Source organism: Leucoraja erinacea, chromosome 10 (assembly GCF_028641065.1).
Source record: "Leucoraja erinacea ecotype New England chromosome 10, Leri_hhj_1, whole genome shotgun sequence".
NCBI lineage: Eukaryota > Metazoa > Chordata > Chondrichthyes > Rajiformes > Rajidae > Leucoraja > Leucoraja erinaceus.
This window is the reverse complement of record NC_073386.1, coordinates 35,099,846-35,388,203: the sequence shown is the minus strand read 5'-3', so window position 1 is coordinate 35,388,203 and position 288,358 is coordinate 35,099,846. Positions and strand designations below refer to the sequence as shown.

Here is a 288,358-nt window from a genome sequence, read left to right as displayed (position 1 = left end):
TCCTGACGATGGGTGCTCAGTGGCCCACCTACTGACTTGCGGTGGAGAGGCATGCACTGCGGACGATCTCCGGAGACGCACAGAAGTGGCACTGGCTGCGGCAAAGCGATGGCAGAACGTCATCAGACACACAAGCGAACAAGTATGGGTGCTGTAAGTTACAGAGTTTGTACGTTCTCCCTGTGATGCCCTGGGTTTTCCACGGGTCCTCCGGTTTCCTCCACTCTCACTGCACCCCTCTCATAGCAGGTTCGTCAGCAGTCAACAATACGAACCACCAAATGTTGTCCAGGATGTTTTATTGAACTGGAGACTGACAAAGATACAATAAAATTATTTATTAATAAAGATGGTGGTTGGCGGTAAGTTCCAAGCCCAGGAGTAGGAAGCAGCGAGATTGAGCCTGGAGCATGTTGTACAATTGATCTGTCTCCAAAGTGTTTGCTCAACTCAGTCACAGTTACATGATTATTAACATGTCTCAGCTGGCTCTGCCATTGAATGTGGTCATACCATTCTGTATCCAGTGCAATTTTGTTGGCCAAATGGTGCCAGTCTGCATATTGATTAAAAAAATAAGCTGCATTTATCAACATTTATCTGCATACCCCGCTCATCCATTTTGATTTTATGACCAATCAACTAATTTAATAAATGAATAAACTAATAATTGAAATGTAAAGTAAAATTCTAAGCATTTGAAAATTTAGTTTTTAATGTTTTGGAGATGCTGGGACATTGTACTTTAACTAATAAACACACTGGCTGTAACTCATTTCCGCATTACTTTTACTTTCCTCAGATAAAACTGATAGGAAAATGCAAACAACTTCTTTACCATCCCTTCTTGGATCATTTGAAAAGTACCTTGCTGATCGGGTCCCTCTGTTATCAGAAGTTGAACGGGACCTTGCGTGGCAGAAGGTGACAGCAGGCCATGGCCTGTAGGTGGGAAACCCCTCCTTGACCTCCGCGGCCGGATGCACAAACCCCTCGTGGGCCGTGGTTGGTGGAGGGGAAGCTGCCGAACAAGCCCCTGCTCATCCCCGAAGACCGGGAGGATGGAGCCAGCAACGACATCGGACCTGAGAGGAGCAAGGCCTGTAGGAGAGGGGACTGCGGTCTGGCCTATTGCACCTCAAGATCGGCTGTGGGAGGCTCCCCTGGGGCACAAAGGTGGACGGGCGAGAATAGGGACATCAGTTCGCTGGTCAATCTACAGGTTCATGGAAGGTGATAGCTGGAAGCCCTGCAGCATTCTGTGGCTCGTCTGGAGAGGGCACCGATAATAATACTGCCCTGTGAAAATAGTGCCAAAACTTACCGCCTCGAGCATGCAGTCTCAATGGGCTATTTCTGTATACTTTGCTAATCGCAGATTGTGCTTACTTATGGCAATACTCTATGGTCTCTATGTAAGAAAAGAATGCCACTGTGCGTTTGCATTTGGAAATAAAGAACCACTGAACCATTGAATAACATATTTTTATTGTGTGCTCTTCAGGAACCTTCACGAGTTCTACATTTTTGTCCATTTTCTTGTGAAAGTCAAAAGCCAGTGCCCTTGCTTAAACAAAGAATACCCATGGTACTTGTATTTTGTTACTAATTTACAGGAGATATATCAGGCGTGTTTTGAGGTGCATCTTTCTTCCTGACTGGGTCATTAGTCTACGACTTCCAGCCTACCTTGCTAGCAACCAAAGGATCTTTTAATTTCTGCGACACAGATAAATTGCAGTTTGCAGCTCCAGAGCCCGGCTATTCCCAGTGAGATTGGCTTTTAAACAACAATACACTGCAATGAGCTCATGCATTTCCCCCGTTTCTGCGTGGGCATGTGATCACCATCCCTTTTGCAAATGATACTGAATTTTAATGAAATGTTGAAGATCACATTGATCTTATTACCGGATCCCAGCACACAGAGCTGTGGGAAAACACAATCTGTAAGTGCGTGTCATGGGGACTGAGCTAACCGGAGCTAATTCACAACTATTCGCAAAGGGACATTTCGGAATAGGGCTTGATTTTTTTTTCTGACAAGTCAATTGTTTTGAAGGGATTTGGTGCGACACAGTACAAGGTTTATACGAAGCGCAGGAGAATTCACATCGCAGAGTACATAATAGATCCGGGGGAAGCTTTCATAAAGAAGGGATGTTTAAAAAAAGGAGGTTTAAAAGGGAAATGCCAAACCAAGGAACTACACAGCTGAGATCATGCCAGCCTATTTCAGGTATAAAAGATATGCAGAATATTTTTGAGACCAGAGTCATAGCAATAAAGAAATGTGCATAATTCAAGGAGAGGAGCAACACTCACAGATTCCGCAGGCATGAGGCCGTGGCACTATTCCTACAGAAGAACGGCAATTTAAAATTTGTGGCTTTGGTGAAGCATGATCCGAAATGCGTATGAATAAAAATAGTTGTGTTAGCGAACACGACCGGACCAGAGATAGGTTTGAAGCAGCGGAGTTTTTAAAAAGCTGAGATTTAGAGAAGGGATCAGTCAGAAGAATACTGTATTCGGCTGGCGTCAAAGATACTGAAGAAGATCTCATTACTTCCTAGCATGCATTTTTATGGCAACTTCCGTGTACCTTTTAGTACATCTTTCAACGTTTAATAGCCATCAAGGGACTAAACTCTGCGAGACAAGACACAAACCACACCCCCACCCCCTCCCCCACACCTATCATTTGCCAAGCTTTGCCCCACCTCTTTAGATTTTACTTTAGACTTTAGGGATGCAGGCTAACAACAGGGTGAAAACAGGCCCTCGGCTGACCGAGTTCGCTCCGACCAGCGATCCCCATGCACTAACACAATCCTACACACGAGGGACATTTTACAATTTTACCAAAGCCAATTAACTCACAAACCTGGACGTCGTTAGCGTGTGGGAAGATACCCAAAGAAAACCTACATGGTCATAGGGAGAACGTACAAATTCAAGAGGCTAATGAGATACCCACAGCTGAAACTAACTAAGCCAATGGTGAGAGGGAAAGATTGTTTTGTTCATGGTTGAAAATATGTGATCAGAATCTCAGATGATGCCAAGTGCAACTATTATAAATTTGCCTGATGAAGTGTTCTGACCCGAAACGTCACCTTAGTTTTTAGTTTAGCGTGGAAACAGTTCTTTCAGTCTACCACGTCCATGCCGACCACCGATCGCTCTCACACTTGTTCTATCCTACACACAATAGGAAGAATTTACAATTAATCTACAAACCTAGGTGCCTTTGAAATGGGGAAGGTAACTGGAGCACCTGGAAAATCCCACTCGATCACAGGGAGAATACACATACTCCGTACAGTCAGCATCCATAAGTCAAGATCGAACCCGGGTCTCCAGTGCTGTAAGGCAACAACTCTGCTGCTCCATCACAGGGGACAGACTATGTAATGATGTCTACTTAACTACACCTCCTCCCACCCTGCCTCTTATAAGGAAGTACACCATACCTTACAGTGGAGGACGGAACTGCAGGTACTGGTTTACACCAAAAATAGATACAAAATTATGGAGTAACTCAGCGGTCAGGCAGCATCTCTGGATAAAAGTAGTTAGTTGAGGTTTTGGGTCGAGACCTTTCTTCAGACCTGCTAAGTTACTCCAGCATTTTGTGTCTATCTTCATCATACCTTACTCAATTTCTCCGACTGTCCCATCTTCTCCGAAAATTAGGCTTCCCATTCCATGACATCTGAGATACCTTCCTTCTTAAGTAAGCATGGTGTCCCCCCTGCAGTTGTTGATGAAGCCCTCACTTATGTTTCCTCTGCGCCCTGCAATTCTGCACTCCCCAGATGGAACAAGGATATTCTCCTGGTCCTCACCTTTCATGCCAGGATTTTACACATCCACCTCAACATTTTCTGATAATTCCCCCACCTTCATCATGATCCCACCACCCGTCACAACTCCCCACCCCCACCCCTTTCTGCTTTTCCTAAAGTGTGGTTTAGTTTCTAATGCGCGACTGCAAATCTACCTCTGTGACCAGCACAAACAGTTGCCTGACTTGGGCACCATCTTGCAATACGCACAGACCAAGACAAAGACTACTCCCTCCACAACTCCTTGGCTCCCTCATCCCTTCCCACCGCAACCGACCCCCTTCTCAGGTAATTGTCCCTTCTATCCAGGGACCCCAGGAGTCTGCAGTTCTCTCTTTAAATACCACATGTTCTTTCTGCTTCTTCCTCCCTTCAATGAAGTTGAAATATTTTCTGAGGTGAAACATACACGTTCTATCAACTCTCTTCATAAAGAAGTGTTTCCTAAACTTTTTGGAACTCTTTTTGATTCATGATCTCTAAATATCTCCACAGGAAATTTTATTTCCCTGTTGATTTCTTCCATAGTCTTAACAAACATGGAATGCTTCAATTAAATCTTCCAAAACTTCTCAGCACCAATGTAAATAATATTGGCATTTCAAACCTCTTGGCTAAATTTCCATTGCTGATCTTATTTCCACTCAGTTCTCCTTACCTGCTGCATTGCGTTCTGTGGATCTGTATGGCCACAAGTTTATTTTTTTTTTTAATTTTATTTTTATTAGAAGTACGGTAAATTACAATTCTACACAACACATATATCTTGATACATTTTTTGTACCGCTTCATTTTTTTTGAGCTTTAAGAAAAAGGTAGAAGTAAGGAAAGTAAAGAAAGTGCAAGAGAGTCGTGCAGTGCAAGAGTGTAAGGAAAAGAAAGCCCCTTAGGAAAGAAGTTAGAGAAGGAAGTAAAGTGAGAAAATAGACCCTAGAAAAGAGAGAAAGAGAAAGTAGAAACAATCGCTCTATTATAACATTAAACTCCGCAGAAAGGGGACTACCAACCAAGTCTGTTTTTGTTATTTTACCTCCCGTTACCAGGTCCTGATTCCGCTTATTTATATATTTGTTTTTTTTTTTTTTTAGATTACTATTGCACCTCATACTTGTAATAGGTCCAGAAACATAGACCACGTCTTTTGGAATTGGTCTGCTTTACCTGCTAGGAGGAATCTCATCTCTTCCAGATGTAATGTTTCAAACATATTTGATATCCACATTTTTATTGTTGGTGTCGGCGCATTTTTCCAGAATTTAAGTATAAGCTTTTTTCCCATTATTAGCCCGTAATTAAATAAATTCTTCTGAAACACGTTTAATTCAGGGTTATCTTCCGATATTCCGAAGATAATCCATTCTGGTTTTGGTACCAGTTTTATTTTGATCAATTTTGAAAAAATATCAAATATTTCATACCAGAATTTTTGGATTTTTGTACAAAAAACAAAAGAGTGCGCTATGGTAGCTTCTTGACATAGGCATTTATCACAGATTGGTGAAACATTAGGGAAGATTTTATTTAATTTAGTTTTTGAATAATATAATCTATGTAATGTTTTAAATTGGATGAGCGTATGCCGTACGTTGATCGAACATTTATGCACCTGTAGTAAATGATTATCCCAGGTCTCTTTTGAGATTTTTATAGCTAATTCTTGTTCCCAATCTTTTCTAATTCCATCTGTTGTGGGTATTTCTATGTTTAAAATGATATTATATAAGTACGATATTAAATTAGCTGATTCCGCCTTGGTCTTCATTGCTTCATCCAATAAGTCGGAAGACATATTATGATAGTCTTTTGTGTGTTTTTTCAGATAATCACAAATTTGAAGATATTTAAAATATTGGTTATTTTTCAAATTATATTTCAGTTGTAGTTGTTGAAATGATAGTAAATTCCCTAATTCATACAGATCTTCGAGCGTTTTAATTCCCATTCTTTCCCATTGTATAAATGATTTGTCTATGATTGATGGTTTAAACGATGGATTATTGACTATTGGTATTAAAAGAGATAGGTTTCTTAATTTTAAAGTCTGTTTTTATTTGTTTCCATGTTCTTATTGTGTTATGTATAATTGGATTTTGATTATAATTTTTATTATTCAAATTTGTTGGTGAGAGGATGGTCGCTCCTATATTACTCGGGGAGCAGTCCCCTTTTTCCATTACCATCCAGTCCGCCTGCTGTGCAGAATTGTCCAGCAGGTGAATCATATTTTTAATATTTACTGCCCAGTTATAATACATAAAATTAGGGAGCGCTAGACCCCCCAGCTCTTTTCGTTTATTAAGGTGTGCTATTTGTATTCTATGGGATTTATAATCCCATATAAAATTTGTAATGTCTGAGTCCAATTTTTTGAAAAACTTTTTTGGGAGGTATATAGGTATTGATTGAAATAGGTATAGAATTTGTGGTAAGAAAACCATTTTAATAGCATTTATTCTGCCTATTAAGGACATCGGAAGTGTTTTCCAGAATTTAATCAGATTATTCAATTTCTTGAGTAAAGGATTATAATTGGCTTTAAACATATCCTGGTAATTTCTAGTAATTTCAATTCCCAAATATTTGAATTTTTCTGTGGCTATTTTAAAGGGAAATTTCCGAAGCTGTGTTGAGTCTTTTGGTTTTATCGACATAATTTCACTTTTGTTCCAATTTATTCTATATCCTGAAAAGGATCCAAAGTCCTCAATTAAGTTTAATATGTTTGGTATACTAATTTGTGGTTTTGTGATGTACAGTAGTACATCATCGGCATATAGGGATATTTTATTCTTTGAGTATTTTGTATTATAACCATAAATATCCGGATGTGTTCTTATTTTTTTCAGCAAGGGGTTCAATTATCAAAGCAAATAACAGCAGTGATAATGAGCATCCTTGTCTATTGCCCCTTGATAGTTCAAATTTCGAGGATAAGATATTATTAGTTAATATTCTAGCCGTAGGTTTGTTATATAATAGTTTTTTATCCATGCGATAAAGTTTTCTCCCAATTGGAATTTTTGCAATACTTTAATCATATAATCCCATTCTACTTGATCAAACGCTTTTTCTGCGTCCAGTGAGATAATAGATAACTCTTGGTCGTGAGGTTTATGTGAGTGCATTATGTTAAGCAAACGTCTCAAATTATTGAATGAGTGTCTCTTAGGTATAAATCCTGTTTGATCTCCATTTATTAATCTACTAACGTACCTGCTTAATCTACTGGCTAGTGTTTTCGCTATTATTTTTTGATCCGTATTTAACAAAGCAATAGCTCTATATGAGCCTGGTTCTTCTATGTTTTTATCTTTTTTAAGTATTAATGTGATCGTTGATTCTGCTAATGTTTCGGGTAAGCTTTGCTCTTTAAAAGCGTGTGTATACATTTTCTGTAATCGTGGGGTAACTATATCATAAAAGGCTTTATAGAATTCACTACTGAATCCGTCTGGTCCTGGTGTTTTACCATTCTTTAGTGTTTTTATTGTGTCTTCTATCTCCTTAGAAGTAATTATTGCTCCCAGTTCCTCTTGTTCCCTCAATTCTAATTTTGGAAGGTTACAATCTTCCAGAAATTCTGAAATTTTATTATTATCTATTGATGTTTTAGATGTCTATAGATTTTCGTAGAATTGAGCAAATCTTTTAATGATATCCTTGGGTTGTGTTAATAATTACCCACTATCTGATTTAATATTTAGTATTGCATTCTCTTCTTCACGTTTTTTCAACTGGCGTGCTAAGAGTTTGTGGGGTTTGTCCCCGAATTCAAAGTGTTCTTGTTTTGTAACTTGGAATAATGTTATAACTTTCTCTGACAATAATTTATTCAGCTTGAATTTCAATAATAGGATTTTATTATGTTTATCCATAGTTGGATCTTTAGCATTATCTGTATCTAATTGTTTTATTTGTTCTTCTAAATGTCTTTGTTCTTTCTTATTCTTTTTATTTTGGTAAGCTTGAAATGAAATAATGACTCCTCTAATAAATGCTTTAAAGGATTCCCATAATAGCGTGGGGGATATATCTGGTGTATCATTTATCTCAAAGAATAAGTCCATCTGTTTTTTTAGATATATACTCCCTTGTGGGTCTTTTAAAAGTTGCGAATTAAACCTCCAGAACGATTTATTCATAGACATTCCTTCTAATTTTAAAACAAAGGTTAAAGGAGAGTGATCTGAAATCGCATTAATGTGGTATTTAGGATTCATAGTGTGTGTAATTAATTTTGTATCCACAAGAAAATAATCTATCCGTGAATATGTTTTATGCACCGTTGAATAGAATGAGTAGTCCCTTCCCGTCGGATTTGCAATCCTCCATACATCTGCTATATTTGTGTTTTCCATATATGTATGTAAGAGTTCACTGGTTTTAGATTTCATATTACCTTTTTGTTTTTGCATCGATTTATCTAAATAAGGGTCTAAAACACAGTTGAAGTCTCCTCCGATTATAACATTTTGATAATTAAATTCGGCAATTTTATTCAGAATTTTATTAAAAAATTGAGGGTTATCAAAATTGGGCGCATATATATTTACCAGCGTAATTGGCATATTATTGATCTCTCCTGCTACTATAAGATATCTCCCTTCCTTATCTGAAATAGTATTCTTTGATTTAAATGGGATTCCTTTACGGATAATAATTGCAGTGCCTCTAGATTTAGAAGTGAATGAAGAGTGAAATGTTTGGCCTATCCAGTTAGCCCTCAATCTCGTCTGATCTTGATGTTTAAGATGAGTTTCCTGTAGGAACGAAATGTCCGTGTTGTATGCTTTCAACTGAGCTAGTATCTTGCCCCTTTTAATAGGTTCATTAATACCCCTTATATTCCAACTACATAGTGTGACTCCTCCCATTTTCCTTTGATTGTCGTCATACATTTTTACCAATTTTAATGACCGTACTTATTATGGTGCATCCATACCTCAGGACTCTGGTTATTTTGGAAGCATTTATATTATAGACTTTCTTGGTAGTTCCCCTCTGCGATTGTCCTTGAAAAAAAAACACATAAATGTGACATATTGTGGTAATAAAAAAAAAAAGTATATAAAATAAATGTACGGTGTCTGGATTTCCTACACCGTAGTGAGTGGCCCACTCGTCTGTGGGATATGACATCAATATTGCTTCCGGCGTAGCTGTTATGAGGTTAGCCCCGCTGAATTTATTGCTCATAACCTAGGGGGTAGGTACCGTTTCCAAATCAGTTCTATTTCACCCCATTACAGTATATATATATATATGTTTCATTCCGACTTATCAAATCTAATCAATTATTCAGTTACACATATTCCTCTCTCTTTATCTCTTAACTATTTGTAATTGGTTTTAGTATTGTTAAAAGTGAGCTGTTCGTTGAAAGGGTTAACCAGAGTCAGGCTCCTGGAATTAAGCCAGGTGTCTGAGTTTCTTCCCCTCCCCACTCGAGCTGCGAAACCTGTGAGATTACAATGTTATCTACGTTATAACACATATTTATCAATAACAGTTTATGTATTATGTATTAGTATTGTTAGTAATTAATTAGTAATAATTCTCTATATTTACACAGTCTATGAAAATATGTAGGTAGGCCATGTGATGTTTTTCACTCTCTCTCAGCTTCGGCAGATCTGCTTATTTCTGTTATCCTGGTTTAAACATCGCATGTCCTTGAATTAAATTCGAGAGAAGATTATAATGTCTAGACAAGTCTCATGGAAAATCTGTTGCAAATAGCCATTTTTAAATCTTGATGTTATTCACTTTTTACATTTTCTACTAATATTCTTGTTGGGGGAATAAGCACATTAATTAGTTCATGACGTCTGGTGATCAATCTTCTTCTGCTGCTGCCTTAACAACGATTTCTTGTGCGTATTTAAGAGATTCTACCGGATTGGTGAATGTTTTTGAGATTCCCTTAAAAGTGATACGCATCCTAGCCGGATAAAACACACCAGATATGACGCCCTTGACACCGTAGAGAGCTTCTCTGGTCTGTGAGAACTTTCTTCTCTTTAGCACAATCTCATAAGGGTAGTCCCGTAGAAGTTTAATAGAATCATTTCCATATATCATCTTCTCTCCGTATTTAATTTTTTTCAACAGCGCTTCCACTGTTGGGATATCCCGAAGTTTGACTATAATCTGTCGTGGGTAGGCTTGTTCTCCTTGGAATCTTGGTTTAAATCTAGGTAGTCGATGTGCTTCTTCAATTACTGGTGCTTCAGGTAAATTGAGTACATGTTTATTTAAATTGGCAGTGTACTCACGAGCGTTTTCCCCCTCAGCTCCCTCTTTCACTCCACGTATTCGTATATTTTGACGTCTTGAGCGAGCTTCTAGGTCAACACATTTATCAGATATTTTTGTAAATTGGCTCTTAAGGCTGTGTAATTCTGATTTCATTGCCTCCATTTCTCCAGCCATCTCTTCCACAACAGCTTCCAAATCTTTCACTGCATTTGCATTTGCGGAAATAGTTTCATGCACAGCCTCAAACATCTTTGTGGACTCTTCTGCCACCTTAGTAATTTTCCCCGTTAGCTCTTCTTGCACATCATCAACTTTTTTTTGCAGAGCGCCAATGCCCGCGAGTATTTTTTCATTACCAGCAATCAAGTTTAAATTTCCAGCTTTCACATCTTCTTTCAAATCTCTTACCGAGTTCCTTAATTCCTCCATTTCAGTTTTCTCTTTTGTGATCAACTCAGTCTTAGATCGTGTAGCCATTCCAGAATCCACTCCAGAGGTTAGTGTTGCAGTTTCTTGGTGTTCCTTAGTCTTCAGAAGTTGTTTTGTCACTTTCCTCTGAGGACTCTGACCTGTAGCTGTATTTTTCATTTAAAATCGGTTTCCCTCCGTTAAATCCACGGCGCTTACTGATGACGTCATCAGCACCGCGACATGAAACTCCGGTAAGTCTTTAAAATCGGTCCCGACCTCCAAACCCGATTTTAACGCGAAAAATCGCGATTTTTTCAGCGGAGCTAAAAGATTTGCGACTGCTAGCAAAGCATGTCGCCACCGGAACGTATGGCCACAAGTTTAGCCCAAGGTCCCATTGCATTTTTTTCCTTAATATATAAATTACCATAAATATACATTGTCTGTGTAAAGAGAGAAAGGAGTTAAGGAGGAATTTATTTAGTCATAGGGTGATGAATCTGAGGAATTAATTTCCACAGATGGCTGTGGAGTCTGTCAATTAATGTTTTTAAGGTGGCCATTGATAGATTCTGGATAAGTAAGAGTGTCAGGGGTAATGGGGAGAAGGTTGGAGAATGGGGTTGAGGTGGGAGGATAGATCAGCCATGATTGAATGGCAGAGTAGACTTGATGGGTTAAATGGTCTAATTCAGCTCATATAACTTATGAACTTATGACAGTGATCAGTTTCCAGACTACTTGTGTCAAGGGGTCCTACTCTTGTGTTCTGTTCGAATAGAGAGTGCTCTTTGCTACACAGCTACATCTAGTGGCTTCAAAAGCAATCCCCATCAACGAGTTTCAATGTAAATCGCTCTTAGCTGATGTGATTGATGGTCAACATGGACTCGGTGAGCCGAGAAAGATATGCAAACAAGTTAACAATGATAAAGGAAACAGGACATTGTTAGCTGTAGCGAGGTGAGCTATCAATGACCTGTTTCCTTAGTCATTGTTACTTGTTTGCATATCTTTCATTCATTTGTTCTATATCTTTCTACATTATTGTCTATATCTCTTGTTCTCCTTTCCCGTGACTGTCAGTCTGAAGAAGGGTCTCAACTTGAAACATCACCCATTCCTTCTCTCCAGAGATGCTGCCTGTCCCACTTAGTTATTTTTGTGTCTATTTACAGTTTAAACCAGCATCTGCAGATCCTTGATTTGAATTGAGTTTAATTTAATTGAATACTGACCATAACATGGGAAGGTTTAATCTACAATTGGAGAGGGAGAAGGGTAGATTGGGGGTGTCTGTGTTGCAGTTGAATAAATGGGACTATGAGGTCATGAGGGAAGTGCTGGCCAAAGTTGACTGGAAAGATACACTAGCAGGGATGACGGTGGAACAAAAATGGCAGGTGTTTCTAGGAATAATACAGAAGGTGCAGGATCAGTTCATTCCTAGGAGGAAAAAAGATTCCAAGGGGAGAAAGGGACGACCATGGCTGACAAGGGACGTCAGGGACAGTATGAAAATTAAAGCGAAGAAGTACAACGTAGCAAAGATGAGCTGGAAGCAAAAGGATTGGGTAATGTTTAAAGAACAATAGAATATAATCAAAAAGGCAGTAAGGGGAGAAAAGATGAGGTACAAAGATAAGCTAACCAAGAATATAAAGCAGGATAGTAAAAGCTTCTTTAGGTATGTGAAGAGGAAAAAATTAGTTAAGACAAAAATTGGACCATTGAAGACCGAAAAAGGTGAATTTATTAAGGGGAACAAGGAAATGGCAGATGAGTTGAACAGGTACTTTGGATCTGTATTCACTACGGAGGACACAAACAATCTTCCTGATATAGTAGTGGCCAGAGGATCTGGGGTGATGGAGGAACTGAAGGAAATCCACATTAGGCAGGAAATGGTGTTGGATAGACTGATGGGACTGAAGGCTGATAAATCCCCAGGGCCTGATGGTCTGCATCCCAGGGAACTTAAGGAAGTGGCTCTAAAAATCGTGGATGCATTGGTGATAATTTTCCAAAGTTCTATAGACTCAGGATCAGTTCCTGTGGATTGGAGGATATCCCACTTTTTAAGAAAGGCGGGAGAGAGAAAGCAGGGAATTATAGACTAGTTACCCTGACATCGGTGGTGGGGAAAATGCTGGAGTCAATTATAAAAGATGAGATAGACGAACATTTGGATGGCGGTAACAGGATCGGCCCGAGTCACCATGGATTTACGAAGGGGAAATCATGCTTGACTAATCTTCTGGAATTTTTTGAAGATGTAACTAGGAAAATGGACATGGGAGAGCCAGTGGATGTCGTGTACATGGACTTTCAGATAGCAATTGATAAGGTCCTGCAAAGGAGATAAGTGGGCAAAATTAGGGCACATGGTATTGGGGGTAGAGTGCTGACATGGATAGAGAAGTGGTTGGCATACAGGAAACAAAGAGTAGGGATTAAAGGGTCCCTTTCAGAATGGCAGGCAGTGACTAGTGGGGTACCGCAATGCTCAGTGCTGGGACCGCAGCAAATTACAATATATATCAATGATTTCGATGAACGGATCAAAGTAACATTAGCAAATTTGTAGATGACACAAAGCTGGGTGTCAGTGTGAACTGTGAGGTAGATGCTATGAGAATGCAGGGTGACTTGGATAGGTTGGGGGAGTGGGCAGATGCATGGCAGATGAAGTTTAAAGCGGAAAAATGTGACGTTATCCACTTTGGTAGCAAAAACAGGAAGGCAGATTACTATCTAAATGGCATCAAGTTGGGAAAAGAGGAAGTACAATGGGATCTGGGGGTCTTTGTACATCAATCTATGAAAGTAAGCATGCAGGTACAGCAGGCAGTGAAGAAAGCAAATGGCATGTAGGCCTTTATATCAAGAGGAATTGAATATAGGAGCAAAGATGTCCTTCTGCAGTTGTACAGAGCCCTAGTGAGACTACATCTGGAGTATTGTGTGCAGTTTTGTTCCCCTAATTTGAGGAAGGGCATTCTTGCTATTGAGGGAGTGCAGCATAGGTTTACAAGGTTAATTCCCGGAATGGCAGGGCTGTCATATGCTGAGAGAATGGTGCAGCTGGGCTTGTACACTCTGGTGTTTAGAAGGATGAGAGGAATCTCATTGAAACATATAGATTGTTAAGGGTCTGGACACGCTAGAGGCAGGAAACATGTTCCCGATGTTGGGTGAGTCCAGACCTAGGGGCCACAGTTTAAGAATAAGAAGTAAGCCATTTAGAACGGAGCCGAGGAAATACTTTTTCTCACAGAGAGTGGTGAACCTGTGGAATTCTCTGCCTCAGAGGGAGGTGGAGGCGGGTTCTCTGGATGCTTTCAAGAGAGAGCTAGATAGGGCTCTTAAAAATAGCAGAGTCAGGGGATATGGGGAGAAGGCAGGAACGGGGCACTGATTGGGGATGATCAGCCATGGTCACATTGAATGGATGTGCTGGCTCGAAGGATCGAGTGGCCTACTACTGCACCTATTGTCTATTGTCTACTTGATTGTCACGTGCGACAAGTCACGTTTAAATTATTTGCTTTCTTCCTACACAAGTATCTCAACATACTTGGTACATTCAATAAAGAACCTTTGAAAGACTGGACTAGACAACACCCGAGATCAATTACAATTACACCTGAGCTGTGTGGTGACGCAGCTGTAGAGTTGCTGCTTAGAGAGTCAGAGACCCGGGTTCAATCCTGACCACTGGTTCTGTCTGTACAGAGTTTGTACATTCTCCCCATGACCTGCGTGGGTTTTATCCGGCTGCTCCGGTTTCCTCCCACATTCCGAAGATTTGCAAATTTGAGGTAAATTGGCTTCGGTAAAATTGTAAATTGTCCCTTGCATGTGTAGGATAGCATTAGTATGCAGGAATCTCTGGTCAGTGCAGATTCAGTGGGACAAAGAGCCTTTTTCCACGCAGAATCTCTAAACTAAACTAAACCTGGGTTCTCGGAGTTGTGAGGCAGTTGTACTACCTGCCACATCTAAAATAAGCACCAGGATCACCACTGACTTTGGCACTGCTGTTGAACTCTGAGAAGGCTGCTGTATTCAGTTCCACCATCTCATTCCGGATGTACTGCACTTCAGGTGCAATACTTCAGGTGGGAGCATCGGATATTGACTAGCTGGCCATTTCCATTCCTCAACCCCCTGTTGATTTCCTCCTTGAAAAGTAACAGCGGAGAGATCCCAACTAAAAATAAAGACTTGTGCTAAAGAGGGCATCTGCTCCCAAACTGTTTCCGTCATGGTCAGCTTCATGCATCTTGTTGTTTGTTATAATTACCGCACAAAGGGAATGGTCCTCTTTATGTTTTATTCAAATTTATTTTATCAGATAGATCAAAAATGTCTAAACTTCTGTCGTGAATAATAAAAGATTAATTCATGAATTAGTTTGTTTCTCCGTGCTTGTAACAAAGTGAAAAATTGCAACATATGTTTTGTAAATTTTGTATGGAATAAGAAAGCATCCAATTCTCCCCTACAAAAATGCTGCACCTTGGGACACAGCTAATGTATGTGAGGTTGCTGAAAGTGTGTAGAAAGGTCCTGCAGATGCTGGTTTATACCGAAAATGGACACAGTGCTGGAGTAACTCAGCAGGTCAGGCAGCAGCTCTGGGGAAAAAGGTTGAGTGATGTTTTGGATCGCGATACTTCTTCAGATCCATATTCTTCTGAAGATGGGTCCTGACCCAAAAGGTCACACACCCTTTTTCTCCAGAGATGTTGCCTGACCGCTGAGTTACTCCAGCACTTTGTGTCTATCTTAGGTTACTGACACAATGAACCGCAAATGCCTGTTTACAAAAAAATAAGACACAAACTGCTAGAGGAACTAAACGGGTCCGGCAGCATCTCTGGAGAACATAGATAGATGACATTTCAGGTTGGGACCCTTCTTCAGATTCAAGCATATTTACCATTAGTATTTTTTTGCTGAATTACTCCCTATACTATCATCAGGACTTAAATCTTTAATTTCTTCAGATTATTTCCTCAGAATATTTTTTTCTTCATCACTTAAAGTTATTGATTAAATCTCGTGTGTGTTTCCAGTGCTCGGATGTAGACCTCAGCACCCAGGGGTCGTATACCAGAATTAGTTTGAATGGGTCGACAAGGACTCGGTGCGCCGATGGACCTGTTTCCATGCTGTCAATTAACTCAATCTTTGCCACCATGCTCATGAATCCACACCGCATTGTCTCTCTAGTTTTGATTGAGCTTTCTGCGTTGGGAGATCTAGTATAGTTTAGTACAGCACAGTATATTGTCACACATAACGAGGTACATTGAAAAGCTTCTATTTTGTGTGCTAACCAGTCGGCAGAAAGACTATATAATGTACAGATTCAAAATAAAGGGAACAACATTTGGTGCACGATAAAGTCCAGTAAATCCGATTAAAGATAATCTAAGGATCTCCAATGAGAAAGATAGTGGGTCAGGGCCACTCTATAGTTCATGGTTGGATGGTTCCGTTGCCTGTTAAACCAGCTGCAGCCCGTCAAAGACATCTTAACCTAACACTATTTGTTGTGATTGAGTGAGGTTTCATTAAAAAAATAGCCAAACTGAAGGATGGGTCTATCACTGAAGCATGCTGAGTTACTCCAGAACTTTGTGTCTTTTGTTTGTAAACCAGCATCTGTAGTTCCTGTATCTCCACACTCTTTAGCTAGCTTTGTAGCTTCCACAAAAATTATATATTGGATATTATTAGGCCTTTTTTCAGAAGGATTGTGCATTCGATACTCCATGCGTCGCTGATGGAAGTAACCTTGTCAAACGCTACCATGATGACTTGAGAAAAGTACTCACTTCCTAGTAATTATATTGCTCTAGTTTTGCTTTCCTTTTGGCTAGACATGGGACATTACGATGGTAACGTTTTTAATGAGAAACCTTGCAGTCAATTTGACCGCGATCCTTAAAAGTGAATGATGTGCAGATGCAGCTAAAAAAAAGGCAAGACACATGCATTATGCAGCATAATATTCCTAGCGGATAAACCTCTCACCAAGCCACTGAGACCATCCTTCCCACTACTGTTTCTGTCTAGGAACTGAGCTGCTAATGCATGTCATTTATTGATTACTGATTATAATTCTGTGGTCTTGCGAACCTCATAAGTAAAAGCCTGAACATGGTGCCTAACTTTAATATTCAGTTTTTAAATTGCTAATGATATTAATGAAGTTAGAATACCAGTACATAGGTCAGATCTTAATTCACAGGATAACCTTTCCCGGATTGCTGATCCATCCCTGCATCTTAAAATATGCTTAGTAACTCTCCATGGACTCTTAAATTAAGCAGGCAACGCTTTTCCCAACACTGCTTCTCTCTCCTGCTCTGATCTTCACCCCTTTCATATTCTCTGGCAGGTCAGGTACATCTGTCGGCTTTGAAAATTTATTCATCTAAATCAAAGGGGAGCATTTAGTTGAGATTGGGTAAATGAGGGAGGAAATGAGTGATACTTTTGCATGCAGGTGAATGGAAGGCAGTTCAATCTTGAGGGAACTGGGGAAATATTTATGTAAATTGCACCCCCGGAAGGAGTGAACCAAATTAAGTTCAGCGATTTTCATTGCGATTAGGCGTCTTGTGTGACTTCTAAGACAAATATTAGTGGTTCACTTCTCCTTTGATCTGATCGACACTAATAGACAACTCATATCAAGTGTTACTTTTTTTGTTTGACCCAAAGACAGCAATCATCAACAGAAAAACCACAGAAGGCATCTGGAGTATTACTCCGTGAAATCAGACAGAAATATCGGTTTGATTTGGTATATTTTTAAAGTTTAAACAATTAACGTCAAATTATTCATCCTGCAACCAATAGACCATGCAGACCACACTTAAAATTCTCAAATAGTCACAAATAACAAGCTGTTACACCTGTTATATGTAGTCAATTACTGTTGCCGTCTTCATAACTTCATTATTAGTGAATCGTTGCAGGAAATCCTTTGTTACTTGGTTTATTATTGAAATTATCTTCATCATGCCTCATTTACCTGCCCCATTTGTCAATGTTTTCATCTACCACATTTTATATGCTGGAGTATAATAATTAGTGTCACTGTTCCTGGAGCTCTGTTAGGGGGGAATTTGTAGGGAAATACAGACAGTTCCACGTTGACATTTACCACAGAGGTATTAGGAAATACAGGACTTTAGACTTTAACATGGAAACAAGCCCTTCAGCCAACCGAATTCACACCAACTAGCAATCACCCCCTGTACACTAGCAGTATCCTACACGTTAGGCGGCATGGTGGCCCCGTGGTAGAGTCGCTGCCTTACAGCGGAAGGGACGTGGGTTCAATCCTGACTACAGTTGCTGTCTGTACAGAGTTTGTACTTTCTGCCCATGACCTGCGTGGGTTTTCTTGGGGAGCTCCGGTCATAATTCAAAAGATTACAGGTTTGTGGGCTAATTATAAATTGCCCTACTGTGTGTAGGACAGTGTTAGTGTGTGGGGATTGCTGGTCAGCATGGGCTCAGGGGGCCGAAGGGCCTGTTTCTGCGCCATACCTCTAAACCAATAAACTGAAGCAGAGACAATTTACAATTTGTACCAAAGCCAATTAGCAAATGGAGCACTTGGGGAAAACCCACGTGATCACAGGGAGGACGTAGAAACTCTGTACAGAGAGCGCCCATGAGCAGGATCGAACCCGGATCTCTAGAGCTGTAAAGTAGCAAATCTACCACTGCGCCACTGTGCCGCCCTGACCTGCTATGTCAGTCATTTTACTGATCTATAGCATGGCAGATTTCAGGCTTAATATCTCTAATACAGTTCTAATTTATTTAAGTTTTGCCATGTAGTTCTGGAAGATTGAGAGACAGGCCCACCCATTACACTAATCATATGTCCAGTTGTGAAACGTGTTGAGAGTCTGTATGGATTTATTACAGCATCTGTTAAAACTGATGTCTCCTTTTGATTTAAAAAAAAGACACAAAATGCTGGAGTAACTCAGCAAGTCAGGCAGCATCACTGATGAACATGGATAGGTGATGTTTTGGGCTGGGACCCTTTTTCATGCTAAACCCAACCCAAAACATCACCTATTCATATTCTCCAGAGATGCTGCTTGATCGGCAGAGTTACTCCAGCACTTTATTTTCCTTTTTTTGTAAGCCAGCATCTGCAGTTCTTTGTGCCTTTCAGAAATAGAACCAATCACCTCTTTAAATACCTCGAGTAATCCAGCAGCCACAATTCTCTGGGGTAGAAAATTCCAGAGATTTGCCATCTTTTGCAAGAAAAAATTCCTGCTGATGTAAGTTTTAAATGACTTCAACCGTATCTTGCAATTATATCCCTACATTCAAAACTCTCCCATTAGTGGAAGTATCATGTGCAGTTTTGTCGTAACCTTGCATAAGGCATGCTGGCAAATGGAGACACCACTGTGCATTGGTAAAATTAAAAAAGTTGTTTTAAATCTAACTACCATCATATTCAATTAAAATTGAATCTGAATCTGAATCTGATTCATGCCACCTGTAAGAGTCACACAGGTTCAAGAGTTGAAGTGGACCAATCAATAAATATTTACTTGTAGTCTCATACCCATATTTCACAGTTCATTTCTGTCTGTATCCTTTTAGTTTCCATCTGTTTATTCTCAGCAAAGCCTGCAAGTGTGACTCTCATGCCAATCAATGCCTCAAGACTTTGTGAATTGTGTAATACTTTTTCTACGATTGTTCTTGCTTCTTTAGTTTAAATGCCTCATGAGCAGCATAATACTTGCTGACCAGCAAGTCAGCAAGTATAACTTACCGAATAGTGAAAGGCCTGCAGAGTGGATGTGGAGAGGATGTTTCCACTAGTGAGATAGTCTAGGACCTGAGGGCACAGCCTCAGAACAAAAGGGTGTACTTTTAGAAAGGAGATGAGGAGGAATTTCTTCAGCCAGAGGGTACTGAATCTGTGGAATTCATTGCTGCGGATGGCTTTGGAGGCCAAGCCATTGGGTATTTTTAAAGCAGCGATTGACAGGTTCTTGATTAGTACAGCTGTCAAATTTTACGGGGAGAAGAATGGGGTTGAGAGGGAAAGATAGATCAGCCATGATTGAATGGTGTAGTAGACCTGATGGACCAAATGGCCTGATTATGCTCCTGTGATTTATGAATGTATGAATTCAAATGGAGATTACAGTCATATGAGCAAGGTGAGGTTCAAATAGAATGAAAATCTTGCTTGATTTTCAACACAGGCACATACACAAAAACATAAATCATACATAAAGTTCTGCAAGACAGTAAAAAGAAAAAAGACTGCATAAAGAACAAGATATTACTGCAAAAAAACAAACAGAAGAAAAAAACATGTCCATGGTAGTGGAGTTTTACAGACTAGTAGTGTTTTACAGACAGCAACTAATTTACCCACCTTCACATCTTGGCGATGTTAGAGGAAACCAGAGTACCTAGGAAATTCCTCACACAGGAAGAACATGCAAACTCTGCACTGCCTACTGATCATTATGAATATGATGGGCCGAATGGCCTGTTTCCATGCAATTTGATTCTATGACAGCACCGGAGGTGGTTCATAGTGTAGAATTAGATTTGTGCAGGATAGTTCCAGAACCTGGCAGTTGCAAGAAAGTAAGAGTCCCTGAACCTGGTGGAGTGGAACTTCAGGCTTCTGTACCTCCAGCCCGATGGTAGCAGCATGAAGAGGGCAAGGCCCAGATGGTGGAGATCGTTAATGATAGATGCCACCTTGAGGCAGCTTCTCATGTAGATGCTTTCAGTGGTGGGGAGGACTGTGTCCATGATGGACTGAGCAGTTGCATCATTATCTGCAGCCTTGTGTGGTCTTGTGCATCATAATTGATGTACCAGACAATTATGCAAACTGTCAGGATGCTTTATATAGTAGAAGAAAGGAATTGCAGATACTGGTTTACAAAAGAAGACGCAAAGCACTGGAGTAGCTCAGCGGGTCAGATACCATCTCTGGAGAACCTGGATAGGTGACGTTTAGTGTCAGGACCGTCTTCAGGCTGGAGAAGCATATTCCAACTGATTTACTCCAGGACTTTGTGTCTTCTAGATTATCCAGTACATCGGTAGATGTACAGATCTCCCATCCTACCTCACTGCGGCCCTTGCACTTTAAAAAAAAACTGCACTTTCTCTGTAACTGTAATGCTATAACCCTGTAATACTGTACTCAGGTACTTTTCTCTTTGCACTACCCATTGTACTTATGTATGGCTCGATTATATTCATGTAATCTTGCCACCTTACAGCGCCAGAGTTCGAGCCTGACCTCCGGTGCTGTCATAGAATCAAATTGCATGGAAACAGGCCATTCAGCCCACCATATTCATAATGATCAGTAGGCAGTGTAGAGTTTGCATGTTCTTCCTGTGTGAGGAATTTCCTAGATAATCTGGTTTCCTCTAACATCGCCAAGATGTGAAGGTGGGTAAATTAGTTGCTGTCTGTAAAACACCACTAGTGCAGGTTTGGTGGCAAGAGAAACAGAGTGGGGTTGATAAGTATATGAGATGAAATAAGTTATTAGGAATGAAGTAGGGGCAAAAGACTTTCCTCCATAACATACATAAACATGAGACTGAAATAATATGAGAAATGACAAACATGTGTTATGTGTTGCTAATATCTCATTTGGTCACAAAGTACAAAATGTTGAAAAGCTCTTACGCATTCGTTGCACATTGCATTCCAAGTTGCAGTTGGACAGTGTTTCCATAAGTCTACTTGGGTTTATTTGTGGTAACTGAAGACAATCACTCAAATCCAATTTGCCTTCACAGTTTCCAATGCAATTTGGTGGAAAAAATCTGGTCAACGTTGATGAAGTTTAAAGAAAGATGGACGGTGTGGCTGAGAAACCAATGTAATATTCCTGAAATTGGATATATGATAGAAAGATAAACTTGGTAAACTGGGCAAATGCAGTGAATGAAAAATGGCTCTATCTGTAAATGACAGTATTACTCTAAAAACAATTGAGTTAAGTCAATAGCGAGCGTTGCCGCAATTCTGCCAAGTAGCTCATCCATTCAAAGGAGAAAGTATCTTCCATGACTTCAGGACTTACCAAGTGCTTTACAGCCAATGTTGGTCATTACTGCAAAAGTGGGGAATCAGGCAGCCACTATGTAAATAATGAAACAAATCACAACACCAAGGGACTTAATTGCACTCAGGTCAAAACAGAAATGCCAACTAAATAGTATCACCTCCTACAGCAAAGCATTCAAACAGCGTGGAGCATCCAACTGAAGTTTTGTACTCAGTTTTGTTGTAGTGGGGCATGAACCCATAACATTTTGGAATAAATAGTTAGAGTATTGCTAGCTGACCAATGTAAAATTCTGAACGGTCCTTCTATAGGCTTGGGTACTGTTCGATTCACCTTTAGTTTGGTTTAGAGATACAGTGTGGAAGCAGTCCCTTTGGCCCACTGAGTCTGTGCCAACCAGCGATCGCCCATGCACTAGTTCTATTCAACACACGATAGGCAATTTACAGAAGCTAATTAACCTACAAACCTGCATGTTTTTGGAATGTGGGAGGAAACTGGAGATGATCTACACATGGAGATAATCTACACGGTCACAGGGAGAATGTACAAACTCAGTACAGACAACACCTCTATCCCATTACAGACATTGGGCTTTGTCTATTGAACTGGTGTTGTATGGTATGTGTGGAAGAAATTAATTTAGATTTAAATTAATGGAAAATGAAAAGTGGAGACTTTGCAGGTTTGCTTCAAGAAACTTTATTGCATGATATCATGGAGAGATGACAGTAATTAACTGCTCACCAGTTCTCTGCCTTCACAGCAGAATTAGCCTGCAGTTATACTGCGCAGTAAACAACTTTTGTTTTTTGTTAGATACAACTATACGAAAATATACTATCTACTACATGGGTTCCAATTATCCCCTCTCCGAGCCCCCATTTACTGCAATGTATCTATGCTACTTGCGGTAGGGGGCGCGGATGGTCTACTGTAACACACTGCTGAGAGAAATCTTTGTCAACTATTTCATGTTTCTTCAAGATATTCCTCGACAAGAGGTAATCCGTCTAATCTTACTTTGCCGATTGCCACAAACCTATTCTACACCTGGTCAATGAGAGATGCCAATTGTCACATCCAAACACACTTTTGTTGCCTTGTTCAATTCCAATCAAAATTAAGTAAGAAAGGATATTAATATTTTCTTTCACAGCATGTTTGCCATCAATGCTAAGGACAGTGAGTATAAGAGTCAGTGAGTAATGATGCTGCTCTATAAGACTTTTAACAGGTTGCATTTGGAGTAATATGGGTAGTTCTGGTCACCCCATGACGGGAAGAATGTGGAGGCTCTGGAGAGGGTGCTGAGGAGGTTTAATAGAATGCTGCCTGAGGGTTAGAGGGTTTTAGCTACAAGGAGATGTTGGATAAACTTGGATTGTTTTCTGTGGAAAGCGGATGTTGAGGGAAGACGACAGAAGTGTATAAGATTATGAGGCATTGATAGGGTAGACAGTCAGAATCTTTTTCTGAGAGTAGGAAACATCCAGCACTAAAGCTATAAGGTGAGTGGGGGAAAGTTTAATGGAGATGTGTGGGACAAGTTTTTTACACAGAGAGTAGTGGGGCGTTGAACACTTTGCCAAGGATAATGGTGGAGGCAGATACAATAGTGGCATGTAAGAGGCATTTAGATGGGCACCTGGAAACACAAGGAATAGCGATACCAAAGGCATTGGGTATTTTTATAGTTGAGATTAACAGATTCTTGATTAGTAAAGGCTTCAAATGTAATAGGGAGAAGGCAGGAGAATGGGATTGTGTGGTAAAGATAGATCAGCCATGATTGAATGGCAGAGTAGAATCGATGAGCCAAATGGCCTAATACTGTTACTATGACATGAACATATGAATAGAGAGATATGGATCATATACAGGCAGATGAGATCAGTTTAACTTGGCATTGTGTTTGGCACAAACACAGTGGGCCATAGAGCCCTTTCCTGTGCTATAGTATTACGTTCTATATTCTGCACACTGATCTTTCCCTTTGCTCTACCTATTGCATTTATGTATAGTATTACCTGATATGATTTAATAGCATGCAATTCAAAACGTTGCCCATACATCAGTGCCCGTGACAATAATAAACTTAAAACTAACTAAAGTGGAATAGAATTAAAATGTCTTGCCTTTGCATTATTATGGGCAATATAAACTAATTTATCTAGCTAGTGAGAGCTTTTGAGGCTTATAGTAACAAAAGATTTCATGCTGACGTTAGTGAAGTTTTCCCACTAATATGCAGTGCTGGTGATTTGAATATAATTGCAAAAGACATTTAACATGTAGTTTATTTTTGTGCACATTCATAGATGTTTATGTTGGATCTCAGTAGTTGGTATATAACCATATAACAATTACAGCATGGAAACAGGCCATCTCGGCCTTCTAGTCCGTGCCGAACACTTATTCTCCCCTAGTCCCATCTCCCTGCACTCAGACCATAGCCCTCCATTCCTTTCCCGTCCATATACCTATCCAATTTATTTTTAAATGATAAAATCAAACCTGCCTCCACCACTTCCACTGGAAGCTCATTCCACACAGCTACCACTCTCTGAGTAAAGAAGTTCCCCCTCATGTTACCCCTAAACGTCTGTCCCTTAATTCTCAAATCATGTCCTCTTGTTTGAATCTTCCCTACTCTCAATGGAAAAAGCTTATCCACGTCAACTCTGTCTATCCCTCTCATCATTTTAAAGACCTCTATCAAGTCCCCCCTTAACCTTCTGCGCTCCAAAGAATAAAGACCTAACTTGTTCAACCTTTCTCTGTAACTTAGTTGCTGAAACCCAGGCAACATTCTAGTAAATCTCTCCTGTACTCTCTCTATTTTGTTGACATCCTTCCTATAATTTGGCAACCAAAATTGTACACCATACTCCAGAGTTGGCCTTGTACAATTTTGACATTACATCCCAAGTTCTATACTCAATGCTCTGATTTATAGGTTTTGGTTTTTAATTCACGGTAGGTATGCCGTGGATTAAACCTCTAATGGGTGCAGACCTTCCAGGATCAAAGTGGAGATTCAATGTACAGAACTCCAGTTTTAATCTCTCAGCAAAATATGTCCTGATGTGATCTGAAATCAAACGTGCAAAATTGACTTTCAGTCATTTACAGGTCTTGGTTGAAATGGACAATGAAATACATAGTCTCATATTTCCCCTATTGGCAATATAATTTATAACTCAAAAGTCTGAAGCAAGGTACAAATAAATATTTGTAATCAACAGCTGGAAGAGTTGCTAACTCACTGCGCCAGAGACCCGAGTTCAATCCTGACCTCCGGTGGTATCTGGGTGGATATTGCATGTTCTCCCTGTGAGGGTGTGGGTTTTCCTCCAGGTGCTTCGGTTTCCTCCCACATCCCAAAGACGTGCTGGTTTGTAGGTTAATTGGCCTCTATTAAAAAATGTCCCTAGTGTGTAGGGAGTGGAATGGCAAGTGGTCTAACATAGAACTAGTGCGAACGGGTGATCAATGGTCAGCATAGACTCTGTGGGCTGAAGGGCCTGTTTCCACGCTGCATCTCTAAAACTAAAACTAAACTACAATATTGATAAGAGGGTTGATTCAGCACAGAGTTAATCATCTCTGCCTGGTGGACTGATTTTCTCCTTGCCTTCACAAACTCTTTTTTTTCATAAACTATCTCTTCCCAGGTCTTTAATTCAAAACATGTTCACGTTTCTTTAGCATGCGGCTTTGACTAAACTACGCCTGGATTCTGTGCAAATGAATTTGAGGATGACCTATGAATTTCTGGATCAGAGGCCACACGTCTGAGACTTAAACATCTACAGACTTCCACAAAAAAGTTTAACAATGCCCAATAAATGTTTGTGGGACTAAATTTAAATAGTCGATTTAGCATGTTGGTGAGAAAATGGCTTTAGCACCATCTGTTACTTTAAGCTACAAAAACACTCGATGGCAAGATCAACCAGTTTACAAGGCCCCTGACAGTGTCAAGGCAATACATTTTACTTCAATTTATTTTTACATTGACAGATATTGAAATACACTGTAAAGCACTGATGGAATCTGAATGATTCACTGTGATTCTTCTTGGTAGCATGATTCCTATCAAAGCTGCAATAAACATGTTCTCACAACTGCATATTACTACATTGCATTGAATGGGCTTTTGGGGGAAAAATTGCAGCTGTGCCTGTTTTCCATTCTATAATGCAAATGCCTCTGGGTTAGCCAAACTCTGCAAGTAGGATTGTGTATGTAAAACACTGTAAGAGGCATTGACTGGTTGAGTTTATCCTTCTTGGAAAATGTGGGATGCAGGAATTGAGTATTAGTGTCAAGAGGTAATGGTGCAGCAATTTCTTTGGACGTGGTTCAGGCTACATTTGGAATATTGTATGCAGTTCTGGTCGCCCAATTACAGGAAGGATGGAGAGACTTTGGCGAGGGTGCAGAGGACGTTTACCAGAATAATGCTTGAATTTGAGGGAATTAGCTATAAGGAGAGGTTGGACAGACTTGGATTATTTTCTCTGGAACGCTGAAGGTTGAGGGGAGACTTAATGGGAGTATGTAAAGTTATGAGAGGCATTGATAGGGTAGACAGACGGAACTTTTTACTGAGAGTGGAAACGACCAACACTAGAGCTATAAGGTGAGTGGGGGAATGTTTAATGGAGATGTGTGGGACAAGATTTTTATACATAGAGTAGTGGGGCATCAAATGCATTGCCAAGGATGGAAATATCAAATACTAGAGGGCTTAGCTGTAAAGAGAGGCAAAGTTTGAAAAAGATGTGCAGGGCAAGTTTTTTACACAGGAGGAGGCGGGTGCCTGGATTACGTTGATGGGAGTAGTGGGATTTAAAAGACGTCCGGATAGCCATGTGGATATGCAGTGAATGGAGGGATATGGATTATGTGCAGACAGATAAGTGTTGGTCTTGGCATTATCTCCAGCATAGACATAAATGCTGTATGTGTGAAATGTGATCCCTATCACACTTCCCCTTCATCAGTTGCACCATCTCATCTCTCACCAGCAGAATTACAGAAGGTATTTAGGGCAGCACAGTGGCGCTGGGTTAGGGTTGCTGCCTTATGCCCCTGTCCCACGTAGGAAACCTGAACGTAAACCTCTGGTGACCTTGCACCCCACCCAATGTTTCCATGAGGTTCCGGAGGTTTTGGTCACTCTCCCTAATGGTCGAAAGTGGTTTCTGCATGGTTGAGGCTTCTATTTTCCTGCGATCATTTAAAAAAAAACAAAAAACAGCCTTGACTAAAAATAGGTTGCCGTTTGGTCGAAGCCAGTGGAGTGGGGTCGCTATTTACTTACAGGCAGTCGAAGGCCATCTCCTTCACTGACCGGCCATTTTGATTGGCTCATTGGAGTTTTCAGGACCTAGAAGATCCGCTGGTAGGTAAAATGCCTGCTAACGTTATTAAACTTCTTAAACTGTCTCCACTCCATTCCCCCCCCCCCCCTTCTCTCCCCCTTTCTCTCCCCCTTCTCTCCCCCTTCTCTCCCCTTCTCTCCACCTTCTCTCCACCTTCTCTCCACCTTCTCTCCCCTTCTCCTCCCTTCTCTCCACCTTCTCTCCCCTTCTCCTCCCTTCTCTCCACCTTCTCTCCACCTTCTCCTCCCTTCTCTCTCCCTTCTCTCTCCCTTCTCTCTCCCTTCTCTCTCCCCTTCTCTCCCCCTCTCCCCTCTCTCCCCTTCTCTCCCCCCCTCCCGCGCTCTGTAAAGGACTTACCGTGCTCTTTGGCAGCCGTTTACCTTCCTCTTCATCGCGCAGACAGCACTCCTCTGCTGTCCCTGGCCCCCACCTTCACGTGTGTGGGAGTGGGTGGGTGTGTGTGTGTGGGTGTGGTGGGTGTGTGTGTGTGTGTGTCAACGCCCCCTGGAGGCTGGGAGTGACCGGGTGGGAGTGACCAGGTGGGAGGACCGCTGTCTGTGTGTGTGTGTGTGTGTGTGTGTCCTTAGTGTGTGTTAGTAATCAGTGGGAGCCATCACATGTTGCAATAGATGATGGTGGAAGCAGAATTAGCTCGAGATACTTCCAATTTCCATTCAATTACGTTAATTCATTTTTTTATTCTCCTTCCATTCCCACCATTTCCTTCTGGATTTCATCACTCACCTGCATAATGGGAACAAATTCAGTGACCAAATTACCCATCGACTCACATATCTTTCGGATCTAGGAAGAAACCAGAGAATCCGGAGGGAAACCATTCGATCATGTAGACTCCACACAGACAGTTCCTGAGTCTCTGGCGCTGCGAGGCAGCAGCTCTGCCACTGTGTTGGTCTTATTCCGCGCTGTATCTCGAAACTAAACTCAATTAAACTAAGACAGAGTATTGGACTAACTCAGCAGGTCAGGCTACATTTGAGGAGAACATGGATAGGCGACGTTTTGGGTCAGTCTGAAAAAGGGTCCCAACCCAAAACATCGCCTATCCATGTTCCCCTGAGATGCTGCCTGCCCCTCTGCGCTACTCTTGCATTCTGTATCTTCTTACACCCGCCCAGATGTTCAACCACAGTCAGTAACACCTTGGATGCCATCTATGTACATTGGTCTTTTCACTCTGCTTGGAAACTTTGTTAACTTCAAAGGATTGAGTTCTGGAGCAGAACACAACATGCTAATTCAGTAGTTTAGTGCTATTCATTGGGGACAAATTCAAAGGTACATGTCTGCCTTAGAGTAGATTGTGCCTAAGAGTCAATGAGATTTACAACACAGAAAAAGCCCATAAGAGCCATCATACCTTCACTGAATCTTTGATAAAGTCTTCCACAATCTTGCTTTCTCCCCATTGTCCTATACATCCTTTTGAATCATAGAATCACAGACAATCTACAACACAGAAGGGAGTAATACGCTTCATTGTGTCTGTATCAGTCAAGAAAGATTAACCTACCTAATCCCATTTTACAGCACAAGACCTGTGTCCCAGTGCACATGTCTCTTCAGACATACATCCGTGTGCTGCTTAAGTCTGGGGAAGGTTTCTCTCTCTACATTCTTTTCAGGCGAATAAGGTCCAGACATCTAACGTCCTATGGGTGAAAATATATTTCCTCATTCTCATTCCCTCTAGTTCCTCCACCAATTTATTTTAATCTATCTCTGCTGTTTTTAGACCATTCTTATTTAGTTTAGTGCTACTAAACCACAATGGAGCATAGACGTGCAGTGGTAGAGTTGCTGCCTCATAACGCCAGAGACGAGGGTTCGATGATGACTACGGGTGCTATCTGTATTGTACGTTCTTTCTGTGATTGCGTAGGATTTCTCCGGGTGCTCCTCCCCACACTTCAAAGATACACAGGTTTGTCGGTTAATTGGCTTCTGTAAAATGTAATCTGTCCCTAGTGCTGGTGATCGCTGGTCGGTGCAGACTCATTGGGCCAAAGGGCCTGTTTCCAGCAAGTAACTCCAAATGCCTGAACTCTAAAGATACAGCATGGGAACAGACACTTTGATCACACTAGTTCTATCCTACGCACTAGGAACAATTTACAGAAGCCAACTAACCTACAAACCTGCACGTCTTCAGAATGTGGGCATAAACTGGAGCAGCCAGATAAACCCATGCGGTCACAGGGAGAAGGTAAAAACTCCGTACAGACAGCACCCGAGGTCAGGATCGAATGCCGAGTCCGGGTCTCTGACACTGTATGGCAGCTACTCTACCGTTGCACCACTGTGCCACCCTTTGCTAAGGAAATTGCCCTATCTATTCACTATCACAGTCCCTCATAATTTTACATATCTTAGTTCAATCTCCTATCAGCCTCCTCGCTTTAAACAGCCCTAGCGTCTCCAATCTTCCCTAAAGAAACAATTTTCTGACCAGACAAGATACATGTGAGTCATGTGTAGGAAAGACCTGCAGATGCTGGTTTGACGAGAAGAGTCAGTTGAGTAAAATAGAATTCTTTATTTTAAACGATAATAAAGCGATTAACTTAACCGCGTTTTAGATCAGCCAAATAACACAAAGCTCCCTCTACACGGGTGGAGCTTGAATGAAGACAGTACAAAAGCGCGCAAAATAACCTCCATGATCACGTGACTGCGCCAGCCAATAGCGAGGGTTCGTGTTGCCCCAAGCCACCACTAGGTGCCGCTACATGACCCCCCCAGAATCGGAGGTACGGAACCGAGCGGGAAGCAGAACACAAGGAACACGAGCGGCGGGACGGGAGATCCAAGAGGGACTGGCATAACAGAGCCAGGAACTGGTAACAGTGCAGAGAAAACAGGAACAAAATGTGCAGGGGAGAAACAGGTGCCACGGCAACAACCAGCGGACGGCCTCTACCCCGGGGTTGTGCCACCACCACCGAGCTATTGACATCCATGTGGGCGGGCTTGAGGCGAGCGACCGAGACGATCTCCTCCTTGCCCCCGACATCCAACAGGAAAGATGTGACTCCGGGGCGCAACACCCGGAAAGGACCTTCATTGATCCGCTGCAACAGCGACCTGTGCGAGTCTCTGCGAAGGAAAACAAATAGACAGTTCTTAAGCTCCAGCGGCACATACACCGGAGCTGTCCCATGCTGCGAGGTAGGAACAGGGGCCAGGCCGCTCACTTTCTCCCAAGACTCGCCAGAACAGCCGAGGCGGGCTCTGGCTGCCCTTGAGCCGCAGGAAGAAAATCCCCAGGAACCTGCAGCGGGGAGCCGTACACCAGTTCAGCGGACGATGTGTCCTGGTCCACATTTGGGGACGTATGGATGCCTAAAAACACCCAAGGCAACTGGTCAACCCAGTCCGGGCCAGTGAGCCGCACCATCAGCGCCAATTTCAGATGCCGCTGGAAATGTTCCACTAACCCGTTGGCCTGAGGGTGATAGGCGGTGGTGTGGTGCAACTGCGCCCCGTACAGCTGTGCCAGAGCTGCCCACAAAGCTGAAGTGAACTGAACCCCCGGTCAGTAGCAATGTCCTCAGGCACACCAAAACGAGCAATCCAATGAGCCGCGAGGGCTCGAGAACAAGACGTGGCGATGTGTCGGTCAGCGGAATTGCCTCAGGCCACCTCGTAAAGCGATCCACGATGGTGAGTAGATGCATGGCATCATATGACGGTGGCAGTGGACCCACCAAATCCATGTGGACATGCTGAAAATTGCCAGAGGGCACCACAAAATCTTGCACCGGTGCCCGCACATGTCGCTGGACCTTTGACGTCTATCAGGGAATGCAGGCTCTGGCCCAGGCCGCGACCTGCTTCCGAAGGCCCTGCCAGATGAACTTGTCCGCCACCAGTGCAGAAGTCACCTGGTGAAAGGGTGGGCCAGGCCATGGATGGCATCGAAAGCCCGGTGCCGCCAACCCACGGGGATGATAGGGTGTGGTCTCCCAGTGGACACAGCACAGAGGACCGACACCCCTGCTGGGCCGAAAGAGACATCGGCCAACCTCAGCCCGGAGGTGGCCGTCCGGTAATTGTTCATCTCACCACCCACGTGCTGCGCTTCTGCAAGCCCCGCATAATCAACGCCAGGGTCCACGGCTGCCACAGCTGCGAGAGCAGGGCGAGTCAGAGCGTCCGCAACTAGGTTGTGCTTGTTGGCCACATGCTGAACGTCCATGGTGGATTCAGACACGAACGCCAGGTGCCACTGTTGGCGGGCAGACCGTGGATCGGACACCTTGGCCAAAGCGAATGTCAGGGGCTTGTGGTCACTGAAGGCGGTGAAAGTCCTGCCCTCCAGGAAATATCGAAAATGCCGTACGACCAGGTAAAGGGCTAGGAGCTCCCGGTCAAAGGTACGGTAGCTGCTCTCCGGGGGTCGCAGGTGATGGCTAAAAAGGTCCCCGGCTGCCAGCGGCCGTCGATGAGTTGCTCGTGCATCCCTCCCACAGACATATCAGAGGTGTCCACCGTGTGGGCAGTCGGGGCAGTGGCCCACAGGTGGCTTTGGCCAATGCCTCCTTCACACCATCGAACGCGCAGCCATGGCCTCGTCAGTCCACACGAGGTCTCGTGGTTTACCGACAAGGCACGGAAACAGGGGGCGCATGATCCTGGCAGTTGCCACATGAGCAACGGTAAAGGTTCACCATGCCGACAAACTCCTGCAGCCCCTTGACGGTGAGCGGCACAGCTTTAAAGTGAGAGGGGCAAAGTTTAAAGGAGATGTGCAATGCCCTTTATTTAAACAGAGAGTAGTTGGTGCCTGGAACACGCTGTGAGGGCTGTGGTGAAGGCAGATGATACTGGGATTTGAGACATGGTTATGATGGAAATGGAAGTATATGAATGATGTGCAGGGAGATGAGCTTTGCTTATGTTGGCATCATGTTTGGCACAAACATTGTTGGCCAATGGCCCTGAACCTGAATTATATGTTGTATGGTTATAACCTGTGCTGTACTGCTCCATGTTATAAACACTGATAATCAAACACATTCCAAACAATAGCTGGACTAGTGGACATAAGTGAAGAATCAAGAATGTTTAATTGTCATATGTCAATGCCAAGCCGTACAGTGGTTCAAGGGTAGAGCTGCTGCCTCACAGCACCAGAGACCCAGGTTCGATCCCGATAACGGGTGCTGTCTGTACGGAGTTTATACATTTGCCCTGTGACTGCGTGGGTTTCCTCCGGGTGCTCTGGTTTCCCCCCGGCGCTCCAAAGACCTACAGATTTTGTAGGTTTATTGGCTTTAGTAAGTTGTAAAATGTGTCTAGGCTAGTGTACGGGGTAATCGCTGGTAATTTCGGACTTCATGGGCCGAAAGGCCTGTTTCTGCGCTGTATTTCTAAAGCCTAAAGTCTAAATAGCACTGAAACGAAACAATGACATTTGTACTTTCAATTAATACCATGTACATTTTTACTTCTCTTTTCTTCTTGGTTTGATGCAGCATAAATTCTCCAGCGAGCGGAAATGAAGTACGGCAAACATTATCTCCTGAGCTCAATACCGATCCATTTGGATTTCTGAATTGTCGGCAGATTATCAGAGTTTTACTGTATTCAGATCTCGCAGAAGCACAGTGCAACTCAAGCGATGACTGACAAGTTGAAAAGACTTGGGAGCACTCCTGCAGTGGCAATTTTTCTGCTGTAATTTTCTATTTGAGTTCTCTGCTAAGTAATGATTAAAATCATCATGCTTCTTCATGGGCAACATAATATATCTCATATGTCAACATAAAGCCAATCAATGAGTGGAGATTTTCAATTTACTTTCCTTTGTAGGATTTGCAAGGCAGCACACTGCCTTAATACATTTGGACAACTGGATGTGTTCAGATAATAACGACGTGTTGATCTTTTTAAAAATTACTGCATAGGCACTTTCTGGAAGCTAATTTTAATCTGGCTACACTTTACATCCCGCCAGGCAGCTGTGTGTGAAGAAATGATCAAACTACAGTAGAGAGTTTCTTGGTTAATCTTCATACTGTGCTTTCGTTGTCTTCGCTCTGTCTTACTCACAGATGATCTTCACCCCAGTTGCATCTACTCTGTACAAGTTTGCATGAAGCCAGAGAGCCCTGGTAGTGAAGACTGAAGATTCCTAGTTACTTCAGCGATGAGTCAGCATGCCTTGATGTACGTTACCACATGTAAATCTAGTAATATATATTCCTGGGCCACCCATATCGAAGCAATGGCCAAGAAAGCACCCCAACGCCTTTACTTCCTTAGAAGGCTTAAGGTGTTCGGCAAGTTCCCAACAACTCGCACCAACTTCTACAGATGCGCCATAAAAGGCATTTTATCAAGATGCATCACAGTTTGTGATCCCATGGTTTGGGAACAGCTCCATCCAAGCAACAGCTCCATCCAAGACTACAAGATAATGCAGAGAATTGTGGATGCTGCTCGGACCATCACACAAAACCTACCTGCTTTCCATTGACTCCACCTACACTTCACGCTGCTTTGGCAAGGCCACCGGCATACTCAAGGACCAGTCTTACCTTGGACACTCCCTTTTCTCTCCTCTCCCATCAGGCAAGAGTTAATGCAGCGGGTGCAGAGATTATTTTAGAGAATGAATGTTTTCTACAGTATAGTTTTGTTTAGTTTAGTTTAGTATTGTCACGTGTACTGAGGTACAAGGAAAAAAATAATTTAGTGTGCTATCCAGTCAAAGAAAAGACTATACATGAATACAATGACACTTTCTGCAGTGCACAGATGAAGGATGAAAGATACCACATTGGTGGAAAGGCCATGCATGTGGGCCACATTGTCCTGGATGGAGTGAATGTTATTGAAGTTGACTTAACTACTTGTAGAAAGGAACTGCAGATGCTGGTTTATACCAAAGATACAGTGCATTCAGAAAGTATTCAGACCCCTTCACCTTTTCCACATTTTGTTACGTTACAGCCTTATTTTAAAATGGATTAAATTCATTTTTTTAATCATCAATCTGCACACAATACCCCAGAATGAAGAAGTGAAAATGGGTGTATCGAAATTTTTACAAAGTAATTAAAAAGAAATAACTGAAATATCACATTTACATAAGTATTCAGACCCTTTGCTATGACACTCAAAACTGAGCTTAGGTTCATCCTGTTTCCATTGATTATCCTTGAGATGTTTCTACAACTTGATTGGAGTCCACCAGTGGTAAATTAAATTGATTGGACATGATTTGGAAAGGCATACATCGATGTTAAGTCCCACAGTTGACAGAGCATGTCAGAGCAAAAAGATGAACGGAGCAAAGTGTAGAGAGATCCTTAATGAAAACCTGCTCCAGAGCGTTCTGGACCTCAGACTGGGGCAGAGGTTCACCTTCCAACAGGACAATGACCTTAAGCACACAGCCAAGACAATGCAGGATGGGCTTTGTGACAAGTCTGTGAATGTCCTTGAGTGGCCCAGCCAGAGACTGGACTTGAACCCAATTGAACATCTCTGGAGGGACCTGAAAATGGCTGTGCATCGACGCTCCCCATCCAACCTGACAGAGCTTCAGAGGATCTGCAGAGAAGAATGGGAGAAATTACACAAATACACATGTGCCAAGCTTGTAGTGTCATACCCAAGAAGACTTGAGGCTGTAATCGCTGCCAAAGGTGCCTCAACAAAGTACTGAGTAAAGGGTCTGAACACTTATGCAAATGTAATATTTCATTTATGTAGAACTTTTGTGATATCGTCAATTTTTTTAATACATATTTTGCAAAAATTTTCTAAACACCTGAACTTTTTTTTAACTGATTTTGGAGAGTTGCAACGAAATTTCGTTCAAGGGGGTCTAGGTGTGCTGAAACAATAAAGATTGTTCATTCATTATATTTTCATTCACAACATGTTCACAATAACATGACAATCATAAACCAGTAACAAATAATGTTGAAGGTAGACACAAAATGCTGGAGTAACTCAGAGAGACAGACAGCATCTCTGGAGAGAAGGAATTGATGATGTCTTGGGTCGAGTCTCTTCTTCACTTCAATCTGAAGAAGGGTCTCCACCCGAAGCGTCGTCCATTCCTTCTCTCCAGAGATGCTGCCGATCCTGCTGAGTTAAGGGCCTGTCCCACTGCAGCGACCCAATTGGCGAGTTTACAAGAGTTTAGAAGAGTTTGAAAAACTATGCTGTGAATATGAGTTATGGGCAAACTCTTCTAAACTTGCCAATTAAGTTGCCGCAGTGGGGCAGGCCCTTTCCTCCAGCATTTTGTGTCAACCTTCGATTTAAACCAGCATCTGCAGTTCTTTCATAAACAAATAATGTTGCCCATGTGCTGTTGCAGGAGGAGATGTGAATAGAATGCCAAATAATTATAGCAGTGGAGCCAACCTAACCCTCATTGTTTTTAGTGAGGATAATGCACCCCCGGTCACTACACTGTACTGGCTTCTTCTTACACAACTGAGCAAAGAATGGGGACAAATTTGCCTTCCATTTGTCTCGAGTCTTGTTGGCTACTTCACGCTACAGGAACAAGATCTCCCCACTCCCCACTAGTTTCAAATTCATTTTCCTTTAGTTTTGCAGCTAATTGAGTGAGCTGAGCTGGAAACACAGGGCAGGAATGAATAGCTCTGGGGAAGGGTGGGAGAGAGCAAGCAGAAGACTGTGCTAATGAGTCGTGTTCCACTTCTTACCCCTTGATGTGTACATTACCAAGAAGGCACTTGCCTTTGCATGTAAACTTCCAATGCCCACTTGAATGACTGAACCATAAGCAAATTAGGTTTTGTATGAATAATTATAATATTCGCTTGAATAATGATGAAGCATCATGTGAATAATAATGAGGTACTGAATGAATAATAATTAGCCATTGTGTGAATAATAATGAGGTACTGTATGAATAATAATGGTCTCTGAGTTCCCTCAGTAATGTCATAAAGGTTATTGCTATAAATGTAAATAATGTTGCATATGCCATGCAAACACCATGATAAAAACAGAATGACAATTTTTTAATATCAATAACTCTTCTCATTATGCAAGCGGGGACAGGGGAGCGCTGTCTGAGTGAAATTCACACGGTGCAAAGCCATGGTGATACACACACACACCACAATGAACAGGAAGGTTAGCGCTGTAATTAAGACGGCTAAAGCACAGTGTATGGTAAGTCCTTTAAAAGAGGAGGGGAGAGGAAGGAAGGAGAAGGAGTGGAGACAACTTCTAAGAAGCCAGAGATACATGGCTGTGAAGCTCGGCGACATTAACATTACCGGGCGGTTATCCTTGGTTCTGAAAATTACTGATTACGTTTTTTTCCCCCAATGAGCAAATGAAATTCACCGGTCAGCACTGGCTACAACCTACGAGAACCTACGAGAGCCTTCTACTTCCTGGCAACGCACTGGTACCTCCTGGCGACCCACCTACGACACGAGAATTCTCGCTACTCTCCATGGCGGCTTCATTCTGGTCGCCGCTAATTTTTCAACATGTTGAAAAATTTGCGGTGACCATAATTAGGCCCTGACTAGTTCCCAGAATGCGGGAATTCCTCAAGACCATGAAGGCGACTCCCCGACAACCACCCGCGAACATGTGGCGACCATGTGGAGACTGCATAGTCTCCTGCAATCGCTTAAAAAATCACCTGTGGGTGAGGCCCATAAGGCAGCAACTCTACCACAGCGCTGGGCATTTAGTATCTGGTGGTGCTTCTACTGTTTTCCCATCCCATCTTAAAAGCTTAAAAAGGCTTTCACTCAATTGCAGCTTTTAGGTTTTAAACTGTATCATTACTGGGGGAGAATCAAACAGCTCGAGCCAACTGTGTAAAGCACACCAGAAAACACTAAGTATGGAGTATCTCAGCGGTTCAGGCAGATCTCTGGAGAACATGGATAGGTCACATTTTGGGTCAAGGCCCTTATTGAAACTGTGCAAACCACATCCTTTACTTACAGTTCATCACTTACAAAAGATCAACCACTCCTCTTTCCTCATTGCCTTTGGCTTGTTGGTAACCTTGCCGCCTCCCAGGAGACAGAGGGTTCCCTTCGTGGAACTGGATTTTGAAACCTTGAAAGCTGTTGCTCACAGAGTTCATGTCAGATGCCATGAGTCCAGGAACTTCCCACAATATTGTTAAGGTGAACAGAACTTCACGTTTGCTCTTCAGGCCAACAAATTTGCTCCGCAGCAAAACTTCATCTCTTAAAACAAAGGTCCTTTCTCGGAGAGTGCACATGCTACCTGATAAAAAAATATCTATCCAAGGGTCAGACAGATCATTCATCATTTTAAAAGTGAATTGCCGGGTTGAAAATCTAATTTAGAGTTCTGTCTTGTCTATTTATTAAGGTCTAGATAAAAAATAAAATCTCCTTTCATAAAACCTGCAATACTATTTCTGCAGGATGCTCATGGAAAAATAAATGTATGGCTCATTCTTTTCGACCATGTTGATCGAAATCAATGAACTGCTGATAAATTATCATTAAAGAACATCAAATTATCATTGCAATAAGATTCATGAAAATACACAGCAGTTTAAAATGGATTAAATAGTCTTCCTTAAAAATGGATTAAGATTTTGATTGTAAAGAGTTTCAACTTTTCAATGGCACTTAAATTAAGATTTAAACTTAGCTGACAAGCTCCAGGGCAGTTTATAACTTCCCAGTAATTAATATGATAAAGTGGCAAAAACTCTTGCTCGTGTGAATTATTGGACTGTGAATGGCACATTTTAGTATAAATCAATTTATGGAAATGATGGGCAGGAAACAGTGTAGCTTAGACTGATCATGACATCTATACTTCCATCACAAAGAAGATATAGGACTGTGTAAACTAACGTCCAGGTTCAGGAACAGCTTCCTCCCTGCTGCCACCAGGCTATTAAACACTACAATCTACAAATAAACTGAATTACATAGATTTGGGGGCATTGATTTAGTCTTCAGGCACGATTAGTGTTTGTTTGTTTGCCTTTTTTTGTCAACCAGCATCTGCAGTTCCTTGTGTCGACAAGTACAAAAAGCTGATTTCTGTAGCAAAGCAATGAATTGAGAAGAATATTCTTTCTAATGTCACAATAACATGCATATCTCAAGCAAGACTTATCTTCATTTTCTAAAATGGAACCATTAAAAAAACCCTGCAATTGCAGGAATTCTGAATCAAAATGCAAAATGCTTGATACATCAGCAGATTGGGTCGCATCAGGAACTTAGGAAGGGTACAGTAAGGGAAGATAATGTGCCAGATTGAGCCATAGAGACATACAGCATGGAAACAGGCCTTTCGGCCCCACTTGTCCATGCACACCACTACAATGTCTGTGTCAAACATAATGTCTAAACCAACTCTTATCTACATGCACATAATCCATATTCCTCCTTTCCCAGCATATCCATGTACCTATACAAAAGTCTTTTAAATGCCACAGTCATATCTGACTCCACTATCAACTCCGGCAGCACGTTCCAGGCACACACGCTCTGTGTAAAAAATGTTTCCCTTCCTGTGAAAAAGGAAACAAGATGAATGTTTTGGGTCTGACAAAGAGACTTGAACCTGAAACATTTACTCTGTTTCTCTTTCTACTCTCCAACCTGCTGAGGGTTTCCAGCATTTTCCAAATCATTAATCTGGTTTCCCTCTTCACAGATGCTGGGTAAGTTTTTATTTTAATTTGTCCTTCATTCTTTCATTCTACAGGGCAGCACGGTGGAGGTGCAGGTAGAGCTGCTTTCTCATAGCGCCAGAGACACGGGTTTAATCCAAACCTCAGGTTCTGACTGTTTGGAGTTTGCACATTCTCCCTGTGACCAAGAGGGTTTCCTTTCACAACCCAAAGACGTGTGGGTTTGTATATTAAATGGCCTCTGTATATTGCCTCTAGTGTGTAGGGAGTATATGTGAAAATAGGATAGCAAAGAACGAGTGTGAATGGGTGATTGGGTGTGAATGGAGTGGGCCAAAGGGCCAGTATAATAGTGCTATGATGTTTTTTGAACCATTTTCACATCAGAGGAGACCATTCAGCCCATCCTGGCTATGCAGAATAAGACAATAAACACATCCACCTCCCCGCATCAGGTCCAATGAAACCTATTTGCAGAATCAGAGTGTCACACATTTGCTTGTGATTAGGGTCATTGTTTTACCAAACACTGGAAATATGTTGGAATAAGTTCAACAGCCTTGCTTTTACGTCAGGCTCCACTGAGATAGTCAGCATATGAAAGTGGCACCCACTTGACTAAAACAAAATTCGAAGTACTTGGAGTGAATGGAAATGTCACTGAAAATGTCATTTTTGCCATTTTTATATCACACATCAACAAATAAACCCATTTCAAATTTTGGAAAAATGCTTCAATACCAACAATAAAAATGTGGATTTCAAACATGTTCGAAACACTACACTTGGAAGAGATGAGACTCCTCCTAGCAGGCAAAGCAGACCACTTCCAAAAGACGTGGTCTGCATTTATGGAACTATTACAAGTATAAGGTGCAATAGTAATTTAAAATATAAATGGTACCATGGTACCAGGATCTGGTAACGGGGGGTATAAAATAAAGTTTAAAAAAAATACGGTTGGTATATCCTTGTTTGCGGAGTTTTGTGTTACAATAGAGCGATTGTTTTTCCTTTTTTTTCTTTTCTTTCTAGGGTCTAATTTCCTTTCTTTACTTCCTTCTCTAACTTCTTCCCTAAGGGGCTTTTTTTTCCCAACACTTTCCTGCATCTTCACGATTCTTGCTCACTTTCCTTACTTCTTTTATTTCTATCTTTTTTAAAGCTCGAAAAACGAAGTGGTACAATAAATGTATTAAGATATATGTGATGTGTATTATTGTAATCTACTGTACTTCTAATAAAAACTAAAATTTAAAAAAGAATTTAAAAAAAACAAATAAACCCAATTGCTGATTCAAAATCGACCGTGTTTCACTGGTTCTGACTCAACCAAAAATGTCTGTTTCATAAGTTCATAAAATCATACGTCATAGAAGCAGATTTCAGCCACTCAGCCCATCGTGTCCTCTCTGCCATTCAATCATAGCTGATCTATCTATACCCTCTCAATCCCATTCTCCTGCCTTCTCCCCATAACATTTGACACTCTTACTAATCAAGAATCTGTCAATCTCCGCTTTAAAACTACGCACTAACTTGGCCTCCACTGCCATCTGTGGCAATGAATCCTACAGATTCACCTCCCTCTGGCTAAAGAAATTCCTCCTCATCTCCTCTAGAGGTATATCCATGTATTCTGAGGCTCTGCCCTCTGGTCCTCCCTTTGATCTCGGCTGTCCCACTCTAGGTCCCCCTTCATTCTCGGCTGTCTCCCATTGGGTCCACCCTTCATTCTTGCGCCCCCCTGCCCCCCACGAGCCCTGGACCCTTTCCACTGTTAGAATGAGGCCACACACAAATTGGACGAACAGCACCTGATATTTTGCCCGGGCAGTTTACAGCCCAGCGGTGTGAATGTTGATTTCTCTAATTTCAATTAATCCATGAGTTCTCTCCATCCTCTCCTCTTCCACCCCAGTCGTCCTACCAGTTTGACATCTTTGTATCCCCTCGTCATCACCTCTTCCTCAGCCAACATTGGGAAGACCACCCTTCTTTGGTCATCTGTTGCCAGCCGTGATTTGTTCTGGACTGTTCCTAACTCCAGTTCCTGAACCCACCCCACCCCCAACCCCAACCCCTACCCTGCCCCACCTCTACTTTCAGTCTGAAGAAGGGTTCCAACCCGAAAGGTCATCCATCCTTTTTCTGCAGAGATGCCGCCTGACCGGCTGAGTTATTCCAGCACTGTGTTTATCTTTGGCATAAACCAGCACCTGCAGTTCCTTCCAACACAACAATTCAGGAATGTGTTCTATTTCTCAGTCACACATTTCAGTTCATAAATGATGAACTTTGATACTTGATAGCTAATTGCATACAGCCCCCCTGTGGTATCTACTAAGCATGAAGATTCTTCATTGTACCATGTATATCCCTGCACCAAAGTCATCAAACAGCTTCAGAGCCTCAGAACAAAGCATTTGTGTGATGTTAATGAATGGCTATCGCTGACATTCATCAAAGGTTTAGTGATGACATAAAAAAGATTAACAGTTTTGCATCCGTATTGATGTCAGAGATAGTCTGCATTAACTACAATGAATTAGAATCAAAGAATGTTATCACACCGTTGGTGGTCTTTCAAACTTTTCCACTTGTGTCAACTCTTTGAAAGATCTAGGTTACTCAGTTCCTTTCCCCGAGAGAGGTTTACTATTTTCATTTCGGAAAAAAAACACATACTCTCCCTTTTTAAAAGTTCTAATGTATTTGACTTCTGACTCCAGTTGGTTTATCCATTTCCTAACAATAAATGTAAAAAAAAAGATCTTCAAACCATGTAATTAACCATTGCATGTGTTGCCAAACTTCAGCCCAACTTGCCCTTGTCAACCAAGATGCCCCTGGTACACCTGCCTGCATTTGTCTCATATCCCTCTAAAGGGCCTGTCCCACTTAGGCGACTCTTTAGGTGATTGCCAGGGACTAGTTTAATGGAATTCACCTTCAACAAATTGGCAACAACCTACATCAGCACCTACGACAACCTACGACAGCAAAAATTGTCGCCACTGTCGCCGAAGCATTTTCAACATGTTGAATATTTTGCGGCAGTCGCCTGTAGTCGCCTAAGTGGGACAGACCCAGAAGCATTTCCTATCCATTCAGCATTTTCATTTAAAAATGATTCCTAGCATTATTTCCGATGCTTACTAAAACTGATTGACAAGCATCTGCATCTGTCAAAGGAAGATTTAAACTGCAGCTTGGGTGTTAAAAAGGAAAGTCTCTGAGCGGTTTCATTAATCTACCCCAAAAGGAAAGTCTCCTCTGAAGCTCCTTTTTGACATTCCAGGCTGGTGTGGAAAGTCACCACACAGATTCTCAATATTTCATCAAAACGTTGACCCCCCATAGTAGTTTCATCAGTTTCCTCCACATACAAATGTGTCTTTTAGTTTACGTAGTCTAGTTTAGAGCAAGGATTCCCAGCCTGGGGTAAAAGGGTTACCCCAGGGGGTAAATTTAGCCTACCCGGAGGGTGAATTTGTTGATTCTGGATTTGTACTTTTTTTTTTCAATTATAATTCAAAAAGAAATCTGACGTTGAGAAGAAAATTTGAAGTAGGCCTATTTTTGTGAGAAAAACAAAATTCTTTTGTTAAGCTTTGGACTTAACAATCTGTATTTTATACTTCTTAATTATTGTGTTGCCAATTTAGTAGTCTAATTCAGAGGAGAATAACAAGCAAAAATGAAATATAGAACAAGTTATCCATTAACAAAAATAATATCTATCTCTCGTATATTTAGTTAACTGATGAATATGTTCTGTAATAACCTACCTATCCCAAGTTCGAGTATACTCGAGTATTTCGGTATATTTCAGTATATTTCGATGTATTTCAGTGTTAAGAAATACCGATCAGCCATTTTCTCTATTCTTCAGCGGCAGGCGTGTGTGCTGTTTTGTGTCTTGATTGGAAGTATTTATTTAGTTTAGAGGTTGTTTCCACATCGAGCTGACCTTCATTGTTACATTTCTCCATGACAATGTATTTCACCTCCGCGCCCAGCACCTGAGCAGTTACCATGGTTACCATAGTTCCTGTCTGACTCTCGAAAGTTGAATGTTGTCATTCTTGTGAAAAACTTTGTAAAGGGCCTGTCCCACTTTGGCAATGTTTTAGGCGACTGTCAGTGACTGTCATAGTCGTAGCAGGCTGCCGAAAAACCAACGACAGCTACAACACCCAGATGACATCAAGCCAAGACAAGCTACCGACAATCGGCAATCCATTAGGATGACCTCCTATGACCACAACTACGACAACCTACGACCCCACAGGCGACAACCAACCATATCTAAAGTCAACCAACATCCACCCGCGACAAGCTACGACAAGTTACGACCCTCTCAGCGACAACTGAAAACAACAGAAGACAATTCAGCCGACGGTACCGGTCGCCGGTTTGAAGTAGGTTGATGTAGGTAGTTGCCAATGAAATTCACCAAAGTCAGCACCGGCGACAACCTACATCACCTGGCGACAACCTACGGCAGCACATAGATCAGGAGAAGTCAAGCTACGCTCATTGGCGTCAAACCCACTGTTGCCAACTGTCGACGAAAAATGGTGAACATGTTGAAAATCCAGTGGCGACCAGAAAGATGCTGCGACTCTTTGGCCGACTGAAGAAACGACTCACGACCATACAGGCGACACCCCGGTGACCATGTGGTGGCAGCCTAGTCGCCTGTAGTCCCCTAAAAAAGAGCACAGGGGGGGGGGGGAAGAAGGGGGGAGAAGGGGAGAGAAGGAGTGGAGACACTTTTAAGAAGTATAATAAAGTTTAGCGGGCATTTTACCAAGCTTTCCTTGATACTGAAAACTCCAATGAGACAATCAAAATACCCGATCAGCGAACGAGATTGCCTTTGGCTGTCCTTGACTGCCTGTGACTAAATAGCTACCCCACTCCACTGCACTATGTGTTCAAAAGAACCATGCCAACTAAATTTACTTGTGGAAAATATTTCGACATGTTGAAAATCTTTTCGCGACCTAGCTGAGTCCACAAGTATGTGGGAACTTCCCTCAAGCATGAAGGAGAGTTCCAGCAACCCCATAGGACCTCCTAGGATCACGTGTCGACCATGCTGCGAGTTTGAAGGTTGAAGACACTCTTCTAAACTCGCAGATTAGGTCGCCCAAGTGGGACAGCCCCTTAAGGTAGAGAAAGAAAGGTTTAGGCTTTTTTTTGTTATTGTCATGTGTGCTGAGGTACAGTGAAAAGTTTTGTCTTGCATGCTATCCAATCAAATCGGAAAATGCTATGCATCAATACAATCTTGCCAACTTCAAGTACAATAGGTAGAACAAAGGGAAAGATACAGAATGCAGAATATATAGTTCTCAGCATTGTAGCGTAACAGTTCCAGAGACAAAACTCCAATGAATTGAATTGAATTATTTTATTGTCATTCAGACCAGACCTACATGTCTGGCAGCGATCGAGGAAGGAATGGACAGGCGATGTTTCAGAGCGGGACCCTTCGTCAGGTTAATGGTATGAGGTGGATATTGTTTCATGTGAAGGGAGAATTGGCACGAACATAAACAAATTGCTAAATAATTGCATTTCTTGCTCTGGATTTACCTAGTCTTTCTGAGTTGAAATTTCATTAGAACAAGAGGTACAGAATAAAACTGTGTTTACTCTCCACCTGGATTTGTTAGCTAACATTAAAAATTCCCATTAAGCTTTAATGAATCATTTATATGCAACAAGCAAATGGAGAATGTCAGGTTTATCCCATTGTCAATTTGATAAGTGGTGGTGAAATATTGAACGGAGGATGTGTATCCCACTGGTGCTCAAATATTGCAATGATTAAATATTTCTTTTCATCACAGTCCTGAGAATCAGCTGAAGGGTTCACGACTGTTTGAGGCCTTTCGAAAAGGAGTTGTAAAGATAAATTTACTGAGAAAAACCGCACATGTCATATATCATGTATCATATAACACATATAGGATTGGTTATTCGGTTAATTGCCTAACTATTTTTTTTCCCAGGGTGGTAATATCAAATGCACAGCTTTGAAGTGAGGGGGGAGAAATGTGAAGGAGATGTGCAGGGCAAGTTTATTTTACACAGAGGGAGGTGGGTAGCTTGAACACATTGCCAGAAGTGGTGATAGTGCCAGATATTATGGAGGCATTCAAGAGGCCATTAGGGAGGCACAAGGCTATGCAGGAACTGGAGGGATATGGATCATACATGCAGGCTGTTCACAAAATGTGAAGGAAGGAACTGGTTTACTCAGAAAACAGACACAAAGTGCTGTAGTAACTCAGCGGGTCAGGCAGCACCTCTAGAGAAAAGGAATAGGTGACATTTTGGGTCATAACCCTTCTTCAGACTGTGTAGGAAGGAACAGCGAATGTTGGTTTCCACCAAGGATAGGCACAAAATGCTGGGATAACGCAGCAGGTCAGGCAGCATCTCCAGAGAACAATAATAGGTGACGCTTCGGGTCGGAATCCTTCTTCTGGAATCCTTTGGGTCTGAATCCTTTTAGTTTCTACATCTACATCAATATTGATGCTGATAATTGCTCGCTTCTAAGCTTCCCCCAGTCTAGTTTCAGTAAAAACTGAATCAAGGACTTGAAACAGCTACATTTTATGTTAACAAAAGCGTGTCACAGTTCAAATACTGTACCTATCCCACCGCGGGTTCGATCCTCATGTCTGCCTGTTCAAGTCCTCTAGGCCTCGCTCAGACAGAGACACTGCAGAAGTTCACGCAGTCCAAAGCGCTCTTCCAGAAGATCGACGCTGAGCCTCGTGATAGCAGACTTTTATATGTCCCAGGACTTTCGGATTCAGATTCAGATTCAATTTTAATTGTCATTGTCAGTGTACAGTACAGAGACAACGAAATGCATTTAGCATCTCCTTTGAAGAGCGACATAGCAAACGATTTGAATAAAAAAATAATAAGTGTCCGGAGGGGGGGGTGGTGATTGGCAGTCACCGAGGTACGTTGTTGAGTAGAGTGACAGCCGCCGGAAAGAAGCTGTTCCCCGACCTGCTGGTTCGGCAACGGGGAGACCTGTAGCGCCTCCCGGATGGTAGGAGGGTAAACAGTCCATGGTTGGGGTGAGAGCAGTCCTTGGCGATGCTGAGCGCCCTCTGCAGACAGCGCTTGCTTTGGACAGACTCAATGGAGGGGAGCGTGGAACCGGTGATGCGTTTGGGCAATTTTCACCACCCTCTGCAATGCCTTCCGGTCGGAGACAGAGCAGTTGACATACCATACTGTGATGCAGTTGGTAAGGATGCTCTCGATGGTGCAGCGGTAGAAGTTCACCAGGATCTGAGGAGACAGATGGACCTTCTTCAGTCTCCTCAGGAAGAAGAGACGCTGATGAGCCTTCTTGATCAGAGTAGAGGTATTGTGGGTCCAAGAGAGGTCATCGGAGATGTTGACTCCCAGGAACCTGAAGCTAGAAACACGTTCCACCTCCGTCCCGTTAATGTGGATGGGGGTGTGCGTGCCGCCTCTGGACTTCCTGAAGTCTACAATGAGCTCCTTGGTCAATTGGAGTTAAGGGCCAGGTTGTTGTCAGCGCACCATGCTGCTAAGTGCTGGACCTCCTCCCTGTAGGCCAGCTCAACGTTGTTGCTGATGAGGCCAATCACCGTTGTATCATCTCCATACTTGATGACGGTGTTAGTACCATGTACAGGTGTGCAGTCATAGGTGAAGGGGAGTAGAGGAGGGGGCTCAGCACACAGCCCTGAGGAACGCCGGTGTTCAGGGTGAGGGTTGAAGAGGTGTGCTTGTCTAACCTCACGGACTGGGGTCTGTCGGTTAGAAAGTCCAGTATCCAGTTGCAGAGGGAGGGGTCGATGCCCAGGTTACACGAGTTTGGTGATCAGTTTTGATGGAATAATGGTGTTGAATGCTGAGCTGTAATCGATGAACAGCATTCTTACATAAGTGGTCTCTGTTGTCGAGGTGGGAGAGGGCGGAGTGAGTGCCGTTGAGATGGCACAAGGCTATGCTGTTCTTGCTGGTAGGCAAACTGATAGGGATCCAGTGTGGGGGGTAGGCAGCTTTTGAGGTGTGCCAGGACCAGCCTCTCGAAGCACTTGGTGATGATGGGGGTAAGTGCAACTGGGCGGAAGTCGTTGCGGCTTGCCGCAGTGGAGTGTTTTGAGAACTGGCACGATGGAGGTGGCTTTGGGGCAAGTGGGGGACAACTGCTTGGGCAGTGACAGGTTGAAGATGTCAGTCCAGACGTCTGTCAGCTGCGCAGCACAGGCCCTGAGCACGCGCTGGGAATGCCCGTCAGGGCCAGCAGCATTACGTGCATTAGTCCTACTCAGTGCCACGTACACGTCGTAGGGGGTGAGTGTGAGGGGTTGGTGATCGGCAGGTAGCACAGCCTTGATGGCTGTCTCTAGATTGTCCCTGTCGAAGCGGCCATAGAAGTGATTAAGCTCCTCAAGGAAGGAGGCGTCGCTGGATGTGGGGGTGATGTTGGAGGGTCTGTAGTCCGTGATGGCCTGGATGCCTTGCCACATGCGTCGGGGGTCGGAGTTGTTGTTGAAGTGCTCCTCAATCCTGAGCTTATGGCAGTGCTTGGCCTTCCTGATGCCCCTCTTCAGGTTAGCCCTGGATGAACTGTAGGCTCGAGCATCACCTGACCTGAAAGCGGTGTCCCGTGCTTTCCGGAAGTAGCCTGCCCTCGCTGTTAACCCTTGGTTCCTGATTCGGGTATATGGTTACCCTGTTTGAGGGAGGTGACCCTATTGGAGGGTGGAGTTTTAAAAGTCACCGAGGAGCCGAACCACATGGGGGTGGTCTCTTAATAACCCAATTACAGACATCGATTAACCCCATACATAACAGGCATTCACCTAACCCAATGATACAACAGCTCAATACATTGTATTCAAAACAGACTTTGTAAGGAAGCCAACTTAGAAACATTTAACCTGATTTACAGAAAACCCAGACATAGCTCAACACCTCACCCAATCAACACTCGGCAAAGTCAAACTCGGCAACACTATTTACAATTATTTATAAGGTATATGTCTGGTTTGCAGTCATCCAATCCATTCTATGCATATTGCACCTAATTGGCAGGGTTTGCAGATATTCACAGTCTTTGCTTGCAAATTGAATCTAAGCTCCAGACTCTCTGGCACCTCTTTGCAGCTTGTCCCAGCTCTGCAAAGAGTAATTCCAAATAGACCAATGCTCCCAGCAACCCTGAAGCTTTACCCCATTTTGAAGTCCTACCTGCTCCAATTTAGCCAGGATTAACAATGCCTGAAATGTTGATGGAGGGGAACTTGGTAATGGGAATTCCACTGAATATCAAAGATAAACACAAAGTGCTGGATTAACTCAGCGGATCAGGTAGCATCTCTGAGGACAGAGAATAGGTGACTTTTCGGGTTGGGACACTTATTTGGATTGAAAGTAGGGGGTCAACTCAAAGTTCTGGAGTAGCTCAGCAGGTCAGGCAACATCTCTGAAGGTGACATTTTGGGTCGGGACTTTCAGACTGAAACGTCACCTATCCTTTTCCTCCAGGCATGCTGCCTGACCCACTGAGTTACTCCAGCATTTTGTGTCTATCTTTGATATTCAGCAGCATTGCCATCACCAAGTTCCCCTAGATCACCATCTCAAGCATCAACATTGATGTCCACATCCAACACATGAGTAAAATGAAAGTTAAATCTAAAGGTGTCCAACAACACATTTGAGGTGGATTAATGCCTGGCAAAAGAGAGTGAAGGATATTTGCTATCCCACTGTGATTTATTGATTAATCCTGTGTTGAGAACAAGTATCTTTATGGTTGGGACATTTCAAAGAGAACACCGCAGTCTGTAATTACTGTGAATGGATTATTTGCAGAATTTCTCCTTTTTATCTCAGTGTGAACAATTACAGCAACATTAAATTCAAATCGAATGCACTGAATCGGGGCATTGAAGTGAATTCTCTCCAGTCCAGTGACACTTTAATCACAGCCACACCACACTAGGTTCTTGAGTAGTTTCACGCTGCATCTTCCAAAGAGAAGTGGCATCGCAACCTTGCAACCCACTGGTATGAATTTTGATTTCTCTAACTTCAAGTAACCCCTGCATTCCCTCCCTCACCCAAGTCGCACCAGCTTCTCGTTCTCACCTGGCAAACAGCCAACAATGCCCTGTTTCCTTTATCATCGTTACTTTTTTGCACATCTTTCATTATTAATTTGTTCCATATCTCTACATCACCATCTATATCTCTCGTTTCCCTTTCCTCTGACTCTAGTCTGAAGAAGGGTCTCGACCCGAAACGTCACCCATTCCTTCTCTCCAGAGATGCTGCCTGGCCCGCTGGGTTACTCCAGCATAGCGTGTCTGGTATCGCAAGAAGACAGATAATTGCTAGAGAAATCAGTGAAGGGTTTGACGCAGTCTACCTTCGTTATTACGGACCTCTTTATAACAGATTTTGGTTATAGCTCCTGCACCTATTGTCTATTGTTTATTGAAAGCATCCAGAGAATTGGCCTCCACTGCCTTCTGAGGCAGAGAATTCCACAGATTCACAACTTTCTGGGTGAAAACTTTTTTGGAGGTCAAGTTGTTGGGTATTTTTAATGTGGAGATTGACAGGCCCTTAATTGGTAAGGGTGTGAAAATTTACAGAGAGAAGGCAGAAGAATGGGTTGAGAGAGAAAGATAGATTGGCCTTGATTGAATGGTGGGCTAGGCTCAATGGGCCAAATGACCTAATTCTGCTCCTGTGACATGAATTTACTGTATGACCCCACTGTCTCTTTGAGACTACAGGCTGCAAATAACGCTGCAGGAAGGCATTGAATTTGACAAGCCATTGCTTTGATTTACACTTGTACAATGATACTTTATTAAACAATGTAACAAAGAACCTTTAATATTTGTAACTTGCAGTACCAAAAATATATTTTAGTAGTTAAAAAGTACTTTGCATTTGAAAATAACTCACTGTTTCACAGAGTGACCACAAGGTGGTTGGAGCGATTTCCTTACTTGATTATAACGGACAAACAGAAATAACAAACATATCCCCCCCCCCCCCCCCCCCCCCCCCATCCTATTGTTCCTTATAACAAAGGTTATCTGTAGTTTGCACATTTTTATTTCAAGTATTGGAGGACTGGTCATGAAAATATGGAATTCAAATCCCCAAAATAAAATAAATCCAAAATTATAGCACATTCTCCAAGGTGTTGTTTGAAATGTGCAACACATAAATGAAATGGAATTTACCTTAACGGATAGAAATATTGACGTCATGAGGAGACCACGTTTTGGTCTGAACATCACCTGTCCATGTTCTCCAGAGATGCTGCCAGACCCACTGAGTTATTCCAACACAGCAGCAGAGACCTGGGTTCAATCCTGAATGTGAACGCTGTCAGTACGGAGTTTGTAATTTTGCTGTGACCTCGTCGGTTTTCTCCACGTGTTCCAGTTTCCTCCCACATTCCAAAGACATGCAGGTTTGTAAGTTAATTGGAATCTATAAAATTATATATTATCCCTATTATACAGGATTGTGCTAGTATATGGGGTGATCGCTGGTTGGTGCAGACTCGGTGGGCCGAAGGGCATGTTTCCATGCTAAAACTAAAGAAAAACTAAAACTAATATGGAACGTGTGCCCAGATAAGGTAGTTGAGGCAGTTACTATCACAACGTATGAAAAGCTATTTGACACGGGTAGAATAGGTTTAGAATGATTTGGGCAAAAAGCAGGCAGGTGGGACGAGTGTAGATGGGACATGTTGGTTGGCGTGAGCAAGTTAGGCTGAAGGGCCTTTTTTCACACTTATGACTCCATCTCTCTGACTCTGAGAGAATTGTCATGTTTTTGACTGAAACCTTTTCTATAATAGGTTCCATGAATACCAACCTGCAGCTATGAAACCCAAGGGATATCACCAGACAGAGGGGGTAATTGGCAGGGAGTTACGTGTCTGCCTAATTGCTGTCACAAGGGTCTAGTTTAATAATCAGCTGAAAACTCATGTTCGCTTCTTAAACCCAAGGAAAGGCAACAGGACCTTAAATGGGTGTAAATTATACAGAGAAACTCCCAATTGCATCACGCACTTATTAATAATAAATATGGATGGCTGTAGACAGTTAAAATCTACGCTGATAGCAGATGCAATTGTGATGTAGTTTCTAAGGACAGAAAACATGGGAGAGATTTATTTCCCTGCTAAGTTCCAGCATCGGAATAAATGGTCAATGAACCTTGCTTTGCCAATGATGATTGAGGATGAATATTGATTGTAAATTGGACGCAATGGCCTTCTCTCTCTAATGCCACCTGTAACATTTATGTCAGCTATCGAAAGCGGCCAATGTGGCTTCAGTCCAAACCAGCCTGGAAGGCTTGGAAAGATTGGATGTAGAGAGGATACTTCCACTCGTGTGAAAATCTAGGACCAGGGGGCACAGCCTCAGAATGAAAGGACGTACCTTTAGACAGGAGGAGGAAGAATTTCTTTAGCCAGAGGGCGGTGAATCTGTGAAATTAATTGCCACAGATGACTGTGGAGGCCAGGTCATTGGGTATTTTTACAGTGTCGATTGACATGTTCTTCATTAGTATGGGTGTTAAAGGTTACGGGGAGAAGGCAGAAGAATGTGATTGAGGAGGAAAGATCAGCTATGATTGAATGGCAGAGTAGACTCAATGGGCCTAATAGCCTAATTCTGTTCCTATAACTCATGAACGTATGAGCTCATGTTTCATCACTTCTGCTGTAACTCTGAACTCAGGTGGTTATGTTGCATTCTTTCATCTGGCATAGCTGGTTCATGGTTCAGTTCTGACCACAGAGAGATGAGAACACAATCTAGTCCGATATTTCAGTACATTATAATGAGGTTTGCTGCAACATCAGAGATAGCCAGTTTTATTTATGCATCTTAAATTGAAACTCTATCTGACCCATCAGAAAAAAATCCATGGCAGCACTTTGAAGAACATAGAACATAGTGCAACACAGGAACGCCCTTCAACCCACAATGTTTGTGCTGAACATGATGCTAAGTTGAACTGATCTCATCTGCCTGTACATGATCCATATCCCTCTATTCCATGCACTTCCATGTGCCTATCCAAAAGCTTCTTAAACACCACTATCATCCAGCTTGTGCATTTCTGGTTTCTACTGAAACCTCCGTTACCTCCATTACCACCCCTGGCAATGTGTTCTAGGCCCCGACAATCTCTGTGTAAAAAACATACCCCGCACATCTCCATTAAACTTTTCCCCCCTCTCACCTTAAACTGTAGCTATGCCCCTAGTGTTAGACATTTCCACATTGGGAAAATAGTTCTCAGTTTAGCCTATGTATGCCTCACATAATTTCATATACTTCTATTAGATCTCACAACCTCCAATGTTCCAGAGAAAACAATACAATTTATCCAACCTCTCCTTGTTGCTGAAACCCTCTAAACCAGGCAACATTTCGTATACCTCCTCTGTACCCTTTTCACATCATTCCTGAAATGGGACGACCAGAACTACATGCAATACTCCAAATGCAGCCTAGCCAAAGTCTTACAGAGTTGCATCATGAAAGGTCAGCATAGTCCTCCCAAGTGTTCTTGCCTATATTTGTTCGTCAAACATAATTAAACCACCGATTAAGAAGAAAAGATACAGAAACTCCTCAACTCAATAAGATCGTAACTAGATCATGTGTTGGCACAGTATTAGACCAGAAAATATTCTGTGAAACTCAAGTCTGCCATCAATCTCATGCAAAATTAATTCTCTTGAGAAGCACTTTGAGCAATGTTTGCTGTGGGAGATTTAAGTGGTTCTACTTACCAGTTCAATGCCAATATCTACACAAACTGTGGCAGATCAGATTAAGCTTCGACTCCATCCACTGATAAAACAGATGTATTGCAAGATTTAAGAAGGGAGGGAGAGAGAAAGGGAAGTTGGTCCAAGCTAATACATTCAAATGGCAACATGCCTTTCAGGAGAAACTAAGAACACACAAATTGGATGAAATGTAGCAGAATATATCAAATGGTGGGAGAACCTAAGAGAGCAAGAAGATTAAATATGAGAAATGACCTGCTAAATGAGAAACAGATAGTAGGAACAATCTTGCTGATACATGGGTTCTTGTGATCAAAGCTTAATGAATAAATCCAACCACTAATTTCATTATTTATTAATTGGAGAAAGGCATTTATTGATTTAATGCATTCAACGAGTTCAATACATTCAAACATTAATTTATTTAATTAATTGTCAGAGGTTTCATTATTCATGGTATTCTGTCACTAAGTTATTTAATTAAGTCAATGTATCAATGATTCATTAAAAAGATGCCGTCAAAAGCATTGGAGAGTTGGCTGGTGGTTTGGGGCAAGGTGTGAGATGGGATTCACCACGTGATTCACTAGCATGTTGTGCATGAAAGTATCAACCTAACGAATAGCCATAGAGTCTCAGAGTCACGGAGTCATAGAGTGATACAGTGTGGAAACAGGCCCTTAGACCCAACTTGCCCAGTCCCACCTGCCTGCGTCTGGCCCATATCCCTCCAAACCAGTCCTATCCATGTACCTGTCTAACTGTTTTTTAAAAGTTGGGACAGTCCTAGCCTGAACCATCTCCTCTGGCAGCTTGTTCCATACACCCACCACCCTTTGTGCTAAAAAGTTACCCCTCAGATTCCTGTTAAATCTTTTCCCCTTCACCTTAAACCTATGTCCTCTGATCCTCGATTCACCTACTCTGGGTAAGAGACTCTGTGCATCTACCCAAACTATTCCTCTCATGATGTTATACATGATTTCATAGGCCTTTACAAAGGTGAGGTTAGACCCATATCATGAACCCTTGCTGATGTTGCACTTACCTCTCCCCACCCAACCCTCTCCACAGACATTCCGAAAAATTTACACCCCATCCATGCCCTAGCTACAGAATTTGCAACTTGTGTTCATCTACGACCTGCCAGGCTTTATCCTGCCCCTGCACTCTTTCTTTCAACCCACTCAACTTTCTTTCCCCCCATCCCTCCAATCAGTTTGAAGAAGGGTCCCGACCCGAATCAGTCTCCATGGATGCTGCCTGACAGGCAGTGTTACTCCAGAATTTTGTGTCTTTCCTTGCTAAACTACCATCTACAGTTCTTTGTTTCTCTCAATTCTTACCTTCGGAAATTGGTAGAATTCATACTGAAATTGCCATCAAGGTTATAGAGCAATTTGCTATTGTGCAAGCAGCAACAAGCAATGTCTTGACCAACACTTACACTGAGAAAGTATTACATGAAATGGGTTAACGACACCTTTGCTCTGAAACTCCCTTTGTTGACCAAAGAAACCTTTGCTTTCCTTGTTCTATTTTCGACTATTTGATGTTTGTCTTTCTTCTGCACTGTTGTTTTGACATCTCGCCTTGTGATTGCTGACTCCATAAATCGTGTTTGATTTTTGTTACAAAGCCCAAAGTTATGACCTTTCCACCTCCATGCTTGTTTTCCAGCAAGAGTCACAAAGTATGTGATTTGTAGCTGTTGCAATGTCCAAAGCAGTGACCTTTACCCTCCGTTCTGTTTTATCTCAACAGCAGGCAACTGTCAGATGCTTGTCAAAGATAGACACTAAATATTGGAGTGATTCAATGGGTCGGGCACCATCTCTGGAGAAAAAAGTAGAGGTGGGGGGTGGGGGAATAAACTAAAGGCGAGGAAAGGCAAGAAAAAAATCAGGGCCCGCAACAGATGACCTCAGAAAGGGTGGGGTTAGGTTTGCCAACTGTCCCGTATTAGCTGGGACATCCCGTATATTGGGCTAAATTTGTTTGTCCCATGTGAGACCGCCTTTGACTGCTACTACTCGGGTTGAGGAGACTGTTGGGTCGGGGCATCGCGTCCGGCCCCGCCTCACCCATCTCTACGTAGTGCAGCCCAGAGTGTGCAGCAGCGCCTCGCCCGTGGCCCCGTGGGGTCGGCAGCCCGGCCAGCTGTCCAACCTACCGCCGACATCACCACCCCTCCTTCTCATGGCCGATCATCAGTTCATGAGCTGGATCGGGTGCCGGACTTGGCGTGCAGCAGAACACAAAGCCAGGCCAGACTTTGCATGCAACGTCACGTGGCCCGCGCCAAAACTCCTCAGCTGGCCCGCCGGCTCTGGCTTTGTGTGTAGTCCAACAAATTGTCCCGGACTTGGTAACTTGGTTGACATCCTGTCACTTTCTGTGCATCAGTTGCACGCCTAGTTCGTTGAAAAGATAAAAATTTAAAATTCGAAGTACGGTTTGTACTGAATGTGTATCGCTTTCGCACCATCGTAAAGTTGGTACATCGAAGCATCGTAAGTCGAGGGGCATCTGTACTTTGTAATCACCAGAGGGCACACTTACAGATAGATCCTAGATCTGATACAACAGCGTGCGTGCGTGTTGCATGTGCTGTTGAGGCCAAGCACGAGTGATTCACCTGTCATCCGATCACAGGCCCCCTTATCAGTTGTACACTATATTTGCCAATTCCTGTCAAAACAAGAAGTTTCAGTAACATCTGGTGTTGTTCGGTCGGTTTGGCATGTGCAAATATAGATAAACCTGCACAAAATAAAAGAATGTGCAGCTACAACAGGCAATGGGAAGCAAAAAAGATGTGGGTTCAGCCCGTCAGCGGTGACTCGACGAAGGCCTTCTGTACTTTATGCTGTCGGGAATTTGTCCCTTATTTTGACCTTTTGTCCCTTATTTGGGAGTGAGAAAGTTGGCAACACTAGGTGAGGTCCATAATGGCCCATTGTTTAGGAATGTTACAAACATTTGTGATTTAAAAAATTAAACCTGTGATTTACCCATCAGATAAAGCATAAAAATAACTTTCATTTGATACCTAATTCACTTTCATATCTTCAGTATTAAAATTTTATAGTAATTTTCATACTGAAATTAGAATCTTGTTCCCTATTGCTTTTCCATCCTTAACACAAAAGCTGTGATCAAGGACAGTCAAAAGACATAAAAGCCCATAACTTTCTTAAAAATTAAGAGAACTGAATGAAATTTTCAGTCATTATAGATTGCAGCATTCTAAAACAAATATGAAATGTCTTACATGGATGACCTGAAATTAAAGCATATAATTAGTTAGTTACCTAATTGTAGCTAATTACAAAATTAAATTACTAGATCTAAACATCTATCCATTTCTTAAGAAAAGGTTAACATTTTTAAATAGCCTGAGAGTCCAAATAACATTCACACAAGAATTCACAATATAACATGATTTTTAAATCTCATTGTCATGAATTTATAGGCCAAATAGAAGGAATTTAGTGTTACCTAATTGCAGCTAATTACAAAATTGACCGTTGTGACGGAAATAGATAATAAACATCCAGACTGCCTTGAAAATTCAAAAATGTGATATTCTCAAGATCAGAACTTTAATATTATTGTATTATATGCTGTAAGTCTGTAACGGACAGGTAAAGAAATTACGATTTCTAGCAAAAGACTAAGTCTTTATGGAGAAGATCAGCTGCTAGCTGGTACATTGGCATAACATAATCAGCAGCATCATCATACTCCTCAAATTGTAATCAACAAGCAACTCTGTACACCTTGCTTTCTTCAACTTTTCACATTTGGCATTGTAAACTACAAGTTTTTGCTCTTCAAACCATGCATGGCATGCCTTTCTGCCCACTACTTTCCCATTAAGAATGTCCTGTAGATCATCACATTTGGAGTAGCCCAAATTCCGATAATCTCTGTGAATTGCTATTTAAATCAGTCTCTTTCAATTTTTTTTGCAAGCTTTTTCCTCTCTTTCTTGTCCCCAGCATGCTCCTTGTCTTTCTGCCGCTTGATGATTTCTGCTCTCAATCCGTTCTGTTTTTTCTTCCGTCTGTTCCTCTGCACTCTCCCAATTTCATTGCCTTAGAGAGCACCTCCTCCCTATGTTGGTCCTCGAGATTATCAAGGTAGTTGACTCTTTTATTCTTGCAGGCCCGCATCCTACATGACAAATAACACATGATGACATTGGGAGATTTCTGATTCGATGAGCTAAACATCCCAATTATCTCATCCGCGTCAATGTTGTGTGATCTTGCTGATGCAGTCTCCTCCTTCAGTTTCTCAGTTACATCAAGCTCAAAGTATTTTTTATACTGCCTTTCCAACACAGTGATGACAACTTGAAGACAGCTCCTCATCTTTGAACTGAACTGTGGATGTACTGGTAGCTCCCGAAATTTTGTCAACGTGGCATCAAGATGCATCTCCTCACCAAAGAAATCTTTCCTTGCCAATGTCAGGTTCTCTGGATTTTCTGCGGCTTCCTTTAGAGCAGCAATCACCCCTTTTACCACTTTGATGCCATCAACATGATCTGATTCTGGCTTGAAGTGTAGAAGTGCTTCAACCAAGGCCCAGTCAGATATTTGCCAAGTAAGCCTAATATCTGAAGTTATACATTTGCTTCAGCCTGGGTGAAGTCATGGTGGAGTCAAGTACAAGATGTGTCCATTTTTAAGATCCCTCTTAGACTCAGGCATTACAAAGAAATTTGCTTCAAGGTGAACTCTAGCTGTACCAGGCTGGGCTTTTGGAGTGACAATTTTGCATTTCTTCTTCACAGACATCTGTTTAAAATGTAAAGGATAAAAAACACTGAACAGCATTAATAGAAACAAGTTATTATTTGCAGTTTGTGAAAAAAAAGAAATGATAAAGTAAAACAAATAGTAAATACCCAACAAAAAAATTCATATTCATCAGTTTCATCAAATCAATCTAATCAATTAATTAGATCAATTCATCTAATCAATTAATCTAATCAATTCATCTAAATGCAGTGGCACATCGGCAGCGCCGCTGATGGTAGGTTTTGTACAACTCTACATTGTTGGCGAGGGAAGGTGTGAAACACGAGGGGTACAAAGATGCGACCAGTGGAACTGGTAGGACAACTAGGATGGGGAGAGAGGGCAAGGGAGGGAATGCAGGAGTTACTTGAAATTAGAGAAATCAACATTCATGCTGGGTTGTAAACTGCCCAAGCAAAATATGACGTGCTGTTCCTCCAATTTGCGCACTAACAGTGGAAGAGGTCCAGGAAGGTCAGTATGGAATGGGAAGGTAATGTTTAGCTACCGGGAGATCGCATGGGCCAAGGCAGACTGAGCGAGGTGTTCAGTGAAACAATCGCCAAGACTACACTTGGTCTCACCAATATATATGAACCCACACCGGGAACACCGGATATAGTGGAAGAGGTTGGAGGAGGCGCAACTAAACTTCTGCCTCACTCGGGGACCATGGGTGGAGTCGAGCTGGAAGCTTGAGATTGAGCTAAAATTGGGATTTCCTCAGCCAAAGAATCAAAGATACAAGATATTTCAAAGCCCCACTAGAATTCCATATGCAATAATATATAAAGAAATCTAGATCAGAGGCCAAGGCTCATAATGTAGGTTATAAAATTAGGAGAATGTTCAAAGGAATCAAATGGAATTTTTGGGTCCATTTTTCCCAGGGTGGAAGGAAGACTAAAATGCTGGAGAAATTCAGCAGGTGAGGCAGCATCTATGGAGCGAAGGAATAGGTGACGTTTCGGGTCGAGACCCTTCTTCAGGGTGGAAATGCCCAAAACTAGAGGACGTGGCTATAAGATGACAATAGACAATAGACAATAGACAATAGGTGCAGGAGTAGGCCATTTGGCCCTTCGAGCCAGCATCGCCATTCTATGTGATCATGGCTGATCATCCCCAATCAGTTCCCCGTTCCTGCTTTCTCTCCATATCCCCTGACTCCGCTATTTTTAAGAGCCCTATCCAGCTCTCTCTTGAAAGCATCCAGAGAACCTGCCTCCACCGCCCTCTGAGGCAGAGAATTCCACAAACTCACCACTCTCTGTGTGAAAAAGTGTTTCCTCATCTCCGTTCTAAATATTCTTAAACTGTGACCCCTTTCCTCATGAGAGGAGGAAAGTTTAATGGAGACGTGCGGGGCAAATCTTTTCACACAGAGAGCCTGGGGGCCTGGAAGATATTGCCAGGGGTAGTGGTGGAAACAGATATAGCGACATTTAAGAGGCTTTTTAGATACACATTTGGAAGTGCCGGGAATATAGAGATGTGGATCATCTGCTGGCAGATAGGATCAGTTTAACTTGTCATCATGTTTGGTGCAAACATTGTGGGCCACAGCCCCCATTTCAGTGCCCTACTGTTCTCTGCTGAAATGTATTGCCTTACTGACCCAAAGACCTGGGTTTGGTCCTGACAACCTGTGCTGTTTGTATGGAGTTTGTACTTTTTCCCATGCGTTTCACCAAGTGCTGCGGTTTCCTCCCACATTCCAAAGATGTACAGGTTTGTGGATTAATTGGCTTCTGGAAAAGTGTCCTTGGCGTGTCGGATAGAACTAGTGTAAGAGGTAATCACTGGTTAGTGCAGATTCGGTGGGCCGAAGGGCCTGTTTCCAAATTAAACTAAACAATAGCTAATGCAATCCCAACAAGTATCTCTCTTTAAACTTTCGACTTTAGAGATACAATGTGGAAACAGTGATCTCCACATGCACTATGGATAATTTACAAAATTACAACCTGTACGTCTTTGGAGTGTGGGGGTAGGAAACCAGAGCAACTGAAGAAAACGCTTGCGGTCCCAGGGAGAACGTACAAACTCCATACAGACAGAACCCGCAATAGGGATTAAACCCGGGTCTCTGGCGCTGTAAGGCAACAACTCTACCACAGCACCACTGTGCTGCCCCATATTTGTGATGACAAGCAAGGGCTCAGTGTAATGCATTTGGTTACAGGTCCAGGGAAACCAGTTTTGTTGGGTTCAATTTTTCACTCTGCACTCATTGTGACAATGAATCAAGTCACAATATATTATTAATAAAGCAACTCTGTCCAACAAGTTTTTTTTTGCAGTAATTCCAAACTAAGTGAACCACAAAAAAACTCATGGGTTTTTTAATTTAAAATTTCAAGAGTTATGAAACATTTATCTTCCGCTTATATTTTCTTCCTTCTTCCATTTCTGGTTTTCAGATATTTATCTAGCAGCCCACACCAAAAGTGATGTTTCCAAAGTGCTTTTCTAAGCCAGTCCTAAAGAGCCTGCCCCACTGTACGAGGTAATTCAAGAAATCTCTCGAGTTTTCCCCTGATTCGAACTCGGAGAATGTCCGTAGCGGGTCTGTAGGAGTTCGTGGATGTCTCGTAGCGGCTCGTACGAGTAACGGTAGGTACTCAGGAAATCCGGTAAACTCGTGACATTTTTTCAAGTAAAAAAATACTCGTGATGAAAATAATTGGTATTTTTTATTCGTACGAGCCGCTACGAGACATCCACAAACACCTACCGGCCCGCTACGGACATTCTCCAAGTTCGAATCAGGGGAAAACTCGGGAGATCTCTTGAATTACCTCGTACGTTGGGACAGGCCCTTAAATGGGGGTAAATCAAGTATCAATCGAGTAAAAAATGGGGTAGATCGAGTATGAATGCCAACCATTTAATCTCCCCTTCCCATTCCCACACTGACCTTTCTGTCCTCGGCCTCCTCCACTGTCAGAGTGAGGTCACACACATATTGGAGAAACAGCACTTCATATTTTGCTTGGGTAGCTTACAACCCAGCCGTATGAACATTGAATTCTTTAATTTTAAGAAACTTCACCTCATACTCTTCTTCTTCCCTACCCCCTCCTCCCCCCCCCCCCTCCTCCCCCCCCCCCCCCCCACCCTTTGCCCCCTCCTCATCCCAAATTGCTTTACCAGTTCACCACATTGTTTCTCTTGAGATCACACCTTCTCTAGCCAACAATGGACCTACCACGCAACCCTGCCTGGGGTCATTTGTGACTGACCCTGCATGGTCCTGGCCTTTTCTGGCCTACCCTCTCCCCCACCTGCTACTTTCAGTCCTGACCCTGCAGGGTCCTGACCTGAGACGTCACACATCAATTTTTCTCTAGAGGTGCTGATTAGTTACACCCCCCCCACTTAGTGACAATCTTTGGTAATCAGCAACTTAGAGTTTATTGTTTAGAGATACAGTGTGGAAACAGGCTCTCCGGCCCTCCACATCCATGCTGACTACTCACCCATAAATTAGTTCTATGTCCTACACACTAGGGACAATTTACAGAATCCAATTAGCATGAAGGCTGGCGACTCATCCTTGATTATGCTGGTGGTCTTTCCAAGGCACGTGAGGTGTCACACCTCACGGAAACATGCCCTTCAGCCCAACTTGCCCAGAAAGACATGGTGCTTAAAAGTGTCTGGATGTTTTGCTGATAATGGCATAACTTTTTCACAAACATTACCAGGTGGGTACGACATGTCAGTAAGTGTGGTTCATGACTTCTTAACTAGTGCAACCAACCAGGGGTCCCCATCGTCAGTTGACCATGAACCTTTCTTTGTTTAATTTAGTTTAGTTTAGTTAGTTTAATTTTAATTTAGTTTAGTTTAGATTACTTTAGCTTAGCTTAATTTGGTTTAGTTTAGTGATACAGCATGGAAACAGGCCCTTCGGCCCACTGAGTCCCCACCAAATATCAACCACATGTTCACATTAGTTATCCACTTTCTCATCCAATCACAACATATTTAGGGGCAAATTACAGAGGCCAGTTAAACTATAAACCCGCTGGTCTTTGGGATGAAGGAGGACGCTGTATTGCCGGGAGGAAGCCCACGCAGTCACTGGGAGAAGATGCAAACTCCAAACGTCAGGATCGAACTCGGGTCTGTGGCATTGTGAGGCAGCAGCTCAACCAGCTACACCACTGTGCCGCCCAACTGTGCCTTATAAATGGCAAAAATACATTATTAATGGGTAAATGTCAATTCCACAGCACACTCAAAGATGAACAAAATATAAATTCTATTGTTATTAATAAATTGGGCAGCAACTAAAATGAAACAGGACAGCTTGTAGATATTGCATTTGCTGCTTTCTACAATTTTTCCTTGCGAGTACAACATAACTGCCAAATTGACATAATGATATAAAGCAGGTAAGAGTTATGTTATTGATTTCTGCATGTTTCATTGGGTTTTTTTTGAATGGTGATGATGCAAAGCCATTAATGGTATGCTGTCATTGATAAATTCTCTGCAGCCACACTCTATGTGCAATCTGTAAAAGATAAGTTAAAGTCAAAATGAATACCTAAATTTAATCACCAATTTCATCTGTTGAAATTATGAAAGAAAAAAAATTGAATTCTACGATGGCCATATATAAAGCACAAAATGCAGTGCTTAATGCATTTTCAAGTAACTATCCAGAATAACTGTTGGTTATAGCCACCTTGACAATATTAATCACCAGCAAAATCACAAATCTGTACTTGGAGGATGTCTACAACAATCCACTGTGCAGCCTGTGCTGTTGTGCCTGCCTAAAAAGCTGAGACCAATCCCCCACACACAAAAAAATATTACCGTTAAGATCCGTTCACGTTGGTCCCTGTCCTCCATTTGACCTCAGTTCTGCAACCCACATGGCAACCTGTCTTCATCGCTGCATTGGCAGTGGAGAATCAATTTCCTGGGTGTGTATATCTCTGAAGATCTGTCCTGGGGCCAACACATTGACGCAATCATAAAGGAAGCCCATCAATGCCTCTACCTCGGCCCCGAACACCGTAGAGCCGCTGGCGATGACGGACATGAGGAGTGGCCGGTAGGAGAGGGACCGAGGTGTTGCCTCCTGCGTCTTCAAGGTCGGCTGCAGGAGATGCCCCCGGGACATAAAGGGGGATGAGCGAGGAGAGGGACGTCGGTTCATGGGTTGAGCCGGCCATCGGCGATGGAGGAGGCCCTGCAGCAGCCTGCAGCTTACCTGGATCGGGAGCCACTCCAGTACATCAAACGTGTGGAACGGACTGGACTTTTTTAAATGGCGCCAAAATATGGCGACTCGTGCATGTGTGATTTATGCAAAATTAATTTCACTGGGCAATGCAAACCTGACAATAAAGCACCACTGAAGCATTTAACCTCAGGAGTAGTTGAAGGCAATTGATATGTCATCGAATACTCACTTGAACCTCTACAGTTGTACAAAGAGAGCATATTGCCTGGTTGCATCATAGCCTGATGCGGCAACTGGAACGCCAAGGAACGAAGGAGATTACAAAAATGGGTGGACAACCAGTCAGCCACTGTGCTGTACTGTTACCCACTCTACTTCACCAAGTTCAAAAGTTCATGCAGGGGGCAACAATGCATTTACAGCGGCATAAGAAACTACAAATGCTGGAATGAGTAAGAGGTGCTGGAGTAACTCAGCTGGTCAAGCAGCATGGGTCTTGGGTCAAAACATTTCTTTGGACTTCGCCAGTGCTTTGTGTGTTAATACTTAACAGCCTTGTCAAATAAAGCTTGTGCGAGTGTAGTATTTAAGAGAGGTAAGTCAGTAAACATTAACTTGAAAACGGGTGTAACCTTGTTGGGCTTGGCTCTTTAAGGTTTCTTTCATTACAAGTCAAGATCTCTCCACTCTCCATTTGGAAGCAGGATGATGCAGAGAAATTATTAGATGATTGGTGTCATTATCAAATAAAAAAAAATAAAAAAGTGGTCAACTGTGGCCCATCAACATCTATTATTTTTTACTGGTAACCCATCTATAGCTACCCCTCCCCCTTCACCCCCTTCCTCCTGCCTCTCACTAAATTATAGATACATACAAAGTATCTGAATGTAGAAACAAAGAACTGCTGACGCTGGTTTATACCAAAGATAAACACAAAACGCTGGAGTAACTCAACGGGTCAGGCAGCATCTCTGTAGAAAAATAATGGGTGATGTTTTGGTTCAGGACCCTTCTTCAGCCTACTATCTCTTATGAATGAGCATTTATGATCACAAGTTAATGATCAAGTTAATGATCATGGTAATGATAAAGTTATTGATCAGAATGGTTCAAGAACCTGAGCAGGTGACTGTAGGAAAGAGGCTGTTCCTGAAGTGTAGGTTACAGTGCTGCAAGAGAGGGAAAACTTTAAAAGTTCTTCATCACCAGCTAGGCTCCATTCATCTGGCCTCCTGAGACACAAATCATCTGGAGGGAGTGGAACATAACATTGAGCTTAATGTCACTGAAGGCTCGCTTGCTGTTTATTACCTCTTTACAACTTCAGTAGCTATGGGCCCAGGTCATTTGTCTCGATTTCCCAATGAGAACTGTCAACGCCCAGTGATTTGAGAGGATGAATAGTTACCCACTCTGGGCTTACCAGCAACGAAGGAACAGCAGTAACTCATTCGACTCTCCAAGCCTGCTACTATTTCTAAAGGATGATGGCGACTGACCTTGCAAGTGTAGTTTAATATCCGAAGGCCAGTTTTATTAAGCAAGTAGCATTCCTCACTCGTCATCGCTGAATTATCTATTTTCTCAGCAACGTGAAGATTATTCATCGTAGTTATGTGGAGACATGGCTTTCATTGCATTCTCTGTATTTCTTTGAAGGACACCACCCAAGACTGCAAGAACATGCAGAGTTGTGGATGCAGTTCAGACCATCACGAAAACCAACCTCCCTTCCATCTCCACTTCACACTGCCTCAGCAAAGCAAGCAGCATAATCAAGGACCAGTCTCACACTGGACTCTCCCATCAGGAAAGAGGAACAGAAAACGTATGTCTCCAATTTCATGGACAGTTTCTTCCCAACTGTTATTAGGCAACTGAACCATCCTCTCAACAACTAGAGAGTCCTGAGTTATCATCTACCTCATTGGAGACTCTCATGCTACCTTAAATCGGATTTTACTAGATTTTATCTTGCATTGAACATTATTCCTTTCATCCTGTATCTGTACACTGTGGACAGCTTGATTGTAATCATGATTAGTCTTTTTGCTGACGGGATAACATGCAACAAAAAAGCTTTTCACTATACCTCGATACACATGACAATGTACTAAACTAAAGTAAACTAAACTAAACTTAACAAAATGGAAAGAAAGGAAACTGAACTAAACTAAATTATTTATATCCCTTCGTTATCACATCTTCCACAGCCAACAAAGGACCATTGTGGGCTCCTTGGCCATCAGTGCCGGCTCTGATTGTTCTGTATCTTTTCATATTTCTAGTTTCCCTCTCCTCTGACTCCCAATCTGAAGTACGGTCTTGACCCGAAATGTCACCTATTCCTTTTCTCCAGATTTACTGCCTAACCCACCGAGTTACTCCAGCACTTTGTGTCTATCGAAACAAAATGAACCTAAACAAGTGCTGGAATAACTCAGCGGGTCAGGCAGCATCTTTGTCAAACATGGTTAGATAGAATTCCAGGACGGAATCCTCTTCAGACCAATTGTATTCTTTGATTACCTGTTCTCCTGCTTTTCTTTGCTGTGTTGCTGCACAGAGTTGCAGGGTGAAGGTTATTAGTTGCATTCTTGTCATGTCTGCTGCCCCGGAGCGTGGATTTCTGCACCATGCCATGGATCTGTTGCACGGCACTTTCGCAAGGGGGAACTATGAGGATGCTAAGGTAACTGTGGTCATTTCAACCCCATGAGGGAGCAGGAAGCCAAATCCAGTTCATATCCTACATTCATGATCTGTTCTTACTGCTGGCAATTCCAAAGGGGGCCCTTACATCAACTGCTTGTGCCAGTACATGCTCTGTGCATGCATGATGGGGAATTACACTGAATTAAAATAGTCCAGATGTAGAAACAAGGAACTGTTCATGCTGGTTTACAAAAGAAGTCAGAAAGGACAGGAGTCACCCAGCCAGTTAGACTTTAGACTTTAGAGATACAGCACGGAAGCAGGCCCTTCAGCCCATCGAGTCCATGCCGACGCCATACACTCACGTTATCCCACACACTAGAGATAATTTTTACAATTTTACCAAAACCAACTAACCTACAAACCTGCATGTTTTTGGAGTGTCTTTGGAGGGGGGAAACCGGAGCACCCGGAGAAAACCCATGTGGTCACAGGAAGAATGCAAAGAATCTGTACAGACAGCACCCGTAGTCAGGATCTAACCCAGGGCTCTGGCACTGTAAGGCAGCAACAGTACTTCCAATGAAATCGGTGCTGCAAACTCCCACAGCATATCGAAGCCCATTGAAACATAAGGTTTGATGTTTGAGAATTGTATACCAAACCTTATTAAGTTAATATAAACTTAAATTCATTCTGCTCTAAGAGGTGCCTAATATTGAGTGTATTCACTTGGTGAAATTGCAGCATCCTGCTCGGAGATGCAGCTTTTTATTAATAATGCACCACAATATTACAGCAGAGACCACAGCTTGAATATCGATGTGTATCAAAGTAGAGGCAGTGTTATTTAATTCAGAGGGAAGAGAAGAAGTCATCCAGTTAAATCCGCCATGGAAATGGATTTCTGGCAAGCTAATCCCAATAGCGGGGTCAGGGATTAATAATGTGTCAAAAATCATGGGAGGAGCACACACTCATTTAGACTCAATGCTTCACATTAGTAACTTTCTCCATGTCATATGCTGCCAGAACATGGTTGATTTCAACCTAAACTATTCAAGTGGTCAGTCAGGTCAGAATGACATGATAAAGGACAAAAAGATAATTTGTTATGGAAATAAATAGTCGTGGAGAGTTATTTCTTTCCAAGATCCGAGGCAATTGCCCAACACGGTATTTTACCAAAAGAGAGACACAAAGTGCTGGAGTAAGTCAGCGAGTCAGGCAGCATCTCTGGAGAAATAGGATGGGTGACATTTCGGGTTGGAACCCTTCTTCCTTTTTTCCCAGAGATGCTGCCTGACCCGCTGAGTTAGTCCAGCACTTTGTGTCTATAAACCAGCCAAATGTTCCTTTCTGCACATGGTGCTTTATTCATTTGAGCTGTGTCACACTCCAATTACCGCTCACAACTACAGGAAGTCTAGGTTCACTCTAGACCTTGGATGCTTTCCATGTGGAGTTTGCACAATCTCCCGGTGACTGAGGGACAGTGGGGTTTTGGGAAAGGTGCAGTGGCTGCTCTTTGCCATCCTGCCTGCTGAACGTGTACGGAGCTCAACTAAGGGGTGTGTTTGGTGTGGAGATGGGGATAAGTCACCCAACAGATCAATTGTTCAATGGTTCTTTATTGTCACGTGTTTTTGAATCGCTCACACATGCATGAGTCGCCATATTTTAGTGCCATTTACAAAACTCCAATCCAGGTAAGCCCAGGTTGCAGCAGGGTCGTCTCTGCCACCCTCGACCGGCTTGGCCCATGAACTGGCATCCCCCTACTGCCTCTGTGTCCCGGGGGCACCACCTGTAGCTGACCTTGAAGGTGCTGAAACACTACCCTGGTCCCTCTCCTACCAGCCCATTCCTAGTGTCCATCGTCGCCAACAGCTTCCTCTTCCTGGACTGTCCGGACTTCGGGGCTGAGCTCGGTAGCTTCCGAGCTTCCCCCGCCCACAAGCCGTGGCCCGCCCGGCCCTTCATCATGGCTGCAAGCCAGGCATGTGGCCGCAGCAGCCCACTGGTTCTTCCATCACGGCACCCCACTGGCTCCTTCAACATTCGGCTCCACAGCACATCAGGGGAGCGTCCTGGGATGTCTTGATATCCACAGGAGCAGCAGCAGTTATTCGGGAAGCGGGAATGCAGCTCTATCTGCATGGAAGTCATGACTCGCTGTAAATCACGTTTCAATGTTGGATTCCACGTGGACTCCAACGATAGATCGACAACGTATACTGGGAAATGTACCTTCAAAATGGGTTCGAAATTATTTAAATCAAGGGGAGCAAGCTTGTTCATTTAAATGGGGGCAAACAAATGGAAGCAAGAACAGTAATTTAAACTGATTTATAGTCCTAAATTGTTAATTTTACTTCGGAGTCACGTGTGTGACTACGTGAAGAACCCACCCAGTGCGCAGGCGTGGCATTACGTCAGCAGCGCAACAGCGGCAGCAGCTGGAGCCAGGCTCTCCAGCGGCAGGACAAAGACAAGACCTCAGGTAAGTGAGTCTTTTGTATTACAGAGAGTCGCTAACGGAGGAAGAAGCTATGGCTACCCGAAAGCGACCAACAAAGAGGACTGCCTGCCCAACTCCACCCGAGGAGGGGTCAATATCTGGGCGGCAGCCACCAGCGGCGGAGGAGCTGTTTGAACGCTCCCGCACACCCGACGCCGAGCCGCTCCCTGGGCCGCCGATTTCGACGCCCCGCACAGGGAGAAAATCAACCCGAAAAACAGACCGGCCGGTGGCCTCCGACTCGTCGGAGGAACGGGAACACTCTCCACCGGCGAAACGGGGAGACAGCCGCTTAAGCTGCATAAGGCAGCTGCTCGAGCAGATGCTCGAGGAGGAGATGCAGGCAAGGCATCTCCAAGGAGGACGGGCTTTGGCCTCCTCCAAACCATCACCACACCCTTCTGTTCCCTCCTTGTTTGAGGTCAGTAAGGGAGGCCAGGACTGGGCTGGCCTATCACAAGGGCAGGCGGACGACAGCGCAAGCATGCCAGGCGAGCTGGAGGAAGAAGAGCTACTGGGTGTAGTCAGCAGGTATGCGGCGCCCCCGAGGACCGGAATGATGCTAGCGCCAAGAATGGCGGCCAGTATCAACAGGCTCTCTAATAAGCCATTGCAGGAGAAAATTATCCAAGAGGCCCTCGACACTTACACAGCGCCGGAAAACTGCGAAGCGCTTCGAGTAAAGACCGTAAACGGCCAGATATGGAGCCAGCTGGGGCAGCATATCAGGACACAAGAGCTGAAGATGCAGCGTATCCTGAAGCTCCACACCGCAGCCATTACCGCCTTTGCTCGGTCCACGGAGAACGTGGAGCTCTCTACACCTCAGCAGGACGTGCTGGCCCTGATGTGCAACACGCAGTATGAGCTCAACAACTTAAGGCGTGAAAACATCAGGCCTGCCCTCAACCCCAAATACGCGGGCCTTTGCAAAGCTCCGGCGCCAGAAAAGGAGGCGCTACTATTCGGGGCCGACTTGGCGAAAAGGCTCAAGGAGCTGGAAGAGGCGGCCAAGCCTGTAGGCCTCATGAGGGCAGGGCCAGGACCGAGCAGGGTGAAGACACCCAGTTGGCAGCACGCCTCGGCATCCACCAGCAGGTACCGAGCTGGTGAAAGCCTGGTGACCGCTTCCCACTACCCCCAGAGCTCTTTTTTAGAGCGGGGCCCAGAGCGGAGCCGTGGGAAGATATGCTGCCCCACCACAGCACCAACAAGGACACCCTCGGGCCAAACCCATCGCAAACGCTCCCAGAAATGAACATGGAGGTAGGTGGGTCTGGTTCCTGTCAACATACGCAGACAAAGAGTGTTGTATTAACAGGAGGGCGTTTAAGGTTCTTCAAACATGTTTGGTGCTCCTTTACTAACAACAAGTTTATACTCAACAGTATCAGTGGATACAAAATTGAATTTAAACCAGGCATAGAACCACCGGTTCAGCACATACCCCAAAGGGTATTCCTTCCCACAGAATTAGAGAAGGTAGAAGGACAAGCTGAACTAGATAGGCTCATGTCCAAGGGCATCATTGAGAGGGCCAGACACGAGCCATTGGAATTTGTATCGAATATATTTATCAGAACCAAAAAAGATGGTGGATGTCGCATTATCATTGATTTGACATCACTAAATCAGTCTGTTGAGTATCAACATTTCAAAATGGAGACATTTGTTACTGCCAGACAACTGATCTCCAAGGGATACTTCATGGCATGCATAGATATTAAGGATGCTTACTATTTAGTACCCATTCATAAGGATCATTTCAGATATCTGAAATTTATCTGGATGGGGCAACCATGGCAGTATAGAGCATTACCCAATGGTTTAACGACAGCTCCCAGATTATTTACTAAAATTCTCAAAGTGGCCATGAAAAAATTAAGAGAACAAAAACATTTAGTCATGGCCTATCTGGATGATGTTCTCATATTGGGGAGAACAAGGGAACTAGCTGTCGCAGGAGTCTTAGCTACTAAACAACTCCTTGAAACATTGGGATTTGTTCTACACCCAGATAAATCAATATTGGAGCCAACAACTAACATGGACTATCTAGCCTCATGCTCATGGCGCTCGTCTCTGCACAAAGGGTTCAGTCACTGCATCAACTAAGACTGGACAACATGGTAACCACCCCAGACTCCATTACATTTACCATGCCGGGGTTGGTAAAACAAAGCAGGCTAGGTATGCCCAACTCTCCGTTAATCTTCCGGGCCTATCCTCCAGAACCTAGTCTGTGTGTAGTGACCCATCTATACAACTACGTAGACACAACCCAAACGCTTAGAGGGAGTGAAAAAGCCTTATGGGTCAGCCACAAAAAGCCTTTTGGACGGGTTACCAGCCAGACAATATCTAGGTGGTTGAAACAGGTCCTAAAAGCCGCGGGGATTAACACGGATGTTTTTAAATCCCATTCTATCAGGGCAGCGTCCACGTCAGCGGCGGAACGGATGCAGGTTCCCATAGACCACATCCTTAGTACACGGGATGGTCAAGGGAATCAACGTTCCGGAAATTCTACCACAAACCGCTGATGGAGAAGGACTTGTTTGCGGACAAAATTTTAGAATCTGCAAACTTATAATTTAAAGCCCAGGGGAGCTATTTTTTGTTATTGTTAAATAAACATTTTTGTTTCAAAAAACTAACAAATTCGTTGGTCTTTAGATACCACTTCCTCCCTCGATGAACTTCGGCAGTGAGTGATATAGCTGTTACACGGTTTGAAATCACAGACCTTTGAAGTCTTCACGTAGTCACTCACGTGACTCCGAAGTAAAATAGTGAGATTAAACGAGTACTTACCAGTACGAAGTTTGATCTGTATTTTATGAGGAGTTACGATGAGGGATTACGTGCCCTCCGCTCCCACCCTCATTGTATAGATCAAACTCGAGCTGATGTCTCTTTAATCTTTACTATCTTTACTTCAATATTGTGTCTACCTGTGATTCCACACCGCTGCTTGGAAGTATGCCGCGCCTGCGCACTGGGTGGGTTCTTCACGTAATCCCTCATCGTAACTCCTCATAAAATACAGATCAAACTTCGTACTGGTAAGTACTCGTTTAAACTCACTATTTAAATGCATTGTTACTTATGCTATTTCTATTACCTTGTTTTATTTTTAATATATTGTCTAAGATGCACGTCCATATATCGTGTTTATTTTTTGTGTTTTTGGAATAGTCCATGTGCCAGAGATTTTCACAAGCACAGCTTCAATTCCCTTCCAATTCTAAGAAGATGCAATATACATCCAGATCACACTATCCAGTGTCTTTTGTCTGTATAATGACTAGAGCCAAGATGTTTAGGCACTAAAAAACTGAAATAGGCAGGCAAAAGGCATTATAAAATTACAAAAAAGGCACGTAAAAAGGCATTTATTGACAAACAAAGCATAAAAAGGCATGTTTTCCACCATCAAAATATGGTTAAAAATGATAATATAAAGGTATTCTACATTAAATAACCAAAGTTCCCTGATTGCATATAATTACTAGCAATTACTAGATGTTAAACTATGCCATCTGTCAGGCAGAATATGCTTCAGTTGTGAATAACTTCTTTCTACCTCAGCTGAGGTCACTGGTGCATACCCATAACCAGCTACAGACTCTATATTCATGTTGATATCTTGTGCATTACAACTACCTTTGAGAACTTTAGCTATGTTTTTTATTTCTTCAAGATCTTTGTTAGCTAAAATCACTCTCTCACATTTTCCTTGTATGTCTTTACCTACATCGCCAGGGATTTTACGGGTATCGTCAGTTACTTTGTTGAAAAACTGTGTGATTCATTAATGTTTTGCCACATTTCTCAAGGGAAGTGATAGCTTGTGGTGAAGTTTGCAAAATTGGAAGCAAATACTCCTTTGTTGGTTGACCTGCCTCCAGTGTACCGATGACCAAATTGGCAACGTATCGGCATCAGTTGTCTCGTCTATTGAGATCCATATTTTGTTGCATGCAACTTCATCTCTAATTTTCTGCACAACAATGTTGAAGTTGCTATCAACATAATTTTTTCGTAATGATGACTCGCTTGGTATATGTTCCTCAGTGTATTTCTCTAAAAAAACCTCTGAGAGATTTGTTTTCCAATTTCCACAGTGGAATTCCAGCAACAATGAATGCCTTGCACAGATCACTTGAAAACTCAGATTTGCGACTGGAGCCAGCAGTAAACGTGGTGAGGAGACAAGCTTGGGTATTTTGCTTGTGTAGCCCCAGCGTTATCAACATTGACTTCTCTAATTTTGGATAGCCCTTATGTTCTCCCTCCTCCCCCTCAATCTTCCCAGCTCTCCTTCTAGTCCTATTGCCTACGCCTCTTCCTTTCTCCCCCGCTATATGGGGGAGAAAGGAATTGATATATGCTGTCTCACCCGCTGAGTTTCTCCGGTATTTTTTGACTATCATCGATTTTTCGATTTTTCTGCAGTTCTTTCTTAAATAGATCTTGGAGAAAGCTGAGCCAGCGGGCAGCGGCATTAACGAATGAATGACCGACAGTGGCGCCCGGGTTTTGCCCTGGTGCTGGAAATTTTCTTGTAAGTTATACTATATTAGCATGTTAATAATAACATTAATATTACCTTGTTAACATAGAAAATGTCATTATAATCACAGTACAATTAGAGAAAATGGCACGGCCTTTTAGCAAAACGGCAAAAAAAGGCTGATTTAGGTATCGATCATGAAAAAGGCATTATCTTGGTGAAATCATCAAAAAAGGCATGAAAAGGCACATGGCATTCATGGCAAAATCCTGGCTCTAATAATGACATTTTTACCAAATATAACACTAATGAATATATGCATAGCCACTGGGAATGTCTGAAGATTTTTTGCACAGTTCTTATTTTGTATATATTTTTTATTCTGAATAAAGTTTATTTTATTGAAAAAAAGTGTCCTCTGTTAGTTATGTTCAGTCTTTAGTCTTTCAATTGCAACTCCATAGTTTTTTTGTTTTGTAAGTTATGATACATTCAGTCCCCAGATATTTCAATACTTTGCATTGATGCTGTATAACCGTTGTGCCTGAATAAAAAGTTTTGAACGCAACTACTGGACACAGCAAATCATTGAGTATTCAGTGATCCTACACTGCAGTCAGGAAAAATACCAATAACAATCATAATAATCCCAACAGCAACAGCAGCAGCAGCAGAGAGATTGGGATACACAAGTTTCAAAAGAAAATTTCAGACATCCAAAGGGTTTTCAATGCTACAAATTACATAACTGAAGATAGCTCCTTCTGGGATTTAGTGGCAGCTGAAATCCTCTTTTGCTGCAAGTTTGTCACTTACTTTTCAATCTCTGTCTAGTATTAAATTTGTGTTGATTCTCCTGATTGCCTTGGAAATGTCCTTTCCCCAGCATCGATAGTAAACCAGGATAAAACAGTTTTTTTTTCAAACCCTTCTCTGTTAAATTGGAATTCACAATTTTCTCTTTCAAGATTCCTGAATTCCTGGGTGAATACTAAATGCAACTGCAGATGCTAGAAATCGATATATATAAAGACAGAAAAAACTGGAAAAACTAGACAGGTCAGCTTCTGTGTAGAGAGAAAGAGACGATGTTTCAGGCCAGTGATCCCTCAACACAATTGAGGAAGAGTATTTCCCAGTATTTTCTGTTTTTATTCCTCCGCTCGACGTCTCCTCATTTCAAGCATAGTTTCCTCCCACAGGTTCCACAGATCTTGGTTCGGAACTAAATGTAATAAAAATAAACTGCAGATGCTGGTTTATACCAAAGATTAACATAAAGTGCCCACCAGCAGGTTAGGCAGAGGCGTGTCTTAGTTTAGTTTAGTTTAGAGATACAGTGCACCCTTCGGCCCACCCAGTCCGTGCCGACCACACTATCTTACACACTAAGGAAAATTGACTATTTTTACCAAAGCCAATTACCCTGCAAACCTGTACATCTTTGGAGTGTGGGAGCACTCAGAGAAAACCCGTGTGGTCATGAGGAGAACGTACAAACTCCATTATGCTGACCATTTTCTTGCAAATTGTCTAGTTCCCTTGATCCCTAAGAATCATTACCTCCAGGTTCAAGAAAAGCTTCTTCTCATCAACAATCAGGGTCTTAAACCACACTGCACAACCTTAACCAAAAACCTCCCTCAGCACACGACTACTTGTACTAAACAATTTGACAGATTGATTTTTGATTGATACTTTATTATCACACATGGTATGTCAAAGAAAATATTTTTGTTTTGCATACCATACGCAATGTTTGTAAAGAATCGCTACCAATGGGGCAGCGACAGTTACGAAGTGTTCAATGTAGTCCCAATGGTCCCTCTTTATTCTTTCGCTGCCCCCTCCCCCCACGCCGGGTCCCTTTTTGGCCGAGTCTTTGTACGTTGGCTTGCATTGTCATGATCTGGTTACCCAGCATAACTGATACTTTATCATATTATTGTTTATTTATTAGTTGTGTTGTTGTGTTAATGTGCCTGTAAAGGTGCAACGAGTAAGAATTTCATTGTTCCATTCACAGTCCATATGACAATGAAACAATCTTGACTCTACAAACAAATACTCTTGCCTCAAAATGCATCACAACACCTTGACCATTGATCTTCCTGGTAGCTTTAAATTCACTACGGACCTCCTTGTCCCTGGCAGTGATGTAAGTACCATTTAACATGCATTCTATTATGTCTTCATCAACTTTGGCATTCAAGACAACACTGTGGACATTTGTTACCTAGCCAGTGAGACATGTGTGGGCCTTGCCTCTCAATATTTGTCCTGTTCTGCCTGATTTTACAAACTTGTGCATTATCTTTTAGTCTGGTGCAATTGTAACAGAGTCCTGACTTGATTTTCCTGGCATCAATATCATAGCCTCCTACCCTTTGCAACCATGTGGCTGACAGGTTCACAACTAAACAGGTCCTAATGGCTTATAATTTCCCTCTAAAACTCATTTGGACTCTCATGCCACAGAGTACCTGAGTCATACAGCACGGAAACTGACCTTTCGGCTAATGCCACCAAGGTGCCACATTTACACTAGCTCCACCTTCCCACGTTTGCCCCATATCCATCTAAACATTTTCTTTCCATGCACCTTGTATAAATGCTGACCTATACAACCTATACAAAGTTCACAGACTTTATGTGTGAGGTAGGTTTTCAGTTAGGATTATAGACAGATGACATTTCAGGTCAGGACATTCTTCAAATTGTAACTGGTAAGCTAATTGTGACCTTTCCAATGTTCAGGTAGCATTCCTATGTGACAACTACTATGAATGGTACATAAACCAATGTAGCTATACCACAATAGAGCCTCCACTCTCCCACTAGTGGAAACATCCTCTCCACATTCACTCTGTCAAGGCCTTTCACTATTCGGTAAGTTTTAATGAGGCTTCCCCTCGTCCTAAAATTAACATCACCACAGATTCAGTTGATCGGAGAGCCTGATATATATCTATGGATAGGGTGTAGGAAGGGACTGCAGATGCTGTTTTAAACAGAAGATAGCCACAAAAAGCTGGAGTAATTCAGCAGGGCAGGCAGCATCTCAGGAGAGAAGGGTGGGTGATATTTCCTATTGAGACCCTTCTTCAGACTAGTTAGGGATAAGGAAAATGAGAGATACAGATGATGACATAGAAAGATAAAAATTAATAAATGTAAGATATTCAAAAAAGTAATGATGATAAAGGAAACAGGCAATTGTTAGCTGTTTAGAGTCAAAATCATAGAGTGATACAGTGTGTAAACAGGCCCTTCTTGTCCACACCAACCAACAATGTCCCAGCTACACTAGTCCCACTGTGCTTGGTCCATATCCCTCCAAACCTGTTCTATGCATGTCCCTGTCTAACCGTTTCCAAACCTGTCCTATCCATATACCCGCCACCCTTTGTGTGAAAAAAGTTACCCTTCGGATTCCTATCTTTTCCCCTTCACCTTGACTCTACAACATAGGTTCATGTCCTCTGGTCCACAATTCCCCTACTCTGGGCACGAGACTCTGTGCATTTACCCAATCTATTCCTCTCATGATTTTGTACACCTCTACAAGATATCCCCTCATCCTCCTGCGCTCCATGAAATAGAGACTCAGCCTATCATCTCTCCCTATAGCTCAGAACCTCTTCTCCTGGCAACATCCTCGTAAATCTTTTCTGAACCTTTTCAAGCTTGACCATAACTTTCCTATAACATGGTGCCCAGAACTGCAACATGACCTCCCAACGTCTATACTACTCTGACTGATGAAGGCCAAAGTGCCAAAAGCCTTTTTGATCACCTTATATACCTGTGACTCGACCTTCAACACTACCCAGAGGCCTACCATTTACTGTGTAGGTCCGGCCCTTGTTCAACATCACAATGCAAGACCTCACACTTCTCTGCATTAAATTCCATCAACCATTCCGCCCACCTGGCCAACCGATCCAGATACTGCTGCAATCTTTCACACCCATCTTCACTACCTGCAAAACCGCTCACTTTTGTATCATCAGCAAACTTGCTAATCTTGCCCTATATGTTTTCATCCAGATCATTGTAGATGACATACAGTAACGGGCCCAGCACCGAACCCTGAAGCACACCATTAGTCACAGACCTCCAGTCAGAGAAGCAACCTTCCACCATCACCCTCTGCTTCCTTCCATGGAGCCAATTTGCTATCCATTCAGCTATCTCTTCTTGGATCCCAGGCGATCTAACCTTCCAGAGCAGCCTACCATGCGGAACCTTGTCAAACACCTTACTGAAGTCCATTAACACAACTTCTACAGCTCTACTATTGGGTTTGTTGGGTGAAAACAAGAAGCTGGTGAGACTTGGGTTGGGGAGGGATAGAGAGAGATGGAATGCCTGGGTTACTTGAAGTTAGAGAAATCAATGTTCATACCACTGGGCTGTAGCTGCCCAGGCGAAATATGAGATGCTGTTCCTACAATTTGCATTTAGCCTCACTCTGACAATGGAGGAGACATAGAAACATAGATAATAGGTGCAGGAGGAGGCCATTCGGCCCTTCGAGCCAGCACCACCATTCATTGTGATCATTTCTGATCGTCCCCTATCAATAACCCGTGCCTGCATTCTCCCCATATCCTTTGACTCCACTAGCCCCTAGAGCTCTATCTAACTCTCTCGTAAATCCATCCAGTGACATGGCCTCCACTGCCCTCTGTGGCTGTGAATTCCATAAATTCACAACTCTCTGGGTGAAAAAGTTTTTTCTCACCTCAGTCTTAAATGACCTCCCCTTTATCCTAAGACCTAGGACAGAAAAGTCTGTGTGGGAATGGGAAGGAAAATTAATGTTTAGCAACCAGGAAGTCAGGTAGGTTCAGGTAGACTGCGCGGACTAAAGAAAGGTCCTGACCCAAAATGTCACCTGTTCATGTTCTCCAGAGATGCCCCTGGCGTTGTGTGGCATTAGCTCCAGCAGCTGTGCCACAGTGCAGTGAAGCGCATTGGAGAACTACTACTGTAGTCTGACATCTATGTTTAAATGTTGCCGTGGGCCTGACCTACAATCACCGCACCATTATGGTTCAATTATTCACTCAACATCCAATTCTCAATCTCCCCTTCTGTTGCCTGGAATTTGCGAATGCAGAAATTAGTGTGTTGCTTGCTTGCCACCTTGCTCTGCCTGCATCAAGAAAAATCAATAAAAGCTCGAGGCTTACATGGCTGCAGATCACCGATCGAATAAATTGGTAAAGCCTGCGTTCAGCTTCTGTGCTGCAGAGTTTCAGGATTTCCTATAACATTGACCGAGTTTGAAGCCAGGATATAATTAATGATAGTGTGAATATAGAGATAAATGAGTGAGAAGGCAGAAAATGGTTGTGAAATAGTCTGTGAAGCCTTGGAGAGAACCTTTGTTTACTGATGGGTAATCACAGCAAAGCACAGGAATCAAAAGTAACTGCACAGTTTTAATGAGCAGAGTTGGTACATAGAGAGGATTATGAAACAGGATCTAAATCCTGCAGAAATCCAAAACAGAAATTTATAATGTGACATTAAATCAAAGCCAGGTATAGTATATAGATACACAGTTAGTGATGCTACAGGGTTTTCTATTCCCAGTAGGTTTCCACCAAGGAAAGAACAGGGCTCATTACTTCTGCTCTCACTGAGCACCAGACAGGAGGAGTTGTCAGATCTTTGATATTAAATCTGCCAGTGAGAGGGAGCGCTCAAAACATCATCCAGTCTTTTTCTTAATCTATGGAAATCATTGTGTATATTTTTTAAAAGACTGTTCAAACTGGACAGGAGATGTGGTTGCATTGTGGTGGTCCGTCCGAGCCACTTTGGTCTCGAACCGTCGTTCATCAAGCTCTAGCACTCGCGTGGACCTGACGTGATCTGGGCCGACCAATCAACACTGACCAGGGAGGACAGGGGGTGGGGTGCAGCGGATGACGGAGCGAGACTTCACTTCACAGTCAACACATTAACACGCCTTGCCCTTTAGTACTAATTGTTGAGCTGTATCGTTTAGATAATAAACTATTTAAATATTATACAACACGTGAATGTTTAAACAACACGTGAATCTCTTCAACATGCTGTTTATTAAGCAAGGAAAAAAAAGTCAGAGGAGCGATTAGGAGTAGCACAGTAGCACAATGGTAGAGTTGGTGTCTTTCAGTGCCAAAGACCTGGGTTCGATCCTGACTATGGGTGCTGTCTGTGTGCAGTTTTTACATTCACCTTGTGACCTCGTGTTTCTCCAGGTGCTCCGGTTTCCACAAAGACTCGAACTCCAAAGATGTACAGGTTTGAAGGTTAATTGGCATTGGTAAGTTGTAAAATAATTGTCCGTAGTGTATGTAGTTTATCGCTGCTCAGTGAGGACTCGGTGGGCCAAAATGCCCATTTACATTCTGTATCTCTTAAGCCTAAAGTCTAATATTTAAAGATATAGAGGGTGTGCCCACGAATAACTACCTACAATGTAGTAAATGCAAGGAACTGCTGGTCAACAAGAAAAGGTACAACATGCTGGAGTAACCCAGCAGGTCAGGCAGCATCTCTGGATAACATGGATAAGTGATATTTTCAGTTGGGACCCTTCTTCAGATTTGAAATGTTGCCAATTCAAGTCAGTCTGAAGAAAGGTTCCGACATGAATCAGCACCTATCCACAGCCAACCTTAGTTGCATGCCCATTGTGCCGAGGTATGACACAGCTGTGATATTGTTTGTGGTCGATGAGCTTATTAAATGAACATCGATCGTGCGTCAGGGAAAATAGCATTAAGGGCCTGTCCCACTTAGGCGATTTTACAGCGGACTGCTGGCGAGTGTCAAGTTTGCGGCACTCGCCTGAAAAAACGGAAACTGGAACGCAACTGTCAGAGTGGAGAACACACAAACACATCGCAAAGACGAGGGCCAGGGAAAGCAGAGGGAGCGCTGTCTGAAATTCACACAATGCAAAGCCAAGGTGATACAGACACACACCGCGATGAACAAGCACAGTGTACGGTAAGTCCTTTAAAAGATGGAAGAAGAGGGGAGAAGGGGGAAGAAGGGGGAGAAGGGGGGAGAAGAAGTGGAGACACTTTTAAGAAGCCAGCCAACTTTTATTAAGCCAGATACACAGCAGTGAAGTTTGGCGAGCATTTAACGTTACCGATCGGTTTTCCTTGGTTATGAAAACTTGTGCTTACGTTTTTTTCCCCAATGAGCCAATGAAAATGCCCGGTCAGCAAAGGCGATTAACTAAAACTGCCTACGACTAGCTCGACTACCTATAACTACATGGCGACCCCACTACAACTGCACCTACAACTACAAAGGTATCGACTTTCTCCATGCCGACTAATTTTTGGTTGTAGAAAAAATGTCAATATGTTGACAATTTTGTGGCGACCATACTGAGGCCGCGACTAGTTCCCAGAATGCGGGGACTCCTCGTGACCATGAAGGAGAATCACCAGAGACCACCAGCGAACATGTGGCGAGCGCAGAGTCTCCTGCACTCACCTAAAAAGTTGCCTAAAAGGGACAGGCCCTTCAGGCAACCAGTAAAATTACAGCTGAGACTCAAAGAGAGTGGGCAGGACCAAATAAATTGGAAGGTAGGTCTGAAGAAGGGTCTTGACCCAAAATGTTACTTTTAGTCTTAGTCTTAGTTTTAGTGATCCAATGTGGAAATAGGCCCTATGGCCAACCCAATCTGTGTCGACCAGCGATCACCCATTCATACTAGTTCTATCCTAAGCATTCGCAACAATTTTACAGAAGCTAATCAATCTACAAACTGAAGATAGATACAAAATGCTGGAATAACTCAATGGGTCAGGCAGCATCTCTGACGAAAAAGAATAAGTGATGTTTTGGGTCTGAACGCTTCTTCAGACCCGAAACATCATCTATTATTTTTCTCTAGAGATGCTGCCTGACTGTGTGGAGTTACTCCAGCATTTTGTGTTTATCTTCAGTATAAACCTGTAGGTGCAGTCCTTCCTACATATTTAACCTATAAACCTGCACGTCTTTGGAATGTTGGAGGAAACCGGAGCACCTGGAGAAAACTCATGCAATCACAGAGAGAGCGTACAAACTCCATACAGACAGCACCTGAGGTCAGGATCGAACCTGCGTCTCTGGCGCTGTGAAGCAGCAACTCTACTGCTGCGCCACCATGTCTCCTTTCAGTCTGAAAAAGGGTCTCAACCCGAAATGTCACCTGTCCATGTTCTCCAGAAGTGGCCCTGATCCCTGGCGTTGTGTGCCAGTAGTTCCAGCAGCTGAGCCACAGTGCAGCAGAGCGCACTGGAGAACTACTACTGTAGTCTGACACCTCTGTTTAAATGTTGCCATGGGCCTGACCTACAATCACCGCACCATTATGGTTCAATTACTCACTCAACATCCAATTCTCAATCTCCCCTTCTGTTGCATAAAATTTGCGAATGCAGAAATTAGTGTATTGCTGCCTCAAGTAACAGCCACCTTGCTCTGCCTGCACCAAAAAAAATCAATAAAAGCTCGAGGCTTACAAGGCTGTAGATCACCGATAGAATAAATTGGTAAAGCCTGCGTTCAGCTACTGTGCTGCACAGTTTCAGGATTTCCAATTGCATTGCCCGCGTTTGAAGCTAGGATATAATTAATGATACCGTGAATATACAGATAAATGAGTGAGAAGGCAGGAAATGTTTGTGAAATAGTCTGTGATGCCTTGGAGAGAACCTCTGTTTACTGATGGGTAATCACAGCAAAGCTCAGGAATTAAAAGTAACTGGAAAGTTTTAATGAGCAGAGTTGGTACATGGAGAGGATTATGAATCCTGCGGAAATCCAAAATTGAAATCTATAATGTGACATTAAATCAAAGCCAGGTATAGTAAGTAGATACACAGTTAATAACGCTACAGGGTTTTTTATTCCCAGTAGGTTTGCACCAAGGAAGGAACAGGGCTCATTACTTCTGCTATCACTGAGCAACAGTCAGGAGGAGTTGTCAGATCTTTGACATTAAATCTGCCAGTGAGAGGGAGCACTCAAAACATCATCCAGTCTTTTTGGTAATCTATGGAAACCATTGTGTATATTAAAAAAAAAACTGTGCCAAACAGGACAGGAGATTAGGGTGCATGCTGTTTATTAAGCAAGGGAAAAAAACTCAGATGAGCAATTAGGAGTAGCACAGTAGCGTAACGGTAGAGTTGCTGTGTTTCAGTGCCAGAGACCTACGTTCAATCCTGACTATGGGTACTGTCTGTGTGCAGTTTTTACATTCTCCCTGCGACCTCGTGCTTTCTCTGGGAGCTCCAGTTTCCACAAACACTCTAACTCCAAAGACGTACAAGTTTGTCGGTTAATTGTCTTCAGTAAGTTGTAAAATAATTGTCCCTAGTGTGTGTAGTTTATCGCTGGTCGGTGCGGACTCGGTTGGCCAAAATGCCTATTACCATGATGTATCTCTTCAGCTTAAAGTCTAATATCTAAAGATATAGAAATACCTACAATGAAGTAAATGCAAGGAACTGCAGATGCTGGTCAACAAGAAAAGATGCAACATGCTGGAGCGGGTCTGGCAGCATCTCTGGACAACATGGATAAGTGTTATTTTGAGTTGGGACCATTCTTCACTTTCGAAACATCGCCAATTCAAGTTAGTCTGAAGAAGGGTTCCGACATGAAACATCACCTATCCACTGCCAACCTTGGTTGCATGCTCATTGTGCCCAGGTATGACACAGCTGTGATACTGTTTGTAGTTAATAAGTTTATTAAATGAACATTGATCGTGCAACAGAGAAAATAGCACCAGGCAACCAGTACTGGTATAGCTGAGATTCAGAGAGAGTGGACAGGACCAAAGGTACTGGAAGGCCAAGTACATTAGGGCTGAAGAAGGGTCCTGACCCTTTAGTCTTAGTTTTAGTGATACAATGTGGGAACAGGCCCTATGGCCCACTGAGTCTGCACCGACCAGCGATTCACCCTACTTGTATCCTATGCACACGGGACAATATTACAGAAGCTAATAAACCTATAAATTGAATATAGATACGAAATACTGGAGTAACTCAACGGGTCAGGCAGCATCTCTGACAAAAAAGAATGTGACGTTTTGGGTCTGAACCCATCTTCAGACCCGAAACGTCATCTATTATTTTTCTCTAAGGATGCTGCCTGACCCCATTGAGTTACTCCAGCATTTTGTGTTTATCTTCAGTATAAACCAGTATGTGCAGTCCTTCCTACATATTTAACCTATAAACCTGCACGTCTTTGGAACGTGGGAGGAAACCGGAGCACCTGGAGAAAACCCGTGAAGTCACAGAGAGAACGTACAAACTCCGTACAGATAGCACCCGAGGTCAGGATCGAACCCGTGTCTCTGGCGCTGTGAGGCAGCAACTCTACTGCTGCGCCACCATGCCGCACAATCTCCTGTCAGTCTGAAAAAGGGTCTCAACCCGAAATGCTACCTGTCCACCTTCCACAGACATGCTGCCTGACTTGTCTGACGGGCATCAGCAGTTCTTTGTTTCTGCAGGCTAAGTGAGAATTTGTTTAGTGTCGACATTTAATGCTAACGGATTGCCTTAATCTTGACCACCAGCTTTTGGTTGGCCATCTTCTCCCTTCCTGACCGGTCTTCCATTGGACTATTATTCTTTCCCCCAATCTCTCCCCCGGCTTCCTGGTAACTATCTGATTAGCCCTTTTCCAGCATTAACGATGGCTCTTGATTACGGAGCATTGTCAAGCCCCGTCCTTCCGTCAACTAGCCAGAGGTAGAATATGACAAGCAGATCACTTCTTCCCACCAAGGCTGTGAGAAACTATAATGATTCCCTCATTCTTCCTAGCTGACTAATTAAAGCTTCGAGTTACATTGCATTATTTGTGAGATTCCATATTGTTGCGCAGTGCTCTCTTCACAAGGCACAGAGATTGTAACAGCTGGCATTAGGAAGTGGAGTATTGACTCCCCACGGCCCACTTACCTCTCTTTACTCCTGTACTAATTTGTAAAGGAAGAAATATAGCAGACATTCTCTGTGCCCCTGTTCCACCCCAGACATCTTCATCTTGCCAGGTTTGACCTGCACCTAAATCAAGCTGGTTCGGAGTGCACCATAGAACCAGGCAGTGCCTCGTTACAGCAAATTAGATGCACGGACGATTTAAGATTTGGAATGAAAATGCTGCCTTTTGTAATCGGTAGTTCTTGGCAGTCATTGGTAATTGGATGTCCCTGTCAATAGTGGTGCAGCGGTAGAGTTGCTGCCTTACAGCGCCAGAGACCCAGATTCCATCCTGACAACGGGTGCTGTCTGTACAGAGTTTGTACCTTCTCCCTGTGACCTAGGTCAGCTTTCTCCGGGTGCTCCAGTTTCCACAGACACTACAAAGACATACAGGTCTTGTAGGCTAATTGGCTTGGTAATTGTCTTACTTTCACACTTTAAGGCCTGGTGGCCTGCCAACTCTGGATCGGTGAAGATGAGGTCAGCCTGGCCTAGCACGATGCCATCGGTTCCTTGCACCACTGCTCACGCACGCACCACTTATCCAAATCCAGACCTTTTGGATGTAGCAGTATAGAGACACAAGAGACTGTACACATTGGAATCAGGAGCAACATACAATCTGTTGAAGAAACCTAAGGGGTCGAGCTGCATCTGTTGGAGGGAAAATGACTGTTGACATTTAGGTCAAGACCCTGCATCAAAACTGAGAATCAGGAGGGCAGATGACGGGTATAAAGAGGAGAGGAGGTGTGGTGGGACGGGAGCCAGTAGATGATAGGGGGCGTTCAGAGGGGCGAAGGTTGATGGGCTAAAGGAGCCTGGTAAGGGTGAGGGTGGGATAGAGCTGGGAGACACCGGGAGGTGGAGGATGGGTGGAGATCAAGCCATGTGGCAGAGGGGAGGATGTTGGAGACAGCTAGAACGACAATAAGAAGAAACAAAGGCAACAGGTGCTGGATTTGGATAAGTAAGGAAGGTGATAATGGGAAATATTCGGATAGAGAAGTACAGATTGAACTACAAACAGATGGGAGAGGAGGCATCTGGTGGGTAAAATATGTGGGGTTTAAGTGGATCTAATTAGGAAGGGGATCAGAAATCGCAGCAGATGTTTTATTGATAATCCATAGATGGAGGTGTAAAAAGAGGCCTAGAGAGAGAGCGGATGTGTAGAGTTTGTTTCCAGTAGTGGGTGAGTCTAGGGCCAGAGGATAACAGGGTGTACCTTTAGCAAGGAGATAAGAAGCAATTTCTTTAGTCAGAGGCTTATGAATCTGTGGAATTCATTACCACAGATGGCTGTGGAGGGTCAAGGCATTAGATGTTCTTAAGACGGAGCTTGACAGATTCTTGATTAGTGGGTGCGTCATGGGTTATGGGGAGAAGGCAGGAGAATGGGGTTAAGAGGGAAAGATAGATGATTGAATGGGTGGGGTAGACTCGATGGGCTGAGTGGTCTAATTCTGGTCCTATGTCTTATGAACTTATGAAATACAAGAGGATTCAAAGACTGGCAAAAGCCAGGGATGCTTATGAGGGAGAATGTGGTATTTTGACAGGGGAATTTGTGAGGAATAAGATCAATATTATTGAGAGACAAGGGAGATCGTGAGAGAGTGAGGCTGGTACTGCTGTTAAATGGGAAGCCTGTGAGCATTTGGGGTCAATGACAATGGAAACCTCAGGAAAAATTGATGAAGAACTTTTGATCAGAGCCTAGGGAGATTACATCGGAGTGGGATTGGAACTTCAGTGAAATGGTGGAAAATGTGAGACAGTGCGACCAAAACCTAGAAAGTGTAGGGAGGGGGAGCATGGTGTCCGTGGAGAATGGAGACAGTGAGAGAGAATGAGAGGAATGAGGATTGGCAGACGATGTGGGGTGAGCTGGCGTACGCAAAGGCTGTTGTAATGAATTACACTGATCTAATAAAAAATGATGCATGAACCCTGTCTCATTTGATGGCCAAAATGCTAATTATATTTGTCGGCATTAATAAATTAGTTGCTACCTCATCTATGGAATAATCCATTTATTGATTGAGCTGATGCTGCAGCCAGTGGAAGAAATCGAACAGCCTTCAGAACCTGGTCAATAAACCATTAGTGATCAGCACCCATGGATGAAGTGAAAGGGAAGGAGTCTAGGAGCCCCAGGTGTGTTATTAAAGTGCATGCCGATCATTTGTCGGCTGATAAAACCCCCAAGGCAGGAGTAAATGACAACCATGCAAGATCTGTACCTTGTATGAGTTGCAGACTCATACAGTGTGTGAACAGGCTCGTCGACCCAACTTATCCACGCCGGCCAACATGTTTGAGTTTGGGTTTAGTTCATTGTCATGTGTACCGAGTTACTGTGAAAAGCATTTGTTGCATGCTAACCAGTCAGCGGAAAGACAATACATGATTACAATCGGGCCACCCGCAGTGTATAGATACATGATAAAGGGCACATTGTGGGTGCAAGATAAAGCCTGTAAAGTCCGATAAAAGGGTCCCATCTTGACTGGTCCCACCTGCCTGCATTTGCCCCACATCCTTCTAAACATATCCTATCCATGCACCAGCCTAAAGGTATTTTAAACATTGTGATAGTACCTGCCTCAACTACCTCCCATGGCAGCTCATTCCATATACCCCCACTCCCCCACCCCCCACACCCTTTGTGTAAAAACACAGCCTCTCAGGTTCCTATTAAATCCTCCACCCCCCCCCCCCCCCCCCCCCCCCCCCCAACGCCCCCTCATCTTAAACCTATGTCATAAGATCATGTGATGGAAACAGAATTAAGCCATCCAGCCCATCAAGTCTATTCTGCCATTCAATCATGACTGATCTATCTCTCCCTCCAAAACCCATTCTCCTGCCTTCTCCCCAGAACCCTCTGTCCTCTGGTTCCTGAGATGCCCAGGGCACAAAGGGGGACGGGCAAGGAGGGGAGGGCATCGGTTCACAGGTCGACCCTCACGTCGAAGGGAAGGCGATGGCTGGAGGCCGACAGCAGCCTGGGGCTCGCCTTGAACGGACACCACTCATAATACCTAAAGCATGGACAGGACACAGAGAATGGCACCACACATGGAGCCTCTTGCACGCAGGTCAGTAGACTATTTATGTACAATTTGTAATCAGGGATGTGCTTCGGTAAGGCAATACTCTACTGGACGATTTGTAAGAAAAGAATATCACTGTGCATTTGCAACACTTTACAATAAACGCACCATTGTATTTCTTGAAAAGTTTCTTCCATTCTGTTGTCAGATTACAGAATGGACCTCGTAAAATAAGGATGTGGCCTGATGCTCCAGCCAACCTCATTACAACCCTTGCACTTTGTTTTATATGCACTTTCTCTGTAGCTGTAACAATATAACACTGTAACACTGATATTTTATCTGTTCATGCCAAGAGCTTAATTATACTCCCGTACGGCGTGATTTGACTGAATTTGACGCAAAGCTTTTCACCGTATCTCGGTACACATGACAATAATAACCCAATGCCCATGCTGACACAAGAAAGCAATGACGAGTTTTTGTCAACCTAGCTTGGTCTCTTTCTTTCCAGAGGTTGTGCCATTGAGCAAAAATGCCCTCCTGCTAACAGCCTCATTGAAAGAAAAACAATAAGAAATCGTGTTAAGCCTATTCCCTGACAGTTTGCAGCGTATACACAAGAAATTGCAGATGTTGGAATTGTGAATAAAAATCAAAGTGCTGGAGGAACTCAATGGGTCTGGCAGCATCTGTGGAGGGAACTGACACATGACACTTTGAGTCAGGATCATTCTCCAGGCAGGTGAGCTTTCTTGTGTCTGAAGAAGGATCCCAACCGCGAATCATTATCTATTAATTCCATCCACAGATGCTGCCTGACCCGATGAGTTCCCCTCTTCCTCCCTCTCCCACCAGGCAACTGAACCATCCTATCACAACTAGAGAGCTGTCCTGTACTACGATCTACCTCGCTGGAGACCTTCGGACTATCATTGATTGGACTTCACTGGCTTTATCTTGCACTAAACGTTATTCACATTATTCCCTTTATCATGTATCTGCACACTGTGGATGGCTCAATTGTAATTATTTATTGCCTTTCTGCTGACTGGTTCGTGCATAACAAAAGCTTTTCACTGTACTTCGGTACACATGACAATAAACTAAACACTTGCTATTCCATTGGGGTTGGATTGGAGCCAAGTGTTATGTGTTAATTTGCAGCTTCCCACTGAATCAACTGTAAATTTTATTGATGTGAAGTAAAAAAATGGAAGTTTGAGCCACAAGTCTCTGAATCAGTGCAGGCAAACAAAAAGTGTCAGCTGGAGAGAGAGAGAGAGAAATAAAACCCTGTTCTCCAACAACAGCTGACATCAGTGGTGATTTGATTTCCTCATTATCCTCCTGCTGATGATATTTTCTCTGTGCCAAGAACACAATATCAAACTACAATGACATTTCATAGTCATCTCTACCTGCTGTTAAATGCCTCATCTTGCACAGGATTTGACTACGGGTTGAAGGGGGTGGAGCGACCGGCACCATTCCAGACTTGCCAAGAAAGAAGAAGATAATTTGTTTAATTGCAGCTATGAATATTGAATGCTAATACATCAGTGGCATGAAAAATCACTCTTCTCTGCCTATTGGCACCAGCTTGAACAAAAAAATACCCCCAGCTGTCGCCTAAGACTTTCTTTTGCTATCATTCTATCATATAATATCTATAATTGACAAATTAATTACAATCGGGCAATTGAGAATTTGGGAGGTCATGTACCAGTTATATAAGACTTTGGTATGGCCGCATTTAGAGTATTTTGTTCAGTATTGGGCACCATGGTATAGGAAAAATATTGTCAAGCATTGGGTCTGAGCTATAGGGGGAGGTTGAGAAGGCTGTGACTCTTAAGGGCCTGTCCCACCTAGGCGTCATTTGCACGTCAAACAGATGCCACACGAAGATTTTGTACATCCTGAAATCCTGGAGCGCGGCATGCGACCGCGCATCACTGCCTACGTCGCCATGCACGCGTAATACGCACCATGCGCACGTAATGTGCAGCATACGAGCATCACGATGTGTGCTCATGCGTTGTGACGCGCAAATGATGTCGCGTAAATGACGCGCAAATGACGCCCAAGTGGGACAGGCCCTTTATTCCTTAGAGCGCAGGAGGATGTTGGTCTTACAGAGATGGACAAAATCATAAGAGGAATAGATCAGGTAAATGCACAGTCTCTTGCTCAGAGTAGGAAAAATGAGAACCAGGAAACATGGGTTTAAGGTGAGGTGGTGACGATTTAAACAGATCCTGAGGTGTAATTTTTCACACAAAGGGTGGTGGGTGTATGGAATGAGCTGCCAGAGGAGGTAGTTAAGGCAAGTACCATTGCAATGTTTAAGAAAGAGTTAGAGAGGTACTCAGAAAGATGCCTTCAGCATATATTCATGCATCAGTACAATTATATTCTATTATCTTTTGCAAATTGCCACCCACTTCCCTGGTCATCGTGACATGGTGATGATTCATCTAGGGAAGCAGCCCAGGGACCCAGACAAATGATCCATTCAGTTTAGTTTAGTTAGTCTATTGTCACGTGTACTAATGTACACTGAAAAGCTTTTTTGTTACGTGCTATCCAGTCAATGGAAAGATTATCTATGATTACTATCAAGCTGTCCACAGTGAACAGACGCAGGATAAAGGGAATGGCGTTTAGTGCAAGATAAAGTTCAGTAAAGTCCAATTAAAGATAGTGTAAGTTTCTGCAATGGGTCAGAGAGTCATAGAATTGTACAGCATGGCCATGCCGTTCAAGATGCCCCATCTACACTAATCCCACCTGCCTGTGTTTGCCCCATATCCCTCTAAACCTTTTCTATCCATGTACCTGTCCAAATGTATTTTAAATGTTGTTATGGCACTTGCCTCAACTGCCTTAACTACCTCCTCTGGCAACTTGTTCCAAATACCCACCATCCACTGTGTGAAAAACTTGCCCCTCACACCTTTAACCTATGTGTCCTCTGGTTCTTAATTCCCCTACTCTGGTGAAATGATTCTGCTGGCCACTATAATGTGTATAAGATCATGTACTGCGTTATATACTGTATATAGACTCGGCCCCCACCTCTCCTCCACTCGCAGGTTGAGTACCGGTTCCCCACAGGGCTGTGTGCTAAGCCCCCTCTTATACTGTCTCTACACCTACGACTGTAGTCCGGCCCACAACAACAACCGCATCGTCAAATTTGCTGACGACACTACGGTAGTCGGACTTATTTCAAAGGGAGACGAGGCAGCCTACAGAGAGGAAGTTCTGAAGTTGACAACCTGGTGCTCAGAAAACAATCTGGCTCTGAACACCAGGAAAACAGGAAGCACAACCTGGACTCTAACCTGCTGCTGACCTTCTACCGCTCGTCCATCGAGAGCCTGCTGACATACTGCATTACAGCATGGTATGGCAGCTGCATCATGGCAGACAGGGAGAGGCTTCAGAGGGTAACTAGGACAACACAGAAGATCATTGGTTGCCCTCTCCCCTCCCTGATGGATATCTACACCTCCCGCTGCCTTAACAGGGCAAAGAATATCATCAAAGACAGCTCCCATCCTGCGTTTGGACTGTTCAACCTGCTGCCCTCTGGAAGGCGCTATAGGTGCATCAAATCCAGGACAAATAGACTCAGGAATAGTTGCTTTCCAAAAATTATAACTACTCTTAATTCAAATTCACACATGCACTGACTTCACAGCCCAACATCCGGACTTCCATCTGTATATATGTATATAGCGCCGCAGAATTGTGCACCTATCCCCCCCCCCCCCCTTCTCCCTTCTGTTTTTGTTTTTCTGTTTCTTGTTTTTTGTACTAAATTATATGTATGTACTGAGTACGAGCAGCTTTTAATTTCATTGTACATGTATAGTGACAATAAATGGCATATTATATATATCATAAGATCATGTACTGCGTTATATACTGTGTATAAGATCATGTCTACCCTATCGATTCCCCTAACGATCTTATACACCTCTGTATGATCACCCCTCATTCTCCTGCGCTCCAAGAAATAAAGTCCTAGCCTGCCCAACATCTCCCTGTAGCTCCTCAAGCATTAAGGACTAAAGCATTAATATTCAGTTATTTTCACAGAAAGATTAGGGACAATAAATTTGATCACCAAGCTCTGCTAGATAACAGCACTGGGTGGTAATGACAATCTCTTTTTGAGTAATAATTTATTACATGCCACAAGGCAGAATTGTTGTCTTTCTTGCATAACATTCTGGATCTTAGATTAATTCTAAACATCTGCTGCATAGTTGAAACACTTGCTGATTTATTCTTAACCTGGATTTCAGTGGTCTTTGCACCAGATGCTATTCAGGTTTCTCAGTGGCAAGTCCAGATATGGGATCAAGGCCTGCGGAATATGCGTGCAAGAATTATCGAGAGTAAAACAGGAAATCAGGCAAATGAGAATGACTTGAACATAAAAAATTAAGGGAATACAAATAAAGAAAGACATGTAGAGAGAGGCAAAGAGTCCAGCAGTGCCAGATTTCAGAAAACAAGATTAACCGCAGATAGACACAAAAAGCTGGAGTAATTCAATGGGTTGAGCAGCATCACTGGAGAAAAGGAATAGGTGACATTTCGGGTCGAAAACCTTTTCTGACTAAGAATTAGGGGAACGGGAAACAAGAGATATAGACGGCACATAGAACAAATGAATGAAAGATGTAAAAAACGATGATCAAGGATAGGTGGTGCTCACAATGGTCCATTGTTGGCTGTGGTCTAGGTGATAACGAGTTATACAGACAATGAAAATCAATAGAACGACAGTGAAATTAGTACGATGATTAGGTGAGGCACGTTCAAAGAAAGGGGGGATGTGAAGAAAGAGGAAATATCAAACATTCCTCCACTAACAGTCAGTTAACAATTCCACATTGATATATACATCCTGGGATCATACATGTAGAAAGGAACTGCAGATGCTGGTTTAAATCGAAGATAGACACAAAATGCTGGAGTAACTCAGCGGGACAGGCAGCATCTCTGGAGAGAAGGAATGGGTGACATTGCGGGTTGAGACCCTTCTTCATCAGTCTGAAGATCAGTCTGAAGAAGGATCTTGACCAGAAACATCACCCATTCCTTCTCTCCAGAGATGCTGCCTGTCCCGTTGAGTTACTCCAGCATTTTCTGTCTATCCTGGGATCATGCTGTCCCTAGCCAACAATCGACCTCTCAGGGAACTTCCCTTTATGTGGTCATCTGTTGCTGGCCCTGATTTGTCCTGGTCTTTTGATCTTTTCTTGCTTCCACTCTCCCCCCCCCCCTCCACATCAATCTGTCTGAAGAAGGGTCCCTTACCAAAACATCACCTAACTGTTTTCTCCAGAGATGCTGCCCGACCCGTTGAGTTACTCCAGCTTTTTTTGTGACTATCAAACACTTCCTAATATATAATTAAGTTGTATTAATAAAGGTTGCGATACATTATTGAGTGAAGAAATGTTATTCTTATTTTGTGATTGTGATTTACTACTTCAATACTAGAAGGTGGCCCATAATTTCACCTGTCCTTGTTCTCCAGTGATGAAGACTCTAAATTACTCTGGCATTTTGTGTCTTTCCTTGATGGACCAGTATCTGCAGTTCCTTGCTTTTACATTCTTCAATACATCCTTACCCAGAGAACAGCAGCCATGTGTACACTATTTCGAGCCCTGTAAGAATTTATACATTTTAATGAGATCACCAGTCACTCTTCTAAACTTTCTGTTTATAGGATGAACCTAAATTTGAGGAATCAATCTGCTGAACGTCCCATAGATGTGGAGGCTCATTTTGTGAGAATGTACAACTCGGGAGTTGATAATTTTTTAGATATTAAGGAAATTTGAGATATTGCCTGATGTCGGTCTTTCAGTACAACATTTCAGCACCTTCTAAGTGAAAAGAGCTCTGCCTTCACAGTGGTGTGGTGACCTCTGGCTTTTATTTTATTGTTATTGTGATTCCTTTCATTACAAAACATATGAGAGAAGGATTTCCACAGTGAAGACCATATTTGAACAATCTTATTAACTTCAAACAGTACAGCCCAGGAAAGGATCTTCAGCTCACAATGTCTGTGCTGAAGGTAGAAAGATGGTAAAAATCTTGCTGAATGGTTGTGTAATGAGCCAATGAATTGCAGTATAGAAAAACGTTAGATAATGTACTTTGGTCTGAAGAAAAAAGACACCACCTGTCTTTTTTCTTTAGTCCATACACAGGAATGGAGTGAAGAACAAAAGGCACCATGGCACAAATCGCCAAACTTAAGTACATAAGTTCATCAGTTTTAGGATCTGCGGTAGAGCTGCTGCCTGACAGCACCTGCAGCGCCAGAGACCTGGGTCTTCTCTGAGATCTTTGGTTTCCTCCAACACTCCAAAGACATACAAGTATGTAGGTTAATTGGCTTGGTGTATGTGTCAATTGTCCCTAGTGTGTGTAGGATAGTGTTAATGTGCGGGGATCGCTGGTCGGAGCGGACTCAGTGGGCCGAAGGGCCAGTTTCCTTGCTGTATCTCTAAACTAAACTAAGCTAAACTAAACTATTAGGCCGTTTGGGCCATCAAGTCTACTCCGCCATTCAATTATGTCTGATCTATCTTTCCCTTTCAACCCCATTGTCCCCATAACCCCCGACACTCGTATTAATCAAACATCTATCAAACTCCTCAAAGTTAGATTTCACTGGAAAATCAGAATACAGGTTTAACTAGCATAATATAAAAATGATAGGGGATCATGAGGGAAAGTCAAAAAGAAATGCAAGGGAATGAGCCCAGAGCTAATTCGCAGTGGAACTGCATGGGGTCTGTTTACTCCAGAAATTAGGTTAATCGGTAGTGATTCCTTTAAAACATTGAAACATTTTTAATCCATGACTGAAAGCAGGAGAACATAAAAATAAACTCACTATTAAATTGGGGGAATTGAGAACATCGAATATAGAACAGTACAGCACATGAATAGGCCCTTCAACCCACAATGCTGAACTTGGTGTCAAATTAAACTAATCTCCTCTGCCTGCACATGATCTATATCCCTCCAGTCCAAGCATGCCCATGTACATATCTAAAAGCCTCTTAAACACTGCTATTGTATCTGCTTTCAAGAAAAAACTGCATTACCCAAAAGTCAGTAAGAATGTAAAAGATGCATCTGCAGGAATAACTTGAGACAAATAATAGTTCTGGGGTAACTGGATGAGTATATGTGGGTGAAATGAGTTGAAAGTTATAAAATCATAGATTCATGCAGCATGGAAACAGGCATCTTTGCCCATTTAACCTACACCAATCAAGATTTCCCATCTACACTAGTCCCACCTGCCTGCATTTGGCCCATACCCTTATAAACCTTTCCTATCCATGTACCTGTAATGCAGAAAGATGGAGAAACAAGGAACTGCAGAAGGTACACAAAAATGCTGGAGAAACTCAGCGGGTGCAGCAGCATCTATGGAGCGAAGGAAATAGGCGACGTTTCGGGCCAAAACTCTTCTTCAGACTGATGGGGGGTGGGGGGGAAAAGGAAAGAAAAAGGCAGGAGGAGGAGCCCGAGGGCAGAGGGATGGGAGGAGACAGCTCGAGGGTTAAGGAAGGGGAGGAGACGGCAAGGGCTAGCAAAACTGGGAGAATTCAACGTTCATGCCATCTGGACGCAAGCAACCCAGGCGGAATATGACGTGCTGTTCCTCCAATTTCCGGTGTTGCTCACTCTGGCAATGGAGGAGACCCAGGACAGAGAGGTCGGATTGGGAATGGGAGGGGGAGTTGAAGTGCTGAGCCACCGGGAGTTCAGGTAGGTTATTGCGGACTGAGCGGAGGTGTTCTGCGAAACGATCGCCCAACCTCCGCTTAGTCTCCCCGATGTAAATCAGCTGACATCTAGAGCAGCGGATGCAGTAGATGAGGTTGGAGGAGATGCAGGTGAACCTTTGTCGCACCTGGAATGACTGCTTGGGTCCTTGAATGGAGTCGAGGGGGGAGGTGAAGGGACAGGTGTTGCATTTCTTGCGGATGAAATGGAAAGTGCCCGGGGAGGGGGTGGCACAGGAGGGAAGGGAAGAATTGACAAGGGAGTTGCGGAGGGAGCGGTCTTTGCGGAAGGCAGACATAGGGGGAGATGGGAAGATGTGGCGAGTGGTGGGGTCACGTTGGAGGTGGCGGAAATGGCGGAGGATTATTTGTTGTATTTGCTGGCTGGTGGGGTGAAAGGTGAGGACTAGAGGGACTCTGCCCTTGTTGCGAGTGCGGGGATGAGGAGAGAGAGCAGTGTTGCAGGGTTTGGATGAGACCCTGGTGCGAGCCTCATCTATGGTGGCGGAGGGGAATCCCCGTTCCCTGAAGAACGAGGACATTTCCGATGCCCTGGTGTGAAACGTCTCATCCTGGGAGCAGATGCGGCGTAGGCGGAGGAATTGGGAGTAGGGGATGGAGTCTTTACAGGGGGCAGGGTGGGAAGACGTGTAGTCCAGATAGCCATGTGAGTCAGTTGGTTTGTAGTGTATGTCGGTCAGAAGTCTGTCCCCTGCGATGGAGATGGTGAGGTCAAGGAATGGTAGGGAAGTGTTGGAAATGGTCCAGGTGTATTGGAGTGCCGGATGGAAGTTGGTGGTGAAGTGGATAAAATCAGTCAGTTGTGTGTGGGTGGGGCCCAGGATTGTTCAACGTACCCGACAAAGAGGCAGGCGTAGCTGGGGCACATGCGTGTGCCCATAGCTACGCCTTGTGTTTGGAGGAAATGGGAGGAGTCAAACGTAAAGTTGTTGAGGGTGAGGACCAACTCCGCTAGGCGGAGGAGGGTGTCAGTGGCTGGGTATAGGTTGCTCCTCTGGTCGAGGAAGAACCGGAGGGCTTTGAGGCCATCCTGAGGCCAAGGAACTGCAGATGCTGGTTTACAAAAGAAGGGCAGAGTGCTGGAGTAACTGGGTGTTTTGCAGTGCGGTCTTCAGTAAAACGATTTGTCCGATAGACTCCCCATTGACCTGCGTGTTATTTGATTTTGATTTTGTGCCTGTGCCCATCAGAGTAAAGCCAGATACAGGGTATGTGTAGAGCACAATATTTTCCCCCACAGTAACTCAGAGGAACAGGCAGCATCTCTGGAGAACATGGATAGGTGACGTTTCAGGTCGGGAACCTTTTTCGGACCTTCTTCAGAAAGTGATGCTCATTGGTTTAGAAAGATCAAGGTGCGAAAACGGTTACTTGGATGCTGGCATAGACGGGTCAGATCAATGACCCACCTGGTGCATGACAAAGTCAATTTGAAGTGGTGTAAATTGACCAACATTTCTGGAGTTTCACAACTCATGCGATATCTCTACTTTGCCTGAGGCAGTCTCGTGCATTAATAACAGTGTGTACGGCACTACTTACGATATTGTCCCAGCAAGATTTGGGCCAACCTGTTTCATCTTCAAACTCTGTTGGTTAACAGCACAGCGTAGTAATTAATGTCTCTTTTTGAGTAATAATTTATTACAAGCCACAAGGCAGAATGAATTACATTGTTTTCTTTGTTTGTTTGTGGCTTGCCATTCTACATCCAGGATTAATTGCGAACCCTGCCGTTTGCTTATGTTTCTTCTGATTTATTCTTTAACTCAATCTCCCTCTACATTCTTTGCACCAGTATTAGTGTTTGCTTTTCTAAATAAGAAATCCAAGGGCAAGATTGAGGCCCACAATGCGGTGGGAGAATTGAAAATAATGAACAGCGGGTCATGGATCATAGACAAATATGGACACAAAATGCTGGAGTAACTCAGCGGGACAGGCAGCATCTCTGAAGAGAAGGAATGAGTGATGTTTTAGGTCGAGACCCTTCATTACTTCACTGAAGAAGGGTCTCGACCCGAAATGTCAACCATTCCTTCTCTCCAGAGATGCTGTCTGTCCCTCTGAGTTACTCCAGCATTTTGTGACTATCTTCGATTTAAACCAGCATCTGCAGCTCTTTTCTACACCTAGACAAATATGGCATGCGTACAGGCCCTTGATCCCATCGAAACCAAGCCAACCATTAACCACACATCCTATTCTGAATGCTGTGGTGAGCTAAATGTACACAGTAAACCCTCATTAAAACGAACCATCTGGGGGGATTGAGTCCATTATTGCCGATTGTCCACTGTAGCCGAGTAAAGTGTTCACCATAATCATAATCATAATCACACTTTATTAGTCAAGTATGTTTAGCAACATACGAGGAATTATCATTATATACGTAGTAGAAAGAAACAATAGTAGTTTCTGGTTAATACACAAACGGACACAAAAAAGCTGGAGTAACTCAGTAGGTCAGGCAGCATCCATTACATAGTCTTCTTCATTTAGTTTAGAGATACAGTGTGAAAATAGGCCCTTTGACCCCTTGTGCACCCACCAACGATTGCCTCATGCACTAGCACTATCCTATAATCTAGGGACAAATTGCAATTTACAAAAATCAAATAACCTACAAACCTGTACATCTTAGAAGTGTGGGAGGAAACTAGAGCACCCGGATAATACCCATACGATCACAGGGAGACCATACAAACTCCATACAGACAGCACCCATAGTCTGTATGTAAGACAGTAATTCTATCACTGCGCCACCATGCAAGTTCTGCTCTCACCTCCGGTTGATCGAGAAGTAATGATTGTTCCAGCACCCATTACATTGTCTTCTTCACATCTCCCCATCACTTGGTTGAAGCCCCTGAACAGCTGTCATTTCATGCAATGTAATCTGTTGATAATTAGCAGTTGCCACTTCCTTGACCTGACCCCAAATGAATGTCTTTGCTGGTGCTTGGATAAATTATCTGAAAAATGTTCTACTCTTAAGCAAGGAACTGCAGATGTTAGTATACAAAATAAAGACGCAAAGTGCTGGAGTAACTCAGCGGGACAGGCTTCATCTCAAGAGAACCCTTTTGGGTTCTCGAGCCTTCATTCAGTTGGAATACTGGTTGTAGCTTTGTCTTGTGCCCGCCTCTCTTCCAGCTCCCCCCCCCCCCCCCCCCCCCCGCTACAATCTGTTAGGGGTGCCAGCTGGTACAGTTGTTGCCCATGGCTCCAGAGACCTGAATTTGATCCTGACCTTGAGTGTTGTCTGAGTGGAGTTTGCACGTTCTCCCTGTGACCACGTTTTTTTCTGGGTGCTCCGGTTTCCTCCCATGCCCCAAAGACAAGTGGATTTGTAGGTTAATTGCCCTCTGTAAATTGCCCTTGGTGTGTAAGGAGTGGATCCAAAAGTGGGATAACATAGAGCTGGCGTGAACGGGTCAACGTAGACCCGATGGGCTGAAGGGCCAGTTTCCATGCTGTATCTCTAAACTAAACTAATCAGTCTGGAGAAGTGTCCCAATCTGAAATGCCACATATCCTTGTTCTCCAGGCATGTTGCCTGATCCGTTGAGTTACTTCAGCATTTTGTCTTCCTTTCCTCCTATCAAAATTTGGGCTTGTTGACCATGATGCCCCCATCATTACCTATAGATAAAGCTGCAAGGACTGATATGATCCATCTCCCGTAGTACTGCCCCCACACCCCAAACGCCAACTTACTGTTACCGTAAAATCCATACATTGGAGGCAGATACCAAGGGGACAGGCCTGCAATTGTTACCAACAGGGCTACACAGTGGAGCAACAGGGGAGTTGCTGCCTCACAGCGCCAGAGACCCGGGTTCAATCCTGACTACAGGTGCTGTCTGTACGGAGTTTGTACGTTCTCCTTGTGACCGTGTGAGTTTCCTCTGGGTGCTCCAGTCTCCTCCCATATGCCAAAGACATGCAGGTTTATTGGTTACTTGGCTTCTGTAAATTATCCCATATGTGTAGGATTGCAACAGTGTAAAATTGATCATTGGTTGGCGTGGACTCGATGAGTCGAAGGGGCTTGTTTCCACGCTCTAACTCTAACTAAGCGAAAGAAAGCAAAGTCATTCATATCTACCAGGAGATGGCAATCTGTCCTCTTCAAACACGGCAGCAGCATCAAGACTGTCATTGACAGATCATCCTTGCCAGTACAATGGTTTTAGTTCGAATTCTCACTGTGACATTATCTTCTATGTTTCTGCAAATAATTTCTGACATCTGTTGTCCTAATGATGGTGGCCCTTTAATGGAGGTTAGTAATTAATGACAAAAGCTCTGGTATTCAAACTCATTTATAAAATACACAGAGCTCTAATAGCCTTATGCTTGTGTTTTATAATTGCTGAAAGTCCTTTATTGAAGCTTGCTTTTCCATCACACGACAAAAGTTCTTCGGAACTGATGGCCACACAATAGACTTAAATCAAAGTAATTTTAATGACACTCATAACTTCTCACCCAAACTGCGTTAATTGTACAGAAAGCAATTATTTTTATCTGTATCTTGTACTTTCTGATTACCAAGTGTTAATGATCGCCTCAAAAATAATTCACAGAGGTCTTAGGTTGTAGGCATTCCTTGCTTGAGTGAAGCCATCTTGGTTTCAACAGCAGAGTCACAGGCAAAGTATACTCAGCAAGTCAGGTGGGATCTCAGGAAGCAAAGGAATGATCGGCGTTTTGAGGCAGGACCCCTCATCAGGATGTGTTTAACTTAGTCATGGAGCTATAATCATACATCACAGAAACAGGCCCTTTGGCCCAATTTGCCCATGCATCAGTACATAAAATCATTAATATTTACTCAGTAATTTCTGAGGTCTTTAGGATCATCAGGTTGGCTGGCCTCATGTTCATAAGTCATAGGAGCAGAATTAGGTCATTCGGCCCATCAAGTCATTTAATCATGGCTGACCCATCTTTCCCTCTCAACACCATTGTCCTGCCTTCTCCCCATAACCCCTAACACCCTTACTAATCAAGAACCTGCCAATCTCTGCCTTAAGATTTCCAGAGTCTCGGCCTCCACAGCAATCTATGGGAATGAATTCCACAGTTTCGCCACCCTCTGACTAAAGAAATTCCTCCCCATCTCATCGCCTGAGTAGATATCCATATAAAGCCACATCCTCCACATCCACCCCTATGGCCTTATCCACAATGCAAGTAGCTGACAAATATCAATTTCCAAACCATTGCACTTCACTTTATTTCCAGGTGCTTATAAATACAAGGACTGATTAAAGACATATAGAATGTGTTTATGACCAGGATATCAAGTCAACAGCTTTCATAGATTGACAGATCAATTGACCTTGGACAAAGGGGATACAAACAGTGTCGGACTAAGCTAGAAAACTTTGAACTCTAGTGACAATAAACTAAAGTAAACTAAACTGAACAATTGGGTTCATTTCGATAGTGCTATTATGAACATTACCTAGCCACTGATTCACTGTGAATCAAGTCATTTGCTGTTCATTTGCAACAGTTTGTCAAGCCTATTTATTCACACTGGAAATTTCTGTCACGCTAAATACATGGAAATTAAAGCAACCATTTGGAATGCACAAAGACTCCCAACTGTTAAAAGCATCTTAATTGACCCTGGAACCAGCATCTCTGTAATCTCCGACTGACCTTCCTAATCGCAGATAAAAGAAGCAAAAGCAGACATGATTTGGACCGGTAACCTGAAAGGCAGTTGTATTCTGGCTTCTGCCTGTGTTCTTTCACCAGCAATTAAACCTTGCAGGCTAACATGCAAAAAAAAAGGACCCAAAGTGCTGGAGTAACTCAGCAGGTCAGGCAGCATATCTGGAGAACATGGATAGGAAATGTCACCTATCCATGTTGTTATTTTATTTTATTTTTTTATTTAACCTTTATTTAACCAGGAGAAGTCTCATTGAGATTAAAAATCTCTTTTACAAGAGAGTCCTGGCCAAGACAGGCAGCAGCACAGTTCCACAGTTACAGACAATAATTAAAAAACAACAGAGAACATATAAATAGAGTCACAGTCAGAACATCATCAAACAAAGCATGTACAGACAGAAGAGCCCACTTCAGCATCATTAAGAAGGGATTTAAATCTGTTTATAGAACCCAGCTCCTTAAGTTTCAGTTCATTCTGCAGCTGGTTCCATGCGAAGGAAGCAGCATAACTAAATGCCCTTTTCCCCAGTTCAGTACGGACTTTAGGTACAGTTAGTAAGAACAAGTCCTCAGAGCGGAGCTGATAAGTTCCTGTGCTTTTTCGAATTACATACTTCTGCAGGTATGAAGGAAGAGCACCGAGGATAGTCTTATAAATAAGGATATGCCAATGATGGAGGCTGCGGGTGGACAGGGCAAACCATCCAACTTGAGCGTACAAAGAGCAGTGGTGCGTGAGGGTTTTAAAATTAGTAACAAATCTCAGTGCTCCGTGGTAGACCGTGTCCAAAGACTGTAGGCATTTTGAAGATGCATTCATATATAAAACATCACCATAGTCCAACACAGACATAAACGTTGTAGCAACAAGTCTTTTTTTGGCTTCAAAAGAAAAACAAGATTTGTTTCTAAAGTAAAAATCTAATTTTATTTTTAGTTTTTTCACAAGTTGCTGGATATGAGGTTTAAAAGAAAGAGAATCGTCAATTTTACTTCAGAGTCACGTGAGTGATTCCGTGAAGAACCCGTTCAGCACGCATGCGCGGCATTACGTCCAGCAGAGCAACAGCGGCAGGCGGGAGTCGGGCTCTCCCGCTATGGAGGTGAAAGAACGGACCGTCAGGTAAGCTGACGTCGGTTTCCTTCACAGGGAGCCTTCTGCAGTCGGGCAGAGAAGAAAGGCTCTGCAAAAAACCTGTACCCCGCTCGACTCCACGGAGGAGCATCCATCTGGGGGGGGGCAGCAACAGAACAGACCTGTCCCCGCTCAACTCCACGGAGGAGCATTTCAATCACGGGGGCAGCAACGGAACAGACCTGTCCCCTGCTCGACTCAACGGAGGAGCCTTCCTTCAGGGGGGGCAGCAACAAGGAGCTAGGACCGCTTACCCAGCGCTCCGCTGTCCCGACACCGCGCTGAGCCCAGCCCCACTAGCGCCTAAGCAGCGGGCTGGAAGTAACGCCTCGGAGACGTCCGGCCGGTGGCTCCGACTTATCGGACGGGACGTCTTTCCACCCACCCGGGAGGAAAGACAGACGCCTGCACAGACCTGCCCCCGTTCGACTCCACGAAGGAGCATTTCATCTTGCGGGGGCAGCAACAAGGCGTTAGGACCGCTGACCGGGCGGTCCACTACCCCGACACCGTGACCGAGTACAGCCCCGCTAGCGCCTGAGCAGCGGGCTGGATGTAAAAGCCAAGGAAGAGGCTCTCCGGCCAGTGGCTCCGACTTATCGGACGGGGACGTCTCTCCACCCAGGCAGGGGAGAGACAGCCGCCTGAGTCGCATGGAGCGGCTCTTGGAGCAGGAGCTCCAGCGAGGTGCACCCCAGGAGGGGCGCTCTCGCAGAGGGGGTCAGGCTCTCCCTCCACAGTGCCTTGTGCACTGTCCATTGCTTCCTCCTTTCCAGAGGATAGCTTTGGTGACCAGGACTGGGCTGGTCAAGAACAGGGGCAATGGCTGAAGATCTCGGGAGTATGCAAGGGGTGCAGGAACAGGAAGAGCTGCTTGGTGTGGTGTGTGGTGGACAGCTACGTGGAAACCCCATGTGCAGGAGGCTGTTAAAAGCCTGACGACAGCCATCACATCGTTTTTTCTTTTTTTTTCCTCGTTCCATGGACAAATACGGAGATGACCACAACCTTCGTAAACAAGTCATAAACCTCAGCCACTGAGCCAGACCCACTGCTCTGTGGCAAAAACCTCACAAAGCATATGAAGGACATGCAAGAGGTTTTACAAAACTTTCGGCTCATGAGGGCAGGGCCGGGACGAGTAACCAAAAACAGTAATTCCTACGCAGCAGCACCCCATCGGATCCATCAGTCAACGTCTACCATATCGGACTGATGAAAGCTCGGGGTCCGCATCTATCACTGAAAGTCTTATTTAGACCAGGGCCCAGAGCGGACCCCATGGAAAATGTGCCACCCCCCAACGTCACCGCCACGTCAGACGACGTGCAACACTCGTTGGACCGGCAGGAAACAGAAGAATACCCATAACCATGGAGGTAGGTGGGTCTGGTTCCTACCAGTATATAGAGCATACCAACACATGGGAGTCTATCACGAGTGATCAGTATATACTCAATGGCATTAGTGAAATACAATTCATACTAGAAAAATTGCCACCAGGTCAACATTCACCCCAGAGGGTATTTTTCCTCTCTCCGTTAAAGAAACAAGAGGGACAAGCTGAACTGGTGAGAATAATTACAAAGGGTGTCATGGGGAAACCTGAACCCTTGCAATTCGTATCAAATATATTCACTAAACCCTAAAAAGATGGCGGATGTCCCATCATCATTGGCTTAACTTCACTAAATATGTTTGTTAAGTATATACATTTCAAAATGGAACCAGTTGTTACTGCCAAACAACTAAATTCCAAAGGATACTTCATGGCAAGCATTCATCTTAAAGATGTTTACCATTTAGTACCATTCACAAGGATCATCGCAGATACCTGAAATTTAACTGGATGGGGCAGTTATAGCAGTTTAAAGCGTTACCTAATGGGCTCACATCAGCCCAAGAGTGTCACCCAGACACTAAAACCAGCTCTGGCAATATTCAGAAGACAAAAACATGTCATGGCATATCTTGATGATATCTTAAATGGTAGGCAAGACCATGGAATTGACTATGTTAGCTGTTTAGCTACCAAACAGTTATTTGAAACCCTGGGGTTGTCTCACATCCAGATAAATCTAATTTGAAGCCATCCTCTATCATGGACTGCTTGGGCTTCACAATTAATTCAGTCTACGTGACTGTAACATTGCCAAGAGACACATAGTTGAATTGGAACAATCGTCAACAAACTACCAACTACTCGACAAGTAACAGAGTAATTGGGATAATGGTAGCAGCATTTCCAGCTACATAATTTGGACCTTTGAACCAAAAACGACATACAGGTCATTATGATCGTTTCATGAAGTTACCCACTGAAGTAATATCAGAACTACAGTGGTGGGCAAAAAACGTTTGACATAGGTTCAGCCTATTATCATCACTAACCCTACATCAGTTATCCAAACAGATGCCAGTGCTCAAGACTGGGGAGCACCTAACTCTATATCCAGCACAAGTAGTAGATGAACTAACCCAGAATAGTAAGATTAAACGAGAACTTACCAGTTTAAAGTTTGATCTTTATTTTATGAGGAGGAACGTTGAGGGAATACGTGAAGAACCCCGCTTACGACGCATGCGTGTCATCCTTCAAAGCAGCGGTGTGAGGTCACAGATACACTATAATGACCTAAGATAGTAAGATTATTAAAGAGATACCAGTTTCAGATATGACCATATGAGGGCGGGAGCGGAGGGCACGTATTCCCTCAACGTTCCTCCTCATAAAATAAAGATCAAACTTCAAACTGGTAAGTTCTCGTTTAATCTTACTATTTTACTTCGGAGTCACGTGAGTGACTTCGTGAAGATTTCAAAGCTCTGTGACCTCATGCCGTGGAGCGAGTCCATGCTTCACAACTGCCTTGGTAGTTTGGGAGAAATTGTTACTGATATTCAAGAAATACATTCATACCAATTTTTAAACGTAAATGATAAATAATATTATTAAATCAAATCATAAACCTTGTAAGCTTCAGGTATAAATTATATAGAACTTAAAATTTTTCCTCGCGAAAACGTTTCTTCATTCCTAACTGGTTTGTTGTAAAATCTCTGAAACGTTTTCTCTCTGATGACCATCCTGCAATCCTGAGGATTTGGTCCATCGATACCTCGAGGCGATTAGCTGCCGATGTAGCTGCAGCCCTGGTGGAGTGAGATTTGAATACATAGTGTCCACTCCCGCCTTTATTAAGCCATATCTCAGCCACCGCGAAATGGTCTGAGTCGAGACTCTATGGTACGGCTTCTTATGGCTAATCAAAAGAGCCTTTTCATTGCCTCTGATAGCCTTTGTTCTGTCACTATATAACACAATGTGTTTCACTACACAGAGGCGTTCGTCCTGCGGATAGGCTATGACTTCTATAACCTGACCCGCTGATCCTGGTCTATTTTGCTTAATAAGGTCCTGGATCCCAAATATCAAACTTCCTGTCGCCACAGTCAAGCTATCCAATCTTAATTTCTGCAATGACTGGACCCTTTGCGCTGTGACCAGCACCATTAGCATTACCATTTTCATAGTGAGTTGGTTCAGAGTTAAAGCTGTAGCCGGCGACCAATCCCTAGCATGGTTAGGACCACACTCACATCCCAGATTTGGCTGTATCTAGACCTTGGTGGGTGGTGTTAAAGATGCCTCATAACAGTTTTACTACTAGAGGATGTGCGCCCACAGCCTGTCTTTCTGTGCCTTGCCATAAATAACTCAACAATGCACTTCTAGCACTATTCCATCGTTGACAGTCGATCCAGCTCAAGGTTTTTCAAGTGAGTGCCCTCAAGTTTGAAGGTCGAAGACAGTTGCTGAAAGTAACATCAGTAGGACAGGTCCTTAACTCAGTTCGCTGATGATGTATTAATATATAACTCTCGTGCCAACTGAAAGTATAGCCATAAAGGCGTTGCTTTCAGAGATAAATGATACTTTTCAGTTAGATTTTTGCTGTCTAAGCAATGCCAAGGCTGGTTTAAGAATTTTTGTAAATAATGTAGGAGCTGACGTTAGCCTGTTTGGTAGCGCCTTGTATTGCCAAGGCTATCCCATCCGTTAAATTTCAAAACCCGCCTGTGTTCACCTCTGATGGGTACCGTATAGTAAGCATCCTGAAGATCAATACTTGCCATACAGTAGCCCGCTAAACTAACTCTGTAGCAGTGCTAAAAATATCCATTTTAAAATGAACATATTACACAAAATTGTTAAACGTTGATAAATCAATAATAATACGGCAACCCCCATGTCTCTTATGTCTAATAAATATGTTTGAGACAAATTCCTGTTGTTCATGTTTGGTCATTTCAATTACTCTTATAGTGAACAACCTTTGTGGTTCTATGTGAGCTTTAGCTCGTTCTAATTTGGTAAGTATGTATATTCTGTCCGGTGTATGTTGTACTGGAGGGTTTCGTATGAGTATAAACTCTATCAGATATCCCTTAATACTGCTAAGGATATATCTCTCCATAGTTATATTACACCATGCTTCCAAATGAAATTACAACCTCCCTCCAACTTCCGTGCTCCTTATTAATTCTGGAGGCACAGACCCACCTACCTCCATGGTTATCGGTGGAAATTTAGTTAGTTTCTTGGTTTCAACCGTGGTTGCGGAGGGCCGTGAGGTTGAGGGTAGGGTAGATGTTGAAGTGGATGCTTGCGCATCTTCCACAGTGGGCGTCCCGGGCCAACCCCTAAAAAAGGACGCTGCTGCTGGTTACCTCTGGCCTCTCTCCAATTTCTCGTACTATAAGAATAAGTACTATCTTTATTAGGAGGCCCACAAGGTTGATATCGTTTGCCAAGATATCCTATGGCCGCTCTGATTAGGCCCCCAAAGTCTTGGCCTCCTCTTCAAATCTTTGACCTGTGTCGACAGGTCACCCACAAACAACAGGGTTTGGGGTTTTATAGCTTTTGCTTGCACAGGATTGCAAACTGGATCCAGAGCTGGCTGAATAGCCCCCTTCCTAATATTATTAAGTTCAAATTGAACGTTGGAAAAAAAAACGCTAAAGCATCTTTATGGTCATTCGTCATGTCTATGTTCTCTAGCGTACGGGCCAAGGCTGTTATGCCCGCCGAGAGACCTTTCCGAGCGTTTTTTTATTTTTTATCCTGACTCCTGATACCTGACCAACGTGTCTCCAAATACTTCGGTTAACACTGGCCACATTCAGAGCCCCACAATTTCCTGGAGGTAAATGTTTTGCCAACACCTCAGCAAAGGTATTTGCTTGCAGGTGATGTGCAGACATGTACTCAATGCTGGCAGCCATCCTGGCCTCTAGATCTTTGCCAGCCTGTTCTTGCTTAAAGTATTACCCAACATGTCCAGCAACTTGGTTTTCTCGTCCTCCATATGCGAATGTGGCTCCATCTCTAGTTCAGAATCTAACACAAGCAGCCCTTCAACACCCTCTTCTGAGGAGGATGAAATGTCAAGCAGCCCTTTATGGTAATCTGCTGAGGGACTTACACCTTTGCCACTGTGGCTATCGTGCATATCCTGGAGCCTGTCACTCTGGAGAAGTTCCTCCAACAACCGCTCCAGCCGACTTACGTGCTCTCGGGCACTAGTCGATCGCGGGTGTTTAAATTTATCCAACCGTTCCTGCCGACCTTCGTGCCACAGTTTTGCCGCAGCCGGTCCCCATGCCTACAGGCACTGGTCGTGCCGTTTCTTGCAGTCCCGGTACTCCCCGGCACCTGTCACTGACGGCCGAACCTGCTGCAGCCACTGGTACCGGTTTCCCAGCTCCACGAATGTGGCCGCTGCTGACTGCGCTATATCTTGCAGCTGCTCATCCTCACTCCGGTATCGGTAAGTATTATCTGGAGGCTGTTTCTCCACATCACTTTCGCAGTGATGTCTTTATTAACACTGGCAGCCATCCTGGCCTCGAGATCCTTCCCAGTTTGTACTTGTTGGAAAGTACTAGCCCACCATGTCCAGCAACTTGTTTTTCTCCCCTTCAATAGGGGAAGGTGGCTCCATCACCTCTCAGATTCTGACCCAGTCAGACCTTCAATACCCTCCTCAGAGGCGTCTGATATTTCATGCAGCCCTTATGGGAAACTGCTGTGGGACATATTTTTTGCCCACTGTGGCTATCCTCCATATCCCGGAGCCTGCCACTGTGGAGAATTTCCTCCAGCAACCGCTCCAGCCGACTTCCGTGCTCTCGGGCACTAGTCGATCGCGGGTGCTTTAATATATCGGACCGCTTCTGCCGACCTTGGTGCTCTCGGGCACTAGTCGCACGCGGTATTTCCCGCAGCCGGTCCCCATGCCTACGGGCACTGGTCGCTTTTGGCCGCCCAATATAACTATGCCGCTCCTTGCAGTCCCAGTACTCACGGGCACCTGCTGGCGGCTGATCATCCTGCAGCCACTCGTACCGGCTTTCGAGCTCCCTGCTCCGTTACTGGTAGGTTTTATCCAGTGACTGCTCCAAATCCCCATCACTTTCACAGTAATGTAGTTTTCTCTTTGCCTTCCCGCCCGGCCAAGAAGTTGATTTTGGCAGCGTGGGAATAAGTCAGGCACAGCTCTCCATCCGAGACTCCTGACTTACTTCCTGCACCTTCTCCGCAGCCTCCTTCGCGTTACTCTGTCCATTCCTAGAAATTCAGAATGCAGTGCAACAAACCTGTTAATTCCAACCACTGGAACCGCCCCTGGTGCTCACGCACTGGTCCCTCGTGGTTGTTCTGCAGCCGGTCAAACCGGCACCAATGCCCTCAGCACACTGGCCGCTCCTGGCTGCTAGCTCTCGCCGCTGGGACCGACACTGGTGCTTACAGCACTGGTCCCTCGCGGTCTTCTGCAGCTGTTAAACCCAGCACCAATGCCCCCAGCACTGGCCGCTCCCGGCTGCTCGTTCTAGCCGCTGGGACCGACACTGGTGCTTACAGCACTGGTCCCTCGCGGTCTTCTGCAGCTGTTAAAACGAGCACCAATGCCCCCAGCACTGGCCGCTCCCAGCTGCTCGTTCTAGCCGCTGGGACCGACACTGGTGCTTACAGCACTGGTCCCTCGTGGTCGTCTGCAGCGGTAAAAACCTGCAGAAAAATGCCCCAAGCATAGGCCACCCGCGGCTGCTCATAGGGCTTCAACCCCTCTGACCAACCCCGTACTCACGGTACTGGTCGCTCGCCCCGGTCCTCCAGCCGCTTCAATTGGCTCCGATGCCGCTAGCGACTGCATCCAACCCAGATTCGCCTGAGTCTGGAAACCCGGGACGTGTTGCTTCGCTTCCCGCCCGGCAGCAGTGAATCTTGCCGGTGCGGGGAGCGACGTCGGGCACAGCTGTTTCCTCTCCGGAGGATTCGCGTGCCGTCGGCTGCTGGTGATGTTGCTGGCTGCCCGCTGTCTCCGCGGTTCTCCCCTCCAGCTTTCCCGCAGCTTCTTCATCCTGCAGTTTCCTACCTGCAAGGTAAGTGGGAAAAATTTTGCAGTCTCTTACCTGCTTCTTTCCATTTACCTCTAGGGAGACGTCCTCTCCCATGTCTGACTCGCACAATGCGTGTAGCGATATGACACGCATGCGTCGTGAGCGGGGTTCTTCACGAAGTCACTCACGTGACTCCGAAGTAAAATCATGGCTACAACTTACACTGGGCATTAATTATCTAGAGATGTTTGGGTGACTTTTTATGGTTTAAAAGCATATGCATAAATATGCATCACTTGCATGTACGGTTATAAATAGATAATACTACGGTGGTGGCCTACATTAACCATATGGGCGGCATAAAATCGGTATCAAGCGACAAGTTGGTCAATACAATTTGGCAATGGTGTGTCCAAAGACATATTTGGCTATCAGTAACTTACCTACCAGGTAAGCTAAATACAGTGGCAGACACCAGATCACGTAAATTTAATGACAACATCGAATGGATGTTAAAACCCCCAAAAATATTTTTTTTTCACAAGTTATCAAGCAATATGGCACGCTAGATATCGATTTATTTGCATCTAGACTAAATCACCAGCCACTTGTGTATGTCGCTTGGGAACCAGACCCTGAGGCAGCAGCAGTAATGCGTTCGCGCTGGATTGGGGACATTTTTCTTCTATTCATTTCCTCCCTTCAGCCTCATCAGTCGGGGGCTACGCACAGTACAAATGGACTCTGCTTCAGGTATTTTGATAGTACCCGACTGGCCTACACAGCCATGGTTCCCAATATTCCATGACATGGTTGTTGAAACTCGGATGGTATTCCCCAGTGACCCAGAGTTATTAACACCCAGTGTTGGGCACAAGCAACCTGTGCCATGAGAAAATCAAACTCCTGGGTTGCAGATTCTGCACAAACCACTTCTGGGACTGGGATTATCATAACAAACCGTCGACACCATGTCAGCATCCCTCTGAACATCCACTAAAAAACAGCACTTGTCCAGCATCAAAAAATGGGAGAAGTACTGCTTGGATACAGGGACCACCTACTCAACTGCTACAGTGACCAACGTACTGGAATTCCTGGCGAACCTTTTCCACGATGAAGGACTTCAGCTACAGAGCCATCAACACAGCTAGAATTGCCCTGCCTGTCTATTTAAAACCAGCTCCAGGACAACAGGCCATGGGGTCCCACCAGCTGGTGGTCAAACTAATGAAGGGTATTTACAACTCTAACCCTAGACCAAGGTACACCCATGTATGGGATGTCAGTGTGGTCCTGACATACCTCAGGGGATGCCCACCAGCCAGATCCCTCAACCTGAAACCATCTATGCTCAAAACACTCATGTTGATGGCACTTGTAGCTGCACAGAGGGTCCAGTCACTACACCTATTGTGACTGGACACCATGCTCACAGCTCCAGACAAGATCTCTGTCATTATCCAGGGAATGATCAAACAGAGCAGACCAGGAACACCTAATCCAGTCGTGGAATTCCGGGCTTACCTGCCAGGAACACGGTTATGTGCCATGACCCTATTATCCTACATAGACACAACCAAAATATTCGAGGGAGATGAAAAGCCTTGTGGGTCAGTCATAAAAAACCTTATGGTCGCGTGACGAGCAATTTTGAGATGGCTCAAGCAGGTGCTAAAAGCTGCTGGGATAAAAACTAACATGTACAAAGCTCATTCCACCAGGGCAGCATCCACGTCGACGGCTAAAAGAATGGACGTGCCTATAAACCACATCCTGGCTACAGCAGGATGGTGGGGGGTAAGACCGTTCAGAAATTTTATAATAAGCCGTTGGCAAAACCTGTTTTATTTGCAGGAAAGATTTTACAGACTGCAAATATTTAATTTAAGCCCAGTGGAACAATTTAATTTCTTTGTTGTTATTGTTAAAAAATACCATTGTGTTTTTCTACAAACAGATTCATTGGTTGATTACAATAACACACTTCCTCCCTCAAAGACTTCGGCAGTGATGTAGTAATAACTGTTACACGGTTTGAAATCACAGAGCTTTGAAATCTTCACGGAATCACTCACGTGACTCCGAAGTAAAATAGTAAGATTAAACGAGAATTTACCAGTTTGAAGTTTGATCTGTATTTTATGAGAAATTACGATGAGGGATTACGTGCCCTCCGCTCCCACCCTCAATAATATGGGTCAAATTCATAAACTGATGTCTCCTTATCTTTACTATGTTTACTTCAATAACTGTGTCTATCTGTGATTCCACACCGCTGCTTTGAAGTATGCCGCGCATGCGTGCTGAACGGGTTCTTCACGTAATCCCTCATCGTAACTCCTCATAAAATACAGATCAAACTCAAACTGGTAAATTCTCATTTAATCTTACTATTATAATTCCCAGATATTTATATTGAGACACAGATTCAATCACAGAGCCCTGCAAAGTGGTGATAGGAGGGAGGTCCGAGGGCTTTGATTTAGCTTTAGTGAACAGCATGAGCTTTGTCTTGTCAGCATGTTTTCCATAGATGCAGCAAGACCTGATGAGTCAATCAAGCAATATGTGTCTTTTTGTGCATTAACCAGCTTCTACAGTTCCTTCTTTCTACATTTAGTCTAAAGTAGAACATAGTTTGGCCATAAATATTGTTGCCTAAAAAATCTAATGTGCTATCGATAGAGCAACCTAGCAATTTTCACCAATGGTGGTGAAATTAGACCAAACACCTTTAAAGAAAGTTGCTACTTGGTTTTGCACCTGGCATAATGGTTAAAACAGTTTCTGTCCAGAATGCGCCTCATCCATGACTGAGGCTCAGAGACAGAATAACAGTCGATGAACATAACCCAATCTATTCAATTTCTGAGTAAGGGTCTCGACCAGAAATGTCACCTATTCCTTTGCTCCATAGATGCTGCCTCATCCGCTGAGTTTCTCCAGCATTTTTTCTACCTTCCTATTCAATTTGACCGATCTACGGACAGTACCCTAGCTTATTGAATGACCATTCACAGACCTGATAATAGAGGGGAAGAATCTCTTCCTGTATCTGGTGGTGTCAAGAGTTCAGAGTCTTTCCTTTGAACATCACAGAGGACACTATCAAGGTGTCCTATTTTAGGCCAACATAAACATTACAATTCGTCAGTATAAAAATTCTCATCCTATCACTGATGCTCACAATTTACCTTCTGCCTGGAGAGAGCAAGGAGAAGAAAAAATGATCAGGATGGGCAAGTCTTTGTTTATATTTATGCAAGGAACTGCAGATGCTGGTTTACAAACGAAAATACCCATAAAGAGCTGGAGAAATTCAGCAGGTCATACAGCATATGTGGAGCACATGGATAGGGTCAGGGCCTGACCTGGAACATAACCTGTCCATGTTTTCCAGGGATGTCTTCTGACTCGCTGAGTTGCTCCAGGCCTTTGTGTCTTCGTTTGTAAACCACAATCTGTAGTTCCTTGTGTCCACATCCAGACTATTTTACTTCAGTGTATCTCTCGATCGCGTACGCTCGGAGCATGTACTGGCACAGAGCCATTCATGTTCTCCTGAGATGCTGCCTGAGCCACAGTTATTCCATCACTTTGTGTCTTTGATGATGTTGGCTGCTTTTCCAAGGCAGTGTGAAGTGAGACTGTCCCCTGGGCCTGGAGCTTCTCTTTGCTCTCCCACTGTGCAGACTGTAGGTGATCAGGAGCCGTTTCCCAGTAAACCAGTTTGCTGCTTCACAGATGGCCCAGACATGGTGCTTAGAACTGGAAACAGCGTAAACAAACAGTGCAACACTAGGGACGCCATGGCAGCGAGGCAATGTTTGGTTTAATTTATTATTGCCATAAAGCCTTGTGAATACCCCCTGCGGTGTTGAAATCTGTCCGCAGATTCTGGTGACTACACCCAAGCTTTGATCGGAGCTAACTATAAATTTCTGCTGCGACAGGCCAAGGGTTATCGTCCCACATCCAACAGCTTGAGAAGGTAACCCCTGCCATATGAAGCTGCTCCAAGCTCTTCTAGACAGCCAGAACCTTTTTCCCCAGGGTGGAACAACCCAACACTAGGGAGCAGTACAAGAAGGTGAGAGGGGGAATGTATAATGAAGATGTGCGGGGCAAGTTTTTTTACAGAGTGTGGTGGGTGCTTGGAACACACTGCCAGGGGTGGCGGTGGAGGAAAATATGTTGGAGGTGTTTTAGAGGCTATTAGAAAGGGAAAGATTTTCACACAGAGAGTGGTGAATCTCTGGAACTCTCTGCCAGAGGGTAGTTGAGGCCAGTTCATTGGCTATATTTAAGAGGGAGTTAGATGTGGCCCTTGTGGCTAAGGGGATCAGGGGGTATGGAGAGAAGGCAGGTACGGGATACTGAGTTGGATGATCAGCCATGATCATATAGAATGGCGGTACAGGCTCGAAGGGCCGAATGGCCTACTCCTGCACCTAATTTCTATGTCTATGTTTCTATGAAATACCACCAAGGGGTGCCATACGATTGGCAGCCTTGCCAACAGTGTCTGTTTTTTTTGCCTTTTTTTGTTCTTTTTAGTGCGTTTTGAAAGTTTGTTTTAATGTTCCCTGGTTTGTTTTATGTGTGGTTGGGGAAAGGGGTTGGAGGAAATATTTTTTTTCAATCTCTTACCCTGCCGGAGATGCAATTGTGTTCCAGGTCACAATTCCGGTCGCTCTGTGGCCTAATATCTTGGAGCTGGAGGCCTCGCTCGGGACTGACTTTGAGCTCCACCATGGGGTGTGGACTTGATAATTGCTCGTTTCTAAGCTTCCCCCCAGTTTAGTTTTAGTAAAAACACTGAATCAAGCACTTGAATCAACTAAGTTGTATTTTACCAAAAGCGCGTTACAGTTCAACTACTGTACCTATCCTACCGCGGGTTCGATTCCCGTGTCTGCCTGTTCAACCCCTATGGGCCTCACTCAGACAGAGACACTCCAGAAGTTCATGCAGACCCAAGCGCTCTTCCAGAAGATCGATGCTGAGTCTCGTGATTGCGGACTTTTATATGTCCCAGGACCTCGAGGGGCTGAACCACATGGGGGTGGTCTCTTAATAACCCAATTACAGACCGATTAACCCCATACATAACAGACATTCCCCTAATCCAATGATACAACAGTTCAATAAATTGTATTCAAAACAGACTTCGAGAGGAAGCCAACTTAGAAACATTTACCCTGATTTACACAAAACCCAGCCAAAGCTCAACACCTCATCCAATAAACACTCGGCAAAGTCAAACTCTGCAACATTATTTACAATTATTTATAAGGTATATGTCTGGTTTGCAGCCATCCAATCCATTCTATGCATTTCACACCAAATTGACAGGGTTTGTAGATCTTCCCATTCTTTGCTTGCAAATTGTATCTCAGTTCCAGATACTCTGGCACCTCTCCGCAGCTTGTCCCAGCTCTGCAGAGTGCAATTCCAATTTGACCAAATCTCCCAGCAACACTGAAACTTATCCCCATTTTGAAGTCCTTGCTGCTCCAATTTAGCCAGGATTCACAGACTTACCATCGGAACCGATCCTTTGCCTGAGATCACTCCAACTGCGGCCTGCAGACTTTACCATCGAGAGCTCGCAGTCTCGGGAGAGACCGTGGATGTCGGGAGCTCCAATGATGCAGTAGGTTCAACAACCCCCCACCCGGAGTCCAATCGCTCAGCATGGAGGGGATGAGATTCTCCCCCAATGCAGGAGCTTGATCACCCTGATGCGAGGGCCCATACGCCGCCGGCTTCGGGAGTCAAGATCGTCCCATCAACGGAAGGCTCGAGGCCCCCGACCACAGGAGAACAAAGAAGGGAAGAGATTGAACTTTTTTTTCTCCTTCCATCACAGTGAGGAATCTGGAGGAGTCACTGTGGTGGATGTTTATGTTAAAATGTAACACGTGTGTTCTATTGCTTTTTATTTGTATGACTGACTTGCCAAATGAAATTCCTCGCATGTTGCAAAACATACTTGGCTAATAAAGTATTATTGTATTGTAAGTGCAGGGAATAGAGGGATGTGGATCATGCACAGGCAGATGCGATCAGTTTAACTTGGCATCATGGGTTGCAAGGTTCTACAGATGCTGGTTTACACTGAAGATAGACGTAAAATGCTGGAGTAACTCAGTGGATCAGGCAGCATCTCGGAGGAAAAGGAATAGGTGACATTTCGGGTTGAGACCCTTCTTCAGACAGTCAAGGGAGATTGAAACTAGTGCTATGAAAAGGAACTGAACAAATCAGATCCATCACCGATGTCCAAGGAAATGTGGAACCCACAATGGTCCATTGTTGCCTGACTAAGAGGTGATAACGAATCATGTTTGGCACAAACATTGTGGGCCGAAGGATTCATTTCTGTGCTGTACGCAGGAGGGGCAACACAGTGGCACAGTGGTAGAGTTACTGCCTTACAGTGCCAGAGTCCTGGGTTCAATCCTGACTGCAGATGCGGTCTGTATGGAGTTTGCATGTTCTCCCTGTGACCATGTTGGTTTTCTCCAGGTGCTCCAGTTTCCTACCACACTCCAAAGAGGTACAGCAGTGTAAGTTAATTGGCTTCTGTAAATTGTAAATTTTCCCTTCATGTGTCGGATAGAAATAATGTGTTGGTGATCGTTGCTCAGCACAGACATGGCGGCTGAAGGGCCTGTTTCTACACTATATCCCTAAAGACTAAAATCTAGCAAAGACAAAGAGAAACAAATATTTATAATTTTTTATTAATTTAAAAATCTGTTCTATGTTGTATGTTTTACATTGAATGTCGCCATCACCCTGACTAGTGTTGTCTGACCACAGCCCTCATTAGTGTGCAGTTTGTTGACCCTGTATGTTGGGCAGCAAGTTTTTCCAGCAATGCTTTGTGTCTGAACGCTGTGGCAAATTGGTTTCTTTCCTCACAGTATATCTTCCTCCCCGCTGTTCTGCACTCATACTAGTTGTCAGCCGAACTCTGCTTCTTAGCTCTGGTTCACACAAAATAAAGCAGATAATGAGACTATTTTCTGAAGTAATTTTCCTGACAAAATATCAACATTAAAGACATTTTGCACAGATTGTAAATTAATTTTTTTTTTTTTTTAATATATAGAATGATGAGAGGCAGAGATAGGGCAGACTGTCAGAACTTTTTCCCAGGGTGGAAATGTCCAATTCTAGGTTAATTGGCTTTGGTATGTTGCAAAATTGTCCCTAGTGTATAGCATAGTGCTAATGTACGGTGTGATCGCTGTTCGTCACGGACTTATTGGGCCATCCGCAATGTATCTCTAAAGTCTAAAGGCTAAAGATTAGAGGGATATAGATCAAGTCCAGGCAGATGAGATCTTTTTAACTTGGCATCATTTTCGGCGCAAACATTGTGGGCAGAAGGAACCGTTACTGTGCTGTGCTGTTCTATGTTCTATGGCCAATGTTGCCGCCACCCTGACTATTTCTATCTTATGAGTACAACCCTCATTAGTGTGCAGTTTGTTAACCCTGTATGGTGGGCAGCATGTTATTCTGGTAATGCCTAGTGTCTGCAACCTGTGGCAAATTAGTTTTCTTCTGCGCCGTATACTGTATCTCCCTCCCTTCTGTTCTACACTCGTACTAGTTAGCAGCCGAATGGGCCTGTCCCACTTAGGCGACTTTTTAGTCAACTGCACTAGACTATGCAGTCGCCACATGTTCGTGGGTGGTTGCCGGGGAGTCGCCTTCATAAGGAGTTCCCGCATTCTGGGAACTAGTCACGGCCTCATTATGGTCACCGCGAATTTAGCGAGAATTCTCGTGCCGTAGGTGCAGTGGTAGTGGGTTGCCAGGTTCTCGTAGGTTGTAGCCGGTGCTGACCGGTGAATTTCATTGACTCATTGGGGGAAAATCGTAAGCAGTGGTTTTCAGAACCAAAGATAACCGACCGGTATTGTTAAATGTCTGCCGAGCTTCACAGCCGTGTATCTCTGGCTTCTTAAAATATGTCTCCACTCCTTCTGCCCCCCCTTCTTCCTCCCTTCTCCCGCCTCTTACCCCCTCTCTCCCCTATTATAAAGTCACCTGCAGTCGCCTGAAAAATCGCCTAAGTGGGACAGGTCCATAACTCTTCTTAGGTCTGATTCATATTTTTTTTTAAAGCAGATAATTAAGCAATTTTCTGAAGCTATTTTGCTATGAAAAATCTGCATTAAAGATATTTTGCACAGCTTGCAAATGAATTATTAAATCTTTTATGTAACATTATGAAAGGTACAAATAGGGTAGGCAGTCAGAATATTTTCCCCAGGGTGGAAATCTCGAACACTAGAGGACATAGCTATAAGGTGAGGGGGAAAGTTTAATGACGATGTGCAGGGCAGGTTTTTTTTAAAGTGAGTATGGGGGCCTGGGATGCATTGATGGTGGAGGCAGATATGATAGTGGTGTTTAAGAGACGTTTTGATAGGCATATAGAAGTTCAAGGAATATTTTAATTGTGAGGGTGGCATGGTGGCGCAGCAGTCAAGTTGCCGCCTTACAGGTGCTGTCTGTACAGAGTTTGTACGTTCTCCCTGTGGGTTTTCTCCAGGTGCCCTGGTTTCCTCCCTCACTCCAAAGACATATAGTTTGTAGGCTAATTGGCCGGTAAGTTGTAAAATTGTCCCTAGTGTTTAGGATAGTGCTGGTGTACAGGGTGATCGCTTGTCGGCTTGACTGGGTGGGGCAATGGGATTCATTCTGCACTGTATCTCTAAAGTCTAAAGAATAGTGGGATATGGAGCCAGGCATGGAAATCGCCATCAAAACATGTGGGGATATAATCTCTTGGCGCGCACACACACACGCACTCACACGCATGCGCACACACACAAGGTTTCGGCCGTGGGCCCTGTGGATGGTAACATCAGCAACTGACCTGGTTGGTGACCGACTCCGAACACCAGCAACACCAGCTTCGTCCGACCCGAATCGTGAGGCTTCAATCGGCCCGTTTGCGGGGCCTTTCATCACCCGGCCGGGGCTACAACATCGGGAGCCTCGATCACCTCAATTGACTCGGCACAGCAATTTGACCGCGGGACGGTGGAAGATCTCGCGGCTGGTTTTAAACTGCGCAGGGCCGGGCAATGAAAAGCCCCGCGAACGGGCTGATTCATGCCCCGCTCTGATCTTTGCTCCACCAGTTCTCCCTCCTCCAATCACCGCACTCTATCCTCATTCCCACCCCCTCCTACTTCCACCTCTGAACAACACCTCCCTCCTCCAATCATCATGCTGAATTATCATGGTGCCCCCCCCCCCTCCACTGCCTGCTGACTGACATCTCTCGTGTCCAATCGGTGCCCTTGATCATCAGTCCCACCCCCACTGTTTTGCGGAAAACGGAGACTTTTAACAGAATATTTTTTCACCGAGTTTTAAAATCCGGGTTACAAAAAATGGGGGGGGGGGGGGGGATCGTCCACCACCTCTCAAAACATGGGGGAACGTCCCCCCCCGTCCCCCCTGGGATTTCCGCCCTTGTATGGATCATGTGTAGGCAGATGAGATCAGTTTAACTTGGCATCATGTTCGGTACAAACATTGTGGGCCAAAGGGCCGTTTCTGTGCTACTCTGTTCTATGTTCCACGTTGAATGTTTCCACCACCCTGACTATTTCTGTCTCATGTGGGCTGAAGTCCCGTTACTATGCTGTACTGTTCTATCTTCTAGGAACCCTTATTAGTGTGCAGTTTGTTGACCCTGTATGTAGGGCAGCATGTTGTTCTGGCAATGCTTAGTGTCTGTGCCCTCTAGCAAATATGTTTCCTTCCTTGCAGTATTTTCCCCTCCCTGCTGTTCTGCACTCGTTCTAGTGATCAGCCTATCTCTGCTCCAGGATTAATTTGCACCAACATAAATGCAGATAATGAAGCCATTTTCCGAAGTCATTTTCCTGACAAAATGTCCGCATAAAAGACATTTTGCACAGATTATAAATGTTTTTTTAAGTTTTGTGAAGTATTCTGAATGCCATGGGATTTGTTTTTCTCTCCGTGTTTACCCATTAAGGGCAGTGCTTGATAACAAATCTGCAAGGAACCCCTATCATTATTCCAACATGCTGCCTGATTTTCAGCAAAATTCAGAATTGTAAATATCTTACTGAACAGCTCTGCTTCATGTCTCTGATGCTGAGGTGCAAGAGATGCAAATAGAGAGGGGAAAAATAGCAAAGCTAAATGTGTCTACATTTCTTGACCTATTTTGCAACTATTCTCTCACCACGTGCTTCTCTGTAATGTTAAGAGTGCATAAGAATGGAGCACAAAATTGATTTTTATTTCCTTACAGAGTACAAGAAAACTAATTATTTTCCTGGTAAACAGTCAAAAGCACAACTAGAAAACAGTGTCCCAGGAGACGAGTCTTAAAAACTGCTTCTGTTTAGTAGTGTAGTTTCCCGTTAGTACTTTGCTTTGCTGTCACCGCTCTGCACCCCCTCCTCCCAAATAACGTGTGCAACAAGAAGACTGGCTGGAGCTTATATTGAGCAAATCGTGACAAGTTCTTTAGCCTTTGCTTTACTTTAGAGATACAGCATGACACAGGCCCTTTGACCCACCGAGTCTGCACCGACCAACAATCATCCCCGTACACTAACACTATCCTACACACTAGGGACAATTTACAATTTTTACTGAAGCCAATTAAACTACAAACCTCTGCGTATTTTGGGATGTAGGAGGAAACTGGAGCAGCCGGAGAAAACCCACGCAGTGACAGAGAGAACGTACAAACTCCGTACAGAAAGCACCCACAGTTAGGATTGAACCCAGGTCTCTGGCGCTGTAAGGCAGTAACTCTACCGCTGTGCCACTGTAACCATTGTTAACACCTATAGAAACCATGGTGAACAAAAAAACTCTCAATCCATCAAGCCTCTTCATAAGTTCATGTCATAGGAGCAGAATTAGGCCATTCCCGGGATGGCGGGACTGTCATATTCTGAGAGAATGGAACAGCTGGGCTTGTACACTCTGGAGTTTAGAAGGATGAGAGGAGTTCTCATTGAAACATATAAGATTGTTAAGAGGCAGGAAACATGTTCCCGATGTTGGGGGAGTCCAGAACCAGGGGCCACAGTTCAAGAATAAGGAGTAAGCCATTTAGAACAGAGACGAGGAAACACTTTTTCTCACAGACAGTGGTGAGTCTGTGGAATTCTCTGCCTCAGGTGGAGGCATGTTCTCTAGATGCTTTCAAAAGAGAGCTTGATAGGGTTCTTAAAAATAGTGGAGTCAGGGGATATGGGGAGAAGGCAGGAACAGGGTACAGATTGGGGATGATCGGCCATGATCACATTGAATGGCGGTGTTGGCTCGAAGGGCCGAATGGCCTACTCCTGCACCTATTGTCTATTGTCCATTATCTATTGTCTATTCGGCCCATTGAGTCTACCCCACTATTCAATAATGGCTGATCTATCTTTCCCTTTCAACCCCATTCTCCCGCCATCTCCCCATAACCTTTGAAGCTCTTTAACAATTAAAGTCTGTCAATCTCTGCTTTAAAAATACCCAATGACAGTCTCCACAGTCATCTGTCGCAATGAATTCCACAGATTCACCACCATCTGGCTGAGGAAATTCCTACACATCTTCTTTCAAAAGGTATAACCTTTATTTGTCCTTTTCTGTCCAGGAAAAGGCCGTTCAGTCCACTTGTGATAGAACTTAAATATCTTGTTAAAAAATAACATATGGCAATAGGAATGAATTCGTTTTTCCATTATCTATTCCGTATCCTTTCGTTAGAGTTGTGTCTCTTTCCTCCTTCAACATCTCCTGCTTGCAACATGGCACTGCCTGAAATACTTTGAACAATTCCACAGAGACTAGTTGGTAAATATTATTCATTACTTTGCTTCCAACGTGCTTTATCCGCTTCCAAGTGCAATGGTCCGTCTGAGGCAGGGAAGGAAATAAGCCAATCATTCACATGGTGCTCTCAAATTTATTGGGGTTTTCTCCACGGGCAAGTTTTAAATTAATCCGTTAGTCATAACTTTACACATTGAGAGAAGAATCACACAGAGAATATTGGCTTGTTGCGCAGTCAATTGTAATGTTACTGATCAGGATGTTGGCCTGGAGCTGCTTTCATTGAAATAAATGGTGGTGATGTGGGCGGTGGAGAATATAAGTAGGAATAGAAGTAGACCATTCAGCCCATCGTATTCTTTCCATCCTGCAATTGAATCGTGGCTGCTGTGTTGCCTCAGGGCCACGTTCCTGCACTAACCCAACATCGTGGAAACAATCGGTAAAACTGTCCCTAATATGCAGGATAGTAGTAGGATCGCTGGTTGGCGTGGACTCGGTGGGCCAAAGGGACTGTTTCCGTGCTGTATCTCTAAACAAAAACTAAATTAAATCAGGGAAGGTAGAAAAATATACAGAGGCTGATTCCAAATATCCTTACAGCTTTCAAACTGGAAAGTCAGTCATTTAATGTTTTGTTTAGTTTAGAGATAAGCATCGTAACAGGCTCTATGGCCACTGAGTCCACGCTGACCAGCAATCCCAGCACATTAACACTATCCCACACACACACAGGACAATTTACAATTATACCAAGCCAATTAACATACAAATCTGTATGACTTTGGAGCATGGGCGGAAACCGGAGCACCCGAAGAAAACACACGCTGGTCACGGGGAGAATGCACAAACTCCTTCCAGAAACACCTAGTCAGGATCAAACCCGGGCCTCTGGCACTGTAAGGCAGCAACTCTACCGCTACGCCACCATGCCAACCTTTGGTGTTGCTCTGATTTATGAGGTTTACATCTCTCCAGGTAATCATTGCCCTCCTCCCCTCCACCCTCAGCTTCCTCCATGATGCTCTTTATTCTGGTTGTTGAATTTTTATTTTTCGAACAAACAGTTGTCAATGAAGCATGTGACTGGTTCACCAGTGATCAGACAATGCAACTTGCGTGCGGCTTTGACATCTGTTTGGGAGTTATCATAAAGGACATATCATGGGAGAGTGAGAGATAAGGGTGGAGTAATGTTTAACAATGCCTGTGATCGAGTCTGGTGGGGAGATAGTCGAGCTGTCACTTTACAAGGTGGTGGAATCCATGATAACCTCATGCCTCCAATGCACAGAGTAACAAACTAACCACTGTGTGTAGGAAGGAACTGCAGGTGCTGGTTTACACCAAAGATGGACACAAAATGCTGGAGTAACTCAGCAGCATCTCTGGAGAAAATGAATAGGTGATGTCTCAGGTCGAGACCCTTCTCCAGACTGAGAGTCAGGGGAGAGGGAAACTAGAGGTATGAAAAGGTACGGAACAAATCAGAGCTGACACTGATGGCCAAGGAGCCCACAATGGTCTGTTGTTGGCTTTGGGGGAGGTTATAAAGAGGGGATTCAAATAGTAAAACCACTATGTATTTTTTGGATGCTGTAATCATTGGAGAAGCCTGAAGCACAATGAATACCATCGCTGATATTAGACATGTCTTGGTGCTTTAGCCACATCCCAGCAGGTGCGAGCTCATGTTAAGAATAAGGCAGCCGTTTGTCACACACCAGATGGTTTGTAAGGGTCAATTTCCCTGTAGGCTGTCATCTCTTCCTCCACCCAATTGTATCCACAATATGCACAATTGCCAGCCAGCGATCTCTGAGAGTTAATGATCTGGAGTGTAAACCCACTCTCCCTGAACAGACTATGAGCTGGTGAATTATGCACCAGTGGCTGGTCCAGGTGTGCTGGGAACAGGCAGGATTCGAGTGTGTTAAATGAATAATAGTGCACCTTAAGGCTTTATGAAGCAAAACCACCCATTTTAATCGGAACAATTTCTTCCCAGTCAACCGAACCACTCTATCAACAACTAGAGAACAAGCTACTGTGGATGGCTCGATTGTAATCATGTATAGTCTTTCCGCTGACTGGTTAGCACGGAACAAAAGCTTTTCATTGTACCTTGGTGCACATGATAATAAACTAAGCTCTCTACAATCTAGCCACCTCATTGGAGACCCTCAGGCTATCTTTAGTCTGACTATACTGGACTTTATCTTGTACTGAACATTATTTCCTTTATCATGTATCTGCACACTGTGGATGGCTTGATTGTAATCATGTATTGTCTTTCTGCTGACTAGATAGCGCATCACAAAAGCTTTTCACTGTACCTCGGCACACGTGACAATGTACTAAACTAAACTAAATTGATTATGGAGACAAAAATGTAATTTTCTGTTTGTAGAACAAGGTGACACGGTGGTGAGCTCAGTAGAGTTGCTGCCTAACAGCACCAAAGACCCAAGTTAGATCCTGACTAGGGGTACTGTCTGCACAGAAATTGAACTTTCTCCCCGTGACCGCGTGGGTTTTCCTCTGCTTCTCTGGTTTCCTCCCACATACCAAAGACGTACAGGTTTGTAGATTAATTGGTGTCTGTAAATTGTCCCCGGTGTGTAGGGTAGTACTAGTGTATGGGTGATCACTGGTCGGCGTGGACTCTGTGGGCTGACGGGCCTGTTTCCATGATGTATCTCTAAAATTTAAACTAAAGTAGACTGAACTAACCTAAAATGAACTAAACTAAACTAAACTATGCCTCTAATTCATCAGCACTCTCATATATCCATCTCTCTCTGCATCATTGACATTCAACCTCATCCTTATACAAACCATGTCTCTCCCTCATAGCCGCCCACAAGTGATTCAACAGCCACTTGAATCCTCACAGCAATAGATTTAAGACTTCATTCGCCGTGATGATTCAATAATTTTTTTGCCTTGACAATACTAATTCATGTTCTTCATCTCCCACAAGACCTTCCAGCACTCGGTAGTAGGTTCAGCCATACAATGACTACATCTCTCCCACAGCCTCTTCACGAATATAATCACCACCGTCTCCTCCATAAAGCGCAAAGTGTGCAATTATATTATCGCATTTATCCTGGTGAAGAAAGCCAGACCTTGACACACTTGTGTAACATCATGAATGATTGGTGGCTGGTGACTGAATTAAAGATGATATTTACTGCTTCAGAATCATAAATTTACCTTAATTTGCCATCTGAAGCAACCCAACAGTCTGACCTTACATCACAAACAATCTACCTTTAGTATCATTGTGTATGACTGTATATTATAATCTAGTAAATTATAGCAACCAGTTTAATAGTAATAATCAACAACACCCCATTCATCGCAATTAACTTCTTGTATGTTGCAATTTATTGTTGCCTATTATTATGATTACTTTCCCGGACTAATTATGTGGCATTAAATTTTAACAACCCATCCGTTATTGCTTTTATTATTGTGGTTTAGTCTAACCTTGGAAAGAATATTTCAGAATGGAGTTGGAGTTAGCACAGCGATGTCTTTACAATGACTGCCTGACTGCTGTGGTAGTGTGCTGTCAGAGGCAATATCCATCCACTAGACATATATATGAAGGCACTGGCTGTCTTCTCAGCTGGGCCTAATGAGGTTTAGGTTTAAGTTTATTATTGTTACATGCACCACCGTGCAGTGAAAAGCTTTGTTTCTCATGGTATCCAATCAAATCAGATAGTACTCTACATAAATACACTCAAGTACAATTATTCCCCCACCCTCACCTCTTTCTGGAGCTAGTATGGGTGTTTTGCGCTGAAGGGACTGGTTTCCAGAGGGCTAGTATGGACATTGTGGGCCAAATGGATTTTTGGGCTGGCGGCACAGTCACTCAAGCCTGTTGTGCTGGCAGCTCATTCACTCATGGCTGGTGGGCTGGCAGTTGACTCACGACTATTCCTTGAAATTCCATCTCAAGCAAGGTACAAGGCCACCAAATTTGTGCAGTTTCATACCACTTCAAGCAGGGTGCAAGGCCACTAAATTCAAGTGCAGTTTCATACCATTTCAAGCAGGGTGCAAGGCCATTAAAGACAGTGAGTCATGACCTCTCCCTCCCCCATCTTGCAGAGACTGAGCCACGCCCACAATTCTGGGTTTTATAGTCCCTTGTCTCTCCCACCAGAAGGGGAATGGCCTTCATGGCGTGATTGGCGAGAGGGAGAATCTGAACATCTTTTAAACACTAATTATTTTTCAACCATAGGAAAAATCCTCGGCACCTGCTGAGTGGAGGGGGACTCTGAGTAAGATGGGCCAAAAATCACAGCCGTACATGGTAGCGTTTTTTTTTCTAAAATCAATATAAAGCGCAAACAGGAAGTGGTCAAGATTAAACTTTTAATTATATATAGAAGGCAAGGCAGCTTTAATTAGGCAAGGCAGCTTTAATGAGGCAAGGCAGGCAAGGCAGCTTTAATTAGGCAAGGCAGCTTTAATTAGGCAAGGCAGGTAGGCAGCTTTAGCACTTTCAAACAATAGCAACGCAGCTTTAGCACTTTCAAACAGAAGGCAATGCAGCTTTAACACTTTCAAACCAAAGGCAACGCAGCTTTAGCACTTTCATACCAAAGGCCACACAGCCTTAGCACTTTCAAACTACATTTTCAAACCACATTAAGGGCACTGTCAGGTCAGTAAAACCACTCACAGTTTAGTAGACATGTGTTCAGTGTTATTCACAGCTCAGACTGAGAATTGCGACCTCTCGTTACCCCATCCTGCAGAGAACTGAGGCACCTCCACACTTCCGAATTTTATAGTCCCTCTGGAGGGGGCGTGGCATTCAGGAGAGAGAATCTCAACCTTTTTTAAACACTAATAACTCTTTTATTTTTCATCAATGGGAAAAAACCTCTTGTCCTGCACAGCGGAGGGGGACTCTGAGTAAGATGGCCGAAAATCACAGCTCTAAGTGGCAGCGTATTTTCTAAAATCAATATACAGAAGAACAGGAAGTAGTCAAGATGAGACTTTTAGTAATATAGATAAAACACCTGTGTTAGAAAAATAAACATTGACAAACAATGTGTACATATTTTGGGACTTCCTATGCATTATCAGCAGAATTCCAGCTCTGTATATCTTCAAAGAATCCTCATGAATGTGTTAACCTTGATGCATCATTCATAAAGCCATCTTGATTTTTTTCCAGAAGAACGTGCAAAACAGCACCCATAGTCAGGATCGAGCCCAGGTCTCTGGTGCCATAAGGCAGTAACTCTACCGCTACGCAGCAGTGCTGCCGTCTAGCTGCCAACCTTTGCCCCCCCCCCATCTCTCTTCTCCACAATTGCCTTGAAGACCAAATCTTCAGAAGGAATTGATGTCTATGAAGTAGGACTTGAACAAACAGAGTGTGTGGGAGAGCAAATTCAACTCGAGCATTAAATGAATTAAAAAGGACACTGGAGTAACTCAGCTGGTCATGCAGCATCCCTGGAGATCATGGATACGTGCCGTTTTTGGTCAGGAGACTTCTTCACATTCAGTCTGAAGAGGGGTTTCGACCCGAAAGGTCACCTATCCATGTTTTCAAAGGATGATGCCTGAATCGCTGAAGTACTCCTGTACTTTGCGCATCTCTTTTTGTCTGTAAACTTTTTTTTGCCTTTCCTTGTTTCAACAAATGTTGGAACAATTTGCTCGACATGATTATAAGGAAATGTCCAACAGCGAAAACTTTGCACCCTCCAGTGTGCTTGATATTGCAGTCTGCATTATTCTGTGCATTATTATTTGGAAATCATTCAGGATTGCCCTAGAGATCCGAAGAATTAAATCAGACTCTGCTGAGAGCAACCCAAGGAAACAATAAAAAAATATATACTTTTAATATTCTTTGAGCAATCTCATGTACTGATTGAAAGAAGTCGGAATGCATCACAGCATGATTTGGGAACAGCTCCATCGAAGACCGCAAAAAATTGCAAAGAATTGTGGATGTAGCCCAGACCATCACGCAAAACAACCTCCCTTCCATCGACTCCATCTACAATTCACATTGCCTTGGCAAGGCCACCAGCATAATCATGGATGAGTCTCACCCTGGACATTTCCTCTTCTCCCCTCTCCCATCATGCACAAGGTACTGAAAAGTGAAAATGCACACCTCCAGATTCAGGGTAGTTTCTTCCCCGCAGTTATCTGTCAACTGAACCATCCAGTTGCTTGCTGACCTGCTGTGTTGCTCCAGCACATTGTGTCTATCTTCTAATACTAAACTAAGTCTTGGAGTTATAGAAAGAAAACAATTTGACTATGCAATCCCTTCAGAAATACATGCATACACTGTGGGATACTAGCACTGCAATGCTTTGATTGCCACTAAATACAACAGAATTATATCCCACTGGGTCAGCAGTTAGAGTGATATTTTCTTCCATTTCCTTTTCAATTGCAAATTATACGTTTCAAATGCCATCAATCTGAATCGGAATGATTTCTTAAATTCCATTACTAATGTACTTAAAGGTGCGCCACTTCTTGCTGGAGTCATTTATTCTCAGATTTATTTTAACACATTTACTCTGTCTCTTTTTACAGCAAGTACCTGTTGTAAAAAGGGGGAGTTTAGTTTAGTTTATTGTCACGTGTACTGGGGTCCATGTAGCCATGATTGAACGGCGGAGTAGATTACACGGGCTGAATGGTCTTGTACGGGACTGTATTTTGTTTACATGCATTAACGATCACAATGGCGGCGCACACAGTTGCAGCGGCTCGATGTCCTCCCGGTCAGTGCTTCGTGTTTTTTGTGTATGTGTACGTGTTGTTTTGTGCTCTGTGTACTTACTGTCGGGCGAACAACGCCTACGGCCGGCAGGATCTTCTTAGGATTGGAGCCGGTCGCGAACGGGAGGTTACCGCCGAGTTTGTCCGCTCATATGAGATCCCGGCGGACATAGCAAGGAGCCCCGACTCTCCGTGGATCACCATCCCCGCGGGGAGGAGGCGAAGACGGCGCAGAGATAGAAGGCAAAAGCGAGGCTGCAGGGCCGGCGCGCTAGCGAGGCTACGGAGGCAGCCACTGAAACCACCGCTCCCCAGCCTGTTTCTAACGAACGCCAGATCCCTCGCTAACAAGATGGATGAACTGAGGCTACAGACTGCAGCTAACAACGTCGTGAAGGACAGCAGTATCCTGTTGATCACGGAGACCTGGCTTCATTCTTTCATTCCGGACTCTGCTATCGAGCTAGCAGGCTACACAGCACAGCGTCATGACAGGACAAGAGACTCTGGTAAGAGCAGAGGTGGAGGGCTCTGTGTGTACGTGAACAACACCTGGTGTACAAACACAGTGATTGTGGACAGTCACTGCTCCCCGAACCTGGAGTATGTGACTGTTAAATGCAGGCCCATTTATCTCCCTAGAGAGTTTACTGTTGTCATGATAACTGCTGTGTACATACCACCGGATGCTAATGCTAACTCGGCTATCGGTCATTTGTATGGTAGCATTAGCAGTCAACAGAGCATATATCCTGACGGTGTTCACATCATAGCAGGGGACTTTAATCACGCGGACTTGAAGAAAATGCTGCCCAAATTCTACCAGCATGTTAAATGTGCTACAAGAGGAGCTAACACCCTGGACAAGGTCTACTCCAACATCAAGCTGGGCTACAGGGCTAGACCACTACCACACCTGGGCCAGTCTGACCATATGTCCCTGCTCTTAATTCCTGCATATGCCCCCCTCAGGAAAACCGCTCCTACTATTACAAAGACCATCACAACCTGGCCTGATGGTGCTTCTCAGCAGCTGCAGGACTGCTTCGACAGGACCAACTGGGATGTGTTTGAACACCGGGACCTGGAGGTGTTCACAGACAGTGTACTGTGTTACATTAAAAACTGCATGGACACGGTCACAGTGGACAAACGCATCCGGGTCTACCCCAACCAGAAGCCCTGGATGACCCGGGAGGTCCAGCGGCTGTTGAAAGAGAGGAACACCGTTTTTAGGTCTGGTGATAGGGCTTTATACAGCACTGCCCGAGCTAACCTGAAGAGAGGCATCTGAGAGGCCAAATCAAACTACAGGAGGAAGATAGAGGACCACCTGGACAGTAACAACAGCAGGCAGGTGTGGCAGGGGATCCAGTATCTCACCAACTATAAGACCAACCTTGGAGCTGTTGAAGGTGACGCCTCATTGGCAGAGGAGCTGAACCACTTCTTTGCTCGCTTTGAAGTGGAGCCACCCGAGACAGCCACATCACAGCACATGGTCCACAGCAGCCTAACCCTCAAGATAGAGGAGCATGAGGTGAGGCGCAGGCTGCGGGCCATCAATCCAAGGAAGGCTACTGGACCTGACGGCGTCTCTGGACGCGTGTTGAAGGACTGCGCAGACCAGCTGGCTGGAGTCTGTACGAGGATTTTTAACCAGTCTCTGGCCCAGTCCACTGTTCCACCCTGTCTGAAGTCCTCCACCATAGTCCCCTTGCCCAAAAAAAACAACATCTCCAGCCTCAACGACTACCGGCCAGTCGCACTCACACCAGTGGTGATGAAGTGTTTTGAAAAACTGGTCCGGGGTCATATCACATCACTCCTGCCCCGAAGCTTTGACCCCCACCAGTTTGCGTACAGAACAAATAGATCTACAGAGGACGCTGTAGCCACAGCTCTCCATGCTGCACTGTCTCACCTGGAGCAGCGGGGGAGCTACGTGCGGATGCTCTTTGTGGACTACAGCTCTGCTTTTAATACCATCCTTCCCCACAAACTGGTGGACAAACTGGGGGACTTGGGACTTCCACACTCCACCTGCACGTGGATAAATAGCTTCCTGTCGGGTCGCAGCCAGAGAGTCAGAGTGGGCCATCATACATCCACGGCCCTCAGCCTCAGTACCGGCTCTCCACAGGGCTGCGTACTGAGCCCCCTGCTCTACATCATCTACACACATGACTGCACCCCCGCCCACCACAGCAACACCATTGTCAAATTTGCGGATGACACTACGGTGGTGGGACTCATCTCCGGGGGGGATGAGTACGCCTACCGGGATGAGGCGGAGCAGCTGACAGTGTGGTGTGAAGAAAATAACCTGCTCCTCAACACCTTAAAGACAAATAAATTAATAACAGACTTTAGGAAGAATAAAACGGACATGGTACCATTGATTATCAGAGGGGACTGTGTGGAGAGGGTGGCGGATTTCCGCTTCCTGGGAATCCATATTGAGGAGGACCTGACGTGGAGCATGAACACCACTGCGCTGCTGAAAAAGGTCCAGCAGAGACTGCACTTCCTGAGGGTGCTCAGGAAGAATAACATCACTCAGAGACTGCTGCTGTCCTTTTATCGGTGCTCCATTGAGAGCATACTAACATACTGTGTATGCGTGTGGTACACCAGCTGCACAGCGGCTCAGAGGAAAGCGCTCCAGAGGGCCATTGACAACGCCCAGAGGATTGTCGGCTGCCCTCTCCTTACCTTGGAGGACTTACACAGTTCCCGCTGCATCAAAAAATCCCAGAGTATTATAAAGGACATTTCCCACCCCGGACACTCCCTGTTTGAACTGTTGCCGTCAGGCAGACGGTACAGATCTACAAGGACAAGGACGAACAGACTAAAAAACAGTTTTTACCCCACTGCTATAAAAGCACTAAATGTAGCCGCCAAGGAACGCAGGGGCGATACATACTAAGGGACTGTGGTACACTGTGAAATCGACAGAAGGATGGAGGGTTGGGTGTTTATGCGTGCTATTTTCATGATATTTATTTTAGTTGTTTATCTTTTAATATTTTATCTTGTATGTATCGTTAGCTTTTAGAAATGTTTGAATGGTGCACTGACTGGCCGACATTTTTAAATTTCGTTGTACATGGTTCATGTTACAATGACAATAAAGAAACTATTCTATTCTATTCTAATGCCACCTGCTGGAAGTTCTGGGTACACAGGAGGTTGTCATAAACAAGGAAGTCCAGGTCAGAAAGGGTACCTCCAAGGATCCCATAGCGAGCAAGATAGATCACTCAACGAAAAAGACGTAGTACGGTCATGGGCAGATTCATGGGTAATTTTCGGCCCCATTTCCGTAACCGGCTTCCGTCTCCGTACCAAAGATCCCATAGGATACTAGTGTGGAGACAGAAGTCGGTTACGGAAACATCCTCATAAAAATAAGTTATTTGGTAAAAATCTTCTTCTCATTTTCAGAATTTTAATTTATTAACACAAACTGTTCCCCCGTAACGTTGATTACACTGCGAGTTGGGCCAGATCGGGTTACGGAGATGGATGAAAAAATGGCCCACGTTACGCTCCGTTGCGTACTATATGCCAGCCCATTGCATTTAGGAGTAGTCTATCTTGCTCCGCTATAGGATCTTTGGGTACCTCATGGTGTTTAGACAGTGCAATTCACAGTGTGTTTAATCCATTGCCATCCTTCCCCACAGAGTTTGTTAGACGCAATGTCTGTAAGTAATTAGGTTTATCGACATCATCTTTATATGTTATTGGGCAGAATTGTTTGTATTAATTGTTATTATTTCATGTACCCTGGCTGGTTCCTCGCATAACAGCACTGTATTTGGTGGTGGCATCTTAGTTTATGTTCCTATACTAAATGTATAACGTAACTAAACCCTATGCTGTTTCTTTTTTTGCTTGTATGTTACAGTTTCACAGTTGAATACAGTAAAGCATCAAACGACAGCTCGTCTCTGGTCTTTATTGGATTATTTGTTTAACTTGCTAGATAGCTGGATAGGGACATTCAGCGAGTCATGTATAGATCTAATTCTGCTCCTATGACATACGAACTTATCTGAGTCCCTTGAGTCTACAAAAGATACACGAGATAGATGCTGCAAATTGCCCCTAGAATATATGTGAGTGGTAGAATTTGGAAAAGTATTTAAAGAGAAAGCATAATGGCTGATAGATTTGCATCTTGCAACACTACAATTTAGGCCTTCATTCCAAATTACACCAAGCCCTGGAAGATCTGACCTTAAATGAATAAACCATTTAAGGATTAATCAAGCGAAAAAATCAATCACAGGGAGGTTCCCTCTGACACACATTATCTCTCAGATAATAAAATGGAACTGTGAAGGTAAAGAGTATTGCATTGTGTTTCTTGTGTATGTCTTTATGAATAAAGTATCTTTTTGTAAAATTTAAAAAGTAGTGCGGATAATTGTGATATTTCATGGGATACCATGATATGAATTAGTAAACTAAAATGCAGAGCAATATAAAATTTCAAAAAAAATTCCAGATTTGGACTGGCATATTGCTTGAAAAGCTCAGCATTGTTTTATTTATTTTATTTTATTAGTTTTTATCTTTCTTTACAGCACAAAAACAGGCCCTTTTGCTCACTGGTCCCTGCCAAACATAGATCAGTCTGAAGAAGGGTCTTGACCCAAAACGTCACCTATTCCTTTTCTCCAGAGATGCTGCCTGACCCGCTGAGTTACTCCAGCATTTTGTGTCTTATGCACTGTTCACCCACTTTTATATCCACTCTCTATGCTCTGGGGCGAATTTACAGAGGGCCAATTGAAATACAAACTCCGCCCATCTTTTTGAGGTGGGAGGAGCATCTGAAGGAAATACACAGCATCACATGGAGAACGTGCAAACTCCACATAGCCAGCGCTCGAAGTCAGAATCAAACCTGAGTCTCTGGCGCTGTGAGGCATTAGCCCTGCCGGCGTTGTGTGAATTTTCTTTGCACCGTGCCTGCAGATCAATTCATGTGGATGTGAGAGGGCCTTTTGAATTAATCAGGTGTTAACAAATCTTTCCACCCACCTCTATTGCCACCTTAGATTTAATGCTGGACCTAACAAATGTCAAGTCACAATGATATTATGGGAAGAATAATTGAAAATATTTCCTTCCTGATGTAACTGAGATTACAAAGAAAATCAGCAACGCAGTTTAATTACTATGCCCCTCTGTAGAATTACCGATTCATAAGAGCGAAGATAATTTCATCTGACTTATCTATTCATGAGAATAAGTCAGGAGGCAGCTGCTGTATAAAACTCACTCACAATGCAGCGGTTTTTATAAAACTCTTCTCAGCTCCTTGCGGAAAAAAAAGCAAGACGTACAAATGTAATTTATTTGATTTCTACTTAGCCGTCCAAGTTTTCATAGGCATTTTTCGTCAGAGAAGAACAAATTACTTATTACAGAAGGAGGAAGAGGATTGTGATTACATTGATCGCAATCTGTAAGAAAATTCAAAAGAATACTTGAGTTTTGCAAATTCTGTCATGGCAATGTGAAAATGAGCTCTGAAAGATAAAGATAAAGTGTGTCAGAGGAAGCCTCCATGCGATGCAGGAATTGAGAGTCACTGTGATTGATTTTTTCTTGATTAATCCTCAAATGGTTTATTCATTAAAGGTCAGATCTTCCAGGGCTTGGTGTAATTTGGAATGAAGGCCTAAATTGTAGTGGTGCAAGGCGCAAGTCTATCAGCCATTATTCCTTTGTGCCTGTAATGTTTCAACTACGCAGCACATGCATGGAGGGTTGCTAGAAATGTATTTACAGTCTATGCTGTAAAATTCTGATAACCAGAGCTTTAAGGTGAGAGGGGCAATGTTTAAAGGAGATGAGTAGGGGCAAGTTTTTTACCAGATTGCAGGGGTATGTGGTGAGGGACTCACTGAAGCTTGGTGCAGCTAACGCGGCCAAGGTGGCGCAGCGGTAGAGTTGCTGCCTTACAGCACTTGCAGTGCCAGAGACCAGGGTTCGATCCTGACTATGGGTGCTGTCTGTACGGAGTTTGTATGTTCTCCTCGTGACCGCGTGGGTTTTCGCCGAGATCTTCGGTTTCCTCCCACATTCCAAAGACGTACAGGTATGTAGGTTAATTGGCTTTGTGTATGTATAAAATTGTTCCTAGTGTGTGTAGGATAGTGTTAATGTGCGGGGATCGCTGGTCGGTGCAGTGGGCTGAAGGGCCTGTTTCCGCGCTGTATCTCTAAACTAAACGCCAAGGTTTTGGGGGGGGGGGGGGGGGGGTGGGGGGAGGACCACTATTTAGGGTCCTTCCGCACAGGACAATGGGGGCTGGGACAGGTGTATTGTCTTTTCAATGACTGGATAGCACTCAACAAAAAAGCTCTTCTCTGTACCTCGGTACACGTGACAATAATGTACTGAAACTAAAACTAAAACAATTTGGATAAAAATTGGCACTAAACATTGCTTCATTAGCAAAAGTGCTTTATCATTAAATCACACCCGTTTGAAAATATAGTTTACACATTAAGTTTAGTTTAGCCTATTATTGTTACGTGTACGAAGTTACAGTGAAAAGCTTTTTTGTAGCGTGCTACCCATTCAGTGAAAACACTATATATGATTAAAATCAAGCTGTCCACAATGTACAGATACAGGATAAATGGAATGATGTTTAATACAGGATACAGTCCAGTAAAGTCCAATTAAAGATATTCTGAGGGGCTCTGATGAGGTAGATGGGAGGTCAGGGCTGCTCTCTAGTTGATGATAGGATGGATAAGTTGCATGATAACAGCTGGGAATAAACTGTCCCTGAATATGGAGGTATTATTAATTACCATTATTTAATCATGCCTTCAGAGACCTCTGGTCACAAACCATTCTCTGAAGTGCTGGTGGATACATGAGATGTCTGGCTGGCATCAGCAGTAAGTCCCATCAGGGCTCAGCGGTCAAGCACAAGGCTGAACAAGTTTCTGGAGAAGGTGCTGGAGTCCCTTTTGGAAGATATCTAGGGAGAAAAATTGTGTCATAGAGTCAGCGTGAAAATAGGCCCATCAGCCCAACTTGCCCACACCGACCACTAGTCCAAGTGTCTTAAGCCCAGAGAGAACTTCCTCATGATTGGGATGTATAAAAAGTCAACAAATAATATGTAAGAATCATGAGCATAAAATAAAGTGCAGGGAACAAGAAATACTGAGTTATGGCATATTTATATGACTATGGTAGAAAATCTCTTAAAAAAGGCTGTCAATCAGTAACAAAAAGAGGAATATTATGCAGTTTTTAATAGACTACTTCAGCTGAGTTAAATGTGTGGATTTGAAGATAACATTTGGTCAAGTTCCAAATGTAAAGGTTTTTAAAGAAGATTAAGGCCCAGGAAATTAACAACAAATTACCTGCTTGGATCTAAAATTTTGTTGGCATGAGAAAGGAAATGACAAATTAAGTGGCTGGCAAGGTAAATGACCTGGGAGCATCCCACAGCAAATCACTGGACGGTAACCAGGAGATGAATCCCTTCCATTGAAAGTCCACAGATATTTACAAGTCTCCAGGACTATTCTCTGTCCCACATTACTTTAGATTTAGGACCTTAGTTTAGACTTTAGACACACTGTGCGAAAAAAGGCTCTTCAGCCCACCGGGTCCACACCGACCATGTACACTAGCACTATTCCACACACGAGGTACAATTTACACTAAGCTGATTAACCTACAAACCTGCATGTCTTTGGAGTTGGGGAGGAAACCAGAGCACCCGGAGAAAACCCACAAGTTCACAGGGAGAACGTACAAACTGCATACAGACAGCGTCCATAGTCGGGATTGAACCCGTGTCTCTGGTGCTGTGAGGCAGCAATTCTACCGCTGAGCAACTGTTACTTCCTATAAGGAATTAATTCCATTCCTCCATCTATTCTGTGTCCAATGATGACAAGAGTCAAGTGTGAATAATTGTTATAAGGTAACAATCACATTCTTACCTTCAGAACAGGCCCGTAAACGCAATACACACAGGTAAATGTAATCATCAAAAAATGTAATAAATCAATAATCATGATATTCGTGGAAAAATCCAAAGTCTGTAGTGCAAGTAAAGACACAGTCCATAGAAGATCATAGTTACTGAGGTTAGTGTTGTGTAGTGTTCAAGAGCCTGATGTTTGCTGGGAAGAACTTGCTCTTCATCCTGGAGGTTACGGTTTTCAGGCTCCTGGTCCCGCTTCCCAGAGGTAAAAGGGTGAAAGAGAGCTTTACCAGGGTATTGTGACTTTGAATATGCCTTTTGCCTTAAAGAAGGGTCGCTTCCACAATAGATAGCAGTGATCTTTCCTGGATCGAAACATTTCCTTCTCTTGAACTATCACCCATCTCTCTTCTCTGCTAGAGGAAGTAGACCATTCCCTGAGTCCTCATCTTCTACACTGCTGGCCTCCATATTCACTGGATTACTCTCACACCTCCAACATGATGGAACATTGTCTCCTTGTGTCCACCATCATATGCTGAACATGTGCAATAGGACCAGGAGGAGGCCATAGTGTAGTTTGTGGTTTAGTTTAGTATAGTTTAGTATAGTTTAGTTTAGTTTAGTTTAGTTTAGTTTAGTTTAGTTTAGTTTAGTTTAGTTTAGTTTAGTTTAGTTTAGTTTAGTTTAGTTTGGTTTAGTTTGGTTTAGTTTAGTGAATCATGCAGTGTGGAAACAGGCCCTTCAGCCCAATTTGTCGTCGCTGACCAACATGTCCCATCTACACGTCCCATCTGCCTGTGTTTGGCCCATATCCCTCTAAACCTAGTCTATCCATGTACCTGTCTAAATATTTCTCAAATGTTGCAATAGCACCTGCCTCAACTCATTCCATGCACCCACCACCTTTTGTGTAAAAGGTTACCCCTCAGGTTTCTATTAAATCTTTCCGCCCTCACTTTAAACCTATGTCCTCTGCTTCTCAATTTCCCTACTCTGGACAAGAGACTCTGTGTGTTTACCTAATTTATTCCTCTCATGATTTTATTCACCTCTATATGATCGCCCCTCATCCTCCTGTGTTCCAAGGAATAGAGTTATTTCATGCTCAACCTCTCCCAATAGGTCAGGCCCACGAGTCCTGCCAACGTCATTATAAATCTTCTCTGCAACCTTTCCAGCTTAGTTTAGTTCAGTTTACTTTACTTTAGTTTAGAGATGCAGCGTAGAAACAGGTCCATTCGGCCCACTGATTCGATGCCGATCATCGGTCGCCTGTTCACTCACATTAGTTCTATGTTACCCCACTTTCTCACCCTCTCCCTACACAAAGACAATAGACAATAGGTGCAGTAGTGGGCCATTCGGCCCTTTGAGCCAGCACCGCCATTTAATGTGACATGGCTGATCATCCTCAATGAGTACCCCGTTCCTGCCTTCTCCCCATATTCCCTGACTCCACTATCTTTAAGAGCCCTATCTAGCTCTCTCTTGAAAGTATCCAGAGAACCGCCCTCTGAGGCAGAGAATTCCACAGACTCACAATTCTCTGTGAGAAACACTAAGGATTAATTAAAGAATCAATTAACCTTCAAACCCGTACATTTTTGGAATGTGGGAGGAAACATAAGCACCCGACAGCAATCCTCGTAGTCACAGGGAAAACGTGCAAACTCCACATAGACAGTTCCCAAGGTCAGGATCGAACTTGGGCCTCTGGCGCTTTGAGACAGCAGCTTTACCAGTTGTGCCACTGTGTCATCTTTTGATACAGGGTAAGATTTGGGTCGTGAGGAAGCATTTAATAGGATCAAGATTCTTGTTGGACCACATGGGTTGGAAAGAACCAAAAAGATGACAAAAATAGATCAAAGAGAATAATTAAGTTTGAAAAAGGAAATTAAAATTCAGTTTTTCAAAAGCAATAATTCCCATAAAATCTTTGCTAGCAGTTCATCCACTGAAACGATCAGCATTAAATCTTGAGATTGTGAAAGGAGCAGATCTTAATTTATATGGAATCTAATAATCTTTTATTGCTGCCAAGCTGCGAAGTTCATTCAGAATAAAAGTTTGAATTGTAATGAACTCTCAAAACTGTAACCACAGCAGAGATTAGAACATAGCTCCAGAGGCCTTGTAATGTAAAAGTAGAATTTCTCATCGGCTGAAGAAAAACTAGGAGCATGCTGTGTCTGTGGAGAGTTGGATAAACATAGAACACAAAACAGTACAGCACAGGAACAGGCCCTTCGGCCCACAATGTCTGTGCCGAATATGATGCCAAATTAATTTAATCTCCTCTAGCTGCAGGTGATCCATATCCCTCCATTCCCATGCATTCCCTGCATTCCCGACAGAGGTAGCTGCCTAGCCAGCCCCTGCTCATAGGGCCCAGTGGCCACAGCTTAGAAGGGGGAGCCCACTCACATCCTCATGATCAGTGACCGGGAGAACGAAGACGGTGATGATGACGGAAGCAACGGGTGAGGATCAGGGCTGGTAGGAGAGGAGAGGGAACCGGGGCCTGGCTTACCGTGCCCTCGAGGTCGGCTGCGGGAGGCTCACCCGGGGAACTAAACGGCCTGTCCCACTTGGGCAACCTAATCCGCAAGTTCTGGCAAGTTTGCCCTCGATGCACACTCGCAGCATGGTCGACATGAGGTCGCAGGAGATCTTCGTAACTCTCCTTCATGCTCGAGAGTGGTCTCCGCGTACTCAAGGTCTAAACTAGGTTGCGGCATTTTTTTCAATAAGTTAAACATTTTTTAACTTGAGCAAAAAAAGGTCGCCATGGAAAAAATCGATACTTTTTTTACTCGTAGGTTTAGTCCCAGTAGGTTGTAGTAGGTCGGCATGTTAGTCATAGATAGTCGAGGTTAGTCGAAGATAGTCGAAGGTAGTCACAGATAGTCTTCATCATAGTCGAAGGGAGGTCAAAGGGAGGTCGAAGGAGGTCGTCTTCACTCTCCACTATTCAGTGTCCAATTTTCCGGAGGTTAGTCGTAGTCGTAGCTGGTCGAAGATTGTCTTCAACATAGTTGAAGGAGGTCGAAGGAGGTCTTCTACATAGTCGAAGAAGATCTTCAACATGTCATTTTGAAGGTCGCCCAAGTGGGACAGCCCCTTTAGATGGACAGGCAAGGAGAGGGATGTTGATGTGCTGGTCAGTCCAGACATCTAGGGAAGGCAACGGCTTGAGGCCCACAGCCGGCTGGGGCTCGCCTGGGGCAGGCACTGCTCATAATACCCAGAGCGTGAACTGGACTGAAAATGGTGCCCAAAACATGACATGTCTTGCACGAGGGATCAGTGGACTATTTATGTACACTTGCTAATCACAATGTGCTAGGCTATGGTAATACTCTACTGTACAGTTAGTAAGAAAATAATTTCACTGTGTGGTTAAAGCACCATTGAACCATCCAAAATACCAATCTAAAAACCTCCAAGCCATTAAAGTATCTGCCTCGACCACTATCCCTGGCAGTGTGTTCCAGGCCCCCACCACCCTCTGCGTACAATACTTGCCCCACTCATCTTCTTCAAACCTTGCCCCTACCCCCTTAAACATATGCCCTCTAATCCTTGACATTTGCTCCCTGGGAAAGAAGATGTGTCTGTGTAGCCTGCCTACACCTCTCATAATTGAATATGCTTCCATCTGGTCTCCGCGCAACATCAGATGTTCCAGGGAAAACATGCGTAACAATATCTAAGAGCATCTTAAACGCCACTTTCGGATCTGCTTTCACCACCATCCCTGCCTATACTTTCCAGACATCTACCACTGCTTTAAATAAAAAGCTCCACAAATCTTCTTTAAGTTGGAGTAGTAATTACTTTAAAGGACACAAAGTGCTGGAGTAACTCAACAGTCCAGACAACATCTCTGGAGGACATGAATAGACAACGTTTCAGGTCTACACCCTTCTTCATTATTAACCAGCACCTGCAGTTCTTTGTTTCTACATAATTACTTTAAGCTTTCCTTTTCCTATCCCTGGGCACGCAGGTGACCTGGGCACTACAGACAGCCCTGGGGCAGGCGAGCCGACCTGGGAACTGCAGCCACTCCCAGGGACACAATCTGATCTGGAAACTGCAGCTAGTCCCAGGGCATGCAGGCAACCTGGGTGATACAGCCAGTCCAGGGGCAGGCGAGCCGACCTGGGAACTGCAGCCAGTCCTGGGGCAGGCGAGGGACCTGGGAACTGCAGAAAACTAATTGAAAAACACGTGAAAACTAATGTGAAAAACAACACCAAGTGTCACACAATGGCGATAGATGTGGCCTGCCATCTGCTCACAGACATGGGTCCTGGCCCATGTGCAGAACAAGGTTGCCAACCTCTGATCTAATGCCATGGCAGTAGCACAGATAATGCTTCCAGCTCAGATTTCCCTGTACCTGCAGAGCCCAGGATCCCCGAAGCTGCTTTGAAATGCAAGGCACCAAACCCACAAAGGAACGAGTAAATACATGCTGGTTATTTTGGACTGTGGTTCTGGAAATAAGATGGTGTTGATGTAGTGCAGAGATGATGGAGGAGAATAAGAGACACAACTCCAGAGAATAGTTGGCTTGTAAATGCTTTGTAACTTTTTAGTTGGTAAAACAGGGAGCATAAACATGAGCTGCATTCTAAGCTTTATCAATTCAAACTGTCTCGTTGGGCTGGCCTTCTGTTCCTTTAACCGAGAATGACAAGCAGAACAATTGGTTTGCATGAACATTACCATCTTATTTGCATCATTTTTTCTGGCATTACCTTCTCTCTCTTCCTATCATGATAATCCCACTTTGTTGCCTGACATCAATTATTTTCGCTGCCTCCATGATTCCTCCAAACTTCTCGAGTCCCCTGGGACCAAGCTTAACCTCCCATTGTTACCACTGCCAGAGTAAACCCTGCCAAACCCCTGGCAAATGGCCTCTCTCGTTCAAGGAGCCCCGCACCAGTTGTCAGCTGAGTGTCAGAAATCATCACGTTCATAAACGTGAGGGTGGCACAGTGGCGCAGTGGTAGAGTTGCTGCCTTACAGCCCCAGAGACCTAGGTTCAAGCAAGATTCGAACTTGCGACAGTTAGTGTTCTGGTTCTTTATTCTGGTCAGGGCGCAGGAGTATTAATTCACACGTCAATGCACTGGTTGTTAATCAACACCTGTATTCTTAATTCTGTCTGTTTTTTTGCCTTTAGTGGGAAAGGTGTTGTACAATCCCAGTTTCTCATTGCCTGAACAAACTTCCACATGCACTTTCTGCCAGTTTAAATTGTCATTGACATTGTTTTTGTTGCTTGCCTTAGCTTAGAATCTAAAGGCTGACAAAACGCCAGCTTTCATTTAGCAACTGAAGCTTTTAGCCATTCTTATGTAGCAAGATTTGGGGTGACATGATGGCAGAGCAGTAGAGCTGCTGCCTTACAGCGCTAGAGAACAAGGTTCGATTCTGACTACAGGTGCTGTCAGTATGGAGTTTGTACTTTTTCCTTATGACCATCTGGTTTTCTCTGGTTGTTCCGGTTTCCTCCCACACTCTAAAGATATACAGGTTTGTAGGTTAATTGGCTTTGGTAAAAATTGTAAATTGTCGCTAGTGTGTAGGATAGTGTTAGTGTATGGGGATCGCTGGTCGGCGCAGCCTCGGTGGGATGAAGGGCCTGTTTGCATGCTGTATCTCTAAATTAAACTAAACTAAACTAAAGATTATGGTGGCCTTTGTCCATTGTCCAGTTCAAAACTAAATGAGAAGAACACAAAGTGCTGGAGTAACTCAGCGAGTCAGGCAGCATCTCTGGAGGACATGTATCGGCATTGTTTCGAGTCAGGACTCTTCTTCAAGCTCAGAGTGCAGGAGAAACTCAACGGGTCACAAAGTGCTGGAGTAATTCAGAGAGTCCTCCATAGATGCTGACTGCTCCGCTGAGAACATTGAACATAGCCCTTCTGACCACAATATCAGTGCCAAAAGTGATGCCAAGTTAAACTGATCTCATCTGCCTGTACCTGATCCATTAACCTCTATTATTTGCACTTCCTTGTGTCTATCTGCCTCCACCACCACCTCTGGCAATGTATTCCATTCCCCCTACTACACTCTGTGTAAAAAACTTCCCCACACAGCTATATAATTAAAAGCGTCATCTTGACAACTTCCTGTTTGTGTTGTTGTTTGATTTTAGAAAAAAACGCTACTACATATGGCTGTGATTTTTGGCCATCTTACTCACAGTCCCCTCCGGTGATCAGGCCGTGAGGATTTTTCCCATCGATGAAAAATAAAAGAGTTATTAGTGTTAAAAAGTCTTGAGTTCCTGTCGCCTGTCAATCACCACCAGGAAGGTAACACCTCTTCCGGGGGGTAGGGGGCGGGGCTATAAAAGCCCAGATGCAGTTCATGGCTCAGCCTCTCTGCAAGATCGCAAGGGAGAGGCCACGACTCTCATTCTGATGTGGATCAACCCAACTCAACTCAACTGTGAGTGTGCAATGTATTTGAATAAATGATTTGTTAGCCCTTGGTGAGCCCTTAGCTCCAAGGAAGAGAGTCCTAGCCTGCTCAGCCTCTCCCTATTGCTCAGGTCCTGGCAACATACTCGGAAATTTTCTCTGCACCCTTTCCAGCTTGACAACATCTTTAATTAGCCCTCTGTAAATTTGCCACAAGTGTGAAGGAGCAGATGAGAAATTGAGATAACATAAACTAGTGTGAAGGCGTGATCGATGGTCAGCATAGTCGGTGGGCTGAATGGTCTGTTTCCATGTTGTATCTCTAAACTCTAAACACAAATCATTTGTATGTACCTTATGTGATTCTGTCATTTGAATTTCTGTTATTTAGCTCCCTCTGTGTGGTCTTTATCAAACATGACAACGCTAAAGTAATCTGCAACGAAAACATTCACTGGCTTTTAGACACTTTAAATTGCACTTAACAATATCAAATTAGTAAGAGCTCTTGAAAAGATTCTATTTGTATAATTACATTGTCTACAACATGTTCTTTTGCAATGACTCTCTGCAGAGCTTCAGAACACTCTAATTGAAAACTGCAATGCCCGAGATTGGCTTAAACACATGGATGGAATGAAATTGCTTTTGAAAGTCATAAACAATTGAATTGCTAAGACGGTGTGATGTGTATTTGCTACGTTAAGGAGGTACAGTGAAAGGTACAGTAAATTAGAAGAGATACAATGAGGGCACAATGTGTGGAGTGCCTTTTAATGAAGGACAGAGATTATATGTGGATTGTAGTGTGAAGGACCCGACATTTCACATATATTTAGATGTGCAATATATTAAGAGAGTTCCATTGAGGAGCCAAGTGTGCCAAGAGTTTTATAGTGTGAGGCACTGTGTATCAGGAATGTTATATCAGTGCTTAGCATTAGATTATAGTGCCCAATACTATTGGGGATAGATCACTTCCCATCCTCCTGCTCCCCAAGGAATAAAGTCCTAGCCTGCTCATCATCTCCCTATACCTCAATATCTCAAGTCCTGGAGTCTGAAGAATGGTCCTGACCCAAAATGTCACCTGTCCATTCCCTCCACAGATGGTGCCTGACTAGCTGAGTTCCTCCAGCATTTATGATTTGATCTAGTACCATTTAGTTCTGTCGTTAACTCTGTACTTCCATCACGCTCTATTTCCTTTTACACTAAATTCTGTGTTTTAACTGTATAATCCAATATTTTGTCTGATTTGCTGTTACAGTTCTTGTGTCTATTTTTTTCCTTCAGTTCTTTCCTGCCATTCCCTGGATGCTACTGCAGTGTTTTATTTAATTCTCCAATGCTTTGTGACAGAGGCAGAAATCGCTATCAAAACATGGGGGGGACACAATTTCTTAGCGCCGTGCACACACACACAAAGACGTGCGTGCAGCTTTGCAGGCTTCAGCCGTGGGCCCTGTGGCTGGTAACATCGGGAGCTGACCTGGTTGGTGACCGACTCTGAACTCCAGCAACAGCAGCTTCGTCCGCCCCGAATCATGGGGCTTCAATCGGCCCGTTCACGGGGCCTTTCATCGCCCGGTGGGGGCTTCAACATCGGGAGCCTCGATCGCCTCGATGCAGCAATTTGACCTCGGCGCATGGAAGATCCCACGGCCGATTTTAAGCTGCGCCAGGTGATGAAAAACCCCGCAAACGGGCCAATTACAGCTCAGCTCTATGATCTTTGCTCCACCAGGACGTCTCTCTCCTCCAATCATCACACTTTATCCTCAGGTTCCCACTCCCCTACTTCCGCGTCTGACCGACGTTTTAAAATCCGGATTACAAAATATGGGGGGGATTGTCCCCCACCTCTCAAAACATGGGGGGGGGGGCATGTCCCCCCTGTCCAACCCCCCCCCCGGATTTCCGCCCATGCTTTGTGAAAGCACCCAACAATCTCAGGGATCACTCACATCCCAGTTAATTCTAGTCAATCCTTCTTCTCTCCTCTATCATCAGTAAGGAGATTCAAAAGCAGCTTCTTACCTGCAGTCATCAGACTATTGAATGGGAAAGATAAGGGTGTATTCCCAATCTTCCAATCTACTTTGTTCTGGCCCTTGCACTTTTTTTAATCTGCACTTTTTAAATAGTTATAACACTATTTGACATTGTTCCTTTACCTGTTGTAAACAAAGAAATGCAGATGCTGGCTAATACACAAAAGAACACAAAATGCTGGAGTAACCAGGTCAGGCAGAGTCAATGGAGAACATGGAAAGGTGACGTTTCAGGTTGAGCAGGTTCTGAAGAAGGGTCTCGACCCAAAACGTCACCTATCCAAGTACTCATGAATGGTTTGATTTATCCAGAAAGTACATGAACAAACGATTTTCATTGTATCACACATGGCAATAATAATCCAATTCAAATATTAATAATACGCTGCTTTATGCTATTCCAGTACTGTCTGTATTGGTTAATGCAGTGTTGCATGCATTTATAAAAGCTTATATTTGCTTTGCAGTACCTGCCATATTGATATTTTGCTGATAATAATGTTTTTGTTTTGTAATTTTCAATGCATTTTTGAATATATCATCTTCGATTTGCTGTTAAATCACTTGCTGTGATTTCTCGTTCATGTTACACTTCTTGTATTTCTTGTTATGCTGTTAAACTTCATGAGTAATAAATTTACCCATCCATTCCCTTCTGCTTCTACCTAAAAGCCTCATAAAAGGCACTATTATATCCTCCTCAACTATCACCCCTGGTTTCAGGTATCTACCACTCTGTGTGAAAAACTTGCCCCAGACACCTCCTTAGTCCAAGTTAAAAATTTCCATCAAAACATCTCACGAGAGCTGGATAGAACTGCTTCTGATGAAAGGTGCAGGACATGAAATATTAACTCCCTCCACTGTTAGACATTACGCTTTATTTAGAAACAAACTATATTATATAGTTTATCTTGTTTTGGTACTGACTATGTTGTATTATTTGCTATTTTTTCATTTGCTCTGTTAAATTATTCACAATGTTTTTGCACAGACTATTGCAATATTTCCACTCCATTAATGTGAACTATGTTTTATTAACTGCGATGTTTCTTCACTTGAAATATTGTCGTATTAATTGCCATGCACCGGTATATATTTCACTGCCTTTATTTTTCTGCTTTTATTCTCGAGCTGAATGCTTTTCTTTATTTCAGTACCGGTTTGGCATCAGTTTTTGATTCATCTTAATATTGATGTCTCACATTATTTGCTCCATTTTAGTGCTTGCTACTTTTCATTGTCAGCCTAGGTGCTTGTCTGACACAGAGAGACTGATGCACTGTAAGAACCGCTCAACTTTATGCAAGATGCTAAATGTATCGCCCATCTGTTGTCTCTTGTGAGAGTTAAAGACGACACAGCACCATATGAAGATGGAAGTGAGAGTTTATTCCAGGTATTCAAATTAATGTGTGGCTCCCTATCAACATTTCTAAAACAGAAGACCTAACATTATCACATTTTTCTCAGTAGGAGCTTAACCTAAATGAATTAGCACAAAATGCTGGAGTAACTCAGTGGGACAGGCAGCATCTCTGGTGAGAAGGGATCTTTCTTCAGCATGAAACGTCACTCATTCCTTCTCTCCAGAGATGCTGTCTGTCCCGTTGAGTTACTCCAGCATTTTGTGTCTATCTTAGGTTTAAACCAACATCTCCAGTTCCTTCTTACACACTAAATGAATTGGCTTTCTATATTATAACATTAGCCGTGCTTCAAAAGAACTTCAAGGCTCAATAGACTTTAGACTTTGGAGATACAGCGCAGTAACAGGGCCTTCGGTCCAGGGAGTTCCGCGCGGACCACAATCACCCCGTGCACTAACACTATCCTACACACACTGGGGACAATATTACAATTTTACCAAAGCCAATTAGCCTACAAACCTGTACGTCTTTGAAGTGTGGGAAGAAACCGGAGCACCAGGGGAAAACCCACGCAGTTACAGGGAGAACGTACAAACTCCGTATAGACAGCACCCATAGTCAGGGTCGAAACCCGGGTCTCTGGCGCTGTAAGGCAGTAACTGTACCTCTATGCCAGCGTGCCGTCTTAAAGTGTGTTTTCTTGGAAATGGAACAATGAAACTCTTTCTTGCAGCAGCAGCACTCGTGCACTCAGTGGGCAAAAGGACCTGTTTCCATGTTGTATTTTTCAATCAATCAATCCAAGATTCCTTTCACCGAGAGAAGTTTTCCAGCTACAAATGTACAACAGAGGAAATAATAAATTGATAAAACCTGGCTCAGATAACAACAAAAAAATCAAAGTGCTGCAAGCTACGTTTGTCATCACAAAGTATTGAATAGCTTTCTGTGCATGCTGCTTCAGTTTGGTGTCTGACAGTGTAAACTTCTGTAGGAAACCCTGTAGAGATCAACAAGCACAATGAGAGAATGACCGCGGTGAAGGGGTAACACAGCGCAGGGTGGACGCTGACCGATACCCGCAGCGTGGAAACTACTTGCATGGCATGTCCAGACACTACTGACAAACACTCAGACAGAGAGAGATGATAGGGTCAGAAGTGTATTATCCGCCATGAGCTGCTTCAAATGCAATCTCAGTGTCGTTTCCCTCAGAGCAACACACACAACAGAAGAGCAATGGACCGTTAAAACAATTGGCTGTGCAGAGGTGCAGAAAGATTATAGGCGGGGCGGCACAGTGGTGCAGCGGAAGAGCTTATAGTGCCAGGTACCTTATAGTGCCAGGGACTCAGGTTCGATCCTGATTACGGGTGCTGCCTGTACGGAGTTTGTACGCTCTCCCCGTGACCCACGTTGGTTTTCCCTGGGAGTTCCGGTTTCCTGCCACACTCCAAAGACATACAAGTTTGGAGGTTCATTGGTTTGGTAAAATTGTAAATTGTCCTTAGTGTGTGTGTTGGATGGAGTTAGTGTACGGGGATCATTGGTCAGCACGGATTCGGTGGGCTGAAGATCCTGTTTCCGCGCTGTATCTATAAAACTAATAAGCTAAAATGAAATCATGAGAGGAATAGATCAGGGAGATATACATAGTCTCTTTCCCAAGGGAATTAAGAACCAGAGGACATAAGGTGAGGGAGGAAAGATTTCATAGGAATCTGAGGGGTAACTTTTTAAGACAAAGGGCGGCAGGTGCATGGAACAAACTGTCCTTGGAGGTAGTTGAGGCAGGTACTATCACAATGTTGATGAAACAATTAGACAGGTACATGGATAGGACAGGTTTGGGATATGGGCCAAACGCAGGCTGGTGGGACTAATGTCAACGGGACATGTTTGTCGCTGTGGGCAAGTTGGGCCGAAGGGCTTGTTTCCACACTATATGACTATGACTCTAAGACAGTTCAATTTGATCAGCAAACTTTTAATTCAATGCCTCCCACATTCATGAGCTATGGTTTAGGTGTTGTGATCCAGTTTGTTAATCATAGTGGTACCCAAGTCCACGTATATTCACACAACAATGGCAGCTTGCCAGATATAGATAAAAGCCGATTCAGCAAAGAGAAAGGTAACCAATGAACACACTTCATTGGTTCAATAGTTTATTTATTGTCATGTGTACAGAGGTACAGTGAAAAGCTTGTTATTTAGTTTAGAGATGCAGCATGGAAACAGGCCCTTCAGCTCAACATCCTCGCCGACCATCTATCACCCGTTCACACTAGTTCTATGTTATCCCACTTTCACATCCGCTCCCTACACGTTAGGGGTAATTTTACAGAGGCCAATTAACCCACAAACCCCCATGTCTTTGGGATGTGGGAGGAAACTGGCAGGCCACATTCCAGCACCATCTTGAATGTCCAAGTACCTGAAACGTCTTGATCTTGACCCAAGGAGATAAGTAATTTCTTGTACATTTACTTTTAAACAAATCTTTGCGCCTTCAATGAGGTGCATTTTCTTTAGCAGCACCTGTTGAAGTCCTTCTTCTGTACTGTACAATCAAACATAATCCACTGTGAAATCTTGTGGATATAGTAGATTTTGCAAATCAACTCAAGGCATTGAGTGATAATTGTTTTTCTACATTCTGTTGGCTGCTTTCTTGATGATGTTATTTCAATCTGGTTGGCATGAAATCAGTTGAAGTGATACAGTTCCATTGATGAATATTCACCAACTAGGGAGCAACCCGAGCTACCGTCTACCTTATTAGAGAACCTTGGACTATCTTTAATCGGACTTTACTGGACTGTATCATGCACTAAATGTTATTCCCTTTATCCTGTATCTGTACAATGTGGGCTACTTGATTGTAATCATGTATAGTCTTCCGACTGACTGGATAGGAGGCAACATGATAGTTTTTCACTGTACCTCGGTATGCGTGACAATAAACTAAACAAAACTAAATTGAATTATTTATTAGAACATAGAACATAGAACATAAAACAGTACAGCACAAGAACAGGCTCTTCAGCTCACAATGTATGTGCCAAACTCTTAACTGTCTGCATATAATCCATATCTTTCCATTCCCTACATATTCAGGTGCACATCTAAGAGTCTCTTAAGTGCCACTTTAGTGTTTTAATTTATTTAATTATTTTTTTGTTTGTTTATTATGTTATCTATGAGCATTGTGTTTACGGGCCTGTTATGCTGCTGCAAGTAGGAATTTTGTTGTTCAGTTTTAGGTACATATGACAATTAAAGACTCTTGACTTTCTTGACTGTTGACCTGACTCCAAGTGTCAATAGTTTCTTTCTCACACGCTCTCCCTTTTTTCCTAATCTTAGTTTGTTCTTGTTCTGACCAATTTTTCGTTCACTTCACCTTAGAACCCATAGAACTGGAATGGGTGCAAGTCCTCCTTGACTCCAGGACTCTGCATCTGCAAAGAGGGAAGAACGACATGACCCTTGGACCACAAACTCTCCATCCAAAGAACTTTATGGAACAAACTGTCAGAGGTGTTGGTTGGGCAGGTACTATGGCAATGATTAGGAAACATTGTACATGGATAGGACATGTTTAGAGGGATATGGGCCAAATGCAAGCAGGTGGGACTAGTGTAGATTGGACATATTGGCTGGTGTAGGCAAATTGGGTTGGTAGGTTTGTTTCCATGCTGTATGACTCTCTGACACTATGTCCTTCACACCTCTGATCTCCTGTAGCAATGAGGCTTTTGTAAATAGCTTTTTCTAAGCTTCCCCCAGTCTAGTTTCAGTCAAAAACCACTGAGCCAAGCACTTGTGCAACTAATCAACTACTGAATCAAGCACTTGTGCAAATTATTTTGACAAATCACAATTACAGTTCAATTACTATACCTAACCACCGTGGCGGGTTCGATCCTCATATCTGCCTGATCAAGCCCTCTAGGCCTTGCTCAAACAGAGGCACTCCAGAAGGTCACGCAGTCTCAAGCATTCTCCCAGAAGATCGATGCAGGACCTCGTGACAGCGGACTTTTATAGATACCCGGACCTTGAGGGGCCGAACCACTTGGGGGTGGTCTCTTTACAATCCAATTACAGATATCGATTAACCCTTTACATAACAGACATTTCCCTAACCCAATAATACAGAGGCTAATACATTGTATTCAAACAGGGCTTCTCGGAGGAGGCAAACATTGCAACATTTACCCTGATCTGCAAGAAAACCAGACAAGGCTCAATACCTCATCCAATCAACATTCAGTAAAGTAAAGCTTTGCAACATTATTTACAATTATTTACAAGGTGTATGTCTGGTTTGCAGTCATCCAATCCATTATATGCATTTTGCACCTAATTGACAGGGTCTACAGAAGTTCCCATTCCCTTCCTGCAGCTTGGATCTAGGCTCTAGACAAACTGGCACCACTCTGCAGCTTGTCCCAGTTCCACAGAGAGCGCTTTCAAATTGACCAAATATCCCAGCAGCCCTGAAGCCTTTACCTAATTATAAAGTCCTAGCCTCTCCAATCTGGCCAGGATTAACACTTTCTCAAGGTTAGCTCTTCTCTTTGTAAGACTGTTAGCTGAAAGAATGATGGCAGTGAAATGAGTAATAACTTGCAAAAAGGAATTGGATAAATATTTGAAGGAGAAAGGTTTCCAATTTCAAAGGATTCAAAGGTCTTTTAGTGTCACATGTACCAATTAAGGTACAGTGACATGCGAATTGCCATACAGCCATACGAAAAAAACAACAACAAGACACAAAACTACATAAAAGAACATAAACATCCACCACAGCAGATTCCCCACATTCCTCACTGTGATGGAAGGCAAAAAAGTCCACTCGTCCTCTTTATTCTCCCGCGGTCGGGGCCGTTGAGCCATCCATCGGGGCAATCAAAGCCCCCACAGCCAGCGATCAAAACTCCTGTGTCGGGGCGATCAAAGTTCCCACAGCCAGCGATCAAAACTCCCGTGTCGGGGCGATCGAAATTCCCACGTCAGGGCGATCAAAGCTCCCGCGGCTTGCAGTTCAAAAGTCGGTCTCAGACCATAGACTGAGAGCTCCGTGATATTAAGTTTGCAAGCACCCAAGATTGATGTTAAAGTCCCGTCGGCTCCCTACAGTGGAGCTCTCGAAAGTAGGTCTGCAGCAAATGCTGCCAACCCCTCAATGTTAAGCCGCAGTGCGGACGGTGATATGATACAAAAAAAAATCTCATCCACCTGTATCCACCAACAATTCACCATGCTTTGTCCTGCCCCTCCTCTCTTCCAGCTCTCTCCCCGCCCCACCCCGCCCCATTTGGTTTGAAGAAGGGTCCCAACCCGAAACATCACCTCTTCAAGTTCTGCCTGACAGCAGGTCAGTTACTCCAGCACTGTGTCTATTATTGTAAACCAGCATCTGCAGTTCCTTGTGTCTCTATGCAGTCCATATGACCTGTTCTTGATTGGCCCCAGTACTGATCATATCATTGGTAGACGTGCTTTTAATAAAGTTTAGTTTAGAGATACAGTGCAAAAAAGGTTGTTCGGCCCACTGTGTCCACACTGACCAACGATCCCCCATGCACCAGCACTACCCTCCACACTAGGGACAATTTACTATTTTTTCCAAAGCCAACTCAACATACAAACCTGTACGTCTTTGGAGTGTGGGAGGAAACCAAAGCCCCCAGAGAAAACCCACACAATCACAGGGAGAACATACAAACTCCATACAGACAGCACCCATAGTCAGGATCGAACCTGGGTCTCTGGCGCTGTATGGCAGCAACTCTACTGCTGCACCACAGTGCCCTTTTTGATCTAAAGGTATTGATCCTAGGACCACAAGTGGTGACATTGTGTATTGTGGCCACGACCCTTCCACATCATTCTGATTGTTTTTGATGGATCATTAAAGGCCAATATCATTTTTTTCCCCATCTCATTGATAATTAGACTGTCAAAATAGAATAATAATCAAGAACATTGATAATGTTCCACACCACCCAACGATCACCTGTATACTCGTTCTGTTTTACACAATAGGGAGATTTCTTATAGAAGCTAATGAGTTTACAAACCTGCATGTCGTTGACATGTGGGAAGAAACTGGTGCAGTTGGAGAAAACCCACATGGTCACAGGGAGAATGTACGAACTCCGTACAGACAGCACCCATAGTCACAATGCAATCCAGGTTTCAGGCGCTGTAAGGCAGCAGCTCTACCACTGCACCACCGTGCTGTTTAAGTCAATGATTTTTTGAAAGCATTTCACAACCTGTCAATCTTTTCTCAATTTCCCTCAGGTTTTATAATGACTCTGTGATGATCTCTGGGATGATTTTATGCAATTCCTTCCGTCAGCTCAGTGATCCCAGTCTCCTTATTCCCCACAGGATTTGCACAAGCTCTTGCTTCTCTTTATTGGAATTTCATTCTGTCCGCGGATTGTTTATTTACTCTTGGCTTGTTGGTCTTGGGGATATTGGCAATCTCTGCTCCCAGTCTTATAAAGGAAACAATGGACAACACAGCTGCTGCCACAATAGCAGTTAGATTAAAAAAGTAACTAAACAAAACAGATTGCTTTACAAAATCGTGTAGGAAGGAACTGCAGATGCTGGTTTATGCCGAAGATAAACACAAAATGCTGGAGTAACTCAGCAGTTCAGGGTGCACCGCTGGAGAAAACAAATAGGTGATGTTTCGAGTCGAGATGTTTCTTCTGCAGACTGAGATTCAGGAGAGAGGGAAACTAGAGATATGAAAAGGTTCTGAACAAATCAGAGCTGTCACTGATGGCCAAAAAGTTGCTGATGACCAAGGAAAGGTGGAGACAACAATGGTCCATTGTTGGCTGTGGAAGATGTGATAATGAAGGCAAATATGGATGCCAACCATGGAACTAGCAAGATGACTAGGGTGAGAGAGGGGCAGAGGTGAAAATCGCCTCCGTCAAGGTAAGAGATTAGAAAATGTTTCCCCCAACTCCCCCCCACCACCGCTCCTCTCCAACCCCTACATAAATCAATGGTAAAGTACATTAAAAACATACATTTAACACATACCATTAAAACACAAAGGAGGAAGGGACAGACAAACTGTTGGCGAGGCAGCCATTGCTGGCGCCACCTGGTGGTTTATGGGGCCAGGGACAAATTGGGTAGCTTTCTCAAAGAGCGTGGTCAGGTTGGATGAGGCAACCAGTCACCGTCTCTGCTGTGGATGTTGCGCATCTTATCAGCTAATGCCAAAACGTAAAGAAAGTTCAACAGTTAAATTCATAAATCAATGTAAACAAATAGAGTCAAAGAGAACAATGGAAAATACATCACCCTCTACAGTAACCTCTCTTTCTCTCACTCTCTCTACAAACCCAATAAATAGTGATGAATGCACGGCGCATTCAGCAATCTCCAATCACTGAAGCCTCTATTTATTCATGTACAATGAAAGAATAATAAAGGAAATAGAAAATGCATTTCAGGTCCCTTCCGGGAAAATAAAACACCTTAATGTCGGTGCAAAATTGTCAGCATTGCCCTTGGTACCTGCAAATGCTTGTATCTTTCTCAGGAACAGGAGTTGACTGCTGGAAATAAAATAACCCAGAGGGGAACACAATATTCAAGACTTGGATGGGCTCTGAATTTAAATTAGGCAACCTTGAGTTCCATCTGTTCTATGATCCATCGCACAGGAATGTTATCGTACATTAACCGCCCACGTAACACCCTACCGCTGGAGACAATGTGCCACTTCTGGCAACTGCTCGGGATCTGCATCATCCTCATGATGTCAAGCTGCTGTAATAGTGAACAACACAAGCGACGTACGAGAGGATTGGCCCTGTATGGCAGTTGCTTTTCATCACCTGATAGAGAACTCTACATTCAAGCTACATTTCCTTTTTGCAATTCAGTTTACAAATTTAGCCTTGCATGTTTTAATTCCAAACATTCAGTGACATCAGCTATTCCCCACTGCGTGTTTCTTTCTATTAATGGGAGTTGAGGCATAGTTCAGTTTAGTTCAGTTTAGCTCAGTTCAGTTCAGTTTTGTTTAATTATTTCAGTTTAATTCAGTTCAGTTTAATTTAGTTCAGTTCAGTTAAGTTTAGTTCGGTTTAGTTTAGAGATACAGTATAGAAACAGGCTCTTCAGCCCACCGAGTCCACGCGGACCATCGATCACTTGTTCACACAAGTTCTATGTTATCCCATTTACGCATCTACTCCACACACTAGGGGCAATTTCACAGAGGTTAATTAATCTATAAACCTGCACATCTTTGGGGTGTGGGAGGAAACCTGAGCACCCTAGGGAAACTCACGTGGTCACAGGGAGAACATGCAAGCTCCACACAGAGAGTACCTGAGGTCAGGATCAAATCCAGGTGTCTGGCACTGTGAGGGTGCAGCTGTACCTGCTGCACCACTGCACCACCCGTACATAGAGTAGACAGTAAGAACTTTTATCCCAGGGTGGAAATGTCAAAAACTAAAGGGCAGAGCTTTAATTTGAGAGGGGCAAAATATAACAGAGATATGCGGGGCAAGTTTTTTACGTAAACGGTGGGTGCCTGGAACAGGCTGCCAGGCATGGTTGTGGAGGCAGATACATTAGTCCCCAAGGTCAGGATTGAACCCGGGTCTCTGGCTCTGAGAAGCAGCGGCTCTATCAGCTTCATTTTTCTTTGCATCTTAAAACCTATTTATCTCTAGCTGCTGGACTATACATGATTGGAATCAAGCTGTTCACAGTGTACAGTTATTGTTTAAAGGGAATAACGTCTAGTGTAAGATAAAGTCCAGTAAAGTCCAATTAAAGATAATCTGAAGGACTCCAAAGGGGTAGATGGGAGGTAATGACTGCTCTCCAGTTGCTGAGAGGGCGTTTCAGTTACCTGATAACAGCCAGGAAGAAACCGACTCTGAATCTGGAGATATGCATTTTTAAACCTGCCTCAACTACCTCCCCTGGCAACTCTTTCCATTTGCCATCTTCTGAGTGAAAATGTTGCCCCTCAGGCTCCTATACTGTTTACCTTTTTGATAAGCCATAGAATGTTCTGTGTTTATTGAAGAATGACTGGTCGTCATCCCATGTCAGTAATAATCTAACTATCCTCCTTCTTTCTAACCTTAAAAAAAAACTTACAAGATGTTTAGAACATAAAACAATTGTGTTTGTAAGTGTCTTGCTCTGAAGTCTCTGTTCCAATCTCCCTGTCCAAGTGAAATTGAAAGAATTTCCAACACAGTGTGTGAGATGTTATTTTTAATTATAAAGCCAGGCCGTCTCACTTGGTTTATCAGTGGGACAAGTAACTCCAGGTCAATCTATTCTCCATCTACTCTCAAAGTGCATCCCCCCAAAAATAAATTGTGATAACAGATAAAGGATAAAGTAATTATTCTTTGAGTAATTTTAGTAATTGAGCCTGTGGATATCTGTGCTGTACACTCCTGCTGGTGTCCGGTTTGCCTGCAGTTTTGCTTTCTTCTGTGTGCCCACAGTTTCGAGCATTAATTCTTGATTTGTCCACTCATAGAGTAATAGCCATAGAGCATGAAAACAGGCCCTTCAGCCAAACTCGCCCAATCCAACCAATATGCCCCACCTACACGGGGCCCACCTGTCCACGTTTTGCCCATATCCCTCTAAGCCTTTCCAATCTATGTACCTGTCCAAATGCCTTTAAATGTTGTTATAATATGCAGGCCTTGGTGGTGACCTGTTTTTCCGGAGCTCCCGCAACAACAGCTTCGTCCGCTTGACTGGAGGGTGGCAGCTTCGGCAGCTTCGACCACCCGGGCCGTGGAGCTTGAACCGACCCATTTGCGGAGCACGGTTGAGCCGCAGCATTTACTTACCATCACCCGGTGGGGTCACAACATCGGAGGCCTGGATCGCCTCAGCGCAGAGGGAGAGCAAGGAGGGAAGAGACAAATACTTTAAGACTTTTGCCTTCCATCACAGTGAGGAGGTATCTGGTGAACTCACTGCGGTGGATGTTAAATTTGTGTTTATTGTGTGTTTTGTTATTTTATTATTTGTATGACTGCAAGGCAACAAAATTTGTTCAGACTGAAAGATCTGAATGACAATAAAGGGTACTTTGACTTTGACTTTGACTTTTGACTTTGATAATAACTGCCTCAACTATCTCCACTGGCTGCTCGTTCCATATACCCACTACCCTCTGATATAAAAAGTCGCCCATCGGTTTCCTATTAAATCTTTCCTCTCTCACCTTAAACCTATCTTGACTCCCTTACTCTTGGAAAAAGACTCTGTGCATTCACCCAAACAATTTCCCTCGTGATCTTATACACCTCTTTAAGATCACCCTTCACCCTCCTGCGCTCCAAGGAATAAAGTCCTAGCCTGCCCAACCTATCTCTATAGCTCAGTCCTTCAAAGCCTTGGCACTCCTCATAAATCTTCTCTGCACTCTTTCCAGTCTAACAGCTTTCCTGCAGCAGGTTCTCCAAATGTGAACATTCCTGCAGCAGGCTCTCCAACTGCGGCCTCATCTGCGCTTTATACAACTGTAACGTAACGTCCCGAATCTTCTGATAATTGTGGCTTCGCAGGACGTATCAGTTATTCCTGTTTTTTTTGTTTAGATTCAGTCAAATTCAGATTGGTATATTGTCATGTACACCAGGTGGCAATTAAAATCCCTGGTTCATATGGCTCCCAGTATGCATATATTAGTGATGAATACAACAGTAAGTACAACAAGGAGCTTCATGTAAAATGGTGCCATTCTCCAGCACCAGGGTTATGGGGAGAAGGCAGGAGAATGGGGTTAGGAGGGAGAGATAGATCAGCCATGATTGAATGGTGGAGTAGACTTGATGGGCCGAATGGCCTAATTCTGCTCCTATCACATGACCTTATGTCCATATTGACACTTTCCGTTGATTGGTCTTATGCCTAGGTAGTATTGCTGAAGCCTTCCTGTCTAGTTGGAACCACCATTCGCCTGTACTCACCCTATCCGAACCCCTGCTGGTCAGGAGCATCTTACAGTCAAGTATTGGGATCCTGAGTGGCAATAGAGTCTTGATCAATATAACAGAGATAAAAGGTAGTCCAGAGCACGCCCTGCCATAAAACTCCTCTGCATGTCGAACAAGGGACTGCAGATGCTGGTTTACAAAAAAGAGCACAACATGTAACTTCAGAATTGCTAAAATAGTATTTAAACATTATTCAGAAATAGTTAAAGTAAAAAACAAATTATTAAATTTTTGAACAAAATTAAATCCTAATAAAAATACAACTCTTTATAAATATTACACATATCAAAAATAATAAGAACTGACCTTATTATTCCCACTTTTTTCCTGTGACACACCAATCCCCCCCTGAAATTATTGTGTCCCCAGGTTCCGCAAAAGGTCTAAGTCAGGGCTATTTTCAAGAGCAAATTCCTCATTGGAAGTGCAACAGATCATCAGTCTGAACCAGCTTGGCCACTACATTCCACATGGAAGAGCACAACCTCTAGATCTAGGATTTACACAAAACAAATAAGTAGCACTTCAACAGACAAATACTGGCAACTTGATGTAGGAATGCCAGCAACTATCAGGCCAATGTGTCCACTGCACAAGGAGAATTCCACAAGGAACTGCAGAAGCTGGTATGCAAAATAAAGAGTAAATCAGCATGGATAGATGACGCTTCGGGACGTGACCCTTCTTCAGACTCAGTCTGAAACATCACCTATCCCTGTTCTCCAGAGATGCTGCCTGGCCTGTAGAGTTACTCCAGCACTTTGGGCCTTTTTCTTATTCACAAGTGCACAAGTATGAATCCAACTACTTTTGGCATGGCTGTAATGTGCCTGCTGCTCCATTACTTTCATTATGTCAGATGCTCCATCATCAGACTGCATTCCAATCGCTTCATTTGTTTCTTTTTGCTGATGATTCCAATCATGCCCACCGCCCTGTGATACCATCAGGCTTACTGCTCCATCAATTCACACTCGCATGCCTCTCCATTAATTAAGCTCGCTCTTTAATTTCTGCTGAACGACTCTGTATTTCTGATGCCCGTAAATTAATTAATAACTAAAGTAGCATATGTTTGCAATACTTCAATTGGACATTCACCCTGATTGAGCTGTGCCCTCATTTATACCTCCCACACCATTAGGTCATTCACACTAACTGTTTCTTTAATTAATTTGTGCCAAATGTACCATTAACTCGTCGTTATATTCTTATCTCACACCTTTCGGCTTTTCAACTCTAGCCTTTGTCCAATCATCTAACTATCATAACACCCCCCTCACCTGCATCCACCTACCATTCACCATGCTTTGCCCTGCCCCTCCTCTCTTCCAGCTCTTTCCCCCTCATCACCCCGCCCCTTTTGACTTGAAGAAGAGTCCCAACCCGAAACATCACCTCTCCAGGTTCTGCCTGACCTGCTGAGTTACTCCAGCAGTGTGTCTATTATTGTAAACCAGCATCTGCAGTTCCTTGTGTCTCTATGCAGTCCATATGACCTGTTCTTGATTGTCCCAAGTACAGATCATATCATCAGTAGACGTGCTTTTAATAAAGGTTAGTTTAGAGATACAGTTCAAAAACAGGTTGTTCGGCCCACTGAGTCCACACCGACCAGCGACCCCCCATGCACCAGCACTACCCTCCACACTAGGGACTATTTACTATTTTTACCAAAGTCAAATTAACAATGAAACCAGTATGGCTTTGGAGTGTGGGAGGAACCCGGAGCACCCAGAGAAAACCCACACAGTCACAGGGAGAACATACACACTCCATACAGACAGAACCCGTAGTCAGGATTGAACCTTGGTCTCTGGCGCTGTACGGCAGCAACTCTAACGCTGCACCACCATGCCCCTTTTGATCTAAAAGTATTGATCCTAGGACCACAAGTGGTGACATCGTGTATTGAGGTCACGCCCCTTCCACATCATTCTGATTGTTTTTGATCGATCAATAAAGGCCAATATCACTTTTTCCATCTCGTTGATAATTAGGCATTGTTGACATAGAATAATAATCAAAAACATTGAAAATGGTCCACCCAGCTATCACCTGTATACTCGTTCTGTCTTACACAATACGGAGATTTTTTACAGAAGCTAATTAGTTTACAAACCTGCATGTCGCTGGCATGTGGGAAGAAACTGGTGCAGCTGGAGAAAATCCACGTGGTCACAGGGAGAATGTACGAACTCCGTGCAGACAGCACACATAGTCACAATGCAATCCAGGTTTCAGGCGCTGTAAGGCATCAGCTCTACCACTGCACCACCGTGTTTAATTGAATGATTTTTTGAAAGCATTTCACGACCTGTCATCTTTTCTCAATTTCCCTCAGGTTTTATAATGACCCTGTGATGATCTCTGGGATGATTTTCTGCAATTCTTTCCTTCAGCTCAGTGATCCCAGTCTCCTTATTCCCCACAGGATTTGCACAAGCTTTTGCTTCTCTTTATCGGAATTTCATTCTGTCCACTGATTGTTTATTTACTCTTGGCTTGTTGGTCTTGGGGATATTGGCAATCTCTGCTCCCAGTCTTATAAAGGAAACAATGGACAACACAGCTGCTGCCACAATAGCAGTTAGATTAAAAAAGTAACTAAACAAAACAGAGTGCTTTATAAGGGTTCAGGCTGCATCACTGGAGAAAAAAAATAGGTGATGTTTTCGATTCGAGACCCTTCTTCAGACTGAGAGTTAGGGGAGAGGGAAACTGGAGGTATGAAAATGTTCCGAACAAACCGGAGCCACTGATAGCCAAGAAAAGGTGGAGCCCACAATGGTCCATTGTTGGCTGTGATAACGACGGGATATACAGTATAGATGCGAACAGTGGAACTAACAGGACAACTAGGGTGGGAGAGGGGCAGATGGAATAGAGTGGTTACTTTTAATACCTCTAGATTCTCTCTCCTCTGATTTTCAGTCTGAAGAAGGGTTTCGACTCGAAACGTCTCCTATCTGCAGTTCCTTCCTACAGTGCTGTCTGTACAGAGTTTGTACATTCTCCTTGTGACCACGTGGGTTTTCTCCGGGTGATCCGGTTTCTTCCCGCATTTCAAAGACATGCAGGTTTGTAAAACTAATTCGCTTCTGTAATAAATCTCCCTATTGTGCTGGATAAAACTAGTATATGGGTAATCGCTGGGCAGCGCGGACCTGGTGAGGTGTAAGGGCAGTTTCCACGCTGCATCTCCAAATTTAACTAAACTAACACCTCATATTTCGCTTGGGTAGTTTGCACCCCAGCAGTATGAACATTGACTTCTCTAATTTTAGGTAGTCCTTACTTTCTCCTCCCCTTCTCAGCTCTCCCTCAGCACACTGGCTCCTCATCTTCCTTTCTTCTTCCCGCTGCCCCCCCCTCCCCCACCCTCGCATCAGTCTGAATAGGGTTTTGCCCTGAAACGTTGCCTATTTCCTTCGCTCCATGGATGCTGCCTCACCCGCTGAGTTTCTCCAGCATTTTTGTCTACCTTAAACTAAACAGTAACTTGGCAGCCAGGAAGAATCATAGTAAAAGATGCAGAAAATGTTTGCAGACGATTTTGAGGATGTACAGTATGAATAATCCCAGTGAGAATTGGGTGTTCCTTTTGTCTTTTCTGTTCTTTATGTATCAATATCCATTAACTTGAGAAACCAAATTTTGATTTCTAGGAGGAAAATCGAACATCGTTCCTTTGGCTTCCAAGCGTGCAGAGTCAATAAATCAAGGATTATTGAGATTGTGTAGAAAGGCACTGCAGATGAGGGGTTTATACCGAAGAAAGACACAAAGTGCTGCAGTAACACAGCGGGTCAGGTAGTATCTCTGGAGAACATGGCTAGGTGACGTTTCGGGTCGAGATCCTTCTTCAGAGTGACTGTCTATTATTGAGAGTATTGAAATTGTTAATTGCAATATGACACAGGAAGTAAAAAATATTTTGGCTTTCTACATTTTGTGAGAAAAATAATTTTGTGAAAATTGTTTTTACTCACTGCCAAAGAGGCAAGGAATTTGCGAGACTCAGTATTAGTCTTTGTGTGAATCCACCTCGTTGCATCTGCTCAATTGAAGAGATAATAAGGTTTTTATATTGCCATCTGCTTACCTATTCTTTTTTTTACACTGTTTTGTCCTTGGATTGAATAGAGCTGTTAATAAAATTGCATCTCTAATCAAAAATATGTAGATCTCTTCAACTTCTCACTTGCTGTGAATGGGCAGAAAATGTGTTTCAATCCATTCTTTGATGCTATGATCGCACTAGAGGCTGCTTTAGAGTTGCTGCCTTACAGCACCAGGTTCTATCTTGACTACGGGTGCTCTCTGAACGAAGTTTGGACATTTTCCCTGTGACCCGCACGGATTTTCTGCAAGTGCTCCCATTTCCTCCCACATTCCAAGGACATGTAGGATGGTAGTTTAATTGGCGTCTGTAAATTGTCTCTGGTGTGTAAGATTGAACAAGTGTGTGGGTGATCATTGGTCTGTGCATTCACCCTATCTATTCCCCTCATTATCTTGTACACCATGATATGATAACTCCTCATCCACTTGTGCTCTAAGTAATAAAGTTCGAGCCTACCCAACCTTTACGGGCGACACAGTGGAGCAGCTGTGGAGTTGCTGCCTTACAGCGCCTGAGACCTAGGTTTGATCCTGATTATGGGTGCTGTCTGGATGGAATTTGTACACTCTCCCTGTGACCGTGTAGGTTTTCTCCGAGTGCCTCACTGATCTGCATGGACATTGTGGTCCGATGGGCCTGGTTCCGCGCTGTATCTTTAAATTCTGAACTCTCCCTATAGATAGCCTCATAGGCACAGAAATTGTGGGCCAAAGGGCCTGTTCCTAACCTGTGCTGTTTGATGTTCTATGCGCTATAAGTGCTTCTACACGGAGAAATAAAGGAGGAAGCAGCTTACTGCTGACTGAGTGGAAAGGCAGGTGGGTTGTCTAAATTATTAGCTGGCACTAAACTGGTCAGCAGGAAGACGTGTTACGTTGCTGCAAACGTTAATTGCTCTCCATCTTTGCACGCAGGTGAATACACACAGGAGAAAATAAAGTGCATCATTTACTATTCTGTCGCTGTGATAAATGCCATGGGGCACTCATTACTGCAGATTTTCTCGACTTGATTTGTTCCCTTGGCTCGAATGGTTGTGACTGCTGAGGCTCGGAAATGTGTGCTGCCAGCAACTGTGAGATAAGGCCCTGGAAACAACACTGTGAGGCATTGGATGTGTCTAACCCACAGAACTGGGACCCAGCCATTGACTGTGTGAAAAGCAAAACCACATTGGAAGGAGGCTCATCAGAGGGCATTCTCCGCTCATCATCTCTGAGAGAAAACAGATGTTTCTAATACATTTGAATTGCTACTCATGATTTTAAATTATCACGAGAATAATTATCATTTTGGCGGCACAGTGGTAGAACTGCTGCATCATAGCACCTTGGTTCAATCCTGACCTCGGGTGCTGTCTGTGTGGAGTTTGCACATTCTCCCTGTGGCGGGAATGAGGGGATGGTATTGCTCAAAGAAATGCTGGTAGAGCTGCTGCCTCACGGCGCCAGAGAACCTGGTTGAATCCCGGCCTCGGGTGCTGTCGATGTGGAGTTTGCACATTCTCCCTCTGACCACGTGACTTTCCTCCGGGTGCTCCATTTTCCTCCCACATCCCAAAGGCGTGCAGGTTAATTGACCTTTAGGTTAAATGTAAAATTGCCCATAGTGTGTTGGGAGTTGAAGTGAAAGTATGACAAGATAGAACTAGTGTGAATGGGTGATTGATGGCTGGCGTGGACTTGGTGGACAGAAGGGCTTGTTTCCTTGCATGACCTTACTTAGTCATAGGGAATTACAAAACGGAAACTCTTTGACCCAATTTGAGCAGACCGGGATCATTATTCTTACAATTACACTATGCACCAATCCCATTTACTCCACTTTTTACCATACTGCCTCCCTTGGAACTCGCCTACATAAAACATAGTGGCTAAACTACCAACCTTTGCCTTTGGGATCTGAGCAGCAAACCCGTTGAAATCCACTTATTCAGATCTAGCATTCTTGTATTGTATCCAAACACAATTACACTAACCTTCCCGTACAGCCGTTAAAAAAAAATCCCATTTAATAAAACTCTAAAATTTTTACCATAACAACTGCCAAACCCTTGTAGCACTAACTGGCACCCAGGTAGGACGGCATAATAGTCCAGCAATTCATAGTCCATCCTAATCGGGGCCTTCCAAGCACCCGCACCTTCCCGGGTGGCCCGATGTTCAGGCCCTGGGATGGTGGGACGGACGCCGAGCCCCGAGAACAGCCTCCACTCGCGGAGGACCCCATGGCCGCCTCCCATAAAGTTAATGTGCAGCAACTCCGCAGGTGAGCCGGGAGTTCCACAGGACCCCGCGTTGTAAATCAGCGCCGCCCGCTCTGCAAAAGCTCCTATGGGCAGCAGGTCAGCACTCTGGGCTCCAAACGGCGACCCCCGTAAGGCCATTGCATGTTTCAGCGCTGTCCCGCCGCTGCTGGAGCCAATCCCGGCAGAAAGGCCGCTAGCAATGTAGGTAGGCCGCTTAGAGCGACTCGAATAATGGTCGCGTCCTCACCATACAACACGGAAATACCGTGCCCTTCAGACACCAAAAAAAAAACAAAAAAATACACTTTTAACATAACAAAATAAACAAAAAAAAAAAAAAAAAAAATACCGGGCTGTAGGCAATGTAGACTACTTAGAGTGAGATGGTCATAGTCATACAACATGGAAATAGGCCCTTCAGCCCAACATGCCCAAGCCGACCAATATGCCCTATCTAAGCTAGTCCCACGCTTGGCCCATATCCCTCTAAACTTGTACTTAGATACTTGTCCAAATGTCTTTTAAATGCTGTTATAGTACTCCCTCAACTAACTCTACTGGCAGCTCGGTCCACATACCCACGACCATCTGAGTAAAAATATTGGCCAACTTTACGGCACATGTCTTAGGTGAAAATTTCCTAATGAACTGCACAGGAGTAAAAAATGATCAATCCGGTTAGGTAATGTTAGGCCAGATGATCAAAATCTTGGTAAGAGAGGTGTGTTTCAAGGAGCAATTTCAAGGAAGTGAAAAATTAGGAATTTAGCAAAGCAATTCCTGAAAGCAGACACGGAAATCGCTGTCAAAACATGCGGGGGACACAATTTCTTGGCGGCCGCGCGCGCGCGCATGCGCATACATACGCACGCAAGGCTTCGGCCGTGGGCCCTGTGGACGGCAACATCTGGAGCGGGCCTGATTGGTGACCAACTCCGAACTCCAGCAACAACAGCTTCGTCCGCCCTGATTTGTGGTGCTTGAATCGGCCCGTTTACGGGGTCTTTCATCGGCCCGACAGGCGCTTCAACATCGGGAGCCTCGATCGCCTCGATCACCTCAATGCAGCAGTTTGATTTTGAGAAAGTGCCTGATAAAGTCTGGATTACAAAACATGGGGGGGATTGTCCCCCACCTCTCAAAGCAGGGGAACGTGTCCCTCCCAGGATCTCCGCCCCTGCCTGAAAGTCTAGGTTCCACCCACTGATTCTGCAGGTATTAGAATGAAGGACTCAGATAGGGGTGCAAGGATTTTGATGGGTAGCTGGGCTGGAGGAGGCTTTTGAGAAAATGTAGTACATGGTAATGGAGGAATCTGAGAGTAAGGTGTAGAATCTTAAAATCACAATGCTGTAGGAGTGAGGCATCTGAGGTGCTGAGGTTCAGAAGTGATAGATGAACATCCTTCCATAAGCTAAGGGACTATTCGATTCACCTCTATTCATTGCTTACATTGGACTTTGTCTCTGGAACTGGTGCGCTACAATGCCGAGAACTACATTCTACATTCTGATCTTCCCGGGAATGAAAGAAATCGCAAAGAGGGATGAACACTGCCCGGTCCATTACACGACCTGACCTCCCCATCATAAAAAGGCAGCCAACATCATCAAGGACCCCGCTCATGCTCTCATTTCACTCCTGCCATCAACAAGAAGGTATAGGGGCCTGAAAACTGTATAGGTTCTGGAACAGCTTCTTCCCAAACACCACTACAACCTCCAACTAAACTCCGAAATAAGAACTGCCTTGATTGCATTAGGGACTTCAGATTTGGTTTAAGTTTTTGCACTATATCATTTGTTTTTCTTATTTTATTGAATTCCTTGATATTTATGATGGTATCTACTGAGCACCATGTTTGCATATCTGTTATGCCACTGCAAGTAATCATTTCATTATTCCATTTTGGGACATATCACAATAAAGCACTCTTGACTCTTGACTCCTTTGCTCTACATCGTAGAGTCGCAGAGTTATACAACATAGAAACATGCCCTTCAGCCCAACTTGCCCATGCCAACCAAGATGGCCCATCTACACGTCCCATCTGCCCACATTTGCCCAATGTCCCCATAAATCTTTCTTAAGAAAGAGCTGCAGATGTTGGAAAAATCGAAGGTAGACAAAAAATGCTTGAGAAACTCAGCGGGTGAGGCAGCATCTATGGAGAGAAGGAATTGGTGATGTTTCGGGTCGAGACCCTTCTTCAGTCTGCTATCCATGTATCTGTTCAGATGTCCTTTAAATGCTGTTATAGTAACTGCTTCAACTACCTCTTAGAAACATAGAAACATAGAAATTAGGGTGCAGGAGTAGCCATTCGGCCCTTCGAGCCTGCACCGCCATTCAATATGATCATGGCTGATCATCCAACTCAGTATCCCGTACCTGCCTTCTCTCCATACCCCCTGATCCCCTTAGCCACAAGGGCCACATCTAACTCCCTCTTAAATATAGCCAATGAACTGGCCTCAACTACCCTCTGTGGCAGAGAGTTCCAGAGATTCACCACTCTCTGTGTGAAAAAAGTTCTTCTCATCTCGGTTTTAAAGGATTTCCCCCTTATCCTTAAGCTGTGACCCCTTGTTCTGGACTTACCTAACATCGTGAACAATCTTCCTGCATCTAGCCTGTCCAACCCCTTAAGAATTTTGTAAGTTTCTATAAGATCCCCTCTCAATCTCCTAAATTCTAGAGAGTATAAACCAAGTCTATCCAGTCTTTCTTCATAAGACAGTCCTGACATCCCAGGAATCAGTCTGGTGAACCGTCTCTGCACTCCCTCTATGGCAATAATGTCCTTCCTCAGATTTGGAGACCAAAACTGTACGCAATACTCCAGGTGTGGTCTCACCAAGACCCTGTACAACTGCAGTAGAACCTCCCTGCTCCTATACTCAAATCCTTTTGCAATGAAAGCTAACATACCATTCGCTTTCTTTACTGCCTGCTGCACCTGCATGCCTACCTTCAATGACTGGTGTACCATGACACCCAGGTCTCGCTGCATCTCCCCCTTTCCCAATCGGCCACCATTTAGATAATAGTCTGTTTTCCCGTTTTTGCCACCAAAATGGATAACCTCACATTTATCCACATTATACTGCATCTGCCAAACATTTGCCCACCGACCCAGCCTATCCAAGTCACCTTGCAGTCTCCTAGCATCCTCCTCACAGCTAACACTGCCCCCCAGCTTAGTGTCATCTGCAAACTTGGAGATATTGCCTTCAATTCCCTCATCCAGATCATTAATATATATTGTAAATAGCTGGGGTCCCAGCACTGAGCCTTGCGGTACCCCACTAGTCACTGCCTGCCATTGTGAAAAGGACCCGTTTACTCCTACTCTTTGCTTTCTGTTTGCCAACCAGTTCTCTATCCACATCAATACTGAACCCCCAATGCCGTGTGGTTTAAGTTTGTATACTAATCTCTTATGTGGGACCTTGTCGAAAGCCTTCTGGAAGTCCAGATACACCACACCCACTGGTTCTCCCCTATCCACGCTATTAGTTACATCCTCGAAAAATTCTATAAGATTCGTCAGACATGATTTACCTTTCATAAATCCATGCTGACTTTGTCCAATGATTTCACCACTTTCCAAATGTGCTGCTATCCCATCTTTAATAACTGACTCTAGCAGTTTCCCCACCACCGATGTTAGACTAACTGGTCTGTAATTCCCCATTTTCTCTCTCCCTCCCTTCTTAAAAAGTGGGGTTACGTTTGCTACCCGCCAATCTTCAGGAACTACTCCAGAATCTAAAGAGTTTTGAAAGATTATTACTAATGCATCCACTATTTCTGGAGCTACTTCCTTAAGTACTCTGGGATGCAGCCTATCTGGCCCTGGGGATTTATCGGCCTTTAATCCATTCAATTTACCCAACACCACTTCCCGGCTAACCTGGATTTCACTCAATTCCTCCAACTCCTTTGACCCGCGGTCCCCTGCTATTTCCGGCAAATTATTTATGTCTTCCTTAGTGAAGACGGAACCAAAGTAGTTATTCAATTGGTCCGCCATATCCTTCTTCCCCATGATCAACTCACCTGTTTCTGACTGCAAGGGACCTACATTTGTTTTAACTAATCTCTTTCTTTTCACATATCTATAAAAACTTTTGCAGTCAGTTTTTATGTTCCCTGCCAGTTTTCTTTCATAATCTATTTTTCCTTTCCTAATTAAGCCCTTTGTCCTCCTCTGCTTGTCTTTGAATTTCTCCCAGTCCTCTGGTATGCTGCTTTTTCTGGCCAATTTGTTCGCATCATCCTTCGCTTTGATACTGTCCCTGATTTCCTTTGTTATCCACGGATGTACTACCTTCCCTGATTTATTCTTTTGCCAAACTGGGATGAACAATTTTTGTAGTTCTTCCATGCAGTCTTTAAATGTCTTCCATTGCATATCCACCGTCAACCCTTTTAGAATTAATTGCAAGTCAATCTTGGCCAATTCACGTCTCATACCCTCAAAGTTACCTTTCTTTAAGTTCAGAACCATTGTTTCTGAATTAACAATGTCACTCTCCATCCTAATGAAGAACTCAACCATATTATGGTCACTCTTGCCCAAGGGGGCACGTACAACAAGATTGCTAACTAACCCTTCCTCATTACTCAATACCCAGTCTAAAATAGCCTGCTCTCTCGTTGGTTCCTCTACATGTTGATTTAGATAACTATCCCGCATACATTCCAAGAAATCCTCTTCCTCAGCACCCCTGCCAATTTGATTCACCCAATCTATATGTAGATTGAAGTCACCCATTATAACTGTTTTGCCTTTGTCGCACGCATTTCTAATTTCCTGTTTGATACCATCTCCAACTTCACTACTACTGTTAGGTGGCCTGTACGCAACACCCACCAGCATTTTCTGCCCCTTAGTGTTTCGCAGCTCTACCCATACCGATTCCACATCCTCCAAACTAATGTCCTTCCTTTCCATTGCATTAATCCCCTCTCTAATCAGTAACGCTACCCCACCTCCTTTTCCTTTCTCTCTATCCCTCCAGAATATTGAATATCCCTGGATGTTCAGCTCCCAGCCTTGGTCTCCCTGGAGCCATGTCTCCGTGATCCCAACTATATCATAGTCATTAATAGCTATCTGCACATTCAACTCATCCACCTTATTACGAATGCTCCTTGCATTGAGACACAAAGCCTTCAGGCTTGTTTTTACAACACTCTTACCCCTTATACAATTATGTTGAAAAGTGGCCCTTTTTGATTTTTGCCCGGGTTTTGGCTGCCTGCCACTTTTACTTTTCACCTTGCTACCTATTGCTTCTACCCTCATTTTACACCCCTCGGTCTCTACGCTCACACATTTAAGAAACCCTTTCCCTTTAACTCCATCCTCCACTATCCCATTCGACACCCCACCCCCCTTATTCAGTTTAAAGCCACCCGTGTAGCAGTGGCAAACCTTTTGGCAGCTCGTTCCATATACCCACCATCCTGTGAAAAGGTTGCCCCTCAGGGTCCTATTAGGTCGTTCCCCTCTCACCTTAAACCTATAACCTCTGGTTCTTGATTCTGCTACTCTGAGTGAAAGACTCAGTGCATCTACCCTATCTATTCCCCTTTTGATCGTATACACCTCTACAGGTGCACAACCTTTTATCCGGTGTTCCGGAAACCGAAAAACTCCGAAAACCGGCCATTTTTTCCAGATGTCGTCTGCGCACCAAAGCTCGCGTTTGGCGCCAAACTTGACCCGAAACGACCCACGTTCAACCCAGGTCTGTACTACTGTAGCGGCTGCCTCCTCCCCGGAGACCGGGAGACGCTTAAACATCTGTAAATCATTGCTTAAATGTTAGTCAGTTAGTTTGGAGGGCTTTTATGTGAAGGGGGGGGTGAAGGGGTAAACTTTAATTCTTAGTCCCCTACCTGGTCGGAGAGGCGGAGAGGCGGGGAGCGGTCAATGCCTTACCGGGTCGCCATGCAGTAAGCTCCGCAGCGCTGTGGCCGGTGGGGCAGTGGGCGGCGCCGGTTGTAGCTCCGACCCCGGCAACTCTACCCCTGGTTGCGAGGTGCTCCAAATCCAGCGCGGCCCGCGGCCGGACGCCCCAGCTCCGCGAATGTCGGGAGTCGGCGGCGTCGCAGCGCTGGGATACCAGCGGGGAGCGGGCAATGCCTTACCGGGTCGCCGTGCGGCAAGCTCCGGAGCGCATTGGCCGCCGACTCCCAACGTTCGCGGGGCGTCGCTGGATTTGGAGCCGCGCAGCCAGGGGTAGAGTTGCCAGGGTCGGAGCTCCAACCGGCGCCGCCCGCGGCCGGACGAAGCCCCCAGCTCCGCGAGGTTGGGAGTCGCCGACCAGGTAGGGGACTAAGAATGAAAGTTTCCCCCTTCACCCCTACTCCACCACCACCACATAAAATCCCTCCAAACTAACTGACTAACATTTATGCAATGATTCTCCCAGTCTCCGGGGAGGAGGCAGCTGCTCCAAACTTTTCAAGCCGCCCGCGCTACCTACCTAATCTACGCTAAAAATCTTACATTCGGAAATCCGAAAATGTCCGAAATCCGACAAGTGTCTGGTCCCAAGGCTTTCGGATAAAAGGTTGTGCACCTGTATAGGATCACACCTCATCCTGCTGTGCTCCAAGGAATACAATCCTAACTTGCCCATTATCCCCCTGTAGCGCAGACCCTCAGGTTCCGGCAACATCATCGTAAATCTTCCTGATAAAGTTTCCATCTTAACCTATTGTACTTGAGTTTGGCCTGATTCTATTTATGTACAGTGTCATCTGACTTGGTGGAAAACATTTTTTTTCACTGTGCTTCAGTAGATGTGACAATAACAAACTCAAACGTAAACTTAAAATAAACATCTGAACGGATTTGAAGTTTTGGATGAGTTTAAGTTTATGGAGTGTAGAGATTTAGGGTTAGTAGATGTGGTGGAAGTCTTATGTATACAGATAGATAGGAATGGAATTACTCAAACAACAATTAGTTCCCAGAACAGCCAATGAACTGCTTTATTTAACTCCACTGGTGATTTACTGTATCACTATAATTAGCTTCACTGTTATAAAACATGCAACAAACCACACTCTCCAGGATTAAGGTGACACAGCTCCTTGCTGTGAACAGTTTATCACAGCGTGGAAGAATTGAACTCCTGCTGTTTAAAAGTGACAAATAACAAGAATCCAACTCGCAATGAAGACTCTGCAAGCTTTAGGATATAACAGCAGAATACATTATTGATAATCCAACGTGTGTTGGTGATTTGGTCTTCAGAGCCAGAGATGGCAGCAATTCTGTCACCGAGTTTGATAGAGTCATACAGCATGCAAACAGGCCCTTCAGCTCAACTTGATATTAACTCAAATGTCTTTTCTATCTCTTGGTTTCAATCTGTGATTCAAAAACCTTCATCCTTCTAAATGTAGTAACAGAGAACTGCAGATGCTGGAGTAACTCAAAAATCAAGAGTGTTTCATATGTCCCAAAATGGAACAATGAAATTCTTACTTGCAGCAGCATAGCAGGATGTAAACATAGTATTTTATAAAATGCATAATAAACAACATAAAAAGTTATATATATATATGTGTGTGTGTGTGTGTGTGTGTGTATATATATATATATATACACACACACAAGCAAACAACAATAGTGCAAAGACTACGGGCTTTGACTGGGTTTGATCCTGACTATGGGTACTGTCTCTGTGGTGCTTTCACATTCCCTCTGTGACTGCATAGGTTTTTTCCGGGTGCTCCGGTTTCCTCCCACACCCCAAAGACGTGCGGGTTGTTAGGTCAATTGGCCTCTGTAAAAATTTGCCCTTCCAGCAGTGGATGACAAGGTAGGATAACATGGAACTGGTACAAACAGGTGATCGATGGTCGACATGAACTCGTTGGGCTGCAGGGCCTGTATCCAAGCTGTATCTCGAAACTAACCTAAATATGCATACAATATAAAACAGATAAAAGCCGAGTGCTGTTTTACAGTGAGACATTTATTGTTATTTATAACCAACCACAATATGAGAAACTGAGCTATACAGTTGGTTGTATCACAAGGGTTACTGTACAGGTTGGGGGAGGTGAAGTTAAGTTCCCATTGTATCGCACTGCGTGTGGGTGACATATATCAGAACAGCTGACAACTTTGTATAATCAGTTTGCTTTTGAGTTTACTGCTGTTTATTCTGACACATCCTGTGAAAGATACAGACAACTCAGTCACACTATCCAACTTGGTCCAGTAATTGGCCAATTAACTACATCAGCAACTGTACGCATGGAGGAATGGGAGTTGGTCAATTATACACAGGCAGGCAATGACATGCTTCAGATTGTCATAATTAGTCAGTGTTCTCTGAGTGAATTTATGTGTATTGAACCATAGGTTGAATTTAATCAGAGGGTGGTGAATCTCTGGAATTCATTGCCACAGAAGGCTGTGGAGGACATGTCCATGGATATTTTAAGGCAGAGATTGTTAGATTCATGATTAGTAGTCAGCATCTCTGGCGAACATGGATAGGTGCTCGTTTTGGGTCGGAATCTTTCTTCAGACTGAGTCCGAAGGACCTGACCCGAAACATCACTGATCCTTTTTCTCCATTCTGGGAAACTTCTTCGGCACCCCCTCTCCAAAGCCTCCACAACCTCACTCGACTTTTCATGAAGAAATTTCTCTTCAGCGACGTTCCAAATGGCCTTCCCCTTATTCTGAAACAGAGCCTCCCAATTCTAGGCTCCTTTTGCAGCAGAGGTGAGCACATTGTCGAATTCCCAAAGGGTGAGGGTTTCCAATTAAAAGACATCAGTGCTCAATGTTCTGACTGATTCACATCTGTTCGTCACCCTCATGGGAATCAATAGTGTGTGCAAAAACATTTTTACTTTGTCATATAAATCGGGCCTGTTGCCTACATTTGTGCATAACGTGCCGGGACTCGACAGCCGATCACAGTGGAATATGTATTCTATCTTCAAGAGCTTCTGGAGTGAGCATTATTCAAACCTCAATTGAAAGCGACGTCGCTGGGGACACCCTCTAATTTGGGTATCAACAATCAAAGCGAAAGATTAAACACTGCAAATTGGAAGTAGCATCTGTCTGAGAAAACAGGCAATGTAAATGTCGGTGCACCGAGGCAGCCCGAAAGCCAACTCTTTGAACAAAACTTTAAAGACATGGATATATCTGGAATTATTCCATTTTAACCACTGTGAAAGAAAGAACGACTGATCATTGAGGCAAGACCCTTCACTGCCTCAGTGTGACCAACATTTTTATATCATTTTCAGGAGCAGTCACAATTATAAAATACAAAAGACCAGCTGCACAGAGGCACAGTGGTAGAGTTGCTGCCTTTTTAGCTGCTCTTAATGCCTGCCCCATGTACTGGCCTTCCCTTTCTTGATCTCACAATCTCCATCAAAGGCCTGACCTACTGACTCCCACAGCTATGTACACTACACTTCATCCCACCCTGCCTCCAATAAAGACACTATTCTCTACTCCCAATTCCCCCACCTATGCCTCATCTGTGCCCAAGATGAGGTGTTCCATACCAAGCCTCATTCTTAAAGGAACGGGGGTTCCCCACATCCTCCATAGATGAGGCCCTCACGTGTCTCCTCGGTTCCCCACAGCTCCGCTCTTGCTCCCTCTCCCCGCAGTCGCAACAGGGAAAGAGTCCCCCTAGTCCTTACCTTCCACCCCATCAGCCGTCGCATACAGCACATAATCCTCCGACATTTTCACCACCGGGATCCCACCACTAGTCACATCCAACGGTATCCCTTCTCCACCCCTTTTTGCTCCTCCGCAGAGACCGTTCCCTCCGCAGCTCCCTGGTTAACTCATCACTTCCTACCCAAACCACCCCCTCCCCAGGTCCTTTCCCCGGCCACCACAAGAGATGTAACACTTGTCGTTATACTTCCTCCCTTGAACCCGTCCAAGGACCCCAACATTCTTTTTGGGTGAGGCAGAGGTTCACTTGCACCTCCTCCAACCTCATCTGCTGTATCCGATGTTCTAGGTAAGTCCTATATATCGGCAAGATAAACGCAGACAGGGCGACCGTTGGAAATGGTGCAGAAAAGATTTACAGTATGAGAATGTTGCCAGGACTTGAAGACCTGAGTTATAGGGTGAGGTTTGGCAGGCAAGAGCTTAATTCCTTGGAGTGCAGGAGGATGAGGTATTATCTTATGGAGGTTTACAAAATTATGGGAGGAATAGACAGGGTAAATGCACAGAGTCCTTTGCCCAGAGTAGGAAGACTTAATAGGAAACTAGGGGGGTCAATGATTTTACACAAAGGGTGGTGGGTATATGGAATGGGCTGCCAGAGGAGATAGTTGAGGCAGGTAATATCACAATGTTTAAGAAAGACAGGTACATGGATAGGAGAGGTTTAGGAGGATATGGGCCAAACGCAGGCAAGTGGGACTAGTGTAGATGGGGCATTGTAGGTTGCATGGGCAAGGTGTGCCGAAGGGCCTATTTCCATGCCGTATGACTCCATAACTCTAGGCTAAACTGGCAAGGAGCTGTCGAATCTACAAGCTGCTTTCCCCAAAAGACTTAAGATCCAAGGTCAGACTACAGTAAATGGTCCCATAGGTTATCTTAGCCAGGCTCCCACACCAGCAGCAGCTTGGGCCATTCTCACTGGGGGCATGCAGGTAGATGGGTTAGGTTACACCCCAACATTGAAAGGAATTACATTGGGGAAAAAAAATCAATTTAATTTCAAGTTCACAAAAAAAAGATAGGGTGCTCCAGAAAGACTTCCACAGCACCAAAATCCCAATGTTGGACAATAAGCTGCCAAGATACTTTAATAGATGTTTCATCATCTTCGTGTTGTAATACATTACTAAGCTATAAGTGTGAGCATATTAGCCGTATTAATTTTGGTAATAATCCAAGTCAAATTAATCTTCTTTGCATGGATAATTGCTTATACTGATGCCTCATTAGACAACTTCCATAACCTGTCTTTCTCTGATGATTCCTAACATGTGCAATTTATTGGTCGAGCCTATGTGCCAACTGACTATTATCTGACAAAGTAGGGGCGTAGACAGAAGCTGCTGAGGTGCCGAATCCAAGTATACCATGGATTCATTTTCCTTTCTTATGAGTCCACAACCTGCCTAGGATTTTAGTTGATCTGTTATTCTCAACAGGTTTGTCATAGACACCAACACAAGCACTCAGCATTATTAGCCAGAGTGCAGTCCTGACCTTCCCATCAGCAAGAGTACGGTCCTGACCTCCCATCTGCCTCACTGGAGACTTTTCAACTATCTTTAATTGGACTTTATTGAGCTTCAATATTGTATTTTGTATTAAACTGGGTGGCAGAATGCCGCTCTAGTAGAGTTGCTGCCATACAGCATCAGAGACCCGGGTTCGATCCTGATGATAGGTGCTGTCTGTATGGAGTTTGCGTGTTCTCCCTGTGACCACGTGGGCTTTCTACGGTGCTCCGGTTTCCTCCCACATTCCAAAGACATGCAGGTTTGCAGGTTAATTTAGACTTTGGACTTTAGAGATACAGCATGGAAACAGGCCCTTTGGCCCACTGAGTCCACGCCGACCAGCGATCACCCTGTACATTAACGCCATCCTCAATACTGAGGACAATTTACTGCGTGCAAACAACAGTAAGACAGCACCAAAGGTCAGGTCGAACCTGGATCTCTGGTGCTGTAAGGCAATAACTCTACTACTGTGCCACTGTGCTGCGCTTATGGAATTGGCTTCTGTAAATTGCCCTTAGTGTGTAGGATGAGAAACTGGGATAACATTGAGCTCATGAATGGGGATTGATGGTCAGCGTGAACTCGGTGGGCCTAAGGGCATGTTTCCATGCTGTATCTCGAAACTAAACTAAACTAACTTAAATGTTAGAACCTTTATCCTTTATCCGTGTACTGTGGGTGGCTAGATTGGATCTGTGGATAGTATTTTTTTTGACTGGAAAGCACGCAAAATTTTTACACTGTTCCCTCCTACACATGACAATAATAAACTAAACTAAAAGAAGAAAGAGTTATTGCTTCATAAATGGGATAATTGGTCATCCACAGTTTAGAGGAAGTCTCAGCAGTGCCTCTTCCCAGTCATTCAAAATGGAGATGCATTAAAACATCATTTCTTTGTCACAGTGGTCATTGTATCTTTGGAATTTTATTCTCCAGGGGTTGGTGGAGCTAAATCATAATGGATTTTTGAAAGATTGGGGAATTTAGGGTAATGGGAAATAACACAGAAGAGGAGTTGAAGCCAGTGTCGATCAGCTATGATTATTTTGAATGGTGGAGATGGTTGAAGGGTCTGGTGACCTGCACCTGTCGCTGTTTTCTTGTGAGGAAAGCAGTGGGTGGGTTAAGGTGGGTGGGTGGGCGGTGTAACAGAAATAAAAATAGTTGCGCTAAAAATAATAATGTATTGATATTTATAAATTATAGATATAAATCTTGGATGTAAACTTAAATGGGTTGGTTAGTAAATTTACCGATGACACCAGGATCTCTGGAGTTCTGGACGGTGAAGAAGGCTGTCAAAATATCCAGCAGGATCCAGCACTAGGGGCGCTGCACTGGCAGCAGCCTCTACCTACAGCCTGTCTGTCATTTCTATCTTTTTTTTAATTTTCAGTTAGTCCAAAGTCTGTTTTAGGGGGAAACTTTTACCTTTCTATGTGGGGGAGGGGGGCAGGATAAGAGGGAAACGCGACTATTTCTCCGAGTCGCGTCCTCGCCCCCCCACCTTGCGGCCTACCAGCTGGATCGGAGCGGCCTTTCCTGCCGGGGACCGGGAACCGGACCAGGGCTGCTACAGCGGCGGCATAGCGCTGGAGTCACCGCGGAGCGGGCGATGCCTACCTGGGTCGCCGTTTGGAGCTCCGGAGCGTTGGGCCGTTGCTCCAACATCGTGGAGCTCTGGTGCGGAGAGCTTTCAACGCGGGTGGCGCTGACTGCCATCGCGGAGTCCTGGGTTACCTTGCAGAGGGCCTACAGCAGCAGTCTCCACCCGGCGCAGCCTACGGACATTGGAAGCCGCCGACTCCGGTAGGAGGGGGCCGACTCTGGTGTCCACGCCGCTGAGGACGTCCCGCAGCCCTGACGTCGGACTTGTATCACCCCAGCGAGCGGTCCTGGACATCAGGCCGCCCGTAGCTGCAACTGCGGAGGGCTTGGGGAGGCCCTGACCACGGGGAACAGTGGAGGAAGAAGAATGACTTTGATGCCTTCCCACACAGTGGGAAACTTTGATTCTGATGTGTGGGGATGTTTTGTGCTAAATTCTATAGTGTGTTGAGTCCTGTTTATTTTATTGTATGGCTGTATGGGAATTCATTTCACTGTGCCATCTGGCGCATGTGACAATTAAATCTATCTTGAATCTTGAATCTTGAAGATGTGGATTAGTTACAGAAAAGGGTGGAGAAATGACAGATGGAGTTTAATCCGAGCAAGTGTGAGGTGTTGCACTATGGGTGGTCAAATGTAAGGGAAAAATACATGGTTTACGGCATGACCCCAAGGAACATTGACGTACACCAAGATGATGCCTAGATGAATGGGTATTAGCTGCAGGGGGAGGTTGAACAGACTTGGAATTGTTTTCTCTGGAACATCATAGATAGAAGTATATAAACTTTTTTGCCCAGGATGGAAATATCAAATACTAGAGGGCATAGCTGTAGGATGAGAGGAGTAAAGATTAAAGGCGATGTGGGGGGCAAGTTTTTAACACAGAGGGTGGTGAGTGCCTGGAACGCGCTCCCGAGAGTGGTGGTGGAGGCGTCAATAGTGACATTTAAGAGGTTTTTGAACAGGCACATGCATATGCAGAGAATGGGGGGGGGGGGATATGGATTATGTGCAGGTAGATAAGAGTTAGCCTTGGCATCGATCGGTCAGAGATTGTGGGTGGAAGGGCTGTCACTGGGCTGTACTATTATATGTTCTAGGTTCTATGATATTGGCAGACAAGCAGCAGGCGGTCAACCACTGACTTGTTCTTTTCCAAGCAGCTTGTAAACTTTTTCCAATGATATTTTGCTGATGTTTCTGGCAGACTCTAATCAGCCTGCCAGCAGGAATGCCTCTCTTTGAAGAAGTGCTCAGAATAAGAACCATTTCATCCTGTTTGACAGTGAAAGGATGTGTGCTTCAGTACACGATATGGCAAATAGGAAACTAAATAAAAACCACAGGATGTCTCAGTTATCCAAAGACTCACAAGCAAAGGGAGACTGTCACCAAACCAGTGTTGACCTGCTGGGTATATCTTCCCACTGCATTTCGCAGGTCTTGCATCCTATTATCTATCTTCTCACTCGCTTACTGCTCCCATTCACCCATTGAGTAAAACACAAAGCGCTGGAGTAACTCAGTGGGTCAGGCAGCATCTATGGAGGGAATGGACAGGCGATGTTTCGGGTCGAGACCCTTTTCCAGACATTCTTGATTTACTATCTAATCCAACATTTGGCATCTCAGTCCACCACAGACTTTAGACATTGGACTTTGTAGATATGCAGCTGAGAAACAGGCCCTTCGGCTCACCAAGTCTGTGTCGACCAGTGATTACCCTGTACACTAACACTATCCTACACATTAGGGACATTACATTTTTTTTACCTAGGCCAATTAACCTGAAAATAGACACAAAATGCTAGAGTAACTCAGCAGGACAGGCAGCATCTCTAAAGAGAAGGAATGGTAACGCTTTGGGTCGAGACCCGAGTCTGAAGAAGGGTCTCGACCCAAAACGTCACCTACTGTATTCCTTCTCTCCAGAGATGCTGCCTGTGCCGCTGTGTTACTCCAGCATTTTGCATCTATCTTCGATTTAAACCAGCATCTGCAGTTCCTTCCTACACTACCTACATACCTGTACTTTTTTGGAGTGTGAGAGGAAACCGGAGTGCCCGGAGAAAACCCACATGGTCATAGGGAGAACGTACAAACGCTGTACAGGCAGAAAACATAGGAAACATAGAAACATAGAAATTAGGTGCAGGAGTCGGCCATTCGGCCCTTCGAGCCTGCACCGCCATTCAATATGATCATGGCTGATCATCCAACTCAGTATCCCGTACCTGCCTTCTCTCCATACCCCCTGATCCCTTTAGCCACAAGGGCCACATCTAACTCCCTCTTCAATATAGCCAATGAACTGGCCTCAACTACCCTCTGTGGCAGAGAGTTCCAGAGATTCACCACTCTCTGTGTGAAAAAAGTTCTTCTCATCTCGGTTTTAAAGGATTTCCCTCTTATCCTTAAGCTGTGACCACTTGTCCTGGACTTCCCTAACATCGGGAACAATCTTCCTGCATCTAGCCTGTCCAACCCCTTAAGAATTTTGTAGGTTTCAATAAGATCCCCTCTCAATCTCCTAAATTCTAGAGAGTATAAACCAAGTCTATCCAGTCTTTCATCATAAGACAGTCCTGACATCCCAGGAATCAGTCTGGTGAACCGTCTCTGCACTCCCTCTATGGCAATAATGTCCTTCCTCAGATTTGGAGACCAAAACTGTACGCAATACTCCAGGTATGGTCTCACCAAGACCCTGTACAACTGCAGTAGAACCTCCCTGCTCCTATACTCAAATCATTTTGCAATGAAAGCTAACATACCATTCGCTTTCTTTACTGCCTGCTGCACTTGCATGCCTACCTTCAATGACTGGTGTACCATGACACCCAGGTCTCGCTGCATCTCCCCCTTTCCCAATCGGCCACCATTTAGATAATAGTCTGCTTTCCCGTTTTTGCCACCAAAATGGATAACCTCACATTTATCCACATTATACTGCATCTGCCAAACATTTTCCCACTCACCCAGCCTATCCAAGTCACCTTGCAGTCTCCTAGCATCCTCCTCACAGCTAACACTGCCCCCCAGCTTAGTGTCATCCACAAACTTGGAGATATTGCCTTCAATTCCCTCATCCAGATCATTAATATATATTGTAAATAGCTGGGGTCCCAGCACTGAGCCTTGCGGTACCCCACTAGTCACTGCCTGCCATTGTGAAAAGGACCCGTTTACTCCTACTCTTTGCTTCCTGTTTGCCAGCTAGTTCTCTATCCACATCAATAGTCAGGAACAAACCCGGGTCTCTGGCACTGTAAGGCAGCAACTCTACCGTTGCATCATTTTACTGCCCTACAGGTTTTTACTGTAGTGCCATTTACTCTGCTGCAGATGTGCCCTATATTTGTGAATCTATTTATCATCATAGCAAATGTCATGCCTCCCTCTGTCCACAACATGCCCACAGAGGGAGTGATACATCAGTCTGAATAAGGCTCTCGACCCAAAACGGTACCTATTTCCTTCCCTCCATAGATGCTGCCTCACCCGCCGAGTTTCTCCAGCATTTTTTTCTGTCTGCGAGTAGATAGTCAGATCTTTTCTCCCAGAATCAAAGTATCAAATACTAAAGGGCAGTGAGTGTCTGGAACACACTGTCAGGGGTCGTGTTGGAGAAAGATACGATAGGAGCATTTACATGAGACTTTTGGGCAGGAACATAGATATACAAGGAATGGAGGGATATAGATTATGTGGAGGCAGATAAAAGTTTGTCTTGCATCATTTTTAGCACAGACATTGTGGGCCGAAGGGCCTGTTCCTGTGCTGTACTGTTCTTTGTCATATGTTCAAAACAGGGAATAATTCAGCCATTTCATGTTTTGTGAATTGTATAATATTTCTTTGCAAAACAGACAAACCACTGGATGGATTTAAGAGAGAGTTAGATAGAGCTCTAGGGGCTAATGGAATCAAGGGATATGGGGAGAAGGCAGGCACGGGCTATTGATTTGGGACGATCAGCCATGATCACAATGAATGGCGGGTGCTGGCTCGAAGGGCTGAATGGCCTCCTCCTGCACCTATTTTTTTATGTCTCTATGTTTCTAACTACAGTATAATACATTTTGCCTTGTCTTTCCCAAAATTTCCCTTCACAAAATGGTTTCTGGGAACACACCCTTTTCAGAAACTGAGGTAACCCTTATGTACATTGCATCCAACTACTGTAATCTTTGCATTGTAATCCTGGCACTAATTATGAATAGTTCAGTGTATATCAATATTGTGTATAAAAACAGCCAGCAGTACACCATCATCCATACTGTTACTAAAACTCTCATCTTGACAACTTCCGGTCTGCGTTGTATTTAAATTTGCGCAAAAATGATGCCCTATATCACTGGATTACTCACCACCTACTCCTCTGCTTCAAGCCACTAAGTTTTGTAAAAGATTACAAATGAGGTTTAAAAAATTGTGAGATCAGCAGATTGGTCTTCTCGCCTGTCAGTCATGAAGAAGGTAACACCCCTTCCGGCACCCGTTGGAGAATAAAGCCCCGGAGGCCGGGCTGAGTCCGTGAACACATCCAGAAGCCACCCGCCCAGAAGCCAGCCGTCCATCCGAGAATAAAACTGAAGTAGCGGAGTGTGTGCTGTGTTCCGTGGGCAGGGACGGGCTATGTTTGCAGGTGGGGGCTGTGAGCACGACAGGCGTTGGGGACGGGAGCAGCTGAGTGAGTCTGGAGCTGGGTCCTGGAGCCAGGAGTGCGATCGGAGTCGGGGCCGGGAACTGGTGAGCCCACACACACCCCCCCCCACACCCCCCACTCCCCTACACCCCCTCCCCCCCACCCACCCTCCCCCCTCACACACCCCCCCCACACACACACCCTCCCCCCCACCTACACCCCCCCACCCCCCCCCCCACACACACCCCCCTCCCTCCCACACACCTACCCATCCTCACTCCCCCCTCCCTCACACACACACCCCTCCCCCCCACCCACACACCCCCCTCCCCTTCCCCCAACCCCCCTCCCACACATCACCTCCCACCCCCCCCCTCCCCCACACACCACCCCCTCCCCCCCACACACACTCCCCCACACCCCTCCCACCCACACCCCTCCCCCCCACCACCATACACCCCACCCCTTCCCCCACACACCCCCTCCCCCACACACCCCGCCCCCACGCACACCCCTCCCCCCACACCCCCCCCCCACACACCCCCCTCCCCCCCACACCCCCTCCCCCCCCCCCACACACACACTCCCCCACACACACACTCCCCGACACACCCCCACCCCCACACCCACTCCCCCTCCCCCCCCCCCCCCCCCACACACACCCCCCCCCCCCACACACCCTCCCCCACACACACACCCTCCCCCACACACCCCTACCTCACCTACCCCCTACCTACCACACACCCCCCCCCCCACACACCACACCTCCTCCCCCACACACCCCCTCCCCCACACACATCCTCCCCCACACACCCCCTCCCCCCCCACACCCCTCCCCCTCACACACATCCTCCCCCACACACACTCCCCCTCCCCCCCACACCCCCTCCCCCACACACATCCCCCCACCACAACCCTACCCCCCCCCCCTCCCCCTCCACACACCCCTCCCCCCACACACATCCTACCCCCACACCCCCTAGGCCCCCCACACACCCCCTCCCCCCCCACGCCCCTCCTCCCCCCTCCCCCACACCACCCCCCTCCCCCACACACCCTCTCCACACATTATTTTACAGAGTGATTAACAATGCTGATATTAAATGGAGAATGGAGTTTGTATGGTCTATGATTTTCTGTAGCTCACTGTGCATGTACCAATAAGGTCAGCCCTGCAACACATTGCAAACATTCTGCTGACGAAGAAGGTGATTGAACCTTAAAAGCACAGAGATAGTTTCCAAATCAAAACAAATGTATATGCCAATGTGGCTTAATTTTCAAGCGTGCACACCATGGCCAAAGCTGTATTCCTTGCTGTCATTGATCAAGATTATATCCAGAAATGGATAACACAGCACTGTGTATGGTCAGTGAGCTACATCACAAAGAAGCCAAGCACTTGGAGAATGGGCCATTCTATCAGTCATATAATCTCTTCAAATTCATTTCATAAACTCTGACAGCTGTGGTGTCCAATTCTTTAACCCACCTTTTCTTCTTAATATGGCATTAAATTGTATTAAAATTGTTGGAAAAATGGCATGACAAAGGCAAACAGAAGCATTCTGTTTCCCAAGCAAAGGTTATACAATTCAAAGAATATGGATTGAGCGGTTGAGTGCTCCAATGTAACGCATGGCAGCGTTGTTGGGGAACTGGGGCAGACAGATAAGGTGAGGCAAGAGGTTATACTGATTCACATCCCCACCTAACTTCAATTTGATGGGCAAGATTGTAATATAGATAGCATGAATTGCATTTTGCCCGTGCAGAAGTCATACTGGACAGTGGTTAACAAAAAATCCAACTTAAAGTGCTTAGAACTGAATAAAGTTGACATTGTCTGAACATAATTAGAGTTGACATATTCGACAGTCAATAGAAATTTGCATGCAAGACCCCTGCATCTTTGCATTTACTACCTGTGACTGATGTGACTCTTCTTTAGATACAAGGTCTGTATTTGTTGCTGGTATGTGTGTGATGGTTTTTTCATTGTCTGTGTGTCTCCTGGCTTTACTTTTTCTGTGTGTCTCTCTTTATTTCAACACCGCCTCAAAATATGACATCTATTAATGCTGAGAGCTGGAGGGGCGGCATGGTGGTTCAGTGGTGGAGTTGCTGCCTTACAGCGCCAGTGACCCGGATTCCATCCTGACTACAGGTGCAGCCCGTGTAGAGATTGTACCTTCTCCCCATGACCTCCATGGGTTTCCTCCGGGGTCTATCGCTTGTGCCTACACTCCAAAGATGTACAGGTTTGTAGGCTACGTGGCTTGGGATAATTGTAAATTGTCCCTAGTGTGTGTAGGGTAGTGCTGGTGTATTGGGATTGCTGGTCGGCATGGACTCAGTGGGCCAAAGGGCCTGTTTTGTGCTGTATCTCTAAACTAAACTAATCTGGCATTCTTGCCATTAAGTAACCCCCTTGCCTTTCTGATCTACCTAGCTTCCCTGAGCCTTCTTTCCACTCCCCTCTCCTCATCTACAAGTTCCTTTCCCCGCCTCCGCCTCCATCATCTCACCCTTTGGTTCTACAGTTTACTCCCCACCTTTTTTCTTGTCAGATTCCAATGAATAGTGAGAGGTTTGGATAGAGTGGATGTGAAGAGGATGTTTCCACTAGTAGGAGAGTCTAGGACTAGTCAGAGGGTGGTGAATCTGTGGAATTCTTTGCCATAGAAGGCTGTGGAGGCCAAGTCAGTGGATATTTTTTTAACGCAGAGATAGATAAATTCTTGATTAGATTGGGTGTCAAGGGAGAATGGGGTTAGGAGGAAGAGATAGAGCAGCCATGATTGAATGGCGTATACCTGGGCCAAATGGACTCATTGTGACATAACATGTGCACCATTTTGCCTTTTCCACTTCTCACCTTCAGCCATTTCTCACCTTCCACTTCTCACTAACTTCACCCTTACCCCACCTGACTCATCGACCCATCTTGGCTTGGATCCCCCTCCAGCTTCCTCCCTGCCCCTTCCCCTGACTTCTTTCTACCTGCTATCTCTCCTTCAATCCCTGTCTGAAGAGGGCCCCAACCAGAAATGTTGTCTGTCCATTTTTATAGATATAGTTAGATTCTGTTTATTATTGAAGATAGGCACTGTAAAGAAGTCTCAACAACACATTGTCTTAACTGTAGCTTTATTGACTGTTCACATCATTACTATACTAGCTGTACGTGGTCTGTCACCGGAGCTAGAGAGAGAGACACCAGGGAGGGAACATGCAATTATACACCTAATAAGGGGAGTGGTTAAGGGTGGTGAGGTCACTATGTTAAAGGCACATGCACTAGCCATCTACATCCTTCCTCTTGGAACAAAGCAATATAACAGTGACTGGGCGACCACGTCTCATGCGCTACAAGCAGGCATACAATGATTACAGAGCTAAACGAAATCCCCGTATCGAATAGGCGGCTTGACCTGCCTGCCAGACCGGGTGCGATGCTCGCCACCTCCTCCCCCTGCAGGAACAAGAGCGGCCGGGGCCGGGGCCGGGGCTGGCGAGCGAACCGGGGACACAGGGGGAGAGGCGGCAGGCGAAGTTGACAGGATGGTCCTCGGGAGGCAAGGTAGAGGCGACAGCCTCAGCCATGAGTGCGGCGTGTAGAGCCTCATCCAGAGAAAGTTTGGGCTTTCTGAGAAGTTCAGCTCTCAGTTTAGCATCGCGGAGGCCGTATACAAGGATATCACGAGTCACCTGTTCGGGGGTCAGGGCACTCACGTAGGGGGTCCATGAGGGTCTGCACCTGATGGATGTCACAGTGAAAGGAGACCAAACCGAGGTCCTGGCACGCTCGGGCGCCCAGCAGGGTCACGCTGTCGGAGTCTAGCAGGTAGAAAGTGAGGGGCCGAGAGGCCTCCAGGACCTTGCAGTGCAGGGTTGTCTTTCCCACGGGAACGAGTACGGCTCCCCCATATGCATGCAGGCGGGAGTGAGCAGCAGACACTTTCTCACCAGACCTTATCTGACGAAACAGGCTTGTTGACATAACATTCGTAAAAGCGCCTGTGTCTATCTTAGCTGAGAAGGTCGTACCATTGACGGTCACACGGACAGAGGGGTTCGCAACCAAAGCATGAGAGTCTAGAAGCGAAAACACGCTGGCCTCCCCTTCGGAGGAACTGATATCAGAGAGGGTGAGATCATCAGGCAGGTGCTCGGAGCCAGGCACGCTATCAGCTTGAGCAAGGTTGACCGGCACTCTCCGAAAAGGGGGGGCTTGGTTCCCGCGGGCTCGGCAGGCTGCAGAAAAATGGTTCAGCTTTCTGCAGAAATTGCTGGTCTTCCCCAGGGCAGGGCACACGTTGAATTGATGGGTAGCAAAGTTGCAGTTGGGGCAGCGGCGGGCGACGCCGGACTTGGGTGGGGGTGGACCCTGTTGCCGCCGCGTCCACAAAATGTTGGAGTAACGCAGCGGGACAAGCAGCATCTCTGGAGAGAAGGAATGGGTGGTGTTTCGGGTCGAACACCCTTCTTCAGTCTATTATTGTCACCTCAGATGCTGCCTGACTGGCTGAGTCTGATCTGCCATTCTATTTTTCCCTCTCAACCCCGTCCTCCTGCCTTCACCCCATAACCTCTGACACCCTTGGCTGTCCTGCTCAGGTTAGATTGGGCAAAGGAGTGGGCCACTCCGGTAGAGAAAGGCATGGGATGTGGTAAACCTTCTTCCATTTTCTCACTGACACACCTCTCTCCCGATAAAATAACTTATTGAAACTTTATGCAAGGAAAATAGTGCCGGTTGGTAAAAAAAAAATTATTTGAAAACAATTCCATTGTTTGAACCGTGCCAGGGATAAATAGGAGGGTAGAATTATCTATAAAGTGTGGTGAACAAAATTGTGATCCCGAGAGGCACGAGGTGACACACCCATGAGCCACAACCCAGGAAATGGAGATTAAGAATAATAATTGGAATAATATTACAGTGAAATAACTGATAATCTCCTTAGGGACTCACAAAAATAGTAGGTAGTGATTAATCAAATGTAAATTAGATTTTATTTTCAGAAGATAACATGTTGTGATATATATAAGTACAGAATGGATTTGAGACATAGTGAGGGATGATGAAGGGGGGATGGTGGAGTTGTGACCTTTGCCCTCTGCTTCCCCTAGCTCTCCATCACTGGGACCATCCTCACATCACATCAGGGTCTATGGTAGACTAACTGAGAGGGAACAGTTGTTCCTCACCCGTGGCTGGAGTGAAAACAACAATTTTCTTCATGAAACAAACTCTCTCAATAGCCTGCGATAGATCCTATCAGGCCCTGGGGACTTATACACCTTAAATGCTTCTCAAGAGAGCCAACACCACCTCCTTCTTGATCTTAAACTTCCGTAGCATGTTCCTCACACTGATCTCATTAGCATCCACACCCCCTCGATGAATTCTGCTGCAAAATACTCATTTAGTGACACACCTGCATCCTTCTCTTTAGTTGTCCTCTGGTTTTTAAAGTGAGAATAAAAAGCTTTGGCGTTCTCTTCAATCTCTCTAATCTGACTGCTCTCCTCTGGCCCTCTTGAATCCCTGCTTGATTTCTGCTTTCTTTCTATTGTTCAAAGGTTCTGCCTGATTTTATCTTCCTAAATCTTGCATATGTTTCCACCTTGTTTTGATCAACAACCTCTCTTGTTTCGGCCAGCTCCCACAGCTGGTGGTTAATTGCAATTCAGGGTGAAAACTAACCCTAATAAACAGACAATATATTTTTTAATTTAATTGGGCATCATAAAGAACCATTATTTGTTAAGAATTTATTTTAAAAGCAAATTTAGATTTGGTCTTCAGACTTTAGACTTTAGAGATACAGTGCAGAAACAGGCCCTTTGGCCCACTGAGTCCGCGGTAACAATCAGTCTTTCGGGTTCGAACGTTCTACCTGTGACCACGTGGGTTTTCTCTGGGTGCTCCGGTTTCCTCCCACATTGCAAAGACATGCAGGTTTGTAGGTTAATTGGCTTCTGTAAACTGGTGTGCAGTGATTGGTGGTCAGTGTGGACTCGGTGGGCCGAAGATCCTGTTTCCACGCTGTATTCCGACCCTGCATCGAACCCTGAAGCAGACTGAAGGCTACTCTGGAGTCTGACAGGTAATGAAGATCTCCACATCAAAGTCAGACTGCAAAGACTTTTTTTACCAAGCCAATTATCCTACAAATCTATACGTCTTTGGAGTGCGGGAGGGAATCGGAGCTCCCAGAGAAAACCCATGCAGGTCACGGGGAGAACGTACAAACTCTGTACAGACAACACCCCAAATCCATGTCTCTGACACTGTAAGGCAGCAACTCTACCGCTGCGCGAACCCCTGGTTGAAATAAAACCGCTACTTGAGTTTTATCGTTCATGGCTTCAGTGCACTCAATTCAAAGATTATTTAGTTCCACTGCATAGCCAGGATCAAAAATTGATTTTGTTCACATTCAGCTTCAGACTTTCAAACAAGAGAAATAAAGAAACAGAATTCATGTTTTATTTTCTGATAAGGAAAACTACTGTTGCAATGTGAATATCCAATAAATCACTTCAGATATATCACCATCTTTTATTTCGAGTTTCTTTCATGTGACAGACTTTGTTCTTTCGGATGCTTGACTGAATTTGTTGAATAAATGAAGGATTGGATTCATAGTTTTCCTCCCATCACGTCAAGACATCCCAAAATTCTGCACAACTATCAGAGTACCACTGAGGAGGGGTCTCGACCCAAAACGTCACCCATTCCTTCTCTCCAGAGATGCTGCCTGTCCCGCTGAATTACTCTAGCTTTTTGTGTCTACCTTCAGTTTAAACCAGCATCTGCAGTTCTTCTGACACACCACTGAAAGTCTGTCAGTCTTGTATATCTGTTCCAACAACCTCAGAAATTACTTGGGGACCACAGTGGCGCTGCGGTCGAGTTGCTGCCTTACAGCGCCAGAGACCCGGTTTGATCCTAACGACTGGTGCTGTCCATGAGGAGTTTTCCATGTCCCTATGACTGGTGCTGTCCATGAGGAGTTTTCCATCTGCATATGGTGAGAGAGGGAAAGTTTAAAGGAGTTTTTTTACACAGAGAGTGGTGGTTGCCTGGGACACACTGACAGTTTTCATGGTGGAAGCAAGGTACAGTAGTGGCGTTTAAGAGATCTTTAGATAGGCACATGGAAATGCAGAGGATGGACGGATATGGAACATGTGCAAGCAGAGGAGATTAACATGGCATCATGTTCAGCACGAACATCATGGACCAAAGGGCCTGTTGCACTGGCGAGATCCGTAAGTTTTAGTTTAGTTTTTAGTTTACTTTAGAGATACAGCGCGGAAACAGGCTCTTCGGCCCACTGGGACCGTGCCGACCAGCGATCTCCGCACATTAACACTATCCTACACACACTACGGACAATTTTTACATTTACCAAGCTAATTAACCAACAAACCTATACGTCTTTGGAATGTGGGAGGAAACCAAAGATCTTGGAGAAAACCCACGCAGTTCAGAGGAAGAACGTACAAACTCCGTACAGACAGCCCCCTCAGTCGGGATTGAACCTAATGCAATGCATCTCTACCGTGCTGCCCATCATCTTCAAATTCCAACTTCCACCAGCAGCACTGTTGCGCTGGTTGGCATAGTGGCACAGCGGTAGAATTGCTACCGTACAGCGACAGAGACCCAGGTTCGATCCTGACTACGGGTGCTGTCTGTACAGAGTTTATACGTTCTCCCTGTGACCACGTGGGTTTTCTCCAGGTGCTCCGTTTTCTTCCAACACTCCAAAGACATGCCGGTTTGTAAGTTAATTAGCCTCTGTTCATCATTGCTAGTATGTGGTGTACGGGTGATCGTTGGTCGGCATGGACTCGGTGGGCCAAATGGCCAGTTTCCATGCTGTGCCTCTAAATTAAACTAAACTAACTGAGCTACCTAGACATGGCTCAATGCAACACATATTCTGTACTCACTGTTACCGAAATTGCCAGTACATTGCTACTAGAATTTAAGGTGAGGAGGGAAAGATTGATAGGAACCTGAGGTACGACGTGTTTACATAAAGGGTGGTAGGTACATGGAATGAGCTGCCGGATGAGGTAGTTGAGGCAGGTACTATCACAACATTTAAAAAACATTTGGACAGGTACATGAATGGAATGGCTCTAGAAGAATATGGAACAATGCAGGCAGGACTAGTGTAGATGGGACATGTTGGTTGGCACGGGCAAGTTGGACCAAAAGGCCTGTTTCCACGCTGTATCGTCAGATAATACTATACATAAATACAACCAAGCCAAGGGGAAGATACAGAGTGCAGAATATATTTCATTACATGTATAAAAGCGATTCAAAACTGTAGAGCAATTGTATTGGATGATAGTGGATCCTTTTCTGAGAAGAGCATGCAAAGAGTTGCCATGCTTTGGCGCCACTTAGGATCTCAAAGTAGCACACCACCTAAATTTGATCACTGGTCTTTAATCACTGCTGAGGTTAAATCTTGGAACTCCCTCACCAACAGCGTAGTAAGTTGCTCACCATTAGTTTAGTTTTGTTTAGAAATACAGCGCGAAAACAGGCCCTTCGACCCACCGAGTCCATGCCGACCAGCGATCCCCGTACACCAGCACTATCCTACACGTGAGGGACAATTTGCAAATGTTTCCCCGAAGCTACTTAACTTACTAACCCACACTTCTTAGGAGTGTGGGAAGAAACCAGAGCACCCGGAGAAAACCCATGCCGTCACAGGGAAAATGTACAAACTTCATAAAGACAGCACCCATAGTCAGGATCCAACCTGGTTCTCTGGCACTGAAAGGCAGCGACTCTACCGCTGTGCTACTGTGCCCTTAACTTCTCAAGGGCAATCGGAATGGGTAATAGATTTATCCTAGGTATATCTAGTGGGTTGGGCAAGTCATAATGAAGCAGCATCAGATACAATACCAACATATGCGTACTCAAATTAGGAATAAAATCAGACACAAGGTCCCCTAAGATTGCATTGATATTGAAAAAGATCATGACTGATCTGATTGTATCTTCAACTAGACACACCTGTCTAACCCCATTAAATTTTCATCCCCTTGGTTAACTGGAATCCATTTACTTCTGCCTGAAAAATATTCAACAACGCTGCTTCCACCACCTTCAGAAGAACAGAGTTTCAAATGCTCACGATCCCCCAAAAGAAAGTAAAAGCATCTCAAGATGTTTTATTTTCAATTTCACTTCAAGAAGTCTGAAGAAGGGTCCTGACCCAAAACGTCACCTATCCATGTTTTCTGGGGATGCTGCCTGACCCGCTGAGATAAGCCAGCACCTTGTGTCCATCTTTGTTAAAAATATCTCAAGCTTACCTCGAAAGGGCAGGCTCATATTTGTACAGAGACTCGTAGATATTCAGTAAGTGAAAATACCCTTTCCGCATCCACCCAGTCAAAATCCTCAATTATTCAATTCAATTCAAAGATACATTATTGTCACATGTACCTAGTGAAGTTCTTTGTTTTGCATACAATATGCAAAGTACACAAAGGCTCACCACGTTTCTGGTGCCCGCAAAGTTACAAGTACTCATTAGAGTCATACACCAGAGATAGACACAAAATGCTGGAGTATCTCAGCGGGTCAGGCAGCATCGCTGGAGAAAAGGAATAGGTGACGTTTCGGGTCGAGACCCTTCCTCAGACTAGGCATGTTGGTCCCTCTTTGTTCTCGGTGCCCTTCCCCCCCTACCTTGCGAGATTACTCTTTGTTTGAGGAAGGACACCTAATTTGAGGAAGGACATTCTTGCTATTGAGGGAGTGCAGCGTAGGTTTACAAGGTCAATTACCGGGATGGCGAGACTGTCATATTGTGAGTGAATGGAGCAGCTGGGCTTGTACACTCTGGAGTTTAGAAGGCTGAGAGGATGTCTCATTGTAGCATATAAGATTGTTAAGGGGTTTGGACACGCTAGAGGCAAGAAATATGTTCCCGATGTTGGGGGAGTCGAGAACCAGGGGCCGCAGTTTAAGAATAAGGAGTAAGCCATTTAGAACGGAGACGAGGAAACACTTTTTCTCACAGAGAGTGGTGAGTCTGTGGAATTATCTGCCTCAGAGGGCGGTGGAGGCAGGTTCTCTGGATGCTTTCAAGAGAGAGCTAGATAGAGCTCTTAAAAATAGTGGAGTCAGGGGATATGGGGAGAAGGCAGGAACGGGGTACTGATTATGGATGATCAGCCATGATCACATTGAATGGCGATGCTGGTTCGAAGGGCCAAATGGCCTACTCCTACACCTATTGTCTATTGTCTATTGTCTATTGTTCTTGGCATCACACCCCGGCCCTCTCCCCACAGCCCGTCCTCTGGCCAACCACCTCTCCGCGGCCCATCCTCGGCCCGACTGCCTGGTCCGCTCTTGCGCGGCTCCGTGAATGGCTCCACAACACTCGCAAGGAGCTTCCCTTCAAGATCTTATCTGACAAACTTCCTCTCACTCAACTCAACTCAGCAACCCCAAGCCTGGCCTACCTGTCTGTCCTGAGTTCAGTGTCCATTAACAACACCATTCATACAAATTGTATAGAGGATGTAACCAACAGACAAATCTCTCTGACACCCTACTACCTACATGTTGACAAGTCGAACATGCCTTGTTCCTGATAGTCCGCCTATCTTCAACCATGCTGATACATTTCCTCCTGTCGTTTGAGCTTTTATTCACTGCAAGGAGATTTGAGGCTGCGCCTTGTCAAATGGTTTTGGGAATCGGGGCATAGCACATTGGAAAGTTCTGCTTCATTCACTGCACATGTACATCTTCAAAGAACACAAATTAATTGGTCACACAGAGATTTTTCTTTCAGGAAACGATGTTCATACTGACTGCAAAGCATTGGAGTATCTTGACAGGTCAGGCGATATCTCAGGAGCATTGGGTCTGAAGAAGGGTCCTGACCCAAAACATCGCCTCGTGCTGAGTTACTCCAGCAATTTGGATTTTACGCAAAGTTCCACCATCTGCCGCTCCATGTCTCCATCGACCCTCTACCTTGGATTGTTTTTCTTAGTAGGTTGCTAAATCATCGTTACTTCACTAGCCTTAATTTTTTGTCTGTCAACCCATCTATCAACTCAAACAGTGGGCAAAGTTTGACTCATCAGATTCAAAGTTTGAACCATCCACCAAATGGTCGATCACTGTAAATGAACATCTCTGTTAAAGTCAAGAGCTTGTAGAGTGGGGAGAGAATTACTGCCCATAATTTCCCCCCATGGTCGTACAACACGTCTAACTCCAGACACAAGGGACTGCAGATGCTGGAATCTTGAGGAAAAAAAACAAGCTGCTGGAGGTACGAGGCAGACGAGGCAACATCTATGAACCAACATGTGTAATTCAGCTGCTGCCATGACAATAGCACAAGGAATAAAGCCTCTCCAGCCAGGATCACAAAATCTGATGGTTGACTTGCTCTTTCTTGCCCAATCCCCAATCCTTAAAACCTAGTAGTCCAAAGGCATATCTATCTGAGTCTTAGATATGAAAGATGCAAAATGCTTGAGAAATTCAGCGAGTCAGGCAGCATCTCTGAAGAAAATAGTGAAGAGACCTTTCGGGTCTGAATGGTCAGATCCCTCTAGAAATTTCACCTATTCAAGTTCTCCAGAGATGCTGCCTGACCCACTGAGTTACTCCAGCACTTTGTGTATTTGTTAGTCCAATTTGTCTGCATTTGGCCCATATCCATCTAAACCTTACCATTCTGAGTACCTTTTATAGTACCTTCTTTAGCAGCTCATTCCCAACACACCCACCACCATCTGAGATTAAAATGTTACCCCTCAGGTTTGTATTAAATCTTGCCCCACTCTCCTTAAACCCATATCCTCTGGTTCTTGATTCCACTACCCTGGGTAAAAGATTGGGTGTTCATACTATCTCTTCTCCTCATGATTTTACACAGCTCTATAAGCTGATGATACCAACCATACCAAATTTCAGCTAAAATTTCACTGTGTTGCAGAATAAATGCATAAATGTTATTTTTAACCCTGACTCAGAGAGCGCAGGAGAGTTGGATTGTGATTTAATGGGCTGAGAAGATTGAAGGATTCATTGGCATTGTGAGGTGACACTAATCACACGTCAGCTTTCCCATTCTGACTTATCAAATTTATTCTCTGTGAACAGCTTTATGATCCTCCAATGCCAAGATTAACTTCCACAGAACGCAAGTTTTGATTTTACATTTTAATGGGAAATATTGTTTGTTTCCAGAGAAAGGAATGAGACAATAACGTGCAGAGAGCTTTGAGCTAACTACAACTGCGCATCAGATCGCGGCTTGCCAGATTGCACAAAATGGTTAAAAATTTGGCTTGGGTGGTTATAGGTACTGTAGTCCAGATTAAGGTAATTATTTGCCTTGATATTGGAGTTCAACTCTGTATGATGCACTAACATTCAGCTTCATTTGCAAAGCTGCCACGGTGCAATTTAGACTGTAGAGATGCAGCGCGGAAACAGGCCCTTCGGCCCACGAGTCCGCGCCGACCAGCGAACAGCCCATACATTAGCACTATCCTACACACAATATACAGTTTCCAAAATGCCAATTAAACTATAAACCTATATGTTTTGGTATGTGGGAGGAATCCGGAGCACCTGGAGAAAATCCACAAGGTCACAGGGAGAACGTGCAAACTCCATACAGACAGAACCCAAGGTCAGAATCGAACCCGGATCTCTGGCCCATTTCGCCCATCACCCTCTGAACCGTTCCTATCTATGTGCCTGCCTAAATGTCTTTTCAATGCTATTATTGTACCTGCCTCAACTACTTCCTCTGGCAGCTCATACCAAATACACACCATCCTCTGAGTTATAAAGTAGAGAAATCAAATCAACTATTGTTTGCCTCTCAGGTTCCTATTAAATCTTCCCCGTCTCACCTATGTCCTCTGGTTTTAGATTCCCTTACCTTTGGTAAAGACTCTGTGAATTCAGTCTATTTATGCCCCTTGTGATTTTATACAATTCCATAAAATTACCCCTTTAAAGTTAAAATTTTAAATAAATCTGGGCACAAAAAAACGAGATTGCCATTAAAAAAAATCATCTTGTTTCCCAATATCCTTCAGATTTAGGGACTGTTTCTTCCCAGCTGTTATCAAGCAACTAAACCATCCTATAACCAACTAGAGAATAGTCCTGATCTCCCATCTACCTCATTGGAGACCACCGGGCCTATCTTTAATTCGACTTTACTGGACTCTATCTTGCTCTAAACATTATTCCCTTTATCCTGTATCTGTACGCTGTGGACGGCTTGAATGTAATCATGTAGTCTTTCTGCTGACCGATAGCATGCAACACAAAAAATAGTTTTACTGTACACATTTGACAATAAACTAAACTAAACTGAACTAGACTAAACTAGACTAAACTAGACTAAACTAGACTAAACTAAAGGGGATATCCCACTTGGGTGACCTAATTGGCGAGTTTAGAAGAGGTTGAAAAAATGACATGTTGTAGACCTCCTTCGACTATGTTAAAGACTAGTCACGACTAGCTACAACTCGCTACGACTAACTTCGGGAAAATTGGACACCGAATAGTGGAGAGTGAAGACGACCTCCTTCGACCTCCCTTCAGCTATGATGAAGACTATCTATGACTACCTTCGACTATCCTCGATTACCTACGACTAACATGCTGACCTACTATGACCTACTACGACTAAACCTACGAGTAAAAAATGTATAGATTTTTTCCATGGCGACCTTTTTTTACTCGCGGGCATTGTTTAACATATTGAAAAAAACGCCGTGACCTAGCTGAGGCCTTGAGTACGTGGAGACCATTCTCGAGCATGAAGGAGAGTTACAAAGACATCCTACGACCTCGTGTTGACCATGCTGCGAGTATGAGTCGAGGGCAAACTCGCCAGAACTCGCGGATTAGTTTGCCCAAGTGGGACAGCCCCTTAATATGTATCATGAAAGCCTGGTCTAATGACACCTATCCCAGATTTCACAGCTGAACATCAGCAATAGCTGCAAAATACCAAAGCCAATTAACCAGTTCCTCATAGCACTGACATTGACCCAACAGTAGGGAATGTGTCAAGGAATATCTCCGTGACTCTAAGTGCTCAGTCAATACCATACTGAGGTGAATCATTGTAAGTGTCCAGTCAATAATCCAATGGTCACCCATCAACCTGGAGATGATCATCAGCTCAATCAAATATATACAGACCCTTTTTACATTGACGTGACCAAGCATTGACTTGGTAACCGTTTCGCTGAATACTTGCGTTCGGGCCAGCAAGGCCAACAGGATCTCCCAGTTGCTAACCATTTTAACTCCCTTTTCCAGTCCCACACTGCCCTCTCTGTCCTGGGCCTTTTCCATTGCCAGAGTGAAGCCACATGCAAACTGGAGGAACAGCACCTCATATTCTGCCTGGGTAGCTTACAGCCTTATAACATTGAATTCTCTCATTTTAGGTAACCACAAAACCCTTCCCCATCTCCCTTCTTCTCCCAGTTCCCCTTTCCCCCATCCCCTCTGCCCCACCTGCACACACCTATTTCTCCCCTCCTCCTCCCTTTCCACTTACATTCCTTCCTCAAGCTTCTCAATTCGTAACTTTTCAATTATTTTGTCTCTAAATTTCTGAATTGCTATCCCTTGCTTTTTTCTGCCATCTACCTATCAAACGCCCCCTTATCTGTGTCAACTAATTGACTTGCAATTGTCCCAACCTGCAACGTCACCCATCCTTTTTCTCTAGAGATGCTGCCTGACCCGCTGAGTTACCCCAGCACTTTGTGTCTATCTTTGGTACATACCAGTATCTGCAGTTCTTTGTTGCAGCATTTCAACCAATTACCTGCCAGGCTTTGTCCTGCCCCTCCTCTCTCCCAGCTTTCTCTCCGCCCCTCCCCACAATCAGTCAGAAGAAGGATCCCAGCCCGAAACGTCACTTGCCCATGTTCTGCGTAGGTACTGCCTGAACCGCTGAGTTACTCCAGCACTATGTGTATTATTTTTTTTGTAAACCAGCATCTGCATTCCCTTGTATCCATTTCTTATACATGATTTGCATAACAAAATATGCATGGAAATTGACCCTATTTTTTTGGGTGTCTTAGGTCAATGTAAATATGAGCATTTCTTCCTAATGTTATCGTAAATTTATACATAACAAAAAAATATAGATACCATTTTTTGTTATTATTTTGATTCTATGGACAGGGATCTATAGCATTTCAGTCAGGGTATGATAGAGAAAAAAATATGTTTCATTTTTTTCTTTCTGTTTTTCAGTTACTTAATCAAACTCAAATTGTAAATTTAATCATAAAATTAGATGTAGGTTTGACTGGAAAATAAACAGATAATGTTGGAAACATTCAGGAAGTCAGGCAGTAGAAAAATAGAGAAAAATAATGTTTCATGTTGCTGACTTTCCGAATTAATTCTGATGAAAGACCATCGACTTAAAATGTTACCTTTTCTTCCCTCTCCAATGATACTGTCTGACCTGCTGCAAATTGCTAGAATATTCAGCTGATACTTCACATTTCCAGTGTCTGCACTTATTTATATTTTTAATAGATTCAACTGGCAAGCTTTACAAAATGTTGTGCATATTTTTATGTTCTATGGTTTATTCTGTTGTCAGGGTCTATATCAGCTGATGGACATTTTATCTATTTTCCTTTCCTTTCCCCTTTGCCACCAACATGGATTCATCATAGTTTAACAAACTAGGCTACACTGTTTCCCATCAATGATTCACATATCAATTTAGGTGTCAGATTGAATCAGATGGAACTAATCTCACCTCTACTGAAAGATCATTGATTCAAGCTGCAATATAAATTTGAGGGCATGATCTCATCGGGCATTATTGAGGGATTGAAAATCTTTATTTTACACCATCTGTTTGAGTCTAGTTTATTTTGGTTTATTGTCACGTGCACCAAGGTATAGTGAAAAGCTTTTGTTATGTGCTAACCAGTCAATGAAAAGACTATATACTTTTTTAAATTTCAAAAGAAAATGTATTCAAGTAATAAATATATACAATACATGAATTGTGCAAAAATGTCTTCATCCATTTCCGGAGGCAATACAAACATTCAATACTGTTTACACACATTGCTCACATTTCACAAATGTATCCCCCACCCTTGCCACTGATGTGGCCCACTGGAGTGGAATCCCTTCCCTTATTTTGAGGGGCGTCTCCACCACATCCTGCCCACTATGTCCAGCAGTGGAAGGACCCTAGACTGGTCCTCCCGCACAGAGCTTTGGAATTGGCTGCACTGAATTTCAGTGCATCCCTCAGCACGTACTCCTGCAGTCTGCAGTGGGCCAGTTGGCAACATTCCCAGGACATCCCGCTCCCTAGGAGGTCAACAAGGCTTGGGCAGACCAAAGAGCGTCTTTCACTGAGCTGATGACCTTCCAGCAGCACTCTATGTCAGTCTTTGAATGCATCCCTGGGAACAGCCCATAAATCACAGAATCCTCTGTAACGGAGCTGTTCGAAATAAATTGTGACAGAGACCTTTGCAAACCTCTCCAGACTTTCTTTGCAAATCCACACTCTGCAAAGAGGTGGGCAACCGTCTTCTCTCCATAGCAGCCGTCCCGAAGGCAGCGTGCGCTGGTAGTGAGGTTCCGACGGTGCAGGAAGGATCTGACAATGAGGGCTCCCCTCACCGCCAGCCAAGCCAGGTCTTGGTGCTTGTTGGTGAGTGGAAAGACTATACATGATCGAGCCATCCACTATGTGCAGGTACAGAATAAAGGGAATAATGTTTAGTGGAAGTTAAAGTCCAGTGAAGATTGATTCAAGATTAGCCAATGGTCTCCGATTAGGTGGATGGGAGGTCAGGTCCGCTCTCTAGTTGTTGATAGGATGCCTCAGTTGCCTGATAACAGCTGGGAAGAAACTGTCCCTGAATCTGAGGGCGTGCATTTTCACACTTCTGTACTTCTTGCCAAAGATCTTATAGCTTTGCTTTGCTATAAGATCTTTGCTTCTTGCCTGATGGGAGAGGGGAGTAGAGGGAGTAACCGGTGGTGAGATTAGTCTTTGATTAAGTTAGTGATTGGTTAGGATTAGGCAAGACCCTAAGTCACTCCTGCAAGATGCCTGAGGCATTGTACCCATAGAACAAGTCAACTGTGCACAGAGCCACTTCAACCTTCCCCGACAGAGAATACAGTTCATGGTGAGATTGTGTGGCCTGGGAGCATAATTGACTGGGGTAATATTGGTGATGGTAAGGCCAGGGAAGACTGGGAATTCCTTGCGCGAATAGGGAGGTGTTGAGGAAATGATTGCATCGGGAGGAAATTCATGGTGGAACGGGTGACAAAAACAGACGAGGTTGGCTCAATAATTTGGGAGATTGGTGTTGGGATGAGGACCAAAGGGAAGTTCAGGAGGAACAGCAGGGAGCCATGAACATTTCAGGATCTGAGGGAAATCATGAATGGGGAGAGGTGAAGATAGAACCGATCCTTAGTATGGTCAATGGTTTGTATTGCTAGACTTTAAACTTTAGAGACATAGCATGCATATATGCCCTTCGGCCCACCGAGTCCACGCCAACCAGTGATCACCCCCGTACGCCAGCACTATCCTAAACACTAGGGACAATTTACGATTTTATTCAAAGCCAATTAACCTACAAACCTATACCTCTTTGGAATGTGGGAGAAAACCGGAGCACTCGGAGAAAACCCACTCAGTCACGGGGAGAACGTACAAACTCCATACTTCATGATTGAACCCGGGTCTCTGGCGGTGTAAGGCAGAAACTATATCACTGTGTTTAGGTGTGGACACCTCTATATCGGTGAGGGCTAGTGCAGACTTGGCTGAACGCTTTATCTCAATCTGCCTTGGCAACCCGATCTCCCGGTTGCCAAACATTTGAACTCGCCATCCCATTCCCACACTGATCTTTCTCTCCTGGGCCTCCTCCACTGTTAGAGTGAGGTCACACACAGATTGTAGGAACAGCATATTTTGCTAAAGTAGTGGTATGAAGATTGATTTCTCTAATTTCAAGTAACCCTTGCGTTTCACTCCCCCCCCCCCCCCCCCCCCCCCCCCCCCCCCCCCCCCCCCCCCCCCCCCCCCCCCCCCCCCCCCCCCCCCCCCCCCCCCCCCGCCTTGCGATACTGCTAGTTCCACTGTTTGCAAATATATATCCCTTCATTATCACCTCTTCCACAGCTGCAAATGGACCATTGTGGGCTCCACCGTTCCTTGGTTTTCAGTGCCTGCTCTGATTTATTCTGTACATTTTCATACCTCTAGTTTCCCTCTCTCCTGACTCTCAGTCTGAAGAAGGGTCTCGGCCCGAAGCATTACCTACTCCTATTTTCTAGTGATGCTGCCTGATCTGTTGAGTTACTCCAGCATTTTGTGTCCACTTTTGTAAACCAACATCTGCAGTTCCTTCCTAAGCATGACTGAGCTGTGTAAGATTGCAAAGACCCTTATCCTAAACTAAGGGGAGGCAACAGTGAACATTTCATTTCACAGTGGGTTTTGAGCCTTTTTATTTCAATGCTTGTGCCAACTGAGAAGATTCCAAAGGTTTAAAATATGAATATTAAAACCTGTCTGATATTCTCACTGGAGAATATTTTAATTTCAAACAAACCCGACAGATAAATATATTAGATTCAATGCAGCACTATCTGAAAGCCAAGCTTAATGAATCTGTTTTGTGACACTCTTATTTCTTTTCAATATTATGCATTGATATTCTTTATACAAAGATCACTACATGTGTGGCTGGATCCTGCTTAAAACCTGATTGATGTCTGTATGACAGAAGAGGAAATGAAATCTGGCTTTGAATTACTAGAAGCAAGCCTGGATAAAATATAGGGAGATGTATCGGGCTGCATCCACAATATATATAACATCCGCCTTAAAAATATATTTCATCTTTAAATGTAAAAATGTATTTTCAAGGCAGAGATTGACAGATTCTTGATTGGTACTGGTGTCAGGGGTTATGGGGGGAAGGCAGGAGAATGGGGTTGAGAGGGAAAGATAGATCAGCCATGATTGAATGGCAGAGTAGCCTTGATGGGTCAAATGGCCTAATTCTGCTCCTATAATATGAACTTATGAACATCCAAAGACAGGAACGCAGGCCAGTCACCGTAGAGACAGTTTAAGTGCAGTCAGAACATGCACCTGAATAACCCTTGCTGCTTCTATCGAGAGTCAGTTCACAATAGCAGCACTTTCCAATTCACAAGCACTTTTATTTGTCAACCAATTATTTCCTTATAAGGTGAGTGGTCATGATTTTGCTCCCGTTCAAACCAATCCTCGTCAAATTTGGTCCCCTCCCTCTCCCACTACCTGTGATCCCACCTCTCCCACTCCCCTCCCTAACCTCCCTATTTTCTCCCTCACCCTCCCACACCCCACCCCAACCCTCTCCCCCCAATCCTCACCCCCTCCCCCCCTCTTCCACTCCCCTCCCTCTACCACTCCCTGTGATCCCACCTCTCCCACTCCCCTCCCTTAACCTGCTGCCTATTTTCTAATCATATCCTCACCCTCCACACACACCCAACCCGGTTCTCACTTCCCCAAGGTCTGCAGCCATAACCAGCTTGCCCCAATCCTCATGCAGATAATCTCAGATATGTTTTCCATCACCCACTAGATTGTACCATGTGCAGGCACACTGATACCACTATTAATGGTCCAGAAACAGGTTGGGACTAATTTCAAAGATATAGCATGGGAACATGTCTTTGGCCTACCCTAGTCTGCACTGATCACCCATACACATGTTCTAGCCCACACCCTAGGACCAATTTATAGAAGCAAAATAACCTACAAACCCACACATCTTTTGAATGCGGGAGGAAACCGGAGGAAAGGAGTAAACCCACGCAGTCATAAGGAGAACTTACAAACTCCATACAGACAGCACCCGCAGTCAGGATTGAACCCGTGTCTCTGGTGCTGTAAGGCAGCAATTCTACCGCTGTGCTACTGTGCCATCAATGCATGATTAAAAATAGAAGATGATGAAAATATATATTCCATGAGTTTCACCCCTTACAGTAGTAATTGCTCATATTCTTACTGAGGAGCAAGATATGAGGTGCATGGTTTTTTTTTGCATCCCTCATAGATGTTGGGGAAGCTAAGAGTGTCATCAAAAGGGAAACACATAGACACTTCTTGAAAGGGAAATGTAAACACATTACAGCATTACAGCAAAGACTGCAGGAAATCTCTTGTTTCGTTTGATGGCATCTGGGTGGCCTGACTTGAACCTGCCACTCCCCTTCCTTCATCCATCCCCCACCCTCACTCCCATCACAACCTCCAAGATTACCGTGGTACGGCAATTACACCACGACTTCTTACTCCCCTGCCTGCTGTGACCTTTACTCTAACATTAAGTTGCATCAGCTTAACATTTCAGGGATCAGCTATCTCCTTTTTAACAATTAGGAAGAGCTCCCTGGCTGTCAAATGTCATCGTCAATCATCGATGCCAATGGTTGTCTTGAGATGTAGTCTGTCCACATAAATTATCTGCAGAGGAAGGTACATGAATGGGTACCAAGATGGAGGGATTTATCCATCAGAAGGTCATAACTACATATAGAACGGATTATCATCTGGAATACCAGCCTTCAGCGAGCCTTAAAGGTCTCAGATGATTGTTGACATTTTCCCGAAACTGCGCGTTTCTATGGAAGTTATTTTCGAGCAGAATGTGAAATCCAGAATCAATTACGGACTGTCCACTTTCACTGATGGAAGTGAAATGCAAGACACATGGCAGCTTGCCAACTCTGCATACAGTGATAGTACAAAACACTTGGAGAACAGTGCCTGGGTGGGTGATAATACTCAATGATACTCAATGATAGCCAATGATACTCAATCTTACTCAATGATACTTTATTGTCACATGTGCCTAAGTACAGTTAAATTCTTTGTTTTGTATACAATCCAGTAAAATTATACTATCAATTAGCACAATCATAGATAGGTACAAAAGTGGCGGCACGGTGGCTCAGCAGTAGAGTTGCTGCCTTACAGCGCTTGCAGTGCCCGAGACCCGGGTTCAAACCCAACTACGGGTGCTGTCTGAACATAGTTTGTATGTTCTCCCCGTGACCTTGAGTGGGTTTTCTCCGAGATCTTCGGTTTCTTCCCACACTCCAAAGATGTACAGGTTTGTAGGTTAATTGGCTTGGGTTTGTATACTTGGTATAAGTGTAAATTGTCCCTAGTGTGTGCAGGCTTGTGCTAATGTGCGGGGATCGCTGGTCGGTGCAGACTCAGTGGGCCAAAGGGCCTGTTTCCATGTTGTATCCCTAAAAAAAACGAATGCAGTATAATAGTAGACTTCGCCGAGACAGTACACAAAGAGTTGCCACGTTTCAAAGTTCTCAAGAGTATAAGGACATAATAAAGGCATAAGAAGATAAGCAACATGATTTGGCTATAGATTTCAGGTTTTTTATTATTATCATGTGTTTGTTTTCCATGCTATTCAATCAAATGAAATAATACTACACCTAATACAATCAAGCCAAACTCAAGTATAATAGGTCGATCAAAGGGGAAGATACACAGTGCAGAATATAGTTCTCAACATTGTAGTACAACAGTTCCAGAGACAAAGTCCAAGGCCTGCAATGAGGTGGGGGGAGAATCGTGCAGGAGTAAGCTAAAACACAATGTGCTGGAGGAACTCAGTGGGGCAGGTGGCATCTGTGCTGGGAAATACAAAAGGGATATAGAATTACAATGTTTAAAAGGCATTTGGACAAATACTTGAATGAGAAAAGCATGGAAGTGTATGGGCCAAATGAAGGCAAATAAAATAAGTTGCAACAGTCAGCATGGCTGTGTAACTTGTCTAACTATGTTGTATAACTAAATGGCTTTAAGATTCTCTTTTACTGAACTGTATAGTGGAATGTATGAGGATGTCAAACATGTTGAATAAGGAAAAGCATCTCCAGTACATTTCAGACAGTAGCGATATCTTAGTATGAAGTTCCTATCGAAAGTCCAAAATCCATTTGATCTTCTGAAAAATTCATAAAGCTGAAGACAACTTGAGGGTAGAGATTTATTTCTGACCCATGAACCTGGCCCCGGAGATCTCGCTGGCCCGGATCATACAATGTAGTCCCTGAATTTCATTTGAGGTGATGTCCACCATGTCTAGAACTATGTCCACCATGCACCTGAAGCAATTCAACTCATTCTGCTGCCCCTTATAATCCAGTGCACTATACCAGAGAACCACCATGACTCCATTGGTAGTTTTGTAATTCTGCTGCACTCAAATATTGCACTCGACCGACACCTTTCCCTAGTTCCTTCAAAAGATCCACAATCTTTTAGAAAAGGCACCGGGTGGTGCCAGCAATGGCTGCCTCGCCAACAGTCTGTCTGTTCTTTCCTTCTTTGTGTTTTAATAGTATGTGTTAAATGTATGTCTTTAGTGTTCTTTAGCTTATGTGGGGGTGGGGGGGGGGGGGGGCGGTGGGGGGTTGGGGGAGAGTTTTTATAATCTCTTACCTCGACAGAGATGCAATATTTTGCGAATCGTATCTCCGTCCACACTGCAGCCTAACACCGAGAGTTGGTGGCCTTTGCTGGAGACTGATTTTGAGAGCTGCATCATGGGTGCCTGCAGGCTTAACATCACGGAGCCCGCGATCCTTTTGCCAGGGATCGACCTTGGAGCTCCACCCATGGGTGCCTGTGGACTTAACATCATGGAGCCTGTGGACTCTGGTCAGAGACCGACTTCAGGAACTCCAAGCCGCGGGAGTTTCATCCGCCCAGACATGGTAGTTTCGATCGCCCCGACGTGGGAGTTTTCGATTGCCCAGACGCGGAGTTCTGATAGCCCCGATCCGGGAGTTTCGATCGCCCCGACATGGTAGTTTCGATCACCCCGATGTGGGAGTTTCGATCACCCCGATCCGGGAGTTTCGATCACCCCGACGTGGGAGTTTCGATCACCCCGATCCGGGAGTTTCGATCAACCCGACGCAGGAGTTCTGATAGCCCCGATCCGGGAGTTTTGATTGCCGGCTGTGGGAATTTTAAACGCCCCGATGGATAGTTCAACTGCCCCAACCGCAGGAGAATAAAGAGGAAGAAGATTGGACTTTTTTGCATTCTATCACAGTGAAGAATGTGTGGAATCCGCTGTGGTGGATGTTTATGTTAACGTTTATGTAGTTGTGTGTCTTGTTGCTATATTTTCATATGCCTATATGGTAATTCACATATTACTGTAACTTAATTGGTACATGTGACAATAAAAGACCTTTGAAACCTTTAATGTATGATGAAGAAACTATGGGGTACTTTCAATGAAAGGTGATTCCATTCAAATCACTGCTGACAAATTGATGCAATGATGTTGGTGTTTTTCATGTTTGAATCTATTGAGTCTGAGCAGGGTACACACAGTCACAAGGTCATCTTTGGGGACCTCCTGCTTTTCCTTCTGTCCTATGTTTTTCCGTAAGAAGTGCGAGAAATTTTGAGGAAAACAACACATTACAGATCTGTTTGATATAAGTGTACATTGATGATCAGTGGATAAGAGCTTGGGAAAAGAACACAAAGAACACAAAGAACACAAAGAACATAGGTGCAGGGGTGGACTATCAGATCCCTCAAAACTGACCCTGGAGGCTATGGACCACGTGAAAGCAGAGGAGATTAGTTTAACTTGGCAACTTGTTCAGCGTGGACATTGCACGCTGTAGGGACTTTTGATCCTGACTAAGGGTTTGATACTGACTAAGAGTGCTGTCTATACGGAGTTTGCATGCTCTCTCTGTGACCGCGTGGGTTTTCGCCAGATGCTCCAGTTTCCTCCCACACTCCAAAGACGTGCAGGTTTGTAGGTTAATCGGCTTTGGTAAAATTATAAATTGTCTCCCGTGTGTAGGATAGTGCTAATTTACGGATGATCGCTAGTTGGCATGGACTCTGTGGGCCGAAGGGCCTCTTTCCACGCTGTATCTCTGAAGTCTAAAATCTAAAGCCAGTTTCCCGTAGCCCTCAAGTCATCACTCTTTCAAACATATATGTATCTCCACTGAATATTTTAATGATCCAACCTCGGGAGCTGAAAATTCCAGAGATATACAACTCTAAAAAAAAAAGAACATTCTGCACACCAGCTTATAATTGTTGAGTGTCAGAGTCACTTCACGAACATAGAAAAGTACAGCACCGGAACAGGCCCTTCAGCCCACAATGTCTGTGCTGAACATGATGCGTAGATAAACTAAACTCCTCTGCCTGCAGGTGATCCATGTCCCAACATTCCCTGAATATCCATGTGCTAATCCAAAAGCCTCTTAAACGTAACTGTCTTATCTGCCTCCACCACCATCCTTGGCAGCATGTTCAAGGCATTCACCACGTTCTATGTAAAAAACATACCCCGCACATCTTATTTAAACTTTCCCCCTCTCTCCTTAAATTTTCTCCTCCCACCTTAAAGTTGGTGCAAAAGTATCCACATAGGTCCCTGACAATACACGTGATTGTAAAATTGTTTAAAGCATAACACTTTGTTTTGCCCATTACCTACCCTGTGTGTAACAGAGGGATTATGATCATTGAGCCCCATTGAAACACATGCTTTAGACTGGTCAGGTACAGCAGGCAAATAAGCAGCCTGAAGATTGAAAATGTTGTGCAATGCACTGCAAATTCTACACCTGAGTTTCTTAAACCTAATGTAGTGCTTTGTCCAGCATGACAAGTAGGCTTTTGGGAATAATTCATGGGCTGATCCTGTCGGCAGCACGAGTACTAAATAAATGGAAATAGAGAAAGAGATAGATGGTGTGGAATTATTTCAAGCAGTGGTTTACTTTGTACAATCAGCATTGAATCACCAGATCTGAGCTGAATTGCATTGGTATTCTGATTGTAATACTCACCATCTGAACCTTTAAAATAATCAAAGACTTGGCCCACCTGAGTCATTCCTTCATCTCCCTGTTCCTGACAGGCAGTAGGTACAGAAGCATGAATGGGAGTCTCTGGACTCTGGAAGAGCTTCTTGCCCTCTGTTACAGACTTTTGAATGATCTTTCTATAAATCACCTCTATCCCATTGCTGACATTGGACAATCCCTGGCACTGTTGCGCTACAATGCTGAGAACTATATTCTGTACTCTGCATCTTTCCATTCACTCAAACTATTCTACTTGTTTGGCTTGATTGTATTTATGCTTAGTATTATTTCATTTCATCATATAGCATGCAAAACAAACATTTTCACTATACCTCAGTACACATGACGATAATAAACCTTATCACAAACCTTGTTCAGGCAATCTGCAACCAGTGATCCTGCCAATGTTGTATCTTTTTAAAGCAATGTTCAAGAATAATAATTCCTTCAAAGAAAATCTGAGGGTGATTTGGAAGTACAGATCCAACACCGATTTACCAGCAACTGGTGGGCCAGACCCTCCTTGATTTGGACAAAATTATGTCTGAGCTTTGAATCAACTGAACCCAGAAAATGTGGGTGAAAGAGAGAGAGAGAGAGAGAGAGAGAGGGAGAAAGAGAGAGAGAGAGATTAAACTTTCTTTGTCCTTTATTATGGTGTGTGTTTTATGGTCATTTCACCCTATGTGTACATGTGTGTATGAAATTGCATTTGAATGTGGTGGCCTTGCACCCTACATGAAATGGTATGAAACTGCATTTGAATTTGGTGGCCTTGCACCCTGCATGAAATGGTATGAAACTGCATTTGAATTTTGTGGCCTTGCACCCTGCTTGAAATGGGGTTTGAAACTGCACTCTGTTGAATGTGGTGGCCCTGAACACACTGAATGTCTACTGAACATGTGAGTGTGGTGTGAATGTGCAGTTTTGTTTGTGGTTTTTGGTGGTGGCCTTGCACCCTGCATGAAATGGTATGAAACTGCATTTGAATGTGGTGGCCTTGCACCCTGCATGAAATGGTCTGAAACTGCATTTGAATTTGGTGGCCTTGCACCCTGCATGACATGGTATGAAACTGCACTTGAATGTGGTGGCCTTGCACCCAGCTTGAAGTGGTAAGAAACAGCACTTGAATTTGGTGGCCTTGCACCCTGCTTGAAATGGAATTTCAAGCAAGGAATAGCTGTGAGTCAACTGCCAGCCCACCAGCTGTGAGTGAGCTGCCAGTACATCAGGCTTGAGTGACTCTGCCACCTCAAGAATCAATTTGGATCACAATGTCCATACTAGCCCTCTGGAAACCAGTCCCTTCAGCCCACAACACCCATACTAGTGCTCCAGAAAGCCCCCCCCCCTCCCCCACTGTCCACCAATATTGGAATTTGTGGATAGGTGGAATATTGTGTTGGGGGACCAGCCCTCCCGTGTGAACATGGCAATGTTACTAAATTTTGAGATTTTAAAAATCAAGTCTGTAATTTATCTGATAAAGCATAAAAAGAAGTTTAATTTGACACCTAATTCACTTTCATATCTTCAGTATTAAAACATTTATGGCCATTTTCATACTTGGAAATAAGCATCTTGTTCCCTATTGCTTTTCCATTGATTGAACACAAAAGCTGTGATCGAGGACAGTCAAAAGCCTATAACTCTATTAAAAATTAAGAGAACTGAAAGAAATGTTCAGTTATTATAGATTGAAGCATTCTGAAACAAATATGAAACAATCTTACTTAGATTACTTGAAATTAAAGCATATAATTAGTTAGTTACCTAATTGTAGCTAATTACAAAATTCAATTACTAGATCTAAACATCTATCAATTTCTTAAGAATAGATTAACATTTTTAAATAGCCTAAGTGTCCAAATAACATTCACACAAGAATTCACAATAAAACATGTTTTTTAAATCTCATTGTCATGGATTTATAGGCCAAATGGAAGGAATTTAATGTTTAATACCTGTAAATGAATGGCCTTTAAATCAACTTGCGAGTGGGTTTTACTGGAACGGGACCATTTGGAACGTTGAGGTTGTGGTGATTTATACCCCCATATCAGCAGCAAATACACTGCTGGTTTGTATGGGGACTAAATCACCATTTCGCAACATAAAATGTGAACTAAAGGCATCTTAAGGACCACTTTTATATATAAAAATAAACAACTTTCTTTTACCTGTCACCTACACGAAATCCATCCCCGGTGTCGGCGTTTACGGCTTTAGAAGCTGGTTTTAAAATTCCTCCAGCGTTGAAATTGTCAGGCGATTTAAAAAAAAAAAAAGACACAGAAAGGCCGTCGGAACGATTCTTCAGCAAACGCTTGGACTCCGACAAAATATAATCCAGGACAAGGTAAGAGAAAATCGCGTTTTAACCCCGCCCCTCAAACGCGCCAAAATCGCGCACACAGCCAGTGGCAGAACTGTAGCGCTGCAGAAGGTAAATATTGTAACATACCTACACTTAGTCTAGTTATATTTATATACTTTTGGTGTTCATTATGGGTTTTATATAGTGCTATGTTTACATATTTATTGTGCTTTGATGTTTAGTACGGTGCCTGTGATGCTGTTGCAAGCAAGATTTTCATTGTACCTGTACCTCTCTGTACATGTGTATGTGACAATATACTTGCCTTGACTAATTTATGCACAAAAGGTGGTGTTGTGCTGTTACATCTTTAAACCCATGGAATCAATGAATCACTGTATAAATGTGCTTTGTCAAATCAGCTTTGAAGGCATTGCAATCTCATTGTCTGAAGAGTCATCATCAGTACATCATCATCTGTTTTCATCTAAACTCCCCATAAGCTGATGATTGATGCTATATTTTGAAGTGATAGAAGGGATAGTAAAAAGAAGCTGATGAAAATCCTGTGCATGTTTTTTACACACAAAGACATCTTTTGAATACAATAGGTAGTGACCAAGCTTTTCACTCACATCCATACTGTTTAAGATGCATTTCCCCAAATGATTGACCATGTTCCTTTCATTTCCCTGACACAATTCTGAGAAAGTAGACCATCGGTGGAAATAATTTTGTGATGAGATATCTCATTGCTATCTCAGCATGTACCTGTGTCTCCTACTGAAAGTAAGGAGAATTAAAGGCTGCACAGGTTTAGCCTGTGTACTTAGCCAGTAAATCTTAGGAACAGTGTCTCTGAGATAGCAGACACAAGGAACCGCGGATGCTGGAATATTGTGCAAAACACAAAAAACTGGAGGAACTCTGCCGGAAGGAACTGCAGATGCTGGTTTACACCTGAGGTAGACACAATATGCTGGAGTAACTCAGGGAACATCTCTGGAGAGAAGGAAGCCCAGTCTGAAGAAGGGTTGTGACCCGAAACGTCACTCATTCTTTCTCTCCAGAGATGCTGCCTGTCCCGCTGAGTTACTCCAGCATTTTGTGGCTCTATACTGAAGGAATTCAGTGGGTCAGGCAGCACCTATGGAGGACATCAAAAGACAATGTTCTGGAGTTGAACCATTCTTCAGACTGAAGATGGGTCCTTCCCCGAAACATCACCTATACATGTCTTCCACAGATGCTGCCTGACCTGCTGAGTTACTCCAGCACTTGTGTTTTGCTCCCTAAGATGTGGAGCGGGGAAAGTAAACCCTGAATTGAGTATCCTGCCTCCCTCTCATGTTACACTAATCTAATGAATTTCCATTTAATGAAAATCTATTATAATCTATGTCAAACATACATTAATCTTGTGTTTAACATTGATAAATAACATTACTGGTTTAATTATCTGCAATTAGTGAGTGTTCTCCATGAGTAGCACTGTGCATTATAGAAACCCACCCTGTTACATCTTGTTTAGTTTCGTCTATTGTTGTCACCTGTACTGACACAGTGAAAAGCTTCTGTTACAAATAGGTAGGGTGTAGTGAAAGATACAGAGTGGAGAATAAAGTTCTCAGTATAGTCGCACACTAGTTCCAGAGCCAAAGCCCAATATTCACAATGGAGTAGAGGTGAATCGGACAGTACCCTGGCTTTGGGAAGGACCACCCAGAAGCCTGGAAACTATCAAAACCAACGACAAGGCAGCAACTGCAGTTGCTTGCTTGGCTAGTGCACGACTATGGATGCCCTCCAAAGAACTGATCTGTATGTTTTCGAGTCTTACTTCAATTATTTATCTTTACCCGCGGTGGATGCCAGAGGTCAGACGGGCTCGTGGTGAGGGCAGGAGGTTGGATGAGCCCGCGAGGGGTGCCGGAGGTCGAAGGGGCCACGTGAGTGCCGGCGATCGGTCAAGGACGCGCCGCTGTGAGAACAAAGAAGGACACAGCATGGGGGAGGGGGCGGGGGGGGCGGCCGAGAGAATGAGGGACTATTGGGACTATAATGAACACTTTGTAACTTTGTCTGCACCTGTACGTGCCGACTCTTTGCACACTTTGTGTATGGTATGCCAAACAAAGCATTTCACTGTGACATGTCACATGTGATAATAATGTATCATTCATCATAAAGTATCATTCATTCATTCATCAATATCGTTGCTTCCCTTCTGTAAAGTTCGCTCTGACTATGGCGGCAATGAGGGTAGATCTCAATGTCATTGCCGTACATCCCATTAACATAAATCTTAGTTTTTTTTATTCTGCAAATTCATAGTATTATCATTGATTCGCCAAGCAAATGGGAAACATGATTAATTGCCTGTGGAAGGCAATAAAAAAATGAATGATGACCCAGGTGAGAGATGCTCCAATACTCATTATTATGCAGTTATGGAAGGATCTGCTTCAGGGACTTCACCAGTACAGCCTTACTGATTCATATTGTTTGCTCTTGGAACTGTTATTGCCATCATATCCTGCCTGTTTCATTACTTTATTTTTTATCATCAAGGTCATAAAATATGCCCAGTAATGGAATAGAAATCACTATTTAAAATATGCTTCGTCAAATCAGCTATGAAAACATCCCAGTCTCGTTGTCTGAAGAGTCAATATCAATGCGTCTATTTTCTTCTTAACTCCGTACAAGTCAGTGATTGATGCAATATTTGTCTGTTTCGAAGTTATACAGGGAGAACAGTGATATTTCCTCCTGGCTATTAGTGTTCATGTTGGACTGGCTATTTAAATCGGATGGTGTGGCCACACGTACATGTTTGTAACTGTGCTCACCATTACTGTACCAGAGACCCTGGTTCGATCCTGACCTCGGGTGCTGCCAGTGTGGAATTTGCACGCACTCTCTGTGACTGCATGGGTTTCCTCCGGGTGCTCCAGTTTCCTCCCACATCACAAAGCAGTGTAGGTTTCTAGATTAATTGGCTTCTGTAACATTGCAGAGATGAGAAAGTGGGATAACGTAGAAGGTTTGAATGGGTGATCGGTGGTCAGTGTGGGCTCGGTGGGCCGATGGGCCTGTTTCCATGCTGTGTCTTTAAACTAAAATAAACTAAGCTAGGTTGTTCTTACTACTTAGTATAAGATTCAAGTCAAGAGTCAAATATTTTTAATATTAAAAATATTTATATGTACCGACAACCGAACAATGAAATTCTCAGGTACAGCAGCATAATGGGTCTGTAAACACAGAAATAACATAATAAACAAAAAAAATCAATAAATTAAAAGAACCTGACACTAGTGCAGAAAGTCCAAAGTCATTAGAGCAACCAAGACAGTTCAAAGTTCATGCGGAAACTAGGAACTGTAGTTGCCAACATCTCATATCCATGTTCCCCAGAGATGCTGACTGACCCGCTGAGTTACTCCAGCACTTTTTGTGTCATTTCATATTTCATAATTTAGTTAGTGTTTTGTAGTTTTCAAGAGCCCGATGGTTGTTGGGATGAACTGATCATTTATTGTATTATTACTACTTTAGTTTTAGTTGTAGTTTTAGTTGTAAAGATTCTGCGTGGAAACAGGCCCTTTGGCCCATTGAGTCTGTGCTAACCAGCGATCACCCATACACTAATTCTATTCTACACATGAGGGACAATTTACAGAAGCCAATTAACCTACAAACCTGCACATCTTTGAAAAGTGGAAGGAAACCGGAGCACCCAGATAAAGCCCGCGAGGTCACAGGGAGAACATACAAACTCAGTACAAATTGCACCCACAGTCAGGATCGAACCCGGGTCTCTGGCGCTGTAAGACAGCAACCGTACCGGTGTGCCACTACGCCATTATTGTAAATGTATTTGTCGTTTTGTTGTATTAATGTGCCTGTAAAGCTGTAACAGGTAAGAACGTCATTGTTCTGGTGCAGGCACCTTTGATAGAAACATAGAAACATAGAAATTAGGTGCAGGAGTAGGCCATTCGGCCCTTCGAGCCTGCACTGCCATTCAATATGATCATGGCTGATCATCCAACTCAGTATCCCGTACCTGCCTTCTCTCCATACCCCCTGATCCCCTTAGCCACAACGGCCACATCTAACTCCCTCTTAAATATAGCCAATGAACTGGCCTCAACTACCCTCTGTGGCAGAGAGTTCCAGAGATTCACCACTCTCTGTGTGAAAAAAGTTCTTCTCATCTCGGTTTTAAAGATTTCCCCCTTATCCTTAAGTTGTGACCCCTTGTCCTGGACTTCCCTAACATCGGGAACAATCTTCCTGCATTTAGCCTGTCCAACCCCTTAAGAATTTTGTAAGTTTCTATAAGATCCCCTCTCAATCTCCTAAATTCTAGAGAGTATAAACCAAGTCTATCCAATCTTTCTTCATAAGACAGTCCTGACATCCCAGGAATCAGTCTGGTGAACCGTCTCTGCACTCCCTCTATGGCAATAATGTCCTTCCTCAGATTTGGAGACCAAAATTGTACGCAATACTCCAGGTGTTGTCTCACCAAGACCCTGTACAACTGCAGTAGAACTTCCCTGCTCCTATACTCAAATCCTTTTGCAATGAAAGCTAACATACCATTCACTTTCTTTACTGCCTGCTGCACCTGCATGCCTACCTTCAATGACTGGTGTACCATGACACCCAGGTCTCGCTGCATCTCCCCTTTTCCCAATCGGCCACCATTTAGATAATAGTCTGCTTTCCCGTTTTTGCCACCAAAATGGATGACCTCACATTTATCCACATTATACTGATAAACATGGATTCCTGACATGTTATTGACTTTTGTTCTCATCTTGGTCAACTGCTCCTTTATGCGTTGTTCCTGATGTCCCTTACGCCAATATTCAACTACAGATCTTTAAGGGTGTATGCAAAGTCTGTACTGTTGACATAACAATTGGAACAGGTTGCTCTGGTTTCCTCCCACATCTCGAAGATATGCTGCTAAGTTATTCTTCTGCTGTAAACTATCCTTTAACTCAGGTAAGTCAACAAAGAATCAAAGGGAAGTCAACGGGCATGTGCGAGAGAGAATAATTTACAGAGGTACAGTGGTGCAATAGTAGAGTTTCTGTCTTACAGCGCCAGAGACCCGGGTTCGATCCTGACTACGGGTGCTGTCTGTACGGAGCCTGTACATTCTCCCTGTGACCGCGTTGGTTTTCTATGGGTGCACTGATTTCCTCCCACATTCCAAAGATGTACAGGTTTGTAGGTTAATTGACTTCAGCAAAATTGTAAAATTGTCCATAGTTCGTAGGAAAGTGTTAGTATACAGAGTGATCGCTTTTGGTGCGAACTCAATGGGCTGAACGGCCTGTTTCCGCAGTGTATCACTAAAGTTTAAAGTAAAGTCTAAAGGGTACAAGGATATAAGGGGACTGGGTGCCTCTGCTAGAAGTCAGCATGGACGTGATGGACTGAATGGTCTCTTTCTATCATAGGAAATCCAGCCTAATCTTTTTCAGTGAACTCGAAAGAGTAGAGGAGTCAGAACAAAAAAGTGTACAATAAAAAATAAAAGTGTAAAAAATAAACATTAAAAAATACATGCATTGATGGCACGAGAAATTACAGGTGCTGGAATCTTGAGTAAAACACAAAGTGCTGGAGTAACTCAATGGGTAAGGCAGCATCTGTGGAGGGTCTCCGATGAGGTAGATGGGAGGTCAGGGCTGCCCTCTAGTTGTTGGTAGGATGGTTCAGTTTCCTGATAACAGCTGGGAAGAAACTGTCCCTGAATCTAGAGGTGTGTGTTATCACAATTCGGTTCCTTTTGCCCGATGGCAGAGGATAAAAGAGAGAGTGGCTAGGGTGCAACTCGTCCTTGATTATGCTAATTGCCTTGCCGAAGCAGGTGAGGTATAAATGGAGTCAATGGGAGGTTATTTTGTGTGTTGGTCTAGGCTGCGTCCACAATTCTCTGCAGTTTGTTGTGGTCATGGAATGAGCTGTTCCCAGACCATGCTGTGATGCATCCCAATAAAATGCTTTCAATGGAGTCTGTACAGTTCTCGCTGTGACCTCGTGGGTTTCCTCCATGTGCTCTGGTTTCCTCCCACAATCCAAAGATGTGCAGGTTTGTAGGTTAATTGTCTTCTGTAAATTGCCCCTAGTGTGTAGGATATGAAACTGAGATAACATAGAACTAGTGAAAGGGGGGACCACTGGTCAGCACGGTCTCAGTGGGCCGAAGGGCCTGTTTCCACGCTGGATCTCTAAAGTCTAAAGTAAAGGGGATCTTGCTGAAATTATTAACAACCTCTGTGCCTTGATAATATAGTACGACAACAAGTAAAGCCTTTAAGAATACTCTGGGAGGTTTATTAATCTCCTTTAAATGCATGATTTGAAAATACATCTCAGAAGATGCATAAATATGGTGACATGAATATTCCCCCACTCACTAGCTGAGGGCCGTGCACAATTCTGCAAGTAAATTAAAGAAGATGATTAATTAATAATTCAGTGCACTGTACGTAGGAAGGAAGGGTCTCTGCGATGGATTCTTCACTGTATCTGCAGTCCCTGGAAAGTGCAGGTGTTAGACAGTTTTAATATTTAATCAGTCTTGCTGCTTGCTGCTCCTTAACAGCTGTCGAGAAATCGCTGGCTCTTGGATTCGAGAGCCTGTCACTGCTGATGGGCGTGCTTGAGCCAAGCAACTGCAAAAGGCTTTGTTGAAAATGTAATCCTCTCAGTGAGGTATCTTCGAATTGCATCTTCCATCCTGCAGGATGCCAAGATGTGCGGGCAAGCAGAATAATCTTTTAAACAGCGAGAGGCCTGCCGCAATCATTCAATACAAATGCTGTAAAGTTTCTGCACTTTGCGCTGTTAACACTGTGTCAGAGTAGGTCAGAAAATAAAGAGCCGGTCAAAACCGGACTCAGCTGGTGGCCGCTTTGAACAGGGGAGCTCGGTGGCTGAAGTGACCAGTGAGAACAAGTGGCAAGGACGGGCCCAGCGGCCCATCGAGGAGGGCCGTCACCTGCTGCCTGGGTTTAAGGCAGAGATAGATAGGTTCTTCATTAGCAAGGGAGTCAGGGGTTATGGGGAGAAGGCAGAGGGGTCATGTTGTCGACCTCCCCATGGTGAGCGCTGTCAATTGACCTCAGTCAGGCGGACGACAACAAACAGAGCAGCTTGGCGCCAACCCGAGGAACGCGCCCTTTTTAGGGCGGGCACCTATGGATGTCAAACATGATGGCATCACCCTGCTGCAGACTTCTGTTGCCTCAAATGCAAGAAGAAGACCTCTCACCACATGGCAAACATTTCAGTGGTTTACGTGACTTTTCTACTTTCTGGCTTATTCAATTCTGGTTGAATACCCGATCAGGACCCACTGTTCATAGAATCACAGAGTCACAGTCATACAGTGTGGAAACAGGCCCTTCAACCCAACATGCCCATGCCGACCAACATGCCCCTTTCTATACCAGTCCCATCTGCCTGCATCTGGCCCATATCACTCTAAACGTGTGTCCTACTCATGTACCTGTCCAGATGTTTTTTTAAACGTTGTGATAGTACCTGCCTCAACTACCTCCACCAGCAGCTCACTTCATATATGCAATAAACTTTTTGTAAAAATGTTGCCCCTCAGGTTCCTATTAAATATTTTCCCTCTCACCTTATACCTATGTCCTCTGGTCCTCGATTCCCCTACTCTGGGTAAAAGACTATGCATTTACCCTATCTATTCCTCTCATGATGTTGTACCCATCCATAAGATCACACCTCATCCTCCTGCATTCCAAGGATTAAAGTCCTACCTTGCCCAACATCTTCCTGTAGCTCAGGCCATGATGGATAGCTGATTGCTATCCCACCCACCAAGTGGCACAGTGGTGCCATACTGTGAGTACAGAGAAGGTTCATCAGACTGATTCCTGGGATGTCAGGACTTTCATATGAAGAAAGACTGGATAGACACGGCTTGTACTCGCTAGAATTTAGAAGATTGAGGGGGGATCTTATTGAAACTTACAAAATTCTTAAGGGGTTGGATAGGCTAGATGCAGGAAGATTGTTCCCGATGTTGGGGAAGTCCAGGACAAGGGGCCACAGTTTAAGGATAAGGGGAAAGTCTTTTAGGACCGAGATGAGAAAAACATTTTTCACACAGAGTGGTGAATCTCTGGAACTATCTGCCACAGAAGGTAGTCGAGGCCAGTTCATTGGCTATATTTAAGAGGGAGTTAGATGTGGCCCTTGTGGCAAAAGGGATCAGGGGGTATGGAGAAAAGGCAGTTGCAGGATACTGAGTTGGATGATCAGCCATGATCATATTGAATGGCGGTGCTGGCTCGAAGGGCCGAATGGCCTACTCCTGCACCTATTTTCTCTGTTTCTATGCTTCTATGGTTCAGTGGTGGAGTTGCTGCTTCACAGCACCAGAGGCCTGGGGTCGATTCTAACAATGGGTGCTGTCTTTACGGAGTTTGTACGTTCACCCTGTGACCCCGAGGGTTTTATCCGGGTGCTCCAGTTTCCTTCCACAATCCAAAGATGTGCAGGTTTGTAGGTTAATTTGCCTCTGTAAAATTGTACCGAGTGTGTCGGAACCAAAATTACAATAACATAGAACTAGTGTATGGGTGATTGTTGGTTAGCGTGGACTCAGTGGACTGAGGGGCCTGTTTTTACACACTGTATCTCTAAACTGAACCTAAACTAAACCCTCACACACAAGTTATTCTGCGTGCCCAACATCTCTGTTGAATCTGCTTGTAAGACAATTCAGACTGAAATATTTTGCAGTTTGCTTCATAGACTTTAGACGTTAGAGATACAACACAGAAACAGGCCCTTCAGCCCACACCGACCAGCAATCACCCCGTACACTAGCACTTTCCTACACACTAAGGACAATTGGCAATTTACAGAAGCCAATTAACCAACAAAACTGCACGTCTTTGGAATGTGGGAGGAAACCGGAGCATCTAGAGAAAACCCACACAGTCATGGGAAGATCTCCGTACAGACAGCACCTGTGGTCAGGATCAAACCCAGGTCTGGCGCTGTAAGGCAGCAACTCTACCGCTGCGCCACTGTGCCACCGTTAGTTAGTTTTCCTAATTATATATTGTACCTCTATACTAGCCTCTTGCAAATCATGTATTCACACTGGGTCCCTCTGCATTTCCGAGATCTGCATTCTCTCACTGTTTAGAGGACATGCTTTTTTTGCTGCAAGCACTGAACAATTTTACATCTCTTACATTTTATGCCATCCATTTATGTGTTCCCTTTTTGGTTCATTCCCTGCTTGATGCTGTAGAAAGCTGCCTTTGTAAAATTCTGTATCTGTTTCACATTCAGCTTCACGCGTTGACCCTGAGCATGTAGACTTGCCAAAGCAACATTTTGCATGCTAAACAAAAAAAGGGTTCACTGAATTCCTGCTGCACTGTCTGGTAAATGAGCCAATTGTTCTTCCAACATCAAGAGACAGGGAATAGTGCACATGATTTCACGCTCAAGTTGTGTGGCTTGTAAAGGCAGGGCGACTATTTGTGAGTTACACCTGGCTTCACATCTCACTATAAACACACCAAACAAGATCATCTTCTGGGAATTGCTTGTCTCCATTTCAGTACTCTATCAGGTGATGTATTTTCACACACATCTTCATAGTTTTTTGGATATTGAAGTCTGGTAATGTGTTCTGAAATGCACATAGATACATCAGTGTTATAGTTCTCGATTTAAATGGTGAAATCAGAATACACTGCAACGTGAAAGACTAATCTGATAACTTTCCTTCTTCAGTCCGAAGAGTCTAGACACAATACATCGCCTATTCTTTTAGTCCAGAGATGCTGCCTGACCTCTGAATTACTCCAGCATTTTGTGTCTTTCTTCAGTGCCATCCAGCAACTGCAGTTCCTCTCTACATACTTTATCTGCTCAATTGCAAAATCTCCGCATGGTATGTCTACTTTGAAGAAGTTCTCCTCCTGTCTCCAACGAGAGTTCTGCAACACCCTCTCTCGCTGCTCCCCCTCTGTGTAGTCTGAAGAAGTGTCTCGACCCGAAACGTCACCTATTCCTTTTGTCCAGAAATGCTGCCTGACCCACTGAGTTACTCCAGCATTTTGTGTTGAGTGTAAGTATCCCAGTCTTCCATCTTCTAGTCCATATGAGGCATTTGGTGATTTGAACCTGTATTCGACGTGTGAATTTCAAAAACCTCTTCATTGGTTTGACATGGTAAATAACAACTGAGGGAGAAAAATAATCAATATGTGCTCAGCCCACATTTAATGAAGATGTGTTAACATTTAACAAATGTGCTAAATATTTAACACTCTAAGCTACTGGAGGATGAGAGGACATGAGAAAATCTCTCTTCATGGTGTGAAAGAGATGATTATAATTTGATGGCCATCTTGATTTGATGTCTGAGTGATTGGACTTTGATTATGGCTGATGCCTAAACATGGTGCCTCTTGCTTGCAAGCTCAACAATCTATGTGGGACAAGTGAACACATCATGAACATTGCGCTGAGGCACTCATGGGCCTAATGTAGTGCGGTTATCAGTCCACATAGCACAACACTCCAACTAATAGACGTGGTTAAAACTGACGTCCTCCATTTTTGAGGAATTACTGGCCTAGGCAATTGTAATAGTAGAGTTGTAAATGCACAGACCTCTGGCAAACTGGTAGACAAAACTAACGTCAGCAAAGACTCCTTCTGATTAGAACATGGCCTTGTCATAACCAACACTAGTTTCAGTGAGAGTCAAATACAAAACCTCTTGACAGCTCTGAGTATTGACACCTTTTTGGTCTATTTCAATGACCAGGCAAGGGATGGTACAAGTATCTGTATCATCAGCTGTGACAGGAACCCACCAATGTTCTGTTATGCACACACAAGGAACTGCAGATGCTGGTCTCCAACAAAAGAGGCTGTGCTTTAAGTAAATCAGTGGGTCAGACAGCATCCCTGGAGAACATGGAGAGGCAACGCTTCGGTTCGGGATCCTTCTTCAAATACCATGCTCAGTTACCTCCATTAATCTGGCCAAAATTGTAATGACATCTGAAACCGGAAAAGATCAATACTCAAATAATGATCAACACTGATCAATACTGATCAAAGTACTCAAAGATCCTGTACGAAGCAATGATCCTCTCTTTTTGGGTAACCTTATTTTTGACCAAATAGCTCCACAGATGCTGCCAGACCCATCGAGTTCCTCCAGCAGTTTGTTTTTTGCTCAGGATTCCAGCAGAGAGTCACAGAGCTGTACAGCATGGAAACAGGTCCTTCAGTCAAGTTTATCGATGCTGAACATATCCTTCGGTCCAGCTTGTCCAGATACACGATGTATGAATTACAAACAATGCAACATCACAAAGTTACTTCAGCAGCAAATACCTCTACTCCGATCTGCACCAAAAATGATGGAGGGGCAATCTAGTTACAGTATGTTCTTATGACTAGAGTGGTGTCACATGGAAACATGCCCACCAAGACCACACCAACCGCACACGTCTACACTAATCCTACACTGATCTCATTTCAGTCCCTCCTTCACATCAACAGCAGCACAGCTGGTAGAGCTGCTGCCTTACAGTGCTAGACACCTGGGTTCAATCCTGACTTCAGGTGCTGTCTGTGCAGAGTTTGCATGTTCTCCCTGTGACCGCATGAATTACCTGCAGGTGCTCTGGTTTCCTCCCACATCCCAGAGACAAGAGGATTTGTAGGTTAAATGCCCTCACATGGAACTAATGTGCAGGGATGATTGATTAATGGTCAGCGTGGACTCGGTGGGTCGAAGGGCCTGTTTCCTTCCTGTATTTTTCAATCAAACATAAACTGATTCAACCACTCCCATCACACTAGGTAATCTATGGAGACCAATTATCCTCCCAACCAACACATCTTTAGGATGCAGGAGGAAACTGGAACGCCCGATGGAAACCCACGTGATCACAGGGAGAATGTGAAAGTCCTCACAGAAAGCAGTGGAGGCCAGGATCGAATTTGGTTCTCTGGAGCTATGAGGTTCCTTCAAATCTTATGCAATTTCAACACGGAAAAATATGGTCTTTCCATTTTCATTGCTGGGTTATTATCAGGTCTCTATTTCACACACATATCATTGAAAAGGCTAACTTCAGATACTAACCACATGACAGAGAGCAGGTATAAAACTCTCATTCCACAGTGGGCATAAATAGAAAATATGCTTTTAAACTAGTGCAGATTATTAAAGAATTCTCACTGCAAGTTAGAACTGTGTTTCCCTTGGTATGATTTCTGACATCTATTCCAAATAAAATGAAACCACGATGAAAAACCATTTCAAATGTTTTCCTTCAAAAAATCTCACATTTTAATATACTTCCATTTAATATTCTGGTAAATTTTACCAGAGAGATGTCAAGACAACATAGTTATTACACACAGCAGTTCTTCTTTGAGAGGTCAAATTTAGTTTAGGTTAATATTATCACGTATACCGAGATACAATGAAAAGCCTTTGTTGTTTGCTATCCAGTCAAAAAAAAGACCATCAATGAATTCTATCAAGCTGTCGACAGTGTAAAGGATAAAGGGTACAACGTTTAGTGCAAATTTTAACTCCCTTCCCATTCCCACACTGACCTTCCTGTCCTGGGCCTCCTCCACTGTCAGAGTGAGGACACATGCAAATTGGAGGAACAGCATCTCATATTTTGCTTGGGCAGCTTACAATCCAGCGGTATGAATTTCCCAATGCTTTTACCCAACCCTCACCCCGATTCGACTGCTCACCTACAGTACATACCAAGGACAATTTGCACTGGCCAAGTATCTCATCAATCACATTTTCATGGGATGTGGGAGGGCACATCTGAGGCGACCTGCAAACTTCACATGGACAGCAACAGAAGTCACAAATGAACTTGTGGGTGTAAAGAAATGAGGAAGCAGCTGTGTTAGTTTGCCACTCCACACCTAGACAGTCCTATCATGAATGCACACAATTTTTCAGCAAGAGGAAGAAAGACATTTTATTGTGGGCGGCAAATTGGTGCAAGGGTTCAGTTGCCGCCTTACAGCGCCAGAGATCCGGTTTCAATCCTGATTATGGGTGCTGTCTGTACGGAGGTTGTACATTCTCCCCGTGACCGCACGGGTTTTCCCACGGTGCCCCGGTTTCTTCCCACACTCCAAAGACGTACAGGTGTGTAGGTAATTGGCTCGGGTAAAAATTGTAATTTGTTCTAGTGCGTAGGCCAGTGCTGGTGTACGGGGTGATCGCTGGTCGGTGCAGACTCGGTGGGCCAAAGCACCTGTTTCTGCTCTGAATCTCTAAACCTAAAACTAAAAATTAGCCACTAGATTTTTATCTATATTGAAATAAAGAACTGCAGATACTGGTTTACACAAAAGGACACAAATTGCTGGAGTAACTGAGCTGGTTAGGAAACATCTCTAGGGAGAACATGGAACAAAGATAGTTTTGTTTAGTTTAGTTTAGAATTACTAGTTTAGAATTACAGCACGGAAACAAGTCCTTTGCCCCACTGAGTCCGCGCCGACCAGTGATCCCCGCCTATTAACGCTGTCCTACACACACACTAGAGACATTTTACAATTATACTAAGCCAATTAACCTACAAACCTGTATGTTTTTGGAGTATGGGAGGAAATCAGAGATCCCGAAGAAAACCCACTTAGGTCATGTGGAGAAAGTACAAACTCCATACAGACAGCACCCGTAGCCAGGATCAAACCCAGGTCTCTGGGGCTGCAAGACAGCAACTCTACCACTGTGCCACCCATTTTCCATAGGTGATGTTTTGGATAGGGACCTCTTCTTCAGACTGAGTGTGGGTGAGGTGGGGGAGAGAAAGCTGGAAGAGAGGAGAGACAGAATAAAGCGTGGCAGTTAATAGATGGTCACAGGCAGGAGGAGGTTCTTCATAGGCAGATGGTTGAAACAAAAGGCAGAGATCTTCTTATTGAGTCCACATCACCATATTAGAAATTGTTCAGCCAGAACTGAACACACTTCTCGGCATCTGCATACAATGACATCTTGCGCTTCTTGTGCGTGGTGGTGGAAAGATTGGTGGAAACAGGGCGGCGACGTGAATGCTCTTTCCTTGACCCCACGGCAGGGATAAAAGAGAAAGGTGTGAGACAGGGTTAAAGAGTTGCGAATTCTGAAGCCAGAGGAAGGAATCTGGCAGGAGGGGGATGGGAAGTGGGAGGGGAGAGGTAGATGGGAGTCCAGGTGGGGTATAGGGGAGGAGAGGCGAGGGGAGCGGGGGAGAAAAAAGGTGGAGGGAAGCGGATGTCAAAGGTTACCTAAAGTTAGAATATTCAATATTCATACCGTTTCATGTACTCTTTGTACAACTGACAGTTCTTCAGTGATTTGGATTCCAGGCCAGGTTGTTCTGACAGAGATGTGTAAATTGTTTTGTTGAAATAAGGTACAATGGGATGATGGTGAAGATAAAAGGACCACTTTGTAACTAAAATGTTCATTCAAGAATAGAGAAAAATTGCCAATGCATTTTTGTTTTTTTTTTGCTTTCTGAGAAGCCAAAGGCTATCATTTCTAATGTAATTCTCCTTATTATTGATAGATATTAATTCCCTCGATAAATTATATATTCTGGTACTTCAGCACTTTGCGTAGATGGCAGAGGGAGAGAATGATTTTACGAGGCATAAATTAATCTTAGTAAAAGTACTAAGAAATTAAGGGAAAAGATTTCTGCTCATTATTCTTGAAACTTTCAAAGATAATATGTCTACATTCAGGTTGATAAGGTTAATATTTAAGGCACGTTATTAGAAATAAAGCGAAGCAGCAAAAATTAGACCACAAAATCTGGAAAATAAATTAAAGTTATAAGGTCATCATTTGGACTTTAAACTTCACAGATAATGCGTGGAAACAGGCTCTTCGGCCCACCAAGTCCATGCCAACCAGCAATCACACCATACATTTACACTATACCACACACCTGGGACAACTTACAATTTATACTGAAGCCAATTAACCTCAAACCTGTATGTCTTTGGTGTGTGGAAAGAAACTGGAGCATCCGGAGAAAACCCACGTGGTCACAGGGAGAACATGCAAACTCCACGCAGATAGCACCAATAGTCAGGATCTAACGGGTCTCTAGCACTCTAAGGCAATAACTCTACTACGATGCCAATGTGTCACCCTTTAAAACTTCTTCTTACCAATTAACCCCTGAAGTTATTTTCCCCCATTAGGTTGTAAATAGTAGATCATTGTATATGATTGATTGATTGATTGATTGATTGATTGATTGATTGAGCATGTTATCCCGCTTTTGCAGCAACTTCTTATACACTAGGGCAAGCGTTCCCAACTTGGGGTAAATTTACCCCCAGCGGAGAAATTTTGCCTACCCAAGGGGTAAATTTGTTGATTCTGGATTTCTGGAGCACCCGGAGAAAACCCACGCGGTCACAGGGAGAACATACAAACTCCATACAGACAGCATCCCTAGTCAGGATCTAACCCGTGTCTCTGGTGCTGCAAGGCAGCAATTCTACCGCTGCACCACTGTGACGCCCACTATTCTTGTTCAATGTTCTATTTACTGTACTCATACTCATACTTACTTTATTAGCAATATTTTGCAACATACTAGGACATACAATCATACTAATAAAAAGCAAAAAAGAAGACACAAAATACATTTTAACATAAACATCCACCACAGTCACTCCTCCACATTTCTCACAGTGATGGAAGACAATAAAAAGTTAAATCCCTTCCCTTTGCAGTGATTGCTTCACAAAGTATTCATTTGCAATAACAAGGGGCTTAAGTGCACAAGTTGTGTGCATTCTCAGTGAGGTTTTAGTTTGGAGTTACAGCATAGAAACAGGCCCTTCGGCCCACCGAGTCCATGGCGACCATCGATCACCCATTCACATTAGTTCTGTGTTGTCTCACTTCCTCATCCACCCCGCACACACTAGGACCAATTTTCAACAGTTGTGTTATATTGACAGATTGTATCTGCTGGAGGTGAGGCTGAGTCTTGGCCTTTGTCTGGATTGTATAAATTAGATTAAACAAATGACATTGCACTTAACATTTAAAAAAGTGATCCCAGCAGCAATTCCAAGCACAATTGAACATGCATTGTGCATTATTTGGTACCAAAGAATAAATACAATTCGCTTCATAGTAACATTGAGTGATAAAGAAAAGTACTTAAACTTGACCTGGCAAGGTAATTCCAACTATAGTGTGATTTAATCATCTCATTTTACTTTTAAAGTCTTAAAAGGCAATTGTTGAATATTTATGAAAGGTTCTCAGGTAATAAAGTGATGACTGAACAGGAACTCGACAAACTGTAAGTTATAACAACCAATCAAAGGTCAAATGTGCATATAATTAACAACAAATTGTGTATGATGCAAAATACGGCTTTAATGTGCGGTAATGAAATGTGATAAAAGAGATATTTAATTCACCACTGGAAGGCCAGAGGGATTGAATCAATCTGCAGGTGAACATTAATTTTAAATACTGTTCAAAGTGGGAAAGAAGAAGGAAAGATTTAGATCACATTCGCCAGCACCATCTACTGTCCGTGGCCTCAAACTTCAGAACGTTGTTCTGGGCGATCGTTTCGCTGAACAACTTCGCACGGTACGCATGAACCTACCTGGTGTCCCGGATGCTAAACACTTTAATTCTCCTTCCCATTCCAACACTGACCTTTCTGTCCCAGGGCTCCTCCATAGTCAGAGTGAGGCTAAACGCAAATTGGAGGAACAGCACCTCATATTTCGCTTAGGCAGTTTACATCCCAGTGGTATGAATATTGATTTCTGTAACTTTAAGTAACCCCGGCATTCCCTCTCTCCTTATCCCTCCCCCACCCAAGTCGCACCAGCTTCTCATTTTCACCCAACAAACAGCTAACAATGACGTTTTCCTTTATCGTCATTACTTTTTTGCATATCTTTCATACATTATTCTTTATCTCTCTCAATCATCATCTATATCTCGTTTCCCTTTTCCCTGACTAGTCTGAAGTGTGATCTCAACCCGAAACATCGCCCATCCCTTCTCTCCAGAGATGCTGCTTGACCCGTTGAGTTACTCCAGCAGGTAGACATAAATGCTGGAGAAACTCAGCGGGTGCAGCAGCACCTTTGGAGCAAAGGAAATAGGCAACGTTTCGGGCCGAAACCCTTCTTCAGACTCATTTTTGTGCCCCCACACGGTTGATTTAAAGATAGTATGGATACAGGCCCTTCATCAAGTCCACGCTGACCATTGATCACCCGTTCACACTAGTTCTATATAATATAGACTATATTAGTCCACTTTCTCATCCACTCCCTACACATGAGGGCCAAATTACAAAGGACAATGAACCTACAAACCCGTACATATTTGTGATATGGGTGGAAACTGGAGGACCTGGAGGAAACCCACGCAGCCGCAGGGAGAATGGGCAAACTCCACACAGGCAGCACCCGAGGTCATGATCAAGCCTGGGTGCCTGGCACTGTGAGCAGCAGCTCCAGCAGCTCCAGCAGCTGCGGCATTGTGCCCACAGTTGGTCAGGGAGATCCCTCTCACTCCAAGTCAGGATGCTCTTCACTTCTGCAGGACAAAGTGAGGTTCTAACTCTGTAGATTAGATTCATAGTAGATAGAAACATAGAAATTAGGTGCAGGAGTAGGCCATTCGGCCCTTCGAGCCTGCACCGCCATTCAATATGATCATGGCTGATCATCCAACTCAGTATCCTGTAACTGCCTTCTCTCCATACCCTCTGATCCCTTTAGCCACAAGGGCAACATCTAACTCCCTCTTAAATATAGCCAATGAACTGGCCTCAACTACCCTCTGTGGCAGAGAGTTCCAGAGATTCACCACTCTCTGTGTGAAAAAAGTTTTTCTCATCTCGGTTTTAAAGGAATTTCCCCCTTATCCTTAAGCTGTGACCCCTTGTCCTGGACTTCCCCAACATCGAGAACAATCTTCCTGCATCTAGCCTGTCCAACCCCTTAAGAATTTTGTAAGTTTCTATAAGTTCCCCTCTCAATCTCCTAAATTCTGGAGAGTATAAACCAAGTCTATCCAGTCTTTCTTCATAAGACAGTCCTGACATCCCAGGATTCAGTCTGGTGAACCTTCTCTGCACTCCCTCTATGGCAATAATGTCCTTCCTCAGATTTGGAGACCAAAACTGTACGCAATACTCCAGGTGTGGTCTCACCAAGACCCTGTACAACTGCAGTAGAACCTCCCTGCTCCTATAGTCAAATCCTTTTGCTATGAAAGCTAACATACCATTTGCTTTCTTCACTGCCTGCTGCACCTGCATGCCTACTTATGTATGGGTCTGGGTCATCTTCAGTACTATAGAACATAGAACATATAACAGTACAGCACAAGATCAGGCCCTTTGGCTCACCATGCCTATGCCGAACATGATGCCAAAATTTTCTCTTATCTAGCTGCCAATAACTCGTGTCGCTCCATTCCCTGCATATCCATGCACCTATCCAAAAGCATCTTAGAAGCCACTAACGTATTTGCTTCAAACACCCATCTCAGCAGCATAGTCCGGGCCAAAGATCGTAGAGGGACAAGATAGACCACTCCTTCGAAATTCAATGGGCTGACGTGTAGTACGCAACGGAACGTCACGGCCGCCATTTGTTACAGCGACACTCGACTTCCGGTATTCCACCCGCTGTGATTCAAAGCAAAGATTATAGAGCTCCGCTATAATCTTTGATCCAAAGCAAAGATCCTCAAGTATCTTGTAGCGGGAACAGACCCCTCCTTTGTGTAGTTTCCCTTGCATTGTATTGCTTTAACACACACTGCAAAAAATTAAATTTAACGTATATATATTTAATATATTTATATGAATGTGTGTCTGTGTGTGAGAGGCAAGTTAGAGATAATAGTTTATTCTCATGTATCAGAAGCAACTTTGATTTAAATCATCACTATTAATTTATTTGTCTTGTAAGATGATATACATAAACCATAAAGGCAATTATATATATAATTATATAGTAATAATAAATATATGCATATATATATATTTATACACACACATATATACACACACATACACAAATGCACATACATATTGATACATTTATATGCATACATATATACACATATATAAACATATATATATATACACATGCGTATATACACACATATACATGCATATATACACATACATGCATATATACACATACATATATATTTATATATATTATCATTTTCCAACGATCAATAGATTTACGATCAGCTCCTGTGGATTGGAGGATAGCTAATGCTATCCCACTTTTCAAGAAAGGAGCGTGAGAGAAAACGGAAAATTACAGACCAGTTAGCCCGACTTTGGTGGTGTGAAAGATGCTGGAGTCAATTATTAAAGATGCAATAATGGGGCATTTGGATAGCAGTAAAAGGATCTGTCCAAGTCAACATGGATTTATGAAAGGAAAATCATGTTTGACTAATCTTCTGGATTTTTTTGCCACAAGGCTTGGTGTTGGGGCTGCAACTGTTTACCATATATATTAATGATTTTGAAAAGGGAATTAGGAGCAAAACTAATGCATACATACCTACATATGTACCCATGCGCTGCTGTGACCCGAGCCCCGGAGATTCGGAGGCTCCAACCGCAGGCCTGGCAGACAGTAATATCGGAGCCTGCGGGTCCCTGCTGGGAGACCGCTTTTCGGGGCTTCCGCAACGGCAAATTATTCCGCCCGAGTAGCGGGGGTCGAGGATGACCTGGAGCGGGGCCTTACATCATCGCCCGGCGTGGCTTAAATGGCTGCGGCACTTTTCTAGCGCACGCCGGGGGCTCCAACAACCTCTATGAGGTTCAAGTGACAAATAAATTGTATTGTGTATTGTGTATATTTAAATTAATCTGGCAAGTTGGTCAAATAACATGGGCACCTTCTTGCTTTTTTTGCGACATGGATTTTTTAAATGTGAATGTCTCATATCAACACATTTGTGGGTCAACAGTATTTTGTATCAACCCCCACAATTTCAAATAATTCTCAATTGAACTTCTTAAACAGGAAAACAATTTTTATTTACATCATTTTGTGTGGCTGTCAAGGTAGCTGTGTAGACTGTAATTATGAGACTGCCGGGCAGTATCACTGTGAATGGTGGTGGCTGTGTGTTTTAATGCAAGTGTGAAAAGGAGAGTAAATTTAAAGAGACAATGTGAGAACCATCAGGGTTTCATCCAGGAACCAATTTAAAGGCAAGTTTCCATCAATTACAGTATTTTAATTGAAAATCTTACTCTTAATATTCTTCCTAATTAGGCTTTTTGTGTTCCCTCTTGAACCTTGTGTCTCCCAGAGCCTCTGGGGAGGTTCTGGAGATACAATAACCCAATTTTGAGGCAAATAACCATCTTTAAAACTGCCTTTAATTCTACATTCTCCGAGGATGCTGGATGCCGCGACAATCTCTTGCAACATGTACAGAAAGGCAGTCAGCTGCAAAAAGATCAAAGAGAGGAAAGAGTATGGAAGGGAAAGGCTTTTCAGAATCATAATCAGATTTTATTTTCCAAGTATGTTTTGCAATATACGAGGAATTTCATTGGCCAGGTCAGTCATACAATTAAAAGCAACAGCACTCAAAAACACATTTTAATACGGACATTCACCAAAGTGACTCCTACACATTCCTCACTGTGATGGAAGGCAAAATAAAGTTCAAGTCCCTTCCTTTTGTTCTTCCTCGGTCGGGGGCCTCAAGCCCCCCGTTCAAACTCCGTTCAATGGTGAACTCCTCTTGGTCTCCAGGCCTATAGTGCTGCACAAATCACTGCACCACATGCATCTATTTATTCATTTTTCACATGGTTCATATGCAGCTGGATATTAACTTGCTGACATGGAAAGAGATGCAGTGAGCATTCAATAGTTCAGACTTCTGTGCGAATTAAGGGACTGCTTGATGGGCTGAGGGTAATCGAGATTGGCTGATTGTCATTCTTTTGCAAGAACTGATGGAAGTTCTTATGGAAAAGCTGATGAATTGACTACGGGATGAGCTGGTGGGCTCGAGGATTGCTGGATGAGTGTTTTAGAAATATAGAAAATAGGTGCAGGAGGAGGCCATTTGGCACTTCGACCCAACACCGCCATTCATTGTGATCATGGCTGATCAGCCCCAATCGATAACCCATGCCTGCCTTCTCCCCATACCCCTTGATTCCACTAGCCCCTAGAGGTCTATCTAACTCTCTCTTAAATCCACCCAGTGATTTGGCCTCCACTGCCCTCTGTGGCAGGGAATTCCACAAATTCACAACTCTCTGGGTGAAAAAGTTTTTTCTCACCTCAGTCTTAAATGGCCTCCCCTTTGTTCTAAGACTGTGGCCCCTGGTTCTGGACTCGCCCAACATTGGGAACATTTTTCCTGTATCTAGCTTGTTCAGTCCTTTTATTCATTTAGATGTTTCTATAAGATCCCCTTGCATCTAACAAGAGGGTTTTATTGTCATGTAGAACAATTTTCCTGCATCTAGCTTGTCCCAGATAGAACAATTAAATTCTTACTTTCAGCAGCACAACAGAATCTGTAAACATAGTACACTGTAAACAATATGATAAGATCCCCCCTCATCCTTCTAAACTCCAGTGAATACAAGCCTAGTCTTTTAAATCTTTCCTCATGACAGTTCTGTTAGGTTATTTGATGGTTAGGACAGGTTTAGAGGGGTATGGGCCAAATGCAGGCATGTATCGCCATTTGCATTAGTTTTGTGCAGTTAACAAATCACAATTTCACACAATGTACATAAGACGGCAGTTATTTGACAAATACTCTGCAGTTCGGTGCAGGAGATCTTGTCGATGAGTATTCTGGACCCACTGTTGACATCTGAAATTACAGGAGATATCATTTAGGATTAACTAATAAGAAGAAAGATGATCATAACTACATGCCTGAACAATGGATGATATATCACTTAAATGCAATTGTTTTCAGTTGTGTGGAGATCTGTATGTTGAAGATGTATTTTGCCTCTAATATGTCAATTTACCTTAAATGTAGAAGAGCTTATTAAAATCTTCTTACAAAGACCATTAAGTATTTTCTTTCTATCCTCTTTTGGACCCAAGGCATAGCAGAGCTGCCAACTCTCACGAAGAGGTAAGGGAGGGAGAGAGGGAAGGGAGGCAGATCGAGAGAAGAGAGGGAGAGAGAGAGATCGAGAGAAAAGAGGGGAGAGAGAGATCGAAAGAGAGGGGAGACAGAAGAGAGGGAGAAGGGGAAGAGGGAGATGGGGAGAGGGAGAAGAGGGAGAAGGGGAAAAGGGGGGAGAGGGAGAAGGGGGGAGAGGGAGAAGGGGGGAGAGGGAGAAGGGGGACAGGGAGAGGAGAGGGAGAAGGGGGACAGGGAGATGGGGGAGAGGGAGAAGGGGGAGAGGGAGTGGAACGATAGCACATTATAACGCGCAGCCGTCCCATTCCGACCAAAGATTATAGAGCAGAGCTGCTCTCGTATCTTTGATTGCGGCCGCCGCCGCCTAACCCCCCGACCCACCATTGCACCCAAAGATGATAGAGCAGAGTTGTATAATATTTGAATGGGCGGGCTTGTGATCACGGCGGGCTTGTGATCTTTGCTTGTGATGTCTCGGCAATTCGAGGGATATAATAGGTAACAGCCGCCGCATTCTCGGACACGAATCTGAGCTCGAAAAATCCCGTGGCCACTGGGCCTAATGTGTCCGCGGGCCATATTTTGGAAATAAATCCCTTACAAGAACAAAACCTAAAATGTACAGAAGTGTTAAAACTGTCTTTATTATTATGGTAAGTAAAGATCTATTAAACATAAGTCTAATAACTTTATAATGTACCGACAAACCCATTTCCCAATGGCTGTTGATGGGAGAACAGAAAATAACATTTTCACGACAGAATATCGACTGAAAATTATAATAATATATTCTTACCTTTCTTTTTTATTGGGGAACCTAAAGAATGACAGCTCTGGTCGTTTAGATTTACGATTAGAACAGTTGATAGCGGAGCAGTGAGATGTAGATTTAGCTGAGGACGCCATTACAGCCCAATAAATGCTTAACAAAATGGCGTCGACGGTCACACACGTCATACTACGCGTTTTTCGAGGAGTGGTCTATCTTGTCCCTCTACGATCTTTGGTCCGGGCTCTCATCACGCTCGGTATTAAAATGTTGCCCCCACATCCTGTAGGTCAAGATGTTCCCAGGCCTATGGGTCAAGGTGGCCTCATCCCTGTGGGTCAACGTGGTCTTGCTCTCTGTATGTCTGGGTGATCTCCCGTGCCTTTGGTCAGGGTGGTCTCCAGATCTGTAGGTCCGGGTGGTCTCAGCTCTGAGTCACGATATTCACTAGCTCTTTGAGGATGGGCGACTACCATTTCTGTTGATCATTGTGGTCCCAGGTCTGTGAGCCATTATGGTCTGTCCACTGTCCAGTCCATCACGGGCACTGATCTCCCTACCATAGAAGGGATCTATAGGAGGCGCTGCCTCAAAAAAGGCAGCCAGCATCAGCAGAGACTTATACCACCCTGCTCGTGCTCTCAGCTCACTCCTGATATCAGGAAAAAGGTATTGGAGACAGAAAACTGTAATGTCCAGATTCAAGACCAACATCTTCCCAACAAAAATCAGGCTATTGAACACTAGAAATTCCAAACTACAACCTGCCTGCGTTGTACAAGGGACTTTGGGCTTTGTTTTGTTTTTTTGCAGTATATTGGTATTTTTACTTAATGTACATTTTATTTTATTTGGTTGTTTTATAATCCACTGACTGCTGTGTTTACAATCTGTAGTGATGCTTTAACTACGAATTTAATTTGGTAATATGACAATTAAGAGGGTAACTCACTAAAACTTACCAAATGGTGAAAGTCCTGGATAGAGTGGATGTCGAGTGGGTATTTCCACTAGTGGGGAGAGTCTGGGGCCAAAGGGCACAGCCTCAGAATAAAACATTCTTTAGTCAGAGGTTGGTGAATCTATGGAATTAATTGCCACAGATGGCTGTGGAGGCTAAGGCATTGGGTATTTTTAAAGCAGAGATTGACAGAGGTGTCAGGAAATATGGTGAGAAGGCAGGAGAATAGGGTTGGGTGGGAAAGATAGATCAGCTATGATTGAATGGAGCAGAGTAGACTCGATGGGCCGAATGGCTTAATTCTGCTCATCTGAATTGTGAACTTAACTCTTGATTGTCAACTCCTTGAATCAGGGTGACCTTAACCCTGTGGGACTTAATGGAATCCTTCACATGCTATCATTTAAATGACTCTGTCTTCAGAAATATAAATATCTATATCAATCCCCAGTAATTTTAATTGAAAATCATGCTACGCTGGAATTCAGAATTATATTTGGTTTTAAGATATGAGTACAAAGATCAAATAATTTTAATAACATTCAGAATTGTGCAAGACTGCATTGAAAATTACTTAACTTATCTATACCCACTGGATTACACTCGAGCTCCATTTTCTGGAGGTGAGGAAGGTTCTCTAACTCACCTTAGAATCTGATTTCCCTATTACCTCAGAAATCTGTAATTCTTCAGCTTTTCTCCCCATAGAATGATCAGCAGCGACATCACATTTTTTGCAGAGGGTGCAGGAGGTTTACCAGAATGCGACATGGATTAGGTGGCATTCGCTACAAGGGGAGGTTGGACAAGCTTGGATTGGTGTTTCTGGAGCACCGGAGATTGAAGGGAAACCTCACAGAAGCATGTATAACGATGAGGGGCACAGATAGGGTAGACACAGAACTATTTTTACAGGGATGCAAGTGTCAAACACCAGAAAGCATAGTTTAAGTTAGAAGGAGCGAGGTTAAATGGTGATGTTTGGGACAATTTTTTAGACCGAGAGTTGTGGGTGCCTGGAATGCGCGCCACTGGGGGTAGTGGAAGCAAATATAACTGTGGTGTTTAAGAGGCTTTTACGTAGGCACATGGATGTGCAGGGAATGGGGGGGATTTGGATCACATGCAGACATTGGAGATTAGTTTAACTTGGCATCATATTCAGCATGGATATTGTGGGCCAAAGGGCCTGTTCTTGTGTTGTGCTGTTCTTTGTTCTATGTTCTATATGTTGCCCACAGCTCCTGGAAAGTTAGGTCACAGCACCCAATTATCCCCAAATTAACAGTGTGAAGCTTTACATTTCTGATGTTACATTCCACATAATCAGCAGCCTGTACAATGCATAATAAAAGCATCTAGAGACAACCAGAGCAATTCATCAGCGGATAAGGATCATTGGGATTTCAACAGCACTCTAAACAGCACTTTAGTTGACACATTTTTCAGTGTTTTATTGGTGCATAGACACTCCCCACTCCCATCGGGCAGAAGGTACAGAAGCTTGAAAGCCGACACCACCAGACTCAGGAAAACAGCTTTTTACCATCTGTAACCTCTGTTATCCGGCTTCTGAAAAGTCCTTCCATCAGCGAGAAATGCTATAGATACCTGTATATGTGTGTCTGTACTGTATATATGTGTGTGTGTATATATATATATATATGTATGTATATATGTATGTATGTGTGTGTGTGTATATGTGTGTGTATATATATATATGTGTATATATATATATATATATACACACACACACACACACACACACACACACACACACACACACACAGCCAAGACAAGCTTGTGAGCTTGTGTGTATATATAGTATTATCTGATTTGATTGGATAGCGTGCAAAACATTACCTCAGTACAAATGACAATAATGAACCTAAACCTTAACTAAGAATGTATTGAACATTTTGCACTTTTGTATGCATGTTTTTTATGAATAAAGTTTATATTGTAAATAAAATAAAAAAATATTGAATGAAATACAGCAGAAGGACAGAGAGACAAATTTCAATGGTTCAATGGTTCAATTATAATTTATTATCACATCCAAGATCACAAGACACAGCCACCAAGCAAATCAACCTCCCTTCCATTGACTCCATCTACATGTCACGCTGCCTCGGCATGGCTACTAGCATAATCAAGGACTGGTCTCACTCCCGACACTCCCTTTTCTCTCCTCTCCTCTCCCATCAGTCAAGTGGTATATAAGTGTGAAAACGTATAACGCCAGATTCAGGGACAGTTTCTTCCCAGCTGCTATCTGGCAACTGAACCATCCAATCACCAGCTAGAATACGGTCCTGACCTCCCATCTACCTCATTGGAGACATTTAAATTATCTTTAATCGGACTTCAACAGACGTTATCTTACACTAAATGTTTCACCCTTATCCGTGCACTGTGGACAGCTTATGTGTCATCGTGCATAGTCTTCATTAGACTGGATTGACCCAACAAAACGTTTTTCACTGTCCCACGGTACGTGTGGCCATAATAAACTAAACTAAACCAGGAGAGATAGTTGCAACAAGTTTTTAATTTAATCACAGACAGGCTGAGAAGAGTAAAGTCTAGAATATTATACCAACAACAATGTGCCATGACAAGAACATTTAAGATTTAGTGTTCAAAGGGATTAATCATTCTCTTCTAAACATTGATTTTGTTATTCATGATGTTTCCTCATGATGAAAGATGTGACAAACCTCCCATCCCGGGTGTATTAGGAATCCTAATGGCCAGTTCTCACGGTGTGACCTGATGCAAGATGTCACCAGAGTGAAGTGGTCGTGGTCCAGCAAGAGTTCCGCACGATATAGCGGGAGGTAGAGTAAAGAGTTCCCACGGTACTCTGCAATTCTGTCATTTTTTGCGAGTGACTTGTCCATCTCCCGATCTTTCCCGTTAATCGTGAATGAACATCGTGGACTGTAGTGTAGTTAATCACGTGGCACAAATGATGTTACTTTGTGTCACACACTATATTGGTTTTTTTCACCCGAGCTCTTTAATGAGCTGAAGAATAATCTGTGTTTTTTTAGACAAATGTTGTTTGGTGTGATGCACCTTCTCTCAATATGTGCAAGAAGTCGTCTTTTTATTTTGTCAAATATGAATAAAGACTGTGTCTCACATTGACCGTGATGATTGTGTTATTTTATGATCTACTGAGAGGTGAAACTTTCAGTCTGAAGAAGGCTCTCGACCCGAAACGCCACCCGTTCCTTCTCTCCAGAGATGCTGCCTGTCCCGCTGAGTTGCTCCAAGCAACTGGTGTCTATCTTCAAAGGACTGACCACCGGGCTGGTTGTCGGGGCTGGCGTGTTGCGTTTCACAGACCGAACTTGGGACGGGACTGGAGTTGGGAGGGAAAGGTGGGGGAGTCGAGGGAGAGGAGGGGGAGACAGATGGGGGTGTCTTCATTTAGTGGCGGTGGGTGTCTGTCACTGAAACAGGCAGGTGAGATTTCACATTCACCTTGTGTGTGCCTCTCTCTCTCTCTCCCTCCCTCCCTCCCTCTCACACAGGCATGAATGGATGAACTCCGCGGGCCAGGCAGCATCTACGGAGGGAAATGGACAGGCGACCCATTCTTCAGGCTGCCTTATGTCTCTCTCCCCCCCCCCCCCCCTCCCCCCAACTCCCACCCACACACACGAATGCTGGAGAAACTCAGCGGGTGCAGCGGGTGCAGCGGGGCCGAAACGTTGTCTATTTCCTTCGTTCCATAGATGCTGCTGCACCCGCTGAGTTTCTCCAGCATTCGCGTGTGTGGGTGGGAGTTGGGGGGAGGGACATAAGGCAGCCTGAAGAATGGGTCGCCTGTCCATTTCCCTCCGTAGATGCTGCCTGGCCCGCGGAGTTCATCCATTCATGCCTGTGTGAGAGGGAGGGAGGGAGAGGGAGAGAGAGAGAGAGGCGCACACAAGGTGAATGTGAAATCTCACCTGCCTGTTTCAGTGACAGACACCCACCGCCACTAAATGAAGACACCCCCATCTGTCTCCCTCTCCTCTCCCTCGACTCCCCCACCTTTCCCTCCCAACTCCAGTCCCGTCCCGACCCCCTGGGAAACTGAAGGTTTCCCGCTGTAATTAAAGAGTTCCCATGGTAGACTGTAAAACTGGGACCCTGGTTCTGGACTCCCCCAAAATCGGGAACATTCTTCCTCCATCTAGCCTGTCCAATCCTGTAGATACGATTAGACAGGTATCTAGTTATTTAATTCAATTAATGATTTCTATCACCCAGCCTCTCATCTTTCAATCGGATTCGGCCAGGAAGGAACTGCAGATGCTGGATTAAAACGAAGATAGACACAACATGTAGCTCAGCGGGACAAGCAGCATATCAGAAGGGTCTCGACCCGAAATGTCACCCATTCCTTCTCCCAAAAGATGCTGCCTGCCGCCGAGTTACTCATTCTCTTTAAACCGGCATCTGCTGTTCCTTCCGACACATGCACAAGAAATAGGCAACTTTTCGGGCCGAAACGTTGCCTATTTTCTTCGTTCCATAGATGCTGCTGCACCCGCTGAGTTTCTCCAGCATTTGTGTGTGTGGGTGGCAGTTGGAGGGAGGGGGTGGGGTGTGTAGAGAGATAAGGCAGCCTGAGGAAAGGCTCGCCTGTCAATTTCCCTCCGTAGATGCTGCCTGGCCCGCGGAGTTCCTCCAGTTAGAAACTGCTTTCAGACAAAAAGAGACACAAACTGCTGGAGTACAATAGCTCAGCAAGTGAGGTACTTGGACACTCAAAAATGAAAAAGAATAAAAATGTGATTATTTCACCTCCCTTCAACTATTTTGTGTTTCAGCATGAGAGGGATTATAACATTAGAGACATTCCTCTTTGTAGTGATGTGTTAATGAAGAGTTGCAGACATCAATCTGATAGTAAAAAATATATTTATTTAACCTCACCTTATGTCCCTTCTGTCAAGCTTCCGGGTTTGCCGTTTGCAGGAGTTCCCACGGTACTCGTAAGAGTCATTACGGATATCGCACGGATATCGCACTGGCATCTGCACTCATACAATGTTGCAACGCTGCTCAAGACACTCTTGGAGAAACTCAAAAATGTTTTAATTTTCTCCCGACCTTACCAAGTCACACGACTGCCTGCCGTCAGCGCCACGGAGGTCCTCGGTGGTCCACGAATGCCGTACTGCTATCGCAGAAGGTTCCCACGATGTTAAACTCTTGTTAGGTCTTGCTTCAGGTCGCACCGTGAGAAAGCCCTTTAATATTCCTTTGTTCTTGAGTACAGGGTATTAGATAAATTGCCAATATTTTCTGCTTCTATTTGAAATTGAGAAACCATTACTAGGTTATTTTATGTTAAGTTTAGGGTTTCTGTCGTTGAAGATTTTCACTTCCTAGATTGTGTATGTTTATTTTTGGAAAGTTGCCTACACCTTACTGCCTGGAATATGGACAGCTTTATTATCTGTGGAAATTCAGATAATCCTCATTCTAATGGACCATTGGCAATGGGGAAAAGGTGTCCATTATTGCCGATTGTCGGCTATAACTGAGAAAGGGATTCATTCCAACCACCTAGTGCATCACAGCACTAGAGACCTGGGTTCAATCCTGACTACAGGTGCTATCTGCACAGAGTTTGTACGTTCTCCCTGTGACCGCATGGATTCTCTACGGGTGCTCTGGTTTCTAGCCACACTCCAACGAAATGCAGGTTTGCAGGTTAATTGTCTTCTGTCAATTGTAAATTGTACAGGTTTGCAGGTAAGATTGGCTTCGGTAAAATTGTAAAAATTGCCCCTAGTGTGTGTAGGTTCGCGTAGGTAGTGATCACTGGTCGGCGTGGACTTGGTGGGCCGAAAGTCCTGCTTCCTCGCTGTATCTCTAAATTCCAAAGCGAAGTCTAAATAAAGGTCACTCCGTAACGAGTTGTTTTCAATATAAACTTCTTTTTAGCAGCTAAAAATGTATTTTCGTTACTGCAAGCTAAAATACTAAAGGCTATTTGTTACGCTGTGTAATAGAGTATCATTGCACAAGTGTGGATCGAAGCAATGCCTTGTCAATTTCAATAACCTTCTGCAGTGTAACTAGCAGCCTGTGTTCGCAAAGAAACAGTCTGATTACTGTTGGCAGGCCCTGTCCAATATAACTGAAATCAGTTATAAAGAGGTCCCTAATGTAAAGAACACTGTGTAAACATCAATTAACAAGACCACCTCTAAACCTTCTCCCATTGTCTTTTTTTTTTTTATCAGTCCACCAACTTTTATGAATGACGAAGTTTTGGCCTATTTCATTGCAGTGACTTGGCCCTACCTACAGCATGCCAAGACCAAGTGTAGATAGACGAGGCAATCTGTTTCACCGAACACTTACCAAGATTCACCAAGGCCTGTTGGATATTTCAATTGCTAATCATTTTAATTCACCTTCCCATTCCCACACTGACCTTTCTCTCTTGGGCCTCTTCCATTGCCAGAATGCGGCCACATGCAAACTGCTACAGCATCTCATATTCCGCTTGAGTTGCTAACAACCCAACAGTATGAATATTAATCTTTAGCCAACACCCCTTCTTTTTTACACCCCCCCCCCCCCTCCCTCCCTTTCTCACCTGAGAGGCAACTTTTTCACTCAGAGGCTGGTGGGTATATGGAACGAGCTGTCAGAGGAGGTAATTGAGGCAGGTACTACAACAACAGTTAGAAGGCCCTTGGATAGGTACATGGTTGGAAAAGGTTTAGAGGGATATCGGCCAAATGTGAAATATGCAACCAGCTTCGAATGGGCCTCTTGGTCATCTTGGACATTTAGTTTAGTTTTTTTAGTTTAGAAATACAGTGCGGAAACAGGCACTAAGTCCGCACCGACCAGCGATCCGCGCACATTAACACTATGCTACACACTAGGGACAATTTACCAAGCCAATTAACCTACAAACCTGCACGTCTTTGGAATGTGGGAGGAAACCAAAGATCTCGAAGCAAAACCCACGTGGTCACGGGGAGAACGTACACACTCCGTACAGACAGCACATATAGTTGGGATCGAACCCGGGTCTCTGGCACTGCAAGTGCTGTAAGGCAGCAACTCTACCGCTGCAGACCCTTGACGTGTTGGCCCAAAGTGCCTGCTTCTGTGCTGTACGACTCTATGTCACTATAACTTTAAATACAATGGAAAAAAGGCTAAAAAAAACTCCCAGGTGTAGGAAATCTGGAGTAAAAGCTGAAAATGCAGGAAACACAAAATGCCGACCAGAAGGAGAAATGGAATTAACGCTACAGGTCAATAAACCTTTGTCAGAATGAGCAAAGAGCGAAAATAAGTTAATTTTCAGTTGCAGAGAAGGTGGTGGAGGGAAGACCAATGGCATTTTTTTAACACATTTCTTCCTCCAAGCCACTCAATATCCTCCTACAGACTGTGTATTCCCATGATGGCTGCAACTTCCAATACTTTGACTCTGTAAATTAAATTCCATTTGCCTCTTATCCGCCTAACTGACCAGACCATCTAAATCTTCCTGCTGGCCAAAGCTTTCCTCCCCACTCTAAATCACAAAGCTAATATATCATTTATAGGCATCATCATCATAGCTCCTACAGTCAGATTTATATTATTAATATATATGTTGCAACGAGAAATGGACTGAGTACTGGACCCTAGGTAATCCTAACGATAACATCTTGCAAGTTGCAAAAACATTAATCAACCATTATCCTTTTTCCCTGCACTCAAACCAGTTTCAATCCAATTTGCAATCTCCCTTGGATTTTTATTTTTTAAACTACCTGTCATGTGGGATTTTGTCAAAGCCCATGGTCAAATCCGTGTAAATCATCTCAAACTTTCTGCCTCCTCAAAGAACTCTGTATCAGGACTTACCAACGCGAGGCTGGCCAACTTCGGGGCTGTGGTTGTGGTGCGACCCAACTTCCGACCCGACTTTGGAGCCTTGGAGTTTCGGCCGCGGGCCAGTGGACGACATCATCGGGAGCTCGAGTTCTGTTTTCCGGAGCTCCCGCAACTACAGCTGCGTCCGCTGGACTGGAGGGCGGCAGCTTCGGCAGCTTCGACCGCCCCGGGCCGCGAAGTTTGAACCGGCCCGTTTGTGGAGCACGGATTCAGCCGCGGGACTTACCTACCATCACCCGACGGGGTCACAACATCGGAGGCTTGGATTGCCTCAGCGCAGAGGGAGAGCAAGAAGGGAAGAGACAATGACTTTGGGACTTTAAACTGTGTTGAGTGTTTGTTATTTATTCTATGTTATGACTGCAGGCTAAACCATTTTGTTGCACTGAAAAGTGCAATGACAATAAATTGAATCAAATCAAATCAAATCAAAATCAAATCATCAGACAGGTTGTTCCCTTAACAAATGGAGACATGAAGAACTGCAGATGTCGGTTCACAAAGAAAGGCACAAAATGCTGAGGTAACTCAATGGGTCAGGCAGCATCTCTAGTGAACATGGATCAATCTGAAGAAGGGTCCGCACTCGAAATATCACCTATCCATGTTCTCCAGAGATGCCGCCTGACCCATTGAGTTACTCATTTCATTACTTTCTTTCCTTAACAAATCCAAACTGTTCCTCATAACTCGTGCCTTTGACAATAGACAATAGACAATAGATAATAGGTGTAGGGGTAGGTCATTTGGCTCTTCGAGCCAGCACCGCCATTCAATGTGATCATGGCTGATCATCCCCAATCAGTACCCTGTTCCTGCCTTCTCCTTATATCCCCTGACTCTGCTATTTTTAAGAGCCTTATCCAGCTCTCTCTTGAAAGCATCCAGAGAACCTGCCTCCACCGCCCTCCGAGGCAGAGAATTCCACAGACTCTGTGAGAAAAAGTGTTTCCTCGTCTCCGTTCAAAATGGCTTACTTCTTATTCTTAAACTGTGGCCCCTGGTTCTGGACACCCACAACATCGGGAACATGTTTCTTGTCTCTAGCGTGTCCAAGCCCTTAACAATCTTATATGTATCAATGAGGTACCCTCTCATCCTTCTAAACTCCAGAGTGTACAAGCCCAGCTGCTCCATTCTCTCAGCATATGACAGTCCCGCCATCCTGGTAATTAACCTTGTAAACCTACGCTGCACTCCCTCAACAGCAAGAATGTCCTTCCTCAAATTAGGAGATCAAAACTGTTATACAGTGTTATACAGTCAGGTTCAATGGTTTGTGTAGGAAGGAACTGTAGATGCTGGTTTTGAAGATAGACACAAAAAGCTGGAGTAACACAGCGTGTAAGATAGCATCTCTGGAGAAAAGGAATAGATGACGTTTCGTCGAGACCCTTCTTCAGACTGAAGGGTCGAAAGCATGGTTATGTAGGAAATGACATAGGACAGTTCTGGGCAATGCAGGCCATCGAGTCTGCTTTGTCATTTGATCATGGCTGATCTATTTTTCCCACTCAACCCCATTCTTCAACCCCATTCTTCATGCTCAACCCTATTCTTCTGCCTTCTCCCTGTAACTATTGATACCCTTACTAATTAAGAACCTTTCCAATAACGAGATGCCCTAGGTGCAATGAAGACCTTGCAAGTATAAGATAGACACAAAAAGCTGGAGTAACTCAGCGAATTACAACGCATCTCTGGAGAAAAGTTAATAGGTGAGATTAGGTTTAGGGTTGAGACCCTTCTTCAGTAATCAAGTAAGTCTATGTTCTGGTAGGAAGACCAAACAGAAATTCAGGAGAATGCAGGGAGACCTGCTGGGAAGTAAGGTTGGCCTGTGAAAATCATATGGTCTCATTTGATTACGATTATGCATTCCTCAACGAACACAACTCAAGCAGATTATTATCCCATTATTACATTGATTTTAAAGCCACCTTAAAGACTACAAATTAGCTAGCATATGCCATTGTAGCCACAGTTAATTGTTTTGTTGGCTGTTCAACACTTAACACTAACCTGAGGCTATGAAAGAAGATGTAAATTTATAAGGTAGTTCCTTCAATTCCTCCCACGCAAATGTGAATGGAGCAACACCATTCTTGTCGGCAGCGTTCACTATCACCGAGACACTCATAAATTATCATGCTGGTTTCACCCATACTTATTGATTCTCACTAGCAATTGTGAACAAATTCAATGCAAACTTCCGAAGCCTTTCTGTTAGTTTGGATTGATAATAATCATAATCATAATCGTAGTTTATTAGCCAAGTATGTTTTTGCAACTTACGAGGAATTTGGTTTGCCATACAGTCATACCAAAAAAAGCAACAAGACACACAACTGCTTAAAAATTTGACATCAACATTCACCACAGCGGCTGCTCCACATTCCCCACTGCTATGGAAGGCAACAAAGTCTTATCTTCTTTCCTCCTTTCCTCCCGCGGTCGGGGGAGTCGAACCATCCGCAGCCGGCGATCGAGCTCCCACGTTGGGGCGGTCTAAGCTCCCGCATCAGGGACGGTCGAAACTCCTATGGCTTGGAGTCCCGGAAATCGTTCCCTAACCAGGGACCGCGAGCTTCACGATATTAAAGTCCGTAGCTCCTGCAGGTTAGAGCACCAAAGGCTGACTCCTGGCAAAGGGATCACCCGCACCAAAATGTTAAAGTCTGCAGGCTCCGCATTGCAGCTCTAGAAGTCCCAAACAAGAGGCCACCAACTCCACGATGTCATGCCGCAGTGCGGACGGAGATACGACATGGAAAAAGTTGCATCTCGGTCGTGCCATCACCACCCACAAATACAACAACTAAAGATAAGATGAAGCATACATTTTGCAACAAACTAAAAACACAAAGAATGATAAAGATGAGACAGACCGTTAGCGAGGCAGCAATCGTGCGGCAACCCCTGGCAGTATATGACAAGCAGAAGAGGGCCTGGCACACTATGTGTGGTGCTGAGGGACTCTGTGGCTCCCCAGCCTGTAAATTCCTCCTGAGCTAACAACCACCCCCCCCCCCCCCACCCCCCCCCCCCCCCCCCCCCCCCCCCCCCCCCCCCCACCCCCCCCCCCCCCCCCCCCCCCCCCCCCCCACCCCCCCCCCCCCCCAACGCCCCCCCCCCCCCCACCACACCCCCCTCCCAACCCCCCCCCCCCCCCACCACACCCCCAATGTTTTCACACAGAGAGTGGTGGGTAAATGAAACGAGCTGCCAAAGGTAGTAGTCGAGGCAGATACTATTGCAACATTTAGTTTAGTTTATTTTACATTTAAAAGATACACGGACAGGTACATGTCTAGGAGAGGCTAAGAGAGATATAGGCCAAACATAGGCAAATAGCACTAGCATAGATGGGGCATTTTAGTTGGCATGGAACGTTCACCAAAGGGCCTGTTTCCATGGTGCATGACTCTCTACAACTCTCTGAATTAAAATGATCGAGCATAATGTGTGAATTTTGAATAAAATGTTGAGTAGAGGCTTTGAAATGTATTGCTTAGATATTGTCGTGAATATTGCAGTGCAGTAAGTGGTGGTTCTGTAACTAAACCTGAATCAGGCATCTTGCCGAGACCTCTCCCAGAGCAGCAATTAGCAGGGACGGATGTACAGTAAATGATGAGGGAAAACGGAATGCTGATGAATCTTCCTCACCTAATTACAGTTCCAAAAAACAACTGTGAAACAAATTTCTTGAGTGAAGAAAGCTTTTAAGAATGACTGATAAGGATTAATTCAGCATATTAGTTTTATCCATTTCACGTTATCAACAAGGTGCTCATTATTTCATTGAACAATTTCTGGTGCTTCATTTGTCATGCAATTCATATCATCGATTGCATTCTTATCTGCTTGAGCCTTTCATCTTACCTGGCAGGTTTCCTGAAATTAATTTTGCAGTGGCTTCACGTAGTCACCACTGTTCAGAATTATTTCCTTGTGATTACTCGACCTTTGGCCAGAGTGCTGCTTGGATTAGAGGGCATTAGCTGCAAGGAGAGGTTGGACAAACTCGGATAGTTTTCTCTTGACCTTTGGAGACCTGACAGAAGTATACAAGATTATGAGGGGCATCGATAGGGTAGACAGTCAGAACCTTTTCTCTCAGGGTGGAGATGTCAAACAATAGTTGGCATAGCTTTAAGGTGAGAGGCCCAAAGTTTAAAGGAGATTAGTGAGGCAAGTACGTTACATGGAGAGCGGTGGGTGCTTGGAACACGCTACCAGAGGTAGTGGCATTTAAGAGGCTTTAGGATAGGAACATGGCTTTGCAGGGAATGGAGTGATGTGAATTAGTCGCAGGCAGAGGAGATTAGTATATCTGGGCATATTTGTTCGGCATGGATGTTGTGGGCCGAATGGCCTTTTCCTGCTCTGTGCTGTTCTATGTTGTATGTGCACTGACGTTCTGCACTTAGCTGTGGAAAAAAGCAGCAGCCACCAACAGCTTCAGTCACTTGTAGAACATAGCATTTTGAAAACCATCTATTCTTGAGCATATAGTAGGAAGCCTTCAGAAAACTGTCCCTCAAGACCATTTTGGAACTTGATCAGAGAAAGAGCAGCCAAAAACTGTTCTATGGCCAAGGAGAGCTATCTCTCCACATGTCCATACTCATGGCATGTGAATGGGGCTGGCTAGATGGATGGATTAATGCCGCTTCTAAAAATATGAAATAGAGTCAAAGAGTCATTCAGCGTGGAAACAGACCCTCGGCCCAATGTGCCCACACTGACCAACATGCCCCATCTACACTAGATCCACCTGCCTGCGTTTGGCCCATTTCCCTCTAAACCTATCCCATCCATGTACCTGTCTAAATGTTTGTTAAACGTTGCGATAGAACCTCCCCCAACTACCTCCTCCGGCCGCTCGTTCCATACACTCACCTTCCATTCTGTAAAAAGGTTATCCCTCAGGTTCCTATTACATTTTTCTCCACTCACCTTAAACCTATGTTCACTGGTTCTTGGTTCCCTTATTATGGACAAGAGACTCTGTGCATTTACCCAATCTATTCATCTCATCATTTTGTTCACCCCTATAAGATCACCCCTCACCCAGGGATATATTTTATGCCGAAACACAATTAGTCTCCATGGTTTGACTGAATTGATTTTCCAAAGAGTATAAAATGAATATATAAGTTTTTATGCTGAGTAATAGTAATATTTCAGAAACTACTCAGCCTTCTTCCTGGAGTGATCTTTTGTTTCTTGCTGCATGGAATCCTAATCGTCTCATCTTAGTCCTTCAATCTCTCTCTTTTCCTATCATTGATGGCGTTTAGTTTAGTTTAGTTTAGTTTAGTTTAGTTTAGTTTAGTTTAGTTTAGTTTAGAGATACAGTGTGGAAACAGACCCACCGCTTCCTCACTGATCAGCGATTCCCACACAAAGCGGAGCTGACTCGAAGGGCTGAATGATCTACTCCTTCACCTACTTTTCTATGTTTTCATTAACATTACCCTACACACACTAGGGACAATTTACACTTATACCAAGCCAATGAACCTACAAACCTGTACGTCTTTGGAGTGTGGGAGGAAACCGCAGATCTCTGAGAAAATCCACACGATCACAGGGAGAATGTAAAACTCCATACAGACAGCACCGATAATGCAGTAACGATACCGCTGTGCCACCATGCCGCCCTAACCATGTTGTCTAACCATGCCATGGAATACTTCATTGAACACCTCCACCTGTCCATCTCCGCCTCCCTTCCCTTTCATTGATGGCCTTCAGTTGTCTAACCGTCTTTCACACCTCTTGGTGCACAAGGCTGGTGGCCCCTCATAACTCCCGGTGGGTCGCACGTGGCAGAAGAAATCCAGACGGGCCGCAGCTATACCCTGGCAACAGGCCTGACACCCACCATGGAACCGGGAACCCACCTGGAGTGGGAGCCTGATCCTGAGACCCGTCTCCCAAAGATCAGGAACCATATGTGAGGGTGGAGGGAGTCAGCGATGGCGGCGGATATTGGACAAAGGGCCGGTAAGAAGAACCGGGGGTCTTACCTTCCGTGATCTCAAGGTCGGCTGTGGGAGGTGTCCCGCGAGGATCAAAGGCTGAAGGTGGCCTGATGAGGAGAGGAGAGAATGACGGTTCGCAGGACGACTGGATGGAGGCGACGGCTGCAATGGGCCTTCATGGCCAGCAGCAGCTGGGACTTTGAAAATAGTCAAAACCTGGCGACTCTTGCATATGTACTCATGGGCTGATTCTATACATTCTTAATCTAGGATTGTACGTGGTGCGGCAATAATCCTAATGATCACTAAGCAAAAAATGAATCTAACTGTATCTTGGTTCTCATGATAATAAAGAACCAACGAACCATAAAGAGCCATTGAACCATTGATAATATCATTACGCCTCTGCAAAACGCATGCAGTGTGTGGCTGCATCAAAAGTCATGTATAATGCAGGCTTTACATAGTACCAAGCAATAAATATAAAGTCAAGGAACCTATGATTAAATATGAAGTCCGGTGAGTAAATTAAGTAAATTTAAGAACTACACAAGTTGAAGCTAGACCCAATGAGTCAAGATGCCTTTTATAGATTCTTTGGCACCTAAAACCAACTACATAAACTAGCTGAATTAAGATTGGGTTTGAATGGTAAGACCTCTGAATAAACCAATGTTAACACAATAAATCCATTCTAATTAAGCACAGTTGTCTCATGCCATTTGATTCAGTGAGTCTTCCATCACATCCTGAGAAAAAACTGTGAAGTAAAATAGTAAGATTAAACGAGAACTTACCAGTTTGAAGTTTGATCTGTATTTTATGAGGAGTTACGATGAGGGATTACGTGAAGAACCCGCTCAGCACGCATGTGCGGCATACTTCAAAGCAGCGGTGTGGAATCACAGATAGACATAATTATTGAAGTAAACATAGTAAAGACAAGGAGACATCAGTTTATCAGTTTGACCCATATTGTTGAGGGTGGGAGCGGAGGGCACGTAATCCCTCATCGTAACTCCTCATAAAATACAGATCAAACTTCAAACTGGTAAGTTCTCGTTTAATCTTACTATTTTACTTCGGAGTCACGTGAGTGATTCCGTGAAGACTTCAAAGCTCTGTGATTTCAAACCGTGTAACAGGCATTATTTCACGCACTGCCGAAGTCCTTGAGGGAGGAAGTGTGTTATCGTAATCAACCAATGAATCTGTTTGTAGAAAAACACAATGGTATTTTTTAACAATAACAATAAAGAAATTAAATTGCTCCCCTGGGCATAAATTATATATTTGCAGTCTGTAAAATCTTTTCTGCAAATAAAACAGGTTTTGCCAACGGCTTATTATAGAATTTCTGAACGGTCTTTCCCCCCACCATCCTGCTGTAGCCAGGGTGTGGTCTATAAGCACGTCCATTCTTTTAGCCGTTGACATGGATGCTGCCCTGATGGAATAAAATTTGTACATGTTAGTGTTTATCCCAGCAGTTTTTAGCACCTGCTTGAGCCATCTCGCAATGGTTTGGCTCGTCACCCGACCATAAGGTTTTTTATGACTGACCCACAAGGCTTTTCATCTCCCTCGAATATTTTGGTTGTGTCTATGTAGGACAGTAGGTGGGTCATGGCACATAACCGTGGTTCTGGCGGGTAAGCCCGGAATTCCACGACTGGATTAGGTGTTCCTGGTCTGCTCTGTTTGATCAGTCTCTGGATAATGACAGAGATCTGGTCTGGAGCTGTGAGCATGCTGTCCAGTCGCAATAGGTGTAGTGACTGGACCCTCTGTGCAGATACAAGTGCCATCAACATGAGTGTTTTGAGCATAGATTGTTCCAGGTTGAGGGATCTGGCTGGTGGCCATCCCCTGAGGTATGTCAGGACCACACTGACATCCCATGTATGGGTGTACCTTGGTCTAGGGGTTAGAGTTGTAAATACCCTTCATTAGTTTGACCACCAGCGGTTGCGACCCCATGGCCTGTTGTCCTGGAGCTGGTTTTAAATAGACAGGCAGGGCAATTCTAGCTGTGTTGATGGCTCTGTAGCTGCGTCCTTCATCGTGGTGAAGGTTCGCCAGGAATTCCAGTACGTTGGTAACTGTAGCGGTTGAGTAGGTGGTCCCTGTATCCAAGCAGTACTTCTCCCATTTTTTGATGCTGGACAAGTGCTGTTTTTTAGTGGATGTTCGGAGGGATGCTGACATGGTGTCGACGGTTTGTTCTGATAATCCCAGTCCCAGAAGTGGTTTGTGCAGAATCTGCAACCCAGGAGTTTGATTTTTTCATGGCACAGGTTGCTTGCGTCCGACACTGGGTGTTAATAACTCTGGGTCACTGGGGAATACCATCGGAGTTTCAACAACCATGTCATGGAATATTGGGAATCATGGCTGTGTAGGCCAGTCGGGTACTATCAAAATACCTGAAGCAGAGTCCATTTGTATTGTGCGCAGTTCCCGACTGATGAGGCAGAAGGGAGGAAATGCATAGAAGAAGAATTTCCCCAATCCAGCACGAATGCATCTACCGCTGCTGCCTCAGGGTCTGGTTCCCAAGCGACATACATAGGTACCTGGTGATTTAGCCTTGATGCAAATAATTTTTTTTTTGTTTTTTTTGGGGGGCTTTTAACATCCATTCGATGTTGTCATTAAATTTATGTGACCTGGTGTCTGCCACTGTATTTAGCTTACCTGGCAGGTAAGTTGCTGATAGCCAAATATGTCTTTGGACACACCATTGCCAAATTGTGTTGACCAACTTGTCGCATGATACCGATTTTATGCCGCCCATATGGTTAATGTAGGCCACCTCCGTAGTATTATCTATTTGTAACCGTACATGCAAGTGATGCATATTTATGCATATGCTTTTACACCATAACAGTCATGCAACATCTCTAGATAATTAATGCCCAGTGTAAGTGGTAACGATGACTCTGGGTTAGTCCATCTACTACTTGTGCTGGATATAGAGTTAGTTGCTCACCAACCTAGAGCACTGGCATCTGTTTGGATAACTGACGTAGGGTTAATGATGATAATAGGCTGAAACTATGCCAAACGTTCTCTTGGCAATGTTACAGTCACGTAGACTGAATTAATTGTGAAGCCCAAGTAGTCCATGATAGTGGATGGCTTCAACTTAGATTTATCTGGATGTAAGACAATCCCAGGGTTTCAAACAACTGTTTGGTAGCTGACACAGCTAACATAGTCAATTCCATGGTCTTGCCTACCATTTAAGATATCATCAAGATATGCCATGACAATATGTTTTTGTCTTCTGAATATTGTCAGAGCTGGTTTTAGTGTCTTGGTGACACTCTTGGGCTGATGTGAACCCATTGGGTAACGCTTTAAACTGCTATAGCTGCCCCATCCAGGTAAATTTCAGGTATCTGCGATGATCCTTGTGAATGGTACTAAATAGTAAACATCTTTAAGATGAATGCTTGCCATGAAGTATCCTTTGGAATTTAGTTGTTTGGCAGTAACAACCGGTTCCATTTTGAAATGTATATACTTAACAAACATATTTAGTGAAGTTAAGTCAATGATGATGCGGCATCCACCATCTATTTTGGGTTTAGTGAATATATTTGATACGAATTGCAAGGGTTCAGGTTTTCCCATGATACCCTTTGTAATTAGTCTCACCAGTTCAGCTTGTCCCTCTCGTTTCTTTAACGGAGAGGGGAAAAATACCCTCTGGGGTGAATGTTGAACTGGTGGCAATTTTTCTAGTATGAATGTATTTGTATTCACTAATGCTATTGAGTATATACTGATCAATCGTGACTCCCATGTGTTAGTATATATACTGGTAGGAACCAGACCCACCTACCTCCATGGTTATGGGTATTCTTCTGTTTCCGGCCGGTCCAATGAGTGTTGCACGTCGTCTGACATGGCGGTGTCGTTGGGGGGTGGCACATTTTCCATGGGGTCCGCTCTGGGCCCAGGTCTAAAGAAGACTTTTGGTGATAGAATGCGGAAAGATTACTAAAGTCCGATTAAAGATAATTAAAAGATTTCCAATGAAAGATACTAAAGTTTAAAATGTTTTAATTTATTAATTAAATTAGGCAGGAATGCCTTGAAATAGCTTAAGTAGCTTGTAGGACGATGATCCACTTTAAACTTCAGCAGCAACGAACGATATGTCTACTGGCATCTGTTTGCTTAGAAAGAAACCACTGCTTTGCACTAATGTAATAGGGACAAATACTGAAATGCAATTAACCTCTTTCTGCTTTAGCACAATTGGCAGCGGTAGAGTTGGTGCCTCACAGAGCCAGAGATCCCGGTTCGATCCCGACTATGGGTACTGTTTGTACAGAGTTTGCACATTCTCCCTGTGACCTTATGCGTTTTCTCCGGATGCTCCGGTTTCCTCCCACATCCCAAAGGCATGTGGGTTTGTAGGTTAATTGGCCCTTTGTAAATAGTCTCTGTGTTTAGGGCAGTGCTAGTGTATGGGGTGATCGCTGGTTGGTCCAGACTCATGGGCCAAAGGGCCTGTTTCCATACTGTTTCTCTAAACTAAACATCACATGTGGCTTGTGATTATTGAGAGAAGAATATTTTCATAAAGTAAGTTTGACAAACTCTACCCATTACCTGAGGCATTTTCAAACATTTCCAAGAAATATGAAAAGGTGCTGTAAGGTTAAGCCATCCCGCTGTCTGTAAATTGGTTTTGTAACAGATTATTAATTGGAGTAAACTTCAAAGGAATGGTTACATCATTTTTGCAAGGACGTTCCTGATCAAATTTCTGTGGCAAATGTGAATGATGAATTTCTGAGAAACAAATATAATTGCCAGGGCTTTGAAACACATACTTTCTTCTCATAGTAGAAACATGGAATTGCAGATGCTGGTTGACAAAAGAAGACACAGTGTGTACAGTATCTGATATATTTTTTGGACAGCTTACAAACCAGCGGTATGATTTTTGATGTCTCTAATTTCAACTAACCTCTGTATTCCCTCTCTCTCTGCCACTCCCCCACCCTAGTCATCCCGTTAGTTCCACTGTTCGCATCGATATATCCCTTCGTTATCACCTCTTCCACAGCCAACAATGGACCATTGTGGGCTCCATCTTTCTTTCGTCATCAGAGCCAGCTCTGATTAGTTCTGAACTTTTGTTCCCTCCCCCCTGACTCTCAGTCTAAAGAAGGATCTTGACTCAAAACATTACCTAGTCCTCGTCTCCAGAGATGCTACCTGACCCGTTGAGTTACTCCGGCATTTTGCATCTATCGAATGTTTGAGTAGCTCAGCGGGTCAGGCATCATCTCAGGTAACATGGATATGTGATTGTTCAGGTGGGGACCCTTCTTCAGTCTGATTGTAGGGGAGGGTAGAGGAAAGCTGGAAGAGAGGAGGGGCAGGCCAAAGCCTGGTAGATGATTGATTAAATTAGGTGAGTAGGCCAGAATCGAAAAGACAGAAGCTGTGAGACAAAAAGACCGAAAAGGTTCTGACCCAAAACGTCACCTATCCATGTTCTCCTACGATGCTGCCTGACCCACTGAGCTACTCCAGCTCTCTGTATCTACAGTACTTCCTTTTCATACATTTTAGTGTCATGGAGTCATAGTCATAGGGATATACAGCGTGGAAACAGGCCCATCAGCCCAACTTGTTCACACCGACTAGCGTGTCCCATCTACACTAGTCACGCCTGCCTGCATTTGGCCCATTTCCCTGTAATCCTGTCCTATCCATGTATCTGTCTAAATGTTTCTTAAATGCTGCCATAGCTCGTTCCATATACCTACCACCTTTGAGTAACAAAGTTGGTTCTTATTAAATGTTTTCCCCACTCACCTTAAACCTATGTACTCTGGCCTTCCATTCCCCTACTCTGGGCACGAGACTCCGTAATGATGCAGATCTATTGGATTTGGAAATTAATGATGGCCAAAGAATTCAGCTTGTGTTTTCACAAATAACCAAGACCATTTTTTTAGTGATAGTTTTAGTTTATTTATTATTGTCACATGTACCAAGGTACACTGAAAAACGTTTGTGCAAACCAGTGCAGACTGTACATGATTACAACCAAGCTGCCCACAATGTACAGATGTTCTTTGCTTTAATTTCTCAACAGTATGTTGCTGGTTCTTAGCCCTTAAATGAAAATTTTCCATTACGACCCGTTAATAAAGGAGATTTTTTAATATGCAATCAACTCCCTCACTTACAATGTCAGACAATGAATCAACACTTCCATGTTGTGAATAGTTATTTCCATATGCAATGAATGATGTTGTTTCTGTAAAGTGGATAATTTATACATCTGCTGCTGAACAATAAAGAAAGCCCAGATACATCTTTTTCAATATATCGATTCCATAATACCAAAAATACTCACAACTATTCGCAATAATTCCCACAGCACTCAAACAAGATCAATTATTTGGAATTTCACTTACTGTAATGTTGGAAATCAAGTAAACAACATGGTTATTTTTTTCATTTATGGGGAAGAAGAGCTCTTTTATTTAAGTTGCAATAGACATCATTTAATGATGATCTCTGAGCACCAGATATTCAGCTCAGTTTCAGCTCTAACATATAGCTGTGCGCGCTGATCAATGCAGAGCTTGCTTCTTCCATTCCGCTTTGAGATTGCATACAAAGGGAACAAAAATAAACCAGCTGAGTAAATATCAGTCACTGCCCAACTCGATCCTGCAGAATAGACTGGCCCACAAACATCACCGAGACACAATTATTCCTTTACCACTGATCCAATTTCCAATTCAGTGGAAGAATGCGTAGAGATAAGCACCATAGCAACAAGTTAGATGTGTGAAAAACATAGAAAAGTAGGCACTTGTGCTCGAAAGCAATGTGGCCAATAATCAGTGACAATTTTTTATTAACGTTCCACAGAAGCTAAAAGTCCACCTTCAAACCCTGCAAAACTGTTTATGTTGGTGGACATGAGTAAATCATTTTTTTTAAATTTCATTAAAGTTATTAGGAGATAGGTGAACAGCTGAGTATTTGTCGCTCTGATATTGTACAGGAAGCAAAGAGCATGCTGCATCTCAGAGATTACTTCAGTCAGTTTGTACAGTGCATCTCTTGCCCAGCTGTTGTGCCACAACCATTGAAAGTCCCAACAAGTGTCTACTATCTCACTCCTCTTTGACAGGCTTGACATTCTCAATTAGGTCTTAACAGGTTAGTACAATCCATCTCTTGCCCAAAGCTCTCAGCATTATTGATCAAATATAAACAGCAAACATACTACACACATATTTTAGTATCTGCAAAGCAACTGTGCATTCATGTATCGTCAGACCTGCCAGCTTTTATTTATCATTGAATACTTTCATTGTGTGTAGGAGAGACCTAGATTCCAGATTGAATTAGAAATCCGTGTCTATCTATTTCCCTAAATTAATAAGACATTTCTCAAATTATAATTAAAAGAATAATTAACTGGTAAAATAACTCCTTTGCTTCTGCATGTCTTATCCCACAATTTGAAGATGTGTGGCGGAACAATTTATGTGATAAAGTGAAAGATGCTTGCGATTTATTGTGAAAGGTCTACTTAACTTCACAGAGATATTTATTCATGCTGTAAGAACAAGGAACTGAAGATGCCGGTTAATACACAAATGGACACAAAGTGCTGGAGTAACTCAGCAGGTCAGGAAGCATCTCTGGAGAACAAGGAGTGGTGACGTTTTGGGTCGAGACCCTTCCTCAGGCTATCCATGTACTCCAGAGATGCTGCCTGACCTGCTGAGTTACTCTAGTATTTTGTGTCCTTAATTCATGCTGGTACTGTGACCAGTGATGGTGGCATTAATCTGATGACTCAGAAGATTGGTGACATTAAACCATTGTATGAATAATTCCTTCAGCAATGAATTTTGCTTCCGTTTACAAGGTTGTATGAAAATATCTTCAATTGTCCTATAACTGCAAGAAATTAGCAGAGAATTGTGGAGGCAGCCCAGACAATCATGCAAACCAACCTCCCTTCCATTGACTCCATCTACACTTCACACTGCTCGGCAAATCCAACAGCATAATCAAGGGCCAGTCTCACTCCGGTCACCCCCTCTCCCATCAGACTGGAGGTACAGAAGTGTGAAAATGCACACCTACCTCCAGATTTAGGAACAGTTTCTTCCCAGCTGTTATCAAGCAACTGAACCGTCCTCTCACCAGATAGACAGCGGTCCTGACCAACAATCTACCAAATTGGAAACCCTCAAACTACCTTTAATCAGATTACACTGGATTTTATCTTGCACCAAGCATTATTCCCTTTATCCTGTATCTGTAGCCTGTGGACAGCTTGCTTGTAATAATGTACAGTCTTTTCGCTGACTAGATAGCACGCAACAAAAAGCTTTTCACTGTACCTCGGTACACGTGACAATAAACTAATCTTTTAAAAAAAACTTTAAAATTTTAAATGTCATATTTGATATTGATAATAGTAACTGAGTCCATTCAGCCCATTGTATCTTTGCTAGCTCTTTGCTCCAGCAATGAAATCCAAAGATAATTCCAATGTCTATCCTCTGTTCAAGTTCAGGTTCTCCATCAATCTGAAGTAAGGGTCCAACCTGAAATGTCACCTTTCCATTTCCTCCACAGCTGCTGCTTGACCTGTTGAGTTCCTCCAGCATTCTGTGCTTTACTCGTGATTCCAGCTTCTGCAGTTCCTTGTGCCTATCTAGCCATTCCTGCTTGAAATAGTAAAAAGGCACAGGGCCTTGACAGATGTGGTGGACTAGTGTTAAATCACTGGACAAGAATCCCACAGCCTAGACTTTTGATCTGGTGATGTGATCACTAAATTATTCCATTGATGGTCACTGCAAATCCTAAAGATTGTTGCAATACGCCACCTGGATCAGTAATATACTTTAGAGAAGGAAATCTGGTGTTGTTACTTGTTGGGCTAAATTTGGTTCAATATGAATGATACAGTAATTCAATAGTTCCATGGTGTTGTTATTGCCACATGTGCAAACGCACAGTGAAATTCTTTTCTTGCATACAGTCCAGTATATATTCCCATAAATAAGCACATCCATGATTAGCAAGTGTGCAGAAATAGTCTACTAAACCCGCATGCAAGAGGCACCATGTTTAGGCGCCAATTTCAAAGTCCCATCCGCGCTCTAGTTCTTACAGGATAAGCGGTTGCGTGATCCAGGCAAGCCCCAGGCTGCTGCAGGCCTCCAGCCATCGCCTACCTTGGATGTGATGTCTCTCTCCTCGCCCATCTACCTTTATACCTGGGGGCGCAACCTGCAGCAGACCATGAGGGACGGTAGGCTCGATGCTGGTTCCTTCTCCTACCGCCAGCCGCACCCGTCATCATCACTGGCTGCATCCTCCCGGTCTCTGGGGACGGCTCGGCAACTCTCTACCTGTAGGCCACGGTCCGCCGGGGCTGGCGTTCAGGCGCAGGGGAAGAGCGCGGGCCAGATCAGTAGCTCTTTCCCTGCTGGCTGTGGTCCATCGGTCCTTCGATCACTGGCCAGCTCTCTCCCTGCAGGCCTGCTGGCAGCTCAACTACACTTGACCCCTGGTTGCAGTTGTAATGGTGGAAGAGGTCTCCCAAGCAATAATTTGTTAATGGGCCTGGACCACTTAGGCGTCTACAGGAGACTATGCTGTCGCCACATGATCGCCACATGTTCGCGGGTGGTTACCGGGAAGTCGCCTTCATTGTCGTGAGGAATTCCCGCATTCTGGGAATTAGTCGCGGCCTCATTATGGCTGCCGCATATTTTTCAATATGTTGACCAGAATGAAGCGGTGACCAGAATGAAGCCGCTATGGAGAGTAGCGAGAATTATCGTGCCGTAGGTAGGTCGGCAGGAGGTCCTAGTGGGTTGCCAGGAGGTCAAAGGTTCTTGTAGGTTCTCGTAGGTTATAGCTGATGCTGGCCGGTGAATTTAATTGGCTCATTGGGGAAAAAAACATGAGCAGTAGTTTTCAGAACCAAGAATAACCGACCGGTAATGTTAAATGTCCGCCGAGCTTCACAGCCGTGTATCTCTGGCTTCTTAAAAGTTGTCCCCACTCCTTCTCCCTCCTACTCCCCCTCTCGCCCCCCTCTCCCCCATCGCACCCTTCTGTCCCCCCCTTCTTTCAAAGGACTTACCGTACACTGTGCTTTAGCCGCCTTAATTACAGCGCCAACCTTCCTGTTCATCGCGGTGTGTGTCTGTATTACCTTTGCTTTGCAACGTGTGAATTTCACTCTGACAGCGCTCCCCACGCTTGCCCTGTCCCTCGCCTGCATAATGGGCTGGTGAAGAAAGCGATGTGTATGTGTGTGTGTTCCACTCTGACAGTCGCCGCTCCTGCAACTTGGCAGTCGCCTGAAAAATCGCCTGTACGATTAGGATCAAAAATCTTCTTTGTGGCTGGTTGAGGCTTTGCTATTGTCGGATCTCATTTTCAATTCCCTTGTCATGAAGTACTTGAAATTGTCATAAGGTCATAAGTGAAAAGAGCAGTATTAGGCCATTCATCCCATCAACTCTACTCTGCCATTCAATCATGCTGATCTATCTCCCTCCTAACCCCATTCTCCTCCCTTCTTCCCGTAACTCCTGACACCCGTACTAATCAAGAATCTATCTATCTCTACCTTTAAAATATCCATTGACATGACCTCCACAGCTTTCTGTGGCAAAGAATCCCACATATTCACCACCCTCTGACTAAATAAATTTCTCCTCATCTTCTTCCTAAAGGAACGTCCTTTAATTCTGAGGCTATGACCTCTTTGTCCTAGACTCTCCCACTAGTTGGAACATCCTCTCCACATCCACTCTATCCAAGCCTTTCACTCTATGGTAAGTTTCAATGAAGTTAATGTCTGCAGTTTCTATATAATAGTTTAACCAATTTATTGCAAATTTACCATAATGTGAGATTGTAATGGTTCCAATCTGAATTGTTGCCTGTCCATTCCCTCCACAGATGCTTCCTGACCCGTTGAATTCCTCCTGCACTGTTTTGTTTTACGCCAGATTCTAACATAGGAAAGAAACATAGAAACGAGGTGCCAGAGTAGACCATTCCAGAACAAGGGGTCACAGTTTAAGGATAAGGGGAAAGTCTTTTAGGACCGAGATGAGAGAAACATTTTTCACACAGAGAGTGGTGAATCTGGGGAATTCTCTGCCACAGAAGGTAGTTGAGGCCAATTCATTGGCTATATTTAAGAGGGAGTTAGATGTGACCCTTGTGGCTAAAGGGATCAGGGGGTATGGAGAGAAGGCAGGTACAGGATACTGAGTTGGATGATCAGCCATGATCATATTGAATGGCGGTGCATGCTCGAAGGGCTGAATGGCCTACTCCTGCACCTATTTTCTATGTTTCTATGTTTCTATTCGGCCCTACGAGACAGCACCAATATGATCATGGCTGATCATCCTAAATCAGTACCCCATTCCTGCTTTCTCCCTATATCCCTTGATTCTGTTAACCCCAAGAGCTATATCTAACTGCATCTGCAGTTCCTTTTGTGTCACGGCCTTCAGTAATCTATCGTATTGTAAGTTACTCAATACTGAAAATGAAAACGTAAATTACCTTTTTAATAGAAGGATTCAGCTGTTTAGGATTTCAAGCTGAGGGCAAAATATAAGGTTGATTTCCCAAGACAACAGAGGAAGGAGCTGTAACTGCTGTGGAACCAAATGGGCCCCAAGGCTATTTTTAATTGAAAGCTCTAGTGAGCTTTTTTTAATTCAAATTTTCTTAATATATTTGTACCAAAGGCAAGCATAATTTCTACTGAGAAAAACAAGAACCGGGGGTCCATGGTGTGCAGGCAAACATCTCCGTGTGTTGGTGTAACCCAACAGGATAGATATTGAAAGTTCCCCCAAGGTCCCTTACAAAACAGATGCTGAGGTACGACCAAACCTTCCAATGCCAGTTATTGGCAAACAGCAAAATGTTTCTGAGCTTGACACAAAGTGCTGGAGTAACTCAATGAGTCCGGCAGCATCTCGGGAGAACATGGATAGGTGATGTTTCGGGTCGGGACACTTCTTCAGACTGATCGTGGGTGGAAGGGGTGGTGGGGACTGGAAGTGAGAAAAGACCAGGCCAAATCAGGTCCAGCAACAGATGACCTCAGGCAGGTTGGTTTCATGATATCGATCCATTTTCTCCAGGGCAGCACGATGGCACAGCAGTAGAGTTGCTGCCTTACAGCGCCATAGACCCAGTTCGATCCTGACTGCAGGTGCTGTCTGTATGGAGTTTGTACCTTCTCCCTGTGACCACGTGGGTTTTCTCCGGATGCTCCGGTTTCCTCCCGCATTCCAAATACACACAGGTTTGTAGGTAAATTGGCTTCAGTAAATTGTAAATAGTCCCTTGTGTGTAGGATAGTGCTAGTGGATGGGAAATCAAACATCCCTCACCTATATCCACCATCAAACCCCTCTCAGCTATCACTTGCCAGGCTTTATCCTGCCCCCACCACACCTTTCCAGCTCCTCATTCCCACCCCGCTCCACCTGTTTGATGAAGGGCCCCAAAACATTGTCTGTCCATTCCCTCCACAGATACAGCCTGTCCACTGAGTTCCATCAGCACTTTTTATTTGGTAAAAGCATTGAATCTTGGTTTCTTAGGGTGGCACAGTGGCACAGCGGTAGAGCTGCTGCCTTACAGTGCCAGAGACCCGGGGTCGATGGCACAGTGGTGGAGTTGCTGCCTTATAGCACCATAGACCCAGTTCGATCCTGACTACAGGTGCTGTCTGTATGGAGTTTGTACGTTCTCCCTATGACCATGTGGGTTTTCTCCAGGTGTTCCTGTTTCCTCCTACGCTCCAAAAATGTACAGGTTTGTAGGTTAATCGGTTTTGATAAAATTGTAAATTGTCCTTAGTGTATAGTATAGAGCTAGTGTACGGGGGCTATCACTGGTCAGCTCTGACTTGATGGGCCAAAGGGCCTGTTTCCACGCTGTATCTCTGAAGTCTAAAGTCCACTGTCTGTCCCACTGAGTTCCTGCAGCACTTTGCGTTTTGCTCCACACCGGTTTATGTGTTAAAAGCATTGACTCTTTGCAAAAAGTCGGGCAGAAGTACTGGCGTTGACAAGGGGCTGCTGCAGCACTCTGCATTCTGGGTGAGAGCTGCGAGGTGATTATTCATCGCCACGCTTGGGAACTGTTTACTCATGAGTACTATTGGCACGAGACAAGTGTTAACTGCAGCTGTAAGCGCTAATTCCAAGGAACGCTCCCTCATTAATGTTTACACACAGCACCCTCTACAATATTAATAATACCAGTGGTTAAAGTTTAAGAGACAAATGAACTTCAATTTAATGGATACTTAACTTCCAATAATCTGCTGTAAAAGCAAAATATAAATAATTAAGAGCACCCCAAAGAAAGGTGATTAATGCTTTATTTCTGTATAAATTCAGTACACAAGCGCCAGACACCAACAAATTAAACTCTTGAAGGAAAGAGGTAAAAGGTTTGTTCAGTCTGGCTTTCATGTGTTGAGGAACTTCAGGCTGTTTTGTTTGGATTGTCTGGTTGTTTTGATCAGGGACATGGCACAAAGTTTATCGAATGAGATCTTGAGAGTAATTTAAGGCAGGCACTAGGAATTACAGATTCTGATACTCCAAGTGATGGAGTTACTCAGTGGGTCAGGCAGCATCACTTGAGGATATGGATAGGCAACGTTTTGGGCCGGAACCCTTCTTCAGTCTGAAGATGAAACCCAACCCGAAATAGCACCTATCCATGTCCTCCAGTTGCTGCCTGGCCTGTTGGGTTACTCCAGTAATTTGTTCACCCATCCAGAAGTTCACAGCAAATCTTTGGATTGTCTTGCTAATAATTCGATCTACACGTGGGAATACAGAATCAAGGGATATGGGGAAAAAGCAGGAACGGGGTCTTGATTTTGGATGATCATTCATGATCATATTGAATGGCGGTGCTGGCTCAAAGGGCCGAATGGCCTACTCCTGCACCTACTTTCTATGTTTCTATACATACATGACAATACACCGGGCGTTAAGACTATAGCAGCAGTAAAAGGTGTTGTGAATTCCAAGAAGAAACTGATAAACCATGCTTCATGGGATAATTGTGCCAAATGTTACATTCATAAATTCACAAGATTATAAATCATAGGAGCAGAAGTAGGCCATTCGGCCCATTGAGTCCACTCCACCATTCAGTCAAGGCTGATCTATCTTTTCCTCTAAACCCCATTCTCCTGCCCTTTCCCCATTACTCTTGACATCGTTCCTAATCAAGAATCTGTCAATCTCTGCCTTAAAAATATCCACTGACTTGGCCTCCAATGAATTGGCAATGAATTCCACAGATTCACCAGCCTCTGACTAAAGAAATTCATCCTCATCACCTTTCTAAAGTATGTCCTTTTATTCTGAGGCTATGGCCTCTGATCCTAGACTCTCCCACTAGTGGAAACATCCTCTCCACATTCACTCTATCCAGGACTTTCACTGTTCGGTAAATTTCAATGAGGTCGACCACTCATCCTTCAAAACTCAAGGGAGTCCAGCCTAGTGCCTTCAATCGCTCATCATATGTTAACTCAATCATTCCTGGGATCATTCTCGTAAACCTCCTCTGGACCCTCTCTAATGCCAGCACTTCCTTCCTCAGATATGGGGCCCTGAACTGCTCACAATACTCCAAATATGGCCTGACCAGTTCCTTATAAAACTTCTATATCCCTCTAGACCTGTCTTATCCACGTTCCTGTCTAAATGTTTCTTAAACATTGCAATAGTAACCGCCTCATACCTCCTCCTTTCGTTCCATACATCCACCAAAGTTACCCCTCAGGTTCCTGTTACATCTTTCCCCATATAACCATATAACCATATAACAATTACAGCATGGAAACAGGCCATCTCGACCCTTCTAGTCCGTGCCGAACACATAATCTCCCCTAGTCCCATATACCTGCGCTCAGACCATAACCCTCCATTCCCCTCCCATCCATATAACTATCCAATTTATTTTTAAATGATAAAAACGAACCTGCCTCCACCACCTTCACTGGAAGCTCATTCCACACAGCTACCACTCTCTGAGTAAAGAAGTGCCCCCTCATGTTACCCCTAAACTTCAGTCCCTTAATTCTCATGTCATGTCCCCTTGTTTGAATCTTCCCTACTCTCAGTGGGAAAAGCTTTTCCACGTCAACTCTGTGAGCCCTCACCTTAAACCTATGTCCTCTGGAAAGACTGGATCCGGCGGAATACGCGGAGGAGACCACCATTTGGCAGCCCAACAGGTAGGAAGGTGGACCCGTGTCGTGGAGTGCAATTAGGGTACATTGTTCACGTAGAACACTGGTGGCCATCCACTGCATCCTGACCTATCGCCAGCCGTCTTGACTATGTCTTGCCACTGGATCCAGATAGGCCGGGACGAGAGAGTGAGGATGACGATTTGCGCAACTCTCCCTCACTTTAATCCAAGTCAAGCGCAAGTCATGACTTCAGGACCCGTACCTCCCAACTGGGCGAAGCAAGATCAGCACAGGAGCGCATGCAGCTGAGAAGAAGCGCACCGCAGAAGTTCAGAGGAAACGCGCCTCGCGCAAGGTTCGGCCCACTTCAACTTCGACTGCAGCACCCACCCAACTGTCCCCCATATGTGGCCGAGCCTTCCGGGCCCAGATCGGTCTCACCAGTCACCACCGGATCCACAAACAAAAACACAGAAGTCATGGTCTTCTTCGACAATGAAGGGCAAACAATAACAACAATGTCGCCCACCGTAAATTGGAGGAGCAGCACCTCATATTTCGCTTGGGCAGTTTACATCCCAGTGGTATGAACATTGACCTCCAATACTAGGTCTCTCCTAGAATTTCTCAATTCCTGCTTTCTCATTCTTTCCCCTTCCCTTCCCAGCTCTCCCACAGCCCACTGTCTCCGCCTCTTCCTTTCTTCTCCCCATCCCCCACCCCCACATCAGTCTGAAGAAGGATCTCGACCCGAAACATCGCCTATTTCCTTCGCTCATTAGATGCTGCCTCACCCGCTGAGTTTCTCCAGCATTTTTGTTTACCTTCGATTTTCCAGCATCTGCAATTCCTTCTTAAACAATGTCCTCTGATTCTTGATTCTCCTATTCTGGGCAAAAGACTGTGTGTTTACCTTATCTATTGACCTTATGATTCTGTACACCTCTACAAGATCATTCCTCACCTCCCCGCACTCCAAGGAGCAATATCCTAGCCTGCTCACCCTCTCCCTAGCTCAAGCCCACGAGTCCTGGCAACAATTTCATAAATCTTTTCTACATCCTTTCCAGCTTGACAACATCGTTCTTAATATATGGTGGCCAGAACCGAACACAATAATTCTCAGCCAATTCTCAGGTCCATCCCCAGGAGAATCCCCTCCTATCTCCAGGCTCGCCCTATCTGTACCTCAACGGCTTTGAATTCAGTACGCGGAGAAATGAAAATGATCTTTGCTTTAATTCATGACATTAAATTCATGAGATACAGCCTGCAGTCCTTTTACGTAGCCTCTGTAAATTGCAGCATTTGATAGGGAACCCAGACCGCAGTAAGAAATAAAATGAATAATGAATCTTGTATTTCGCAAAGCACAAAAATAAAATACTGTCAGTTGAAAATTCAACGTTGGAGAATCTTCTGTTGTTATTCTGAGGGAGAATCAGACAGGCCAAAGCAAGCTTGCCTGGAGGTCCCTGGATCCCGGTCGTAGCCAGTCCAATCCTCCGTAATCCTGCAAAGAAAATTGTCTACCACAACAGATTGCATATTTAAAATTCACCGTGAATTAAATATGGTCATGTTTTAGAAGTATATATTAAACTTGGTAGGGAAGTATAATGGATTCGAGTTTCATATTAATATCTTTTACAAAGTGTAGGGAAACGCCGTTTGGCCCAATCTGTCCATACTGACCATCAACTACCTTTTTTTACTGATCCATTATTATTAGACTTCAGACTTTAGAGATGCAGTGGGTAAACAGGCCCTTCGGCCCACCGAATCTATGCTGACCGGCGATCACCCATGCAATAGCATTATCCTACACACTAGCGACAATTTTACAACTTACCAAAGGCAATTAACCTACAAACCTGAATATCTTTGGAGTAGGGGAGGAAACCGGAGCACCTGGAGAAAGCCCACGTGGTCACAGGGAGAACTGTGCAGCGTGCACTCATATTTAGGATCTGGAGCTGTGAGGCAGCGGCTTTTTCCGCTGCGCCACCGTGCCGCACCCTGTATCTTTTCTTCAAATATGTTTACTGATAATATCGTGTAAGTCATGACCTATTGCCTGGAAATTCATCCCAAGTTAGTGGTCCTCGGTGCACCATATAACATTGGCACTATCTTGTACTCTGGCTTTAAAATTCAATTCCTTTAAAGATAATAGATGGCACAGTGGCACAAAGGCAGAGTTGCTGCCTCACAGCGCCAGAGACCCAGATATGATCGTGATTACAGGTGCAGTGTGTGCAGAGTTTGTATGGTCTTCTAGTGGGCTTTCTCCAGGTGCTCTGGTTTCTGAGTACCTGGAGGAAACTCATGCAGTCAAAGGGAGAACATGCAAATTCCACACAGTCACCACCAGAGGTCACAATCCAATCGTCAAGTCAAGAAGTCAAGTTTATTTGTCACATACACATACGAGATGTGCAGTGAAATGAAAGTGGCAATGCTCGCAGACTTTTGTGCAAAAAGACAAACAACCAAACAACCAAACAAACTATAAACACAATCATAAACACACATATTCTTTTACATATTAAATAATGGAAGGAAAAACGTTCAGTAGAGTTAGTCCCTGGTGAGATAGGTGTTTACAGACCGAATGGCCTCTGGGAAGAAACTCCTTCTCAACCTCTCCATTCTCACCGCATGGCAACGGAGGCGTTTGCCTGACCGTAGCAGCTGGAACAGTCCGTTGCAGGGGTGGAAGAGGTCTCTCATGATATTGTTGGCTCTGGAGTTGCACCTCCTGATGTATAGTTCCTGCAGGGGGGCAAGTGAAGTTCCCATAGTGCGTTCGGCCAAACGCACTACTCTCTGCAGAGCCTTCTTGTCCTTGGCAGAGCAATTCCCAAACCAGATGGTAATATTCCCGGACAAGATGCTTTCCACCGCCATTGCGTAGAAGCACTGGAGGATCCTCGGAGACACTCTGAATTTCCTCAATTGCCTGAGGTGGTAAAGGCGCTGACTTGCCTTACTCACCAGTGCTGAGGCGTGTAATGCCCATGTCATATCCTTGGAGATGTGGACTCCCAGATATTTAAAACAGTTCACCCTATCCACAGGATCCCCATTTATCCTCAATGCAGTGTACGTCCTCGGATGATGTGCCCTCCTAAAGTCCATGATCAGCTCCTTCGTTTTTTTGATGTTCAAGAGGAGGCTGTTATCCTGGCGCCAGAGTGCCAGTCTCCCCTCAGGATGCAGACTCCGCTGTCTGGGTTGCCGGACACAGAGGAGGAAGGCAACCTTCATCCCCAGGGCTGTCCAGCTTTTTAATGCTGATCACTGACTCATGAACATATGAAATGAAATAACCTTCTATATGCACTTTTTAATTGAAGCACTTAGGAAGCACTTTAAAACTATTGCTATGTGTTGAATGTTGATGTGCGGTGTGTGTTGTGTGATTGTGCAGTGTGTCTGTGAAATGCGTGTGCTGGTTGATTGTGCAGTATGCGTGCTGCTTATGTTTGTTGATTGTGCCCCTTTTTTAAAAAGCTACTGTTATGCGCCTTTTTAAATTGCCCCTCGGGGACGAATAAAGTGCTTTGAATTGAATTGAATTGAATAGATCAGCCACCTCCTTCCGGTAGGCCTTCTCGTCGTTGTCTGAGATCAGGCCCACCACCACAGTGTCATCAGCAAACTTAATGACCCAATCCGGGCGTCTGGCACTGTCAGGCAGCAGCTCCACCAGCTGCACCACTGTGTTGCTCTGAAAGCTTTTAGATTAAACAGGTTACACAAAAAAGCTGGAGAAACTCAGCGGGTGCAGCAGCATCTATGGAGCGAAGGAGATAGGCAACGTTTCGGGCCGAAACCCTTCTTCAGACTGATCGGGGGCAGGGGTGGGTGGGGACAAGAAAAGGAGGAGTAGCCAGAAGGCTGGGGGATGGGAGGAGACAGCAGGGGGGCTAAGGAAGGGGAGGAGACAGCAAGGACTAACAAAATTGGGAGAATTCGATGTTCATGCCCCCGGGGTGCAGACTCCCCAAACGGAATATGAGGTGCTGTTCCTCCAATTTCCGGTGCTGCTCGCTGTGGCCATGGAGGAGACCCAGGGCAGAGAGGTCGGAGGCGGAGTGGGAGGGGGAGTTGAAGTGCTGAGCCACCGGGAGGTCAGCTTGGTTATTGCGGACCGAGCGGAGGTGTTCGGCGAAACGATCGCCCAACCTCCGCTTGGTCTCACCGATATAGATCTGCTGACATCTAGAGCAGCGGACGCAATAGATGAGGTTGGAAGAGATGCAGGTAAACCTCTGTCGCACCTGGAACGATTGCTTGGGTCCTTGAACGGAGTCGAGGGGGGAGGTAAAGGGACAAGTGTTGCATCTCTTGCAGTTGCAAGGGAAAGTGCCCGGGGAGGGGGTGGACCGAGAGGGAAGGGAAGATTAAACATATTGGGTTAAACTCCAGAATGTAATCTCTTGGATTAAAAATATTACAAACTAGCTCAATTTTCTACCAATTTCCAGAATATTATATATAACTAACGAGGGGTGAATTTATAAGTTAATGGTATTTCAAGCACATCCTTTTTAGACTTTAATTTAGAGATACAACATGGAAGAAGTCCCTTTGGCCGAACATGTCCATGCCAACCAGCTATCGCCCCATATACTAACACTTTTCCACACACACTAGGAACAATTTTTACGTACCCAATTAACCTACAGTTAACCTGCACGTTTTTGGAATGTGTGATGAAACCAGAGCCCTCAGAGAAAGCCCACACACGGTCACTGGGAGAACGTACAAACTCCGTACAGACAGCACCCATAGTCAGGATCAAACCTGGGCCTCTGTGGCTGTAAGCCAGCAACTCTACCACTTCGCCACTGCGCAATCATTCAAGAGTATTGGACGAAAAGATAAGAAGAATAGTTTGGGGGCAATATTAAGCTGAAGTCTCATTCAGATGGATGTAAAATATCCCAAGGAATCTTTTGAAGATCAGCATTACTTACCAAAGTTATTCCCTCATTTTCCATCAGTGAAATTTTCTGGTCAGTATCCAACAACTGCCTGGGCAACTCTCTGCTGCACAATTGATTGCTGCGATTCCTACATTATCTTGGCTGAGAGACATTTGTTGATGTCATGAGGTTGTAAAATGCTCAATAAAAGTAGAAGAGCTATCCATTTACTGTAATTTAAGAAAACAATATAGATTATTCATTAAACACTATTAGCAAATGTGATATAATATTTAGCTACCTTTAAACGTGACCTGACTGCGGTTTGTTCAGTTTCTGTTAACACTATTAGAAACAGATGCAGTTCCACCACTGACTCCCTGGTCAACTGGGGGTCCGGTGCCGGCTTTATTCCGGGCAAAACTCTGAGCGCGAACTTTAAAAAGCCTCCTGGAAGTCCCCCCTAAAATGTGGCACCTAGGCCGGATGAGGCAACTGATCTCGACCTCATCAGGACTTCCACGGTGATCGGTGTGTCAAATTTGCCCCCCTGCGGCCAAAGCTCTGGAACTCCAGCCAGGCCGGAGCCGGCAGATCCATTCCCATGGCTGACTTCCGAGGCCGACATTGTGGGCCGGTATCTCAGCCTCCCAAGGCCATGACCTCTGTCGGTCCAGCAAAACAGATAATATAAGGGTCTCGACCCGAAACATCATCCATTCCTTCTCTCCAGAGATGCTGCCCGTCCAACTGAGTTACTCCAGCATTCTGTGTCTATCTTTGATTTAAACCAGCATCTGCAGTTATTGGTGGTGGACCTGTAACTGTAAAAGAAAAACAGCCTTTGAGCATGACTTAACGGTGGTTCACGTAATGCCCATTAAATATTATTTACAATTTAAAATGTAGAACATAGCAAAGTACAGCACGGATGAATCAGTCTGTGTGCCAGAGATCACATATGTTCAGACTGCACATAACGACATACATAATGGTATGGAATGGAATACGTTATGGAATGGAATAATTTATTTGCATGTGTCAAGGCACAGTGAAATTCTTTGCTTGTATATCCAAGTTATGCAAATAGTCGCCACAAGAACGGCGCTGACAAAGTTACAAAGTACCCCCGCCGGCTCCTGCTTTGTCCCCCCCCCCCCACTCCTCACAGTGGTCCTCCCATGCCAGGTCCTCCATTGTTTCTCCCCCTCATGGTGGTTCGCCCTGCACCTTCAAAGATCGCCAACCGCGGGTCAACCCGCAAGGCTCCCACCAACCTGCGAGGCTTCACCGCTGCGACCGTGAGGCCCCACCGCCACCGAGACTCACCACCGCCACCGAGGCTCCACCACTGCCGCCAAAGCTCGCCGTTGAATTTGGCAGTCTCCTTTCCACTGGCCTGTGTCTTTCACAAAGGCAGGATATCAGAAAGCACTTTACATTTCAATGTTGTAATTCAGGAAGTGCAGCAAGCAGAATGGGGGACCTATAATAAACAGGCAGATTGTTAGTGGGGGCATACAGAGTCTTATGCCATCGACTGATAATCAGGCTTAAGGCAAACACGTGCAAGGAATGATAAGGGGTGCTTGCTTGCATCTGCCCATTGCAGATCAGAAGACAATGTATCTTTCACTGTGGTATTACTGTAATATCCTCAAAGTCTCTCTCCCAGGAGGAGGCCTTCTGAAAGGTTTATTATAGAATCATTTTGATAAGTGTGTGAAGATATCAATGGTTCTCAAAGGACTAGGATAATTAGGATCGTCCACTGTTAATAACCATAGGAAAAAATCCATGCAAAAGCTTCATTTGCAAAACTTATGATTATACAAAAGATAATACCATATCCACTGAGACTTAGGTTCAATAGTAAATTCTTTGAGCTGAGGTCTAATTATTAGTGGTTGAATACGGACACAATTTTGCCAATGCGTTCAATAAAAAGCTGCCTGCTTTTTTTTAATTGTTTTCATGTTTCCATACTCTTTTATGTTCATCCAAGTGCATGTGATTAGCTAAGCGATGGGTCTTCCACTGTGTCACTGGAAAAAGCCAGTGAAAATGCCAGAGGCACTGTGCCACTGGGAAAAGGCCAATGGAACAACATTTGTTCAGGAGTGCAAGGGGATTGTAGAAAACGATTTAGTGTTAGTTCAGTCTTCCCATAAAATATCATATTCCCCTCATTTCCCTGTCCTTTTGACTTTACAGATAGTGTGTGGAAACAGGCCCTTCAGCCCACCAAGTCTACACCGACCAATGATCACTCATACACTAGTTATATCCTATAGAGTGGGGAAAACTTACTGAAGCCAGTTAACCAATAAACCTGCACATCCTTGGGACATGTGAGGAAAGTGGAGCACAGGGAGGAAACCCACGCAGCCACAGGGAGAATGTGAAAACTCCGTAAAGGCAGCACCCGTAGTCAGGATTAAACCCAGCCCTCTAGCACTGAAAAAGCCATGTCTCACGGTAGGAGCTGACCCACGAGGTACCCCGAGTGAAAGACTCGTGGTTGTGTACGAGATCCCAAGTGTATGATCAGGAGTTTAACAGAGTTCCCACGGGTAAGACAAGTTTGCTGTTTACTTGTCATTTCTGCGATGTTCCAAGTTCGTCTCCCGAGTTACTCTTGAGCCAATCCTGAATGAAGGTCTGTTTTAATAAGCAACAGTGTTATGTTTTAATAAGCAACAGTGTTAAAGAAGACATCTCCATTCTGTGGCTTTGATTTAAAGATAGAATTCAGCACGGCCGCATCTATTGATGTGACCTACAAAGGGAAAAAGCGCTCTGTCCAGTGCCAGAGCAGTTATACTTATGATTTGTTTGAAACACACGGGTTTGATATATTTTAATTGTATATACTGCCATGTCTGTAAATTGTCCCTCATCTGTAAGATAGAATTAGTGTGTGGAAGATTACTGAACGTCATGGATCGGTGGGCTGAAAGGCCTGTTTCCATGTTGTATCTCTAAACTGAACTAGTGGCCATTCAACTCACAACCTTTTCGAAGAGTAAAGCTGAATTTTGCTATTCCATTGACAGTTACTTTGTGCACAGTCACAACCGCAAGAGTACGTCAGTAATTGAGAAGAGTTCTGAAATGGGTTGACGTTCTGGGAGGATGAGATCAAATGAGCCAAAGGTCCACCTTATTTAAGCCTTCTTTATAATCACATTAATACTCTTCCCTTTCCCGCTCCAGAGGGTTTCAAGTGTGGGAGTTGAATCCAGTGATCCATCAATACCTCCAACACTCGAGAATGGTTATTGAATCTTCCACAAAAACATTGACACAGTCACCTCTTGTACATGCAAAATCCCTTATCCTCTTTGAGTGCATGCTTCACTGGTCACACAATGGAGACATTTTGCTTGAACTGAGACAGATTATGCCAAGATTCACATGGGAGATTCAATAACCAATCTTCAGCGCATTCAAACTAAGAGCATGTTCTATCATGTATGCTATGTTTTGAAAGGCCTCAAGAAATCCAGTTCAGTTCTTTTTTTTTGACTCATTGAATCTACTTTAAACTGATCCACACAAGTGATTATGAGTCATAGAGAGTCAAACAGTGTGGAAACAGCCTCGTTGCCTCATACAGTGTGGAAACAGCCTTGTTGCATAACTTGCCCACGCAGACCAACATGTCCCATCTATAGCAGTCCCACCTGCCTGCAATTTGCCTTTATCCCTCTAAAGCTGTCCTATCCATGTACCTGTCCAAATGTTTCTTAAATGTTACAATACTACTTGCCTCAACTGCCTCCTCCAACAGCTCATTCCATACATCCACAACCCTCTGTGTGAGATCTATGAATTCATGATTATCTATAAACATCTTTAAGGGTGGCACAGTGGAGCAGCAGTAGATTTGTTGCCTTACAAGTGCCAAAGACCCATGTTCGTTCCTGACTACAGGTGATGTCTGTATGGAGTTTGCGTGGTCAGTCCAAAGACATACAGGTTTGTAGTTATTTGACTTCAGCAAAAAATATAAATTGCCCCTGTGTGGTGTGAGTGTACATGTGGTGACAAAGTTACAGGGGAAATCAATGGAGGAATTAGATTGCACTGTAAAACAGCATAGTCTTGATAAACTAAATGGCTTCCATCTGTGTTGTAAAGGAATATGGAAATATAGAATGTTGTGGGTCCATTGCTAAATTTTATAGCATTCATTTCCTTACTGATGGCAATGAGCAGATGCTGCGAGGAGCATATGCACTTATAAAACCCATTTCCCATTCCAATCTTTTGCTAGAAACCTGGGGTGGGAGATTGCAACTATCACGTGGTCCACCCTGTTTCAATGAATGCAATCAACCTGGCGTGCACAAACAGAAGATCAAACAGAACAAGTTGTCTTACAACTTTAGGCTGTTCGGGCCATATGCAAGAAGAAGAGGTTAGATACCTAGCCTGCTACAAACCCTGACCAAAACAAACTATTTTAACTGTGACATTTATCACACCTATAAAACATCTCCATCTGTCATCTTCAGAAGTGTACTGACCAAAACATTATCTGTCTTTTTAGAGTCGTAGAGTCATATAGCACAGAAACAAGCCATTCAGTGAACCTGCCCATGCTAACCAAGATGCTCCATCTCTGTCAGTTAGCTACTGGCCATGTTTGGTTCATATCTCTCTATTTTTTTCCTATCCATGTACCTGTCCAAATGTCTTTTAAATATCATTATGATTAGTACGGGTGTCAGAGGCTATTGGGAGAAGGCAGGAGAATGGGGTTAGGAGGGAGAGATAGATGAACCATGGCTGAATGGCGGAGCAGACTTGATGGGCCAAATCCTGCTCCTATCACATGATCTTATGACATTATAGTACCTGGCTCAACTACATTCTCTGGCAGCCCCTTCCATATACCCAGCATCCTCCGTGTCCTATTAAATCTTTCCCTTTCAGCTTAAACCTATGTCATCTGATTCTCGATTCCCCTATTCTGGGTAAAATGCCTTGTCCATTCACCCTATCTATTCCCCTCATGATTTGATACACAATAACATTTCTCTCCACAGATGCTGTCTGACCTGCTGAATTCAGACTTTAGACATTATTTTAGAGAGATACAGTGCGGAAACAGGCCCTTCAGCCCATTGAGTCCGCGCCTGTATACTAACCATATCCTACACACTAGGGACAATTTACAATTTTACCAAAGCCAATTAACCTACAAACCTGTACATCTTTGGAGTGTGGGAGGAAACCGTGCACCCAGAGAAAATCCGCGCATTCACATCGAGAACGTACAAACTCCGTACAACAAGCACCCATAGTCAGGATCGAACCCGGGTATCTGGTACTGTAAGGTAGCAACTCTACCATTGTGCCACTTGCTTCCAGTTCTTCCAGAAATTTGTTTTTATCTCAAGATTCCATTATCTGCAGTCTCTTGTATTTGTATAAGTAAATAAGATAACATTGGAGTGCTTGGTCCCATCCCCAAGGGTAGACATTATCTATCCCCAATGGTAGAATTATCGTAAGCTCAAGACCCATCCATTAATCTTTCAATTTGCTATGAACCTGAAACTTCCTTCCCATCAAGATATGTTTGTTGCACTAATAGTTTAATATAAAATATTTCTACATCAAGCAGTTCAAGGTATTTCAGCAGGCCAAGCAGATGAGGATGATGGGGTAGTCATTCAAATTGTCCCAGGTATTTTTGGGTAGACGCTCAAAGAGTCTCTTCCAAAGGGAATCAAGAACCAGAGGATGTAGGTTTAAGGTGACGGCAGAAAGATTTAATTTGAATTTGTGAGGTATCTTTTTCACATAAAGGGTGGTGGGTGTGTGGAACGAGCTGCCAGAGGAGGTAGTTGAGGCAAGGATTATTGCAACATTTAACAAACAATTAGACAGGTACATGGATAGGACAGGTTTAGAGGGATATGAGCCAAACACAGGCAGGGGGAACTAGTGTAGATAGGACATGTTGGTCAGTGCAGGCAAGTTGGGACAAATGGCTTGTTTCTACGCCATGACTCCTCCATGTATCAAACAGCCTTCAATTTCAGGAATATGTTGGGAATTCTGTTATTCCAATTGTCTTTTAGGAGTAGGGAAATGCAGTTAGCAGACTTACAAAGTTTCCAAATTTGAGTTTAACAAATTGTTCATCATGATCACACAGATCCTGGTTTGCATCAAATCAGTTGAACCATTTGCCCTCCCAATGAATCTGAAGCAAAAGCAGAAAATGCTGGAAACACTCAACATGTCAGGCAGCATCTGGGGAGAGAGAACCGAGCTAATGTTTTGGATTAAAGACCCTTCTTTGGAACAGAGAGAGAAAAGCCAATTAGCTTTCTGTAATAAATAGATAGGATGAATTTGAGTATTTTATCCAGAGAAGGGATATCAAGGAATGAAGAAGCAGAGGACATTGGTTTAAGGTAAGAGGAGAAAGATTTAATAGGAACCTGAGAAGCAACTTTTTTTCATGCAGAGGATGATAGGATAAAACTGCCAGAAGTGGTAGTTGAGGCAGTCATTATAATAACATTTAAAAGACATTGGGACAGGTAAACAGATAGAAACATTTTAGAGGGATATGGGCTAGGTATGGGCTGGTGGGACAAGCAATGATAAGGCACCGAGATCGGCATGGTAAGGTTGGGCTGATGGGCCAGTTTTTGTTCTGTACGAATAAAATTGCAGAGAAGGTAGAGGGGAAAATAAATTGGATAAAAAGAATATCAATGATGGTAAGAGAGGGAGAAATCAAGCCAATCTTTAGTTTAGTTTAGTTTAGTTTATTCAGTTTAGTTTCATTTTTGTTTTGTTTTGTTTATTGTCACGTGTACCGAGGTACAGTGAAAACCACTTTCTTGCATGCTAAACAGTCAGTGGAAAGACTATACGTACATTACAATCAAGTCATCTACAGTGTACAAGCACATCAGAAAGGGAATAAAGGGAATAAGATTTAGAGCAAGATAATGCCCAGTAAAGTCCCATTAAAGTTAATTTGAGGGTCATCAATGAGACAGATAGTAGCTCAGGACCGCTCCCTAGTTGTTGATAGGATGATTCAGTTGCCTGAAAACAGCTGGGAAGAAACTGTCCCTGAATTTGGAGCTTTGCGTTTTCACACCGGTACCTCTTGCTTGACGGAAGAGGGGAGAAGAGAGAGTGACCGGGATGCGACTTGCCTTTGATTATACTGGTGGCCTTGCTGAGACAGCGTAAAGTGTAGGTGGAGTTAATGGAAGGGAGGTTGGTTTGTGTTCCTCGTTCTTTTCCCTTGATTTATACACATAATAACATTAATAATAATAATAATAATAATAATAATACATTTTATTGTCATTGTAAATAAATAAAACATTTCAGGCGCACTGCCCGAGCGAAGCTCCAACGTATCAGATAAATAATAACGACAAATAATAATGACAAGAAAAACGTTGTCAAGTCGGAATGTGAAATATTTCACAGTATGGTGTTATAGCGGTACAAAATATTGGCTCCGCAATATTTTCTGATTTTCTTTTGGATTTGCCAGAATGCTGCCTGGATTATGGGGTATCAGCTACAGGGAGAGGTTGGACAGTATTGGATTGTTTTCTCTGGAACGCTGGAGGTTGAGGTAAGACCTGGCAGAAGTACATAAAATAACGAGAGACTTAACTAGGAAAGCCAGGCAGAATCTTTTTCCCCAGGGTGGAAATATCAAATACAGGTGGGCATAGCTTGTGAATGGTAAAAAGGCAAAGTTTGTGGGGGATGTTTACAGCAGGTACTATCACAACTTTTAAGAAACAATTTGATAGGTACATGGATAAGATAGGTTTAGAGGGATACTAGACTAAGTGGGACCCATTGGGTCCCATATTCACATGGGAGGGCTGGTCCCCCAATGCAATATTCCACCTCTCCACCAATTCCAATATTGGTGGCCAGTGGGGGGGGTTCTGGAGCAGTAGAGGGGGTGTTGTGGGCCGAAGTGACTGGTTTCCAGAGGGCTAGTACGGACATTGTGGGCCGTATGGATTCTAGGGCTGGTAACTCAGTCACTCAGGCATGGTGGGCTGGCAGCTCAGTCACTCAGGCCTGGTGGACTGGCAGCTCAGTCACTCAGGCCTGGTGGACTGGCAGCTCAGTCACTCAGGCCTGGTGGACTGGCAGCTCAGTCACTCAGGCCTGGTGGGCTGGAAGCTCAGTCGCTCAGGCCTGGTGGGCTGGAAGCTCAGTCACTCAGGCCTGGTGGACTGGCAGCTCAGTCACTCAGGTGTGGAGGGCTGGCAGCTCAATCACTCAGGCCTGGTGGGCTGGCAACTCAATCACTCAGGCCTGGTGCGCTGGCAGCTCAATCACTCAGGCACTCAGGCCTGGTGGGCTGGTAGCTCAGTCACTCAGTCCTGGTGGGCTGGCAGCTCAGAAACTACCAGAAATTCTGCCCAAAACAGGTGAGAGACTGTGTGAGAAAGAAGGGGAGAGGGTGGAGAATCACTTTTAGATATTTTTCACCTATTTCTGCAGATCACAGCAATGAAGGAAGAAAATTTATCCTGGCTTGGATCTCACAGGGAGCCAATGAAGGGAGGGAGAAAAATACTGAGGTGGGATTTAATACTTGCAGGGGCAATACTTACTGATGGACTGAAGGAACTTATCCTGGGCGAGTTTAAGCCAGATGGGCTGCAGGGACTTTAAAAAAAATCTGAGTGAAATATCAGCACTTTTTCTGGACTTTACCTGGCACGGGCCATTTGGGCCAAAACGCTCTTCCTGGGCTAATATTGGCATTTTGGGTAAAAGGGACTGGTTGTCAGCTAATAGGGGCCTTGGGGGCTGAAATAAGTGGTTTCAGGCAGGTCACACAACGCATTTCATTTCATTTCCATTTCAATTTCAAGCACAGGGCAGGCCAAACAACTCACCTCATTTTCATTTCATTTCCATTGCCATTGCCATTTCAGTTTCGAGCACAGGGCAGTCCAAACAACTAACTTCATTTTCATTTCATTTCATTTCATTTCCATTGCCATTTCAGTTTCAAGCACAGGGCAGGCCAAGCAACTCATCTCATTTTCATTTCATTTCATTTCCATTTCCATTTCAGTTTCAAGCACAGGGCAGGCCAAACAACTCATTTTATTTTCATTAAGGGCTATCAAATCATTTATTGCAAGTGCATTGCAGACTCACAGTTTAGTTGACACAGCAGAATCACAGTTGTGGCCTCTCCCTCACTATCTTCCAGAGTGACTGACACGTCCAGGTATCCGGGGTTTTATAGCCCTGCCCCCCCCCCCCCCTCCCCCCAGAAGGGGCATTACCTTCATTATGGTGATTGACAGGCGATAGGACCAATCAGCTAATCTCAAGATTTTTAAAACATTCATAACTTTTTAATTTTTCATCGATCGGAAAAATCCTTGGGGCTGTGAGTAAGATGACCAAAAATCATAATGATTTATGGTGGCATTTTTTCTAAAATCAATATTCAGTGCAGACAGGAAGCAGTCAAGATGATACTTTTATTTATATAGATGTGCCAAATGCAGGCAGGTGAGACTTGTGTTAATGTGGCATGTCGGGTGGCACGGGCAAGTTGGGCCAAAGAGCTTGTTTCCATGCTGTATGACTCTATGACCATGTGCAAGACACCTTTTTTACACAGAGTGTGAAGGGTGCTTAGAATGCTCTGCCGGGGGTGGTAGTGGGGGCAGCAGATACAATAGTGATATTTAAGAGACTTAGATAGGCACATGGATATGCTGGGAATGGGGGGATATGGATCATGTGTAAGCAGATATGAAATAGTTCCATCTTAAACAATTAGTCTTGACATCCTGTTTGACATGTTCGACACAGACTTTGTGAGCCGAAGGGCCTGTTCCTGTGGTGCACTGTTCTGTTTTATTTCTATGTTCAACTTCAGCTGGTGGGAGATATACTCATAGCATTTCATAGCAGTGCCACCAAGCAAGGAGACTGTGAATTAAGTATGTTCCACTTCTTGTCTCAATATATTTTACAATTCAACATTGGGTCACTCTTCCTGCAGTGGAGTGTTTAGTTAATTAATTCATTAATAATAAAATCCATGCAGTTTCAGACTAACCAGTGGCAATGTGCAGCAGTAATTTATCATGTTTATATGGGGAAAAAAATCTTCTTAACTTTGCAGTATTCACTTGGATATGGTAGACAGAACACTGAAAAGAGGAAGTGACTCTGTGATGATACATTGCTGTTTGCTGATCCTCAACATTCATCTATCATATTAAATAAGAGCATGGAAATAAATTAGATGTCTCTCACCCAAGTCTCGAGTCCACCAGAAAATAATATCTGTTCAGCCACTCAGAGCACTGAGCAGAAATTAGGCTGTCCTGTTCAGTCAGTGAGTCATAAGCTGTCCTCGATTCCCAGACTTCAATTCCTAGTTTTAAAGTTTAGAAACGTCTGCAAGGCCAGAATTGGAGATGCAGGAGGATAATGGAGTGTTACAAAATGTACTGAATCTTGAGCCAAACACAAAGTGCTGGAATAACTCAATGGGTCAGGCTGCATCAGTGAAGGGAATGGATAGGGGACGGTTCGGGTCATAACCTTCTTCAGACATAATAGGTTTGCATGATATTGGTTCCATTAGTAATACAATTGGTGGACCTGTATTTTCCAAAACAGCAAATCTGACAAAGTTTTGGAATTAGTTCATACATTTGTAAGTTTGTAGGTTCTAGAAGCAGTATTAGGCCATTCGGACCAGCAAGTCTGCTCCACCATTCAATCATGGCTGATCTATTTTCTACCCCATTTCTAACCCTTTCTACCCCATTCTCCTGCCTTCTCCCCATAACCTCTGATACCCTTACTAATCAAGAATCTGTCAATCTCCAACTTAAACATATCCACTGACCTGGCCTCCATAACTGGCTGTGACAATGAATTCAACAGATTCATCACCCTCTGACTAAAAATATTATTTGTCATCTCCTTTCTAATGATACATCCTTTTATTCTGATTTTATTCTGGTCCTAGACTCTCTCACTAGTGGAAACATCCTTTCCACATTCAATCTATCTAGGTCTTTTACTATTCGTTAAATTTCAATATTGCCCCCCCCCAATCCTCCTAAACTCCAGGGAGTGCAGACCCAGTGCCTTCAATCGCTTATCATATGTTAACCCAATCATTCCTGGGATCATTCTCATAAACCTCCACTGGACCCTCTCCAATACCAGAACATCCTTCCTCAGATACGGGGCCCCAAACTGCTCACAATACTCTGGTCTGAACAGTTTCTTATAAAGCCACAGCATTGAAATGATTCAATTTATTGTCATTGTCAGTGTACAGTACAGAGACAACGAAATGCATTTTTAGCATCTCCCTTGAAAGGGAGACACAGGGCGTCGCGGTGTGCCCGCGCCTGCCGCCGTACATTCCATTACAGGCAAAGGTGGGTGAAGTGTCTTGCCCAAGGACACAACAACAGTATGCACTCCAAGCGGGATTTGAAACGGCTACCTTCCGGTCACCAGCCGAACTCTTAGCCCATTGTGCTATCTGTCGCCCTAGGCGCCCTTGCATGATATTTGTTCCATTTGTAATACCATTGGTGGACCTGTATTTATCAAAACAGCAAATCTGATAATGTTTTGGAGTTAAAACAATGTGCTGGAGTAGCTCAACAGGTCAGGCGGCATCTCTGGAGATAAAGGAGGAGTGATAATTCGAGTAGGAACTCTTCTTCAGACTGGCATTTTGTCATGCACAGTTCCTTTCTACACAATGTTTTGGAGTTGATTTTCGAGCCAGCTAGCTTCACAGTAGGTCAAAATATGGAAGAAAACACACAATGCAATGGGATTTCTTAATTTAGTTCAGCAGTCATAAATCATTTGTTGTTGTCTATGAACGGCTGGCAAAGCTTAAAGGACAAAGCAAATATCCATTTATTTCACAGAAATGATCCAATTCTTCTTTTACAGTTTAACAGGTTTTACAGTTTTAGACCTGAAACAATGTTAGTCATGGATTTACATAAACCATAGATCAGTACAGACACTAAGTGCTGGAGTAACTCAGCGGATCAGGCAGCATCTCTGCAGAAAAAGGATGGGTGATGTTTCGGGTCAGAACCCTTCTTCAGTGACTCAGTCTGAAGTAGGGTTACATTCCCAAAATGTCACCCATCCTTTCCATAGATGCTGCCTGACCCGCTGAGTTATTCCAGCACTTTGTGTCCTTTTATTGAGGGTGGGAAAAGGGCAATTAGGCCCCAATAACACAGCATGAAGTATGGATGGCACAGAAAATTACATATAGTCCAGTAAACTAAACTTAACAAGGATGGAGCATTCATAAACAACAGTACATGCATTAGCCAGAAGGCCTTACCTTCGCTGGTAAGAGCAGTGAAGTAAGACAATATAATACTGGCACGAGTATAACAACAACAAATGATTTATAACTGCAGCCCTAAATTAAGCAATATACTGGCTAAACAATGTGGTGTTCGTCAGCACTGGGCCAAGTGGTTTAGTTTAGTCTGCAGAAGGGTTTTGGCCCGAAACATTGCCTATTTCCTTCGCTCCATAGATGCTGCTGCACCCGCTGAGTTTCTCCAGCATTTTTGTATGCCATTTAGTATAGTTTTAATTTAGTTTAGAGTTACAACATGGAAACAGGACCTACGGCCCACCGAGTCCATGCCGAACATCGATTGCCCGTTCAAACTAGTTCCATGTTATCCCACTTTCTCATCCACCCCCTACACTCTCAGGGCAATTTACAGAGGTCAATCCACCTACAAACCAGTATGCCTTTGGGAGATAGGAGAAAACCGGAGCACCCAGAGACACAGACAGCACCCAAGGTCATGACTTCCTGACTCTTATACTCAATGACCGACCTATGAAAGCAAGCGTTCGAAACGCTTTCTTTCCACTCTATCCCTCAGTGCATCAATGCTGATAATGCCATTAATTGCAGACAGCGCCCGTGTTCAGGATCGAACCTGGGCAACTCTGCCGCTGTGCCACCGTGGCGTCACTGTACTTTATGTCCGGTATTGGATTAGCAGTGGCAGCCTGATGTTGACAACACCAGGTAGCCTATTTCTGATCAAGGGTGGCACAGTGGTGCAGCAATAGACCTGGGTTTGATTCTGACTACAGGTGCTGTCAGTACGGAGTTTGTGCACTCTCCCTGTGACCTGCGTGAGTTTTCTCCGGGTGCTCCAGTTTCCTCCCACACTCCAAAGACATGCAGGTATGTAGGTTAATTGGCTTCAGTAAAATTGTAAACTTTCCCTAGTGTGTATAGGATAATGTTAGTGTGCGGGGTTTGCTGGTTGACGCGGATGAGGGTTATGGGGAGAAGGCAGGAGAATGGGGTTGAGGGGGAAAGTTAGATCAGCCATGATTGAATGGCGGAGTAAACTTGATGGGTCGAATGGCCTAGTTCTGCTACCATAACTTATGAACTTATGAACTTACGACTCGGTGGGCTGAAAGGCCTCTTTCCACGCTGTTTCTCTAAATTAAATACTAAACTAAATCAGGCTGGTAATGGCTGGCAGCACCAACACTGAGTTGGGCAGTGAGGCTGCATCAGGCTGTGTAACATTAGGCTGCATCAGGCTGTGTAACATTAGGCTGCAGCAGGCTGTTCTGCTGGCACACAAAAGCAACAGTGTCCTCAAGTGATACTCAAGCACCTTTGAGTGCTGTTGTGGCTGGTAAGCAACACGTTATCACACCGGCTGACAAGTTTGAAAATCCAGTCAATTAATCGGACCATTTGGGGACGGGGTGAATTCTGTCTCATTCCAAAGGAGTGTGGCAGTGATTGAGCCAAAAATGAGATGATGACAAACAGTGAGAGTCAGATTTCACACAGGATGACAGCCCATTAGCTGAAACAAGTCTACTTACACTGTGTGCCAGAGAGAAATTTATGTCCTGTGAAATAAAAAATGGCATAAATTTACACCTCAGCTTTCTTTGTAGATTGGGTTATTTAAGATGAAAAATCACCAACAAATGAAGCAGCTGAGACAAAGCCTCTTCGCAGAGTCCTGCCGTAACGCATTTCAAAGACAATAACTCAGCTTCTAACAGCTTTCTTACCAATGAAGATTTCTGAAGCTTTTTTTTTCTCTCTCTCCATTTGCCCGGAGTGTCAAACAGATGAGTACAAGTAATGAAAAATAATGCCCTAACCTTCAGAGAACTAACATTTCAAATTCCTCTTATGAGAGCAGAGATGAACTATTAAGAAGTGCATTTTGATTTTTTAATTGGACTCCTAGCTTCAGTCTGTGGGTGTGTTTCATTCAGAGACCATTAAATATATTTATCAATCTGTGATTAAAATATATTAGCGACTGAAGTGGCATTAATCTTGGATGGAAACTTTGTTGTTTTTGCAACCAAAGTACCGAGCTTGGAGTGAGGTGGGGCAAAGCTCACGACACGAGATTCAGAAAGTGATGGGGAGAAGGCAATAAATCACATTGTAATGTTGCAGAGCCTTGGATCTGAGTGCCCGGGAAGTGTTGGATGGTGGAAGGCATACTGATGGAGTGTGGAGATTTATGGCATGAAAGTCTTGGAAATGAATGCATCATAATAGACCACTGCCTTCAGCATCAAAAGGGAGAGGGAGGATGTAATGGGGTGGGGAGTGTTGATTAGAGGTACAGCATGGAAACACACTGAATCCATGCTGACCATCGATCACACGTTCACAGTAGTTCAATGTTATCCCACTTACTTAGTACAATCTGTTATCAGGCAACAGAGCCAATCCATCAACAACTAGAGAGCAGTCCTGAGCTATTATCTACCTCATTCAAGACCCTCAGACTATCTTTGAATGGATGTTACTGGACATTTTCTTGCACTAAACATTATTCACGTTATTCCCTTTACCATGTATCTATACACTGTGGAAGGCTCAATTGTAATCAGGGATTGTCTTTCCATTGACTGGTTAGCAGGCAACAAAAGCTTAACCCTGTATCTCAGTACACGTGACAATAAACTAGTAAAACAGAAGTAGTACACGAACGAAGGCCGCAATTACACACCTCAATCCAGGCCTACATCCAACACTGGATGATTACATGGTGGGTGGGTGGATGTATGATTCAAAGGTAGACACAAAATGTTGGAGTAACTTAGCGAAACTCTGTGGAATTCTCTGCCACAGAAGGTAAGTGAGGCCAGTTCATTGGCTATATTTAAGGGAATTAGATGTGGCCCTTGTGGCTAAAGGGATCAGGGGGTATGGGGAGAAGGCAGGGATGGGATACTGAGTTGGATGATAAGCCATGATCATATCGAATGGCGGTGCAGGCTCGAAGGGCCGAATGGCCTACTCCTGCACCTATTTTCTATGTTTCTATGTTTCTATGAAACAGGCAGCATCTCTGGAGAGAAGGAATGGGTGATGTTTTGGGTCGAGATCCTTCTTCAGAATCATGTATGATTCAGTACCTCATGTATTGGACGTATCGTGAAAATGGAAAGACTCCAAAAAAGTGCATTGTTAAATTAGAAGTTTAACACTGCTCCATTGTAGACTTAGTTACAAGGAACTGCAGATGCTGGTTTACCAAAACGGGCACAGAGTGCAGGAGGAACAGTGGGTCAGGTACTATTTCTGGAATGCATGGATAGGCAGCATTTCATGTTGGGACCCTTCAAGGTTGCTTTTCCATGTTCTCCAGAGATGATGCTAAGTTACTCCAGCACTTTGAACATTTTTCCATTGTTGGTTTGTTCTATTTGCAGCATTCCCAAGAAATGAATAAATGAATATGGGATACAGAAGGATAATCCTACCAAACGTATGTGCATTGGAGTCCAACCCAACCCATCCCCCACACCCACCCAGGATTAGATACGGTATATAGTGGTGCAGAATAATGTTGAATAGATTACAGAGAACCAGAGTTATTGTGAAACTGAACATGTTATGTTATCATTATTGCATCAGTATTTGCAGTATAAATAATAATAATAATACATTTTATTTATGGGCGCCTTTCATGAGTCTCAAGGACACCTTACAAAAATTTAGCAGGTAGAGGAAAAACATGTAAGGGGAATGAAATAAATAGTAGAGACATGACTAGTACACAAAGTAAATACAGAATTCAATACAAAACACAGTATGAGGCAATTAATGCACAGATGAAAAGGGACGGCACGTGGGGCTAAGGATAGGCAGAGGTGAAGAGATGGGTCTTGAGGCGGGACTGGAAGATGGTGAGGGACACGGAATTGTGGATCAGTTGGGGGAAGGAGTTCCAGAGCCTGGGAGCTGCCCTGGAGAAGGCTCTGTCCACAAAACTGCGGAGGTTGGACTTGTGGATGGAGAGGAGACCAGTTGATGTGAATCTGAGGGACCGTGAGGGTTGGTAGGGGGGAGGAGGTCAGTGACCAGCTGGGCTTTGTAGGTGAATCTGAGGTGATCCGGTGGGAGACGTGAGGGGGTTTAGGGGTAATATGGGGGAGAGAGAGGTCAGTGAGATGAGCTTCCAGTGGAAGGGGGGGAGGGGTTCATTGGTATCATTTAAAAATGAATTGGATAGGCATATGGATGAGAAGGGAATGGAGGGTTGTGGTATGAGTGCAGGCAGGTGGGACTAGGGGAAAAAAATTTGTTCGGCACGGACTTGTAGGGCCGAGATGCCCTGTTTCCGTGCTGTAATTGTTATATGGTTATATGGTTATATGAGATGGGAAGCCAGTGAAGTTGTTTGAGGACTGGAGTGATGTGATGCCAGGATTTGGTGTGGGTGATGAGTCGGGCGGCTGCTTTCTGGACCAGTTGGAGTCGGGTGATGTAGGGGGAGCTGATGCCAAGGAGAAGTGAGTTGCAATAGTCCAGTCGGGAGGAGATGAAGGCATGGATGAGTCTTTCAGCAGCGGGCGATGTGAGAGAGGGTCTGAGTTTGGCGATGTTGCGGAGATGAAAGAAGGAGGTTTTAATGACATGGCGGATGTGAGGCTCAAGGGAGAGGGTGGAATCAAAGATCACGCCAAGGTTGCGGGCCTTGGGAGATGGGGAGACAATGGTGCCGTCGATGGTGAGAGTTGGGTTATTGATTTTGCTGAGTGTGGCTTTGGAGCCTATGAGGAGGAATTCTGTCTTATCGCTGTTGAGTTTGAGGAAATTATGTTGCATCCAGGTTTTTATAGCTGACAAACAGGAGTTGATATGGGAGAGGGGGGTGGGGGTTGTGGGGGGATTTGGTGCCAAGGTAGATCTGGGTGTCATCAGCGTAGCAGTGGAAGTCCAGATTGAAGTGGCGGAGTATCTGACCAAGGGGGAGGATGTAGATGATGAAGAGGAGGGCGCCGAGTACGGAGCCTTGGGGAACGCCTTGAGTGACTGTGGCTGTAGCAGAGGTGTGGTTGTGGAGAGAGATGAAGTGGGATCTGTTGGAAAGGTAGAAACGGAGCCAGCTGAGTGCAGAGCCTTCAATGCCGAGGTCTTTGAGTCTGGTGAGCAGAATGTTATGGTTCACTGTATCGAAGGCTGCGCTCAGGTCGAGGAGGATGAGGATGTTGAGGGAACCAGTGTCAGCAGAGGTGAGGAGGTCGTTGAGGACTTTGAGGAGAGCAGTTTCTGTGCTAAGGAGGGGGCGAAAGCCAGATTGGAGGGGTTCAAGTAGGTTATACGCAAGGAGGTGGGAATGAAGTTGCGACGCAACGATACGCTCCAGGGTTTTTGAAAGAAAGGGGAGGTTTGAGATTGGGCGGTAGTTAATGAGAGAGGAGGGATCAAGACCAGGTTTCTTTAAGATTGGTGTAACAGCAGCAGTTTTGAAAGCGGAGGGTATAAGATTGGTGTAACAGCAGCAGTTTTGAAAGCAGAATATAATGACCTACTTAATAGTTAATCTACCTATGTTGATTATCAATGATAAAAATGCACAGAAAACAGATGAGAACATATATTATATTATACTTACCCAACCGTCCACACACACAAGACATACACACATGCAAAAATACACATACATCACAAATGCAAATATACATGCATATGCGCATACACACATACAAACATACACATGGCAGACACACAAATAAACATATAATGTGGGCACATGTACATCACTCTAACACACACAAACACACAAATTCCATATACTTTTCTTTGGTCAGAGGGTGGTTACCACAGAAAGCTGTAGAGGCCAAGTCAACCCCATTCTCCTTCCTTCTCCCCATAACCCCTGACACCCGTACTGATCAAGAATCTGGCCACATCCACCTTAAAAATATCCATTGACGGCCTCCACAGCCATCTGTGGCAATGAATTCCACAGATTCACCACCCTCTGATTAAAGAAATTCCTCCTCATCCCCTTTGTAAACATACATTCTTTTATTCTGGGGGAACGGCCTCTGGTCCTAGACTCTCCCACTAGTGGAAACATCCTCTCCACATTCACTCTATCCAGGTTATTTGGCAAGTTTCAATGATGTCCCTCCTCATCTCAGTGTCTTCAAATGCTCATCATATATTAAGCCAATCATTCCTGGGATCATCCCGTAAACCTCCTCTACAACGGCAGGACATCCTTCCTCAGTTATGGGGTCCAAAACAACTCACAATTCTCCATGTAGTGTCAGAAATCGTGACTAGTTCAGTATATCCTAAAGAGAAAAAAAATCAACAAATTCCATCAAAGGACCTGTTTGCCTGCAGCTTATTCCCAGTGGATACTGGCACTTACTTCATTTAAAAGATATAAGTGGTATCCCTATAGAGAGAAGACAAAAAACATTTTTATTATTGTTCTCTATAAAGACAAGAAAATGCAGATAGATTTTCTGTGTAGGTATATTAATCAGGTTCTTTAGACGGAAGAGTCATGTATTCTCACGGCACAATGGTCATATGTGGATTCTGCATTTTTCAAATAATTCATCATTGATCAATGTCTCTGTAGCCATTCATCTTTATCTTTCTCCATAGTTATATGTAACCTTATGTTCCCTCCTATTTAGAAAACCACTCTCCCAGTTATCTAACAAATGGGCTCAATAAAATTCACCACTCCCTGATCAGTTTTATTGCTCTCTGTTTAGTTTACAACCCCAAATGTTTATTTTAACATAGCTTGCTACGCTGTGGAATCTAAACACCATGATAAATCTATTTATTGCCTATCCTGATATGTTCCCTTCACTATGTTGGCCTCTTTTCCCATCATAGTTTCTATCTGAGATTCTATAGTAAACACCATTGCTCCTCACACACCATCCAACGTAATCAAAGACCTTTCCCACCACCGTCATTCCTTCTTCTCCACGCTCCCGTTGGGCAAAAGGCGCAGAAGCTTGAAAGCGCGTGCCACCAGACTCATGGACAGCTTCTTCTCCTCTGTTATCAGGCTTCTGAACGGTTCTTCGATAAGCTATGATACCGTCCAATTCACCGATTGAGGACATTGACCTTTGTCTCTGGAACTGTGGTGCTACAACCTGAGAACTGTATTCTACACTCTGTATCTTCTCCTTTGGTCTTTGATTGTTCTTAAGTTCAGCTTGATTGTATTTAGAATCATAGAGTCATACAGCACGGAAACAGGCCCTTTGGCCCAACTTGCCCATGCCAACCAACATGCCCCATCTCAGCTAGTCCCACCTGTCGCTGCTTGGTCCATTACCCTTTGAACCTATCCAATCCATGTACCTGGCGAAATGTCTCTTAAATTGAATTATAGTACCTGCCTCAACTACCTCCTCCAGCAGCTTGTTCCATATACTCACCACCCTTTGTGTGAAAAAGAGTTTGCACAACCATACAATTTATGTATGATATTATCTGATTTGGTTGAATAGCATGCAAAACAATGCTTCGCACTCTTCCTCGGTACACATGACAATAACAAACCTAAACCTAAACAAGACTAAGATCTCCAACAACCCTTTCCATCGCACCAAACAGGCTGAGGTTTATCTTGGATTATGAATTTTTCGGGATTGATGGTAAATTCAACATTCAAAATTCAACTATGTCCCTAGTCACCCCTCGTGAATGTGGTGACTACTGAGTGATTTTCTCTGCCTTTTTATTATTGAGGATGCAATGGAGTTACATAATGCAAGATAATGGACATCTGGACATCCGCTGGCGCTGTTACTGGCTGCCTCCGCCTGCAGTCTGGTGTCTTTTTCATTTTGTGTTGTGTTTAAAGTATGTTTTGTGTTTTTTTGTTGTTGTTTTATGTGGGGGGAAGAGGATATGGTAAGGGGGAAACCGTCCTTCAGTTGCTTCCTGGAGAGGATGCGACTATTATTCGAGTCGCATCCTCACCCCCCCCCCCCCCCCCCCCCCCACCCTGCGGCCTACCTACTGGAATGGCGTGGCCTTTCCTGCCGGGACCGACCAGGGCTGCAGCAGCGGAGGCGCAGCGCTGGATACTTCGCGGAGCGGGCGATGCCTCGATGGGATTGCCTTTTGGAGCTCCAGAGTGTTGGGCCTGCTGCATCGACATCGCGGAGCTGTGGTTCGCAGAGTTCCCAACGCGGGCGGCGCTGACCAACATCGCGGAGTCCTGCGACCCTTTGTCGGGGGTCACCAGCGTGATATATCCGCCCAGCTCGGCCTGTGGACTTCAGGAGCCGCGGACTCTGGTGGGAGGTGGCCGATTTAGAGGTCCGGGTTGCTGAGGATTGAGGAGATTCTCCCATTCGGCGTTGGGGTTCCATCATTCCCGGCGAGAGGGCCTGAACATCGGGCTACCCGTGGCGGCGACTGCGGGGTGCTCGGGAGGTCCCGACCACGGGTGAACATCTGGGAAGATCAGCGAGGAGGTTGACTGGACTTTGGTTCCTTCCCTCGCAGTGGGGAACTTTGGTGCCGCCGTGGGGATGTTGTGTCGTGGACCTCTGTGTTTTGTACTTTTTTTTAATCTGTATGACTGTAAGGAAAATAGCATTTTGCTGTCTCTAGACAATGACAATAAATTGAATCCAATCCAATCCAATAAAGAGAGCAGATTTTTTCCATTTATTATTGAACTGGAGGAGGTTTTCACAACAACTGTGTGGTTTTTATGGTCATCGACGTTGCTAAGGAGGGTCATTACATCAAGTTCTAGATTTATTTAACCAATTTTAAATTTGACAACCATATCGCTGTGTATCACTGGATACACAAAAAACTGCATATGCTGGAATTGTGAGCCAAGCACAAACTGCTGGAGGAACTGTGAGGCAGTGGTAGAACTGCTACCTCACAGCGCCAGAGCCCTAGGTTTAATCCTGACATTGGATGCTGTCTGTGCAGAGTTTGTATGTTCTCCCTGTGACTGTGGGGATTTTCTCCAGGTGCTCCGGTTTCCTCCCACATCCCAAAGACATGCAGTTTTGTAGGTTAATTAGCTTCTATAAATGTCCCCTATGTGTAGGGTGTGAAAATGGGATAACATAGAACTAGTGTATGGATGATCGATGGTTTGTGTGGATCTGTTGAGCCAAAGGGCCTGTTTCCACTCTGTATCACTAAACTAAACTCAGCAGGTCAGGCATCATTTGTGGAGGGAGTGGACAGATGGGTCTGAAGAATGGACAGGTGAGTCTCGACCCAAATTGAAGAAGGGTCTCAACCCAAAATGTCATCTGCTCATTCCATCCACAGATGCTGCCTAACCTGGTGAGTTCATCCAGCACTTTATGTCAGCCTATGCATCTAATAAACCATTTGGTTTAATACACAGATTGGTTATCTGCTACAGCACTACATCCTTCTTAATGTACAAGACATTTATCCCTCCATATGTGTCTTAGTTTGGACACCAACACAATACATTTGTATTCCCCAATTTGAGTTTTGATTTCAGGATTGAATGCATAAAGTCAATAAAATTAATCAATTCGGGGTATGTGTGATAATTTCACAAAGCCAAATTATTTGCATTAACCTTTTGTGTCTTTATTGAAATATATGATTATGGCCGAGTGCTTAACATTTGACCATATGTTTGATTTCTCAATAGATGTCAATTAATACCAACAGTGTTATTTCTAAAGATCAGCAGAGCCAGTTACCAAAGACTGAAATGGAAATAAAACAAATTCCTTTAGAATAACTGGTTCCCATTAAATAAATCTGCAGTGATTATTTGTCTCACTATGTGACTATTGATGCTCATGGTAAGAATAGCTCTTTTCAGTCAAAATAACGTACTGCAAGAACTAAATATTGATCGTGCATTTTTAACAGAACGCATCAATTTACAGTGGATTCCTATCTTCTGGGACTTCCGATCTGCCTTAGGTAAGTAATATCAATGCACAATTGATCTATAAATGTGCACCAGGCAGATTAATGTATGAGATATTTTAATTTCCACACTGTTTGTTTTAGTGATCAAATCAGAATGAAACCCTTTGTTAGTTTAGAGAATCTAGTTTAGAGATACAGCGTCAAAACAGGGACAATTTACAATTATTACCAATTAACCTACAAACCTATAGACCTTTGGAGTGTGGGAGAAAACTGGAGCACCGGAGACCAACTCCACACAGTCACATGGAGAATGTACAAACTCTGTACTGACAGTACCTGTAGTCAGGATTGAACCCGGGTCTCTGGGTGCTGTCAGGCAGCAACTCTACCGCTTTGGCACTGTACCCCTGTAATTTCATGTTGGTCCCTGCCAGGTATTGCCCACACTCACCTCTCCCTAGCTCTGTCGAGAGTAACTACGACTCCCTTAAAACCTTAGAAGGTCTGTTGACCTGTGAGGCAGTGTATGTTGATTGACCCAGAGCCACAACTAAATTCTGGGCTCATCCACAAAACAAAAAGGTGGGTCAATTTATTTAAGGCATTGCATCTCAGCCGAGAGAAGGTTTCACTGGTCTCAACATACTTTTTTAATGTAGTTAGGAGGAAAGCAAATGCCAAG

At 44.0% G+C, this 288,358-nt stretch overlaps 1 long non-coding RNA gene across 1 annotated transcript; it reads right to left on the bottom strand.

Annotated features, from left to right (window-relative positions):
- Positions 1-227,707: 227,707 nt before the first annotated feature.
- Positions 227,708-230,874, bottom strand: LOC129701028 (uncharacterized). The gene is made up of 2 exons (XR_008724142.1): positions 230,352-230,874; positions 227,708-229,270 (listed from the first exon to the last, which is right to left on the bottom strand). It is a non-coding gene; the product is annotated as an uncharacterized LOC129701028 (long non-coding RNA).
- Positions 230,875-288,358: the final 57,484 nt, after the last annotated feature.